At 45.9% G+C, this 288,358-nt stretch overlaps 2 protein-coding genes across 7 annotated transcripts; one reads left to right on the top strand and one right to left on the bottom strand.

The window, feature by feature from the left end:
- Positions 1-96,021: 96,021 nt before the first annotated feature.
- On the bottom strand, positions 96,022-241,626 carry LOC140718379 (paired box protein Pax-7). 5 transcript variants are annotated; one of them, XM_073032020.1, is made up of 10 exons: positions 241,541-241,626; positions 239,439-239,729; positions 237,675-237,910; positions 236,537-236,666; positions 235,469-235,597; positions 166,103-166,305; positions 142,493-142,658; positions 141,447-141,646; positions 108,323-108,569; positions 96,022-99,005 (listed from the first exon to the last, which is right to left on the bottom strand). In XM_073032020.1, exons 2-10 carry the CDS (start codon positions 239,521-239,523, stop codon positions 98,890-98,892), a joined length of 1,512 nt encoding a protein of 503 aa, XP_072888121.1. In that variant the 5' UTR covers positions 239,524-239,729; positions 241,541-241,626; the 3' UTR covers positions 96,022-98,889. The 5 variants fall into 5 exon arrangements, with proteins under 5 accessions (XP_072888121.1, XP_072888120.1, XP_072888123.1 ...); XM_073032019.1 differs by lacking the exon at positions 241,541-241,626 and having other exon boundaries at positions 239,439-239,974; XM_073032022.1 differs by lacking the exon at positions 241,541-241,626 and having other exon boundaries at positions 141,471-141,646; positions 239,439-239,974.
- A 21,809-nt stretch (positions 241,627-263,435) lies between these two features.
- Positions 263,436-282,831, top strand: LOC140718378 (sphingosine-1-phosphate phosphatase 2-like). Of its 2 annotated transcripts, XM_073032017.1 has the most exons (5): positions 263,436-263,727; positions 271,541-271,699; positions 274,679-274,858; positions 277,733-277,828; positions 279,601-282,831. In XM_073032017.1, exons 1-5 carry the CDS (start codon positions 263,524-263,526, stop codon positions 280,141-280,143), a joined length of 1,182 nt encoding a protein of 393 aa, XP_072888118.1. In that variant the 5' UTR covers positions 263,436-263,523; the 3' UTR covers positions 280,144-282,831. The 2 variants fall into 2 exon arrangements, with proteins under 2 accessions (XP_072888118.1, XP_072888119.1); XM_073032018.1 differs by lacking the exon at positions 271,541-271,699.
- Positions 282,832-288,358: the final 5,527 nt, after the last annotated feature.

Raw genomic sequence — 288,358 nt, 5'->3', positions numbered from 1 at the left:
TCGAGCCTGCAGCTCAGCGACAGGGAAGCTGGGAATAACCTCCGCAGGGTGATGTCTGGGAAGGTGAGGCTGAGGGTGAAGTTAGAGATGCGGGACTCTGTGCCTGCGCTGTCGGGGCTTTTGAGTCACAGATTGCACTCTTGTCTCTGGTGGAAGTGATCTGTATCGATATTGGTTTATTTCTGTCATACAGAACGTATCAGGATAAGGTAAAAATAGCTTGCCTTAAATGCTCTTAACACGAGATATTCTGCAGGTGCTGGAAATGCACAAAATGCTGGAGGACCCAGCAGGTCAGGCAGCATCTGGGGAGGGGAATAAACGGTTGATGCTTCAGGCCGAAGAAGGGTCCTGAAACGTCAACTAGTTATTCCTCTCCATAGATGCTGCCTGACCTGCTGAGATCCTCCAGCATTTTGTGTTCCTGTTTGTACAGATACAATCATCGCCAGGTGCATTGTGCTAGAAATAGGTAAATTGGGGCAGAATAAAGCTTAGAAGCTTCCGGAAGAGTACAGTGTAGGTGGATAAAGTGTAAGATCATAGCGAGGGAAATCATTAGGCCAAGAGTCCATTCTATCATCCACGAGGTCGATTCAAGTCTGATAACAGCGGGTAGAGAGAGACCCGGGCCGATGGAAGGACAGGGCTGAGGTGTTGGAGTTTTGGGGGATGGGTCCGTACCTCTGCTCCGGGGGGGGTGGGGGTAGAGAGAGACCTGGGTCGATGGAAGGACAGGGCTCAGGTGTTGGAGTTTTGGGGGACGGGTCCGTACCTCTGCTCCGGGGGGGTGGGGGTAGAGAGAGACCCGGGCCGATGGAAGGACAGGGCTCAGGTGTTGGAGTTTTGGGGGACGGGTCCGTACCTCTGCTCCGGGGGGTGGGGGTAGAGAGAGACCCGGGCCGATGGAAGGACAGGGCTCAGGTGTTGGAGTTTTGGGGGACGGGTCTGTACCTCTGATCCGGGGGGGTGGGGGTAGAGAGAGACCCAGGCCGATGGAAGGACAGGGCTCAGGTGTTGGTGTTTTGGGGGGGATGGGTCAGTACCTCTGCTCCGGGGGGGTGGGGGTAGAGAGAGACCCGGGCTGATGGAAGGACAGGACTCAGGTGTTGGAGTTTTGGGGGACGGGTCCGTACCTCTGCTCCGGGGGGTGGGGGTAGAGAGAGACCCGGGCCGATGGAAGGACAGGGCTCAGGTGTTGGAGTTTTGGGGGATGGGTCTGTACCTCTGCTCCGGGTGGGGTGGGGGTAGAGAGAGACCCGGGCCGATGGAAGGACAGGGCTCAGGTGTTGGAGTTTAGGGGGATGGGTCCGTACCTCTGCTCCGGGGGGTGGGGGGTAGAGAGAGACCCAGGCCGATGGAAGGACAGGGCTCAGGTGTTGGTGTTTTGGGGGGGATGGGTCCGTACCTCTGCTCCGGGGGGGTGGGGGGTAGAGAGAGACCCGGGCCGATGGAAGGACAGGACTCAGGTGTTGGAGTTTTGGGGGACGGGTCCGTACCTCTGCTCCGGGGGGTGGGGGGTAGAGAGAGACCCGGGCCGATGGAAGGACAGGGCTCAGGTGTTGGGAGTTTTGGGGGACGGGTCTGTACCTCTGCTCCGGGGGGGTGGGGGGTAGAGAGAGACCCGGGCCGATGGAAGGACAGGGCTCAGGTGTTGGTGTTTTGGGGGATGGGTCTGTACCTCTGCTCCGGGTGGGTGGGGGTAGAGAGAGACCCGGGCCGATGGAAGGACAGGGCTCAGGTGTTGGTGTTTTGGGGGGGATGGGTCCGTACCTCTGCTCCGGGGGGGTGGGGGTAGAGAGAGACCCGGGCCGATGGAAGGACAGGGCTCAGGTGTTGGTGTTTTGGGGGGGATGGGTCCGTACCTCTGCTCCGGGGGGGTGGGGGGTAGAGAGAGACCCGGGCCGATGGAAGGACAGGGCTCAGGTGTTGGTGTTTTGGGGGGGATGGGTCCGTACCTCTGCTCCGGGGGGGTGGGGGTAGAGAGAGACCCGGGCCGATGGAAGGACAGGGCTCAGGTGTTGGAGTTTAGGGGGATGGGTCCGTACCTCTGCTCCGGGGGGGTGGGGGGTAGAGAGAGACCCGGGCCGATGGAAGGACAGGGCTCAGGTGTTGGTGTTTTGGGGGATGGGTCCGTACCTCTGCTCCGGGGGGGTGTGGGGGTAGAGAGAGACCCGGGCCGATGGAAGGACAGGGCTCAGGTGTTGGAGTTTTGGGGGATGGGTCCGTACCTCTGCTCCGGGGGGTGGGGGTGGGGGTAGAGAGAGACCCGGGCCGATGGAAGGACAGGGCTGAGGGGAGTTTTGGAGGGGATGGGTCCGTACCTCTGCTCCGGGGGGGTGGGGGTAGAGAGAGACCTGGGCCGATGAAAGGACAGGGCTCAGGTGTTGGAGTTTTGGGGGATGGGTCCGTACCTCTGCTCCGGGGGGTGGGGGTGGGGGTAGAGAGAGACCCGGGCCGATGGAAGGACAGGGCTGAGGGGAGTTTTGGAGGGGATGGGTCCGTACCTCTGCTCCGGGGGGGTGGGGGTAGAGAGAGACCCGGGCCGATGGAAGGACAGGGCTGAGGTGTTGGTGTTTTGGGGGGGATGGGTCCGTACCTCTGCTCCGGGGGGGTGTGGGGGTAGAGAGAGACCCGGGCTGATGGAAGGACAGGGCTCAGGTGTTGGAGTTTTGGGGGATGGGTCCGTACCTCTGCTCCGGGGGGGTGGGGGTAGAGAGAGACCCGGGCCAATGGAAGGACAGGACTCAGGTGTTGGAGTTTTGGGGGGGATGGGTCTGTACCTCTGCTCCGGGGGGGTGGGGGTAGAGAGAGACCCGGGCCGATGGAAGGACAGGGCTCAGGTGTTGGAGTTTTGGGGGATGGGTCCGTACCTCTGCTCCGGGGGGGTGGGGGTAGAGAGAGACCCGGGCCGATGGAAGGACAGGGCTCAGGGAGCGACGAACACATTGTGTCTGGGACTCAGCGGGTCAGCCAGCATCTGTGGAGGGAAACGGACGGTTGATGTCTAAGGTCAAGACATTGCACCTGGATGGAAAGGTAGAGGGAAGGTAGCCGGTATAGAGAGGCGAGGGGAAGAGTTGGAGTGGAAACTGGCAGGTGATAGTTGGATCCAGGTGAGGCGGGGAGCCATAGGCAGATGGAGGAGGGAAGAGTGGAAACAGATGACAGAGACTCGGAGGTGATGGACAGAGGCAACATAGGGCTGTAGGTGATGGAGTCGGAGAGGTTAGGAACTCCGTGAGGGAGTTGAGGGGAGCAGATGGGACCAATAGGGGGCGATGTCCTAATGGAAGGATCGTGCTCAGGTGGAGTTGGTAGAGGAGCGGAAAGAGGCGGGGTGACGGGTTCTGGAGTGAGCGTAGGAAGAACTGGGTGGCTCAGGAGGAGAGAGAAAAGGGACGTAGAAAGAACAGTTTACCAGTATCCATGGCAGAGACACCAAGGAACAGATCGGAAGGCAGATTTTTAAAAGATGCGAAAAGTAATAGGGTTGTTGTCATGCATGATTTCAGCTTCCCTCATGTTACTTGGCACCTCCTTAGTGCAAAAGGTTTAGATGGGACAGATTCTGTTAGGAAAGACTCCTGACAAAATATGTGGACAGCCTGAGTAGAAGAGAGGCCATAATGGATGCAGTACTAGGTGATGGGCCTGTTGCTCAGTGAGGCAAACATTTTGGCGATAGTGATGTTGGTGTGGCACAGTAGCTTGCAGTTAGCGCCGTGTGTTACGGCTTGGTGCACTGGAATTCGGAGTTCGATTTGGGATCCTCTGTCGGAAAGTTAGTATGTTCTTCCTGTGTGTACAGGTGAGTTTCCTCCGGGTGCTCCAAAGACGTACTGGTTAGTAGGTTAATTGGTCATTGTAAATTGTTCTGTGATTAGGCTAGGGCAGGGGTGGCCAACCTTTTACATTCCATACATCAATTTCTTCACGTACAAGTTCAGATGCGCCATATAACTCTCGTACCCCCATTCAATTCTTGTAAAAATATCTTAATACAGACATATTTAGCATTTTTACATGATATATTGATTAAATATAAAAACAAGATAAACATTACTTACCTTAATGAGACTTTTAACAGATTTATTTTGCCTTCTTTTGATTGCTTCCTTTTTCTTAATCACATATTCTTTCCGTAACTCAGACCCAAGTACTAGCTTCAGTTTTCTTTCTATTTCAGTATGATGTTGTGTTTTATAGTGCCTATTAAGATCATGTCTTCTATTATGTGAGAAAGTATTTTCACAAACAATACTGGTGGCTGTTCATGCGCCACTTCTAATGATCAATGCGCCACTTTTGGCACACGTGCCATAGGTTGGCCATTCCTGGGCTAGGGTTAAATTGCTGGAGTGCTGGGCAGCTCAGCTCGTTGGGCTGATGGGGCTGTTCTGTGCCGTATCTCCCAATAAAATATAAAATGACCTTTGCCTTAACTTTGGATAGGGGTAGGAACAGAAGGTACGGAAAAGCTATTTAATTATGGGGTGGGGAATTATGATGCTCTTACGCAGGAACTTGGGAGGAGGATTTGGGATGTACTCGGGGAAATGCACAATAGAAATGAGGAGCATGGTGCTCTGGGTAGGTTTGTCCCACGGAGGTTGGTAGGGTGAAGGATTGACAAGAGAGGTGGAACATCTAGTTGAGAAGAAGACTTAAGAGAAGTAAACTTAAGGTTCAGGAAGCAAGGATCAGATGGGGCTCCTGAGAGTTATAAGGTAGCCAGGGAAGAGCTTAAGAAGGAAAATTAGAAGGGAACATGAGAATAGAAGGATGACGAGGGTAAGAGGAGGAGCAGTCAGGGATAAAAGAGAAAGTAGAGGCAGGGGATGTTTGCTGAATTCTTTGCTTGAGTGTTCACCAGGGAGAGAGAGCTTGATGAATGTGAGGCCAGTGTAGAACAGGCTACTATGCTGCAACGTGTCGACGTTAAGGAAGTGGATGTGCTGGAACTTTTGAAAAGCATTAGGACAGATAATCCCCCAGCGCCGGAAGGGATAGATCCCAGATTTCAATGGGAAGCAAGCAAAGGGATTGCTATGCCTTTGACAAAGACCTTTGCATCCTCACTGGCCACGAGAGTAGTACCTGATAGTAAATGTTATTCCTTTGTTCATGCAAGGCAATTCCTGGGAACTACAGTCCAGTGAGTTTTACATCAGTGCTGGGCAAACTACTGGGGAGGATTCGTAGAGACAGGATTTACCAATATTTGGAGATTAGAGATAGTCAGCATGACTTTGTGAAGGACGCGTCGTGCCTCAGTGAATACTTTGAGGAAGTGACAAAAGAAACCGATGAAGGTAGAGCAGTGGATGTGGTGCATATGGACTTTAGTAAGGAGATAGATAAAGTTCACCATGGTAGGTTTATACAGGAAGTCAGGGGGCATGGGATCCACAGCAACCTGGCTACGTAGATTCTGAATTGCCCACAGAAGGCAGAGGGTGGCAGTAGATGGAACGTATTCTGCCTGGATATTGATGATTAGTGATGCACCACAGGGATCTGATCCAGCACCCTCTGCTTGTTGTGATTGTTTTACACATGACTTGGATGAGGAAGTGCAAGGCTGGGTTAGTAAATTTGCGGATGATATGAAGACCGGTGTGTTGTTGTGGATGCGTAGAAGGTTGTCATGGGTTACAGTGGGACGTTGGGCTGCCCTGAGAAGTGGCAGATGGAGTTCCGTCCGGAAGGTGCGAAGTGACACCCTTTGGGAAGCAGAGTACAGGGTTAATGACAGGGTTGCTGGCAATGTGGTGGAGCAGAGGGAACTTGGGATCCACGTCCTCAAAGTTGCTGTGCGAGTTGATAGTGTGTGGTGTGTGAGTTGGGGGAGAAACACCCCGAGGTAATGTTGCAGATCTATAAAACTCTGGTTAGACCACACTTGGAGTACTGTGTTCAGTTCCAGTCATCGCATTATAGGAAGGATGTGGAAGCTTCAGACAGGGTGCAGAGGAGATTTAACAAAATGCTGCCCGTATTACAGGTCATGCCTTATGGGACAAGGTTAAATGGACTGGAGCTTTTCCCTTTGGAGCGAAGGAGGCTGAATTGGGAAGGCATAGACTTTTTTACCAGTGCAGCTTTAGCTAATATGAGAGGGCATAACTTTCAGGTGTTAGGAGGAAAGTATAGTGGCTGGGGGTAGGTTTGTTACACAGACAGCGGTAAGTTTGTGGAATGACTGCTGGGGTGATGGTCGAGGCATCACGTTAGGAACATTTATGAGATAAGGGTTAGATTGATCTTGGATTAGGTTAGAAGGCCAACACCACATGGTGGGACACAGGACCTGCACTGTGCTGGGATGTTCTATGACTTGTAGATCCAGCTGGAATATCAGGTGCTTTTAATTGTTTGAGATTAGTCTTCCCCCCCCCCCCCCCCGGCGGTGGAGGAGGTCGAGGGCGGGCATGTCAATGTGGGAATGGGGGGGGGGTGGGGAATTAAAACGGCGAGTGAACCAGGAGCTCCGGACGGCCATGGTGGATGGAGGGCAGGTGCCTGGTTTTGTGCCCGGTCTCACCGGTGCAGAGGAGGTCACGTCAGGAGCACCGGATTTACTAAGTGAACTGGAGGAGGCGCAGGTGAGTGGCTACCTCGCCCGGAAGGGCTGGTTAGGGTCGTGGGTGGAGATGAGGGATGAGGTATAGGGATAGGGCTTACACAGGGGAGGGGACGGGCATGGGTGGGAGGGGCAAGCAGACCAGGGAGTCACGGAGAGATCGGTCCCTGTGGAAAGAAGAAAGGGGCAGGGAGGGAAGTTGTGGCTGGAAAGTGTTGAGACAGCTGACGTACTGATAGAGTAATGGACTGCACTGGGAGAAGGGCTGTGCTGCAGAGGTTCTACTCCGGGAGAGGGGTTGCTCTGGAAGAGGTTCTACACTGGGTGAGGGTCTGCCCTGGGAAATGTTCTACACCGGGAGAGGGGTTGCTCTGGAAGAGGTTCTACACTGGGTGAGGGTCTGCCCTGGGAAATGTTCTACACTGGGAGAGGGGTTGCTCTGGAAGAGGTTCTACACTGGGTGAGGGTCTGCCCTGGGAAATGTTCTACACCGGGAGAGGGGTTGCTCTGGAAGAGGTTCTACACTGGGTGAGGGTCTGCCCTGGGAAATGTTCTACACTGGGAGAGGGGTTGCTCTGGAAGAGGTTCTACACTGGGTGAGGGTCTGCCCTGGGAAATGTTCTACACCGGGAGAGGGGTTGCTCTGGAAGAGGTTCTACACTGGGAGAAAGACTGCCCTGGGAAATGTTCTACACCGGGAGAGGGGTTGCTCTGGAAGAGGTTCTACACTGGGTGAGGATCTACTCTGGGAGAGGGGCTGAACTGGGTGAGGGTCTGCCCTGGGTAAGGTTCTATTCTGGGAGAGGGGCTGAACTGGGTGAGGGTCTGCTCTGGGAGGGGGGCTGAACTGGGTGAGGGTCTGCCCTGGGTGAGGTTCTACTCTGGGAGGGGGGCTGAACTGGGTGAGGGTCTGCCCTGGGTGAGGTTCTACTCTGGGAGGGGGGCTGAACTGGGTGAGGGTCTGCCCTGGGTGAGGTTCTACTCTGGGTGAGGGTCTGCCCTGGGTGAGGTTCTACTCTGGGAGAGGGACTGAACTGGGTGAGGGTCTGCCCTGGGAGAGGGACTGAACTGGGTGAGGGTCTGCCCTGGGTGAGGTTCTACTCTGGGTGAGGGTCTGCCCTGGGTGAGGGTCTACTCTGGGAGAGGGACTTCACTGGGAGATTGACACACTTTTGGAGGTCTCATCATTTGGTTGGATCATTGTGGACTGCCTGTAAAACACCCACTCACCTGCAGTGTGCACAAGCCTTTATGTGTTTACGCCTGGGGGTCTGATATCGAAGTGATGCCCCCTACTCTGTGAAGGGGTGAAGGTATGGCAGCAGACAGTGGGGGGCTTCAGGGTTTGACAAACAGTGCAGCTTCCATCTGCCCCTTTGACATGAAGAGCTTCTCACTTGGACCACGGCTTGAATGGCACTTTGCCCCAGGAACTGGGAAAGGGAAGGCTTGATAGACGAGGGAGTCATTCTTGGACCAGTCCTGAAAGGCAGGTATCAAATGAGTCAGTAGAAGCAATCATCACCTCTGGACCAGTCCCTAAAGGCAGGATTCACCCCTGGGTGAGTCTGTAGATTCAGGAGCCGCTCCTGAATGAATCTACACAAGTGGACGTCACCCCTGGACCAGTCCCTAAAGGCAGGATTCACCCCTGGGTGAGTCTGTGGATGCAGGAGCCACTCCTGAATGGATCTATACAAGTGGACGTCACCCCTGGACCAGTCCCTAAAGGCAGGATTCACCCCTGGGTAAGTCTGTAGATTCAGGAGCCGCTCCTGAATGGATCTATACAAGTGGACGTCACCCCTGGACCAGTCCCTAAAGGCAGGATTCACCCCTGGGTGAGTCTGTGGATGCAGGAGCCACTCCTGAATGAATCTATACAAGTGGACATCACCCCTGGACCAGTCCCTAAAGGCAGGTATCACCCCTAGGTCAGTCTGTGGATGGGGAGGAGCCACCCCTGGGTGAGCCTGTGGATGCAGGATTCACCCCTGGGTGAGTCTGTGGATGGGGAGGAATGATATTGAGACTGCACAGGACAGCCCCAGCGTGTGGTCGGCCCTCTGGGAGGAGAGTCCCTGGGTGGGTTCAACTGGAGCGGGTTTGGTTAGGGAGGCGTCAGATAATTCCCGGAGGCCCGAGCTCCATGTGCCGACCCCTCTGAGAATGTGGATGCCTTTGGTCCTCACTGACCCGGAGATGGACCAGCAGGGACAGGGTAGGACCGAGGAGGGGAGGGGTGACATAAGCTATGAGTGTGCAAATGTGCAAGTTTGTGAGTGTGCAAGTGCACAAGAGTGTGAGTGTGTCAGATGATGACCTTAAAGTTTGTCTGAGAGTCCCTGGGCTTTGGCTGGGCACCTTGACGACAAAAGGTTTCTGATGATGCACAGGCCTTGAGAGGTGAGGGGTTGAAGGTGGCAAGGTCAGGGGGCGGGGCAAGTGGAGAGGGAAGGAGGAGGGGTAGGAGGGAGGGCATTGGGCGGAGCTGGGGAAAGGCAAAGGCCAGGGGACAGTTGGAGTGGCAGTGGAGGGAGCAGGCAGAAGGGGAGGGGGGCAGGCAGGGTGAGGGTTAGGGGGCAGGGGTGAAGGATGGTCAGAGGGTGGGTTCAGGGGAGAGGACAGGGTGGACCAGGGCAGGGGGGATTTGTAGGGGCTGTTTGGTGGGAGACAGGAGGCAAAGGGCAGGCAGGAGGAGGAAAGGTGGGGGCAGGAGGAAGGTTACAACACCTCTGGGAGGAACTGAAGAGGTTTAGTAAATGGACTGCGGGTTAAGAGCAGGAGACGGGCCTGAATGGGCCCCACAGAGCTGACAGGCATTCAGTAACGACTTTCCAGACAGCCTGGCCGATAGCTCAGCAGAATCTCTCAAATTTACCCCCCGTGTAACAACCTCCTCGTGGGGAAGAATGAGTGGTTACACTAACGCTGTTGAAGTCAGTTGCGGGGGGAGGGGCTGGGGGGGCACCAAATTCTTTACGTTTCTTCAGTGTCTAAGACCCAGCACCACGCACAGAATATCTGGAGCAGTTGGCAGAAGGTGAGACAGGGGTCAGCAGGTATTCCCTCAAAGTTATTACTGAGGCGTCTGCTCCAGTTCCCCAACATGTAGTTAGTGGCATCACTGTCCGAGATCAGTGCTGCTCGGGGTTAAAATGGGGGGGGGGGTTGGATACAGGTTCTGGTGTGTCAGTACATGGGGGACTTTAATAATTGATGTCAATATTCCTGAAGGTGCTGACTCTCACTGGGTTCAGTCCCCTCCCCTGAAGGTGCTGACTCTCACTGCGTTCAGACCCCTCCCCTGAAGGTGCTGACTCTCCCTGCGTTCAGACCCCTCCCCTGAAGGTGCTGACTCTCACTGGGTTCAGTCCCCTCCCCTGAAGGTGCTGACTCTCACTGCGTTCAGACCCCTCCCCTGAAGGTGCTGACTCTCCCTGCGTTCAGACCCCTCCCCTGAAGGTGCTGACTCTCACTGCGTTCAGACCCCTCCCCTGAAGGTGCTGACTCTCCCTGCGTTCAGACCCCTCCCCTGAAGGTGCTGACTCTCACTGCGTTCAGACCCCTCCCCTGAAGGTGCTGACTCTCACTGGGTTCAGTCCCCTCCCCTGAAGGTGCTGACTCTCACTGCGTTCAGACCCCTCCCCTGAAGGTGCTGACCCTCCCTGGGTTCAGACCCCTCCCCTGAAGGTGCTGACTCTCACTGCGTTCAGACCCCTCCCCTGAAGGTGCTGACTCTCACTGCGTTCAGACCCCTCCCCTGAAGGTGCTGACTCTCACTGGGTTCAGACCACTCCCCTGAAGGTGCTGACCGTCACTGGGTTCAGTCCCCTCCCCTGAAGGTGCTGACCCTCACTGGGGTTCAGACCCTTCCCCTGAAGGTGCTGACTCTCCCTGGGGTTCAGACCCCTCCCCTGAAGGTGCTGACCCTCACTGGGTTCAGTCCCCTCCCCTGAAGGTGCTGACTCTCACTGGGTTCAGACCCCTCCCCTGAAGGTGCTGACTCTCACTGCGTTCAGACCCCTCCCCTGAAGGTGCTGACTCTCACTGGGTTCAGTCCCCTCCCCTGAAGGTGCTGACCCTCACTGGGGTTCAGACCACTCCCCTGATGGTGCTGACCCTCACTGGGTTCAGACCCCTCCCCTGAAGGTGCTGACTCTCACTGGGTTCAGACCCCTCCCCTGAAGGAGCTGACTCTCACTGCGTTCAGACCCCTCCCCTGAAGGTGCTGACTCTCACTGGGTTCAGTCCCCTCCCCTGAAGGTGCTGACCCTCACTGGGGTTCAGACCCCTCCCCTGAAGGTGCTGACTCTCACTGGGTTCAGACCCCTCCCCTGAAGGTGCTGACTCTCACTGGGTTCAGTCCCCTCCCCTGAAGGTGCTGACTCTCACTGGGTTCAGTCCCCTCCCCTGAAGGTGCTGACTCTCCCTGGGGTTTAGACCCCTCCCCTGAAGGTGCTGACCCTCACTGGGTTCAGACCCCTCCCCTGAAGGTGCTTACTCTCACTGGGTTCAGTCCCCTCCCCTGAAGGTGCTGATTCTCACTGGGTTCAGACCCCTCCCCTGAAGGTGCTGATTCTCACTGGGTTCAGTCCCCTCCCCTGAAGGTGCTGACTCTCACTGGGTTCAGTCCCCTCCCCTGAAGGTGCTGACTCTCACTGGGTTCAGACCCCTCCCCTGAAGGTGCTGACCCTCACTGGGTTCAGACCCCTCCCCTGAAGGTGCTGACTCTCACTGGGTTCAGTCCCCTCCCCTGAAGGTGCTGACTCTCACTGCGTTCAGACCCCTCCCCTGAAGGTGCTGACTCTCCCTGCGTTCAGACCCCTCCCCTGAAGGTGCTGACTCTCACTGGGTTCAGTCCCCTCCCCTGAAGGTGCTGACTCTCACTGCGTTCAGACCCCTCCCCTGAAGGTGCTGACTCTCCCTGCGTTCAGACCCCTCCCCTGAAGGTGCTGACTCTCACTGCGTTCAGACCCCTCCCCTGAAGGTGCTGACTCTCCCTGCGTTCAGACCCCTCCCCTGAAGGTGCTGACTCTCACTGCGTTCAGACCCCTCCCCTGAAGGTGCTGACTCTCACTGGGTTCAGTCCCCTCCCCTGAAGGTGCTGACTCTCACTGCGTTCAGACCCCTCCCCTGAAGGTGCTGACCCTCCCTGGGTTCAGACCCCTCCCCTGAAGGTGCTGACTCTCACTGCGTTCAGACCCCTCCCCTGAAGGTGCTGACTCTCACTGCGTTCAGACCCCTCCCCTGAAGGTGCTGACTCTCACTGGGTTCAGACCACTCCCCTGAAGGTGCTGACCGTCACTGGGTTCAGTCCCCTCCCCTGAAGGTGCTGACCCTCACTGGGGTTCAGACCCTTCCCCTGAAGGTGCTGACTCTCCCTGGGGTTCAGACCCCTCCCCTGAAGGTGCTGACCCTCACTGGGTTCAGTCCCCTCCCCTGAAGGTGCTGACTCTCACTGGGTTCAGACCCCTCCCCTGAAGGTGCTGACTCTCACTGCGTTCAGACCCCTCCCCTGAAGGTGCTGACTCTCACTGGGTTCAGTCCCCTCCCCTGAAGGTGCTGACCCTCACTGGGGTTCAGACCACTCCCCTGATGGTGCTGACCCTCACTGGGTTCAGACCCCTCCCCTGAAGGTGCTGACTCTCACTGGGTTCAGACCCCTCCCCTGAAGGAGCTGACTCTCACTGCGTTCAGACCCCTCCCCTGAAGGTGCTGACTCTCACTGGGTTCAGTCCCCTCCCCTGAAGGTGCTGACCCTCACTGGGGTTCAGACCCCTCCCCTGAAGGTGCTGACTCTCACTGGGTTCAGACCCCTCCCCTGAAGGTGCTGACTCTCACTGGGTTCAGTCCCCTCCCCTGAAGGTGCTGACTCTCACTGGGTTCAGTCCCCTCCCCTGAAGGTGCTGACTCTCCCTGGGGTTTAGACCCCTCCCCTGAAGGTGCTGACCCTCACTGGGTTCAGACCCCTCCCCTGAAGGTGCTTACTCTCACTGGGTTCAGTCCCCTCCCCTGAAGGTGCTGATTCTCACTGGGTTCAGACCCCTCCCCTGAAGGTGCTGATTCTCACTGGGTTCAGTCCCCTCCCCTGAAGGTGCTGACTCTCACTGGGTTCAGTCCCCTCCCCTGAAGGTGCTGACTCTCACTGGGTTCAGACCCCTCCCCTGAAGGTGCTGACCCTCACTGGGTTCAGACCCCTCCCCTGAAGGTGCTGACTCTCACTGGGTTCAGTCCCCTCCCCTGAAGGTGCTGACTCTCACTGGGTTCAGACCCCTCCCCTGAAGGTGCTGACTCTCCCTGGGGTTTAGACCCCTCCCCTGAAGGTGCTGACCCTCACTGGGTTCAGACCCCTCCCCTGAAGGTGCTGACTCTCACTGGGTTCAGACCCCTCCCCTGAAGGTGCTGACCCTCACTGGGTTCAGTCCCCTCCCCTGAAGGTGCTGACTCTCACTGGGTTCAGTCCCCTCCCCTGAAGGTGCTGACTCTCCCTGGGGTTCAGACCCCTCCCCTGAAGGTGCTGACCCTCACTGGGTTCAGTCCCCTCCCCTGAAGGTGCTGACTCTCACTGGGTTCAGACCCCTCCCCTGAAGGTGCTGACTCTCACTGCGTTCAGACCCCTCCCCTGAAGGTGCTGACTCTCACTGGGTTCAGTCCCCTCCCCTGAAGGTGCTGACCCTCACTGGGGTTCAGACCCCTACCCTGAAGGTGCTGACCCTCTCTGGGTTCAGACCCCTCCCCTGAAGGTGCTGACTCTCACTGGGTTCAGACCCCTCCCCTGAAGGTGCTGACTCTCACTGCGTTCAGACCCCTCCCCTGAAGGTGCTGACTCTCACTGGGTTCAGTCCCCTCCCCTGAAGGTGCTGACCCTCACTGGGGTTCAGACCCCTCCCCTGAAGGTGCTGACTCTCACTGGGTTCAGACCCCTCCCCTGAAGGTGCTGACTCTCACTGGGTTCAGTCCCCTCCCCTGAAGGTGCTGACTCTCACTGGGTTCAGTCCCCTCCCCTGAAGGTGCTGACTCTCCCTGGGGTTTAGACCCCTCCCCTGAAGGTGCTGACCCTCACTGGGTTCAGACCCCTCCCCTGAAGGTGCTTACTCTCACTGGGTTCAGTCCCCTCCCCTGAAGGTGCTGATTCTCACTGGGTTCAGACCCCTCCCCTGAAGGTGCTGATTCTCACTAAGTTCAGTCCCCTCCCCTGAAGGTGCTGACTCTCACTGGGTTCAGTCCCCTCCCCTGAAGGTGCTGACTCTCACTGGGTTCAGACCCCTCCCCTGAAGGTGCTGATTCTCACTGGGTTCAGTCCCCTCCCCTGAAGGTGCTGATTCTCACTGGGTTCAGACCCCTCCCCTGAAGGTGCTGACTCTCACTGGGGTTCAGTCCCCTCCCCTGAAGGTGCTGACTCTCACTGGGTTCAGTCCCCTCCCCTGAAGGTGCTGACTCTCCCTGGGGTTTAGACCCCTCCCCTGAAGGTGCTGACCCTCACTGGGTTCAGACCCCTCCCCTGAAGGTGCTGACTCTCACTGGGTTCAGACCCCTCCCCTGAAGGTGCTGACCCTCACTGGGTTCAGACCCCTCCCCTGAAGGTGCTGACCCTCACTGGGTTCAGTCCCCTCCCCTGAAGGTGCTGACTCTCACTGGGTTCAGTCCCCTCCCCTGAAGGTGCTGACTCTCCCTGGGGTTTAGACCCCTCCCCTGAAGGTGCTGACCCTCACTGGGTTCAGACCCCTCCCCTGAAGGTGCTGACCCTCACTGGGTTCAGACCCCTCCCCTGAAGGTGCTGACCCTCACTGGGTTCAGACCCCTCCCCTGAAGGTGCTGACTCTCACTGGGTTGTCCCCTCCCCTGAAGGTGCTGATTCTCACTGGGTTCAGACCCCTCCCCTGAAGGTGCTGACTCTCACTGGGTTCAGTCCCCTCCCCTGAAGGTGCTGACTCTCACTGGGTTCAGACCCCTCCCCTGAAGGTGCTGACTCTCACTGGGGTTCAGACCCCTCCCCTGAAGGTGCTGACCCTCACTGGGTTCAGACCCCTCCCCTGAAGGTGCTGATTCTCACTGGGTTCAGTCCCCTCCCCTGAAGGTGCTGATTCTCACTGGGTTCAGACCCCTCCCCTGAAGGTGCTGACTCTCACTGGGTTCAGACCCCTCCCCTGAAGGTGCTGACTTTCACTGGGGTTCAGGCTGACTCTCACTGGGTTCAGTCCCCTCCCCTGAAGGTGCTGACTCTCACTGGGTTCAGACCCCTCCCCTGAAGGTGCTGACTCTCCCTGGGGTTCAGACCCCTCCCCTGAAGGTGCTGATTCTCCCTGGGTTCAGACCCCTCCCCTGAAGGTGCTGACCCTCACTGGGTTCAGACCCCTCCCCTGAAGGTGCTGATTCTCACTGGGGTTCAGTCCCCTCCCCCGAAGGTGCTGACTCTTCCTGGGTTCAGACCCCTCCCCCGAAGGTGCTGATTCTCACTGGGGTTCAGTCCCCTCCCCCGAAGGTGCTGACTCTCCCTAGGTTCAGACCCCTCCCCCGAAGGTGCTGACTCTCCCTGGGTTCAGACCCCTCCCCCGAAGGTGCTGACCCTCTCTGGGGTTCAGACCCCTCCCCCGAAGGTGCTGATTCTCACTGGGGTTCAGACCCCTCCCCCGAAGGTGCTGATTCTCACTGGGGTTCAGACCCCTCCCCCGAAGGTGCTGATTCTCACTGGGGTTCAGACCCCTCCCCTGAAGGTGCTGATTCTCACTGGGTTCAGTCCCCTCCCCTGAAGGTGCTGACTCTCACTGGGTTCAGTCCCCTCCCCTGAAGGTGCTGACTCTCACTGGGTTCAGACCCCTCCCCTGAAGGTGCTGATTCTCACTGGGTTCAGACCCCTCCCCTGAAGGTGCTGACTCTCACTGGGTTCAGACCCCTCCCCTGAAGGTGCTGACTCTCACTGGGGTTCAGTCCCCTCCCCTGAAGGTGCTGACTCTCACTGGGTTCAGTCCCCTCCCCTGAAGGTGCTGACTCTCACTGGGTTCAGACCCCTCCCCTGAAGGTGCTGACTCTCCCTGGGGTTCAGACCCCTCCCCTGAAGGTGCTGACACTCACTGGGGTTCAGTCCCCTCCCCTGAAGGTGCTGACTCTCACTGGGGTTCAGTCCCCTCCCCTAAAGGTGCTGACTCTCACTGGGTTCAGACCCCGCCCCTGAAGGTGCTGACTCTCCCTGGGGTTCAGTCCCCTCCCCTGAAGGTGCTGACTCTCACTGGGTTCAGACCCCTCCCCTGAAGGTGCTGACTCTCCCTGGGGTTTAGACCCCTCCCCTGAAGGTGCTGACCCTCACTGGGTTCAGACCCCTCCCCTGAAGGTGCTGACCCTCACTGGGTTCAGTCCCCTCCCCCGAAAGTGCTGATTCTCACTGGGGTTCAGTCCCCTCCCCCGAAGGTGCTGACTCTTCCTGGGTTCAGACCCCTCCCCCGAAGGTGCTGATTCTCACTGGGGTTGAGACCCCTCCCCCGAAGGTGCTGATTCTCACTGGGGTTCAGACCCCTCCCCTGAAGGTGCTGATTCTCACTGGGGTTCAGACCCCTCCCCTGAAGGTGCTGACCCTCACTGGGTTCAGACCCCTCCCCTGAAGGTGCTGACTCTCACTGGGGTTCAGACCCCTCCCCTGAAGGTGCTGATTCTCACTGGGGTTCAGACCCCTCCCCTGAAGGTGCTGACCCTCACTGGGGTTCAGACCCCTCCCCTGAAGTTGCTGACCCTCACTGGGTTCAGACCCCTCCCCTGAAGGTGCTGACTCTCACTGGGGTTCAGACCCCTCCCCTGAAGGTGCTGATTCTCACTGGGGTTCAGACCCCTCCCCTGAAGGTGCTGACCCTCACTGGGGTTCAGACCCCTCCCCTGAAGGTGCTGACTCTCACTGGGGTTCAGACCCCTCCCCTGAAGGTGCTGATTCTCACTGGGGTTCAGACCCCTCCCCTGAAGGTGCTGACCCTCACTGGGTTCAGACCCCTCCCCTGAACGTGCTGATTCTCACTGGGGTTCAGACCCCTCCCCTGAAGGTGCTGATTCTCACTGGGTTCAGACCCTTCCCCTGAAGGTGCTGACTCTCCCTGGGTTCAGATCCCTCCCCTGAAGGTGCTGATTCTCACTGGGGTTCAGACCCCTCCCCTGAAGGTGCTGACTCTCCCTGGGGTTCAGACCCCTCCCCTGAAGGTGCTGATTCTCCCTGGGTTCAGACCCCTCCCCTGAAGGTGCTGACCCTCACTGGGTTCAGACCCCTCTCCTGAAGGTGCTGATTCTCACTGGGGTTCAGACCCCTCCCCTGAAGGTGCCGACTCTCCCTGGGTTCAGATCCCTCCCCTGAAGGTGCTGACTCTCACTGGGGTTCAGACCCCTCCCCTGAAGGTGCTGATTCTCACTGGGGTTCAGACCCCTCCCCTGAAGGTGCTGACTCACTGGGTTCAGCTCTTTGGGCTTGAGACCTCTCTTGCAAATTGATCCAAATTTCAATTGCCAGCTTCTTCACTGCGGAATTCTAATATTGTGTGAATTGAAGGGACATTTCCTGTTATGACTGTTCCCTCTCTTGGTCTGAGTTTTTACCCATTAAATGATCTCTCAGTGATCTTTACTAATTCCTGTCCTAGCAGTATCTCCATTTTAAATTCTTACTTTTAAATGATTGCAGTCCTGGCGAACGAACGCTTTCAGTCTGAAATGCTGATTGTTCGTTTCTCTTCATGGACGCTGCCTGACCTGCTGAGTCCCTCCCGTATTTCGTGATGTTGCTCCAGATTTCCATCATCTGCAGAATCTTTTGTGTTTCAGGCTCTTTCTGAACTCTGCTCCAGCAACATCCCCAGATTCAGTCATGGCACTGTTGGTATATTGTTCCAATCCAACCTCCGCAATTTCCCCTCTGACTTTCTGTCCTCCTTCCAAACTCCTTAAAACCTACCCGAAATCTTTGCTCACCTTGTTTTCTGTTGTTTGGTGTGAAATTCTATTTGATCATATTGAGAATACTTTACCGAGTTAGAAATAATATATTAGTATATAATTATTACAAATACATTTTAAATATCAATGATAATTTTATATATATTATAATGTACTACATTGTGCAGGTGTTTTGAGTTGGACTGGACGGATTCTGTTGACGTTCCCGATACTGCCACACGATGGCGGTATTGACCACCGTTTCACATTGTGACTCGGGCAGATCGGGACAATACTCGGCAGCTCCAGATTTCCCAGCGGCGTCCCTTCGGCATTCGCCACAGATCCCACTCCACCGTGATTTCGAAACGCCGAATAGCCTAACAATGAAAACACTCCTCCGGCAAGCCCCTTGCAAAAGCTTCTGGAACCACCGAGGCAGTATCGACACGCCGAGCCAATCCGATAGTTACCCCCCACCCCCCCCATCCCACAATGCTGGCACTGAACTCCCCCAACCACCTCGATACCCCACCACTGCCGACTCTCTCCAAATCTGGCTGTTTAAACATAACCCTTTACAACACCGAAATCCACATGACGCCCGTTGATCCCCTAACACTGAACCTTGCTTTCCACCACGACATCCGGCTCCCGACACTGGCACCCCATCAAGCTCCTCTCAATATTCAACAACAAACCTCCTTTCCCACCTCATGGACACTTAAAGTCCGGACCAAACTACAGACAGTGACCCCATTCCTCGACACCCATCTGATAGCGCCTCCTCCCACCCTTCCAGTGACAGGTTCACAGGTGCCGTGACGGGAAGTAACCCTCAGTGTTACTGATTCCTGTTCCAGCACGATCACGACCACGGGCACACGAGATGCCGGAAATCTTGAACACGAACACACACGCACACACACACTCACACTCACACTCACTCCCTCCCTCCCTCCTGGGGAAACTCAGCAAGTCAGGCAGCGTCTGTGGAGGGAATAAACAGTCGACGTTCCGTGCCGACACCCTTCATCAGGAACTGGTGAGGCTCCTTCCCAGTGGAGAGAATCAGCGCAGATTGTGTATTCTTCTCCACAGACGCTGCCCGATCCGCTGAGTGTCTCTCCCCCCCCCCCCCCCAGTATTTTGCGTGTGAAATTTCACAACCACAGCCTACTTGTGGACTGGCTGTGGGTCCTATGAGGGCTGTACGGGACAGGAGAATAGGAGGGTGTTCACTGTAGCTGGTGAGGGTGAGGGGAAGGGAAGGAAATGGGAAGAACGGGATGCGAATCATCGCCTGTGGTACGGAGCTCTGTGTGCGCAGGTCCTGCAAGTTCAGCGAGGGACGTGACTGTGAGATGGCTACTAAAGTGAGACTGCCTGATTAAAGTGGAACATCTGCATTTTAAATGCTCTGTTGACTTCTTGCCATGAAGGCTGATTTGCATGCAGCCACTTAGACAGGGTACAAGTCAAACACTTGCTCGCGGATTATGAACAACATTTTGTACTTTCTCAAAAGATGTTGTTCGCCTTTAATTACCGTACTTAACAATGTATCGGTTGCTATACAAGCACACCTCACTTTTCCTCTGGCACCACACCCCGTTTCCATGGTTATTTCCGCTCCTCTCCGCCTTCCGCGCGTTTCTGCTCCCCCCTGGATGCTGTCGGGGTCCGGCGGTTCGAACACAGCGATCCCCACATCTCAAACGCGAGAGAACCTGTTGATACTCAAAATCTCGAGCAACTCGCGCAGAATACTGGCGGGACTCAGCAGGTCGGGCAGCATCCGTGGAAGGGGATTCCGGACCTCCTCCCACTCTGCCTCTTGTAACCGCTGTCCCTCTCTCTCAGTATCACCGTCTCTGCTCTCACGCGAGTCGTTCTGCTCCAGGACACGGGAACGACTTCCCGACTTCGGGAAAGGTGGCTCCCCCCTTTCCTGCCTTCGATGGAGCCTCGCTCGCATTTCCAAAGTTCCCCGCATTTCTGCACACACGAGAAAGTCTGCAGTCACTGGAAGTCCGAAGCATCGCACACAAAATTGTGGAGGATCTCGGCAGGCCAGGCAGCATCGATGGGAAAGAGTACAGTCGACGGTTCGGGCCGTGTGTGTTCCCGCATGCCTGCTCTGTTCCTGCCTCCATGCAGACAAAACAGAGGTAATGGTCCCTTGGTTCTGGCCCCTCACCCTACCAACCTCCACATCCGGCTCAACGCCCTTCGGTATCATAGTTTATAGAACAGTACAGGCCCTTCGGCCCACAATCTTGTGCCAACCCTTTAACCTATTCCAAGATCAATCTAACTCATCACTCCCTCATACCCTCCACTTTTCTTTTATCCACGTGACTAAGAGTCTGTTAAATTTCCCTGGTATATCTGCCTGTACCACCACCCCTGGCAGCACGTTCCACACACTTACCACTCTGTGTTTAAAAAAAACCCACTATCTCTGACATTCCCATTTTCCACCAATCATCTTAACATTATGCCCTCGAATTAGCCATTTCTGCCCCGGGGAAATGTCTCCAAGATGCCTCTTATCATCATGTACGCCCCTATCATGTCACCTCTCATCCTCCTCTCCGCAGGGAAACGCCCAAGGCCACTCAACCTATCCTGACAAGATGTGCTTTCTAATCCTGGTAAATCTCCCCTGCACACAGTCTCTGAAACTTCCACATCTTCCCAATAAGGAGTTCCCAGAACTGAGCACAGTGTATTCCAGCCAGGTTTTGTGGATCTGCACCAGTGCTGGTTCTTGAATTCAGTCCCCGACTATCAGACCCCGCATTGCACCCTCTAACTTGTGCTGCCATTTGCAATGGAAACCCAACACCAACCGCACTGTCTTCTTTCAACCCCTTTCTTATCCCTCATCCCTCCTTGCCCAACCCTCCCCCTCTCCTTCCCCTGTAACTGCACAAGGTGCAAAACCTCCCCCTACGCCTCCTCCCTCAACTCCACCGGGGTTCTAAACAACCCTCCAAGGTGATGCAGGCTTCACCTGCACCTTTCCCAACCTTGCCTACTGCGCTGAACACAAGGGTTGCAGGCAGCCGTGGGAGTATGAAATGTAAATCTTTCGCAGGCCTGTCGTTTCTGGTGTGGGTGGGAGGTAGGAAGTGAAGAGAAGGAGAGGCACCTCCAGGAGATATCAAGGTGCAACTGTCTGTGAAGGCTGGGATCGTTCTTCCAGACCTGGCCAGCCTCAATGTGCCTGTCGGAATTGGTTTATTCTCGTGACATTGTGCCAAGATGCAGAGGAAGGTTTGTCTTGCATATACAGTTTGTACAGATCAAACCATTACTCGGTGCTTTGATCTGGAGTAAGCGAAAACCAAAACAATGCAGAACAGCAGAAAAGTCACTGAAAGAGAGCAGAGCACGGCAGGTAAACGAAGTGTGAGATCATAATGAGGTAGACTGCGAGGTCAGGGAGTCCATCATATCGTACCAGAGTTGACAGCAGTGGGGTAGAGCTGCCCTTGGGCCTGGTGAGAAGCTGGTACCATGTCCAGGAGGCAGGGAAACAGACCATCTGATGATGAAGGGGGAAACCTTGTTCTGTGGTTTAACGTTTTACACCCAGAACCCACAAAGGGCTTCAGACCTGAAACAGCTCCATTTCTCTGTCCAGCTGCTCCGGTGATCCGGTCCTCATTTACCCCGGTGAGCCGGTCCTCATTTACCCCGGTGCTGCCCTGTGCTGTAGCAGCTCGGCAGGAGCTCACCTTGCACCAGTTCAGGGTGTGAGTGGAATCACTTTGCCCCATCCACTCTTAAGGAGGCAAAGCTACTGATCTCTCCCCGACCGTGCGGTGACTTTGGTGAAGGGGTGGATGAGGTTATGTGAGGGGACGTGCGGGCTTCTCACTTGAAGGATGTTGAAAGCAACACACACAAAATGCTGGAGGAACGCGGCAGGCCGGGCAGCATCGATGGAAAAGAGTGAACAGTTGGCCTTTGGGGCCGAGACCCGTCATCAGGACTGAAAAGGAAGAGAAGTCAGAGTGGGGGTAGGGGAGGGGAGGGGAGGAAGAAGTACAAGGTGGTAAGTGATGGGTGAAACTGGGAGAGGAGGAGGGGGTGAAGGAAAGAGCTGGGAAGTCGATAGGTGAAAGAGATAAAGGGCTGGAGAAGGGGGATTCTGATAGCAGGGGACAGAAGATCATGGAAGAGAGGGAAGAGCATCAGGGGGAGGTGATAGGCAGGTAAGGAGAGAGGGAAACGGGAAGGTGAAGGGGGTAGGGGCAATTACTGGAAGTTTGAGGAATCGATGGTCATGCCATCAGGTTGGAGGCTACCCTTATGGAATATAAGGCGTTGCTCCTCCAACCTGAGTATGGCCTCATCACAGCAGTAGAGGAGGCCATGGATAGACATGTTGGGACGTGAACGGGAAATAGAATTGAAATAGGATGAGATCCCGCTTTTTCTGGCGGATGGAGCATAGGTGCTCGGTGAAGCGATCTCCCAGTCTAGGTCACATCTCACCGATACACAGGAGGCCACACTAGGAGCACCAGACACAGTAGGTGACCCCAACCGACTTACAGGTGAAGTGTCGCCTCACCTGGAAGGAACTGTTTGAGGCCCTGAATGGTAGTGAGGGAGGACAGGTGTGGCTGTATCTGCATGTTGAAAGCTGAGAACTTTATTGTGCAAGTTGCCCTGCTGATACCTTTTGCACTTTGAAACAACTCCTTTATGCTTTTTTAAAAAAAACATTTCTAGCTTGTTCTCCAAAGAGTTAATATTTGTGCAATGAACAACGTGAGACATTTCCTTGCTTTGACAGGACAGTGTCCCTCCTGCGCATTGAGCAGGGGCTGATTCAGATTTATCGATACATCCAACCAACACAGCCTAAGGATGTGCTGGGGGCAGCCCACAAGTGTCACCGCACATTCCAGTGCCACTCTTTGGAAGAGAGTGTGTTTGAGAGAGAAGAGTTGAAAGTGAGAGGAGAGATAGAACATGTTAGAAAGTAAGAAAGAGGAAGGATTGAGGAGAATGGGCTGGAGGAGAAGAGATCCATGACAGAGAGACGGGGAGCCAAAGAAAGAGAGGCAAAGGGTGATGGAGAGTATTAAATTGAAGGAGAGAGAGAGAAAAGAAAGTGCAAAGAAAAGCAGAGAATGAACAAGGAAGGTAGATGAGAGGGAGAGAGGGAGGGGGAGAGCGAGAGTGTTGGAGGGAGAGGGGAGAGAGTGGATTTAAGATGGAAATAATGGATTTAAGATGTGTGTGAGCAGTGGGGTCTTAACCTCCAATACAGTGCAGACCAATACACACAAGGTGTGAGGAGTTAAATCATGGTGTGCCCTTTATTCTACGGCTCCTCACAGACTGCCTCCGAAACGGAACACGAAGTTGTGGCTCAGAGAGCAGTTAGTTACCTGAGACAAACTCTAACAGGGTGACTTTCTCAAAGCCACAATTATGATTCACAGCCATTGTTACCTATACTGTACTGCGTCCCCTCCTCTTTCTTCAAAGAAAGGGCATAAATAAAGTTTCCATACATCCGGTGACCTTCCTTTACTGAGCAGACTGACCTTTCCTCTGGAAGCTGGGCGTAAATGAGAAGTTCACTTCAAAAACTTCCCCAGCTGCAGCTCGTGTTTCCGATCTCCGAGGTGCTGTAGTTATGGGTCTGAACAAACGCTGCTGGGCCAGGCGTCCACCGTCACCTGAAGTATTCTGGTGATAGTTTATTCCTTGTGCTGACTTGGTCTGTGAGCGCAGCCCCTTGTCGTGGTGAATTATCAAGTTGTGTTGTACCTCTCTGTTTGGCTGGGTGCTGGTGTGAGACAGAGATAATTTAATTATTTTTCTCCTTTTTCCCAATCCCCCCAAAAACATAGGTGAATCCTTTCAATGTGAGGGATCAGGTCAGAGTGAACTCTCGGCAGCAGTAAAATTGTGATCGAATTCCAGCCTTGCTTCATTTAGGCACACGCAAACACACTCACACACAAAAACACTCACTCTCACACACATATACACTCACACCCACACACACTCACTCTCATGCACAAACACACATACACACTCACACACAAATACACTCACACTCGCATACATACACACACCTATACATGTGCACACACACATGCATACAGATATATTTATATACACTATATTCATACACATGCAAACACATACACACGTGTATACATTTACATATGTATATATACACGAGCATATAAACATTTGCACATGTACAAGAGCAAAAGAAGCACGGTTTGTCACACCAGACAAGGCCCAAGATGCAGATTGTGCAATGAGTCAGCTGTAGCAGGGTGCAAGATGCAGACAGGGACAGCACATACTGAACGGCACAACCAGGTTGCAGGAATTGTGTACAGGAACATCTGCACAGAGTATGGATCGGACACTCCCAATCCCAAATGGGAAACACCCGAGAAGGTAGTGGAGAATGACAGAGCTCAGATCCTGTGGCGCTGCCAAGTAGAGTCTGATAAGCAGGTACTGGCCAAGCAACCAGACATAGTAATACTGGGAATGGAACTGCAGAAAGCGATAGTCACAGATGAGGCAATTCTGAATGACAGGAAGAAAGAATATGAGAAGCTGGAGAAATACCAGGGCTCAAAAGAGCAGATAGAAAGGATGTGGAAGGTTAAAGTCAGAGTAATCCCGGTGGTGATAGGAGCATTTGAGACGGTGACACCCGGACTGGGAGAGTGGCTCCGGCAGATCCTGGGAACAGCATCAGAGATCTCGGTCCAGAAGAACATACTACCAGGAACAGTGGCCTCTGGTAGAGGACCCAAGATTGAGAGGAAAATACAGGTATGTACATACCACCCATGTAAGGTGTGAGAGAAAACACACAAAAACAAACGCACACACACACAAACATAGGTTTACACACATGCACATGCATGTGTACGTGCACTTATACACACTGTGATCACTTTATTACGTACACCTGTACACCTGCTTATTAATGCAAATATCTAATCAGCCAATCGTGTGGTAGCAACTCAAAGCATAAAAGCATGCAGACATGGTCAAGAGGTTCAGTTGTTGTTCAGACCGAACATCAGACTGGGGAAGAAATGTGATCTAAGTGACTTTGACTGTGGAATGGTTGTTGGTGCCAGACAGGGTCATTTGAGCATCTCAGAAACTGCTGATCTCCTGGGATTTTCATGCACAACAGTTTACAGAGAATGGTGAGAAAAATATCTAGTGAGGGGCAGTTCTGTGGGGAAAATGCCTTATAAAAGAGAGAGGTCAGAGGAGAATGGTCAGGCCGGTTCAAAATGACAGGAACTCAAATAACCACACGTTACCACAATGGTGTGCAGAAAAGCATCTCTAAATGCACAACTTGTCAAACCTTGTCGAACATTTAAGTGAACGGGCTACAGCAGTAGAAGACCACACCAGGCTCTTCTCTGACATTTACTGGCCACTGCGTATAAACATACATACACATATACAAACACACCTACATACATAAAGGTTGGAGATGTTGTGGATAGTGTGGAGGGCTGTCAGAGGTTACAGCAGGACATTGATAGGATGCAAAACTGGGCTGAGAAGTGGCAGATGGAGTTCAGCCCAGGTAAATGTGAAGTGGTTCATTTTGATAGGTCAAATATGATGGCAGAATATAGTATTACTCTTGGAAGTGTGGAGGATCAGAGGGATCTTGGGGTCTAAGGACACTCAAAGCTGCTGTGCAGGTTGACTCTGTGGTTAAGAAGGCATACGGTGCATTGGCCTTCATCAATTGTGGGATTGAGTTTAAGAGCCAAGAGGTAATGTTACAGCTATATAGGACCCTGGTCAGACACCACTTGGTGTACTGTGCTCAGTTCTGGTTGCCACACTACAGGAAGGATGTGGAAACCATAGAAAGGGTGCAGAGGAGATTTACAAGGATGTTGCCTGGATTGGGGAGCATGCCTTATTAGAATAGGTTGAGTGAACCCTGCCTTTTCTCCTTGGAGCGACGGAGGATGAGAGGTGACCTGATAGAGGTGCATAAGATGATGAGAGGCATTGATCATCTGGATAGTCAGAGGCTTTTTCCCAGGGCTGAAATGGCTAGCACAAGAGAGCATAGTTTTAAGATGCTTGGAAGCATGTACAGAGGAGATGACGGGGTAAGTTTTTTACACAGAGAGCGGTGAGTGCGTGGAATGGGCTGCCAGCAACGGTGGTGGAGGCGGCTACGATAGGGCATTTTAAGAGACTCCTGGACAGGTACATGGAGCTCAGAGAAATAGAGGGCTATGGGTATCCCTAGGTAATTTCTCAGGCAAGATCATGTTCGGCACGGCTTTGTGGGCCGAAGGGCCTGTATTGTGCTGTATGTTTTCTGTGTTTCTATACACACGCACGCGCGCGCCTTCACCACCTACCTGATGGTAGTAATGAGAAGAGGGCATGACATGGATGGCGAGGGCCCTTCATGATGGATGATGCCCCCTGATGGTGGTGGGGGGGGGGGGGGGTTGTAATGGCGTCCGCACCGGACTTCGAGGCGAGTGGTCCCGGGTTCGAAACTGGCGGGCTCCTTGCCTGCTTTCCATCCGTGCTGGGTTGAGCCTCGAACTAACGACTCAGCCTCGTACAAAAACAGACATTTGCTAAAGAAGCGGTAAGGTTGCCGTCCGATATGCCACAAGCAGTGGAGAGGAAACAATTTGTGCCCAAGATACCTAATGAATGCTGAGTCCATGTTGTATACAGGTTTCCCCCGCGTTTTGAAGTAGAGCGTTCCTATGAAACCGGTGCAAGCTGACATGGCGTGAAGCGAAGAAGCAATTACCATCAATTTCCCAGACCCAAAAAGCAACTTACCAAATCATACCAATTAACACATAAAAACTAAAATAACACTAACATATAGTAAAAGCAGGAATGATATGATAAATAGCCTATGTAAAGTAGAAATAATGTACCTACAGTGTAGTTTCACTTATCAGAGTTGGGAAGATTTAGCCAAAACCGATTTGTATCGGCATTTGCACGCGTGCGCACACACCTGCCCGCGCAAGGCTTCACGGTCATGGTAGTCTTTCTCGGGGTAAACCAGTTTAAAGTGGGCGCCTTTTTTCGTAAAAGCGAACACCCTCTTCGGATTTCTTTCGGTTAGCGAAAACACGTGCTATGTAGGTCTTTGGTAAAAGCGAACTTCCGTAAAGCAGGGGACATTTGTATTTCCATCTCCCTTTAAGCACATGGGGTTCACCGGAATATCTTAATACATCTTATGAATCCTAATTATATCTTGGCCCAGATCCCGGAGCTTCATCAAACATTGTTCTAACTCATTCGGCCATGTATATTTCTCCAATCTAACCTCAGCCGGTGGAGCTGGTTCGTTCACAGATCAGTGACTGATCTTCGGCCCACTATTGGCGACACACATTGTACTCTCGGTATTAATGCACTTGTGGCAAGCGTCATCTCCCTAAACCGCTGGTAACCCTCTCCCTTCACGAGGTGATTGTGTGAATAATTATTCTGATTGCTAATCTACAACTTTGAAATGTTTGCCACTGCCAGTGTTCTGGGTAATATTCTCCCGCACTGCTCAAACTCATGAAAGCTCTGTAAATCTTCCTGTTGCGGTTTCCCAATTTAATTGCTTCCCATCCTTCGTCTGCCGTTTGTTTGCTGTACTCTGTTTAGCCCCACACATCGAGGATCTCTGTCCTGACTTTCTACCAGCAAACTGCCTCCCAGCTCTGGGCGTCGCGGATGTACTTTACTAACTCGGGCTGGATGCGTGCATCAGTTTGGTCCCGTGTTAACTCGCTTGGCAGCGTGCGATCCAGAATGTGTCAAATACAACGCTCTGACACATACTTCAAAACGACAATGTTATAGACGTCGATCATCTCCCCTGTCTTTGTTTGCAGGTGCTGATAACTCTGCGCTGGCTCCAGGTGGTGGTGTGTTCGGATGCAGCAGCCTCTCTGTGGCCAACCAAAGGTGTTTAAAACATCTTCTTTACCATGTCAGGACATTAAGAACTTCAGGTACTGAAGGCCTAACCCATCAGTATGCTGCTCATTGGTGGAGGAGCTGGACTTGGCATGGGCTGTGTTACTGCCTGCAACAGAAAGGTATCGGAAGTCACTACACGGAGGTGGTGTGCTGTCTTAACAGCTAGTGTTTGTCTTGGATGCTTCTCCTGTGATCATAGGACCCTATAGGACATTGGTAGTGTAAAATGCTGCACATTTGTTTCCCTTGTTTATCAGTGAGAAGGATGGTGGGGAAGCTGAGAGGACTCGGCCTCAAGCTGCGGGCTTGCCTGTTGGAACAGTCCAGCCGGGGAGACAGCATGCTGCGGTAGGGGCTGGCCCCTCCTGTTGGTCCTGGATTGCATGTGTACGTCTGTACATTTGTCTGCGAACTGCTGAGACCCGCTTGACACCAAGACACCATCGATCTACAGGACATGGGCTATGTATACCCCTTTTGTGACTACGTGTTCACTGCTATCCTATACGTACTTTGTGCTGTGTATGACTGATGGTAATGTGTTTTGTACCTTGGCCCTGGAGGAACACTGTTTCATTCAACTGTATTTATGTATGGTTGAATGATGATTAAACTTGAACTTGAATGATGCTGAGTTGAAATGATTTTGGAGATGTTTTTCTCCCTGCATTAAACGGGACATAGATCATCCACACACCTATGCCTATTCCTGCCCAATGACTGCCTTTTTGATTCCTTCATGGCCTTGTCTCATACACTTAAACCCTTGCCTTGTAGTCTGGCCTTTAAAAAATCCCAAAATTTCGATGCAGGGATAGGGCTGCTCCGTCACTTTGTTCTATGGTAAAATTCCGATAACCCAGCTTCCACTTGCTGGGAAATCCTGATGAGAACGTTTCCAGTGTCAGTTTTAATTTCCAAAAATTGTCTTCTTTTGCACATTGGTAGGTCATCAGTCTTTGTTAATGCCTAGTTTTTCATAAGTTTTATTGTGTTTCTTTATTTTTCTGTAAATGCCCATAATAAAGTAAATCTCCATGTAGTATGTGTTTACATACACATACTTCAATAATAAATTTTACTTTGATTTTGATTCACCACCTGACTAACTCATTAGTCTTGATTGTGAGTCGGGGTCGACAAAGAGCAGGCGGGATGTGTGGTCCAGAGTACAGGTGGGGCAGGGGTCTGGAGGATAGGCCAGGTGTGTGGTTGGAGCCTGAGACAGTGTCTGTGACACTAGGGGTTAGAAACGTCTGTAGGTTGTAACCAAGGACAGAGTCTATGTTGTATATTTCCAACTCCCTTTAAAGGCATGGCATTCACTGGAAAAGTTATCATGCAAAACACACCAGTACACCCACTTCTTAATGCAACCATCTAATTGGCCAATCATGTGGCAGCAACTCAATGCATAAAAGCATGCAGCCATGGTCAAGAGGTTCAGTTGTTGTTCAGACCAAACATCAGAATGAGGAAAGAAATGTGATCTCAGTGACTTTGACTGTGGAATGATTGTTGGTGCCAGATGGAGTGGTTTGAGTATTTCAGAACTGCTGATTTTCTGAGATTTTTCAGACACAACAGTCTCTAGAGGTTACATTGAATGGTTCAAAAACAAAGAAAGACATCCAGTTCTGTGAGTGAAAATGCCTTGTTAATGAGAGAGGTCAGAGGAGAATGGCCAGACTGGTTCAAGTTGACAGTAACTCAAGTAACCACTCTTAAAACTGTGGTGTGCTGAAGAGCATCTCTGAATGCACAATATGTCGAAACTCGAAGGGGGTGGACTACAGAGTGGAAGACCATGAATATACACTCAGGGACCCCTTTTCAGTAAAGGAACCCTGAGTAAAAGAAAGCAAAATAAATTATGCAATATGAGTAATTTGCAAAAGCTCAGAGAAACTGCTAGTCTGTCATCACCAAAATCGCAAGGATGCTGGATTATTGAAATGTTACTGCATCCGTGGACGTTTCCAACCTAGCTGCCCTGCCAGTTTGTGCTTTCGTCCTCTTCGACGGGCTCTAGGCTTGAGTTTCATTCACATTGACCTGGGCAGCCTCCACCCTTTTTTTCCCACGTAGCTGCAACGTATGATCAGGACACGCTCAGCGTTACAGCAGCAATGCAGCCCTGCAGTTACTGGCTGAAATCGATGACTTTGGCACTGCTGCCGCAGTTTGCTGCTGTAAAGTGTGTGTGTGTGTGTGTGTGTGTGTGTGTGTGTGTGTGTGTGTGTGTGTGTGTGTGTGTGTGTGTGTGTGTGTGTGTGTGTGTGTGTGTGTGTGTGTGTGTGTGTGTGTGTGTGTGTGTGTGTGTGTGTGTGAGAGAGATCTCTCTGGGGTTTCCACCTCTAACAAAGCCTGTTGCAGAGGGTGCAGACTCCTGCAATGGGAGCTCAAGCAGGGTGGGTCGAGTTTATTCAAGGTTTCTTTTCACAGACTGGAACTTACTACATGCAGTGTTGCAGCCATGTTACTTACATGCTCGTCTTAAAACAGTTAAAGTGCACGATATAACATTCACTCTGACGGGAGAGACACCTAGACAGAGAGGGGGAGAGAAAGAAAGAAATCATTGCCATTGACAGAGTGAGAGGGAGAGAGATGACACACAGCTATAAACAGTGCAAGTGACTGAGGTGTGAGATTGTGCAAAAATTGTTTGGATTTGTTTTGAAATTGGCCTCGTTTTCTGTGACAAGAGCTGGTTGCGGAATGTGGAGGCAGCAAAATGGTTTACCCCAAACGTCCTGAATCAGCAGCTTCATAAAGGTCATGTAAGGAGGAATGGCAGTGGCTGGGACCCTGAGTCCCACATTCTCTCACACTGGGCCGCAGAAACCCCAGAGTCCCGCATTTCCTGTCAAGGATCCAGGTGTAAATATTATAAACAACTTGACCTTGAAGAGAGTACCCCGTCCAAATGCAACACAGATTGGAGTGGCAACTGCTCGATGCAAGACTGCAAGATATTGCAGAGAGTTGTGAGTGCTGAACAATCCATCATGAAAACCAGCCTCCTTCGTTGACCCAGTCTACCCTTCCCGCGGCCTCTGGAAAGCACTCAATGTAACCAATGACCACACCCCAGTCATTCTTTCTTCTCACTTCCATTGGGCAGGAGATAACAAAGGCTTGAGTATATATACTACCAGGATCAAGGATAACTTCTGTCTTACCTTTGTAAGGTTGTTGAATGAACCACCTTTACATGTAAAGGTCTGTTGATTTCCCAGTCTCTATTCGTGGCCTTTTGCACGGTATTCATCCGCCTGCTCTACATTTTCTCTGTATATGTTCTGCATTACATATTGTCCTCCTTTCCCATCACTTCAATGTACGTACGCTCAGTGGTCACTTTGTTAGGTACACCTGCCCTTTTATACAAATATCCAATCAGCCAATCATGTGGCAGCAACTCAATGCATAAATGCATGCAGACACGGTCAAGAAGTTCAGTTGTTGCTCAGGCCAAACACCAGAAAGGTCAAAGAAAGATGAATTAATTGACTTTGGCTGTGGAATGGCGCCAGATGGGGTGGTTTGAGTATTTCAGAAACTGCTGTTCTCCTGGGATTCTCATGCCCAACAGTGTCTAGAGTCTGCAAAGAAAGGTGTGGAAAAAAAAACTCTGAGTGGCCGTTCTGCGGGTGGAAACGCATTGTTATTGAGAGAGGCCAGAGGAGAATGGCCAGACTGGTTCCCACCGACAGGAACTCAAGTAACCAGGCATTACAATGGCATGCAAAAGATCACCTCTGAACACACAGCACATCAAAGTGGGTAGGTTACAGCAGCAGAAGACCATGAACGTACACTCAGTGGCTACTTTCTTAGGTACAGGAGATACCTGATAAAGAGTTTCACTGTATCTCAGTATGAAAAACATTAATAAATCAATTACTAATTACTAGCGTCCTTGGGTGCTGAATCCACATCCCCTATCCCACAGCCCTTAATCCCACATTCCCAATCCTGAATCCCATTCTGCATTCTACATCCCAGGTCCCTGTGTCCCACATTTCTCATCCCAACCTCCTGAGCCTCGCATTCCCCGATCGAAGGTCTTGAGTCCTATAATATCCATCTCTGTGCCCTGAATCCCACAACCCCTACAGATCCCCCCCCCTCACTATTTTGTGGAGAAATCATTTACAAAACGTTCCTTATCTGGGCCCTTGTTGACAGTGCAATCTCTGTATCAGTCGGGCCTCCGGGGTAACATTCAAATTACTGGTAGCCCAAAGATGTGTGGAGAATCTCGGGCCAGTCCCTGTGTTTTTTTAGACCAATTTCCAGCCCTGTCTTTATGTTTCTGTCCCTTTGTTTGTGCATCTCAGTCTGTCTATATTTTGCTTTTTATGTGCATCTATTTCATTCACTCCCTTTCCTTCTGGCTGCATCCGTATCTCTCTGACTGCTCCTTAAAAACTCGTTATTTATTTTTAATTTTCTGACAGATTTGGTCCATAGATTAGGACCAGGAGCACGTATTAGCCTCCAATCTCAAATCTGTTCCCGTAACATGAGTTTGCAGGCGCAGAGTCAGTCTCAGCGAATCGCTGCCATTTACACTCACAGCGGGAAGCCTGCCACAGCAGAAGCTGCTCATTTATTTTCTGTTGTGCATTTGCAAATGTGAGCAGCCGTCGGCAGCTTAACAGTCACTCACTAACTCTGATGCAGCCAGTCAATTGAAACAGGGTGATGGATGAATTGAAACAACTTTTATTTTTAATCACACCTTAAACACTGTAAATTGTCCCAGCGGGCTTTACACGAGTGCTAATCAGGCAAGCTCTTGATTCCCAAGAAATTAAGAATGGACGAGTGAAGTCTTTAATCAAAGGTGCGGGTTTTAGGGATGGTTTTAACGGGAGGAGAATTCCCGAGCTTTGGAAATGGACACTCGAATCAGAGGAGACCTGAGATTAGGGGTGACGAGAGGGGCAAGGCCAGTGAATGAAAGGGAGCCGATGTAGCACAGTGTGTGAATGAAAGATTACAGACGAACGATTAGCTTTATTCGCCACATGTGCATTGAAACACTGAAACATACAGTGCAATGCGTTCGCGCCAAAGACCAACACAGCCCGAGGACGCGCTGGCGGCGGCCCGCAAGGGTCGGCTTGTTTCCGGTGCCAGCTTAGCATGCCCGTAACTTACCAACCCGTACGCCTTTGCACCCGGAGGAAACCACATGGGGGCATGTACAAATTTGCTCAAGGCAGCATTAGGAATTGAAGCTGGAGTGTTGGTACTGCAAAGCTACTCCCGTACTGCCCGTTACACCGCTGGCGTTCAGGGCAGCAGTGAAGGTCCCCGAACTCTGGGCTTCCTTCATCGTGCCAGTAGCTTCCTCTCGGTTTTCACCGCTGTCAGCCATCAAGTCCCGGGTAGACGCTCAGGAACGCCGTCACTCTCAGATGTAGAAGGATTCTTCCTTGTTGTTTCCATGGCAGTTTTGTTTTACCGGTCAGGGTTGTTAGCCCTGAGCTGAACCCCCAAACCCGGAGGACCAGTGGACCACTCTTAGTCTGACCTCTACCCTTTGACCTGTTTGACATGGGTGACCCTACCAAGAGGCAAAGTACAAAGCCCTGACTCCGGCCAACGTTGAGGCACACAAGCCCTATGACAAGGTCGTGGTCCTCTCGGAGGAGGGGCTGTAAAACGTTACGCTAACCGCTGCGGTACCGCGTCGCCCGTCTCTCCAGCCGCACCCAGATTCTGTTCCTCACTGACACGGGGATAAGTTGCTGTGGCCAATGGCAAGTCTTTGGGACGTGGGAGGAAACCAGGGAAGCAAGGGGAAACCCTTGTGTTCAAAGGGAGAAAGTGCAACTTCCCCTCACAGGGCCCGACCTTGGGCTTGAACCTGGGTCTCTGCCACTAAAGCCGGCACCTTACTCCCTTAACCGCTGTGCAGGTAGTACGTCAGCTAACTCAGAACAAGACTAGAGCAAGTAGTTTCATTCAGAAGATGTGGGCAGAAGCCGTCCTGGGAATTCCATTTACCATTAGACTAGAAAATTCAAGGTTCAAGATACAAATGTATTGGCCACATGTACATCGAAGCTTACAGTAAAACTATGTGTCATTTGTGTTAACAGCCAACACGGCCGAGAGTGTGCTAAAGGCGTTGCCACGCGTTCCAGCGCCAACAGATGGTTGTGCAAAGTTACACTAAGTAGAATTCAATTCAATCAATCGGTCTCGTCCCCAGCTGCCCTGGGAGTGTGCCCGGTGTACGATGCGTGTGAGGAGGGAGTTCTCACTGTGCTGTCTTGAATATCCCACTTCTGACGCTGTTCTGGAGGGAGAGGCATTGACGGAGCAGCTAAAAATGGTTTGGTCTGGGACCCTCCGCTGACGAACCTCCATGCTTCAGACCTGGAGCTGAGATTATTGACTTCCATCTTCTGTGGAAGGAGCAGTTCCAGTCAGTCGTGAGCTTTCCCCTCAGCTCACGTCGGCTGTCCTGTCCTGGAGTTGGAGGACTGTCCATGCGTGTGGGTTGGGAAGGAGGAAAGGGGCTTGCTTTGGCTTTTGACTTGTTCTGTGTTGAGCATTGTGGACGTGCCACGTTGGTGCTGGAATGTGTGGGGACAGTATCGGTCTGCCCCCGGCACATCTTTAGGATGTGTTGGTCGTTAGTGCATTTCACAGTATACTTCCATGTACGTGTGATAAATTTATCTGAATCCGATCACAAGCTTTTGTGGTCACCTGAAAACCACGTACAGTCAGACCCAGCCTTGATAAGCAGGGTGGGCCTTCTCACTCATCCATGGAGTTAGTTGGGAAGACATATCTGCAGTTCCTCCGAGGTGTCAGTGATGCCTGAGATGTGAGCTCAAAGCTCTGGAACCCAAGACATCCAGACCGAAGAGAAGTGATTACCAGTGAGGAACAAGCAACACACACAAAATGCTGGTGGAACGCAGCAGGCCAGGCAGCGTCTATAGGGAGAAGCACAGTCGACGTCTCGGGCCGAGACCCTTTGTCAGGACTAACTGAAAGGAAAGGTAGTAAGAGATTTGGGAGTGGGAGGGGGAGGGGGGAAAATCCAAAATGATAGAAGACCGGAGGGGGAGGGTTGAAGCTAAGAGCTGGAAAGGTGATTGGCAAAAAGGGATACAGAGCTGGAGAAGGGAAAGGATCATGGGACGGGAGGCCTAGGGAGAAAGAAAGGGGGAGGGGAGAACCAGAGGGAGATGGAGAACAGGCAAAGAGTGATTGTGAAAGCGGCAGAGAGAGAAAAAAAAGGAAGAGAGAAAAAAAGGGGGGAATAAATATAAATAAGGGATGGAGTAAGAAGGGGAGGGGGGCATTAACGGAAGTTAGAAAAATCAATGTTCATGTCATCAGGTTGGAGGCTACCCAGCCGGTATATAAGGTGTTGTTCCTCCAACCTGAGTGTGGCTTCACCTTGACAGTAGAGGAGGCCATGGATAGACATATCAGAATGGGAATGGGATGTGGAATTAAAATGTGTGGTCACTGGGAGATCCTGCTTTCTCTGGCGGACGGAGCATAGGTGTTCGGCGAAACAGTCCCCCAGTCTGTGTCAGGTAGGATTAGTGAGGAACAGGTGGCTCTATACCTTGAGAGGACCTCACCATCCCAGCTCTGTTATCAGCCAGTAAAGAGAGACAAGGGATCTATGATCTTCCCACAGATCTCCCTGCTGCTTCAGTGTTTATGTAGTACAGGCAACATCTGAACAGAATTGCACTAATCCCATTGAATGAAGCCTTTAATTTGTTGTGGGACAGAGTGGCGGTGTGACAGTGTTTGCTCTGCAGAGCTCAGTGTCTATGGGTTTGGTGATCAGAATCTGACATCGTTAATCAGTCCTGATTAGTTGAAAGGCACCAATTAATTTACACTAATCATAACATGCACAGGAAACACTTTCACCAGCTGTGAAATGGCAGTGTTCGGAAATTAGACCCAAAATGAGCTTGGCCCCATCAGGGGCTTTATTAGAAACTTCCAGTCTTTGCTTTCCTTTTGTTCACCTGATCATGTGTAACATTTCATGTGTAATCATTTCCTAGGAGCTCTCCCTCGCTCTCTTTCTCTTCCCTTTTCTCTCTCTCTTTCTCCCTCACACTTTCTTCTTTTCTCTTTCTATCTCTCCTCTCTCCCCCTCTCTCTTTCTTTCTTTCTTTCTCTCCCCTCTCTCTTTCTTTCTTTCTCTCCCCTCTCTTTCTGTCCCTCGTTTTCTCTCTCTCATCCCCTCTCTCACTCTCTCTTTTGTTCTCTCTCTCCCTCTCTCTTTCCCTTTCTCTCTCTCTCTCCCTCTCTCTTTCCCTTTCTCTCTCTCTCTTCCTCTCTCACCCCCTTGCTTTCTGTCCTTCTCTCAGACTCTTCTGCAATTTCCCTTTCTCTCTCTTTCTCTTCCTCTCTCTCTTCCATCTTTCTTCCCCCCTCTCTCCTCTCAGACTCTATTCTGCCATCTCCATTTCTTTTATTTTTTATTTTATTGAGAGACAGCATGGAATGTGTCTTTCTGGCCCCACCCAGCAACCCCTGCATTAACCCTAGCCTAATCACGGGACAATTTACCAACTGGTTATCTTTGGACAGTGGGAAGTGACCGGAGCTCCCGGAGGAACTCCACATGGTCACGGGGAGAACGTACAAGCTCATTACACACAGCGACGGGAAGTCTGTGGTCTTTCACACACAATCTTGTGTTTTTCTTTTTGGATCTCTCACTCTCTCTCTTTCTTCCTAGCTAACAAATTAAGTCATCGTCACTTTCCCCTGCCATGACTCGTTCTTTTTCTCTCTTTCTACCTCCCTTTCATTCTCACTTCATCATCATAAAATCGTCTCTCTCACAGACACACTCTCTCCTTGTCACTCATTCTCCGACTGCCTGTGATTTTCTCTGCCTCGGTCACTCTTCATAGCTCAGGAATAGGCCATTCGGCCCACAATGTTGTGCCAACCCAACTAGAAAGCAAATCAGAAACTTACAACCATTATTCCCTCCTATCTACACAATGTCCATATCCCTCCATCTTCCTCACACTCATGTGCTTATCTAAACATCTCTCAAAAGTCTCCAGTGTATTTGCCTCTACCACCATACCAGGCAGGGCATTCCAGGCATCCACCACTCCGAGTAAAAAACTTACCCCTCACATCCCTGTCTCGCCTTCACTGCATGCCCTCTGGTGTTAGACATTTCCATCCTGGGAAACAGAGACTCTCTGTCCACTCTATCTACGCCTCTCATAGTCTTGTAAACCTCTGTCAGATCTTCCCTCAGCCTCCACCGCTCCAGAGAAAACAGCCCAATCTTATCCAGCCTCTCATGATAGCACGTTCCCTCTAAACTCTCCCTCATCTTCTGTGCCTGTCATGTCCTCTTGCTCTCTCCCTCTGCCATCACTCACTCCGCCCTCTGCTCCCTGCCATCTCACCCTCTCTGGGTCACTACCTCTCTCACTGTCATTCCTCCTGCACTTGGAGCTGATGGGTTAGAATGAGTCGGTTCCCACCCCCAGTGTGGTGCGAGGTTGGCAGAGAGGCCTGAGGCTTTAGTAAAGATCGAGGGAGTGTGCTTGCTACCCTTACTCATTGTCGTTAAAAGGGGAACAAAAGTTCCACTCACACCTGGAAGGAGGGAGCTGGGGAGACTGTTGGATGTAGAAAGGTGGTATAAACAGGGGTGAAACTTTTTTTTCGTAAGGAGATTAGGGTGAAGCTGTCTTGATGATTGGTCAGTGCTCTGACACTCCCTGAACTTCAAAGGTTTCAAGTTTTCTTGCAATTCACCCATTGAGTGTCCTTTGGTCTCAGGATCCCATGATGACGTGAATGTGTGGGCGATGCGACGCATGGGCCTGCACTCAGTGGAAACTAACCTGCGACACTTGAAGGGGAAGATGGGAGGGGAGTGGAGGGGGGGGAAGGAGGAGTAAAGTAAGAGAGGAGGGGAAGGCAAGAGGGGAGGGTGTGGGGAGGGATGAGGAAAGTAACAGTGAAGAAGGGATGGATGAAGGGGAAAGAGGAACGTAATAGGGTCAGAGTTATAGAGCGATACAGCACAGAAACCGGCCCTTTGGCCCATCTAGTCTGTGGCAAGCTGCTAGTCCCATCAATCTGAAACTGGACCACAGCCCTCCATACTCTAAGGTGAAGGGGCTGGGGAAGGCGCGGGGTAAGGAAGAAAGAGGCAAATAGGAGAGTGGCAGATGAGCGGTGAGCAATGTATAAAGGATTAAAGGTTCGCTTCCTTTGTCACAAGTAGCTTGAAACCCCAAAACACACCGTAAAGTGGAATGCGCCGTATGCGTCAATGACCAATACAGTCTGCGAGTGGCTGGGGGCAGCCCGCAAGTGTGCTCAGGCTTCTGCCGCTGACGTAGCATCCCACGGGAAGGGAAGAAATGCGGAGAGAAGCAGGATAGGGAAGGAAGGGGGAAGCGACAGAGAGGAATGGAGAGAGGTAACAGAATGGGGCAATAGGAGGGGAATGTGAGGGGAAAGGAGGGGGAGAGGGATGGGAAATGGAAACAAGTAAGGAGGGGGAGGAAGGGAGTGGGAGAGATACTGAGGTGAGCGTTAGAAAACTGAGGAGAGAGCCGGGGTGGAGGATTAAGTGTATGGAGGAGCTGTAGTGTCTGATGTGTGGGGAAAGTCAGTGGCCCTGACTAAGGGAGGCTCGAGGAGCAGCTTGATGAACAGGGTAGAACATCGTGACTGTCATTGTATGAATTAATCAGTCAGAGCTGAAAAGCTTGTCCTTAAACAGGCGTCAGATTCATTTGTACAGTTTGATTGGGGCCTTGATTAAATTAGAAGTCGACACAAATAAAATAAGCAGATGGAGGTTATAGTGAGGGGGATTAAAGAACCTGACAGCCAGCCCGGTGAAGCATCAAGTGTACAGAATCACTCACGTTGTAGCACCAATTCATTCTCTCCAGTACAGCTGCCTCCTACTCTCAAAGCACTGCCTCTTAACAGGGTGAATCCTGGGCTTCTCCATACCTCAGTGCAACTGTCACTGCCCACGTGCCATCGAGTCGCTCTGACAACAGGCCCACAGACCTGCTCAAAGTATTTCCGGGACCCGGGGTTGGGGGCCGACTGGGGAGGCAGACGGCGTCACTTGTGAAGGGGTAGGGTGGCGGGAGCGAGCAATTGAGAAACCATTTAAAAGAGGATTTACAGGAAGACGATATGTGTATCCTGTTCCCAGGTGAAGACCGATGTCAGATTGGGACCTTGAACAAGGTGGGCAGCCTGGCTCATGGTGCGTGGGCCATGCTATTCACGGCCCTGTGCAAATTGCTTGTATTTTGAAACTTAACCTTTACAAGATACCTTACTGAACACCTCGTGGAAGACCAAATATATCCAACGATCCTCCTCTATGAGCTCTGGTTGAGCTTTGAAAACCTGTTTAAACTTTTCAGACACAACTTCCTCCTTGTGAAGCCACACTGACTCCACCTGTTTTTCCAAATGTGTTGCTACAGTTTGTGTAACCCTAATCTGAAATGCTTGGGGCTGGAAGTGTTGCAGCTTTCAGATACTTTTGGATTTTGGAATATGTAATGATATGTAGCTTGGGATCCCCATCATTTCCAACTGAATTAATGTGCCTTCTTTGTCTTACACTTGTTCTTATACGTACTAATCAGTAAAAATCATTACATACAATTAATATAATGAACTTAGAAGGTGCGCTGCGTAACAAAAGTAATATGGTAGCATCAGCAGAATACTTGACTTGGCTGTTGAGCAACAACAAACAACGGCAGGCTTTCAATCTCACCGATGATGCCATTTTTTAAAAATTAAAACGGTTACACTCCACTGTATTCCTATTTTACTTCTTTAAGGTTTTATGTAAGGTATAAAAACAATCAGCTTTGTCGACTTGTTCTCGTTTTAAGTTTTCATTGGCGTCAATCTTTGCAAACTCGTCAACGAACTTTCCTGCTACTTTGTGATTAGCAGACGCTTTACCTTTAAAAATTTTTAAATCTTTAAAAATTTAATGCAGTGCCCTTTCTTAAATTTCTGCAACCAGCCTGCTGATTATTGACAATTACCTTCAATTTTCAGTTCAGCCTGATAGATCTTTGCTTGTTTTGCGATTAAACGGCATATGTTCATTTCTTCATTTTTTCCTTAATGCAATATTTTTCTATTTTTCATCAACTTCTGTTCATTACATATGTGAGGTCACTTCTCCGAACTGTCTGTGATGCGCGGAGACCTGAGCATCGCCTGGGAACCTTCCCAGCACCTTGTGGAATTCCCCATTTGTGACGTCATGTCAGCGCTCAAAAAAATTTCGGATTTCGGATGGTTTGGGATTTTGGAATTTCCGATTAGGGTACTCAACCTGTATTACTTCCTAAATCATTGGTTCCAGCACTTTACCAATGATAGATGTTAATCAGCCTGTAGTTAACCGTTTTTACTTCCCTTTTTAAAAAAAGTGTGTCTCTTTGACCCTTTTCCAATTCTCTGGACCTTCGGATTCAGATCTATTTATCACATGTACTCTACACCAATAACATGCAGTCAATTGCATCATTTGCATTAACAACCAACACAGCCTAAGGATGTTCTGGGGGCAGCTCGCAAAAGGTCACCACACATTCTGGGTGCCAATATAGCGTGCCCAGCATGTTCATCAGAATAACAGAAGCACCCACAACAACAAAATATGCCTCTTCCCCACCCTAGCACCTTCCCACCTACACCCCCCCCCCTCCCCACTCACCCAGACAGACCTCCTACTCCAGGGCAGGTTGCCTCTAGACCTGAGGATCTGTGGAAGGTTCTAGTCAGTGCATTCACTACCTCAACTATGTATGCCAACCACCACAGTGTTGATCTACACTAATCCCACTTTACTGAGATTCCCTTGTGCCCTGTTCATTTGTGAATCTGTCCAGAGATGCCCCTTGGCCAGTCTACATTGCCCCTTGTGTGCAGGTGAGGGGTAAAATCCAGGGTAAAATGACGGGAACGTAGGCAGAATAAATGGGATCGGCGTAGCATTAGTGTATGAGGGACTAGATGGGCTGAAAGACCTCCACCTGGCCTGCATGACTCTATGATTCTGCTCACACTCTCCAATTGCTGTTAGACTGCTGAAGCCCAATTTTCAGCTAATATCAAGGTCGTGACAGCAGGCTATGAGGGCCTGGTAGGACATAATAGCAAAAGAATTGTAAATATTGGGTTTACTGAATGCGGAATGAGGAGTTGATGTGTAGGTTCCATTGCCTGCTCTCAGCCCTGACTAGGCTGTGCTGAGCAATTGGATTTTATATTCCACTGTGTCACATTAGATTTTCGGAGGTGCAGTGTGTCAGGTACACACCATTAGTAACACTTTAAGCTGTAATGAACCCATTCATTTATCATCCACACTTCTTATGAATACATAAACAGCTCTTCGACTGTGACAGACGAGCTGTGAGAGGGAGCAAAGTGTCCACAGGCTTTCCAATGCAAGATTATTTTTCTCGTGAACTGTAGAGGGACCAGCTGTGAAGGAGCAATCATAATTAACTGAAGCTGGTTAACTCTTTCTCCGGACACTTTTTTATTCTCTGACTGTGGCTTTGGTATCTGAAAATTAGTGATAGCGTGGGACTGGAGGAGGATCTTAAGGGAAGGGAAAGACGGAGAGGTTTTGGACGTGGATTCTGGAGCCAAGGGCGTGGTCACAGTGGGATCAGGGAGACTTAGGGGAGCATAGAGATCTTTGAGGTGTAAGTATGGGGAGGTTCCAAGACCAAGGAAAGATTGAAACGTAAGGATGAGAGATCAAAATTTAAGATGCTACTAGGTTACTAGGTAAGAGGGCAGTTTAGTTTAACAAGAAAGCAGGAACTTATGTACGTGGGGAACTTGGTCAATAGAGCTGAAGCTAATGGAGAGTGGAAGATGGTAGGTCAGTCAGGAGAATAGCAAAGGGCATGGATGAAGACATGGGCTTGGTCCATGTAATGGAGGTGGAAATGGAGGGGAGGGTGTGAAGGATGGGTCTACAGTGATGGGATGGACCACCCTTCCCCAGAGGAATCATGGGAGTTGGCATTATTGGCCTTAAAAGTGTGGTGGATCCTTGTCCACATTTCCGTCCAGTGCACAAATCTCTCAATTCTCCTGAATCCTGAGACCCAAAGATCTTACCTTACAGTGTAATCAACATCGAACTTCAATAGCCCCTAGCCAAAGATTCTCCCATGTTCTATGTTCCCACCCCTTTGCCGTGAGAGATTAGGACCTCTGTAAGAGACTGAGTTACTTTTATTGGATTGAGGCATTTAGAGATAATATGAGAGTGGATGGAATGATGAGAAAGTGAATGTGTACAAGGCTTAATGAGAACTCATGATTGTTATTGGTTTATGAACATGAATTGTGCATTAACTGTCAGCATCATCAGACCAACAAGCAGAATTAAGCTTTTGGCCCATTGAGACCGCTCCCCCATTCGATCAAGGCTGATTTATTTTCCCTCTCAACTCCATTCTCCTCCCTTCTCTACAGGGATTTGACACTTTGTCTAATCAGGAACCTGCCAACCTCTGCTTTAAACATACCCAATGACTTATTCTCCACACTCGCCTGTGGCAATGAATTCCAGATTCCCCGCCAAATTCCTCATCATCTTTGTTCTAAATGGACGTCCTTCCATTCTGAGGTTGTACACTTTGGAAACAGTCACACAATTGGAAATATCCTCTTCACACCTATGCTATCTAGGCCTTTCAATATTCAGTAGATTTCAATGAGATATGGGCAGAGAAATGGCATATGGAGTTTAACCCAGATAAATGTGAGGTGTTGCACCCTGGTAGGATGAATGCAAGGAGATGGTACACTACTAGAGGCAAGACCCTTAACAGTGCTGCTGAGCAGAGACTTCTTGGGGTCCAAGTTCATAGCTCCATGGCAGTGGCTACACGGGTCAATATGGTGCTTAAGAAGGCTTATGGACGTTTGCTTTTATTAGGCAAGGCATTGAGAACAAAAGTCAAGAGGTTATGTTGCAACTTGCTAAAACTCTGGTTGGGCCACATTTGGAGTATTGCATTCAGATCTGGCCGCCTCACTACAGGAAGGGTGTTGAGGCCATGGAGAGGGTGCAGAAGAGGTTTACCAGGGTCCTGACTGGATTAGAGGACAAGTGCTATCATGAGAGGCTGGATAAACTTGGGTTGTTTTCTCTGAAGCAGCGGAGGCTGAGGGAAGATCTGATAGAGGTTTATAAGATTATGAGAGGCATAGATAGAGTAGACAGGGAGTATCTTTTTCTGAGGGTAGAAATATCTATTATACCAGAGGGCATACATTGAAGGTGAGAGGGGGGTAGGTTCAAAGGGGATGTGAGTGAAAAGTGTTTTACTCAGAGAGTGGTGGATGCCTGGAATTTGCTGCCTGGTGGCAAATACATTAGAGGCTTTTAAGAGACATTTGGATAGGTAAATGAATATGAAGGAGATGGAGGGATATGGACATTGTATAGGTAGGAGGGAATAGCTTTAGAGTTTTTAAAACATTTACTTTTTAGCTGTTTCAGCACAACATTGTGGGCCGAATGGCCTGTCCCTGTGCTGTACACAGGATCCTCCCCTCATTTTTCTCAGCTCTAGTGAGCAGAGGCTCAGGGCCATCAAATGCTCCTCTTACATTAACCCTTACGTTCCTGGGATCATTATGAGGATGTGAGTGCGTATGGGTTTTAAGGAGAGTGTATAGGTCTGAATGAGGGTGCATGTAGATATGAGGCTTAATGAGTGTAGCGTTGGTTTCTATGAGGGAGTGAGGATATATAGGAGGGTGATGCTTCAGTGAGGAAAGGGAAAGGAGAATGTAGGAGTCGGTTAGCGACAAATGAAAAGCAAATAACGAGCTTCAACAGAAAGGAAAATCAGAATCAGGTTTATTATCAATGTATGTTGGGGAGTGTGCTGCAGTACAGTGCAGGATCATAAAATTCCTTTAAGTTACAAAATAAATAGTGCAAATAAAAAGGAATAATGTTCATGGACCATCCAGAAATCTCATGAAGAGATTGTTCTGAATCATTGAGTGTGGGTCTTCACCTCCTCCCAGCTTCCTGACGGTAGTGACAAAAAGGGAGCCTTTCCCAGATGGTGATGGTCCGTAGTGGTAGATGCCTCCTTCCAGAGGCACCGCCACTTGAAGATGGTGGGGCGGGTTGTGCCTGTCATGGAGCTGGCTGAGCCTATAATACTCTGCAGCCTCCTGCCATGCTGTGCATTGGAGCCTCCATATCAGTCTGTGATGCTGCCAGTCAGAATGTTCTCAACCATAGACAATAGACAATAGGTGCAGAAGTAGACCATTCGGCCCTTCGAGCCTGCACCGCCATTCTGAGATCATGGCTGATCATCTACTATCAATACCCGGTTCCTGCCTTGTCCCCATATCCCTTGATTCCCCTATCCATAAGATACCTATCTAGCTCCTTCTTGAAAGCATCCAGAGAATTGGCCTCCACTACCTTCCGAGGCAATGCATTCCAGACCCCCACAACTCTCTGGGAGAAGAAGTTTTTCCTTAACTCTGTCCTAAATGACCTACCCCTTATTCTCAAACCATGTCCTCTGGTACTGGACTCTCCCAGCATCTGGAACATATTTCCTGCCTCTATCTTGTCCAATCCCTTAATAATCTTATATGTTTCAATCAGATCACCTCTCAATCTCCTTAATTCCAGCGTGTACAAGCCCAGTCTCTCTAACCTCTCTGCGTAAGACAGTCCGGACATCCCAGGAATTAACCTTGTGAATCTACACTGCACTTCCTCTACAGCCAGGATGTCCTTCCTTAACCCTGGAGACCAAAACTGTACACAATACTCCAGGTGTGGTCTCACCAGGGCTCTGTACAAATGCAAGAGGATTTCCTTGCTCTTGTACTCAATTCCCTTTGTAATAAAGGCCAACATTCCATTAGCCTTCTTCACTGCCTGCTGCACTTGCTCATTCACCTTCAGTGACTGATGAACAAGGACTCCGAGATCTCTTTGTATTACTGCCTTACCCAACTCTACACCGTTCAGATAATAATCTGCCTTCCTGTTCTTACTCCCAAAGTGGATAACCTCACACTTATTCACATTAAACGCCATCTGCCAAGTATCTGCCCACTCACCCAGCCTATCCAAGTCACCCTGAATTCTCCTAACATCCTCATCACATGTCACACTGCCACCCAGCTTAGTATCATCAGCAAATTTGCTGATGTTATTTTCTATGCCTTCATCCAAATCATTAACGTAAATGGTAAACAGCTGTAGTCCCAATACCGAGCCCTGTGGCACCCCACTAGTCACCACCTGCCATTCCGAGAAACACCCATTCACCGCTACCCTTTGCTTTCTATCTGCCAACCAGTTTTCTATCCATGTCAATGCCTTCCCCCCGATGCCCTGAGCTTTGATTTTACCCACCAATCTTCTATGTGGGACCTTATCAAATGCCTTCTGAAAATCGAGGTACACTACATCCACTGGATCTCCCCCATCTAACTTCCTGGTTACATCCTCGAAAAACTCCAACAGATTAGTCAAGCATGATTTACCCTTGGTAAATCCATGCTGGCTCGGCCCAATCCTATCACTGCTATCTAGATATGCCACTATTTCATCCTTAATAATGGACTCTAGCATCTTTCCCACCACCGATGTCAGGCTGACAGGTCGATAGTTCTCTGTTTTCTCCCTCCCTCCTTTCTTAAAAAGTGGGATAACATTAGCCATTCTCCAATCCTCAGGAACTGATCCTGAATCTAAGGAACATTAGAAAATGATTACCAATGCATCCGCAATTTCCAGGGCCACCTCCTTTAGTACCCTAGGGTGCAGACCATCTGGACCTGGGGATTTGTCAGCCTTCAGTCCCATCAGTCTTCTCATCACCGTTTCCTTCCGAATGTCAATCTGTTTCATTTCCTCTGTCACCTTATGTCCTTGGCCCATCCATACATCTGGGAGATTGCTTGTGTCTTCCTTAGTGAAAACAGATCTAAAGTACTCATTAAATTCTTCTGCCATTTCTCTGTTTCCCATAACAATTTCACCCAATTCATTCTTCAAGGGCCCAACATTGTTCTTAACTATCTTCTTTCTCTTCACATACCTAAAAAAGCTTTTGCTATTTTCCTTTATATTCCTGGCTAGCTTGTGTTCATACCTCATTTTTTCTCCCCGTATTGTCTTTTTAGTTAAGTTCTGTTGTTCCTTAAAAACTTCCCAATCATCTGTCCTCCCACTCACCTTAGCTCTGTCATATTTCCTTTTTTTTAATGCTATGCAGTCTCTGACTTCCTTTGTCAACCACTGAGGCCCCTTTCCCCCCTTTGAATCCTTCCTTCTCTGGGGGATGAACTGATTTTGCACCTTGTGCATTATTCCCAAGAATACCTGCCATTGCTGTTCCACTGTCTTTTCTGCTAGGCTATCCGTCCAGTCAACTTTGGCCAGCTCCTCCCTCATGGCTCCATAGTTTCCCCTGTTCGTCTGCAACACTGACACCTCCGAGCTGCCCTTATCCTTCTCAAATTGCAGATAAAAGCTTATCATATTGTGATTACTACCTCCTAATGGCTCCTTTACTGCGAGATCGCTTATCAAATCCTGTTCATTACATAACACTAAATCCAGAATAGTCTTGTCCCTGGTCGGCTCTCGTACAAGTTGTTCCAAGAATGCATCCCGTAGGCACTCTACAAACTCCCTATCCTGTGGTCCAGCACCAACCTGATTCTCCCAGTTCACCTGCATGTTGAAATCCCCCACAACTACTGCAACATTACCTTTGCCACATGCCAATGTTAACTCCCTATTCAACTTGCACCCAATATCCATGCTACTGTTTGGTGGCCTGTAGACAACACCCATTTGGGTCCTTTTGCCCTTACTGTTCCTCAGTTCTATCCACACAGACTCTACTTCTCCTGACCCTATGTCCCCCCTTGCAAAGGACTGAATCTCATTCCTCACCAACAGGGCCACCCCACCCCCTCTGTCCACATTTCTGTCCCTACGATAGCACGTATACCCTTGTACATTCATTTCCCAGGTCTGATCTCCCTGCAGCCATGTCTCCGTTATCCCAACAACATCATAGTTACCCATTCGCACCTGGGCTTCAAGCTCATCCGCCTTATTCCTGACACTTCGTGCATTCAGATATAGAATTTTTAACCCATTTCTCCTCTCTCTGTTTGAATCGCTGCCTATTGTGCTTAACCCAGCTCCCCGAACTCCCATCGGGCTATACGCCCCTAGAATTTTGTTGTCCTTCCTACATTTACTTATTCTTTCAACACATCTAACTCCATGTTCCGTCAGACCATCCCTCTGTACACGAGTCCTCCTTATCACTTGTTCCGCCCCACCTTCCTCTACTACACACTTAATATTCCGGAACCGTGTAGTCTCCACCTGTCCTTTATTCTTCCTCTCGCTATCCTTTCTCACATTCTGGATCCCTGCCTCCTGCAAATTTAGTTTAAACCCCCCCAAGAAGCTCTAGCAAACTTCCCTGCAAGAATGTTAGTACCGCTCCAGTTCAGGTGTAAACCATCCCTTTGGAACAGATCCCACCTTCCCTGGAACAAGGCCCAGTTATCTACAAACCTGAAACCCTCCCTCCTGCACCATCCCCTCAGCCACGTATTAATCTTTATAATCCTTCTGTTCCTTGCCTCACTCGCACGTGGCACAGGTAGCAATCCTGGGATTGATACCCTGGAGGTCCTGCTCTTCAGCTTCGCACCTAACTCCCTGAACTCCCTACGCAGGACCCCCTCACTCATCCTACCCACGTCATTGGTCCCTACATGGACCACAACATCTGGATTCTTGCCCTCCCTCTCGAGAATAACCTGCACCTGATCTGAGATGTCTCAGACCCCAGCACCAGGGAAGCAACATACCATCCGAGACTCCCGATCTTCCCCACAAAATCTCCTATTCACCCCCTTGACTATAGAATCCCCTATCAATACCGCTCTCTTCTCTTCCCTCCTTCCCTTCCTAGTCAAGGGTCCAACCTCAGTGCCAGAGATAGGACCACTGCAGCTTGTTCCTGGTAGGTCATCCCCACCAACAATCCAAAATCGTATACTTATTTTTGATGGGAACGGCCACAGGGGTGCTCTTCTCTCCCTGTCTGTTCCCCCTGTCTCTCTTGACTGTCACCCATTTGCCTACCTCCTGTCTTTTTGGTGTGACTGCCTCCCGATAACTCTTATCTATCTCTGCCTCTGCCTCCCGAATGATCCGGAGTTCATCCAGCTCCTGCTCCAATTCCCTAACTCCGTCTGATAGGAGCTGCAGCTGGATGCACCTATTGCAGGTGTGGTCATCAGGGACAACTGTGTTGACCCTGACCTCCCACATACTGCATACGGAGCACACCACTGCTCTAACCGTCTCCCCCATTACCTGATCTTAGATTAGTCAGAATAAATGAAAAACCGGCTTCTTGTCGAAGTCCTCTTGCGCCGAAGCCCGCTGAGCCAAAGCCCAGCACTCTGCTCCTGCGCACTCCGCTGCCCACTCCTGAAATTGGGTCTGTAGAAATTTGTGCTGTACCAAATCCATATCCTATAAGACCATAAGGGATAGGAGCAGAATTAGGCCTTTCAGCCCATTGAGTCTGCTCCTCCGTTTCATCAGGGCTGATCCATTTTCCTTCTCAACCCTATTTTTCTGCCTTCTCCCCATAACCTTTCATGCCCTGAATAATCAAGAACCTATCAACCTCTGCCTTAAATACACTCAATGGCTTGGCCTCCACAGCCAAAGGTGGCATTGAATTTCCACAGATTCACCACCCTCTGGCTAAAGAAAGTTCTTCTCATTTCTATTCTAAATGGATGTCCCGCTTTTCTGAGGCTATGTCCCCTCGTCCTAGACTCCCTTGGCACCCCATTTAGAAAACGGTCTACGCTTTTGTTCCCTTCTATCAAAATGAGTGACCATATACTCTCCATCTGCCATTTCTTTGCCCATTCTCCTAATCTGTTTAAGTCACAAGACTAAGGAGCAGAAGTAGGCCATTCGGCCCATCGAGTCTGTTCCGCCACTCCACCATGAGCTAAAATATTCTCCCATCTAGTTTGAATTTCCGGCTTTTTCCCCATATCCCTTGATACCCTGACTAATTAGATACCTATCAATCTCCTCCTTAAACTCCTCCTTAAACTCACTGATTGGGCCTCCACAGCTGTATGGGGCAACGGATTCCATAAATCCACGACCCTCTGGCTAAAAAAATTTCTCCTCATCTGTTTTAAGTGGGTACCCTCTAATTCTAAGACTGTGACCTCTTATCCTGGACTCACCCACCAAGGGAAACAGCCTTTCCACATCTACTCTGTCCAACCTGTTCAACATTCAAAATGTTTCAATGAGATCCCCTCTCATTCTTCTATACTCTAATGAATACAATCCAAGAGCCGACAATCGCTCCTCATATGTTAGTCCCTGCATTCCAGTCCTTCCACAGACTCCCTGCTTCCTCAACACTACATGCCCCTCCACCTATCTTCGTATCGTCCACAAACCCGGCCATAAAGCCATCAATTCCTCATCCAAATCATTGACATATAACGTAAAAAGAGGAGGTCCTGACACCCATCCCTGCAGAACACCACAGTCTCCTGCCAATCAGCAAATCCTCTATCCACGCTAGTATCTTTCCTGTAATAGCATGGGCTCTTACTGTTAATGATGAGGTTCTGGGGTACTTGGAGACCAATGATACAACAAGTCAAAGTCAACGTGTAAAGGGAAATCTTACCTGACAAATCTGTAAGATGCCCCGCATGAGACTGCTTAACAAAATAAAATCCTGTGGCATTACAGGAAAGATACTGGCATGGATAGAGGAATGGCTGACAGGCCGGGGGCAGCAAGTGGGAATAAAAGGAGCCTTTTCTGCTTGGCTGCCAGTCACTAATGGTGTTCATCTGGGGTCAGTATTGGGACTGCTATTTTTCATATTGTCAGTGATTCTGGTAATGGAATTGATGGCTTTGTGGCAAAGTTTGTGGATGATACGAAGATAGGTGGAGGGGTAGGTAGTGCTGAGGAAGTGATGCGATTGCAGCAGGACTTAGACACATTGGAAGAATGGACAAAAAATGACAGATGGAATACAGTGTTGGGAAATGTATGATAATGCATTTTGGTAAAAAGACCAATAGTGCAGACTATTATCTAAATGGAGAGAAAATTCAAATATCAGAGGTGCAGAGGGGCTTTGGAGTCCTTGTGCAAGACTTGCAGAAGGTTAATTTATGGGTTAAGTCTGTGGTAAAGAAAGCAAATGCAATGTTGGCATTTATTTCAAGTGGAATTCAATATAAAAGCAAGGAGATAATGCTGGGGCTTTATGAGAAACTAGTCAAGCTACACTTGGAGTGTTGTCAACAGCTTTGGGCCTCAAATCTCAGAAAGGATGTGTTGTTATTGGAGAGAGTCCAGAGGAGGTTCACAAGGATGATTCTGGGAATGAAGTGGTTCACATATGAAGAGTGTTTGACAGCTTTGGGCCTGTACTCACTGGAATTTAGAAGAATATGGGGGGGGGGGGGGAAATCTCATTGAAACCTACCAAATGTTGAAAGGACTAGATAAGGTGGATGTGGAGAGGATGTTTCCTATGGTGGGGGTATCCAGAACCAGAGGGCACAGACTCAAAATTGAGGGGCAACCTTTTAGAACAGAGGTAAGGAGGTATTTTTTTGGCCAGAGTGTGGTGTGCCCTGTCACAGACTGTGGAGGAGGCCGAGTCCGTGAGTATATTTAAAGCAGAAGTTGACATTTTCCTGATCAGTCAGGGCATCAAAAGATATGGCGAGAAGGCAGGTGTATGGGGTTGAGAGGGATCTGGGATTAGCCATGATGGAATGGTGGAGCAGACTCGATGGGCTGAATGGCCTAATTCTGCTCCTGTGTCTTATGGTCACTGGCAGCCAACCATTAAAGGCTTCCTTTATTCCTACTCTTTGTCTCCTGCCAATTAGCCAATCCTCTATCCATGCTAGTATCTTCCCTGTAATACCATGAGCTCTTATCTTGCTAAGCAGCCTCATGTGCGGCACCTTGTCAAAGCCCTTCTGAAAGTCCAAGTACCCGACATCCACCAATTCTCTTTTGCCTGTCCTGCTTGTTATTTCCTCAAAGAATTCCAACAGACTTGTCAGGCAAGGTTTTCCCTTAAGGAAACCATGCTGACTTTGGTCTATTTTATCAATCTCCTCAATCCTAACAAACTTGAGCCACTGACTTGACTTTGTTGATTATTTAATCAATGTGTTGGGCCCAGGACAGATCCTCGGAGGTGTTGACATCTAGGAATTTAAAGCTGCTCACTCTTTCTATCACTAACCCCTCAATGAGGACCGGTGTGTGTGCACCCTACTTCCTCTTCCTGAAGTCCACAATCATTTCTTGGACTTCACAATCCACAATCATTGGTCTTGCTGACACTGAGTGTCAGCCTATCTCATTTCTGTATGTGTTCTCATTGACACCTGAGACTCTGCCAACAGTAGTGATGTTGTTGGAGAATTTATAAATGGGGCTTGAGCTGTGCTTAGCTGCTCAATCGGGAGCATGGGGAGAATAGAAAAGTGGGCTAAGCACACATCCCTGAGGTGTGTCTGTGTTCATCGTCAGTAAGGAGGAGATGTTCTTTCCAATCCATACTGACTGTGGTCTCCCGATGAGGAAATCGAGGCTTAGAAGCTTGATGAATAATATTGAATAATGATACTGAAACCTGAGCTATAAAAAACAGAAGCTAGAAAACTTATACTGGAGAACAATAGAAAGGAAAAAAATATTTTAAAGCTGTAATCAAGGAAGAAGGGACAGAAAATACTGAAGAAATGATGGTGGATTACAGGACCAGAGTAGGCAAGTAATTATTGACTTACTGAAGAAATTAATGGAACTGAAAGGTGCTCCATCTCTGATCCTGACCTGGATCCAGTGGCTTAAAGTGATGAATATGGACTCATGGATTCACTGGTTGTCACTGTCCAAAAATCTGTAGACTGATGTTGGTGGGTTGGAAAGTAGCAAATGTTTGACAATAGCAGGAAGGAAAATCACTGGAATTTACAATCAAGGAAGTGGCAACAGGCAAAATAATAAAAGAATTGGCAGAGTGAATGTAGATTTATGAAAAGTCAGTTTTACAAATCTGTTTCAATGTGTTGAGGTCGTAACTTGTGAAATGGATAAAAGTAAAAGGAGTCCTGAAAGAGATTATTAAACAGAAATAGAGCACGTAGTCTTGGGGATCATAAAATAGTGTGGTTTGTAAACTGGTTAACAGAGAATTGAAATAAACAGGTCGTTTTTGGACTAGGAGACCAAAACCAGTGGAATGCTGCAGGAATGGTTCAGGGGATACAGTTGTTCACAATCTAAATCAGTCATTTGGATTAGGGGTATCAAGTATTATATCTCCAAGTTTGCTGGTTATATGAGGTTTGGTGATATTGTTGCTGTGAGAGGCATACAGAGAAACTTCAGGGAGATATAGATGGGCTAAGTGAAAGGGCAAAGACATGGTAAAGGGAATATAAAGTGGAAATACAACACGCAAATAAAAAAAATGAGGTAATCACTTAGGTAGGGAAAATAGAAAGGCCCTACATTTTTTAAAAGGTGATAAATTGAATGTTGTTTGTATTCAACACAACCTGGGTGACTTAGTACAAGGAATACTGAAAACTACTCTGTGGATTCAGCAGCAATTTGGAGAGTAAAGAATGTGGCAGGTTTAGAGTACAAGAGTATAGGTATCTTATTCCGATCATAAAGAGCTCATGTGAAACTGCATCTGGTTTATTGCTAACTGACCTGGATGAATTTTGGAATAGGGGTTCACCAGATGCCTTCTCTCCCCCAGACAAGCATTAACCCTCCTCCTCCCCACTTCAGTAAAAAAAGCATTAGCACCTCCACCTCCCATGCAAAGCCCCCAAGAGAGCCCATAATCAGCAGCACAACAAAAATTAACCATCCACCCGAGAATTCGACATAACCACAAGGCTTGCTCTCTCTCTACAGAGAGGTGTCCCCCTTTCACAGCGAGAGGGGAGACCAACAAGGACAAGCAACTTGCTGATCGCAGTGTTAAAGTCTGCCGTGTTGCTTGGTTTTCTGAGTTCTCCAACTCGAGTATCGGCAACAAACTCTCCCCCACCAACGACGGACAGAGTGAGAGCACGCGTGCGTGAGTCGCCCAGTACAGAGCCCCTGTACAGCTGATCCATTGTTCCTGATGTTCCATTTTCTCCCATGATGACTCAGTCGGTGGCACAGGCATAAAATCGGCTTGTCCACGGGGCCGCGAAGCCTCAGAGTCCCAAATGCACGCTTGTATTCTAGGCCAAGTCCATGGGATATTGAAAAATGGCCGGTCATGAGCACCTGGGAGCGGATCCCCCACCGCAGAGATCTGAGGTTTGAATGTAGCTCCAGGTCAGGCTCTTCGATAGGACCCCATCCACCTTGAAAAGGAAAGGGAGAGGCATCAGAGGCAGAGATTACGACGTTTCCGCAGATGAGCTTGAAGGAGTGGCTGCCGAGCGCCGTCAAAGCTGGTTAATATGAGGACACGTTAAGCAGATAGGCCTGTCGAGTTTAGAAGAAGCGATTTCACTGAAACGGAAAGAATTCTTTAGGGACCCGACAGGGTAGATTCAGACTTAATTTTTCACTTGGTTGGGGTGCCCAGAATCAGGGATTGCAGTTTCAAGATAAAGTATCGACTAGTTGGGGCAGAAATTTCTTCGCCCAATGATTAGTGAGTCTGTGATATTCACCCTGCAAGAGGGCCAGGGGGATTCAGTATATCCAAGGAAAGACTGATGGATTCTTACGTATCAAGGGATATGGAGTTAGGACAAGAAAGTGACATTGAAGTAAATGGTCAGCCACAATTTACTGAACAGGGAAGCAGGAATGAGGGGCCGAATGGCCTGCTTATGCACTGTGTCTTAAATTGTTATACATTCATGTAAGGCTCTGGAGGGTTTAATGAGGGTGTGAGGGCGGGTGGAGTTTATTGAGGAGTGGGGGTGCATGGGGTAAAGTAGGCTTCAGATATGGATGAATGAAGGAAATTATGGAATTTAATGAGATTTAGATTGTTTAGGGTTTAGAAGAAATTTAGATGTATACATGATTTAATATGGATTTGTATGGTTTAATGAAAGTGCAGGGGCTTATGGGTTTAAATCAGCATATAGAGACTTACTGGGGCTAATGCAAGTATAGATCGTGAGAGGGTATGTGCTTTAATGAGGGGTTTAGGGTGTTATGGGTTTTTATTGACGGTGAGAAACCATGTGGACCTTAATGAGGTATTGAGATTCAAGTGACAATGTACAGAGAATGCAGGAGAAGGTAATAGTTGAATGTAGGTGCATCAATGTGCAGAAGTTAATGAAGGTGTGAAAGATTGAGGATTAATCATGTGCTTAGAAGTACAGGAATTTATGAGCAATCTTGTGGGTGGGTTTCTGACCTTACAGTGTGTGGAATTCAAAAAAGGTCAAGGGATGTTTTGGATCAATGAGAGCATGAGGTGTCTGGGATTTAATGTGGTGTGATGTGTTTGGTATTTAATGCGAGTGTGAGGTGTTTGGGATTTAATGTGAGAGTGAGGTGTCTGGGATTTAATGTGGGTCTGAGGTGTCTGGGATTTAATGTGAGTGTGAGGTGTTTGGGATTTAATGTGAGTGTGAGGTGTCTGGGATTTAATGTGAGTGTGAGGTGTTTGGGATTTAATGTGAGTGTGAGGTGTTTGGGATTTAATGTGTGTGTGAGGTGTCTGGGATTTAATGCGGGTGTGAGGTGTCTGGGATTTAATGTGGGTCTGAGGTGTCTGGGATTTAATGTGAGTGTGAGGTGTCTGGGATTTAATGTGGGTCTGAGGTGTCTGGGATTTAATGTGGGTCTGAGGTGTCTGGGATTTAATGTGGGTCTGAGGTGTCTGGGATTTAATGTGGGTCTGAGGTGTCTGGGATTTAATGCGGGTATGAGGTGTCTGGGATTTAATGTGTGTGAGGTGTTTGGGATTTAATGCGGGTGTGAGGTGTTTGGGATTTAATGTGGGTCTGAGGTGTTTGGGATTTAATGTGGGTCTGAGGTGTCTGGGATTTAATGTGAGTGTGAGGTGTCTGGGATTTAATGTGGGTCTGAGGTGTCTGGGATTTAATGTGAGTGTGAGGTGTCTGGGATTTAATGTGGGTCTGAGGTGTCTGGGATTTAATGTGAGAGTGAGGTGTCTGGGATTTAATGTGAGTGTGAGGTGTTTGGGATTTAATGTATGTGTGAGGTGTCTGGGATTTAGTGTGAGGTGTCTGGGATTTAATGTGAGTGTGAGGTGTCTGGGATTTAATGTGAGTGTGAGGTGTCTGGGATTTAGTGTGAGTGTGAGGTGTCTGGGATTTAATGTGAGTGTGAGGTGTCTGGGATTTAATGTGAGTGTGAGGTGTCTGGGATTTAGTGTGAGTGTGAGGTGTCTGGGATTTAATGTGAGTGTGAGGTGTCTGGGATTTAATGTGAGTGTGAGGTGTTTGGGATTTAATGTGAGTGTGAGGTGTCTGGGATTTAGTGTGAGTGTGAGGTGTCTGGGATTTAATGTGAGTGTGAGGTGTCTGGGATTTAATGTGAGTGTGAGGTGTCTGGGATTTAATGTGAGTGTGAGGTGTCTGGGATTTAGTGTGAGTGTGAGGTGTCTGGGATTTAATGTGAGTGTGAGGTGTCTGGGATTTAGTGTGAGTGTGAGGTGTCTGGGATTTAATGTGAGTGTGAGGTGTTTGGGATTTAATGTGAGTGTGAGGTGTTTGGGATTTAATGAGAGTGTGAGGTGTTTGGGATTTAATGTGGGTCTGAGGTGTTTGGGATTTAATGTGAGTGTGAGGTGTTTGGGATTTAATGTGGGTCTGAGGTGTCTGGGATTTAATGTGAGTGTGAGGTGTCTGGGATTTAATGTGAGTGTGAGGTGTTTGGGATTTAATGAGAGTGTGAGGTGTTTGGGATTTAATGTGAGTGTGAGGTGTTTGGGATTTAATGTGGGTCTGAGGTGTTTGGGATTTAATGTGGGTCTGAGGTGTTTGGGATTTAATGTGAGTGTGAGGTGTTTGGGATTTAATGTGAGTGTGAGTCGTTTGGGATTTAAATTGAGTGTGAGGTGTCTGGGATTTAATGAGAGTGTGAGGTGTCTGGGATTTAATGTGAGTTTGAGGTGTTTGGGATTTAATGTGAGTGTGAGGTGTCTGGGATTTAATGTGGTGTGATGTGTTTGGGATTTAATGAGAGGGAGAGATTAAAGGAGGTGGGGTGGCATTATTAGTCAGGGAAATGTGACGGCAGTGCTCTGTCAGGACAGACTGGAGAGGTTGTCTAGCAAGGCATTCTGGCTGGAACTGAGTAATGAGAAGGGTATGGCCACGTTACAGGGAATGTATTACAGACCAGCCAGCAGTCCATGGGATTTAGAGGAGCAAATTTGTAGGAAGTTCGCAGACTCTTCCAAGAGTCTAAGTAGTATAAGGTTGTTACACTAGGTGATTCTAAATTGTCACATATTGACTGGGAATCCCATTCTGTGAAAGGACTATAATGGATAAAGTTTGTCAAATGTGTTCAGGAAAATTTCCTTCGTCAGTACTGTATATAGAAGTCTCAACGAGAGAGTGTGCGATACTTGAATGAGATAGGGCAGGTGACCAGAGTTTGTGTCGGAGAACACTTGGCATCCAGTGATCACGATGCCATTAGCAAATTCAAAGTAATATGCAAATAGATAGGTCTGGTCTGTGGGTTGAAATTGTAAACTGGAGAAAGGCCAACTTTGATGGTATCAAAAACGATCTCGAAAGTGTGTATTGGGAACAGGTGCTTTCTGGCTAAATTGAACTTGGTAGGTGGGAGGCTTTCAAAAGTGAAATTTTGCGAGTACAAAGTTTGTGTGTGCCTGTCAGAATAAAAGATAAAGATAACAGATGTAAGGAACCTTGGTTTTCATGAGATGTTGAGGCTCTGGTTGAGGAAAAAAGGAAGTGCATAGCAATTATAGTATAGGTAGGTACAAATGAGGTGTTTATGGAGTATAAGAAATGCAAGAGAACACTTACGAAAAATCAAGAGGGCTAGAAGAAGGCATGAGGTTGCCCTAGCAAACAAGGTGAAGGAGAATCCTAAGGGATTTTACAGATATGTTAAGAACATGAGGATTGCAGGGGTCAAATTGGTCCTCTGGTAGATCAAAATGGTAATCCATGCATGGAGATAAAAGAGATGAGGGAGATCTTAAATGGATTCTTTGTATTTTCTGTATTTATCCTGGAGATGGACACAGAGTCTATAGAAGTGAGGCAAAACAACATCAACTTCCTGGATCTTCCAGAGAGGAGGTGCTTGCAGTCTTTAGGCAAATTAAGGTGGATAAATCCCCAGGGCTGACAAGGTGTTTCCTCAGACCCTGTGGGAGACTGGTGCAGAAATTGCTGAGGCCCTAGCAGAGATATTTAAATCATCCTTCATGACAGCTGAGGTACCAGAGGATTGGAGGATAACCAATGTTGTTCTGCTGTTTAAGAAAAGCTCTAAAAATAAACCAGAAAATTACAAGCCGATGAGCCTGAAATCAATAGTGGGAAAGTTATTGGAAGGTACCTAAGGGACTGGATATTTGAGTATTTGGATAGAAATGGACTGATTAATGTCAGTAGGTCATGTCTAACCAATCTTGTAGAGGTTTTTGAGGAAGTTAACGGGAAAGTTGATGAAGGCAAGGAGATGGATGTTGCCTACATGGACTTCCGCAAAGCCTTTGACAAGGTTCCGCATGGGAGTTTGGTAAAAAATGTTTAGTCGCAAGATGAGGTAGTAAATTGGAGTAGGCATTGGCTTTGCAAGAGGAGTCACAGAGCGGTAGTTGAAGATGGCCTCTCTGACTAGTGGTGTACCACAGGGATCGGTGCTGGGTCTTTTGTTTGTCATCTATATCAGTGATCTAGATGATAATGTGGTAAACTAAATCAGCAACTTTGCGGATGTGGAGATGCAAGATTGGAGGTGCAGTGTTCCATGAGAAAGACTATCATGGCTTGTGGCAGGATCTGGACCCGCTGGAAAAATGGGCTGAAAAATGGCAGATGGAACTTCATGCAGACAAGTGTGAGGTGCTGTGCTTCAATAGGACCAACCAGGGTAGGTTTTCCACAGTGAACATTAGGACACTGAGGAGTGCGGAAGAACAAATGGATCTGAGAGTACAGGTCCATAATTCATTGAAAGTGGTGTCACAGGTAGATGTGGATGTAAAGAAAGCTTTTGGCACATTGGCTTTCATAAAACAAAGTATTTAGTACAGGAGATGGGATTTTATGTTGAAATTGTTTAAGACAATAGTGAAACCTAATTTGGAGTATTGTGTGCAATTTTAATTACCTAAAGACAGGAAAGATGTAAATAAGATTGAAAGAGTGTAGAGAAAATTTACAAGGATGTTGCCAGGTCTGGAGGATCTGAATTATAAGGAAAGATTGAATATGTTAGGACTTTATTCCTTGGAATGTAGAAGATTGAGAGGAGATTTGATAGAGGTATACAAAGTTATGAGGGGTATAGACAGGGCAAATGCAAACTGCATATTTCCTCTGAGGTTGGGTGGGACAACTGAAAGTCATGGGTTAAGGGTGAAAGGTGAAAAGTTTAAGGGAAACATGACGGGAAACTTCTTCACCTGGAGGGTCATGAGAGAGTGGAATGAGCTGCCAGCTCAAGTAGTGCATGAGTACTCAATTTAATGCGGGTGTGAGGTGTTTGGGATTTAATGCGGGTGTGAGGTGTTTGGGATTTAATGTGGTGTAAAGTGTTTGGGATTTAATGTGGGTGTGAGGTGTTTGGGATTTAATGTGGGTGTGAGGTGTTTGGGATTTAATGTGGTGTAAAGTGTTTGGGATTTAATGTGGGTGTGAGGTGTTTGGGATTTAATGTGGTGTAAAGTGTTTGGGATTTAATGCGGGTGTGAGGTGTTTGGGATTTAATGTGGTGTAAAGTGTTTGGGATTTAATGTGGGTGTGAGGTGTCTGGGATTTAATGCGGGTATGAGGTGTCTGGGATTTAATGTGTGTGAGGTGTTTGGGATTTAATGCGGGTGTGAGGTGTTTGGGATTTAATGTGGGTCTGAGGTGTTTGGGATTTAATGTGGGTCTGAGGTGTCTGGGATTTAATGTGAGTGTGAGGTGTCTGGGATTTAATGTGGGTCTGAGGTGTCTGGGATTTAATGTGAGTGTGAGGTGTCTGGGATTTAATGTGGGTCTGAGGTGTCTGGGATTTAATGTGAGAGTGAGGTGTCTGGGATTTAATGTGAGTGTGAGGTGTTTGGGATTTAATGTATGTGTGAGGTGTCTGGGATTTAGTGTGAGGTGTCTGGGATTTAATGTGAGTGTGAGGTGTCTGGGATTTAATGTGAGTGTGAGGTGTCTGGGATTTAGTGTGAGTGTGAGGTGTCTGGGATTTAATGTGAGTGTGAGGTGTCTGGGATTTAATGTGAGTGTGAGGTGTCTGGGATTTAGTGTGAGTGTGAGGTGTCTGGGATTTAATGTGAGTGTGAGGTGTCTGGGATTTAATGTGAGTGTGAGGTGTTTGGGATTTAATGTGAGTGTGAGGTGTCTGGGATTTAGTGTGAGTGTGAGGTGTCTGGGATTTAATGTGAGTGTGAGGTGTCTGGGATTTAATGTGAGTGTGAGGTGTCTGGGATTTAATGTGAGTGTGAGGTGTCTGGGATTTAGTGTGAGTGTGAGGTGTCTGGGATTTAATGTGAGTGTGAGGTGTCTGGGATTTAGTGTGAGTGTGAGGTGTCTGGGATTTAATGTGAGTGTGAGGTGTTTGGGATTTAATGTGAGTGTGAGGTGTTTGGGATTTAATGAGAGTGTGAGGTGTTTGGGATTTAATGTGGGTCTGAGGTGTTTGGGATTTAATGTGAGTGTGAGGTGTTTGGGATTTAATGTGGGTCTGAGGTGTCTGGGATTTAATGTGAGTGTGAGGTGTCTGGGATTTAATGTGAGTGTGAGGTGTTTGGGATTTAATGAGAGTGTGAGGTGTTTGGGATTTAATGTGAGTGTGAGGTGTTTGGGATTTAATGTGAGTGTGAGTCGTTTGGGATTTAAATTGAGTGTGAGGTGTCTGGGATTTAATGAGAGTGTGAGGTGTCTGGGATTTAATGTGAGTTTGAGGTGTTTGGGATTTAATGTGAGTGTGAGGTGTTTGGGATTTAATGAGAGGGAGAGATTAAAGGAGGTGGGGTGGCATTATTAGTCAGGGAAATGTGACGGCAGTGCTCTGTCAGGACAGACTGGAGAGGTTGTCTAGCAAGGCATTCTGGCTGGAACTGAGTAATGAGAAGGGTATGGCCACGTTACAGGGAATGTATTACAGACCAGCCAGCAGTCCATGGGATTTAGAGGAGCAAATTTGTAGGAAGTTCGCAGACTCTTCCAAGAGTCTAAGTAGTATAAGGTTGTTACACTAGGTGATTCTAAATTGTCACATATTGACTGGGAATCCCATTCTGTGAAAGGACTATAATGGATAAAGTTTGTCAAATGTGTTCAGGAAAATTTCCTTCGTCAGTACTGTATATAGAAGTCTCAACGAGAGAGTGTGCGATACTTGAATGAGATAGGGCAGGTGACCAGAGTTTGTGTCGGAGAACACTTGGCATCCAGTGATCACGATGCCATTAGCAAATTCAAAGTAATATGCAAATAGATAGGTCTGGTCTGTGGGTTGAAATTGTAAACTGGAGAAAGGCCAACTTTGATGGTATCAAAAACGATCTCGAAAGTGTGTATTGGGAACAGGTGCTTTCTGGCTAAATTGAACTTGGTAGGTGGGAGGCTTTCAAAAGTGAAATTTTGCGAGTACAAAGTTTGTGTGTGCCTGTCAGAATAAAAGATAAAGATAACAGATGTAAGGAACCTTGGTTTTCATGAGATGTTGAGGCTCTGGTTGAGGAAAAAAGGAAGTGCATAGCAATTATAGTATAGGTAGGTACAAATGAGGTGTTTATGGAGTATAAGAAATGCAAGAGAACACTTACGAAAAATCAAGAGGGCTAGAAGAAGGCATGAGGTTGCCCTAGCAAACAAGGTGAAGGAGAATCCTAAGGGATTTTACAGATATGTTAAGAACATGAGGATTGCAGGGGTCAAATTGGTCCTCTGGTAGATCAAAATGGTAATCCATGCATGGAGATAAAAGAGATGAGGGAGATCTTAAATGGATTCTTTGTATTTTCTGTATTTATCCTGGAGATGGACACAGAGTCTATAGAAGTGAGGCAAAACAACATCAACTTCCTGGATCTTCCAGAGAGGAGGTGCTTGCAGTCTTTAGGCAAATTAAGGTGGATAAATCCCCAGGGCTGACAAGGTGTTTCCTCAGACCCTGTGGGAGACTGGTGCAGAAATTGCTGAGGCCCTAGCAGAGATATTTAAATCATCCTTCATGACAGCTGAGGTACCAGAGGATTGGAGGATAACCAATGTTGTTCTGCTGTTTAAGAAAAGCTCTAAAAATAAACCAGAAAATTACAAGCCGATGAGCCTGAAATCAATAGTGGGAAAGTTATTGGAAGGTACCTAAGGGACTGGATATTTGAGTATTTGGATAGAAATGGACTGATTAATGTCAGTAGGTCATGTCTAACCAATCTTGTAGAGGTTTTTGAGGAAGTTAACGGGAAAGTTGATGAAGGCAAGGAGATGGATGTTGCCTACATGGACTTCCGCAAAGCCTTTGACAAGGTTCCGCATGGGAGTTTGGTAAAAAATGTTTAGTCGCAAGATGAGGTAGTAAATTGGAGTAGGCATTGGCTTTGCAAGAGGAGTCACAGAGCGGTAGTTGAAGATGGCCTCTCTGACTAGTGGTGTACCACAGGGATCGGTGCTGGGTCTTTTGTTTGTCATCTATATCAGTGATCTAGATGATAATGTGGTAAACTAAATCAGCAACTTTGCGGATGTGGAGATGCAAGATTGGAGGTGCAGTGTTCCATGAGAAAGACTATCATGGCTTGTGGCAGGATCTGGACCCGCTGGAAAAATGGGCTGAAAAATGGCAGATGGAACTTCATGCAGACAAGTGTGAGGTGCTGTGCTTCAATAGGACCAACCAGGGTAGGTTTTCCACAGTGAACATTAGGACACTGAGGAGTGCGGAAGAACAAATGGATCTGAGAGTACAGGTCCATAATTCATTGAAAGTGGTGTCACAGGTAGATGTGGATGTAAAGAAAGCTTTTGGCACATTGGCTTTCATAAAACAAAGTATTTAGTACAGGAGATGGGATTTTATGTTGAAATTGTTTAAGACAATAGTGAAACCTAATTTGGAGTATTGTGTGCAATTTTAATTACCTAAAGACAGGAAAGATGTAAATAAGATTGAAAGAGTGTAGAGAAAATTTACAAGGATGTTGCCAGGTCTGGAGGATCTGAATTATAAGGAAAGATTGAATATGTTAGGACTTTATTCCTTGGAATGTAGAAGATTGAGAGGAGATTTGATAGAGGTATACAAAGTTATGAGGGGTATAGACAGGGCAAATGCAAACTGCATATTTCCTCTGAGGTTGGGTGGGACAACTGAAAGTCATGGGTTAAGGGTGAAAGGTGAAAAGTTTAAGGGAAACATGACGGGAAACTTCTTCACCTGGAGGGTCATGAGAGAGTGGAATGAGCTGCCAGCTCAAGTAGTGCATGAGTACTCAATTTAATGCGGGTGTGAGGTGTTTGGGATTTAATGCGGGTGTGAGGTGTTTGGGATTTAATGTGGTGTAAAGTGTTTGGGATTTAATGTGGGTGTGAGGTGTTTGGGATTTAATGTGGGTGTGAGGTGTTTGGGATTTAATGTGGTGTAAAGTGTTTGGGATTTAATGTGGGTGTGAGGTGTTTGGGATTTAATGTGGTGTAAAGTGTTTGGGATTTAATGCGGGTGTGAGGTGTCTGGGATTTAATGTGGTGTAAAGTGTTTGGGATTTAATGTGGGTGTGAGGTGTTTGGGATTTAATGCGGGTGTGAGGTGTTTGGGATTTAATGTGAGTGTGAGGTGTTTGGGATTTAATGTGAGTGTGAGGTGTTTGGGATTTAATGTGAGTGTGAGGTGTTTGGGATTTAATGTGGGTGTGAGGTGTTTGGGATTTAATGTGGTGTAAAGTGTTTGGGATTTAATGTGGGTCTGAGGTGTTTGGGATTTAATGTGAGTGTGAGGTGTTTGGGATTTAATGTGAGTGTGAGGTGTTTGGGATTTAATGTGGGTGTGAGGTGTTTGGGATTTAATGTGGTGTAAAGTGTTTGGGATTTAATGTGGGTCTGAGGTGTTTGGGATTTAATGTGAGTGTGAGGTGTTTGGGATTTAATGTGAGTGTGAGGTGTTTGGGATTTAATGCGGGTGTGAGGTGTTTGGGATTTAATGCGGGTGTGAGGTGTTTGGGATTTAATGTGGTGTAAAGTGTTTGGGATTTAATGTGGGTGTGAGGTGTTTGGGATTTAATGTGGTGTAAAGTGTTTGGGATTTAATGCAGGTGAGTGTGAGGTGTTTGGGATTTAATGCGAGTGAGTGTGAGGTGTTTGGGATTTAATGCGGGTGTGAGGTGTTTGGGATTTAATGTGAGTGTGGGTGTCTGGGATTTACTTTGGTGTGGGGTCTTTGGGATTTAATTTGGGTTTGAGTACATGGGAAACATTTCAACAGTGATCCTGTCATATTGCCTGAAGACCTTGGTTTCAATAATATTGCTGCTCATTGTACAAAGACCAAAAAATACAGAACTGATTTCTTGAGCCATTCGTCCCAAACCTCCCATCCTTCGTTCCCTGGAATCTGTTCTGGACTGCTTCCAATGTTGGCAAATCCTTTGCTAAATGTGAGCGTGAAAATTGTGCACAGTGTTTCTTGTGCAGCTTCACTAACACCCTCAAAGAGAAGGGAAGAGAGGTTCTCTTCTCCTCACTTGCCCATCACCTGCCCCTGGTGCCCCTCCTCCTTCCCTTTCTTCCATGTCCACTGTCCTCTCCTAGGTTTCCTGTAAGACCATAAGACACGGGAACAGAATTCAGCCATTAGGCTCATCGAGGCCTGCTCCACCATTCAATCATGGCTGATCCTTTTATTCCTCTGCTCAGCCCCACACTCCAGCCTTCCCCCTGTAACTTTTGATGCCATATCCAATCTTCTTCCGTGCTTGACCTCAATGGAAACTCTGGGTCAGATGGATTGAACAGGCAGGGTGTCGGGTCCAGAGGCAAGGGTTTGGGCCGCTTCTGCTCGTTGCTCGGTGATGTTTGTTCCACACTTCGCTGTACTGAGGCCGAGGCTCTGGGCTTCACGGCTTTGCACTCACTTTCATCCTGAATGCTGTTTGCTTGACGTTTAGTGTTTACACGATTTGTTTGTTTTCTCTCTCTCTCTGCACATTGGGTTTATTTTAATCGATTCTTTCCCGTTTCTTTGTTTTGAGGCTGCTGGTAAGGAGACAAATCTCAAGGTTGTATAATGTTTACAGTAGATACTTTTATAACAAACATACTTTGAACTTTCAACTTTGATCTCTTTCACCTATCCCGTCCCAGCTTCTTACCTCATTCTCCCTCCCCACCCTCCCCCTTCCTCCTCACCTGGGTTCACCTATCACCTGTCGACTTGTATTGCTTCCCCTCCCCCACCTGCTTATTTTGGATTCCTCACCCTTTCTTTCCAGTCACGATGAAGGGTCTCAGCCCAAAGTGATAACTAGGTTTTCCTCTCCATAGATGCTGCCTGACTTGCTGAGTTTGCCCCTCAGTGTCTGACCCTCAATATCAAGAGTGTTTCTAAACTCCAAGCCTCTTTCAGTCTAGGTTAATTTTCCATTTGCCTTCCTCTCCACTTGCACCTGTTGTCCTTTTGTGATTCATGCACTTGGATCATTCTGAGCTCCGTCCATTTGCGGTCCTGATCTGCCATCTGATTTCTTCTACAAAAATGTATGACCTCACACTGTCCCACAGTAAACTCCATTTGCCAAGTTTTCACCCACTCACTCTCTTCATTTTTGAGAGGCCAGCGGCCGTCACCACACTCCTGCCCACTTCAGCGCCATCAGCAAACTCGGCTCCTTTCGGCTCTGACCCTCCTCCAAGTCATTAGAATAGATGAAACGTAACTGAAGCCAAGAACTAACTCTTGAACCACTCAGTTAGTTTACAGCTTTCCAGCCTGGGAAAACATCATTGATTCCGACTCTCTGCCTTTATGTGATAATCTGTCTTCAGTCGATGTTAACGCACTTGCCCACAAGAACCTACAGAGGATAGTAAAAATTACCGAGAGGATCACTGGTGTCTCCCTTCCACCTGCTTGTGACTTTTACTGGGAGCGTTGTGTATGAAGCATTGCTGAGGGGCCCCCGTCACCCATCTCACAATCTCTTTGACCCACTACTGTCAGGAAGGAGGTACAGGAGCATCAGGACGAGGACGGCCAGACTGGGTAACAGCTTCTTCCCTCAGTCTGTGAGACTATTGAAGACTCTGCAAGCACTGAGGTCTCATCACTAGGATAGTGAGTTGTTTACTGTTTAACTGTGCTGCAGACTTCAGGCACATTTTGAATATTTTGCTAACATATGTGGCAATACTTCCTTTTATGTGCTGTATGTGACGTGTGAATTGTGGGTGCAATGAACTTCTTACTTACTCACTACCCGTTACGCCGCCGATGAAGGTCCTCCATCTCTGCTGGTGCTCAGAACTTGCTTCATCACATCAGTAGCTTCCTCTCAGTTTTCACTACCGTTGTCATGCAAGTCCTGGATGGAGACTCAGGAATACCACCACACTCAGACTTAGAAGGATTCTTCATTGCTGTTTCCATCACAATTTGTTTTACCAGTCAGAGTTGTAACCCTGAAACTGGAGGACTGGCACTGAGGCTAGAGGTTAGGGTTGTACGTACATACAGTCAGATGACAAACATGAACTTGAACTTGAGTAATGCAGTCAATCGTATCTTGATCAACAGCCATTTGTGTGGCACCTTGTAAAGATCTCTTGTGGGGATCCAAATACACTACACCTATAGGATCCAAATACACTACACCTATAGGATCCAAATACATTACACCTATAGGATCCAAACACACTACACCTATAGGATCCAAATACATTACACCTATAGGATCCAAATACACTACACCTATAGGATCCAAACACACTACACCAATAGGATCCAAATACACTACACCTATAGGATCCGAATACATTACACCTATAGGATCCAAATACACTACACCTATAGGATCCAAACACACTACACCTATAGGATCCAAATACACTACACCTATAGGATCCAAACACACTACACCAATAGGATCCAAATACATTACACCTATAGGATCCAAATACATTACACCTATAAGATCCAAATACACTACACCTATAGGATCCAAATACACTATACCTATAGGATCCAAATACACTACACCTATAGGATCCAAATACACTATACCTATAGGATCCAAATACACTACACCTATAGGATCCAAATACACTACACCTATAGGATCCAAACACACTACACCAATAGGATCCAAATACACTACACCTATAGGATCCAAATACATTACACCTATAGGATTCAAATACATTACACCTATAGGATCCAAATACACTACACCAATAGGATCCAAACACACTACACCTATAGGATCCAAATACACTACACCTATAGGATCCAAGCACACTACACCAATAGGATCCAAATACACTACACCTATAGGATCCAAACACACTACACCTATAGGATCCAAATACACTACACCTATAAGATCCAAGCACACTACACCAATAGGATCCAAATACATTACACCTATAAGATCCAAATACACTACACCAATAGGATCCAAATACACTACACCTATAGGATCCAAACACACTACACCAATAGGATCCAAATACACTACACCTATAGGATCCAAATACATTACACCTATAGGATCCAAATACACTACACCAATAGGATCCAAATACACTACACCTATAGGATCCAAATACATTACACCTATAGGATTCAAATACACTACACCTATAGGATCCAAATACATTACACCTATAGGATCCAAACACACTACACCTATAGGATCCAAATACACTACACCTATAGGATCCAAATACATTACACCTATAGGATCCAAATACACTACACCTATAGGATCCAAATACATTACACCTATAGGATCCAAATACATTACACCTATAGGATCCAAATACACTACACCTATAGGATCCAAATACACTATACCTATAGGATCCAAATACACTACACCCAAAGGATCCAAATACACTACACCTATAGGATCCAAACACACTACACCAATAGGATCCAAATACACTACACCTATAGGATCCAAATACATTACACCTATAGGATTCAAATACATTACACCTATAGGATCCAAATACACTACACCAATAGGATCCAAACACACTACACCTATAGGATCCAAATACACTACACCTATAGGATCCAAGCACACTACACCAATAGGATCCAAATACACTACACCTATAGGATCCAAATACATTACACCAATAGGATCCAAATACATTACACCTATAAGATCCAAATACACTACACCAATAGGATCCAAATACATTACACCTATAGGATCCAAACACACTACACCTATAGGATCCAAATACACTACACCTATAGGATCCAAACACACTACACCTATAAGATCCAAATACACTACACCTATAGGATCCAAACACACTACACCAATAGGATCCAAATACATTACACCTATAGGATCCAAACACACTACACCTATAGGATCCAAATACACTACACCAATAGGATCCAAATACACTACACCTATAGGATCCAAATACATTACACCCATAGGATCCAAATACACTACACCAATAGGATCCAAATACACTACACCTATAGGATCCAAATACATTACACCTATAGGATTCAAATACACTACACCTATAGGATCCAAATACACTACACCTATAGGATCCAAACACACTACACCAATAGGATCCAAATACATTACACCTATAGGATCCAAACACACTACACCAATAGGATCCAAATACATTACACCAATAGGATCCAAATACACTACACCTATAGGATCCAAATACATTACACCTATAGGATTCAAATACACTACACCTATAGGATCCAAATACACTACACCTATAGGATCCAAACACACTACACCAATAGGATCCAAATACACTACACCTATAGGATCCAAACACACTACACCAATAGGATCCAAATACACTACACCTATAGGATCCAAATACATTACACCTATAGGATCCAAACACACTACACCAATAGGATCCAAATACATTACACCTATAGGATCCAAATACACTACACCTATAGGATCCAAACACACTACACCAATAGGATCCAAATACACTACACCAATAGGATCCAAATACATTACACCTATAGGATCCAAATACACTACACCAATAGGATCCAAATACATTACACCTATAGGATCCAAATACACTACACCTATAGGATTCAAATACACTACACCTATAGGATCCAAATACACTACACCAATAGGATCCAAATACACTACACCTATAGGATCCAAATACACTACACCTATAGGATCCAAATACACTACACCTATAGGATCCAAATACATTACACCAATAGGATCCAAATACATTACACCTATAGGATCCAAATACACTACACCAATAGGATCCAAATACACTACACCAATAGGATCCAAATACACTACACCTATAGGATCCAAATACACTACACCTATAGGATCCAAATACATTACACCAATAGGATCCAAATACATTACACCAATAGGATCCAAATACATTACACCTATAGGATCCAAATACACTACACCTATAGGATCCAAATACACTACACCTATAGGATCCAAATACATTACACCAATAGGATCCAAATACATTACACCTATAGGATCCAAATACATTACACCAATAGGATCCAAATACACTACACCTATAGGATCCAAATACATTACACCAATAGGATCCAAATACATTACACCAATAGGATCCAAATACATTACACCAATAGGATCCAAATACACTACACCTATAGGATCCAAATACATTACACCAATAGGATCCAAATACACTACACCTATAGGATCCAAATACACTACACCAATAGGATCCAAATACATTACACCAATAGGATCCAAATACATTACACCTATAGGATCCAAACACACTACACCTATAGGATCCAAATACACTACACCTATAGGATCCAAATACACTACACCAATAGGATCCAAATACACTACACCTATAGGATCCAAATACATTACACCAATAGGATCCAAATACACTACACCTATAGGATCCAAACACACTACACCTATAGGATCCAAACACACTACACCTATAGGATCCAAATACATTACACCAATAGGATCCAAATACACTACACCTATAGGATCCAAACACACTACACCTATAGGATCCAAATACACTACACCTATAGGATCCAAATACATTACACCAATAGGATCCAAATACACTACACCTATAGGATCCAAATACACTACACCAATAGGATCCAAATACATTACACCAATAGGATCCAAATACACTACACCTATAGGATCCAAACACACTACACCTATAGGATCCAAATACACTACACCTATAGGATCCAAACACACTACACCTATAGGATCCAAATACACTACACCTATAGGATCCAAATACACTACACCTATAGGATCCAAATACATTACACCAATAGGATCCAAATACACTACACCTATAGGATCCAAATACACTACACCTATAGGATCCAAATACATTACACCTATAGGATCCAAACACACTACACCTATAGGATCCAAATACACTACACCTATAGGATCCAAATACACTACACCTATAGGATCCAAGCACACTACACCTATAGGATCCAAGCACACTACACCTATAGGATCCAAATACACTACACCAATAGGATCCAAATACACTACACCAATAGGATCCAAATACATTACACCAATAGGATCCAAATACACTACACCTATAGGATCCAAACACACTACACCTATAGGATCCAAATACACTACACCTATAGGATCCAAACACACTACACCAATAGGATTCAAATACACTACACCTATAGGATCCAAACACACTACACCAATAGGATCCAAATACACTACACCTATAGGATCCAAATACATTACACCTATAGGATTCAAATACACTACACCTATAGGATCCAAATACACTACACCTATAGGATCCAAACACACTACACCAATAGGATCCAAATACACTACACCTATAGGATCCAAATACATTACACCTATAGGATCCAAACACACTACACCAATAGGATCCAAACACACTACACCTATAGGATCCAAATACACTACACCTATAGGATCCAAGCACACTACACCAATAGGATCCAAACACACTACACCTATAGGATCCAAATACATTACACCTATAGGATCCAAACACACTACACCAATAGGATCCAAATACACTACACCTATAGGATCCAAATACATTACACCTATAAGATCCAAATACACTACACCTATAGGATCCAAACACACTACACCAATAGGATCCAAATACATTACACCTATAGGATCCAAATACATTACACCTATAGGATCCAAATACACTACACCTATAGGATCCAAATACATTACACCTATAGGATCCAAATACACTACACCTATAGGATCCAAATACATTACACCTATAGGATCCAAACACACTACACCTATAGGATCCAAATACATTACACCTATAGGATCAAAATACACTATACCTATAGGATCCAAATATGCTACCCCTTTAGGATCCAAATACACTACACCTATAGGATCCAAATATGCTACACCTATAGGATCCAAATACATTACACCTATAGGATCAAAATACACTACTCCTATAGGATCCAAATACATTACATCTATAGGATCCAAATATGCTACACCTATAGGATGCACTCTACCAATCCACTCCATCAACTCTAGAAAACCTGTCAAACCTGGTTTCCTTTCAAAAATCCATGAAATTGCCATGACCGGAGTTTAATGAAGGTGCTGGAGTTAGTGCTTAATGAGGATGCCGAAGGCCAGGTCCAATGAGCGTGCAGAAAACTGGTGTCCAACAAGAATGCAGAAGACCAGTGTCCAATGACAGTGCTGGAGTCCAGTGTCCAATGAGAGTGCTGGAGTCCAGTGTCCAATGAGAGCACTGGAGCCCAGTGTCCAATGAGGTTGCTGTAGTCCAGTGTCCAATGAGAGTGCTGGAGTCCAGTGTCCAATGAGAGCACTGGAGCCCAGTGTCCAATGAGGTTGCTGTAGTCTAGTGTCCAATGAGAGTGCTGGAGTCCAGTGTCCAATGAGAGTGTTGGAGTCCAGTGTCCAATGAGAGTGCTGGAGTCCAGTGTCCAATGAGGTTGCTGAAGTCCGGTGTCCAATGAGGTTGCTGTAGTCCAGTGTTTAATGGGAGTGTTTCTGCCCAGGCTCTCTAAGAGAAATCTGGATGCTTGCTCTGAGTAATTAGATTGCCATCATTCGACACAGGTTCAGTGTTGAATACTACAGTCTGCGTTCTCATCATTCTAAGTACATTGTTGACCGATGTTTCCAAATAATGAAAGTTACAGGTCAAATGATATCGGGGACATTGTAATGGGCCCACCCCCACTAACAGAAGTGAATAGCTGTTGACTTGGAACATGATTTGGAGAAATTGATAGTCGAAGATGAAATCCTCGTCATTTCCAGCTACACTTACCTCAGTTACCTTTGACACCTGACCTAACCAATATCAACCAATTGTAGTCTTAAATGTTTCCATTTAAACATTACTGCTTACAGAAATGCCTAGCACTCTTCTCCCGAAGAGTGCCATTTATTCACATTTTGTATCTGGGTTCACTGACCCGGTCTGTAATTATTCTCCATCCTTAATCACCAGTGATAATGTGGTGGTGACCTTTTGGAACTGCAGCATTCGCTGCGGCACTTGGAGTTCCAGAATTTAGACCCAGTGATGAAACCAAAGGACTGATCTTTCCAGATCAGGATGGTGTGTGATTTGGAGGGGAATGTGCTGCTCTTGTAGTTTCCAACAATATGGGAAGTGATGTTGGAATATCCCTGCAGGATATTTTACTTCAAAGCAAGCGGACAGTCAAGTTTAATTTTTCTGGGAGTTCTAAATACCAGGATCTGTTAGCCTGAGTTTTCTGTGCCCAAGTCGAGGTTCAAAGTAAAGTTATTGTCAAAGTCCGTATATAGCACTATATATTACCCTGAGAATCTTTTTCACAACAGATACAGAGAAACACAATAGAATCAGCCAGATTCAGTAGAATTGAAAAGACAGACAAACAACCAAAGTACAAAAGAAGACCAATTGTGCAAATACAAAAAGTAGATAGATAGATAGATAAATAGATAGATACGTCATTGATCCCAAAGGAAATTACAGTGTCACAGTAGCATCACGTGCACAGATATACAAATATCAGAAGAGATGTAAGAAAGAATAAAAAGTTAGCTACCTCAAGCATCCTAACAGGAGGGGGTCATCACTTCCTATAGGTTGACTCATTATAATGGCCGAGGGTAAGAATGACCTCATAGAGCGGTCTTTGGAGCAACGCACTCAGCATCAGAATCAGGTTCATCCTCACCGGCATGTGACGTGAAATTTGTTAACTTAGCAGCAGCAGTTCAATGCAACATATAATATCGAAAAAAAATAAATTGGGTAAATCAATCACACTATATGTTTATTGAATAGATTAAAAATCATGCAAAAAACAGAAATAATACATATTTAAAAAGTGAGGTAGTGTCCAAGGGTCCAATGTCCATTTAGGAATCGAGTGGCAGAGGGGAAGAAGCTGTTCCTGAATCGCTGAGTGTGGGCCTTCAGGCTCCTGTACCTCCTTCCTGATGGTAACAGTGAGAAAAGGGCATGCCCTGGGTGCAGGGGGTCCTTAATAATGGGTGCCGCCTTTCTGAGACACCGCTCCTTGAAGATGTCCTGGGTACTTCTAGTACCCAAGATGGAGCCAACTAAATTTACAACCCTTTCCAGCTTCTTTTGGTCCTGGGCAGCAGCCCCCATCCCCACCCTCCATACCAGACAGTGATGCAGCCTGTCAGAATGCTCTCCACGGTACATCTATAGAAGTTTTAGTCTTAGTCTATTACGAAAGGTGTTCCTCCATTCAGCCAAGGTGGCATGCGGAGGGTAATAAATAATGTTGAGACGTGAGTTGTAGATTACTTGAAATTGAGCCCATGTGTTGTGGAATCAGTTCAGTGTTGAGGTGGGTGAAGTGACACTCTGAGCCTGATGGTTGAAGGGTGCTAACTGCTCCTGGTAGTGTGGTTCCTGTACCTCCTTCCCAATGGCAGCAGCGAGAAGAGAGCACGGCCTGGACGGTGGGTTCCTTGAGGACGGATACTGCTTTCTGCGGCAGCACTCCTCGTGGACGTGCTTAATGGTGGAGCGAACCCGGGAGAAGCAACTTTCTGACTCCCAGTGAACCACAACAATGCAGCCCTCCAACACTCAGCTCTAAAAATGAATGAAAAGAAGATACAGCGGCGTATGGGAGGAAAAACCTTCTCACGCACAGCAGACACAGACTCACTGCCTTCATCTGTGATGGGCACAGAATCAAAGGATACTTTTGAAAGAGAATTGCATAGCACTTAGGAAAGATAAAGGGAAAAATGGAGGAATGAGACTTATTCTAGTAGGATAATGGGCTGAATAACTCCTTATGTTCCATAACAGAACTCTGATTGTACGATTTTCTAGACTATCCTACTCTTTCTCTTTGTTTAACCTGCACATCCCTTTAATCATTTTCAGCACTGTAGCAACTAGAGAAAAAGAGAACTTTAGATACCAACTTAAGAGGGTGTCACTGATAGGGTGGAGATTGCAGATAATGGAAGGTGTTTTTTCTCTCCCTGTGAGATACAACCAGCAGTTTTTTTTAATGGAAGATCGCTAATTTATTTTTAATTTTTTTCCCTTCTTATTCACTTTAATCTCCAGACTTCCATTGCTCTCCCTCCCCCTCTCCCATCACAACTCTGAATCTACCCCTCAGAAGGTGGGATAGCATAAGTGATACCAGGCTGATTGTATTTAAAAGCAATAGACAAAATAAAAAATATTTGAAAATGTATTTCATGGTAATAATGTCATATTTTATGGTGTGATAAAGGTACTGAGGCACGAGCTGGATGCCTTAATTTGTATAGAAATTGTAATCATTTGTTCAACCCAAGGTGAAAATTGCATTTTTTAATTTAAATTGTATCTTCCATGATAGGCTATTATCTAGTAAAATTGTCTCCTTGTTCTGGGCCCATACAGTGAATTCACGGCTGTTAAGGTGTCGCTTATATTCATAAAAGGTTGCATTGCATGTGTGTGTCTTTTAAAAGCTGTCCTTTTTTCATAGAAAACTGTACAAAGAAGAGAAGAAGTCATTTAAATGTTTTCTTCTTGTTAATTAGTCAGGGTTAGGGAAACCGAACACACAATATTTCAGACAGTAGCAGAATTTGTTTTATCTTTCCTTGCTCTGAGTTTTTCTCTCAGCTTGTGGACAGCAAGCTAGATTTTAACCCTTGAACACCCAACGCATTGTGCTTTGTTTACTGCTTGGTTTTTGAAGGGTGCTGTGGGGATGGATGGGTTGGGGAGGCATCTTCCACAAGTCACTCTAACCCCTCCTCACAGCTTGTTCCTACTACCAGGTAAAGCGATGTTTAATGTGGTAATTATAATGGAAGGGGTGACTATTCTCATTTGATTAGAGTGTTGCTGTGGCAACACATGGTAAAACGAGATGTTACAATGGGAAACTGTTATTGATAACGCATCAAGGATATACATAAAGAAAGGTGCTGGAAAAAGGCCAGCAATACCATGAAGGATCCACCCACCCTGCTCATGGACTGTTTGTCCCTCTGCCATCAGAGAGGAGGCTACGTTGCTTCCACTCCAGGACCATTACACTCAGAAACAGTTACTTCCTATAAGCAGTAAGGCTGATCAACACCACCATCCTCCCCTCACCCACCACAACTTTACCATTTCATGTCAGGGTCACCAAGCATCACTTTACGTATGAAACACTCTGGTTTCTTCAGCTGCGTAAGTCCAGGAAGACAATCTTCCGCCCCGCCAAGTATGTGAGATTGAAGCGTGAGGCCGCCACAAAACCCTCTGTTTGTGCGGATGCTGGGTAATTCGTTACCAGTTACAAATGAGTGCCACAAATGAACAGACAGTACGCCGCATACAATTTAAAGATTTAGCTTTATAATTCTTAATTTGACTGAAGGGTTAGTAAAGAAAGAACAGAAAAGGGCCCATTTTAATGAAAGAGTCTAATGTGCACAAGTTGGAGCTCACGGTTCCCCCGCCACCGATCCTCCATCGATCACCCCAGGCTTCGTCGAATCACGGCCCCACTCCGGGTCAAATCTTCTCTGGTGCCTTCTCTCTTCACCTCTCTCTGACCAAGACCCCAAGCCCAACCTCAGCGTTTCTCACTAGAGAAACCTCCACTTAATCCGACCATCCTAACTGGGTGGCACACAATCCTCCTATCTCCTATCTTCAACAGTAACCCAAAACAGCAGCTTGCGCAGAACAGCACAAAATGAAATACGGAACAGCACAACAGTAACAAATATGAACTAAGGCATCGCTTTATGTTCATATGATCAATTTATGTATATAAGTTATCTTATGTATTTATATTTATTCTGTGCTGCATTGGAGTACTGGAAATGATATTAAACAATTTTGATTCTTAAATCTTGAAAGGACCATTGCCACAGAAAGGAAGTGAGGTTAGGATTAGATAAAGGTCATGACGAGGCTTCGTTGTGTTAAGAGACTATCCCACCAAAGGTCTGGACACAATGAGGTATCTCAGCACCTACTCAGCATAGAAAAAAGACAAGAAAATCAGGTCCCTGGATTTATATAGTGCCTTTCACAACTTGAGAACTTCCCAAAGGGTTCATGGACGGGGAAACATTTTGAAGTGTACTTACTGTTTCAGTGCAGGAAATATAGCAGCCTGTGCATGGGAGGTTTCCACAGGCAGCAGGAAATTAAGTGAGCAGATTACCTGTTTTACCGACGTTGGCTACACATTCGCTAAAGGCTTTGGAGAGAACTCCTCCCTTCTCTAAATAGCACTGTGCCATTTCTTAATGGACAATTTTGAGGCCAGTGGGACTTGGTTTAGTGACGCACCTGCAGCAGTGGGAGGCTTCAGAGCAGTAAGGCAGTCTGGAGCTGAAAGTCACCGCCCCCGCACTGTTACCCCAGAATCTCCGCAAACTAAAGGGTGGTCTTCAGTACAGAGCTACAAGTGGCACAGTAGCAAAGTGGCTAGCATAATGCTCTTACAGCATTAACCAGTGATCCCGGTTCAATTCACGCCGCTGTCTGTAAGAAGTTTATACGCTCTCCCCGTGACCATGTGAGTTTCCTCCGGGTGCTCCGGTTTCCTCCCACAGTCCAGTGACGTACGGTTTAGTAGGTTAATTGGCCACATGGGTGCAAATGGGCGGTGTGAGCTGGTTGGGCCTTCCCTTCATGGGTGCTATGGTAACGTAGCAGTCAGTGAGACGCTATTACAGCATGGGGAATTCCGGAATTCAGAGATCAATTCCATTGCCATTCTGTAAGGGGGCTCAGTACGAACTTCCCATGGAATGCATGGGTTTTCCCCAGGTATTCCGGGTTCCTCCCATAATCCAAAGACCGACTGGATACATTGACTGGTCATTATAAATTATCCTGAGATTAGGTTAGGGTTAATCAGGGTTGTGGGGCTACTGGGACGGGTGGTCATAACTCAAAGGGCCAGAAGGACCTATTCTGCAGTGTATCACCAAATAAATAAAAGAAACAAGCAAGACTTGGGAGGAAAAAAAATCACAATATTCAAAGCTTTGCTCTGAGAAGCTATTCCCTTATTAGTTCTTCTGGGTTGGAGGTGTGAGGTCATGTGATGCAGGGCGTCCAATCAGAGTTTGAGATGTCTTTAAGGTGGGAGTTGAGGTTTGGCAGGCATCCCACTTTTAGTGTACGACGAATAATGAGAGAAGGAGGAGGAGAGAAATGTAAAAAGGAGGGGATTGGCCTTGCCTACCATTGCTGATCAGTGCATCAACCTGCAGTTAGTGGCCTCTGCCCCTCATCCCCTGAATCAGAATCAGGAGTAATATAACCATATAACAATCACAGCACGGAAACAGGCCATTCCGGCCCTCCTAGTCCATGCCGAACTCTTAATCTCACCTAGTCCCACCTACCCGCACTCAGCCCATAACCCTCCACTCCTTTCCTGTCCATATACCTATCCAATTTTACCTTAAATGACACAACTGAACTGGCCTCTACTACTTCTACAGGAAGCTCATTCCACACAGCTATCACTCTCTGAGTAAAGAAATACCCCCTCGTGTTTCCCTTAAACTTTTGCCCCCTAACTCTCAAATCATGTCCTCTCGTTTGAATCTCCCCTACTCTCAATGGAAACAGCCTATTCACGTCAACTCTATCTATCCCTCTCAACATTTTAAATACCTCGATCAAATCCCCCCTCAACCTTCTACGCTCCAATGAATAGAGACCTAACTTGTTCAACCTTTCTCTGTAACTTAAGTGCTGAAACCCAGGTAACATCCTAGTAAATCGTCTCTGCACTCTCTCTAATTTATTGATATCTTTCCTATAATTCGGTGACCAGAACTGTACACAATATTCCAAGTTTGGCCTTACCAATGCCTTGTACAATTTTAACATTACATCCCAACTTCTGTACTCAATGCTCTGATTTATAAAGGCCAGCGTTCCAAAAGCCTTCTTCACCACCCTATCTACATGAGACTCCACCTTCAGGGAACTATGCACTGTTATTCCTAGATCTCTCTGTTCCACTGCATTCCTCAATGCCCTACCATTTACCCTATAAGTTCTATTTGGATTATTCCTGCCAAAATGTAGAACCTCACACTTCTCAGCATTAAACTCCATCTGTCAACGTTCAGCCCATTCTTCTAACCGGCATAAATCTCCCTGCAAGCTTTGAAAACCCACCTCATTATCCACAACACCTCCTACCTTAGTATCATCAGCATACTTACTAATCCAATTTACCACCCCATCATCCAGATCATTTATGTATATTACAAACAACATTGGGCCCAAAACAGATCCCTGAGGCACCCCGCTAGTCACCGGCCTCCATCCCGATAAACAATTATCCACCACTACTCTCTGGCATCTCCCATCTAGCCACTGTTGAATCCATTTTATTACTCCAGCATTAATACCTAACGACTGAACCTTCTTAACTAACCTTCCATGTGGAACTTTGTCAAAGGCCTTGCTGAAGTCCATATAGACTACATCCACTGCCTTACCCTCGTCAACATTCCTCGTAACTACTTCAAAAAATTCAATAAGGTTTGTCAAACATGACCTTCCACGCACAAATCCATGCTGGCTACTCCTAATCAGATCCTGTCTATCCAGATAATTATAAATACTATCTCTAAGAATACTTTCCATTAATTTACCCACCACTGATGTCAAACTGACAGGTCTATAATTGCCAGGCTTACTTCGAGAACCCTTTTTAAACAATGGAACCACATGAGCAATACGCCAATCCTCCGGCACAATCCCCGTTTCTAATGACATCTGAAAGATCTCCGTCAGAGCTCCTGCTATCTCTACACAAACTTCCCTCAAGGTCCTGGGGAATATCCGGTCAGGACCCGGAGATTTATCCACTTTTAAATTTCTTAAAAGCGCCAGTACTTCCACCTCTTTAATTGTCATAGGTTCCATAACTTCCTTACTTGTTTCCCACACCTTACACCATTCAATATCCTTCTCCTTAGTGAATACCGAAGAGAAGAAATCGTTCAAAATCTCTCCCATCTCCCTCGGCTCCACACATAGCTGACCACCCTGATTCTCTAAGGGACCAATTTTATCCCTCACTATCCTCTTGCTTTTAATATAACTGTAGAAGCCTTTCGGATTTACTTCCACCTTATTTGCCAAACCAAACTTGTAACTTCTTTTAGCTTTTCTAATCTCTTTCTTAAGTTTCCTTTTACATTCTTTATATTCCTCGAGCAATTCCTTTACTCCATGCTGCCTATATCTATTGTAGACATCCCTCTTTTTTCGAGATGGATGACAATATCACCGGCATAGGGCATGAAATTTGTAGTCTTTGCAGCAGTAGTACAAAGCAATACATAATAATGGGGGAAAACATGAATTACAGAATACAGAAATAAGTAGTGCAAACATAAGATAGCAGGTAGTGAGGTAGTGTTCATGGGTTCAATGTCCACTCAGAAATCGGATGGCAGAGGGGAAGAAGTTGTTCCTGAATCACTGAATGTGTGCCTTCGGCTTCTGTCCCTCCTCCCTGATGGTAGCAATGAGAAGAGAGCATGACCTGGGTGATGGGGGGTCCTTAAAGGTGGATGCCGCCTTTTTGAGGCGTCGCTCCTCGAAGATGACCTGGATTCTACAGAGGCTAGGACCCATGATGGAGCTGACTGAGTTTACAACTCTCTGCTGCTCACTTCGATCCTGTGCGCACCACCCCCACCCCCCGCAATGCCATACCGGACGGTGATGTAGCTAGTTGGAATGCTCTCCATACTGCACCCATAGAAATTTACAGATAACCAGCAAAAAGATGCACAACTTTCACAAAGAGTGACCTGGATTACCAGTGCTCACGGAGTCAAGAAGTCATTAAAGTCCGGGAGGAAAATGGATCAGAGAGGCAAAGGTGTAACTGCGCCTCAGACTAGGACCCCTCTTTTGCCAGTGATGTGGTGCTGGAGCCTATTATCTTACGCCAGACCTGCCGGGTCCGCTGTTAACACGAGGGAGCCTGCGATTATTGCTGAGGCTGCAGAACCTGGAGACTTGCTAAGGGTAGAAAAAACGCCCCAAAAGACCTTCAGATTGTTGGCAGGAAAACACTGTGGTAGTGATGTCATTTACAGTTAGTTTTCTGAGAAGTCCATAGCCCCAGGTAAATAGAGCTGCTCATTAAAACCCCCGTTTACTTACCAATTGCACGGGATTAGATGTGTCTATTTCTGCTTGTAATCCAATGCTCTACAGCTGTATCCTAGGATTTGATTAAATCCTGATTAATACGAGCATGACATGGCGGGGATAGTTTTGGTGAATGGCTGATAATCTTCTTCCTTTGCTGAAGGATGTGTGTCCAGCAGGCCCACGCGTTTCACTTTTCCTTTGCCCTCACTTTAAGGTCCAGCCCACCCCCACCCCCACAAACAATCATTGTGAAATCTGCTAGGTTAACAATCATCAGCTACCCTCACCATCAGATAGTGTTGCAAAACTTTATATGAGCCCTAAGGTAGAGCAGAACAGTTACAGTACCAGTGACCTGGATTCAATCCCCTCCCCCAGCTGTTTGTAAGGAGTTTGTACCTTCCCCCCTCCCACCCCCATGTCCGCGTGGGTTTCCTCTGGGGGCAGCAGTTTCGTCCCACATTCTAAAGACTACCAGAGACACGGGGGTCACACGGGGGTTTTAGGGTACTGTAGGCTCGTTGGGACAGGAAGACCTGTTACTGTGCTGTATCTCTAAATAAAATTTAAATATGTGTCATTACTGATTTAATTCAAGTCAGGTTATCTGGTCATTTATTGCATTGCTTTCTGAGGGACCCTACAGTGGGAAAATTGGCTGTTGTACTACAGTATAACAGAGACTATAATTCCAAACTGTGCTATGGACTATGAGAGATGCTTTGTAAATATCCACTGCCTTCTTTGGTCCGTGTTATCGTGTCTTACGGGAAGATCAGGAGACTTGGGACTGGGACCACCACTCACTGGCACGACATATAAACCTGCTCCTCAGCACCTCAGCCTTTACTTTCCTCGTTTCTCCTCACTGTTCTCTCGTCCGTTATTTGCGCTTTACCTGGCTTTAACACTGCAATGCAGAACCAGCTGGTGGCTATCTGGAGAACTACAGCTAAGTATTTATCAGATCAAAGGTTTTAAAGGTTTCAAAGGTACATTTAATGTCAGAGAAATGTACTGGGTACCAGTACATCCTCGAAATGCTTTTTCTTCACAACATCCATGAAAGCAGAGAAGTGCCCCCCCCCCAAAGAATGAATGACAGTTAAATGTTAGAACCCCTAAGTCCCCCCAGCTCCCCTCCCTCCCATGCATAAGCGGCAGTAAGCAACAATCCCCTTCCCCCCCACCAGCAAAATTAAAAGCATCGGCACCCACCGCCGAGCACTCAAGCGTGCAGCAAAGACACAGACTAGCTGACTACTCATTCACCCGGTATTCAACATACCACAGGCTCTCTCTCTCTCCCTAATAAGAGAGAAAGAGGTGTCCCCGTTTCACAGCGAGAGGGGAGACATAACAAACAACTGGCCGGTTTACAATGTTAAAAGTCCGCTGTGTTGCTTTTTCTGAATTCTGTGCCCAAAGATCTCCGGTCTCTGGGCACACAGCCATAGATATTCCAACTCCCACAACACACTGAGCTCCTGTCGTGACACCGACCCTCCGTCTGTCCGTCTCCAGAGCCCCGAGATCTCAGACCTCTGAAGGCGAAAGCTGAGCTCTCAGGCCCAGTCCTTGGTATGTTGAATAACGGCCAGTCGTGAAACCCCGAGAGCGGGTCCCATTCCCACAAAGAACTGAAGTCAGTGTGTAACTCCAGGTCAGGGTCTTCAGAAGAACCCTGAAAAGGGAAAAATAGAGATGTTAAAGATAGAAATAGAGTTGTTTCTGAAGAAGCAAGCGACGGAGTTGCCGTTAGGTGTCATTGACTCTCCTGAGCTCCTTGTGAATTTAAACAACTGATGGTGTTATAATACCTCAAGATACCAACACCTCTTGGCCCTGTAACACACTCAGAATGCTGGAGGAACTCAGCGGGCCAGGCAGCGTCCACAGAGAAGAGTAAACAGTCGATGTTTTGGGCCGAGACCCTTCAGCAGGACTCCAGCACTTCCAGCATCTGCAGGTTTCCTCACGTTTGCGCTCCTTGGCCCTGTACCCGACAGAGGTTCTGGGGCCACACTGCTCATGTTTAGAAATCACGCACAGTCTAAGCGACCTAACACTGAAGCAAAAGTAACGCGCTTGACAGGAGACTCTGCAGCTGCTGGAAGTGTTGAGCAGCGCACACACACAGGGTGCCGGAGGGACTCAGCAGGTCAGGCAGAGTCGATGCGGGGACATAAACAGTCAAGGTGTTGGGCCAAGATTTTCATCGCCAGTCATTTGGTAGACTCTGGTGATATTCTCACATGTGATGTTACCTCAGATGATGCGTCAACAGCAAGAAGTCCAGTTATCTCACAGACTCAACATCTACAATGACCAATTGATACAATCAGTCCTCTGCACTTCCTCATTTTCATATCCTTCTCTGGGGTACAATTTTCCTCGGACTCTTGAATCCTACTGGGGTACAATTACTCAGCCACAGGATACCACTAGGCAACAGATCCACAGTCACTGAAATTCAGTGGGGTAGAGTTCTACAGTCACAATCCCACAAGGCAACAGGTCCAAAGTCATTGAAAGCCACTGGGGTACAGTTCCACAATCACTGAATCCCACTGGGGAACATTTCCACAGTGACTGAATCCCACCGGGGAACAGTGCCTCAGTCTTGGAATCCCATCCCACTGGGATACAGGTACACCATCACTGAATCACCCTGGGGAACAGTTCTACAGTCACTGAACCCCACTGGGGTACAGTTCCACAGTAAGTAAATCCCAGTGTGTTACAGTTGCACAGTCACTGAATCCGACTGGGGAACAGTTCCCAAGTGACTGATTCACAGTGGGGGACAATTCCACAGTCACTGAATGCCACTGGGGCACAGTTCCACAATCACTAGATTCCACAGGGGAACAGTTCCACAGTCACTGAATCCCAGTGGCGAACAGTTCCACAGTCACTGAATGCCACTGGGGAACAGTTCCACAATCACTAGATTCCACAGGGGAACAGTTCCACAGTCACTTAATCCATCCAGCCAGGGAAAAGTTCCACAGTCACTGAATCCCAGTGGGGAAAAGTTCCACAGTCACTGAATCCCAGTGGGGAACAGTTCCACAGTCACTGAATGCCACTGGGGAACAGTTCCACAATCACTTAATCCATCCAGCCAGGGAAAAGTTCCACAGTCACTGAATCCCAGTGGGGTACAATTCCACAGTCACTAAATGCCACTGGGGCACAGTTCCACAATCACTAGATTCCACAGGGGAACAGCTCCACAGTCACTGAATCCCAGTGGAGAACAGTTTCAAAGTCACTGAATGCCACTGGGGTAAATTTCCACAGTTACTGAATCCCAGTGGGGAACCGTTCCTCAGTCATTGATTTCCAATATGGTACAGTTCCACAGACAGTGAATCCTATACTGGAACAGCACCTGACTCATGGAATACCATACCACTGGTGTGCAGTTCTGATATCACTGAATCCCAGTGGGGTACAGTTAAGTTGTCACTGGATTCCACTGGGAAACAGTTCCACCATCACTGAATCCCACTGGGGAACATTTCCACAGTGACTGAATCCCACCGGGGAACAGTTCCTCAGTCTTGGAATCCCATCCCACTGGGATACAGGTACACCATCACTGAATCACCCTGGGGAACAGTTCTACAGTCACTGAACCCCACTGGGGTACAGTTCCACAGTAAGTAAATCCCAGTGTGTTACAGTTGCACAGTCACTGAATCCGACTGGGGAACAGTTCCCAAGTGACTGATTCACAGTGGGGGACAATTCCACAGTCACTGAATGCCACTGGGGCACAGTTCCACAATCACTAGATTCCACAGGGGAACAGTTCCACTGTCACTGAATCCCAGTGGAGAACAGTTTCAAAGTCACTGAATGCCACTGGGGTAAATTTCCACAGTTACTGAATCCCAGTGGGGAACCGTTCCTCAGTCATTGATTTCCAATATGGTACAGTTCCACAGACAGTGAATCCTATACTGGAACAGCACCTGACTCATGGAATACCATACCACTGGTGTGCAGTTCTGATATCACTGAATCCCAGTGGGGTACAGTTAAGTTGTCACTGGATTCCACTGGGAAACAGTTCCACCATCACGAAATCCCACTGGGGTGCAGTTCCACAGTCACATTTCCCACTGGGATACAGTTCACTGTCACTGAATTCCACTGGCGTACAGTTCCACAGTTACCAAATCCCACTGGGGTACGGGTCCACAGCCACTGAATCCCAATGTTGGTACAGTTCCACAGTCACTGGATCCCTCTGGGGTACAGTTAAGTGGCCACTGAATTCCACTGGCATACAGTTCCACAGTAACCAAATTCCACTGGGGTACAGTTCCATAGCCACTGAATCCCTCTGGGGAACATTATACAGTCACTGAATCCCATCACGCTGGGGTACAGTTGCACAGTTACTGAATCCCACAGGGGTAGAGCTCCACAATCACTTAATTCCACTGGGGAACAGTTCCACTCATAAAACCCAGTGGGTAACAGTTACTTAGTCATGGAATCACACTGGGGAACAATTTAACCGTCACTCCATCCCAGTGGTGAACAGTTCCACAGTCACGGAATCCCACTGGGGTAAATTTCCACAGTCACGGAAATGCATCCTGGGAACACAAGGAGCCACAGACCTGTGTCCGCTGGAAATCCCGGATCAGCGACTTGTCCAAGATGTCCTTCGCCGGGATCAAGTACGTTCTTCGGGGCCATACCCTTCCCAGTCCACAAGGTACTGGACCTTACCACGTACCCGACGAGAGGAGGCGCCGCACAGTGTAGACAAGGGAACTATCTACCAGGCGGGGTAGGAGGGGGAGGGAGGTGAGGTGACTGGGGCCAGGGGAGAGGTAGTAACTGACTTGAGCTGGGAAGCATGGAATACTGGGGTGGATCTTCAGTGATGCTGGTAGTCGCAATCTATAGGACACTTTGTTGACTGCCTTTCCCACTACAAACGGTCCCACGTAGTGCGGTGCCGATTTCCGGTTCCCGACTTTCAGGGGAAGATCCCTTGATGCCAGCCAGACCTTCTCTCCTGGTTTGAATGGCCTTACCTGTCGACGGAGCCGATCAGCCGGCCGGGAACGCTGTTTCTGGGCAAAGCCCTGGCTCGTCTCTGGGTGCGCTTGTAGCGCTGGATCGGCTGTTCAGCAGCAGGAACTCCTACGTCGATCTCCTGATCAGCGAAGAGCGGGGTCTGGAATCCCTTCTGGTATTCAAAGGGAGACATAGCGGTGGAGGACGACTGGAGGTTATTGTGGGCGATCTCTGCCCAAACCAATTAGGAGCTCCGGGACGTGGGTTGGAAGAGGCAAGACAGCGCAGGGTTGTCTCCAACTCCTGGTTCACTCTCTCAGTCTGGCCATTAGATTGGGGGGGGGGGGGGACCAGACGAGAGATTGGCCGTGGCTCCTACAAGGGAGCAGAAAGCCTTCCAAAGGCGGGAAGTGAACTGTGGTCCATGATCAGACACTGTGTCTTGAGGAAAGCCAATGAGCCTGAACACATGTTGAACCATGAGTGTGGCAGTCTCACGAGCCGATGAGAGCTTGGGGAGGGCAATGAAGTGGGCAGCCTTGGAAATGGTGGTGTTTCCAGAGACGGTGGCAGACCAGTGATGAGATCTACACAGGCAGTGGACATAACAGACCCGCAGTACGCCTGCGTGATATCTTGTTCCGAACGCAGGTGGGACAGGCAGATACAAAGTCGTGGACATTCTGGAACATAGATGACCACCAAAATTATTTCTTTATAAACTCCCGAGTCCGTTGAAATAGTGTCTGATCGTGGACCACAGTTCACTTCCCGCTCTTGGAAGGCTGAACAGCCGATCAAGCGCTACAAGCGCACCCGGAGACGAGCCAGGGCTTTGCCCAGAAACAGCGTTCCCGGCTGGCTGACCGGCTCCGTCGACAGGTAAGGCCATTCAAACCAGGAGAGGAGGTCTGGTTGGCATCAAGGGATCTTCCCCTGCAAGTCGAGAACCGGAAATCGGCACCGCACTACGTGGGACCGTTAGTAGTGGGAAAGGCAGTCAACAAGGTGTCCTATAGATTGTGTCTGCCAACATCACTGAAGATCCACCCAGATTTCCATGTTTCCCAGCTCAAGTCGGTTACTACCTCTCCCCGGCCTCAATCACCTCACCTCCCCCTCCTACCCCGCCTGGTAGATGGTTCCCTTGTCTACACTGTGCGGCGCCTCCTGGCATCTCTCCAGGTACGTGGTAAGGTCCAGTACCTTGTGGACCGGGAAGGTTATAGCCCCGAAGAGCGTACTTGGATCCTGGCGAAGGACATCTTGGCCAAGTCGCTGATCCGGGACTTCCAGCGGACATGGGTCTGTGGCATCACAGGGGCTGCGCCTAGAGAGAGGGGCCCTGTCACAACCACTGATTCGTCAGCGCCTTAGATACAGCAATTGCGCTTGAGAATTTGCACATGTCTGCTAATTATTATTTAGTCGTGATAGTATTTAACTCCATACTTGTCATCATAGTGCTTGTCGAAACTTAGACAGAGCACAGCAACGCTTCGCTGCCTGTTTGCCTTCGGCCTTTCCTGAGAAATTGGACTGTCGAGTCCACTGACTCTGAGGACTTGTCGTATTCACTTAAAGTTCAGATTTCCTTCATCCTTTCCCATTTGAGTGCTTCAGTTAACGGCCCCATTTGGCCGAGAGTTTATTTTCCCTTTAACACTTGTTCGGATTGAAGTTTGTGAACTATGGACCCGCTTCAGTGCCTTTCACTCTGCAGTTGGGCAAAGTCCGAACCTGGTAACAGAGGGATATTTCCGCTTTCACTTAAATCCATCCCACAGGGGAGCAGTTCCAATGTCACTGAATCCCTCAGGGGTACATTTCCATAGTCACTGAATCCCACGGGGAAACAGTTCCTCCGTCACTGAATCAAACTTGGGCACAGTTCCACAGTCACTGAATCCCGCGGGCCAGCAGCAACACAGTCACTAAATCCCACTGGGGAACAGTTCCACTGTCACTGAATCCCGCGGGCCAGCAGCAACACAGTCACTAAATCCCACTGGGGAACAGTTCCACAGTCACTGAATCCCGCGGGCCAGCAGCAACACAGTCACTAAATCCCACTGGGGAACAGTTCCACAGTCACTGAATCCCGCGGGCCAGCAGCAACACAGTCACTAAATCCCACTGGGGAACAGTTCCACAGTCACTGAATCCCGCGGGCCAGCAGCAACACAGTCACTAAATCCCACTGGGGAACAGTTCCACAGTCACTGAATCCCATCCCAGCGGGATACAGTTCCACAGTCACTGAATCCCGCGGGCCAGCAGCAACACAGTCACTAAATCCCACTGGGGAACAGTTCCACAGTCAGCGAATCGCAATGGGTCTGGTTCCTCTGTCATGGAATCCCAATGGAGTACAGTTCCACAGTCACTGAATCCCATCCCAGCGGGATACAGTTCCACAGTCAGTGAATCCCGCTCTCTGGGGAACAGTTCCACAGTCAGTGAATCTCAGTGGGGTACAGTTCCACAGTCACTGAATCCCATCCCAGCGGGATACAGTTCCACAGTCACTGAATCCCAGTGGGGTACGTTTCCGCAGTCAGTGAATCCCGCTCTCTGGGGAACAGTTCCACAGTCAGTGAATCTCAGTGGGGTACAGTTCCACAGTCAGCGAATCGCAATGGGTCTGGTTCCTCTGTCATGGAATCCCAATGGAGTACAGTTCCACAGTCACTGAGTCCCAGTGGGGTACGTTTCTGCAGTCAGTGAATCCCGCTCTCTGGGGAACAGTTCGTCAGTCACTGAATCCCATCCCAGCGGGATACAGTTCCACAGTCACTGAGTCCCATCCCAGCGGGATACAGTTCCACAGTCACTGAATCCCAGTGGGGTACGTTTCCGCAGTCAGTGAATCCCGCTCTCTGGGGAACAGTTCCACAGTCAGTGAATCTCATTGGGGTACAGTTCCACAGTCAGTGAATCCCAGTGGGGTACGTTTCTGCAGTCAGTGAATCCCATCCCACTGGGGAACAGTTCGTCAGTCAGTGAATCCCATCCCAGACAGTCACTGAATCCCAGTGGGGTACGTTTCCGCAGTCAGTGAATCCCGCTCTCTGGGGAACAGTTCGTCAGTCACTGAATCCTGTCACCACGGTTCGGATACGGCCCAAGAGCGGAGTGAGAGACACTGAAACAGGTCGATAGCTCACAGACTTTAATACGAACAGTGTTAAAGGAAAAACAGAACAATAAACGCTAGGACAAACAGGGCCGTAAGGAACTGAAGCCTACACTGCGGCTGAAAAGAAGGTCTAAAATATTAAACGAAAACCGCTAGTCTTCGGAGTCAGTTGATTTGAAAGTCCAATACCTCAGAGAGGGCCGAATACAAAACAGCGAAGCGTTGCTATGCTCTGTCCAAATCTTGACAAGCACTACGACTACAAGAATGGAGTTAAATACTATCGCGATTAATTACCTGACGCGTGCAAAGTCAATAGCGCGATTGCCGTATCTACTGCGCTGCCGAATAGGTGGTTGTGACAGAATCCCATCCCAGTGGGATACAGTTCCTCAGTCACTGAATCCCATCCCAGTGGAATACAGTTCCTCAGTCACTGAATCCCATCCCAGTGGGATACAGTTCCACAGTCACTGAATCCCATCCCAGTGGGATACAGTTCCACAGTCACTGAATCCCTATGGGTTACAGTCACAGTATCCCACTGGGGAACAGTTCCACAGTCACTGAATCCCTATGGGTTACAGTCACAGTATCCCACTGGGATACAGTTCCTCAGTCACTGAATCAGATGGGGGAACAGTTCCACAGTCACTGAATCCCTATGGGTTACAGTCACAGTATCCCACTGGGGTACAGTTCCTCAGTCACTGAATCCCATCCCAGTGGGATACAGTTCCACAGTCACTGAATCCCTATGGGTTACAGTCACAGTATCCTACTGGGACACTGTTCCACAGTCACTGAATCAGATGGGGGAACAGTTCCACAGTCACTGAATTCCAGTGGGACACTATTCCACAGTCACTGAATCTCTTCCCACTGGGATACAGTTCCTCAGTCACTGAATCAGTTGGGGGAACATTTCCATAGTCACCAAATGCCACAGGGGAACAGTTCCACAGTCACTGAATTCCAGAGAGATACATTTCATCAGTCACTGAATCCCACAAGGAAACAGTTCCACAGTCACAGAATCCCACAAGGAAACAGTTCCACAGTCACTGAATTCCAGAGAGATACATTTCATCAGTCACTGAATCCCACAAGGAAACAGTTCCACAGTCACAGAATCCCACAAGGAAACAGTTCCACAGTCACTATATCCTTCTGTGGTACAATTCCACAGTCACTGAATCCCACAGGGAAACAGTTCCACAGTCACAGAATCCCACAAGAAAACAGTTCCACAGTCACTATATCCTTCTGTGGTACAATTCCACAGTCACTGAATCCCACAAGGAAACAGTTCCACAGTCACAGAATCCCACAAGGAAACAGTTCCACAGTCACTATATCCTTCTGTGGTACAATTCCACAGTCACTGAATCCCACTGGAGAACGGTTCCACTGTCACTGTATCACATTGGGGTACAGTTCATAAATCACTGAATCATAGAACATAGAAAACCTACAGTACAATAGAGGACCTTCAGCCCACAATGCTGTGCTGAACATGTATTTACTTTATTACCTAGGTTATCCATTGTCCTTTATTTTTTAAGCTTCATGTACCTATCCAGGAGTCTCTTAAAAGACCCTATTGTATCCACCTCCACCACTGTCGCCAGCAGCCTATTCCACGCACTCATCACTCTCTGCATAAAAATCTTACCCCTGACATCTCCTCTGTAGAAACTTCCAAACACCTTAAAACTGTGTCCACTCGTGTTTTCCATTTCAGCCCTAGGAAAAAGCCTCTGATTATCCACACGGTCAATGCCTCTCATCATCTTATACACCTTTTATCAGATCATCTCTCATCCTCCACCACTTCAAGGCGACAAGGCTGAGTTCACTCAACCTATTCTGATAAGTCATGCTCCCCAATCCAGGCAACATCCTTGTAAATTTCCTCTGCACCCTTTCTTTTTTTTTTATTAGTTTTTCAAAACATTTTACAAAATTAAAAACCCCAAATCCCAATGAGGAGCATTAATACAGAGCAAGGTTAAGCATACAATAACAATATGCTACAAAGGAAGAGAGTTTAACAAAAAAGCACCTAAATTAAAGACAAGTGAGCTGAGTGTCCTCCCCAAACCCCACAACACAAGAAAAAAAACAACAATTCCAGACCAACCACCACACAATATAGAGAGTATAAGTCTGACAGTCAAACTCCCAGACTGTGAATACACTTAGCAACAGAGGATAATAATGCCTACTACCAGAAAAAAAAGGGAGCTGAAAGCAAGGGACCAAAAAGGAAAAAAAAACCCTAGTCAAGAGGAAGGTTATGAAAGTACTCGATAAAAGGCCCCCAGATCTTATGGAACTTTAAGTCCGAATTGAGAACTGAATAATGAATTTTTTCGAGGTCCAAGCAGACCATAATGTCGTTAAGCCATTGCGCATGAGTGGGCGGGGCAACATCTCTCCATCTAAGGAGGATCAAGCGTCTCGCCAGGAGAGAGGCAAAGGATAGTATTCGGCATTTGGTCGGACCCAGACATAAATCTGTCTCGCCCCAAAAACCGAACAGAGCAATTAAGGGGTTAGGTTCTAGGTGCTGATTCAGAATACCCGATAGTGTAGTGAAGACATCTTTCCAGAATTTCTCCAAGCTAGGACAGAACCAGTACATATGGATGAGAGAGGCCATGCCCCTCTTGCATTTATCACAGAGCGGACTAATGCCAGGGTAGAATCGAGATAGTTTAGATTTAGACATATGGGCTCTATGAACAATCTTAAACTGTAAGAGACAATGGCGAGCACAAAGAGGGGTTGAGTTAACCGATTTGAGAACTGAGTCCCAGCTCTCCTCGGATAAGGAGATATTTAAATCCTGCTCCCAGGCCATTTTAATTTTATCTACAGGGGCCCATCGTAAGGCTGCTAGTTTATCTTGGATAATTGAAATTAAACCTTTACCTAGTGGATTAATGGAGAGAAATAGGTCCATAGCATTTTTCGCAGGCATTTCAGGAAAGTTAGGAATTAAAGGAGCAGTAAAGTGTCGGATTTGGAGATATCTGAAAAAGTGAGCGTTAGGCAGGTTGAACTTAACAGAGAGCTGTTGAAAAGAAGTGAAGCGGTTATCAATGAAGAGATCTTCAAAATGTCTAATGCCCTTCCTGTACCAAACGTGGAATGCTGAATCGAACGTGGTAGGTAAAAAAAGGTGATTATGTGCGACAGGGCTAGAAATGGAAAACCCCTGGAAACCATAGCATTTCCTGAACTGAGCCCATATACGCAAAGTGTGTCTAACCAGAGGATTAGCTATTGATCTGGGCAGACTGCTAGGGAGTGCAGAGCCAAGAAGTGCAGATATAGATAATTCTTTAGTGGAGCTCAACTCCATTGCCACCCAGTTAGGGCACTCAGGTTGACCGTGGAAGAAAGACCAGAAGGCAGCACAACGTATATTAGCTGCCCAGTAATATAAGTGAAAGTTAGGTAAAGCCATGCCACCCTCTTTTTTAGATTTTTGGAGGTGGATTTTATTAATTCTAGAGCGCTTATTCTGCACCCTTTCTATAGTTTCCACATCCTTCCTCTAGAGAGGTGACCAGAACGGAACACAGTACTCCAAGTGGGGTCTCACCAGGGTCCTATATAAATGTAACATTACCTCTCGGCTCTTGAACTCAATCCCATGGTTGATGAAGGCCAATGCACCATATGCCTTCTTAACCACACAGTCAACGTGCGTAGCAGCTTTGAGTGTCCTATGGACTCGAACCCCAAGCTCCCTCTAGTCCTCCACACTGTCAAGAATCTTACCATTAATACTGTATTCTGCCATCATATTTGACCTACCAAAATGAACTACCTCACACTTACTTGGGTTGAACTCCATCTGCTACTTCTCAGCCCAGTTTTGCATTCTATCGATGTCCTGCTGTAACCTCTGACAGCCCTCCACACTATCCACAACCTTTGTGTCATCTGCATATTTATTAACCCATCCCTCCACTTTCTCATCCAGGTCATTTATAAAAATCATGAAGAGAAGGGGTCCCAGAAGAGATCCCTGAGGCACACCGACCTCCATGCAGATTATGACCTGTCTTCAAACACTCTTTGCCTTCTGTGGGCAAGCCAATTCTGGATCCACAAAGCAAGGTCCCCTTGGATCCCATGCCTCCTTACTTTCTCAATAAGCCTTGCATGGGGTACCTTATCAAATGCCTTGCTGAAATCCATACACACTACATCAACTGCTCTACCTTCATCAACGTGTTTAGTCACAAACTCAAAAATTTCAATCAGGCTTGTAAGGCACGACCTGCCTTTCGCAAAGCCATGCTGACTACACCTAATCATATTATGCCTATCAAATGTTCATAAATCCTGCCTCTCAGGATCTTTTCCATCCACTTACCATAGATGAAGTAAGACTCACTGGTCTATAATTTCCTGGGATATCTCTACTCCCTGTCTTGAGCAAGGGAACAACATCTGCAACCCTCCAATCCTCTGGAACCTCTCCCATCCCATTTGTTGATGCAAAGATCATCGCCAGAGGCACAACAATCTCCTCCCTCACTTCCCACAGTAGCCTGCGGTACATCTCATCCAGTCCCAGGGACTTATCCAACTTGATGTTTTCCAATAGCTCCAGCACATCCTCTTTCTTATTGTCTTTATGCTCAAGCTTTGCAATCCTGTGTAAGTAATCCTACTGGGGAACAGTTCAACAGTCATTGAATCTCATTTGGAACAGTTCCACAGTCACTGAATCCCAGTGGGGAACAGTTCCACAGTTACTGATCCCACTGGGGAACAGTTCCACAGTCACTAAATCCCAGTGGGATACAATCCTCAGATATTGACTCTCACAAAGATACACTTCCCCAAACACTGTGATTTGTATTCCTGTGGAGCTGGCTGACCTCTGGTGCTGATGACCACAGCAGGATGGTCTGTTCTGCCTACATGTGTAAATGTTGATGGATACATGGGCAGGTCCAGGCTTTGGGATCTTGACTGATTTCAGTGCTGCCCCCACTTCCTGGATCTGCCAGAATAACTTTCATTCCTGCTCAAATATTCTGAGCAGAATATCACTCTGACATTGACGGTGATGATCTTAAAGCCAGTTCTATCACTTTATGGGGAATTTTGTGAGGACCTCTTATCCCTGAAAGAAACTGTTGTTTGCTGTTCATAGGATCAAAAATTTTAACCTTTTGGCTTTCAGATGTGTGCCCAAACTGACCTGTGGATCTGGTAAATTGAGATACTCTGTACCACTCCTTTTATTTACTAAACCCTTCCTCAATTGCATTAATAAAATTAACGTGATCACTGCACCCATCCCGATCTAGTTCTTGATTAGTAAGGGAGTCAAAGGTTCTGGGGAAAGGCAGAATAATTGGTTGAGAGGGATAATAAATCAGCCATGATCAAATGGCAGAGCAGACTCAATGGGCTGAATGACTTAATTCTGTTCCTATGCCTTATAGTTTTATGGTCTTATAGTCTTCTATGACTTTGGCTGGTCTGGAGTCTAAGAGGCCAAATGGGCTCCTTCCATTGTATTTCATGCCAGTGTTTGTTCAGCTGGACAGTATCCAACTTCAGGCACTTGAGCACAAACCCACAGGCTGGCACTTCAGGGTGGGGCTGAGAAAGGGCTGCACTATTGAGAGTGCTGTCACACCCAGCCAGAGGCATCTGTCCCCTGCGGAGCTCAGTCCCCTACAACAGCCAACCACTTTCCAACCAAAGCTTAACTCATTCTAACGACAGAGCAGACAATGGGTTGACCCAGCCCACCCAGGTCAACGTCTCTCTATGCAGACACATAACCCATGTACCCACCAGGCCTACTCTCATTCCAGCCCACCCTGAAGATACCCCACCTGAGAGGTAGGCCTTCTTCAAGGACCATGTACCAGATTATTGATCTTGGGTATCTCTGAAATCTATTGTTTCCATTATTCTTCATGTACCATCATCTCTAGCACCCATCAGTTTCCACAGGCACTGGTGATGTCTAGCTTTACCCCACACACAATTGCCCCCCCGAACCCTCCTGTACTCTATGAATCACCACCATCATGTAGTCCCCGTGGCCGGGAGGTTTTTCAACATTTGGATGCTAGGGTCCAAACTTGCAACAGGTCCTAACTGGCCATCAGCCCTGTGGTCACTGTGGTTTTAAACCCCTGCTGAGGCTTCCTGCCTCTGCAGCTTCTGTTCTCTCCCCAGTGCTCTGCAACCTTGGTGCTTGTCCAGTTGTGCCCTCCGGACCATCACTCACTTATTTGCCCGACTACTGGAACAGCACAGCACAGCCCTTTGGCCCATGATGGCGTGCCAACCTCTTTAACCTCCTCCAAGGCCCATCTAACCCTTCCCTCCCACATAGTTCTCCATTTTTCTTTCAGTCATGTACCTATCTAAGAAACTCTGAAACGTCCTAAAGGATCCTGACCCTACCACCAACCCTGACAGGGCATTCCACACTACCATCAATCTCTATGTGAAATATCCACCTCTGAATCCTGTCCCAATGCCTTAGAGTTATGCCCCATGTGTTATCCATTTTTGTCCTGAGAACATCTCTATCCACTTGATCTATGCCACTTATCATCATTGACACCATGTCTTCTGCTGCCTGGACCTAAGATTTCACACTACTTCTGAAATTCCATCTTTCATTTTTTAAGACATTCCATAAAACATCAGGCTAACTATCAATCATTGGCCAATATCTCCCTATATGGGTTAATTGCAAACATTCCTAGGCAGTGCCTTTGGATGCTTTACTAGATTATGAAAGCCACGTAAAGCCTGGTTATTGTGCCAGCACTCAAAGATGTCGTGTTCAGTAGACCACTGGTTCCTGGCCTTTGTGGAGGGTGTTTCTGGAAGTGTAGGGAGATACAAACTTTGTTCATGATCTTTCATATTATCAATTACTTTTTGTCTGGTGTCGTATTTCCCCAATGTCTAGGCTGCAGACCCCCCACCCCCACTGACACACACGTGTTGTGATACCTTGAAGATCTTGGTTTCCTATTCCCTTCCACCCAGCGGATCTCTCCAATCATCTGTACCTCACCTTTCCTCTCACTGCCTGGCAGCAGTGTTTGTTGTAGGTCCTGGGTTACACCAGCCTCCAGGGAAGCAGGCTGGCCGAATGTCTGGATTTCTAATGAAGTTAAGCGCACGTCTCATGGAGCACACAGAATGAAACCCACCTCTTCCCTGTGTGCTTTGGTCCTGATTTCCCAGGGACTGGCTTTGGAGTCTTCATCGATGAGTGTCTCACACACGAACAAGCATTCAAGCATATACACACGTTTACACATACGTACTTCCATATACTCATGCACACGTGTATACACATAAATGTACACTCAGTGGCCACTTTATTAGGCACACCTTCTCGTCAATGCAGATTTCTAATCAGCCAATCATACGGCCACAACTCAATGCACAAAAGCATGCAGACGTGGTCGAGAGGTTCAGATGTGGTTCCGAGCAAACATCAGAATGGAAAAGAAATGTGATCTAAGTGACTTTGACCGTGAAATGACGGTTGGTGCCAGACAGGGTGGTTTGAGTATCTCAGAAACATTTTGGGATTCACATACACGGCAGTCTCTAGAATTTACAGAGAATGGTGCGAAAAACAACAACAACAAAAAAAAACAAAAATCCACTGTGCGGCAGTTCTGTAAGCGAAAACGCCTTGTTAGCGAGCGAGGTTGGGGAATGGTCAGACTGGTTCCAGCTGACCGGGAGGCCAAGGCGGCTCAGATAGCACCACGTGGTGTGCAGAAGAGCATCTCCGAATGCACAACACGCCGAATCCCGAAGAGACCGCGCTACAGCAAATCAAGAGGAATTTAAATTCAGTGGGCACTTTATGTACAAGCGGTATCTGATAAAGTGGCCTCTGAGTGTATACAAAAGCACCCCATACATACGCACACAAATATACACACAGACATACATAAATATGTATATATAATATGGCGCCAGCTAGTTTCAGTTAACTTTTAATAAGATAACAATTATAACAGGTTACAGAGCCAGACATCTACTGACCGTATGTAAATGCGAGTACAGGTTCCCATCTACTCTATAATTAACAACGTAGCAGAATAAATTATGCAGTGGATTTATATACACACATGCTCAATCAAATTATAACAAGCACAGAAGCTAGGCGACTCATTGGGACGGGGTCTAGGGAAGGAAGGTGGGAAGAAGTGAGTTGAAGAATCTGTTAATGGTTCAAGGATCAGCCAGACTGAGAATTTAATGGAAATCGAAGGTGCACTTGAGTGAAAATGAATGGGGCAAATGCCCTATAATGAGGTTGGACGTGCCCACAAATTGAGTCCAAATCTCGGGCCTTTGGATAACTAATATTTGCATTGCAATCAGATGTCCCTCTCTCCCGAATCCTTCGCCCAACCCAGCGTTAACCCATGAAGTTGAGTTCCCATTGACCGGAGGCCATTGGAGTGAATGTTTCTAGCACCAGGGTGAGGGGAGAAACTCAGAGTGGTTTTAAAACAAACCACAAAGTGAGTCGATGATTTTCCAGTTAGACGTATCGCAGACAGGGGAAACGATCGTCTGGTGGGAAATCACGCGACGGTTTGATAGGTCTGTGCCTCGGCCACTTCGGTCGCGACTCAGCCCTGTCTTTAAAATGGAGGACAGAGCCGCGAATCGCATTGGACAGGTCACTGCGGCAAGAAACTCCCACCTGGGGAGGTACAAAGGGGGGGGGGCATTTATACCCCTCTCTTCTCTCTGTCTATGAGGGTGGGCAGTGTCTCTCCTTTCCATGAAAACGCGTCTCGAAACGAAGACTTGATCTTAACTTCAAACAGACGAATTTGCATGGGGTGGGGGCGAGCTGGAGAAGACTGGATTTTAGGTATCAATTAACTTCTTGGGTCATCGTAATCAAATTGATTTATGAATTCGTCATGGGAAAGTACCTGTAACCATGTTACCACGGTGCCGCAGGTAAATATATTGCAGACCGGAACCTAATGATTACCATCTTCTGCAACAGCGCAGTGGCCTCTGAAACCCTGAGCTGGGTGCAAAGAGAGCGAAAGAACCTGATTTTCCTGCTCCTGTCGTCTTGCTAGGGAGAACCCGTCTGAGGGTTGTGTGAGGTCAAGGTCACGGGTGGGAATTGGCACAGGTAGAGCTCTCGCGGGTAAACCTCCGGGTTTCGATACAAATGTTCCACCCCATCACGGTCAACCACAGCCCAACTTCATGGGAATTAACCTCCCTCTGGACGAGGCCGCGAACAGTACCTGGAATTTCCATTAAATACATTCAGGCCGGACGAGTCTACAATATAGGGTACAGCATAGGTGGGAGGGAGCGGGAGGAAAGAGTTCGGGAGAGAGGAAGAGTTATTCAGTACCTAACATGCCAAAAATGTCTATAGAATATTGGTAAAGTTCTGTCGAATGTATTTTTAATTACAGTAAAATGCACGGAATCCACATTCTGCGACAGAAGATTACAAATCCGTCCTCAGTTCGGCGTCCGAAGTGGGAAAAGGATCAGAGTTTTGCCAAGTAACAATACGTCAGAAAGCGTCATCCCTGGCATCGGGGATGTGTCCATCAGTCACTGAGCGGGAACTGGAGGAGGATGGTAATTGGACGAGAGGAGAGAGGGGAGGGTTCTGAGTGAACGCAGCAGGGCTGTGAGGTGATAGTGAAAATAAAGCTCGACTTCATTCAGTTGGTCCGTAATCTTAATAAAGAGCCCACAGCCCCTATACAGTCTAGTTCGTGTCGAAATTCTTGTATCGGAGTCAATTTATTGGACAAGAAACCACGATCTCTCTCGTGCCAGCAGAGCGGAGACGAGACACTCCGTGAAAGCTTCTTCCTGTAATGAAGGCTGTGGTCATGCCCGAGGTCTGGGACCCAGCTTCACACCGCACGGCGGACACGGGACACTCTCTCAGAGTCTCAGACACAAAGTACATGGATATTTCAGCGCCATTCACTTGTATAAACAGTATAGCACTTGCTGTGGAATTACCGCTGGAATGTTTATATATACTTTGAATCCCCATTGACACTTCGCACTAATTAGAATTAAAAATAGTTAAAATCACAGACGTTATTTGCCTTCGCCAAACCCCTCGCTTCACTTCCCCTTCCCCCAACAAACATTCTGGGTGTCTCCACTTCGCCTTCTTCCAGTCAGTTGAAGATTCTCTCGGGCTCTCTCACACACACACAATAAAGCTGCCGCTTGTCAGCGCAGTCTCCTTCACCCCCCGCCCCACTCTGCCTTCCTTTGAGGGCCGGTGCAAATTTCCGTCGCTGCCGGAGAGGGCGAAGCCCTCTGCAGGGACAGAGACCTCGCCCTTCCACACGGAATCACGGCTCGGGGTCGAGAGTTTCTGTCGGCGAGAAGCGGCTTGACTGGAGTAATCAAAATGTGCATCTCGGTCTCCCCCGCCCTGCGGTCCGCGAACAGCCCGTGTTCACGGCGTCGCCGATGGGGACGAACGGGCCACGGCACCCGCCGGCTCCACGGAATCAGTCTGTGGCGGCGGAGCATGGGAGGCGCGGATGTAACTTGAACGGCAATAAAAATATACACCTTTACAAACCACCGAAGGTGTTGTACAATTTGGGATGGGGGCAATTCTAGGTGGGCGTCGGGCTTCAGCACGGCGGCCGGACGTGTTCGGAGCGTCGGAGGTCGCTGAGGATCGAGCGCGGAGGTCGAGGTCTCTAGAATCGTCCCACAGTGTCTCAGAGATCGTCACCCGCACGCCCGGCGACAATTTCTCTCTCGGTTTTGCTCTGTTTATTACTGCTCGGCGAGGGTGCGCGGACCCGGGCCATCCTCAGTAAGCTTGTCCCGTCTCGACCTGCAGTAACCCCAAGACAGCAGAGTGCTCGCTCAGCTTCATCCTCCTCTGTGTGGACAGGCTCACGTTCTTGGTCAAGTAGTCCACCGCACCTGGAATATCCAACGGAATAAATAAACACAAACTAGGAATCCCGCTCTCCGTTGTTCCCCTTTCGCCCTCCCGTGTTAGTGAAAACTACCTCCAGTGCTTGTGTGATGTGTTCTTTTTTTTTTAAGAGATGTCCCAATGTAAACATTTGCCACCCAGCCGCTTAAATGTCCGCGATTTGCCGGGAAATGCCGACATCTACTGGGGAACAGCCGGCCTGTGTCGGACTGGGGCCTCTGCGTGCACATGCAGACCCTAAATTTCCCGTCCCGACTGGGCCCCTCGGCTGCACCCCACGCCTCAGCGTTTTGAATGTCAGAGACATGCAGAAGCAGCGTTGAAACTTGACAACTTCGGCAAAACAAAATTACTGCGAGGCCCTGCTGTCACACAGTTCTTTGATGGGCAGGGCTTGTTTAGACCCGCCCCATCTCTGGCGTCTTGTGAATACAGATAAGGCGGGACAACCAGGTTCTTTCATGTGTTTCAGGCACGGAAGGCAGGAGCTAAGGGCTCGGTGAAAGGCGCAGGTTTAGAGGACGGTCCCGAGGCGAGGAGAGGAGTAGTAAGGTCTGTAAAAGGGAACTCTGGAGCACTGCAGTGAACAGTGGCGGGGCACAGGGAGGGTGAGATTAAGAAGAGGAATACAGAAGGTTGTATGGGCGGATCAGGGTGAAATCTCGGAGCAGGACAGCTGTGTGTTGGACTGTTGTAACACCCTGCCCACACCGAGTACAGTCAGTAGATGGTGGTCCGGTATCACAGTGCTCGCCTGAGACACTGCGAGCAGTCCAATAGAAACCAGCGGCGGCTCTGGAGATACAGCCGATGGTTTTCTTTTCTGCTGCTGGCTCGCATTAAACCTGGAACATCTTATATAAACAAATCGGCAAAGTTTTCTCCTGGCCCGCCCCTCCCTTTCTGCCTCTAGCCTCTGACTCATTTAACATTGAAAAGGCACTGGAACTTAAGGTTCATGAGCGACTGAGGAGTTCACATATCTGGACTTCAGGCTTCCCGTTCAGTGATGTAACCCCCGTATGTAAACGCACTCACTTGATTCGGGTTGGATAATCTTTCATTACCTCTCCACTTACTCTTCCAATAACTGCTCTGTGCACACTGGCACACCACACCAGACAATCATGCCTGATAAAGAAACAACATCTTCAGTATGAAGCGCTCGTCATCTCTCTGCCCCAAAGGGGGGGAGCGGAGTTCGAATGGAAGGCCTTATTACCGAGCTGTCATTTCCATTTAAATTCACTTCATGGTCTCGCACAAAGTATTTGATATTCCTTGGCACCAGCCTGGAGATGGGGGGGATTGGCTAATTAATACGTTGAGCATGCTCGGTGGGTCAGGGAGCGCGCCATGGCGGTGTGACTTATGGCTCCCAGCGGGCCTTTCTACCCAATAGACATTACCCATCACCTTCGATCTGTGACTTGGGGAGATCGGTTGGCCGACTAAATCGTTCAGGGTCCAGCCCAGAATTTGTCCTGCAATCTTCTTCATATCACTCACGGTCAGGGTAGCTATCAGATGTCAGAGTCGGGACTCCAGTAATGGGGAAGTCGACACGCAGACTGTGTACAGAGTGCCCGCCTGTTCAGGTTTTGGTCACAGGGAAGTGGTAAGGTGCCCGGTTTCAGAACGTGGTTATGCAGAAGAGATCTTTAAAATTTAATCATAAGTTGTGGCTATCGGCATCAAGGCCATTCTCTCATCATACTCTGTAAATGGGTGGCTATTTAAGACTAGAACGAGGAGAAATTTTTCACTAAGATAGGGGAAAGTCTTTGTAATCCTTTACCCAAACGACCGTGGCAGCTCAGATATAGATTGCACTCCTGAACATAAAAGAAATTGTGGGACATGGGGACAAGGCGGCTGGAGGATAGGTCTTGTGGATAGGCTCGAGCGGTGAAATCAAGCTTCTAGTTCTCATGTTCCTGCTCATCCCTATGACACCATGCTGATAAGCTGCCTTCTTGAATCCATATATTCTGGCTGGTGAAGGCACTCCCCCAGAAAAGCTGGGTATGGAATCTGAAGATTGAAAACTAGTGATATTGAAAGGAGGAGGATTTGATTTGAAGACAGAATCGCTTCTGACTTGGTGGCAATTTCAGTGAACAAAGTAGGAATGAATAATGCCACTCGATGGCACTGTTGAGAACACTTTCTTCAACTCTGCTGACGACTGAGTGGGCTGTAATTAGTCAGCACTGATTTTTTTTTCTCCATTCGGTTATGGGATGTGGAAAGCCCATTATTTCTCATCTACTCCTCCATCCTACATCTTGTGATTAGGACATCAAAATCAAAGTAACTTGTGACCACCGCGGCACAAATGCATATCCGTGTGCATCAGAGCTGCAGATGCATATTTTGCATCTTAGGTCATTCCCAGACAGAGTAAGCTGGTCCTGCTCATCTCCTCACTGGTGCTGCCATTCAAATACTAACCAGACTCTGTCTTCTCAGCCTTGCACATCAGGCAGGATCAAGTGTCTCCAGACTAGTATGCATGGGTAGAAAAAGCACGTCTGGTTTTCACCCAGGACCCAGGACCGTGCATGTCAGCCTTGTTGGCTCATTCGGGCTTCAGACCATGATCAAAGTTGACTGAAGGCAGATTGTAGTTATGGAACGGTTGTTGTTAAGAGAGTCCATTGCTCTGGAGTGTCTACATGCCAACTGCGGTTATGGGTTATCTGTGATTTAACGTGGCTGTGAGGTGTACGGGATTTAATTTGGGTTTAATGAGGTTTCAGGAGTGCACATGTTCAATGAAAGATCCATAATTTAATGGAGTGTTAGGATGTAATGAGTTTGTTCATGATATGAGCATTTATAATGTGTGTCATGGCTATGAGTTGCACAGGTTATTTATACATGTACCATTTTGGGGAGCAGGCATCACTGGGCAGTGCTAACTATTCTTGAGAAGTTGATAGTGAGGTAGTTTCTGTGTAGATACACTCCCTCAGTAAAGATCTCCCAATAGGCTTGTTTTGTAGGTACAGTGGATTGTGCCAAGAGTTAATCAGGGCAGTCACTTACTTGGGACAACTCTTAAAGGACAAAAACTAATCGAGAAAATGGCTGGGATTCACTTTGTTTATTTGGGAATGCTGCTTATTTGGGGCAGGAGACTGTTGCTGAACAGTTTCCGACTTGATTCAGACACGTGCATGTCATGTGGCAACTAGACACTACACCATACTTGGAGTGAACAGTTTTTAAATAGCGTTGGTTGCATGTGCTTGTGTTCAAAAATCACTGATAGTTGGCGAGAAATAAGCAGTTAAGACAATTCAGAACTATTCGGCTCCCAGTGGTTTCAAACATTCAGAAAGCCAAACAATCTCACTGCTTCAACGAGTTAGGACCTACGAAGAATTTGAAGGTATTGACAATCATCTTGAATGTTACAATGAAAATGTAGACTTGGAGGATGCAATTGTCGAAAATTGTATGAAGACAGTATTATCTACATGAGGTATCTGTGCTGAATTTGTTCATTTATGGTCAATCAAAAGAACATAGCATTATATACTGTACTAATTCCTCCATTAATACAATTTTATACTACTGTTGTACTATTGGTAGTGTTTTAATTTGTTCTGTATTTCATGGTAGTTTTTTTTTTATACCTTCTAGCTATTTCTGCAAAACTTAGTTCATGGGGACAGCCCTTTAATTGGGTCAAAATATACAGGTCCTGGTGTGTCCCAATTAACCCGAAATCCACTGTATTGGGCAGTTGTACTGAACAATAGTTGAAGGTTCTGGAGTGAGTCTCAGCTGTTTGGGCTTCAGTATGTATCATGGTGAAACACACCCTGGAAACTCTGATCCTTTCTGGATATTCCCTGGAGCCCAGCTGTGGAGCAGTGACGTGCTAAGAAAGGGTTTAGGTGCACACTACATCTGTCGTCAGCATTGAACCTGGGAAAGTAGCAACCCCACACTATCACCCTGTGGAAGGACAGCAATGTGCACAAGTGGATGACTCACTTCTTGTTAATATACCGCAAAGCATCTTAATATGTTTTAATTGAATTAATCTTTAAAAATGCTCTCAATCTACCTAACGAATTTTTAAGTATGTTCATCACAGACAGTTAAGAACTGCTCCAAAGACTTTGTCAACCAGTGAGTGGTCAAGTGCTGTCTGTGGGATTATGGTCTCAAGAGACGGTATGTAAAACAGAGACTGCTCCACCTCACCAGACCTCCGCTAGGTGCGAAAGGTCAGCCTGGAAGGGTAAATGTGGATGGGTGGGAACACTAGACTGTCAGTTTGGATGCAGGATAATCCAACCCATTAACTGGGAAGCTGTACAGGACAATCCCATCAGAATGGTCCTAGGGTTTAAAGGGTTAAAATTTGAGCAGCAGGTGCATTGATGAGGGGAAGATGTAATCCAGAGGTTTAAAATGATAACAAGCAATCAGAAGAGTGGATTGGAGAAACATTTTCCTTGGGTGGGAAAATCCAGAACAAGGGTGCTGAGGATTGGTGCCAGGGATCTGGCAGGTAAAGTATGAAATACATTTTCACACGATAGGTAATAGAATTCAGAATTCTTGAATACTGAGCGGGGATATTCTGGTGATCAGTAGAGTTTTACAAAGCAGAGGTTCACAGATCGTTATTGACTGAGTTCATTAAGGGAGATGGAACACAACTGGGAAAACTGTCCCTCTATGATCTCACAATATTCCTTTTGTTCAGCTACCAAACAGCCATGATGGTACAGCAGATTTGAGGGGCTGAATGGCCTAATGCCATTCCTGTAAGTTTACTTTTCTGAGGAAATTGAATAAGGACAGAAATTGGACTGTATTCTGATGTTCCCACAGTTACATGGCCCCACTGACAGTTAGGTTAGAGAAGCAGGAGAGAATGCAGATGCTGAAGAGCTGGAAAGACACAAACAAGATGCTGGAGGAACTCAGTATCTGTGGAGGGAAATGCACAATGTTTCGGGCTGAGATCCTTCATCTCAGCCCAAAACGTCAACTGTTCATTTCCCTCTGTAGTCACCGCCTGACCTGCTGAGATCGTCCTGTGTTTTGGATTTGTGTTGCCACTGACCATCATGTGTACGGTTTCTGATTAGGGGCATTTGATACAGCTTCTAAAGCTCTGAATAAAACCAATGACAAAATCCATCCAGGCACTTGAAGCGAGGACTCTGGGATGTGTCTAGGTGTCTGGGGGGGGGGGGGGGGGTCAGGACAGTGACTGCGAGGGCAGAGGGGAAGCTTCAAGTTCAGGAGATGTGCCAAGGCTCTGCTCCTTGTGAGAAATGTCACAGCTTGTGGTATGTCTAGGCTGTGGATTTGATGGAAGTTAGATGTGGGGGGGTGTGTGTACATAAATATCACCAATATCAAGATATGCTGGTGAGATTCTTAGAATGGCATGTGGAATCCTGACTCTATATGCATAAGAACAAAAGGAAATAGAAGCAAAAGTAGGCTATTTGGCCCCTCTAGCCTATTCTATTATCCAATTTGATCATGGCCGACTAATTGGATGCCTAATTTTTTCCTGTGTGTCAATTCCTCTAGGCCTCAATTCTCCAGTCTTTCAAAAATGTATCAATTTCCTCTCAAAGCACCTCCAACAATCGAGTCCCCACAATGTTCCAGGGTGGAAAGTTCTCCAGATTCACTACCTTTCTCCATTAGTTCGTATGCACCAGAGTTTTATATGTCAGACCATCAACCTTGTAACTATGCTCCCTCATTCAAGATTTTCTCACTAGTAGAAGCATCATAACCTCTTCTCTCTCCTTCTGCCTCTGGGGCAAAAATATATTTCAAAAGTATCAACCTCCATTCTTCTAATCTCAACGACTGTAGATCTAACTTCTTCAGCCACTTGTGGTAGGACAACCCTATCATTACTGGGAATTATCCTTGTGAAGTCTTTTTTGACAGCCTCCAATGCGAGCACATTCTTAAATAAGTGGACCAGAGACAGCAAATAGGCCAAACACAGGGCAGTTATGCGAATCACAGGTTGGGCCCCTCCCTGGAGAGCTGTGGCCAACCCGGTCACCACACCTCAGGAAGGACAGCAAGGTCCTGGAGAAGATGTAGGAGAGAATAGCCAAGGAAGGAAGGACCAGTTCATGTGGAGAAAAAAAGAAATTTGGGTTTTTTTTTTAGCAGAGAATGTTAAGGAGAGATTTAGTACTGTCACAGAGCCCTACAGCACAGAAACAGGCCCTTTGGTCCGTGTCATCTATGCTAAAGTGTTATTCTGCCTAGTCTCATCTTCCTGCACCTGGACCACAGGCCTCCATACCCTTCTCATCCATGTACCTATCCAATAGAGTTTATCAATGGGTTTTGCAGTGTAAATAAGGAGGAATTGTTTCTGGCTAGTCACTGGGTTGATAAATAGAAAATACTCATTAAATTGTTAAGGGAAAAAGTTTACAGGAGTTGAGTAGAATTCCATTCCGCAGCCAGAATACATTGCCTGGGAAGGTGCTGGAAACAAGACTCAACAGTGACTCTCAAAACAGATTTGAAAAAACAACATTTTTTCAGGGCTATGTGGAAGAAACATTGAAGTAGTTCTGGGAGGTGATGGAGAAGTTGGCTGAATTTTGAAAGAGCCAGCACAGACATGATGTTCCCCGTGTTGCAATATGTGCTGACGATTCTGAACTGCGCAGGTATATCAGCCGAGTGGTGTTCAGCCCCTGCCAGGGCCAGAAATGAAGGGTGTGACCGACTGATTGCCCCTGGGCACATGGTATTGGCAATAAACGATAGCAGTATTTATTCGAGATTTCTATCAACTACACATGTCCGTTCACATCCAGAGGCAAGTGTGGGGAGGTCAGAGGGCACTGCATGCACTCAGTGAAAGGGAAAGCTGCTATTGATCCAGCCAGCTCCTGCAGAAGGTTTCAATTTAACGGCAGGAGCTAAAGACATTAGGAGCGGCTGCAGAGGGAGCGTGGAGAATCCAGGCTGGGGTCGGAAAGGACAGTACAAGGGCAGGACAACGAGGATGATGGGGGTGGAGGTGGTGAGTGGGGGATGGAAGGAAGGACCTCTGAACCCATCAAGGACAAGAGCTGTGTCGCCAGGAAGCTGCGATTAGTTTAACATCCAGGCTGCAAACAGAATCGGCCAGTGAGACTTTCAGTTTCCACTCCTGCTGGTGATATGGTTCCTTCTATATTTTTAACATCAATATCTTTATCAGATTCTAAAGCTAACGTCGACCTCATCAAACACTTCATCACATGTCAAAACCCTTGAAACAAATGCAAAGACTCTGTGGTTTCAACCTTGAGTGATAGCTTCACTTTAGCTTTACACTTGGAAATCATATTCTCTTCCTTGCACGCATGCATGTGCGTGCGTAGGCGCGCGCACACGCGCACAGACATGCACACTCCCTTAGAACTCAAAGCAAGTGGAAGGCTAACTATTATCCTTCATGGCTGCATTGTCAAACATACTACAACATCATCAATACATATACTCTCTCTCCAGCACAATCCTCTGATTTAACTGACCACCCTGAATACTTTTGAGTCTCATATGAACTCCACACATATACTCAGTGGCCACTGTATTAGATGGCTCTCGTGCGTAATAAAATGGCCACTGGGTGTATGTTTGTGGTCTTCTGTTGCTGTAGCCCATCCACTTCAAGGTTCAAGGTATTGTGTGTTCTGCACATCACTGATGCAACGTTTGGTTGTTTGAGTTGCTGTCGCCTTCCTGCCAGCTTGAACCAGGTATCCATTCTCCTCTGACTTCTCTCATTAACAAGGCATTTTTGCCCACTGATCTGCATTAATTTTGTTTCTCACACCATCCTCTGTAAACTCTAGAGACTGTTGTGCGTGAAAATCTCAGAAGATCAGCAGTTTCTGAGATAGTCGAACCACCCCATCTGGCACCAACATCATTCCACAGCCAAAGTCACATTTCTTTCCCAGTTTTGATGTTTTGTCTGAACAACAACTGAACCTCTTAACCATGTTTGCATGCTTTTATGCATTGAGTTGCTGCCACACGATTGGCTGATTAGATGCATGCATTAATGAGGTGTACAGATGTTCCTAATAAAGTGATGACTGGGTGTAGTTGTAGGAAAGTCCCTCAGGGTTGAGGGTGATGTTTCCACTTGAGTCTTGTGGGTTTAGAAGAGGCTGATATGACTGACGTTAGAATCAAACTCTCCCACACATGGTGCTGGGTGTGCCTGTCTGGTGGGCAGGAGGGTGCTTTACTAGGTGATGTGTTCCCCTCCCTGGATCTGCATTGCCCCCTAATACCACCCTGGTTGCTCCTTCTCCATCCAGTGCACTCAGGGGACAGAGATCCCCAGGCGTCAGTCGTTCATTTCTTCAAGGAAACCGTGAGCGACTCCTTAAAGCTTCCAGCTGACCACCTGCTGATATCGCCCCGTGACAGAGCTTGGAGCAGTGTCTGTTTCAAGGGGCTGCTATAAATGACTGTAATGTCTGATGTGACATACCTCTCACTAAAACATTATCACACACACCTCACAGTAACACTTAAATATTCCTCACAGCAACTATGACATCACACACCGCTAACGGTAGCAATGATGAAACCAACTCCTTCGTGTAATGCCTGACCTAAAACACATCTCTTGTTTTAACATACTGGTTTAGCACATCACTAAATGTAACCCTCTCTGATGGAATACGTCCTCCAGTGTAACACAGAACACCACTCACAATAACTCTGCCAGAAGACAACCCCTAGTGTACAGGGGTTAGTCTATTTCAATCTGGGTGCTCCGTCCGCTTGAGACAAATTTAAGTCCATGATCCGCAGCCCACACCTGGATTCGGAGAAAATTCTGATGTCCTAATTAATTTTGTCAGCAGATGTTGGTGGCATAGAGTGGGAAGACAGGAAGGGAATTGAGTCTTTGGGCCCTATTTCATATTAATTTTCTAACTTGTTCCCTACTGTTATAAACCCAACAGAACAAACCCCTCCGTTGGCATCAGTGTTAACAGAGTAGCTCGGTATACTCTCACATAACACACACAGAGTCCAGGAGGGCAATGACCACAGACAGAGATCTTGCAATATTCCACCTCCATTGAGGCCAGTATTCCTACTGCTCACTGGTAGCTGAGAAAGACTATCCCTGCTTAGACCGGAGGTCTGTGAGTCTTCCTGCCGTGTGTGATACAAAGATGGACTATCATTTCCACCCACCCATGCTGGTGTCCTTCCACCCACCCCCTCCCCTCCCCAGAAGGTGGTTTCAACAGGCAGCGCTTACTCTGTCCGTACTGGGCGTACTGGTAGCCGGGCACGGGGTCCATGCTGTATCCAGACGTGCTGTAGGCGGGCGTGCAGTAGGACTGAGATGTGGGCAGGCTCTCCACAGCCTTGATGGAGTCAGAGCGCTGGCTGCAGCTGGCGGACAGCGGGTTCGAGGTGTCCAGGCTCCCGTGCAGGGGGGAGATGGAGAAATCATGCTGTGGCTGAGTGGAGACCGCTCCGGGGTTACTCAGGATGCTCATCACCTGCGGAAATGGGACCGAGAGGGGCAAGGAGAGACAGAGAGAGGAATGGTTAGAGGAAAGGAAGAGAATTAGGCTTCCAGTCCGGGCTGGGAGGTGGTAGTGGGAAAGAGGAAAGGAAACCATAAGGAGAGAGGAGGGGTGGTGAATGAGAAGGGTTGGGGAAGGGATTACGGCTGGTCGGGTAGGAAGGAATTAGAATTAATGAGGAATTAGAAGGAGATGAGAAAGAGAGGAAGGAAGTTGGAGGATAGGTGCTGGAGATGCTGCCGAGTATTGAGGAGGAGGGGAGGGGGAAGAGTGAAGGTTACAGCCCAGGGTTTCACATTATTACTGGCCTCAGCCCCAGCAGTGAGTTGGTGGTCAACATTGGCTCTTGAGATCCAGGCTCAGGCTCCCAATCACCTCCCAGTGACTTGGGCACAGAATGGGTGAGAAGAAGATCGGGTTTGATGGAAAACACACAGGGAATGGCAGTTTGAGTGTGCAAGGAAAGGGATGGGGGTAAGTGGGATACTGGGAAAGGTGAATGTGAGATTGTGGAAAAAGGGATAACATGGCAATATGGGATTGGGTAGGAAAGGTGGATTGGGAAATGGATAGATGGGATGGTGTGATAGGGATTGCAGATGAGGATTGGGAGGCTTGGGATGGCAGAATGAGGATAAGAAATATGAAAATATGGGAATGGGATATGTGGAAATGGTGATGGGGAATAAGGATGAAGGAGTCGGGCTGGTGATTGGATAACTAACAACAGCGAACATGCTGGTCATACACAAGGAGCAAAACGCAAACCTAAAGAGTATCATTAGAACATTAGAACAAGCTCGCCGACAGCTTCACACCAAAATTAGTAATCCCATTAAACACGGGAAAACCTGGACAGGGAATTTTATAAAATTCTTCTCCCCACAGTTTGTTCCCCTCCCTTTCCAGATGGTGAACGTGCAAAACAAGGACGAAATCAAATAGCGTGCGACATCTGCAAAGTTTTATCCGATCAGTGCTGAGTGGGTGGGGGGGAGCAGAGGGCAGGGGGGGGGGATATCCGAGTTGGTTAGCTGTCAATCACCCAGACTGACAGGACTGCTCTGAAATCACAAACAGACTGCAGTGATTACTGTTGGTGGATGGAGACGGTCTGTTCCCAGATCAAGGCTCTGCCCTGAGAAGTTTTTCCAGGCTGGATCACTGGGCTGTTCCCTCTGTTTGGAGAGGATGGTTTATGAGATAAATCCAAGAGGTAGGCATAAACATAGCAGTCTTGCTGAAAGATACACAAAATACCTTCAGGGCATCTCACACTTTCCCTGCAAGATAGTCATTCTTTGAGGGGGAGAAAAATAATTAATTTTGGCAACTTCAGAGCCAACAGCCTCAGGGAGTGCTAATCCCACAGGGACCATTACTTAACCCACACAAACAGCCTTGGCTGTTAAACAACAAGCTATCTGTTCCACTTACATGAGCTCCTGTTAAAGAGGGAACTGTTCTACTGGGCACCCTTATTAAAAAAAAGGGGCCTCGCTGTTAGGACCCCTTATAAGAAAGTTGGACAGTGAGGACCCTATAAAGACGGAGTTGCAGAGTTAGTGACCCTCATTAAGAGAGACTTGCACTGTCAGGAGTGCATGTAAAAAACTGTCATGCTGTGAGGACCCGTTATAAAATCAGAGTCTCCTTGTCAGGACCCCTCATAAAAGAGGGCTATGCTCTGAAGAATCCTCATAAATAACCAGCCATACTGTTAACACCCCTTATCGGAAGGAGCGTTAGCGTCAGAGTCCCTTATAAAGGGGGAAATCGGTAACAGTGCATTGGGGGAGGGTTACTGAGGGGCAGTGTGAGGGAGCTGCCTTAACAATAGAGGTACTGTCAGAAGTAGGGAGTGCTCCACGAGCAGTTAATCCATCTCTCTCTGTCACTCAGTCGCTCCTTCCCCAATGAGCTGGGAGTTCTGAACCTTCTGAAGAGGAGGGCTGGGGTATCGCTTTCACGTTTTAAAAAAGAAATTTGTGGAAGTGCCTGAAATGTTCCCTCGGTTTGAAAACTGATAGCTGCAAATTTGCCAAATGAAAGTGTTCCTCCAACTCACCAATAATCCAGTTTTTATTCACTTGCTCCTTGCACAGAATTCTCATGGGACGGCAGCCTGCTGTTCTATGGATAAGTTTCCAAAGTTTCACTTTGGATTTGTAATGTTATTAAAACATTGTCTAAAACGCAAGCTGTGAATGGATGGTGGTTGGGATCACTTCACCACTCAGCAATGCGACGAGAAGCTGTAGACCAACTCCTCTCATTCCCACCCAGATACACTTTCACTCTTGGCAGGGCTGGGGGATTTCTAAAACTAGCCTGCCAGAATCAGGCTCTCCGACTCATCACCGCATGGGGGGACTGTAGAATATCTTGGGTTGATAACCTTCTAGTGTTTGAACCCAAACGGGGGAGAGGAATCTCAGTTTATTTACTCTCACAATGAGCCGTGGCTCCGTCTCATCTTACTGACAGCTTGGCTCTACTAATGGTTGCAATCTGCAGCAGCGGGGAGCTGTAGTGTTGTAACATCTACCAACTGCATTATTACAGATTGGAACCTGCTGCTTGTGAGCGAATTCTTCAATGAAGAGTTCACCACAGTATGCTTTGACAAGGGCCACGTTAGTGTATAGGGCGCCATGGCGGCTTAGTGGTCACACGACGCAATTACAGCACCCGAGACCGGGGCTCAGTTCTGCCACTGTCTGTGAGGAGTTCGTGCGTTCTCCCGTGACGTGTGGGCTCCCCCCGGGTGCTCTGCTTTCATCCCACATCCCAAAGACCTGCTAAGACAGGCTAATTGGTCACATGGGCATAATTAGCTGGAAGGACCGGTAACCACGCTGTATCTCGTAAATCAAAAGTAAAAACAATGAACTCTATGCTACAGTAAGTCATAGCGGTCAGGACACTGTTTGACGCACAGTGCAGTGGTGGGAGCATTGAAGGACTTCAAGCAGAAAGTCGGGAAATGCTGACAGTCAGTGCGGAAGGAAGTCTGTACGGTCAGAAGGCAGTGGAAGGGAGATCCGGAGTTCTAGAAGGGTGGCTTTGAGAGCTCCATGCATGGCTGGGGAGGGGATTGAGTCAGGTTGATGGGGGATCTCTGCCCTGTAACACTGAAGGAGTGCTCCACAGTCAAAGGGAGGGCAGCGCAGTTGGAGGGTCAGAGCCCAGTGATGGTACACAATCAGTAGATCAGCAATGCGAAAATCTGCACAGCCAAAGGCCTCTTTATCACGATGGAACACGAAGCAACTGCTCTCCATCTCCATCTGGGTGCTAACATTTGCCAAGCCAAAGCTACTTTCCCTACTGACGTTTTGGAATCAGTGGCTGCTTCAACTAATGACAAAACAGTGTCCTTCTCTCTGCTGAGAATTACTGAACTCAAATTTATTTTAATTAAAGCCTACCTGTCTATTCTAGTCCCATTGGCAAACACTTGGGCCATAGCTTCTTATCTCAAGACAGAAAGAGGCCATTCAGCCCATTTCCCACAGCATTCCCAACTATCCATGGCCACACTTATGTGAGAGAAGACCAGAGCATTCAGGGGGAATCTCACACAGTAACAAAAGCTACGGGGAGCCAGCACAGAACAAAACCGCACAATGAAGGCCTTTTGGCCCTCTATGTTGTGCTGACCTTTTAACCTACTTCAAGATCAATCCTACGCTTCCCTCCCAAATAGCCCTCCATTTCTCCCTCATTCATGCGCCCACCTCAGGGTCTCTTATGTCCCTGATGTGTCCACCTCTACCACCGCCCCTGGTAATGTGATCCACGCACTTACTACTGTCTGATATCCCCCCTATACCTTCCTCCTCCAATCCCCTTAAAACATGCCCTCTTGTATTAATGACATTTTTTTCTTACAAATTTTAAAGACAAAAAAAGAACAGGCAAACTCCACCCGAGGTTGGAAAGGAACTCGGGTGGCTGGAACTGCGAGGCTGTGTCACTTCAAGGTGCGTTTATAGAACAAGTTATAGTAATTCTGTCAAGCCTGAGCATAATCAGTTCTCCACAAGCTTTCACAGCTTTAAACTATGATCATCAGAACATACCGCAGCAGGGCGATCACTATTCAGACAATCTGCTTAACAGCTGCAGTGGGAAGTGCGGTAGAATATAACAAAAAGAGATGTTGAGAAACTGAAATTGCAAATAACAATCAACTTAGTTCAGTAACCTTATTGCACGTTGTGATGGAGAAATAGAAAGAACAGATAATGGAAATGCTGTGGGTGTACTGTGTCTGGAGTTTCAAAAATACTTCAATAAGGTATGTAGTGTACCGTATTGCAGGATCGTGACCAAAGCTAGAAAATAGAACATAAAAGTATAAGGAAATATTAAAAGATATTTAGACAAGTACATGGTCAGGGAAGTTTAAAGAAGGATATAGGGCAGGTGCAGGGAATGGTAGACAACTTGGTTGGGTTAGACCAAAGAGCTGTATGATTCTGCCACTAAACAGCAGCAGGAATAAACCACTCGACCCCACAAGCCTGCCTGCCATTCAATATCTTAAAAAGCTGATCTTCCTCTCAGGCCTCGCTTCCTCTGCACCCTCACTAAAGCTTTCACATCTTTCCTAGAATGAGGTGACCAGAACTCAACGCAATACTCCAAGTGCCTGGGAGGAAACCCTGGACTGGAGATCGTGTCTTATGGAGAAAGGCTGAACAAGCTGGGGCTTCTTCTCTTTGGAGCACAGAAGAGCAAGAGGTGATAGAGGTGTATAAAATGATGACAGGCACCGACAGAGCAGACAGGCAGCAACTTTTTCCCATTGCAGAAATGGTTAATACAAGAGGGTTTGATTTTAAGGTGACTGGAGGTAAGTATAAGGAGTAATGTCAGAAGTAGTTTCTTTTTTACCCAGAGAGCTGTTGGTGTGGAATGCACTGCCAGGGGTGGTGGTGGAGGCAAATAAATTATGGAAATTTAAGAGACTCTTAAGAAGGCACATGGATGAAAGAAAAGTAGAGGGCTATGTGGGAGGGAAGGGTTAGATTGATCGTGAAATACGTTAAAAGATTGGTACAGCATCGTGTGCTGAAGGGCCTGTACTGTTCTATGTTCCTGTTCTGTGCCAGCTTCATACCCCTCAGTTCTCTGATCTTTTCAATAGGAACCTACTTCCTCCAGGAACACCCCAATGATCTAGCCTCCACCACCCTCCAGAAGAAAGGAAGGATGGGAAATAGACTAAGGATTGAAATCTTAAGCAAACCGATGCTAAATAGAAAACAGAGTCTGTTGTTTAAGTGGGTACCAGGCTGGCATACCATAATGATCGTTGCTGGGATCATTGTCCACAACTTCCATCAGTGATCTGCAGATGGTATCTCATTGGGAGGTGCAGTTAATGAGAGCAGGACAGTGATAAAATACAAGAAACACCACAACTTGCCAAATGGGCATGTAATTGAGTAGTTAAAAGATTAAGTTAATTATAATTAAGTATGAGGTAATAGATTCTGATTGGAAGAATAATTAGATGTAAGGCTCATTCAAATATAGGAAGGAAAGGTTTGATTGACCCTGGAGTAGGTTAAAAGATTGGCACAACATCCTGAGCCAAAGGGCCTGTATTGTGCTGGTCTATTCTGTGGTCCATTAAAGAAATTTGGTTGACGATAACACAGAAACACATTCATTAACAGTGCCAAAACAAATTCATAAGTCTTTAAAAAGTAAACAAGGAACAAGGTGCATCGCTGTTGGGACAGAATAGATAGACGTGTAAGAGCCTGGTCAGACCACCTGGAATACTCCAGATCTGCTCCCAGTATTTCATCGAGGAATTATTAGAAGCATTATAGATGTAAATTATAAAATGAGACCACAGCGAAGGCATGAGAAATCACAGATAAATACTGAATTTAATTCACCCAGTTCAAATTTGATCAAGTACTTAAAGACCAAAACTAGTAATCTAAATTGATTAAATCTATTAACTTCAATTAACAAAATAAGTAAAACACTGTAAGAATGGGAGAGGATGGAGATAAGGCAGGGAAAATGGATGAAATGTATTTGAAATGCTACCAACACAAAAGATGGAACGCATTAATAAGTTACAGCTGACGGTTCTCTTTTTTTTGTCAAGACTAGGACTCTGTCTTTATTTTTAAAGATTAGCATTTTTTTTGCCAAAATGTTATCGAAACTTACAGTGAAATCTGTCGTTTGCATCCAGGACCAACACAGTTGGAATATGCACTGGGGCAGCCCACAAGCGTTGCCATGCTTCCGGTGCCAACATAGTATGCCCACAACTTACCAAAGCTAACCCTTTTGAATGCAGGAGGAAACTGGAGCACCAGGAGGAAACCCATGCACTCACAGTGAGAGCGCAGAAACTCTTTACAGACAGTGGCAGGAATTGAACCCTGATCATGGATCACTGCCGTTGCACTAACCACTACATTACCATGCCAACCCACTAAGCAGAATTAGTGGTTTAATAAGCGGAGGTTTTGAAGAACCACTCTATCCTATCAAGCGCATATCCTGTGCCATGTGGGAAGACAGGTGTACAGGAAGTGATGTCAGCGGGAGGAGCTGGATCTCCAAGTTATGGAGTTCGAGCTGCAGCGGGCATACCTTTAATAATCCTCAAGGCTGGCATTGTTTGATTTCCTTAAAGGAAGCACTGCTTTAGTGTTCAGAAGCACCAAGAGGCTGGGAGCTGAGTGCCAGCGTTCTTCAGGAAGTGGTCACTCCACAGCTTAAGGTACACAGGCAGAGGGAAGACAGACAAGGGGAACTTAATTAGATCTCCGTAGGTGCATCTTGGTACTTCAGATCACTGAGGAGATGATTGTTCCTCCAGTCAGCAGAGTCAGTCCATGACAGAGTTGGTAGCTCAGTTCAGTATAGTAACGGGGCATTCAATAGTGCGGGAGATTGCCAGATATTTCTGCAGTCACTGATGTGATTCCAGGAATGGATATTGCTGCTTAGCACCAGCATCAAGGACATCAGTGAGTAAACGCAGAAAATTATGACAGACTTAGACAGTTGAAAATGTGTCCACAAAGCAGAGGTCTCTGAAATGAAAGGGCAAAATTTTACGGTAAGATGTGAGAATTTATAAGGGATTGCAGGAAACCTCTTGGACCCAGAGGAGAGTCGGTGTTTGCAATGCACGGCATGGGGGAGTGGTGAGGATATTTCACAACAGTTTTTTAAAAGTACTTGTATAAGCACTGAATACAGAACATGTGGACCAAGTGCTGGTAAATGGGATTAGCATAAATGGATGATTGGCTTGGGTAAGATGGATCAAAAACCTTATTCCTTATCATCTCTAACAGGGAGTGTGGACATCATTGTCTATATAAGATTTTCTAGGCATAGGCATAAAATGCAATGAAGTCCCTTGAGAAAATTATAGAGATATAGAAAAGAGACAAAAAGCAGAACATCAAAGGATTACTGCTGGTGCCCTGCACCAGTGAGACCAAAAATAGGAAGGTGGTTCAGAGGAATGCAGTCTGGAGAGATGGTCCAGGACAGAAAGCTGCAGATTCCTTCTGCACCAAGACCTGAGCTAGCAAGCTGGGACCTGAACCAGCTGGAACAGTTGCACGTCGATATGGATCGGAACCAATTCAACAGCAAGTTCATGCTTGTGCATTTTAGGAAGATTTAAATGAATTTGGCAGGGAACTGAGAATAGGAGTGCAGGTTATTCAGAAAGAAGTAAAATTAGAAATGGGTAGATGTCTTGAGAGGAAAGTCTGATAGTGATCTTTATCACAGATAGCAACAGCGATTTGAAAAAAACAGGTGGTTGTAATATTGCTTAAAAGATCAATTATGGTTGTGGGAATAGGCAATATGCTAGAAGGATCATTAAGTGGGGGTATAGCCAGGTAGAAATGGAGTACAAAAGCAAAAGAGTGCATATGCTGAAAAACCAAAGTAAACGGACAATACTAGGAATATTCAGCAGAGTATTTCCATACATCTGGGAGAATACTGTGGGTCCCCAGTCAGAGGACCATGGAAGAACAAATAGATAAAGAAACTGCTGAGACATGCAATTACATTATGGCAACTATTCTGAGAATTTGACTAACCGAACTTTAACTGTGATGGATCATGTAAGAGATGTAAAGGGTTCAAACTTCTTAAAGCGCAGCCAGATTTAGCCTATACTGACCAAATACATGGAGAGGGCAATTTAGTCTCAGTTTTAGGGAAAGAAACTAGGCAGCCGTAGTTAGTATAGGCAAATCAATGTTTTGAGACTAATGACTATGATTCAGGTAGAAATGTATTCTGTTATATTCATTTATGGAAGGTACAAAGATTGACCAGGTACAAATGTTCTTTCTTAGAGAGAAAGAGATCAAGTTTGCTTAGCTGAGATGTAAAGGTTCTAAAGATTAGCTTTAGTTGTCACGTGAACACCGGAACTGCATCGTTTGTGCCAACGAACAACACAGGCTGAGGAGAGTGCCACCGGGCTTTCGGCACCAACTCACGAACCCTAACCCGTACAACTTTTGGAATGTGGGTGGAAACCAGAGCACCTAGAGGAAACACACACCGTCAAGGGAAAAATGTACAAACTCCTTACAGACAGGGGTGGGAATTGAACCCTGGCCTTTCAATCACTGCCTTGGTAAAGTGTTACACTCTCTATGCCACCGTGCCACCCCTTTGGCAGAAAGTTATTCCAGCCAAAGGGCAGTGTGAGGTTTTGAGTCAGGTACTGAGACTATAAGACATATTTAGGCTATTCAGCCCATCGAGTCTACTTCACCACTAGACCATAGATCCCCATCTTCCTTCTCAACGCCATTCTCCAGCCCGCTCCCCATAAACTACTGAGTGCCTTTATCTATGTGGAATGCCCAGAGGTGCATTGAAAGTGTAAAGTAAATGGAAACTATTCACTATAAAGATAGAAAGGGACTAAAAATGTTGGCAAATTAAATTAAGTGTAACTCTAACATGCTTGAAAATTACTTTTGGAAAAAGAAACTGAAGGAGAAAGTAGAACCAAAAAGGCAACTTATCTACGGTGAGGCAAGATCTGGGGACAGTGCGGCACATACTCAGCATGTGTTATTACAAAACAACAGGAAGATGTAGACATTGTATACTACGGTGTGTTGGCTGGGTTAAACAAACGGAGACTGAAAATATGAATTAACTTAGTACCTTTACTAGAATAAAACTTCGTACTGAAGAACAGAACACTACTACAACACAAATTTTGTGTTAGGGCGCCACAGTAGTGTTGCAGTTATCCTTACTTACACATTTACAAATCCTTACACATTTACAGCTCCTGACATTCTGGAGTTCAGAGTTCAACTCTGGCGCACCTGTAAGGAGTTTGTACGTTCTCCCCGTGACTGCATGGGTTTCCTCCGGGTGCTCCAGTTCCCTCCCACAGTCCAAAGGCATACTGATTAGTAGGTTAATTTATCATGGTAAACTGTCCTGTGATTAGGCTAGCGTTAAGGAGGTAGGTTGCAGAGTAGAGTGGCTCATTGGTGCAGGAGGGCCTGTTCCACAGTGTATCTCTAAAGAAAACAAACTAAATAAATAAATACTTGTTATTCTGTGCAGCAGTGTTGTGGTGTTCTATTCTTTGTAAGCAGATAAAATCAGAGGCACAGATAAAATCTTTTACACCTGTTAAAAGAAGTAAGGTAGAAAATAATGGAAGTTCTGACTATCGTTTTCCAATCCTCTCTGGTTAGTGCCATGGTGCCAGAAAAGCCTGTTCAAATGATGTAATTGTTCAAAAAAAATGGCAAGAAATTAGAGGCCAGTCAAAAGTTCTCAGGAGACTTCTCTAGGCCAGCAGTAATAATTATTTAGAAAAACATTCCTTTCCTGATATTTTGTAATATTACATGGGAAATGTGGGCATAGAATTAAAACCATCGGGAAGGGGAGATAAAGAGAAATATTTTCACCCATTTGTGGTTGGAGTCTGGAACTCAGTAACCTGAAATGACAGTTCAGGCAGGAAGAATTATCCCATTTTAAAAATTGTTGAGTGGAGCTGGAAGGGTCACCTTTGGTCCCACTCAGACACAGACACAGACACACACACACACACACACACACACACACACACACACACACACACACACACACACACACACACACACACACACACACACACACACACACACACACACACACACACACACACACACACACACACACACACACACACACACACACAACAATCCGTGCTGTAAATTTCAATGGTTCAATGACTCAAAGGTGAAAAGGACATTTACTACAATGATAACAGAAGTAAGAGGAAAAATTGAACAAGGTGAGGCACTTCGTTCTGTAACAGTGTGACCTGATATGAGGTCACTGCGATAGTGGAAAAAAAACTGATAGGTAGACACAGGGAAAATGTTTCCTACAAGGAAGTTGATCAATAATTTATATCAGAAGGAAATTGGATAGGTACACAGGGGAAATAAACCTACAGGGCTACAATGATAAAGTGGGAAATTGGAAATGACTGGGTTCCGCAGAAAACCAGCTTAGTCTCAATGGCCTAAACAGTTCCTTCTGGGCCACCATGGCTCTATAACTCTATTACCAACTATTTATGGTACAGAAACAGGCCATCCAGTCCAGCAGAGGTATGGCCCACAACCACTGCAGACAAGACCAGAATCAAAGGCCATATATAAATACTTCAGCTAGGAATTCCAAAGTTCAGAATAAATTTATTATCAAAGTACATGTAATATACCAGAGATTTATTCAGCTGCAGGCATTTACAGGATAAAGGAAATACAATAGAATTCCACACACAAAAAAAACTCCATAAACAAACAAAGAATGACAAGCAATGTTAAAAAAAAGACAAACTGTGCAAATTTAAAAAAAAACTTTGGGAGCAACTCCTACACTTAAAGTGTGAAATTCACCACTATAAGAAATGGTTGAGTTAAGTGGTATGTTAGAGGTTGATTGATAAACAGATAGGGAGAAAGATATAGAAGGATGTATTGATGAGATTAGGTGCAGAAGTGGGGGAGGCTACTCAGGCTGAATAGGTTGTTTCAGTACTGTAAATAGGTTGCAATGGTCATAGAACCAGTACTCTCCAATACCACCTATACAGTAAGTTTACATTTACCATTTCTGCCTCCATTAGTAAACCTTGAGACAAGATACTTAGAAATTAGCCACCTTGACCGTCACTCCAGTTGGCTTCTTGGGCTACTGAATGCTTTGGATGAAAGATATCCCTTTAATTGTTATCGAGTTGGGAACCAAATCCACTGTGTAAATTGGCTCCCGGCAAATTGAATTTGTTGCTATTCAGACCCACTTTCCAATCTTCCACATCTGATATGAAGACCCCACCCCACATCTCATTTCACTCTCTTTCAGATACTTGGCCAATGTATGTACAATTTTCTTTGTCTCTGAGAGTCCCATCCTGCTTCTTACTATCCACCAACATACACAAAATGCCGGATGAATGCAACAGGTCAGACAGCAGATATAGAAGAAAATAAACAACCAATGTTTTGGGCCTGGATACTTCAACACAATTTTATTATCTACCCATTGGTTACATACTGACAGTAAATTCATTGCTTCATTTTATTAAACTTCCACTCAACATATTCTCTCTTTGCCAGTCTTATTTCCCTCTTTGTTCCCTTACACATCTCCAAGAATTTAGCTTGGCTTTCACTTGATGAATTCACATTTTATGCTTTGTACAATGTCTTTTCGTGTTTCGTCAGAACTACCATCTCTCACATAATTCCTGGCTTTGAATACTCTGCCTTTAAACTTCTGGGAATGTACCCAGCCAATAATATCCCCACACAGGTTGTTCCATTGAAGATACTCCTGTTAATCTTCGATTGCATTATACCCTACTTACATAACCTGTCCCATTAAAGTCCGCCCCCTCCCAAGTTAGAAGTTCTACTGGAGATTGTCCTTGCCCTTATTAATCTTAATGCTTGCTCAAAAATTTTAGCTGTCTTTGACCACCAACCCCACCACCCAGTCCCAGATCTAACAGTGACCCCTTCCAATTTGGACCAATAACATACTGGTCAGGGAAGTTCTCCTGATCACATTTTGGAAATTCCTCCTTTCTTTAACATTGTCCTGATTGTATTCAAGTAATTAAAATCCCCAACATCTCTGTGCTATAGCTTTTAATTACCTCTATAATTTCTCTGTAGGTTTGTTCCTCTAACTTCCTCTCACTGTGAGATGGGGTATAGAATATTCACAGTGACATGGTCAACTCCCTTCTGCTTCTCAAACAGATGTTGTCCTTGTTCGCTCAATTATACCCTCTGTTTCCAATGGGTTAATGAATTCGCCAATCAGTACCTCCTTAATCATCAGGACCATAAATTCTGCAGATGCTGGAAATCCAAAGCAACACACACAAAATGCTGGAGGAACTCAGCAGATCAGGCAGCATCCATAGAAATGAATAAACAGTCAACATTTTGGGCTGAGATCCTTCTTCAGGACGGGGTGGGGGGGGTCAAAGACAGTTAAAATAGCAGGGTCTCAGCCTGAAACGTCAACTGTTCATTCATTTCCATTGGTGCTTCCTGACCGGCTGAGTTTCTCCAGCATTTTGCGTGTGTATCCTCCTTAATCATGCTATCTTCTTTTCTTCACTAAATCTTCTTTGCACCTGTGAATATTAAGCACCGGGTCTTCGCAGTTTTAAGTTGAACTTTTGTTGCTGACACTACACCCACCTGATTTCCCACACTTGCACGTGGTCTAAGCCTGTTCTAGTGTTCCTTCTCGTTCTTAGTCTGTCCTATTGAACAAGATACTATTTGCTTCTGTGGAACTATCCAAAACTCTCAACTGCATGCTTCTTATTCCTATTCACTGCTTCTAAATGCTACTGCCATCAAATCTCCAGACATGGAAACTTGGATTGGGTAGGTCTCCCAACGGCCACACACTAATCCTCCTCACCTTCCTGATTCTACTCTAGTGTGTAGCACAGGTGACAACCCAGCCATCACCTCCCTGGCTTTCCGCAACTCTCTCCCTAGCGCCTGAACTCTGTCCTCTCTATGCCCTTGCTGTCCGTTAATAATCTGGTGAGAATTCGTACAATCTTATTGAAAGATATCCATAAAATGACATCATTGAGAAGCTAAAAAAAAAATCGTTGGTTCATTCGGTCTCGGCTTAACTTGGATAGAAATAGAAAGGGTAAGCCCTTCTGGTCCACGTCATTATCCAGTGATACCTTCCAGGCTGAATATATTGAGGAGAGGCCGGATGGGTTTTTTGAGCCGGACTGAGCATTCGTTACCTAAATGTATCCCTCCAAAGCGCCAATTTGGTTAAACCATCGGATAATGGGCTGCCGAGGAGGGGGGGGGGGGGGAATGCCTCTCCATAAGAGTCGGGTGTAGGGGTAAAAGACCAAGAGTGGTTCCCGAAATACTGAACTTGCACTCTTTATTGTTGGTCTGCAATACACCGATAATATTTACCTTGAGTGTGAATAACATCCACCTTCTCTCAGCCGCGGTAACAATTGTTTTAGTATTCGGAGGATTCTGGGACAATTCCGGAGTGCTGCATGGGATCTGTTAGCAAATGATTTTGATTAAAGTTTAAAGTTCACTCTGTGTCTCTTTCGCTCCACGCTCTGTATCAGGAGTACGCGGTAACCCCCTGCGGGCGCAAGTAATAGACTACGCCGAGTGACTTATTGGATCCAAACGAGGTTTCTCGAGATCTTTCGGGTCTCCTCTGTGGTTTCAATGAAACGTGAAAGTAAGTCAAAGTACAAAGAGCGACGAGGGGGCTGCCCGGGGCGACGCTGTTTGCGGTACTGATAGTCCAAGGCTTCAGATGCCTGCCCTCCACGCCATCAATCAGTCCCTGTAATCTGTATCGAGTGCGGAAAGAGGGTGTGAGGGAAACAGACAGGGAGGAGGGAAAAGGACGCTGGTCACAAAACCAGATCCAGTCGTGTTTTTTTTAAAAAAGTCTTTTTTTCCCCTTTAAGTACTGATTGCTTTGGGCAAATATCTGAACGAGAGAGGTGGGGGTTGGGGCTGTATTTAAAGGGGAAGAAACAATTGGAAACTGGGTCTAAATGTGACAACAAATGAATTCAATTCGCAGGGAGCTAATTTGCACATCAGATTACAATGGAATCTGTGACCAGGCCTGATGGCAATTAATGGAGAAGCCGTATAGCAGCTTTAGAGAACGGTCTGAGTGACTGACAAATGGAGCTAATTTCACGTAATTTAATCCCTTCACTTTCATATTTCAGTTTGCTGATGGAAGCCGATTTCTAAAAAGGCAGTTTAACCCTTTGGCATATCACACGTTGTTAGAGTACAGCGTAACACTCCATTCCCCACTGCCTGACTGAACACCCGCTCACGAACTTTTCTCCCATTGAGTGACTGAGCACCCATTCCTATCCCTCTTTCCCACTGGGTGACTGAGCACCCCTCCCGAACTCTTCTCCTATTAGGTGATTGAGCACCTACCCCTTTACCCCTCTCCCACTGGGTGACCGAACACCCACTCCTATCTCCTTCTCCCAATGAGTGACTGAACACTCACTCACATGCCCCTCTCCCTCTGGACGACTGAGCACCCACTCTCACTCATATCTCCCACTGGGTGTCTGAGCACCAACTTCCACACTGCTCTCCCGTTTGGTGATTGCGTTAGCATCCCTTGTCACACTCCACACCCACGGCCAGCCAACTCCCCCAATGAGTCAGGTTATTACGCCCATCATCGAATCATAGGATGACACAGCATGGAAAAAGGCCACGTGGTCCAACTCATCCATGCCAACCCTGTTAATCCTATCACACACCTCTCTGTCCACAGCCTAAATTATCCAAATGCTCACTTAGACTTTAAAAACATTGCCAGTAATCCAGCTTCAGCCACAGTCCCAGGAGGCGAATTCCAGGTATTCCCCACTGTGGGAGGAGAAGGACCTCTCCTATCCCCTCTGATTTCCTTCCCTTCCCCTCCCCTTTTACTTTTATTCATCTCTGATATTGGGGGAAGCTTCTTGCCGAAGGTACCCGATGAGGACCTGCCACAATCCTTCATTTCTCAATCATGTTCCCCCTTAACTCCTCCACGCACAAGGGTGAACAAGTAGCTACTCCAGTCTCTCCTCTTTCAATGGTGACTGAGTTAAAGTTTAAAAATTCAAAGTTAATTTATGATCAAAGTATGTGTAATATCACCAAGTACTACCCGGGATTCATTAGCTCGCGGGCATTCACAGTGGAACAAAGAAACACAATAGAATCAATGGAAGATGACACATAGAGACTGACGAGCAACCCATGTGCAAAAGGAGCTGTGCAAATACAAAATAATAATTATGATAACTAATAAGTAAATAAATACTGAGAATGGGTTGTATAATTCTTGAAAGTGAGTTAGTACTTTCCTACCCCCCCCCCCCCGGGGTAACAGAATCTCTGTCTCGGGGGGGGGGGTGAAGACTCACCCAATCCCACTGAATGATGCTGCATTGCTGCCCACTGTACCACCCTCCATACAGCACTCCTGCCGCTGGTAGGGAACTGGCTTCCAATACCTTTGCAGAGCCCAGTGGGATCATCCCGTGCTGGCTCGACCAGCTTGTCGGACCTGTACCTGAGGTGCCCCAGTGAGATAACCACGCAGCTCGGCGTCGTTGCGAAACCAGCCCCAGGGAAGCCCTGAGACACTATTCTGCAGAATAGCCCGACAAGCGGCAACATGATCAGTAATCACATCGGAGCCTTACAGACCTCTGCATGGAACAATCACACACGTCCCTGTGTTTCACTCTTACGGGAGGCACGATAAAGCACCTGCCATCCTTCAAGGTTTGTACTTAATAATCGTGTGTACGTCAAAGTATAGTGAAATGTGTCATTAACACCCAAGTGCGCGCTGGGGACATCCAGCAAGTGTTGCTATACACCCTGGTACCGACACAACATGCTTGGCAGAACCATAACAAAACAGGGCACCGCAAGGAATGGAATAACAACAGCAAACCCAGCCCCATTCCTCCCTCCCCACACACACTTACACAGTCCTCCAGCACGAGGACACACCGCCTCTGGCCTCCAGTCTCCAGTAGACTCAAAATACTGGAGAATTTCACTCTCCTCCAGCCCTTCCTTCCTGTCCAAAATAATATTCCTGCCAAGACGTAGTAAGAGGAGATCCCAAGCACACGTTGGAAGCAGCCCCAGAGCAACAGACACACTTGACAATAGTGCAGGAGGAGGCCATTCGGCCCCTCAAACCAGCACTGCCATTCACTGTGATCATGGCTGATCATCCGCAATCAGTACCCCGTTCCTGCCTTCTCCTCATATCCCTTGACTCCGCTATCTTTAAGACCTCTATCTAACTCTTTCTTGAAAGCATCCAGAGAATTGGCCTCCACTGCCTTCTGAGGCAGAGCATTCCGCAGATCCACAACTCTCTGGATGAAAAAGTTTTTCCTCAACTCTGTTCTAAATGGCCTACCCCTTATTCTTAAACTGTGTCCTCTGGTTCTGGACTCCCCCCACATCGGGAACATGTTTCCTGCCTCTAGCGTGTCCAATCCCTTAATAACCTTATATGTCTCGATCAGATCCCCTCTCATCCTTCAATGAGGAATCACGCTTCACAAGTAGAAGAAGGGAGGCAGTTGGGTGAGCAGGACGTTTTACCTGATCCAGGTTTGATGGGACAACAGAGAGGGAGCTTTGCCACGTTTGCAGCCCAAGTTGTACCTGACTCAACGGAAGGACCATGTGGGGTTAATCTCCTCTGAATTACTGCCAATTACTACACTGAAACGATGGGAAATAGTCTCCGTAAATACATTAAAAGTTCTGTGATTCTCAGATGGCCAATCCTGGGAATTGAACTGGGGGGAGGTGTGGGGGAGAAGTGTCAGGATATCTTTCAGCCAAAATAAAGCAAATTCACCAGCTTCAAAATAAATTGTGATGACCGCAATTATGGGGATTTTCACGCCTCATTCAATCTGTTCTAATTAATAGACCTGGACTGGACAGTGTTTGTGACTGAGCCTTGCTGCCTCCTGTCTGGCAGAGAACAGATGACAGAGATGATTTCTATCTGGTCTTCATGTCACTTGGCTAATTGGCTGCAGCGATTTAATGAAAACTGAAAAGCTCCAGAAGGAAAGCATGGTGCGGGAGTTGGGAGGAAGCGTTTGGAGTGGGCAGTGGGAAGGGAGAGGGAGGGGAAGGGGGTTTAGGGCACGAGGAGCAGCTGAAGGTGTGAGGGGGACATAGGGGAAGAATGAAGAGATGGGGGGAGGCATGGAGTGTGAGGGGAAACAGGAAGTGGATCAGCAGGGAGGAAGGGAGGGAGAATGGGACAGAGGGGTGGGAGGGGGGGAAAGATGATAGGAGGAGAGAGGAATGCATGCAATCTTGTTTCCAGGGAAAGGGAGTCAAAAACCAGAGCTCATAGGTTTAAGATGAGAGGGGGGAGATTTAAAAGGGGCCTGAGGGGCAACTTCACACAGAGGGTGGCTGGTATGTGGAACTACAGTGCTGTGCAAAAGTCTTAGTCAACAAACCAATTGTCTGGAATCAAATTACCTTGTCTGCTATGTCAGGGCTGGGTGTGTCTGCAAGTGCCACCCACCCCCCCATTACCTTGGCATCCTTCTCTATCACCTGTCCAACACCCCTCCCACGGCACTCTATCCCCACCATTCCCAACATCCTTTGCTCGCGCCAGATTTACAGACTCACTCTCCGCTCCACACTGACAAATACAGTACTGTGCAGAAGCCTGAGGCTCTCTAAGACTTTTGTTCAATACTGTAGCTGCCAGATGAAGCACTAGAGGCAGGTGCAACTACAACAAACTTGGACAGGTTCCACACACAAGATGCCGAAGGAACTCAGCATCATACAGAACCTACGGAGGGAAATAAACACCTCAGCTGTTTCCCTTTATAGATGCTGCCCAATTTGCTGAGCATTGAGTGTGTGTTGCTCAAGATCTCCAACATCTGCAGAATCTCTTGTCTTCAAGACTCGGACAGGTACATGGATAGGAGAGCCTTAGAGGAATGTGGGCTAAACACAGGCAAATGGGACTAGCATAGATGGGCATCTTGGCTGGCATGGCTGAGTCGGGCCGAAGGGCCAGGTTCTGTGCTGTGCTGCCCTGAGAGAGGGAGAGATGGTGGTGAGGGGTTGGAATAGAAGGTTGGGAGATGGGTGAAGGGGCAAGGGCAGAGATGGGTGGGAGGTGAGGGGGTGGTAGAGAAGTTGAGAGGGAATGATGGTCACCGCTATGGGTAGGAACTGTTTGAGGGAGAGGTGAGAATGTGGACCTCAAAGGAGGAGAAAGAGGGACATTCCCTGGAGAAATCTGACAGAGCACTGGGGTGTGGTGTAAATTTAGTTTTGCTGTCATAAAAAAGGGTATTGTCTCAATAGCAGGAAGGGATTGGTTTATGACTACAGGATATGGTCAAAGGAAGCAAAGAAAGCATGTTTCGTATTTGATGGAGATCAGAACTGAACATATCGCTTACAGTACTGTACAAATGTCTTCGACATCCTAGTATTCATAAGTGCCTAAGACTTTTGCATAGTACTGTAGTTTGCCAGAAGCCTACTGCCTAAGGAACACGATCGCCTGTTTGCACAGATATCATTGATGCCACAGTGGGAGGGATGTGTTCCTTGCATTGGGGGATTCTGCTCTTCACTCTACTGTGGTGAAGACTAATTTTCCTTTAATCTACGCATTAAAAATCTTGGCACCACAGGTCACTGGAGACGAGAAAATCTGCAGTTCACTGGAATTCAGTTTCTCTCTACGATTTACAGTCTATCACAATACACATTTAATGGTTCCACTCTTAGGAACTAACTCGGAAAGTGTATAGAGCTCGGGTGGTTAATGATTGGGTTGAGTTGTTCTCTGATCTTGGGGAACAACTCAACCCAACCATTCCACTCTTTACTCCCTCTCCAGTTTTTCTCGACTATTGTGTCAACTAACCAGTGAAATGCTGCCCCTGTTAGTAAAACATTTCATCCATGAGCAAGAAAGCAACAAACTCACTCTGCAATGTTATGAGGGCAAACACCTTTGGAATAGTCCCACCCCCCCAGTCCTCTAAAGAGACAATGAGAGATTACTCTGAACAAGTTGGAACATAACCCAACTGATCAGCATGGGAACTCTTCCGCAGAAGAAAACGATGTAAAATTGAGTTTGTAAATACAAAGTATTGAATTACATCCTTCTCATAATATCTCAATTTGAATTTACGTGGCGCTTTAAACATGTAAAAAAAAGGCTCAATAAAAGCACGTCATACAAAATAAAACACCCAGATCTTCAGATTAGGATGGTTGACCAAAGATGTAGTTATTAAGGAGGTAGAAAGCTCGAGGAAGTCCAAAACCTAGGAAGTTTGGATTTGACTGCCGGCTCACCTATACTGAAACAATACAAACAGGGGAAATGCAAAAACTCAGATTTGAAGGTGTATGGAGTTGAAGACAGGAGGGTAAGAGGAAGTCGAAGAGAGGAGGGAATGTGAAGGCTGGTGAAGGTTACAGAGTTGTGGAGGGGTTGAAGATTACACACGCCGAGTGAGTTGTGAAGGTTACATAGGACCAGGGTAGAGCTGAAGCATACTGATGTGGGGAAAGGGGGGAAGGTTGCATGGATAGGGAGAGGGGTGAAAGTACAGAGGTCAGGAGGGGGATAAAGGTTAAAGGGGCGCTGCAATACAATGGTTCTGCTAACCATGGGATCCCACCTCCAACAGTCACCACTCAAGGTTCAAGATTACTTATTGTCATTCTTCAATACACGAGTGTAAAGGAGAACAAAATTATTTAGTTTATAAAGAAACAATAAGCATGAAGAGCACAATAAAAAACAAAAAGATATAAAAGCCATCGGATAACACACAAGTAACACACGAGTTATATACATTGATTGGATTCCAGGTGATGTGTATATATAATGGTGGTGGAGGGGTTGGTGGGGTGGGTTGATGGGTGGAGGTGTTGATCAGCCTGTCGGCCTGGGGGAAGTAGCTGGTTTTGAGTCTAGTGGTCCTGACATAGACGCTGCGTAGCCTCGTCCCTGATGGGAGTAGGTCAAACGGTCCTAAAGCAGGGTGGGTGGGACACTTCCTGATCCTGCTGGCCCTTTTCCAGCACCTTTCCCTGTATATGTCTCCATGAATATCTGGTGTTAAGGAGGATCATTTGAATTGGGCCATTAAACGTGGAGTTCACCTTGCTCCACCATGTTGGTGAAAAGTCAAGATGCATTCTCCTAAAGTGTGGCTTCAATGCGTCCCTGGTCCTCTCACCTGCGTTACTGCAGGTCATGCCTTTCACAGTCAAGGCCCTGAGGTGCTGTCTAAACCTCCTTGCCTCTACACACGCACTTCCTCTTTAACCAAGCTGTGGATCTGCTCCGTGTCAGTTTAATGTGCCTCCGTGTCAATCTCCGTCTTATAAACGCTACTGCTGTTCCTGTCTCTTTGGTCTAATGCTGCTGACGAGAATGGGCACCGGATCAAACAGTCCAGTTTTACTTGCAATTTCCCTGGTAAAATCGTCCCTGAATTGTGGAGGATTAATCTCCCTGGTCTTGGGTCCTGTGATCAATACCCTGGAGTGAAGTATGATCAGGGATCATTACAAAGCTGGATGTCGTCCACAGTAACTTGGACTAGACACCTGGGAGAGACAGAGGTCCGCTCACCAATCCCTCTCTCTCTCCATCTATCACTTGATATGGTAAAGAACACATACAACAGAGCCCCTGGGTGCAAATACAGTGTCTGAGAAAATAATAGCTGGTTGTAGAAATGAATGTAGTTTCTCTCATTGGGTTTGTGTCGAGATAATAAATGAGAGAAGAGGAGAGAGACAGAATGAGAGAGAGAGGACTGTGATAAACATTATCTTCGACCCAAGGGTGAGATTTTGTACCCCAGAGAATGGAGCATATAGCAGCTGTTTCTCAAACATTTTCTATTCGTGTTTGTGATCCAGTAAGGACAAAAGGAATCTGGTGTATTAATTAAGATACTGTGCGTGTTACTGTACTGATAGTGCCGACACCAGCCACCCTCAGGGCTCGAGAGAGGAATGTTTCACTCATTGGGATACTCAGATGAACTACAAGCAAGATCCCAGATTCAAGCTGTGGTACCGAGCCGGTTTGTGCATTTCTGCTTGGATGGGTATTGGGTTGAGCAGTTTGTCTGAATAACATACAAATCAAGGAGAAAATCAATTGGGATTTTAGCTGCTGTACACTGCACTACAACTCTTGAAAGATCATATAGGACTCTGCGTGTTGGACAAAATAGTTTTGGTACTGGCTTTAAGGCCCACTGCCCTTCTGTGCTGTAGAAGTTCATGCATGACCAATGGATTTTTAGTATGGAGACTGAGCCCCAGTGAGAATAAAGCTTCAGGGGAGGGGACTTATCCCCAGTGAAGGTCAGCACCTTCAGGGGAGGGGTCTGAACCCAGTGAGAGTCAGCACCTTCAGGGGAGGGGTCTGAACCCCAGTGAAGGTCAGCACCTTCAGGGGAGGGGTCTGAACCCAGTGAGGGTCAGCACCTTCAGGGGAGGGGTCTGAACCCCAGTGAAGGTCAGCACCTTCAGGGGAGGGGTCTGAACCCAGTGAGGGTCAGCACCTTCAGGGGAGGGGTCTGAACCCCAGTGAAGGTCAGCACCTTCAGGGGAGGGGTCTGAACCCAGTGAGGGTCAGCACCTTCAGGGGAGGGGTCTGAACCCCAGGGAGAGTCAGCTCCTTCAGGGGAGGGGTCTGAACCCCAGTGAGGGTCAGCACCTTCAGGGGAGGGGTCTGAACCCAGTGAGAGTCAGCACCTTCAGGGGAGGGGTCTGAACCCAGTGAGGGTCAGCACCTTCAGGGGAGGGGTCTGAACCCCAGTGAGGGTCAGCACCTTCAGGGGAGGGGACTGAACCCCAGGGAGAGTCAGCACCTTCAGGGGAGGGGTCTGAACCCCAGTGAAGGTCAGCACCTTCAGGGGAGGGGTCTGAACCCCAGTGAGGGTCAGCTCCTTCAGGGGAGGGGTCTGAACCCCAGTGAGGGTCAGCACCTTCAGGGGAGGAGACTGAACCCCAGTGAGGGTCAGCACCTTCAGGGGAGGGGTCTGAACCCAGTGAGAGTCAGCACTTTCAGGGGAGGGGTCTGAACCCCAGTGAGAGTCAGCACCTTCAGGGGAGGGGTCTGAACCCCAGTGAAGGTCAGCACCTTCAGGGGAGGGGTCTGAACCCAGTGAGAGTCAGCACCTTCAGGGGAGGAGACTGAACCCCAGTGAGGGTCAGCACCTTCAGGGGAGGGGTCTGAACCCAGTGAGAGTCAGCACTTTCAGGGGAGGGGTCTGAACCCCAGTGAGAGTCAGCACCTTCAGGGGAGGGGTCTGAACCCAGTGAGAATCAGCACCTTCAGGGGAGGGGTCTGAACCCCAGTGAGAATCAGCACCTTCAGGGGAGGGGTCTGAACCCCAGTGAGAGTCAGCACCTTCAGGGGAGGGGACTGAACCCAGTGAGGGTCAGCACCTTCAGGGGAGGGGTCTGAACCCAGTGAGGGTCAGCACCTTCAGGGGAGGGGACTGAACCCCAGTGAGGGTCAGCACCTTCAGGGGAGGGGTCTGAACCCCAGGGAGAGTCAGCACCTTCAGGGGAGGGGACTGAACCCAGTGAGTCAGCACCTTCAGGGGAGGGGACTGAACCCAGTGAGGGTCAGCACCTTCAGGGGAGAGGTCTGAACCCCAGGGAGAGTCAGCACCTTCAGGGGAGGGGACTGAACCCAGTGAGTCAGCACCTTCAGGGGAGGGGACTGAACCCCAGGGAGAGTCAGCACCTTCAGGGGAGGGGACTGAACCCCAGTGAGGGTCAGCACCTTCAGGGGAGGGGACTGAACCCCAGTGAGAGTCAGCACCTTCGGGGGAGGGGTCTGAACCCCAGGGAGAGTCAGCACCTTCAGGGGAGGGGTCTGAACCCAGTGAGGGTCAGCACCTTCAGGGGAGGGGTCTGAACCCCAGGGAGAGTCAGCACCTTCAGGGGAGGGGACTGAACCCAGTGAGAGTCAGCACCTTCAGGGGAGGGGACTGTACCCCAGGGAGAGTCAGCACCTTCAGGGGAGGGGTCTGAACCCAGTGAGGGTCAGCACCTTCAGGGGAGGGGTCTGAACCGCAGTGAGAGTCAGCACCTTCAGGGGAGGGGACTGAACCCCAGTGAGAGTCAGCACCTTCAGGGGAGGGGTCTGAACCCAATGAGAGTCAGCACCTTCAGGGGAGGGGTCTGAACCCAGTGAGAGTCAGCACCTTCAGGGGAGGGGACTGAACCCCAGGGAGAGTCAGCACCTTCAGGGGAGGGGACTGAACCCAGTGAGAGTCAGCACCTTCAGGGGAGGGGACTGAACCCAGTGAGGGTCAGCACCTTCAGGGGAGGGGACTGAACCCAGTGAGGGTCAGCACCTTCAGGGGAGGGGTCTGAACCCCAGTGAGGGTCAGCACCTTCAGGGGAGGGGACTGAACGCAGTGAGGGTCAGCACCTTCAGGGGAGGGGTTTGAACCCAGTGAGGGTCAGCACCTTCAGGGGAGGGGTCTGAACCCAGGGAGAGTCAGCACCTTCAGGGGAGGGGTCTGAACCCAGTGAGGGTCAGCACCTTCAGGGGAGGGGTCTGAACCCAGTGAGGGTCAGCACCTTCAGGGCAGAGGTCTGAACCCCAGGGAGAGTCAGCACCTTCAGGGGAGGGGACTGAACCCAGTGAGAGTCAGCACCTTCAGGGGAGGGGACTGAACCCAGTGAGGGTCAGCACCTTCAGGGGAGGGGACTGAACCCAGTGAGAGTCAGCACCTTCAGGGGAGGGGACTGAACCCAGTGAGAGTCAGCACCTTCAGGGGAGGGGTCTGAACCCAGGGAGAGTCAGCACCTTCAGGGAGGGGTCTGAACCCCAGTGAGGGTCAGCACCTTCAGGGGAGGGGTCTGAACCCCAGGGAGAGTCAGCCCCTTCAGGGGAGGGGTCTGAACCCCAGGGAGAGTCAGCAGTTTTGGGATAGAAGCAAATATATAACCAATTTTACTCTCCATTTCGGAAAATAGAGCCGAATAAGTCGCAAAATTGGCTCCCATTTTGCTCTCACCCTTTTTGTACTGACATCTGTGGTGATTTTTTTTCTCTCCCCAAGTACACTGTCTGAATCTGAAATTGTCAGCATATTTTGAGGTTTACTGAGATAACAACTACGGTAACAGCTGCTCTCTGTTATAAACTATGACCGATTAATGGGAGGTTAATATTTCACATTAAGATTTCATTTCAAAAAATCTTTGACACAAATTTATTTTGAAAACTGTCAGACCCTGAATTCAGACTCACTAACAAGTATATAAAAAACACTTTCAATACACAGCTTGCTAGACATTTGATCAGGGAATGAAACCGCTGAGTTTAACAGTGAGGCACAGGTTTGTTATGAATCTATGACACAGTTTGAAGAGAGAAAAAAACAGTGCAGGTTCTGAGTGGCAAGCGGTTTTCGGAGAGAATGGTGGGTACGAGACAAAGTGAGAAATGTCAAAGCAAATTGCTGTTGACAGAGTTAATAACCGCACCTTACAGACATAATTACATGTAAATAAATAGTGAAATGGGCTCAGCTGGAGTCTGAGTGAAGACGAGCAGCCACTTGGAGCAGTCACCAGCTGAGAATTCTGAGTGGGCACAGGTTTAACTCAGTGAATGCCATCGCTGAGTGGGGATGGGTTTAACTCTGCGACTGCCAACTCCGTGTGTGTATGCTGGTTTCACCTCACGAATATCTGCTCTGTGCGGGCAAGAATTTAACTCGGTGGCTGCTGTATCTCTGACTGGGCACCATTTTAACCTGGAGAAGGCTGCCAAGATGAGGCACCAATTTAACCCTTAAAGTGCTGACTCCGGTGGTATAAACCGAACACACTGAGCACCAACTTTCTGAATGCTGGCTCTTGTAGGCGTAAGTTTGACACAGTGGATTCAACCCCTCTAAAGATGGTCAGTATTGACTGTGACGGGCCACAGTTTTATCCCAGGCAATGCTGATTCAGAGTGGACAGAGGTTTAACCCTAAGAGCCCTAACTTTGAGAAGGTAAGTTTTACAGAGTGCAAAAGAGAATCTGTTCACTCAAAAAGTGTCAGTTCTGAGAGACCAAACTGAGTGCCTATTCAAGGGGGGCATTTGTTTAAGGACACTGAATCTTGATGGGCAGCTTTCTAACCCTGAGCCAATGATGTGTGTGCACGCACAGATATTTAGACATACGCAGATTCAAACGCTCCTGGCCAGTCAAATTCACATCATCAAAATATAAACCCACTTACATAGGAAAATATGCATACTCATTCAGAGTATTTAAACATATTAATTACACAAGTACATAAAAATAACCTCGTACTGAACGTATGCAGACTTACTCTGCTAACTTATGAGCCAGGATTTCACACCTTCCCATTCACAAGTTTGTCTACACATTCAGTCACAATCCCGCATTTACACCGAGTGTGCCTACAATTCTGTATAATGAGCTACTTTCACAATGTGTGACGGGAACTACAAGTCTTATACACAATTTGGTTTATTCATTCTGCGGATCCCTCACTAGACAAAGCCTGAAAGAGACTCGATATGTTCTTTTATCTAAAGGGGCTTCATAGGCACTTAAAGTGAAAAGATGCACTTGACTACATGGGGAGAGCGCAGGAGTGAAAGGCACCCAGTTCGGGAGGGGGCGGGTGGCGAGGAGGATCTCCTGGTAGACCTGCTCCTGGGCCTGGCCAAGCTGGCCATTCAGAGGTCTAGCTGGCAGAAAGTGAAGGGCCAAATGCCTGCCCCTTTTCCAAAGATACGTTCGTGCCCGACAGTCCTTGGAGAGGGAGCATGCGGATGCAATAAGCGCACTGGGGGAGTTCCGGGAGCGGTGGGCCCCCAGGGTAGATTGTCTCATGGACGATAGAAACCATATTTTAATCTAAGTGTACTCACTGTCTTGTAAATACTGAATGTCTGTACCTTGTGTATTTGTGATGTAAATAAACTTTCATAGTTTTGTAAGAAAGAGTGGACGAACAGGTTTACAGAGAGCTAGCACAGGCTTGATGGGCCAAAGAACAGCCATCTGCTGAGCATTTTACCATAATCCATGCTTTTGGAATCAGGAGATCTGGCAGACACAGCGACATCCATCTGTGCTCCTCGTGATCTTATATGAGAAAGAGGAAATAATCTTACAGCCCCTCCGAACAGAATGGACAAGAATGGTGAGTTTTACTCTCAGGCTCACGGAATCATCTGCAGACGCAGGGTGAGAAAAGGAAGGAGCCAGGGAGAGCAGGGATTAATTACAGGGCCCGGCCCTGTCAGTCTGGTATTTGTAACTAACGCAAAGCACATGCGGCCAATTGACCTTTCCGTCTTGAGTAGGCTCTTGATATCTGTCTGTTTGTCACCACATCTAATGCTTCTTGTTCAACAGGCGGTGGATCAGGGGTGAGGGTGGTGTCAGAGGGCTTGGCGTTTGAAGAGATACACAGTGGCCCTGAGAGTGCCTGGTAGCACGAGCTCGTCAGAGAACAGAAGTGAGGAGAGGGGTGAGGAGAGGGAGATCAGATCGGAGGGAAGGAGGATTAAGAAGAATGAAGCAAGGGGAGGGAGTGAGGGAGATGATAGGGGGCAGGAATGAATGAATAAGGAAGAGAAAGGGGAGGGAGAGATGGAGAACTCCACCTTGGATGGCCCCAAGCCTGGCTATAAAAGGAGAAGGGTTGGGCAAGGGGCTAATAACCCCTTCCTGTAAAAGCCAGAGCTGCAGAAACGCCGACATAAGTTCCAAAGACCTTATTACTGGGAGAGGAAGGCCTTCGTCCAGACAACTGGAAAGATTGGCCCAGGACAGGGCTGCTGTTGGTGGGTGATGGGCTGAGAGAGAGAGAAGAGAAGATAAAGGGGAAGGGAGGCTGAAGTAGAGGGAAAGAGAGGGGTGGGGAGGAATGGAGGGGGAGCGGGAAGGAAAGAGGGTGAGAGAGGGAATCAAGCAGACTTCGAGAGAGATGAACAGGGGAATCTCCGCAGACAGCTGTTTTCCTATTGTGACATGTACTTTGACAAAACCTTTCAGTGTGTTAATTAAATGTTCAATGCAGGGAATGCTTGTACCAATGCAGCAGAGCTTGAAGGGGACAACTGTAATCAGAATTTGAACCTCCTAAGAAGAAGGAGAGGCAAAGATTTACAAAGGAAAAGCAAGAGCAAGGGGCGAGAATTTATGAACGATTGTATTCCATCTGACAATGACCCTTCATTACAGGTGCTTCAGAACATTTTAAAATACTTGACTTGAAGTACTTAGCGTATTCTGAAGCACCTATTCCGGGCTCTCTGTTCCAGACGTGGATTTCACTGTAATTCCACAGATTGGCCAGCTGCTGGTGTGATGGGTTGTGTACAATGCTGGGGTTCTGTTCTTATCTCCAACAGACACTTGCCAGGAATAACTGAAAACCTCTCACTCAGACTGGAAGTGGTTGTGAAGTGTGCCTGGGGCGGTGGATCAAAGGAGAGCGAACGTCTCTCTCATTCCCTCGCTCCAAACTCACCGGGTTGATAGCGGCTCAAGCAACATCAAATGCAGCCTGTCTCCCTCCAACTAAATCATCCAACAATTCTAATTATAAAGATTCACAAATTTCTCTCTTCCTACTTATCTAATGAAATAAATGAAAACGTGGCCACTTTACTCCCGATAGTGAATCGCTCGCACATTCAGGTACATTAAAGTCACTTACTGTTAATTGCTGGCGTTGGTAACTGATCGGTAGAAAACAAAGCAAAACACACAGACCCTTGGAATCATGGTTTCTGCAGACCTTGGTCTACAGGATCCAGGGCGTGTAGACCTCCTGGTAACTTTCACAGAGCCACCCAACCTCCCAAAGGCCTTGATTGCCTCCAAGCCCCAATTCTAGTTTTGGTTGAATTCCACACCCATTGCCATTCAGCATTGAAGGGGCTCAGCTCCTATCCCAGTCCTCAGGATTAAGTCAAGTGGCGTTTCATGTCACGTGCACAAGTCCCAGTGAGTTACAGGTGCAATCAAAAACTTCATCCCACCGCAAAGTTTCAAACAGCACACGGAACGTGAATTATACAAGAAATGAAGGAAGAAGAAGCCTGTGCAAAAGTAAGACTTTAGTGCAAAATGAAAGACTATCAGAGACAAGTCCATGGTATTGCAAGAGTTGGTCTGTAGTGTTCTGTTTCTGAGGTAGCGCCTGGGTTGTGCACACAAGCTCGAGAACCTGTTCCTGAAGGCCTCTGTACTCAAATCTCACTGTTCTTGCTGGATGTGACTGGGAAGAGTTTCAGAAAGAACTGCCAAAGTATCCTCCAGCCCTTTTAATATGGTAACTGGTGCCTCAGAGTGAGAGTGTGCCCTTACTGGGGTGGATAAATCAGTGACGGCCTTTGTCACTAAATGCAAAGCTGACCGCACACCATTATCGCCCCAGCGGTGCAGAGAAAAGGGAGAGGTGAGTTATTTCTGTTGGTCCCAAAGAGGTAGACCTGACCTACAGAAACAATTGTGCTTTTTCCCGGCCTGAACTCCAGAAGCCCTGTGATAAATATCTCACCCAACCTCGAACTCTGGGCTCTTCTCTTCCGGCCCTCAAGCATGACTCACCATCCATAAACCACGAGATCTTCCATGCAAACCAATCGCACCCACTCCAAGAGCCCCCCGAGACTGTCACATCATCAGACCCCACGCCACCCTGAAATGAAACTGTTTACAGGACACAGAGAATGGAAGTAGGGGGCACCGGTCTTGGTCTGGCCCCACAGTCAGACAACAGGATCTTGAATGAACTTTCCACTATTGGTGTCCCACTGTGTAATTGCATGTGGTCCTGTGTACTGAGTCCGTTCATTAACATGGTATGACTCCGACAGAGGTGGGTAGGTTCAAGTGTCCAAACCCCAGCAGATGTTCCAACAGATTAACATCACCAATTAATATAAAACTCTGAATTCTTTAAAGGACAAATATTACCAAATTTGGTAGAGACAATTTCACGCACACTTTCATTTCAGTGGGGGGGGCGTTGTGATGCGGTGCGGTGTGTGTGCGTGTGCGTGTGCGTGTGTGAGTGTGAGTGTGAGTGTGTGTGTGTGTGTGTGTGTGTGTGAGTGCGTGTGCGTGTGTGTGCGTGTGCGTGTGTGTGCGTGAGCGTGTGGTAATCTACACACTGTGGCCACTTTACTAGGTACACTGGTACACCTGCTTATTAGTGCAAACATCTGATCAGCCAATCACGCGGCAGCAACTCAATGCATAATAGCATGCAAACATCGTCACCAGGTTTAGACCAGACACAGAGTGGGGAAGAAGTGTGATCTCAGTGACTTTGACCGTGGGACGATTGTTGGGGCCAGACAGCGGGGTCCGATTATCTCAGAAGCTGCTGATCTCTGGGATTTTCAGCCTTTAGAGTTTACGGAGAATTGTATAAAAAGCCCGAAAACGTCTGGAGAGTGGCAGTTCTAAGGGTGAAAACACCTTTTTTAATGAGAAAGCTTAGAATTAGAATGGCAGACTGGTTCAAGCCAACAGTAACTCAAATAACCACGTGTTACAGCAGTGGTGTGCAGAAGAGCATCTCTGAATGCACAACACCTCGAACCTTGGCGTGAATAAGATACAGATCACACTGGGTTCCACTCCTGTACCTAATAAAGTGGCCACTGGGTGTATTTCCATCTGCTTCTCCCTCTCTCTCTGTTGCAAAACCTTCTTCTCTTCAATCCCCTGTTTTGGACCTCATTCAAATAAGTCATGCAAAAGCATTGATTTAACATTGCACAGTTTAAGAAAAATTTTGCGCTTATCAAGTTTACAAGATGACTGTGTGGCAGCCCACTCAAGGATCTCAGAGAAACAGTAGCGTAGATGGAGTGAGAAAATATTACTGGGATTACTGATTTCCCAAAAAAAAATGGGATTCATTCCAAAAGACGGTGGAAGCTGAAGAAAGGAACTTTCAACCAGTGCAAGAGTGAGAAATCTGTGAAAAGTATTTAAGTATTTAACAGCCCCCGGAGGATGGAGAGAAGCTTAGCTTTCCATAGTCCTGCCATAAGATCATGATGATATCTCATGCCATGTGGTAGCAGTGTGGCCCTGCCAAGTTAGAGTGCAGACATTGTTCGGACCGTACCAGGTGCTACTAACATCCGCTTCTCAGACAAGCTTTCGGCTCCACAGGGAATGTGAAAATGAAGAACTTTCTGGTAAATATGTCATACCCGCAGCCCCGCCTACCAGCAGAGAGTCAGGTCATGAGAAATTGGAAGCCTTCCAGAACCAGGCTTAATGCTTCCACTTTGGCTCTCACCAGCTCGAAATGGAGACTGACTCACTCTGTCCCTGGCTCATTTTCATAAGCCTTTTGAAGGTGCTGACCCTCACTGGGTTCAGTCCCCTCCCCCGAAGGTGCTGACCCTCACTGGGGTTCAGACCCCTCTCCTGAAGGTGCTAACCCTCACTGGGGTTCAGACCCCTCCCCTGAAGGTGCTGACCCTCACTGGGTTCAGTCCCCTCCCCTGAAGGTGCTGACTCTCACTGGGTTCAGACCCCTCTCCTGAAGGTGCTAACCCTCACTGGGGTTCAGACCCCTCCCCTGAAGGTGCTGACCCTCACTGGGTTCAGTCCCCTCCCCTGAAGGTGCTGACCCTCACTGGGGTTCAGACCCCTCCCCTGAAGGTGCTGACCCTCACTGGGTTCAGTCCCCTCCCCTGAAGGTGCTGACCCTCACTGGGGTTCAGACCCCTCCCCTGAAGGTGCTGACCCTCACTGGGGTTCAGACCCCTCCCCTGAAGGTGCTGACTCTCACTGGGGTTCAGACCCCACCCCTGAAGGTGCTGACCCTCACTGGGTTCAGTCCCCTCCCCTGAAGGTGCTGACTCTCACTGGGTTCAGACCCCTCTCCTGAAGGTGCTGACCCTCACTGGGGTTCAGACCCCTCCCCTGAAGGTGCTGACCCTCACTGGGTTCAGTCCCCTCCCCTGAAGGTGCTGACTCTCCCTGGGGTTCAGTCCCCTCCCCTGAAGGTGCTGACCCTCACTGGGTTCAGTCCCCTCCCCTGAAGGTGCTGACCCTCACTGGGGTTCAGACCCCTCCCCTGAAGGTGCTGACCCTCACTGGGGTTCAGACCCCTCCCCTGAAGGTGCTGACCCTCACTGGGTTCAGTCCCCTCCCCTGAAGGTGCTGACCCTCACTGGGGTTCAGACCCCTCCCCTGAAGGTGCTGACCCTCACTGGGTTCAGTCCCCTCCCCTGAAGGTGCTGACCCTCACTGGGGTTCAGACCCCTCCCCTGAAGGTGCTGACCCTCACTGGGGTTCAGTCCCCTCCCCTGAAGGTGCTGACCCTCACTGGGGTTCAGTCCCCTCCCCTGAAGGTGCTGACTCTCACTGGGTTCAGTCCCCTCCCCTGAAGGTGCTGACTCTCACTGGGTTCAGACCCCTCCCCTGAAGGTGCTGACTCTCCCTGGGGTTCAGTCCCCTCCCCTGAAGGTGCTGACCCTCACTGGGGTTCAGACCCCTCCCCTGAAGGTGCTGACCCTCACTGGGGTTCAGTCCCCTCCCCTGAAGGTGCTGACCCTCACTGGGGTTCAGTCCCCTCCCCTGAAGGTGCTGACTCTCACTGGGTTCAGACCCCTCCCCTGAAGGTGCTGACTCTCCCTGGGGTTCAGTCCCCTCCCCTGAAGGTGCTGACCCTCACTGGGGTTCAGACCCCTCCCCTGAAGGTGCTGACCCTCACTGGGGTTCAGTCCCCTCCCCTGAAGGTGCTGACCCTCACTGGGGTTCAGTCCCCTCCCCTGAAGGTGCTGACTCTCACTGGGTTCAGTCCCCTCCCCTGAAGGTGCTGACCCTCACTGCGTTCAGTCCCCTCCCCTGAAGGTGCTGACCCTCACTGGGGTTCAGACCCCTCCCCTGAAGGTGCTAACTCTCACTGGGGTTCAGACCCCTCCCCTGAAGGTGCTGACCCTCACTGGGGTTCAGACCCCTCCCCTGAAGGTGCTGACTCTCACTGGGTTCAGGTGTGTTCCTTCTCTATATATGGGGTTCCCTTCTAACTTCTGTCTTCTTTTATATCAATATGCTTCTTTAACCCCTATCTGACCCCACATCCAGGCAACCCCCCAGTTCAACATTTAATCCCATCTTCAACTTCCCCTTCTCCTCCGTGAGTTATGTTCCCCGTCAAGTTTCCTTTCCTGACCTTCAGAAGCACCAACCAGGTCTGAAACATCTGTTCCACAAACTCTTCATGATTACACACACCACCCTACTGCTCTTTCTATCCTCCCCTCCATTCACCTCTCCTTTCTCTAATAATCCAATGGCAGCATGACCAAGGGGACCATCATCTCCGGATTTGCCCTGCTAATCATTCCCCAGTCCAGACCCCAGGATTAAATCTGATGGATTCCTGTCACCCTGTTGGGTTTCTGAAGTGGGTTTATTTGAACATCTGAACGGCTGTACCATTCAGATGGCCTGTTTGTGAGAAAGAATTGAAATATGGAACTAATGCCAGTGCCAGTGAGATGGAAGCTCCTGTTTCAGAGACTTGAGCCTTGTCCCAGGTGGGGAGGTGGGGAAGGGGAGACAGAGTGGTACCGAGTGGTGTTTTGAGCATGCGATTGTGTGAAGGCTGACCTGTGGAGAGAGTCCATTGCTGACCTGGCTCATGGAGTTGTTGGGTCCTGTCGGGTTCATGAAGCTGTCGGGGTAGCTGGAGAAGCCGTGCCGGTTGGACGCCAGGCCGTAGGAGGCGCTCTCTGCTGCCGCTGCCAGGCCGCTCTGGTGCATGGAAGAGGGCGGCAGGGGCTGAGGCCTGTGGACGGTGCTCCCTCCATCTGAGTCCAACCACATACCACAGCCAGTTAGTCACACAAACATCACGTCCACAATGCATCTCTCTTCTCTTTCTCCAATCCTCTCTACTTTCCCTAATTTCTCTCTTCCCTCATCCTATCCTCCTCACGTCTCTCTTTCCTTCCTTCATTCTCCATTCCCAAGCCCCCACCCCTCCACTGTGCTCCTCTCCTCCTTTCCCCTCTTCCCCTTCCCTGCCTTGCCCACCTCCACCCCCTCTCTGTCCTCCCTCAAGGCCTCCCCACCACTCAATTTCATTCCACAGGCAGGAGCAGCTCTTCAGCTGATGTCAGGTGGGTCTTTGCGGTCACAGAGGTGCTGCATCTGAACCCAAGACCAAGCTCACTGCGGCAGAGTGTCCGGGGACTGTGATCAGTGGGAGGACCCCTGGTTAGTTCCTGTCCTCCCTCACCCAGCAGCTTGAAGACTCATCGTGCGCCCCTAGAGCAGAGGACGGAGCCTCGATCCCCCCGACAGGCTGCCAAGAAGAAGATCTCCTCAACGTTAGACTTTAAGAGTTTGGCTGGATCCACCATTAAATAGGAGCAAAATTTTCCATCATTTTACTTTTCAATTGAACACAAGTCAGAGCACTTGTGTACCGGCCAGTGATTCCACTCCAACCATCAGCCTCAGATAATCCCATCACCCATTCAATGCCTGTTCTACCCCGTAGAGAGCTTTGCCAGGAGCTGAAAAGGCTCAAAGCCAATATCAACTGTCCCAAGACCATACACTTGCCTGTTCAAGTGATCTTGTACGGGTTTGTCAATGAACTACAAGCTCGTCCCTTGCATGCTGTTCTGCAGATATGAGAGTGCCCTTACCTTGGGAGAGGGTAGTTGATGGGTACGATGACTCAGGCAACTGGTATGGGGGCAGGGTTGGCATTCCAGTGGGCGCAAAGCCTCCTGGTAACAGGTGGTTGAAAGCTGCCAGCTGATTGGCTCCAGCCTGCTTACGCCACCGAGCACGGCGATTACTGAACCACACCTGAAAAATAGAAAGGAAGACTATTATTTCAATACAGTATGAGGGTTAGATGGGGAATAGAGAGGGATCAGATAAGGTGTAGTCACTCTTAAATGCTCTCAGGGGAAGAACCTTTGCACCATTCACACCAAGACCACCAGACTCAAAATGAGTTAGGCTGATCATCGGCTCCTCGATTAACCCACCCCACCATACCCGTCCCCCCACTATCACTACTTTCTCATTTCCTGACAGAGTCATCTGATGTTCAAATACTCCTGTACCTAGTGTCACTCATGTACATACAACCAGTCCTTGTATATAAGCTAATCCTACGTACTTATGTTAATTGTGTTTTCCATTGTGTTCTTTATGTTTGTATTTTTTTTATGCTGAATCGGATCTAGTGTAACAATCATTTTGTTCTCCTTTACCCTTGTGTACTAAACAATGACAATGAACAGTCTTGAACCTTTAAACTACATGAAGGAACTATCCAGTGTGTGGGTCCTTTCTTTGAATCTGCCTTCAATCCACTGCTTTGAACACACACTAGACAGCAGCAGTTATCTCCTCCTTCCTTTCAACGCTTCCATTTCGCCCAGGTGGAGCTTCCCACTCTGAATTTCCCTCTTAACTTCTCCACCTTTCACCCGTACACAAAATTCATCTCTGTGGCCAAAACATATGCTCCGTCCTTCAACTTGCTGTCCAGTTTAATCTTATCTGTACTTCTATAGTGCTGCATCAGTAAAACACCTCTCCAGCCATACCTGTAGAGCGCGAGAGAGAGAGAGAGAGAGAGAGAGAGATCACACACACACCCTCCCCCCCCCCCCCCCCGCTACTTCCCTTCACTTTGATCTGCTGTGAAGGTGCAGATCCTTGTTGGGGTTTAGTTCTGAGAGCACTGCTCAACCTACTGCCCATTCCCTCTCCACTTGCCAGCCCGTGCATTCAGTAACGGTGGGCCATACACTGAAGGAAAAAATAATGATCAAGGCAATGGCAGCGGGTGCGACGTACCTACCTGGACTTAAGCCCAGCCAGGTATCGGAAAAAGGCCAGCAATATCATGAATGATCCTGCCCACCCGGCTAATGGACTGCTTGTCCCACTCCCATCAGGGTAGAGACTACTTAGCATCCATGCCAGGACCACCAGTCTCAAAAACAGTTACTTCCCTCAGGCTGATCAACACCTCCACCCATTAACCCACCACCACTTCTTTACCATTTTCTGTCACAGTCACCTTATGTACAGGTACTCTTGTACTTAGTGTCACTTTAATGTACACGCAGTCTACGTATATTAGCTAATCGATGTATTTATATTTATTATGTTTTGCTGTATTCATCATGCTTATTCTGCTTTTTTTATGCTGCATCGGGCCCAAAGTAACAATCATTTCATTCTCCTTTACACTTTTGTACTGATGAATGACAATAACAATCTTGAAAGTTTCCTGATTTGCAAACAATGCTAAACTGAGTTGGTGCATTGAGTGTGCTGGGGGTTTGAAATATTTCCTCAGGTGTAAACACTAAAAGCCATGTATGGTTACTCAGCTTTTCTTCCTTTGTCTTTGGGGCACGTGTCCAGTGTGTAGATACCTCTCACTCTCTTTGTGTGTCTGCAAAGAGCCTTGGGAATGTAAGGCAGGAAGCTGAGAGGGGTGAGGTTCTGCATTTTTGAAAACGGTGCCTTATTATTAAATATTCAAATGGATTCATGTGTCCTAATTTGCTTCCTAATTGCTTGCAATGCCTGCATGCAAGTCCTCTGTGTGTCTTTTGCAGGTACTGCAAGCAGTTAGGAAGCAAAGGGAAATATTGGACTCTACTGCACAAATCCATGGGTCCGCTGGAGGCTGAAGATGATGACCTCTCCTGGGGTTAGAGGACCGTGCATGCTCGTAGGGTGGGAGGGACAGGGCTTGTGTTCAGTTTTATTGTGTCCTGTGTCGTTTTTCCGAGCTTCGTGGGCACGTTCTGTAGGCAGCAGAGTACGTGCCAAAACTTGCGGGCTGCCCCCAGCACATCCTTAAGTGTGTTGGTTGTTAATGCAAATGCCACACTGCACCATATGTTTCAATGTACATTTGATAAATAATTCTAAATCTAAACGTCCTGGGCATCACTGTGACCTCACCCGGAGAGCCAAATGCACTAAAGGAAGGTCACGTTTGCCTCTCGAGGCAGAACCTTAAAGGCTCATTATTGGGGCAGTGGTTGTTCCTCTGAGTAAAGATTGGGACTCTGCTGTCTGCCGTTTAACTGAGTGAGATGCGAGATCCTGAGCGGCTTTGACAAATGTAACAGCTGAGAGGCTGTTTCCCACAGCTGGAGTCAACATTAGGTGATGGGAAATGCACTGGCCGCTTGGAACTGAGATAAATAGAGAATTCTTTACATGAGAACACAAACCTCAGAAATGGTGCCACAATTCCCATATCTGCCGTCTCTTGTGTCTCCACTGTGTAACAAGAAGTACAGTCAGCTCTTTCAATGAGACCACAGCTGATAAGTGCCACCTCCCTGCACTAACACCATATCAGTTCATTTGCAAAAATCTGGCTTTGTCTTTAATATAGCCGCAATCCAGCCTCCGCAGCTCCCCTGGGTAGAGAACTCCAAGGACTCGCCATCCTCCGGGTGGGAAGTTCCTCTTCATCTCTGCCCTGAATGGTTAACTCCTCATTTTGAGACTGTAACCCCTTGTTCGAGGCACCCAACAGTGGAAAAACCATCCTCCCAGCCAACCCCTTACATTATTTATACATTTTTACTGAGAATGCCTCCCATTCTTATAAACTGAGGGGAGAAAAGGTGTCGTTTGCATAATTCTCCCCCCCCCCCCAATTCACCTTCCCCTTTATCTAGCTTCACCGATCACCTGCCAGCTTGTACTCACTCCCCTCCCTCCACTTTCTTATTCTGGCTTCTCGCTCTCTTCCTCTCCAGTCCTGTTGAAGGGTCTTGGCCCGAAATGTCCACTGCTTATTCCCATTCGCAGCTGCTGCCTGACCTGCTGAGTTCCTCCAGCATTCTGTGTCTGTTGCGCAGGTGGTTTCTGCTTTACCTCAACCACAAGAGATTCTGCAGATGCTGGAAGACACGCAAAGTGCCGCAGGAACTCAGCGGGTCAGGCCGCATCTGTGGAGATGAATAAACAGTCGACGTTCGGGGAAGACCCTTCTTCAAGGCTGGAAAGGGAGGGGGAAGATGCCAGAATAAAAAAGGTAGAAAGACCAGCAAGAAGGTGATAGGTGAAGCCAGGTGGGTGGGAAAGCTGAAGGGCTGGAGAGGAAGGAATCTGACAGGAGAGGAGAGTGGACCACAGGAGAAAGGGAAGGAGGAGGGGGACCAGGGGGAGGTGATAGGCAGGTGAAGAGAAGAGGTATGAGGCCAGAGTGGGAAATATAAGAACAAAGAAGGGGGAGGGGAGGGAAAAAAAGATTTACCAGAAGGAGAAAGCAACGTTCATGCCATCAGGTTGGAGGCGAGCAAGACGGAATATGAGATGTTGCTCCTCCAACCTGAGGGTGTCCTCTTTGTGGCAAAGGAGGAGGCGTTAGACCAGCATGTTGGAACAGAAAAGGAGACAGGAATTAAAATGGTTGGCTTCTGGTGGAATGGACAGAGGTGACTGTTTTCCTCAATGCCCACTTAACTCATCAGCAAACTTAGACCTTTTACATTTGAGCTGCTCACCCAAGTCATTGACATAGATTGTGGACAGCTGAGGTCCCCGGCATCTCACCAGCCACAGCCTCAAAACGTGAACATGGCATATTTATTCCTCCACTCTCTTTTTTGGTCATTACTAATCTTAGAAATTAGAAATTAGAAAATTACAAGGACTTGAGGACCCGAGTTTTGGGGAAAGGTTGAACAAGTCAGGACTTTATTCCCCGGAGTGTAGGAGATTGAGGGAGATTTACAGAGGTATATGAAATTATGAGGGGTATAGATAGGGTAAATGCAAGCAAGCTTTTTCCACCGAGGTTGGGAGAGACTAGAGGTAGAGGTCATAGGTTAAGGGTGAAAGATGAAATATCTAAGGGGAACCTGAGGGTCAACTTCTTCGCTCAGAGAGTGGTTAGAGTGTGGAATGAGCTGCCAGCAGAAGTAATGGTTCTGGGTTCCAGTTCAACATTCAAGAGAAGTTTATATAAGTGCATTGATGAGAGGGATATGGAGGGCCACGGGCAGGGGGCGGGTCAATGGAACTAGGCAGAATAACAGCTCAGCATGAACTGGATGGGTCGAATGGCCCGATTCTGAGCTGCAGTGCCCTATGACTCTGTAACTCCATAACTTCTAACGACGACAGTCCCTAATAACAGGCACGGTAATTTTATCCAATAATCTCTTGCATGACACATCATCCAAATTTTTCTGAAAGTCCATTCTTTCACTGATCAGCCCTATCTGTTTTCATTGTTACACCTCAAAAACTGCAAACAGATTTGCTAAATGTGATTTCTCTTTCAATGATAGGGCTGACTCTGACCTATTGTTAATTCCCTGCATTGCCCCTGCTTCCTTTCTTAAATATTAAGTTTGTACGTATTACTTTCTGATCTGTGGAAGCCATTCTGGAATCCATCAACCTTTGGAAAATGACAACAGTAGCCTCCTCTTTCAAAGTTGTCGAGTGCACACCATGCCCTTGGGACCTATTGTCCTTTAGGCTCATTACCCTCTCAGATATTAATTTTTTTCTGATGTTAATTTTCTTGAGTTGTTCACCTCCTCAGACAGGCTCACTTTTCCCTGGAATTTCTGAATCCGTTTTCAGAAAGCAATACACAAAATATGTGACTGATTTCTCTGCCCATTACTTTATTTTCTCCAGTATAGTGTCTCTTGCCTTGCCCCGAAGGGGGGCCCACAGTCACTTAAGTTAATCTTGCCCTTTTTAAATATCTGTCGAAGCTTTGACAGTCTGTTTTTACGTTTCTGGCTGGCCTCTTCTTGAATTCTACTTTCCCTTTCCTTATCAATGCCTCAGTCCTCCCTTGCTGAATTCTGAAATTCTCTGAATCCTCAGGCTTACTGCTCTTTTTTTTTGGCAACGTTATAAGCCTTTTCCTTTGATCTAACACTATCTTTAACTTCTCTTGATAGCCATGGCTGGACCACTTTTCCTGCTTTTTTTTTGCTTTAAAAGGAAAATATATCACTTGCAATCTATGTATTAATTCTTTAAATGTTAGATATTCTTTGTTCACTCAGGGGCTTGTGGAATTTTGTGACTTTATGGTGGATGCTTGGGTGTTATAGGATGTTTAAGGCTGAGGAATTTTAAGGAATTGGTGATTTCCAAGGGTGGGAAGTGGTGGTAGAGGATCAGCCATAACATTACTGAGCGGTGGAATGGGAATCAGGAACCACAAGCTTTCTATTTCTCCATAAAATAATTAAAGATTAGCTTTAGTTGTCACATGTGCATAGAAACATCCAAACATAGTTTGCATCAAGGACAGATAGTCCGAGTATACGCTGGACCAGCCTGGAAGTGCTACCCTGCTTCACACTGCATAGTAGCATGCCCACAATGCACTAAATCTAACCCATATATCTTTGGAAAGTGGGAGGAAACTGGAGCACCTGGAGGAAACCTACACGGTCATGGAGAACGTACAAATTTCTTACAGTCAGCAACGGGATTTGAACCCTGATTGGTGGTCGCTGGTGCTGTAAAGTGTTAATGTTAACCGCTATGCCACTGTGTCACCTTACTCTTACTTTATACATCACAGCCAAATGGATCCCGGTCATTTCTGATTTAAAGATTTAAGTTAGGAATTGTGATCAGGAGAAGTAATCCTGGATGATCCTCCCCCTCCCGTTGAATGGATACACTGGATCCTCATTCCTGTAGTTCCCAGTGCTACCCCAGAACATTAAAAGAACAGGTTACAGGGAGGAGGCTTCAGACCGACCGGTAAGTACACAGCCAAATACATACAGGGAACTGAGACCCAAGCACAACGCCAGTGAGTGATTCCACTCACACACATCTGCACACATACCTGCACACTTGAGTCATTCCCCTCCTTCACACCATCGTGAGAAGTGAAGGAACCCACAGGTTGCAGGTTCAAGTTCAATCAGGTTACACTGAGAAGCTGAATTCAGTAGTTTGTGCTCTGGTGCCTAATTCAATAACCCTTGAAAGTTGCTGGATTGTCGTTTAGGGTACAGCAGCCTAGTGGCTAAGTTACTGGACCAGTACCTAGGATTTGAGGCCACTGAACCATCGGGGGCATGAATGTGAATCTCTTCATAGCTGTTGGGAATTTAAGTGTGCAACATTAGATAAATATGGAATTAAATTTCTTAATTACAGAAATTAGAAGAGCACTAGATTTCCACAGAAACCCCTTTGACTCACCAATGGGCTTCAGGAAAGGAAATCTGTCATTCTTAACCACTCTGGAGTGTATGACACTCCAAATCAACCAATGTGATTGACCCTCACACTGGCCCTGTATCCCACTGGTGAAATATCTGGCTGGTTCACCAGCCTCCTTTGGGAAGGGGGATTTGCTGCCCCTAAATGGTTTGGCTGCACACATGAACCCCATTCCACACACCAACCTTTCAATGTCCCTGGCGTAAGTGGAGATGGACAATGGTGCTGTCCGCAGGACACCAATATAGAGAGTAAAGCAGAGACCTTTGAGGTCAATGTCAAGTGCAGCACAGACTGATCTATGTGCAGTCTAGCTGAGCCTGTGAAAACATTGGCAAGTCAGGCCTCGGGATGGAATTGCCCTGTGTGGGTTAGCTACTTACCGAAGTATGAATCACAACATTCGGCTGCTATGGGAACTGAGTGGGAATTGGGCAAGACTGCCTCCAAATGAAAATTGACAGGAACAGTTGTGAGTGGGAGTGGGAGTTGTTTGCCTTCAGCCCCCAGCTACACAGAGATCTTTTGTTTTACAAAAACAAGCCGAATCACAACTCATTGGAAGCCCGGTTGGGATTACAGTCGGAATCGTCGCCTGGCTTCACAGCAAGGGCTGACGCCTTTTCAAATTAATTTATGACATCCTTAGAAAGTTCAGAGCACAGGCCTCATTTTTAACAAGATTGATTTCCAAAATATCAAGTGTGAAGTCAGCACAGCTCGTCCGAACTGGTAACCAGGACACCTGGCCGGTTTGTGTCCAGTACCGGGTCAGCTAAAATCACCACTCATTCCAGAATACAGAGACAACAGGCCACAGTAAAGGGGTTTCACTGGTTCAGATGGCCAATGTCCATTCACCCATTGTGGCTTAGTACGGTCACTGTATAATGTCCCCCAACAAATAGGGCAACTAGGGATGGACAATAGATGCTGGCTTAGCTGGTGACACCCACATCCTGTAAATGAATTTAAAAAACATAGGAACTTCCCAGTTCCATTCTCCTTCATACCCACTAAATCATGGAATTAACCTATGCTCAGTCCTGGAGAGTGACCCCTGCCATGAAGTCTCCCCTTCACAATCTCTTCTGCAGATCCTGTGTACTTCCCACCACCATTCACTTACCCACATCTACTCCACACCCCTGTACGCCCTGTCCCTGTACACTCCATCCTACCATGGATTCTGCCTCTCTCCTCTTGCCTCCCCAAGGAGCATCTGTGTAATCATCTGCTGAAGAACCTCAAGGACACTCTCTTCCATCTGCCAAAGGTAACCAAGGTGAACTTCCGGAACCGTTACTGCCCACCTCTTTAACCTGTTGCTTCAGGCAAGGATGAATGAAGTTTTCTGTATAACCAGGCACTGGCACTGGAAATAATTCACCATGAGTTAGAGACACACTTCTGCCGATGGGAAAACTCATGACTGGACCTTCCAAACACTGACTTTGACACACTGCGTCACCACCACATGCATCAAAAGGCTTATCTCAGCTCCACTGATTACCTGGACAACAACATTGCACTTCAAGCAGATTTTGAGGCTAAGCCTGGCACTACAGCTTGACATTTGTGCCCTTAGAAACTTAGTTAAGTTCAAAGCAAATTTATTATCAAAGTACATATATGTCACCATATACAACCCTGAAATTCATTTTCTTGCGGGCATACTCAATAAATTCAGTAGCCATAATAGAATCAACGAAAGACCAGACCAACAGGGCAGACAACAAATGTGCAAAAGACAACAAACTGTGCAAATACAAAATGAAATTAGTAATAATAATATTAATACATAAATAAGCAATAGATATTGAGAACATGAGATGAAGAGTTCCTTAAAAGTGAGTCCATAGGTTGTGGGAACAGTTCACTGATGGGGCAAGTGAGTGGAGTGAAGTTATTCCCTCTGGTTCAAGAGCCTGATGGTTGAGGGGTAATAACTATTCCTGAACCTGGTGGTGTGAGTCCTGAGGCTCCTGCACCCTCTTTCTGATGGCAGCAGTGAGAAGAGAGCATGATCTGGGTGGTAGGGGTCCTGATGATGGATGCTGCTTTCCTGCAGCAACGCTCCGTGTAGATGTGCTCAAAGGTGGGGTGGGTTTTACCTGTGATGGACTGGGTTGTATCCACTACTTTTTGGAGGATTTTCAGATCAAGGGCATTGGTGCTTCCATGCCAAGTTGTGATGCAGGCAATCAAAATACTTTCTACCACACACCTATAGAAGTTTGTCGGAATTTTAGATGTCATGACAAATCTTCGTAAATTTCTAAGGAAGCAGAGGTGCTACCGTGCTTTCCTCATAATTGCACTCATGTGCTGGGCCCAAGCCAAGTCCTCTGAAATGATAACATCGAGGAATTTAAAGTTGCCGACCCTCTCCACCTTTGATCCCCCAACGAGGATTGGCTCATGGACCTCTGGTTTCTTTCTCCTGAAGTCAATAATCAGCTCCTTGGTCTCGCTGACACTGAGCAAGAGAAACTTGTTACAAATGTGATGCACCTCTCCAGTTCACGTCTCAGGTTAGTTCTGCGCACATTTTTATGGCATATTGCTGAGTCACAACTAGGACAGACACTGTTGCTAGGATACAACTTAGTCCTCTTGCAGCAACTCCTCAGGCGCTACTGCACTGGTTTCTCAGTTGCTGCTGAATCACTGACGTTGTTCAGCGGTTTAGTCTTTCATTTTTGTAACTAGGAGTTCAGATGTCTGTGGGGGTTGGGTGGGACCAGTCCTACATCAAGGTTTACCAGAACTCCTTCTTCATTCCGCCTTGTGATGGAGGCCAGAGTGGGGGTGTAACTTAGGGTGGGGGGAGTACATTGGGGTGAAGGGGAACAACGCAGAGGGAAGAGCAGAGTCGGGGTATGGAATCGGACTGTGAGAAAACAAACAGGAGCCTGAAGTGGGTTATTTACTGCAGGTCAACATCAGACACTCCCATCTGCCCCCATGAGATAGATTTCACTGAAACTCACAGCTAGGCATCTGAACCCTGACCCTTCCTGTCCACAAAATCCATCCTCCCTTTTATGTTCTCTTTAACTCCATCCCTCAGAAGGGAATGTGCTTAGCGGGGAACTCAGAGAGAAGTCCTGGGTGAAAGCAGACAGTGCGTCACCCCGAGGTAACGCCGGGCCTACGCTACCAGGCTTATCACTATAACCACATTTTAGGTCAGATTATTCACTGTCAGCAGAGGAATGGATCAAAAGGGGAGGGAGAGGGAGAGGGAGAGGGAGAGGGAGAGGGAGAGGGAGAGGGAGAGGGAGAGGGAGAGGGAGAGGGAGAGGGAGAGGGAGAGGGAGAGGGTGTGTGTGTGTTGTTGGTCAGAGTCTTGAGGTCGCAGTTGGGTAATGGTTGAACATGGACTGAAATCAGGAAATGTGGATTGGCGGCCAGTTGTCTCCGAGCCTGACTGGAGATTCATACTGCTGTTCCTCCCCCTCCTTTTTCCCAGTTGAGCTTCCCCTCTCCCTAACCTTTCCCAAACACCTACCTCATTGTGGGGCCTGTGTTTCAACATAATAACATCTCTCACAGCAGCCTGACTAATAGTTAGTGTAGACATGGGAGATATTCAGTGTTGGAACCCTCCTCAGAATTTCAGGAGAAAACAGTGTTGAATGGTTGGCGGATGTACTACCCCACTAGCCCCATGCTATGAAGAAATCATAAATCTACAGTTGGGGGTTCTTTTTGGCTTTTCATTATCCAATGGACAATCAACATTCAAGACTGTTTAATGTAGTTTCCAGTACACAGGTGTAAAGGAGAATGAATCAATTGTTACTCCAGATCTGATGCAGTACAAAACAAAAATACAATAAGATAAAGAACACAATAGTAAAAAAAAATTAATAAGATAGCTTATATACATACATTGATTATGTGCAGCAGGCACAGGAATGTCTGTACTGACAGGAAATGACCTAGTAGTGGGAGGTGTGGAGGGATGGAGGTGTTGATCAACCTTACTGCTTGGGGTAGGTAAAGGTTTATGAGTTTGGTAGTCCTAAGTGGCCTCCTCTTATGGGAGAGGGACAAAGTGTCCATTAACAGGGTGGGTGGGATCTTTCATGATGATACTGGCCCTTTTAGAATAGATGTTCTTGATGGTGGGTAGGCTGGTGTTGGTGACGCATTGGGCAGTTCTGTAGACCCTTCCTGTCCGCCACAGTGCAGTTTTTTGTACCATGCAGTACGTTAGGATGCTCTGTACTGCACATCTGTAGAATGATGTGAGTTTAGATGAGTGAATGTCGCTGATTGAGTATAAATGAGTATTGTAGACAGAGCGACAATTGAAGACTCCTCCATTTTCAGGTTCTACTGCACCAGCCTTGGGTTGGTTGGGAGCACTCTGATCTGATCAGGAGCCTGTCTCTGTAGTCACTGTGGACTAGGATGCGGGGGTAATCTGCAATGCAGATGAATCAAGACTTGGTCTGCAATCGTAGATGTATAACAGCACCTGTAACTACTCAGAATAAAATCAAGACAGTTACCGCTGTATTTTTTAAATCTATTATTTCTGTTTGCGAACCCACTGGGGAAGTCGGAGGCCCAGTGCCTGAGAGTCCACGTGACTGATGGAGACTGTCTGTCCTGGGGCGGAGGACTGTCCCTGTGTGAGAGTGGTGGATGGGAAGGATGGAGGAGCCTTGTCTGTATTGGCGCTATTGTTCTGCTGCGTACTGTGGGCTCGCTATGTTGTGTGGCGACCTTTGCGGGCTGCCACCAGTACACCCTTATGTTGTGCTGGTTGTTAACGCAAATCACACATTTCGCTGTAGGTTTCTACAAACATTTGTTAAATAAATGAATCTGAATTATGGCCAATGTTCAATCTACAATAAACATCAAAAAATAGATTATCAAATCGATGTCTCAATCCAGCTTATGGAAGCTTGCTGTGTACAATTTGACTATAATATTTCATCCAAGTGTGATTATACACAAGACCAGGGAAGGTACTATTGAAATGTAAGTATTTGATTTCTTTGGGTTCTTCCAACTTCCCAGAGTTTCCGTTCTTCAAACCCTTCTCCAGTGATGTCTTTCTGCATCCATTGCCCCAGGGTCACTGAGAACCAAAATGAACTTTGTTCTTTTTTTTTGCTCTAATTTTGCTCTTTCTCATAAAAACTGTGGACAGTTTAAGTTTCCCTTCTCAATGCTGCTTATGTCACGCTGCATGCCTGTGATGCAGCTGCAAGATATTCACTGCACTTGTGCACACATGCACTTTTGCGAGTGACATTAACCTCAACGTGACTTGGGTCTCCCAGCGAGGATTGTGTAGGGGTTTCTGGGGACTCCGTAAAGAGCCACAACGTCATATCTCACAGAACAGAAGCATTTGTTGATAGCAAAGTGGAATCCTTGAGACAGACTGCAGGAGAAAGCTGGGCTCTTGAATCAGCCCCAAAGTCTGATTGAAGTCAATGGTTCAGATTGGCTCTGGCGTTGAGTAAGAAAGCTCAGATGTCCAGTGGAAGAGTGTGCTTCCGGCGGGGAAATGAGTCCCACTGACAAACTGGGAGCGTGCCCTAACCCCTCCAGGATGGGACTGCGCTCAGCGAAGGGTAGCATTGCTCAAATGCCAAGGGGGTCCAGTGCCCAAAAGTAGGAACAGCCCGCACGTTTGCTGCTCTGCACTCTTCAAACTGTGCAGAAGTAAGTGAAAGCTTCCAGTGATGTGGAACGCTTCATCATGGGACGGTTGTAGGATTGAGGACGGGGCTTTGTGAATGTCAGAGTGGGATCGGGGAAAGGCCGGGAGGGGATGGTTTGGGTGCAGGGTCTGCCTGACCGGACGGTTGTATTGCAGGACCAATGATGGCTGGGGGGTGGGGGGGGGGGTCCGTATCTAACCAAAACAGGCAAACTGAGGTCGAGGGAGGGACAGAAGATGGCAGAAGGAAAATTAGAAGAGGAAAATGAATGGGGGTGAGAACAAGTGGGAGCTGAAGGCAGGAGAGTGTCTGGATGAGTGTTGGACTGTGTCAGTCTGCAGGGTCTGGGATTGATTACACCGGGAGCTGATGATAAGGATCAGCGCCTACAATTTGTCAGACAAGCGGGTAAAGTGATCGCACAGGGGAGAGGCTCCTTCCATTGCAGCCTGGTCATTTTATGAAGATGGATTACCCTCCAGGTGCCGTGGGTAACAGAGCACAGCAAAGCACACAGGAGCTGACGCAGGCAGGGATCGGGCGAAGTGCCCGTCTCAGGAACCTCACCCGTCGCTGCCTCCCCCCCAGCACCGCTTCTCACAGAATATTCCAGAAGACAGCATCACCAAGGTGCTCTCTAGAAGGAAGTCACTTCCTCGGCACCTTGCACCACTGTGCAGAAGATATTTACCCCGGGAAAATGAGGCATTTGCTTAATTAACTGGACATATAGGCAGCCTGAATGATTAATACGCACCCCCCATTACCCTCTTAGAAAGGCACCGAGATCTAGGAACAGTGTGAGGGGGGAGGGGGGGGAAGACCGGGGTGCCAGGAAGAGTTGAGTCGACAGTCAGGAAGGCAGATGCAATTAACGCTCATTTCAAGAGGATTAGGATAGAAAGGCAGGGATGTAAAGCTGAGTAACACAAACAAAACGCTGGAGGAACTCAGCGAGTCAAGCACATCTAAGGAAAGGAATAAACAGTTTATTCTCGTCCTTTGATGCTGCCTAACCTGCTGTGTTCCTCCAGCACTTTGTGTGTGCTACGCTGGCACTTCCAGCATCTGCAGAATCTCCTGTGCTGATGTAATGTCAAGGCTTTTTAAGGCAGGGGGCAGATCACATTGCGAGCCATTTCGGACCCTGTATCTAAGAAAGAATGTGCTGGTGTGGAGAGGATCCTGAAAAGATTCCAGAGAAAGATCCCAGGAATGACAGGGTTAATGTATGAGGAGCTTTTGATGGCTCTGGGCCTGTACTCACTGGAGCTTAGAAGAATGAGGAAAGGATCTCAATGAAACCTATCAAATATTAAAAGGCCTAGATAGAGTGGGCCTGAGGAGGGTGATTCATATAGTGGGCGAGCCGATGACCAGAGGGCACAGCCTCAGAATACAAGGACATCACTTTATAACAGAGGTGAGAAGGAATTTCTTTAGCTAGAGGGTGAGGAATCTGTGGAATTCATTGCCACAGACAGCTGTGGACTCCAAGTCATTGGGTATATTTGAAGTGGAGGTTGATGAGTTCTTGATTAGTAAGAGCATGAAAGGCTACAAGGGGGAAAGTAGGAGGATGGGGTTGAGAGGGAAACTAAATTAGCCATGATGGAATGGCATACTGAATAGGCCAAATGGCCTAATTCTGCTCCTTTGACTTATGGGTGGGAGAGCTGGGAAGAGTGTGGGAGGGGAGGGAGGAGGAAGAGTGGGGTTCCAGGAAAGCAGCTTCAGGTTGATCGGAGGGGGAAGAACAAAGGGGAGAAAGAGGAAGATGATTGGTGAGGATTTGGGACAGAAAGGGGAATAGGCGAGGAGATGAGGAAGGAGAAAGAAGAGGGTGTAAATGAGGAGGCTGTGATGGCATGACAGGTCGGACAGAGAGGGGAGAGGGTGGGAAACAGAGGAGAGGAGGTGGTCACAGGACACAAACGAGAAGAGGAAGAAAAGGTAGAGGGGGAGGAGGGTAGAAGAGGGAAGAAGGGAGAAAGTCGCCAGTGGGGAGGACATGACAACGTGATAACGCGCACTGGCTTTATAAAGGGGTCAGTAAAATGAGCCCAAAACCTTTGGGTGGTTTCTTGCAGTGGGATCTTAAATAAAGTATGATGGGCAGCATTTCCAGTGTATAATGGGTAGCTCACCATTTAATTATTTATTGAGGTACACCGTGGAATGGTGTATAACAAAGTGTATCCAGGGAAGTTTGGCCAGGTGGATTCAGAATTGGCTTGCCTGCAGAAAGCAGAGGGTCTTGGTGCAGGGAGTACATTCGGATTGGAGGGTTGTGACTAATGGTGTCCCACAAGGATTGGTTCTGGGACCTCTACTTTTCATAATTTTTATTAACGACCTGGATGTGGGGGTAGAAGGGTGGGTTGGCAAGTTTGCAGACGACACAAAGGTTGGTGGTGTTGTAGATAGTGTTGAGGGTTGTCGAAGATTGCAGAGAGACATTGATAGGATGCAGAAGTGGGCTGAGAAGTGGCAGATGGAGTTCAACCCGGAGAAGTGTGAGGTGGTACACTTTGGAAGGACAAACTCCAAGGCAGAGTACAAAGTAAATGGCAGGATACTTGGAAGTGTGGAGGAGCAGATGGATCTGGGGGTATATGACCACAGATTCCTGAAAGTTGCCTCACAGGTAGATTGGGTAGTTAAGAAAGCTTATGGAGTGTTAGCTTTCATAAGTCGAGGGATAGAGTTTAAGTGTCACGGGGTAATGATGCAGCTCTATAAAACTTTGGTTAGGCCGCACTTGGAGTACTGTGTCCAGTTCTGGTCGCCTCACTATAGGAAGGATGTGGAAGCATTGGAAAGGGTACAGAGGAGATTTACCAGGATGCTGCCTGGTTTAGAGATTATGCATTATGATCAGAGATTAAGGGAGCTAGTGCTTTACTCTCTGCAGAGAATGAGGATGAGAGGAGACATGATAGAGGTATACAAGATATTAAGAGGAATAGATAGAGTGGACAGCCAGCGCCTCTTCCCCAGGGCACCACTGCTCAGTACAAGAGGACATGGCTTTAAGGTAAGGGGTGGAAAGTTCAAGGGGGATATTACAGGAAGGTTTTTCACTCAGAGAGTTGGTCTTGTTCTGGTTTCTCTCACATTGCCGGGGGCCAGTGTTAATGATAGCAGTGCTCCTCACACACAGGGAGGGGGGAGAGATGGGGAGCAGGGTTGCTGTCACAGATTCTCGACTGTGCGCCTGTCTTGTGACTTAGAGAAATGTTCCTGTCAATGGACTCTGCTGTTTAAATAAATCCATTTACTCATAAATGAAATTAGTGAGTATCATGACCGTTCATCTGAACAAAGATTCAATGATGACAATTCCAGTTTCTCTGAAACTTTTGCAGTGAGTCAAAGGCCAAAAAACCTCATCCAACCTGATACAGCCTGGAAGGTTGGACCAGACTTTGAGCTCAGAGAAAGGGGGGGGGGGGGGAAGCATTAATTTTTAAAAGGAGACAAATCGAACAAAAGTCTTACTATTTCTTCAGCACCTTCTATGACTGTATTATCTCCAAGTGTTTTCTGACCAGTGAAGTGCTTTGAGGATGTAGGCAGTCTGGGATCTGCCGTTGGTGTCAGCAGCTTGTCAATGAGGAGGAGAATTTGTTTGTCCCTGAGATGATGAAATGGTCAACCTGGAGTACAACAGTTCTTGCCCCTTTCCTCATTTGAATGCTGCTGAGTTTGGGAATGGATACGGCTACCAGTGCTCCAATAATAAATTCTGACCAAGGGTCTATGAAGCAAAAGGGATCGAGAGCAGTCAGCCTGTTTCACGTGGCAGAGCTTCCTGACAGCTGTTTGGAGGAAAACGCAACTTGGTGAATCCAGTAAGAAGTGAAACGAGCAATCTATAAATAAGGGTGATCAAAGACGTGACGTCAATTACGTTTGCTTGGGCGTGGGCACCTTGAAAAGGAGGCGACGTAACACCTCCATTCTCAATGCTGCGGGACCCAGGCAATGTACAAGTGGTAAGTGTGAAGAGGTTGCAGCCATTAGCACTGGTGGATGATACATCCCGGTCACCTCCTGGTTCCCATCATTGCAGCCAATCCATTGCAATCCATGCACTACCATGGAGTCATTGAGGATCTTGCATTGTGTGTGTGTGTGTGTGTGTGTGTGTGTGTGTGTGTGTTTACTTTAAGAAAATCCAACCGCGTTGTTGAAGCTCTATGCTCCAGACAAACGCACGTCCTGCCAGACTGCTGCAGTATTGGCATTTACCCAGTACATCCTACCCAGTAAAAGCAAGACAAATCCAATCCAATCCAAACCTACGCCACCCATTGGCAGCGTAGAAGGAGTCATCAACAGAGCTGTCGGGGGCAGTGAAGCAGATTGCATAACCCCAACAATCCCTGTCGAGAGAGGAGGACCAATTGGACAAGTGCTTCACTGAGCTAGCATGGGGACGGTGGCCAGAATGGACTCCTTCTAAGTGTTAAGATTCTATTAACCTAATTGGCTTCAAAGTAGCTGAAAGGCAGTTTACATTTATTTTCTTTCCAAATGAGTGAGGGATGGAAAAAAAACACTAAAGCTCGTTTGTAGAGAAAAGAAATAAAGGTACAGCTGTTGTCAGCGCGCATTCCAAAAGGATTTCTCACTGCCAGAGTCTGCCTCTTCCCACCACTTTCAAGCCCACCGATCCCTCAAACATTTTCTACATTTCATTGTCGATCTCTCAGCCTCTCTGGGGCTTTCTGAAAAACTGCAAACATTAATCACTGAAATGCCTGCGCTGTGCCAAGCCCAACTCGCTCCCTGCCCCCACAACCTAGGAGGTATGAGCCGAGAGGGTTGAACAGGAAATTGAGGATTTAAGATGTGGTAGGAGCCTCTCCTTGCTCGTGGAAACTCATTCAGTCATACCTGTGACTGATACCTTTCTTCAGAGGCGTGAAGACCCCAGAGGCTGTGATTAATCCATGATGGGCCAACCCTGAGGGTTAGTATAGGGAATGGTGCTGGGCTAAAGGGTGTGCAGAAGAAGAGGTTTAGTGTGATTTACTCTGCGCCGTTTAGCAATCAGCTTGGATCCTTCGGGCATAAAGGTTTCAGAACGTGTGTGTCAGCCATGGCTCAGTACATAACTCTTCATCCTCTGAGTCAGGTTTTGTTTTCAAGTTCCACCCAAGGACCTGAGCCCAACATGTGGTCTGACCCAGTACCCAGGGAGCACTGCACAGTGGGAGGCGCTATCTTTCAGAGGAGATGACAAATTGAGGCCCTGGCAGCCCTCCCAGCTGGACGTAAAGCATTCTGCAATACTAATTTGAAGAGAGCATGTGTTTTTTTCTTCCCCCCAGCGTTCTGACCACATCCAAGCTTAGCACCATTTATCACATTGCGGTCTGTGGGATTTTACACAGCTTCAGATCTGCTGCTCAAACCTTTCCAATCTTCAGCAGCAGTCACAGACATATCCTCAGAACTTGCAGTTTGCATTGAACCCTGGACCTTTGATATCTGGTCATTTCATTAAGCTTCATTGTGAACCTTCACAATAAGACCAAAATACATAGGAGCAGAATTAGGCCTTTCGGCCCATTGAGTCTGCTCCTGCATTCCATCATGGCTGATTTATTATCCCCTCGACCCTATCGCCCCATAACCTTTTACACCTTATTAATTAAGAACCTATCAACCTCCTCTTTAAATACACCCAATGACTTGACCTCCACAGCCATCTGTGGCAATGAATTCCATAAATTCACCACCCCCTTGTATTTTGAGGCTCTGCCCACTGGTCCTAAACTCCCCCACCATAGGAAACATCCTTTCCATGTCCACTCTATCTGGGCCTTTCAATATTCAATAGTTTTCAATGAGAACTTATTAAGTCAACAGTGGTGGCTCATTAATTCAGCCTGGGCCAGGCACTGTCACCAACTGGTAAACACTTTCATTTTCCTGTTCCAGTTTGTGCTTAACACATCTGATCCTTGCAATTAAATAGCAAGGGTTCCAACATGCTCAAAGTGCTAGTGAGATTCCCTTTGCTTCATCTATCCAATTCAGTCAGAACAGCCCAGTATTAAAGCAGAGAGTGCAGTGGCACACCAAACTCACAGGACAAAAACTAATTTTCTGTTTTTACATATTAAAAAAAAAACAAGATGTTACCCCAATAAATTAATAACAAGTATGACAGGATTGGGAAGAGGCTCCAACGATAAAAGGCATATTTCTATATCCTGCCCAGAAGCATAGAATGAAGGAGAATAGTAGGAAACCATTCAGCCCAATGTGCAACTGGCCTGCGGCAGGGATATCCAATTAGTCTCAACCTCTACACTTTCTCTGAAATGCCGTGTTTTTGTTTTTAATTCAAATATTTATCCAAGAGATTTATGAAAGTATCTATTGAATCCGCTGCCCACACTCTCTGACCCTCTTTCTCACAACTTTACAGACTACAACAACTTGTTGTGTGGCTGATTCACTCTCCTTTCATCTACATTCTCTGATTAGCAACTCTTCCGTCACTGAAAAAAATTGCAACCTTATTCTGGCAAACAGATCCAGGGTTTTGAACACCACCATCATCAAACCTCCCTTTGAGTCTCTGCTCAGAAGAGAACAATCTTACATTTTCCGGTTTTCCTGCGGAGAACCGAAGTCCTATAATGCCTCCATTGCCAACATGTCCCAGTCAGATACTGGGATGAGTTGGCTGACCCCAATCTGACTGGGAGATCCCACCCCAGGAAATGAGGACTTAATGCAATGAGGTCTACTTCATGCTTCCCAGTGAGATCCTTAAACAGCATTGGAGCTTCATCTCGTAGTTGTTGTTTACATAACTCTGAATATCGTTAATGTTGAACTGAGGATCTATGCACGTGTAGATGTGGAAGGACATACCAATGAGACACAGCAAGACGTCATCAAGAGGGACACCCACTGTTTTGTACAGATTTGTCCACCAAGGAACTGAGTCCCATAGTCCAGAACAGACCATGGTTTGTTCCAGGAAGACCTGGGTCTACAGTGGTATGGCGACAAATGGGGAAGGGAGGCAGAGAAATCAGCTAGGCTTCTTTCTTGTGATTTCTACCAGTGATCCACCTGTCTATGAGCACAGGATAGGCCAGGCTGTGGCCTTCTCCACTACCGATATTCTCTGGTTCTCCCTAGAAGGCAGTATGTTTGACGTTTAGACAAGCCAAAATACTTTTGAGCAGTGGCATTGTATGGTCACGTTCTTCAAAATCTGTAACCCTTATAACAGACACACAGTTTGTTTTAAGCCACTCCCAATGTTCCTTTCAAATTTTATTTTATTTTTTATTTTTATTGGGATACACTGTGGAATATGCCCTTCTGGCCCTTTGAGCTGAGCCACCAAACAATCCCTGGTTTAACCCTAGCCTAATCACGGGACAATTTACAATGACCAATTAACCTACCAACTGGTATATCTTTGGACTGTGGGAGGAAACTGGAGCACCTGGAGGCAGGGAGAACATACAGACACCTTACAGGTGGCGGGCGGGAATTAAATCGGTGCACTATTACTGTAAAGAGTTGTGCTAACCACTGCACTACCGTTCACTATGACCCATTCACTATGAATCCAATGCCAACTCAAGGTGAAGATTCTGCAGTGCCTTCGGGACAAATATGGGGGAAGGGGGAGCTTTGGCAAATGCTTATCAGTGCAAAGGTCCAGTGAAATGAGGAGTGCGATACTAACTGCAACCTGGGTAAAAAAAGGGGTTGTGGCCTCGCTATCAATCTGGCCGAGATTTGTCAGAGCAAACCATTCCCTGGAGCCTCATTGTAATAATGAAACTAAACAAACATCTTGTCCAACCTCTGCTCTCACACTTTGATGGTGCTGATTCACTGGATGCAGGCAACAACATTATTGCAGCTGCCCAGATATTAGATTTCCAATGGACCAAGTCCCTTTTCACGTCTTCCCCTTGTACAGAATTAGAATAAGCTTAAACCCTTCCCATTCACTCCTATTGTGCAATTCCCAATGATGCAACATACTTTTCAATTCATTCTCCTTATACAGAATTCCAATTAGTTTTAAAATCAATTGTGTTCATTCCATTACACAGAATTCAAAAATCATCATCGACATGGAATCCCAGTGGATTTATGCCCATACCCATTTGCTTCCATTATGCAGAATCCGAAAGGATTGAAATATATTTGCTCCCTTCACAATTTCATAATGTTTTCATCCTGCCTCACATTTCCATAGCAAGGAATCCGAGGTCCTCTACCAAATAAAAATATTTCATCCCTTGCATGCACTCCTACTGTGAAGAAATGCAGCAACTTTCGTTCATATGGTCTGTTTAACAGAGCAAAGATAATCTAATCTGCAGGTGTGTTGACAAAGTTAACATCAATTGAAAACACGGCAGATGACCAAAAATTCAAGCAAAGAGTCAGGTTTTAAGAAGCATCTTATATATAGCAGAATTGGAATGACAAAGATTTTTGAGGTGGAAACACCAATGTTTTGGGCTTTGATAGGTATGCTCAAGGTTAGTTCATAGAGCATTACAGCTCTTCAGTCTACACTGTTGCTCCTACTCCAATCTAACCTTTCCCTCTTACATAACCCTCTATTTTTTGATCATTCATGTGCCTATCTAACAGTTTCTAAAATGTCACTAATGTACCTGCCTCTACCATAACACCTGGCAGGGCGTTCCAAGCACCCATCACACTCTGTGTAAATAACTTTCCCCTGACATTCCTCCCATATAACATATAACCATATAACAATTACAGCACGGAAACAGGCCATCTCGGCCCTTCTAGTCCATGCTGAACGCTTACTCTCACCTAGTCCCACCTACCTGCACTCAGCCCATAACCCTCCATTCCTTTCCTGTCCATATACCTATCCAATTTTTTTTAAATGACAAAATCGAACCTGCCTCTACCACTTCTATTGGAAGCTCGTTCCACACAGCTACCACTCTCTGAGTAAAGAAGTTCCCCTTCGTGTTACCCCTAAACTTTTTCCCCTTAACTCTCAACTCATGTCCACTTGTTTGAATCTCCCCTGCTCTCAATGGAAAAAAGCCTATCCATGTCAACTCTATCTATCCCCCTCATAATTTTAAATACCTCTATCAAGTCCCCCCTCAATCTTCTATGCTCCAAAGAATAAAGACCTAACTTGTTCAACCTTCATACTTTCCTCCAATCGCCATAAAATTATGCACCTTGGTATTAGCCATTCCTTCCTTGGGAAAATATCTCTGGATAATCACTTGATGTATGCCTTTTATCATTCTGTACACCTCTATTAAGTCACTTTTCACTCTCCTTCACTCCAAAGAGAAAAGCCTTAGCTCTCTCAACCTCTATTCATTTGAAGATGATGGAAAGATTAAAAATGGAGAAGTGAAAATTGATGGAGTTGAGGAATTTGTAATGGGGACCAAGTAGCAGCAAAATCTTGAGGGATTGGAAGGTAAGAATGAATAAAACCTCAGTAAACCAAGAGGAGATGGATACCAAATGAGAAGAACACTGGCAACAGAATTTCAAGGACTTCAAAGCTCACAGGGGGTAGAACAGATTGAAATTTATTATAATGGACAGTCTAGAGTTAGTAGAGACAAGTTTCAGCCAGTGAGCTGAAGCAGGGGCAGAGCTGATTTGTAAAGCTGGAGTTGTAAAGAGACAACCTTAATTAAGGCTAATCCTAATGGAACAAACACCTCATTAGTCCCACTCTACAGGAAATCAAATGAATCAAAACCTTTCTCATTCAGTCCAACCACACAAGTTTCCAATGCAGCCAACTCCTTCTCATTTATTTCCAATTCATATACAAGAATACTGGTCTAAATGTTTTCCTTACAATGTCATTTCATCTGGGATTTCAAAGACACCAACCCTTTGACACTTATTCTCATTATGTTTCCTTGGTCCATAGAAGAAGAAAGGGGTTTGAAGAAGGGGAAGACTTTTAAATGTTCAAGTGCTTTTTCAGAAAGTCATGGTTGAACAAATGAGGTTCACTATAAAGGAATATGAGCAGTTCATGTGACTGTAGGAATATTTCTTATATGTTGCATATTGGGTGGCACAGTACTTGCAAACAAACTGAAACACATGCAATGTACTAAAAGTAAACCAACATAGACTACACGATGAGAAAGGCTGGTTGGTGAAATATGTGGATAAGCAAAAAAAAGGAAATCTAACACAGAAAATTAGGAAGTGTTTAATTTTGGTAGCAAAAATAAGAGGCAAAGTAAACTGGGGGGGAGCACATTTCTAAAAGGGAACAGGAATCAACTGATCAGAAAAGTTGTTGACAGTGGTAGGGCTGATTGAGAAAATGAGTAAAAAGCTAAATCAAGCATTGATGTTAGCACAGAAGGATGAAGCAAGGAATTGCTCCACCCATACAACATTTGTTTGCCCTTGATTAGGGCATTGCCTAATTCTAAACAGACCAGGAAAGACTTGAGACCTCAGAGAAAGATTTACCGAAATGGTTTCAAAGTTGAAGAACTTTAGTTATGTAAATAGCCTTGTAAATTGTTTTTCCCCCTTGAAATAAAGACTGAAAGGAAACTTGATAGAGATGTCCAGACTATGATGGGTCTAGGCAGAATGGAGAGAAATTGGTCAAAAGCCAGGGGCAGGTGGGATGAAAGTGACGAATACGGTAAGGATTTGCTCCAGAGTGAGCAGTTGGTATCTGGAATTCACTGTGGCAGATTGATTGCTGATTTATGTTTTCTTAGGAAATGAATGACAGAATGGAAGAGGGTAGGACAGTGAGATTGCCTGGGCTGGACTGGATGGACCAAACTATTTCAGTTCTGTCGTGGCCAGTGCAGATGTTTCCATCTGTATTGTCAAAATGGGCTTGCTGGTGGGACTGATAATGACTTAATGACTTCGGGGTCAGGGGAGGATCAAGTCCGCAAAGTGCAGCTAGAGGAAAACACGTGGCGAGGGGGTGGTTGGGTTCTCCAAACCTGTGGGCAGTAGAGATCAAAGAAAGATGGCAGTGAAGGCAATTATGGATACTACTGACATAATAAGAGCTGAACATGCTAACACTGAGAGTGTCCAGTTCAGTCATACTATCTACCTTGTGTATGGTGCAGAATAGTGAACATCAAGTCCTGGCTCTCCTGTTGCCTGCTATGCCACCCTTGTATTGGAGGCTTTGAGGTAGCACAGGTCCTCCAACTGAGATGAGACTAGAAGGATGACGTGATGAAAGGGCGCGGTGGTGAGAGGCACTCACCCGATGGGCCAAATGGTCTCTTTCGGCGCCAAAGTTTCTGTAACCAGAGGAAAGCCAGTGTAACTCACCTGGACCCGTGCCTCCGTGAGCTTAGTCCTCTGGGCCAGCTCCTCTCGAGTGTAGATGTCTGGGTAGTGGGTCCTTTCGAAAGCTTTTTCCAACTCCTCCAGCTGCTCAGCGGTGAACGTGGTGCGACTACGGCGCTGCTTCCGCTTCAGAGGCAGGTCCGGCTCGGATTCCACGTCCGAGGTCCCATCATCCAAACGATTACCTGTAGAGGAGCAACATTCAATAAATCACTAATCTGCGGGAAGAGAAGAATAGCACGAGCTCCCCCCACCCCACCGGTCAAAGGCACCGCAATGTTCAAAAGTAAAATCAATCTGGGAGGGGCGCATCCCGACCTCGATGGACCTCCAGCCGGAGACCGGACAGAACCTGCTCACCAAGTTCAATCGTGGCTGCTTCGGGACGCCGTCTCCCTGAGCAGCCTTTGAGAGTGAGTTAGGAGCTCACTGCCACGAACCTGTGTTGGTTTGCCCGGTCTTGTTTGTGCCTCTTCCCCAGATTAATTTAATTCCTCACCCATCCCACTCCCACAGTGTCAGTCTCTGTCATGTAGACTATTATCATCACAGCAACATTTCTGATTTAAAAAAAAACCTCTGATTGACGTCTCAGTTTCTTTCCTCATGGACGAAGCAACGACAAACCCAAAATCCTGAATTCGGGCTCCTAGCCACTTCCAATGATCCAGGCAAAATGGCCCATGAGCAATGCACGAGTGCGCATGCGCCCTCATAGTCGGTTGTGAGAAGGATCCAGTGTGAATGGTTTACCGCAAAGGGATTGGCGTGGGATAGAAAGGCTCGACTGCAGAAGGCGCCAGAATTGACCCTGATTCTGCCCTTTCCTCGTATGCACACAGACCCTATCCCAGCAGCAATCCTAGGCCGGTGAGCCATCTTTCCCCTGCGAAACCCAAACCTTTTTCAGTTGCGACTGACTCCATGGTGACCACGGTTTCTCATCATGAAGGATACGTCCCCTGTAGGGATTGAGACGTATTTACCTGTTAGAATTCTACAAGTTTGATCATTCGGCAAGCCCCTGGAGTGTTAATGTCAGATCCGTGCTTTCTCGAAGGGTGAAGGATATTTAATCCAGGCACGGACTGGTTACAGGGAGGCAGCTGTCGAGCTCTTCAGATTAGTCCTAACATGCCAATATTGCTGAGCCTCGCCATCAGGTCTAGGTGAGTCGCTGGAGGGCAGCTATGGGAGTCCGATCTCCGTGAGGTGTAGTTTCGTATGAATTGCAACTACAACTACTGTGCCTGTTAATGGATAGCCAACGAGTGTATACTTCCCAAAGTGGCTCGACGAAAAGCCTCGCCACCAGCCTCCCACGGCGGTTGCCATGGGCAATAAATGGGCTGAGGTCATCACATACCAGGATGAGAAAAGACCTGTCACCGCGGAGATCTCCGATGACACCGGGTGCGTGGAGTAGCAAACGCACCAAACGGTTCTTTCTCGCTGGCCACCGGATACCTCCCCAACCCGGGCGAGACCTTCGCTTGGTTACTGCGCGCCTCCTAGTTGGTCGACCATCTGCCGGCTCTCAGTGTCGGTGCTATGTTGGAGAATACAGCTGCGCCCGATCCTGTCCACATCCAACACACACAAGGATACCCCCAGGTTAATGAGCAACAGCAGTATCACCGCCTGATTTCCTCCTCCCTATCTCGGGGGCTCCTCAACTGACAGAGATAATCTAATTAACAACTGACTGCACGTCAAACTTTCCCGTCTTTGTAACTCTCTGATTCAATACACCCTTCTCTGCAACATCCTGATATAACACACCCGGCACCTATGCAACCTGATATAACCACGCAACGCGTAATTGATTTAAAAAAACTACAGGTGCTAGAGATCGGAAACAAAAACTGAAAATGTTAGAAGGAAAGGCCAGCAGGCCAGGCAGCATCTGTGGAAAGAGAAATGATCAACGTTTCCGATCCGCGGACCTTTTTCAGAACATTATGTTCTTATTATTGCAGATACAACACGGTAACAGGCCCCTCCAGCCCAATGAGCGCGCACCGCCCAATGCACCCATGTGGCCAATTCACCTCCTAACCCGTACATCTTAGTCAAATCGCCTCGCCCACAGTGTGAAAACATTGAGTTAATGCACCCCTAACTACTACGCGTTAATACCGGGGTGATTGATAAGTTCGTGGCCTAAGGTTAGACGGAGCCAATTTTAGAAAACCTAGCGAATTTATTTTTCAACGTAGTCCCCTCCTGCATTTGCACACTTAGCCCAGTGGTCGTGGAGCATACAGATCTTGGATCTCCAGAAAGTGTCCACAGCAGGGGTGATTGATAAGTTTGTGGCCTAAGGTAGAAGGAGATGAGTTATACAGCTCTCGTTACATGCACACGCAGGTCAACTTTGAGTGATGATGCAGAAAGTTTGGTTAATAACGATCTCCTTCTACCTTAGGCCACGAACTTATCAATCACCCCGATGAGTTATTCACTGATGAGTTATTAACTTCAAACTTTCTGCATCATCACTCAAAGAGTTGAACTGCACGTGCATGTAACGAGAGCTGTATAACTCATCTTCTTCAACCTTAGGCCACGAACTTATCAATCACCCTCGTATTTCGTATGGGAGGAAACCCACGCGGTCGAGGGAAGAACCTTTAAACTCCTTACAGCTGAGGTGAGGGTCTCCGTCAGTCGGGATGTGCGTCCTGTCTGTCTAGATACACGAGCCAGGGCAGTACGATACGGAGAGCAAGCTGGTGCCCATGTAGCAAGCGCCCCCCCCCCCCTCCCCACGCATCTGATGAACCCAAAGGGAAGGACGGCAGAGACCGATACAGTTTGGTACCAGTCAGCGTTGAAATCAACGGAGGAATGCCTTAGGTCCGGATGTTTTCCCAATGGGGTTTACTCCCGAAACCTTTCCCATGAGTGCAAGGCAGGAGAGGTTTGAGATCAGAGGTTTCCTTCTCCTAGATGAGCTGCCACCTACGGCTGACGAGCCCCATCTACCCGAAAACTCCTTACAGACAGCGGCGGGAATTGAACCCGAATCACTGGCGCTGTAATAGCGTTACGCTGAACGTTACGCTTTGCTGTAGTTCAACTCTCAGTATAATGAATACCCCGATACAGCTTACTAACGTTCTGCTTCAACGCGCCCTTGGCTTGCACACCTCTCAACTTAACCACAATGTAAGAACCCCGATTTTATGCACCTTTAACTTTGCTGCTCATTAATATTTCGTCTCCTCGCCTATTTACTCCGCTATATTCCAACACTGAAAAATGCGAAACCTTTTTGGATGAATCAGGAAGTGGTGCTCTGGACTTATGGCAGTTTGTTGCAATTCACCTTTAGGATGTTGGGACTGCCAGCGTTCCTTGTTCCTACCAGAAACATATCTAAGCCACGCCAGGTAAGAATATTCGCTTAGTGAGTCTTACGCTAGATTTTGAATTCAGTGTAAAAGGACTGGAAGTAGGAAGTTCGAGGATATTATTCCAAACCAGGCGATTAACCCGTTGGGTAATGCGTCCCCACCGGCTTTCTGGCCGGTTTAGCGCAGCCGGCTGGGAATGTTTCAGTAGAAGTGACCAAAACATGTCATGGATTGTTGTAAAGCAAAAGTGTCCAATAACGTCTTATAGGAAGGTAACTTGCTCCCCTGGTTAAAGTCCATCCGTGACTCCTGTCCCGAACCAAAATGGTTGACTTAACTCCTATTGAGTTGACCCAATGAAACACGCAAGTAACAGACACAAAATGCTGGATGAACTCAGCAGGTCAGGCAGCATCTATGGAGAGGAATAAAGAATAAAGATTCAACGTTTCCGACCAAGATCCTTCAGTGGATTTCCAGCATCTGTAAAACCTCGTGTTTATGAAACACGCAAATTAAGAGACAGGGGCCGGTCTCGCCTCGAGAAAAGGAAAATTGTGCATTCCTGGTGTGCAGTGTGCCGGCCGGGTCGGCGTACAAGTGTGGGCGCGGTTCCTCCGCCGTTTGAACAGCCGGCAGCGGAGCACAGATCCCGGCGGCCGAAGGGCTGCAGAGGGAGCTCGCAGGCACAACAACCCCCTCATATCCCAGCCTTCAAAATGTCTTCAGCACCCCAATCCCACACATACGCACCCACCGAAAAGGCACAGACATACACAGAGCCCCACAAGTACATACCAGCGTTCACACACATATTCAATATACATACACGCTAACACAGAGAAACATTACTCCACGTCCACCCTATACATACACCGGTTCGCTCACTCACTCACTCACTCACACACACACACACACACACACACACACACACACACACACACACACACACACACACACACACACACACACACACACACACACACACACACACACACACACACAGAGTCAGAACCAGCACCTTCTCACGTAACACCCTCCATCAGGAGTTTCAAACAGTCTCCCGACCCCAAATTGTGTGTTGACGGCCGCCACCGGATGTAATTTCAGGGGCTCTGGCCCAGTGTAACCTGGCGCTGCGACCAGACTAAATTGTCCGGCGTTTCCTACAGTGGCTGAACCCAACCCCCTGCCTGTTTGACAGTCCTCCGCAAACATCTGGGGCAATTGATAGCCAGATCTCCCCGCTCCTCGCCAGAGAAAGCTATGTGGGGGGAAAAAAATAGAGGAGGCGGAATCCGAAGGATTACTTCGAAATATATAAGTAAAGGCCTTTCAGGGGTTTAAAATGTAACCGTCCTTCAAATTCAATTTGATAGTGGCGGGATACGGTAAACAATGTTTGCAGGTGTGATGTGGCCATTTGTGCGGACTGCGAGGGTGGAAAAATTGCAGCTTTGTGATGCTGTCTACCGTGAACTAATGTGTAAATTAGAGAGTAGAAGTCAAACAGCCAGGGCACATTCTCCAATAATAAATCCAAACAAGCCCTAGAGTCATTCGAGGAGCGTCTTCGCGCTAGGAGTTTTGTGCAGTTAGGATTACGGAGAAACACATCTCTCGGTAGATTGAGGTGGGAGGGGGAGGGAGGTGTGGGGGCGGCGGTGCTTGGGAAATGGGACCAAGGTACGGAGCGAATCAGCAGTCTGCCGTGGTTTAATTAAACAAGGTGTTAAGGGATTAGGTGGAACTTGTCATTAAAATCCACTCAGGGCCTCCTCGGGACTAGGAGATGGTGTTTTACTTTGGAGAGGGAGACGCGGCTGGTTGAAGGCATGAGGATGCATTAATGAAATCAAATTGCGCGTCAGCCCCTTATAGCAGCATCGCTGTGCTGGGGCTTGTTTTCTCGGGATGACTGAGATCAGCTCTGCCCTTCATCTGGCCTGGCGCATCTCGAGGACCCAAGCTCCCGAGAGAGTGGCTCACATTTCCCCGGCCGAGGGCTCAGTCTGGGAGAGCGCACCGGGGGACCAAATTCAGAGCCACCACCCCCCCACCCCCAACTTCTCCGAAAGTCGAGTCGCCATTGTTCTTTGGAATATTGGGAGCAGAGGGAAGTGAGTATTCCAGCGTCAGGTGTGGAAATAGACCAAAACAGGAGGCAAGGAGTCTCCCTGACCGTCAGCCTAATAGATCTGAACCCCATGATCGTGTTATATAAAAGGGAGGCAAAGAATGGGCGGTTGTACTTCGCGGTATGGACAAAGGTGATAGGGCCTTGAGATTACGGGAGGGAGGGATGAGGTGGGGAGTGACAGTAAGAAACTTAATATTCAGGAGAAATGGTTTGCACCACAGTAGTAGGAAAGAGCCTCAAGAGGAGGCTGGGAGAGCAGCCCCCACCAAAGGCAAGAGGATCCGAGGGCTAAGCTTCCCGCAAAGGGGAGGGGGGGGTGGTGAAGGTCTGGACTCAGTGACTAGAGGAAATGGCGGGGTCAGAAATACTCACTATGTTCTAAAGGTGCTTGGGGATGTATTTGGATATGAACGGTGTTGAGGGATACTGGCCAAATGCGGACAATTGGGGTCAATATAGATGGGCATCAGCGTCCCCAGGCACAAGGTGCGCTGGGAGGGTCCATATCTACTATTATTGTAAATTGTTACACCACTGACCTCCACGGTTCCTCATACCCCCCCCCCCCCACTTTAAGTAAAAGTTCACCTGATAGGTAGTTGAGAGTGGAAAGCCAGCCCCAGAAGGAGGGTTCACTGATAAAGGATTTCAGCCGGGGAGCATTGGCTCTCCAAAGATGCTGCCTGACCTGGTGAGCTCCCCCAGCATTATGAGTGAGTTACCCCAAACAGGGAATCCCACACAGACTGTGAGTCCTGTTCATTGGTTGGGGTGCTTCGGGCTGGTGAGTTGAGTTCAGAGAAACATCAGTCAGGTTCCCGCTCAATGTCACTCTGTCCACTCTCAATGTACGGAGATGAGACTGACGTGGATGAGGCCCAGTTATATTGACCGTCTGCACTGGAGAGCAGAGTTCCCTCACGAAGAATTTCCCTTTACCCTGGTGATGCAGTGGACAAATCTTGAGAATAAAAAAAAATCAAACACGCAAATGAAAAAGAGCTAAGTCAGGGCAGAGTAAATTTGATCCTGTTACCCACACCACGGTCTGTGCAGCAACAGATGCCAGTGGCTACAGCGCCTTCCTTTCACATGTTCAAATGCTTTCTCTTTGCTACATCTGACCTTGCGGCAGGCCCAGCTCTGATGGGGTCTCAGCTAGACTCTTTCCACATCTGTGAAGTCTATTATAGGCTTTTATTCTGCATTCACTGGGGTGGGGCATGGCTGCCACCAGGCTCAGGAGCCCGCGTGAGTGGGCTGGAGGAGAGGGGTGCTAACAGACGGAGGAAGATAGAGAGGTCAACAGGAGTGGAAAGGAAGAGGGTGATGGTGACAGAAGGGATAGCAGGTACAGAGTCTGAGAGACAAGGAATAAGAGACAGAAAGAGAAACGGATTATTATTACCAGAGAGAGGCATAGACAGTGCAAGGCAGATAAGAGTGGGACAAGCCAGACAACAGTAGCACAGAAAGTCAGAGAAGGATTGAATAAGTGATAAACAGTGCGGGAAAGACAAAAATATAGAGAATGAGATAGTGTCAAAAGGAGATGCGTGGACTGACACAGAACGTTCAGTTCACTGTTTTATTGTTTCCCTGACCAAGCAAAACAAGGAGAGATAAAAGTGTCTTATTTTATGAATTTTTGTGTTTTAGCCCATACACACTTTCAGAAATAAGTAGAGTTCAAGGGCCTCACTTTGGGCAGTAAAATTGCTTCACAAGCTGACATACATTTTAAGTTTCTGAAACAGTATAAATTATTTATTTTTTGAGCCCAAGTGAATGAAAACGCTCCCGTCTTTTATTTTTTCGTTGATAATGGTTCCTTTTGAAGGATGGGGAATCACGGCCTTCAACTGAGCAGTTGGGCCTCCTCCCTTTTAGCACACAAAAACCTGGCACTATTTGGCTTTTAATAGCTCTTGTCATGTGTGCTGTGTGCACTCTGATTTTTTTGTCTCACCTAGGACAAAACAGAGGCCCAGGGACCCTTTCAGCGCTCTGCGGCCTGCACCTTAGGGGTCCATTAGTGAGTGAATACAGCACTGACAAACCCGTGCAGTCCAATGTGATATCTATAAACGCTGACATATTTACTCGATGTGCAGTGCTGTGAAGGAAGGTGCTCCCTGAATATTAAAACATTAAGCAGCAGGGGGTGGGATCACAGGGTCTCGAGCTGTTTTAGGCATAACAAAGATACCTGCTCTTCAGGCCTAGTGGCTAAGACGGGCTGTCATTATGACTGGCTACAAGGCCCTTTTCACACTTCTAGCCTCACCATTGATTCTCTTTATGGATGGGAGGGAGGTGGTGGTGAGAGAGAAGGAGAAAGTTTAAATTGACACTGTGAATGTATTTTTCTGCACTGATAGTCAGGCTGGGGCTTTCTTTTAACCATTTCTTGCCCAGGGCAGGTTCTGGAACCAGAACTAAACAGCTGCAGGCATCCAGAGCTGGAGGTGGAATCGGCTTGGATGTGACGTTGGTGCAAACAGGTTGGGATTAATTTCTCCGAAACTTCCCCTTCCCCACTCAGCACCTGGCTCTCCTCACTATCATGGACAGGTTGCCCCAAATGCCAAGAATCTAAGGGTTAATGGTTTAATAGTTTGCAGCCTACTCCAGAAAGTGCTTTACATGAATATTTCAATCCCACCTCCCCACCCTACGGACAAAGCACCTGAAGATTTTGTCTTGTTTCAAAACCTTCCCTTTCCCTCAGCACCATTCCCGCCAAGATTTGTTACAGAATTCGCTCAAATTATTTACACTGAGCAGGTCACGGGATTAAAGTTTCAATTCCATCCTCTCATCTCCCGACTTGGGGAAGAGGAGCTGGGAATCTGAACTGGAGTTTACAGTACAGCATCAGGCAACTCAGCCCATCGTAAGGTGAGTGAACCAGCCGGGAAACTGACCCAACTGTGCCGACTGCGATGCCTATCTGCATTAAACCCCATTTCCCTGCATCCAGCCCATATCTCCGTGCGTCTTGCCCATCCACCTACCCTCAGTCTGTGGTTGGGTTTGTGTTCCATGTGATCTCTCCTCTGGCCAACTCAAGAGTCCTTGAAAGTGAATCTGCAGGTTGTAGAATTAGTGGTAAGTGAATTTATCCACACCGGTTCAGGAGCCTGATGGTTGCAGGGTAGTAAGTGTTCCTGAACCTAGTGATGTGGGACCCAAGGGCTTCTGTACTTCCTGCCCAATGGTAGTAGTGAGAAGAGGGCATGGGGTTGGGAGGGGGGTGTCTTTGATGATGGATTCTGCTTTCTTGTGGCAGTGAGTGATCCTTGTAAACGTCAGTCTTTAATATTTAACAGAAGTAGTTCATCCCTAGGTGTAAAATCCTTCAATCCAAAAAAAAACACACACATGACTTTCCTTTATCTTAAACATGCTTGGAAAGAATTATGTTTCAGCTGTGCTGGAACTTTTATTTTTCAGACATTTGACTGTCTGCACCCACAGCCCCCGTGGTGATTTACGGATAGATTGAGTTACTCTACCCTCTGGTGCCAGCACTGGGGCGATGGCATTCCCATTCATCTGCAGGTCAGCCAGTGTTTTCCTTCCAAGTATCACTATCTCCTGAGTAGACATTAAGCTGCGCTCCTGCCATCCACACTAAATTCCTCTCACAGTCCAGACATAGCTAACGCATTGAGAATGTTGTCAGTGATCCTTGAAGATTTAGCATGGAGATCAAAACTACAAGCACGCTGATCTCATCTGGGGCAGCGAAATCTGTGTGTGTAAATCTTCGACAGGGAAAGGGAAAATGAGCTGCAGGACAGTCGAGTGCAGCCACAATTTCACAAAAACCCTTTCTAAGCTTTAACTCTAGATGGAGATGAGCCACTCGGAGGCCAGATTCAGACGTTTGTCAGGACAGGCATGTCAGACGTTGACACAACGGCTTAGTCAAGCACGGATTTGGTTCGGTGCCTGAACAACCAGCAATGGCCAACACACCGAGTCTGAAGCAGGGCCTGCAACAGGTGCTCTCCGATGTTTAAGAATTCAATCAGCTTGGAAATCCGGCTCCGGGTCAAACTGCAGGGACCCGGACAGCACGATCTGCCGTATCTGGCCAGGGAAGGGGGGTGCCATGCCTAGCACTGGGCTGGGATGTGAGATCTGCCAGAAGACTGGGGCACTGGTTAATCAGCTTTCAGGAGAAAGTTGTGACAGGCAACTTAAAGTGTAAATTTAACCTGCTGGAGGCAAATAGAGTGTTTGTAATGATGATCTGAGGTACAAGGGTGTTCACAAGGAGCCCCGTGAGACAAGGGTATGGACCACATGCTTTCTGCAGTTACTACTCAGACCCCTTAACCTAATTCTGTAGAAGCTGGGGACAGGTTGATTTCTTTGGGAATATATTAACTCGCTCTTGCCCAGGTCTCTTATTCTGTTTTCCCTGTGTTGAAATACATTCGCATAACTTGGCAGCTGCTGGCTGGACTGTGTTGGTTGTGCAAGAATGTTGGGCCAGGAAAGGAGCTGGTGTGAGCCATGCCTGGCCCACGAGCAGTTTCAATGCTGCCACGTACCTCGGGATTAGTTCAGAAGACAGTTAACTCTCAGACACATGGATCCGGCATTGGAATCACACACTGGCCCAGACTGGGCCAGGACAGCAGATATACCCTGACTGGCCACTTTATTAGCCACACCTGCTCATTAATGCAAAAATCTAATCAGCCAATCGTGTGGCAGCAACTCAATGCATAAGGGCATGCAGGCATGGTCAAGAGGTTCAGTTGTTGCTCAGGTTAAACATCAGAATGGGGGAAGAAATGCGATCGAATTGACTTTGGCAGATGAATGATCGTTGTTGCCAGATGGAGTGGTTCGAGTATCTCCTGGGATTTTAATACATAACAGTCTTCAGAGTTTACAGAGAGTGGTGCGAAAAGCAAAAATAAAAAACTTCCAGTGAGTGGCATTCCTGTGGGTGAAAATGCCTTGTTAGTGAGAGAGGTCAGAGGAGAATGGCCAGACTGGTTCGAGCTGACAGGAAGGTGACAGTAACCCAAACAACCTTACAACAGTGGTATGCAGAAGAGCATCTCTGAGCACACATCACATCAAACCTTGAAGTGAATAGGCCACAGCAACAGAGCACTATACCAGGGTCCTCTCCTGTACCTTATAATGTGGCACTTAGTGTATTCCCCTAACAGAGATCAGCTGCAGTTTCAGGAAGAGCTAATATGTTCCTGGTCACTTCTGCTGTTTCCACATTTGCTGAATACAATTCAAGCTCTGGAAATGCCTTTCTCAGTGAGATACCACTGCGCAGGAGACAGCCACTGGACCTCCAGTGTTAATGTCAGTGCCTGGTCTCCTGCTTGGAAAATTCCCTCCCAAATATCTACCCAATTTTCTTCTGAGATCATTGATTTTATTTTCAGAAGTAATGCAGTTCACAATTGCCCTCTAAATAGAGAAAAAAAATTCCTCACACGACCCTGATATCATTTACCAAAATCTCAAAGCTGGTCCTTGAACTGTACGACAATGGGAACAACCCCCCTTTATCTTCCTGAACTAAACCAATTCTGATCTTGTACACCTCTATCAAATCTCCCGTCAGCTTTAAACTCTTACCTGCTGAGTTAATAACCTGGAGCTCAGGTTCACTGATTCAGACACGTAATCACAATGTTATCCTATCCAATGTACCATGAATGTGTTTCACATCAGTGGAGTTCAAGAGCTCCTGTTTCTAACCTCCAACCAGGTATATCAAACAGAAAGTGACATATGTAAGATGATAGAAAAATGTCGATGGCTGTCTAGGAGGGAAGGGTTAGGTTGCTCTTAGAGCAGGTTCAAAGGTCAGCACAATATCATGCGCCAAAGGGCCTGTACTGTGTTGTAATATTCTATCTTCTACGTAGATGCAAAATCTTGAGGCGTTAGGACCTCCAAGAAGTAAAATGAACCAGAAATAATAACTATAGTAGCCAATAATAGCAATTGGCGATAGTACCCACAACAGATCTGCACATTATCAACTATAGCAGCAGACCAGAGACACCAATTTGAGTTCCCAGGTAATTACTTTCAGTAGAGCAGCTGTGAGCATTGTTGAGTTTGTCCTCATTCAAGGCATAAATATGGCCAAATGTGACCTTACCTGTTTTGTTTGTTCAGAGACAATAAGTGAGGACTGGATCAGACTTGACTATAATGCCCCTATTGGCTGAATCACTTCCTGGTGCTGTCTAGCTTCTCATAAGACCAGGTATCCATCAAGCTGCTTTAAATGTCCAATGTGGCTCACAGCTCAATCATTATGAGCCAAAATAAGTAGGTTTTAAGGAGGGCCTTAAATGGTGGAGAGAGATAAAGAGATGGAGAGGTTCGGGGAGGTAATTTCAAAATTTAAGGCCTAAGAAACAGAAGGCCTGGCTTCCAATAATAGAGATGAAAGTCAGGGATGAGCAAGAAGATGGAATTAGCCTTAGAGTGCTATGGGCTGGAGGACATTGTAGAGAACGGTAGGGGCAGGGGAGAGAAGAATGAAGACTGGGCAATGCCAATCCCTATCAGACTTGTATTCCATTGAGACGGACAGAGGGAACTAAATCTGCCTTTTGTTTTTAAGTGCTGCTGATCTGTCCCCTCTTAAACAAATAGGCTTCTTTAAAAATTACATACACAGTTTGAAAAGCACGATTTACAAAGAAAGCCTCCTAAAGTTTTGCTGCGAGCAAGAAGAATTGTTCAAGTTCTGCCTCAGTTAACCTCGGAATAAATAAAAGCAGGAGATCAAGCAAGCGGAGCCAGGCATCAGTGAAGCTCCCCCCTCCCCCCACCACCGCCTCCTGTCTCCTCTCCCCAACAGAAGAGGAATGGGAACAGTGAGCAGGCCCACAGCTGGTCAGTCCCTACTGCTGAGCCCACAGTTCACCTCATTGATACATTAAGTTGGTGTAAAAGTCTGAACAAATTACTGATTTGCAACACTCAGGGTAGGACCGTTTACCGCCTTTGTTTGTGTGAAAATCTCACGTGGAAATGAATCTGCTGACAGACTCTGGCAAACTCACTGAAAAGCATAAAATGGGAAATTTTCTGCCCGTAAGTGGCATGAGCTAATGTCCATGTTTGAGCCACTGGACCATGCTGCTGGTTAGTGCAACGGGCTCTGTGATCTCACCGGGTATCTGACTTCTTAATTAGTGCAGAATTGTGGCACAAAGGAGTTGTGATTTACTCTCCCTCTGAGGCTCGGTGGGCGCACGGACGGTCCTCTACACAGTTGAGAGACTGAAGGTCCCACAACAAGCACGCTCCACACCGACTGAGCGTATCACAACAAAGTGGGGGGGGGGGCTGCGGCGAATCATTTTCATCGTTTTCAAAATTAATTGTAAGTAACATCAGACTTGGTTCCGACTCTAAATTATTACTCATCAAATGCTTCCTACCGCATCATCCCATGGACAATGAGCAGTGGTGGCTGTGATTCCATCTGCTCCTGAATTACCTATTGCCAGTTGCCAATGAGGACAGGGCAACCCAGTGAGGGTCAGCACCTTCAGGGGAGGGGACTGAACCCAGTGAGGGTCAGCATCTTCAGGGGAGGGGTCTGAACCCCAGGGAGAGTCAGCAACTTCAGGGGTGGGGTCTGAACCCCAGTGAGGGTCAGCACCTTCAGGGGAGGGGACTGAACCCAGTGAGAGTCAGCACCTTCAGGGGAGGGGTCTGAACCCAGTGAGAGTCAGCACCTTCAGGGGAGGGGTCTGAACCCCAGGGAGAGTCAGCACCTTCAGGGGAGGGGTCTGAACCCAGTGAGAGTCAGCACCTTCAGGGGAGGGGTCTGAACCCCAGTGAGGGTCAGCACCTTCAGGGGAGGGGTCTGAACCCAGTGAGAGTCAGCACCTTCAGGGGAGGGGTCTGAACCCCAGGGAGAGTCAGCACCTTCAGGGGAGGGGACTGAACCCCAGTGAGGGTCAGCACCTTCAGGGGAGGGGTCTGAACCCCAGGGAGAGTCAGCACCTTCAGGGGAGGGGTCTGAACCCCAGTGAGGGTCAGCACCTTCGGGGGAGGGGTCTGAACCCAGTGAGAGTCAGCACCTTCAGCTGAGGGGTCTGAACCCCAGGGAGAGTCAGCACCTTCAGGGGAGGGGTCTGAACCCAGGGAGAGTCAGCACCTTCAGGGGAGGGGTCTGAACCCCAGTGAGGGTCAGCACCTTCAGGGGAGGGGTCTGAACCCCAGTGAGGGTCAGCACCTTCGGGGGAGGGGTCTGAACCCAGTGAGAGTCAGCACCTTCAGGGGAGGGGTCTGAACCCAGTGAGAGTCAGCACCTTCAGGGGAGGGGTCTGAACCCAGTGAGAGTCAGCACCTTCAGGGGAGGGGTCTGAACCCCAGGGAGAGTCAGCACCTTCAGGGGAGGGGTCTGAACCCAGTGAGGCTCAGCACCTTCAGGGGTGGGGTCTGAACCCAGTGAGGGTCAGCACATTCAGGGGAGGGGACTGAACCCCAGGGAGAGTCAGCACCTTCAGGGGAGGGGACTGAACCCCAGTGAGGGTCAGCACCTTTGGGGGAGGGGTCTGAACCCAGTGAGGGTCAGCACCTTCAGGGGAGGGGTCTAAACCCCAGGGAGAGTCAGCACCTTCAGGGGAGGGGTCTGAACCCCAGTGAGGGTCAGCACCTTCAGGGGAGGAGACTGAACCCCAGTGAGGGTCAGCACCTTCAGGGGAGGGGTCAGCACCTTCAGGGGAGGGGTCTGAACCCAGTGAGAGTCAGCACCTTCAGGGGTGGGGTCTGAACCCAGTGAGAGTCAGCACCTTCAGGGGAGGAGACTGAACCCCAGTGAGAGTCAGCACCTTCAGGGGAGGAGACTGAACCCCAGTGAGGGTCAGCACCTTCAGGGGAGGGGTCTGAACCCCAGGGAGAGTCAGCACCTTCAGGGGAGGGGACTGAACCCAGTGAGGGTCAGCACCTTCAGGGGTGGGGTCTGAACCCAGTGAGAGTCAGCACCTTCAGGGGAGGGGTCTGAACCCCAGTGAGGGTCAGCACCTTCAGGGGAGGGGACTGAACCCCAGTGAGAGTCAGCACCTTCAGGGGAGGAGACTGAACCCCAGTGAGGGTCAGCACCTTCAGGGGAGGGGTCTGAACCCAGTGAGGGTCAGCACCTTCAGGGGAGGGGACTGAACCCCAGTGAGAGTCAGCACCTTCAGGGGTGGGGTCTGAACCCAGTGAGAGTCAGCACCTTCAGGGGAGGGGACTGAACCCCAGTGAGAGTCAGCACCTTCAGGGGAGGGGACTGAACCCAGTGAGGGTCAGCACCTTCAGGGGAGGGGTCTGAACCCAATGAGGGTCAGCACCTTCAGGGGAGGGGACTGAACCCCAGGGAGAGTCAGCACCTTCGGGGGAGGGGTCTGAACCCAGTGAGAGTCAGCACCTTCAGGGGAGGGGTCTGAACCCCAGGGAGAGTCAGCACCTTCGGGGGAGGGGTCTGAACCCCAGGGAGAGTCAGCACCTTCAGGGGAGGGGTCTGAACCCCAGGGAGAGTCAGCACCTTCAGGGGAGGGGTCTGAACCCCAGTGAGGGTGAGCACCTTCAGGGGAGGGGACTGAACCCAGTGAGGGTCAGCACCTTCAGGGGAGGGGTCTGAACCCCAGTGAGAGTCAGCACCTTCAGGGGAGGGGTCTGAACCCCAGGGAGAGTCAGCACCTTCAGGGGAGGGGTCTGAACCCAGTGAGAGTCAGCACCTTCAGGGGAGGGGTCTGAACCCCAGGGAGAGTCAGCACCTTCGGGGGAGGGGTCTGAACCCCAGGGAGAGTCAGCACCTTCAGGGGAGGGGTCTGAACCCCAGGGAGAGTCAACACCTTCAGGGGAGGGGTCTGAACCCCAGGGAGAGTCAGCACCTTCAGGGGAGGGGTCTGAACCCAGTGAGGGTCAGCACCTTCAGGGGGGGGTCTGAACCCAGTGAGAGTCAGCACCTTCAGGGGAGGGGTCTGAACCCCAGTGAGAGTCAGCACCTTCAGAAGCCCAGCCACTCCGCTGAACACAGCAGCCGCTGGGACACAGTGATCCACAGGGCGCGCGACCTTGGCGACAGTTAATCTCACCCATCAGTAAGATGATACCTCCGGGGAGGTTCTGTTCGTCTGTGGTTTGTTGACATAAACTCTTCATTTGTAAAGTAATCTGCCCACGGTTTGACAATTATGCCGGCTGAATCATACTTTGCAAATTCTCAGCAGAAAGTCTCGATGCTCCTCGAGTGCAGCAACCCGGGAACTGTGCCAGAATGTGCCGTGAAAGAGTCAAGCGACCGCGATAGGCACAGTTCAATTACACCTCCAGTATCCCATGCCAGGGAGAGGCAGGATGAGCAAGAGGCCGCAAGTGGCTACGTTGCAAAGAGAAAGGCGGGTGGAGAACATTCAAAAACAAACGAGACGGAAAATCGAACAGTGACTTGTGCACACTGGCCCCAGAGCACATAACAGTCATCAAGTGCATGTCTTAATGTTTGAAATAATGTGGAAGAACCATGGCACCTGGAATCTTTAAACTCCAGCCATGGAATTTTATTGCATCTGTCTGAGAAGGCGATGGGGCTTTGGTCCTCTGACCTAACCACACTGTGTTAGAGGGTCACCCCAAATGCCAAGTTCTCCAGAATCCGAACAACCTTCTGACACAGGCTCTCTATAATATTAACGCCTGACTTCCAGCTCTGTGGCTTGCATTCAGTGTGATACAACCCAGTGAACAGAGAGTGGCATGCTGCAGCACTAGACGGCTAGTTTTAGTGCCTGTTGAGTCATAATTATAATTAGCGTTGGACTGGTGTAAGTGTATACCGGATGTTTGGCACTGCTTAGATGGGCTGAAGGGCCTGATTCCACCGTGTACGTCTGTGCCTCCTGAAGGAATGTCACTGAATTGTGTTGCCCCACAAAGGCATCTCATTACCCCGGTGCATTTCTGAGCAGAGTCTGCAGAGTTTGGAATTTTCCTGTTGAGGAACAGAAATGGAGAGAGACCTGGAAGTCAAGAGAGTGTAAATTTTAATCGGCAGAAAGGGGCTTGGTCATGAAAGGTCTCCAATTGTCTCTCCCTAGGTGGTGAAGATGCCATCTGATTCACTCTGTGTCATTTCGATTCTCTACTTAGTCACCCGAGCACCTTCCCTTTGCTGACTGTACGGCCAGAAGCTCTTCACTTCCTCTTTAAGTCACCTACTATTGAAGAAATTCCCCCTTCCTCTCCTATTGTGTACAATTCTGGTCACCGAATTATAGGAAAGATGTCAACTAAATAGAGAGAGTACAGAGAAGATTTACGAGAATGTTACCTGGGTTTCAGCACCTAAGTTACTGAGAAAGGTTGAACAAGTTAGGTCTTTATTCTTTGGAGCGTAGAAGGTTGAGGGGGGACTTGATAGAGGTATTTCAAATAATGAGGGGGATAGATAGAGTTGATGTGGATAGGCTTTTTCCATTGAGTGTAGGGGAGATTCAAACAAGAGGACATGAGTTGAGAGTTAAGGGGAAAAAGTTTAGGGGTAACACGAGGGGGAACTTCTTTACTCAGAGAGTGGTAGCTGTGTGGAACGAGCTTCCAATAGAAGTGGTAGAGGCAGGTTCGATGTTGTCATTTTAAAAAAATTGGATAGGTATATGGACAGGAAAGGAATGGAGGGTATGGGCTGAGTGCAGGTAGGTGGGACTAGGTGTGAGTAAGCGTTCAGCACGGACCAGAAGGGCCGAGATGGCCTGTTTCCGTGCCATAATTGTTATATGGTTACATGAACAGGCATGGACTGCCTCTATTAACCAACCTGACTGCTATCCCTCAAGGCAGGCTTTCTGACCAAGGAGAGCACTGCGTCTCAGTTTTTGTTACACGTCCACTACAGAATGAACTCTGTACATTAGTGAAAGGTGATACTGATCTGTGTGATCAAGATGTAGAATCATTTTGGGCACAAAAAAAAGGAAAGTAAATCACTGGTGAGAGGCAACTAAAGCCCTTCACTGTAGCCACCCCAGTGGAGAAGCAGTGGGGTTTTGTAAGAAAGGTGCTGCAATAATCGTGGGTTACTTCAATCACGTAGTTTGGACAAATCATATTGGTGAGGATGCCTCCATCGCAAGTACTCAGTTCCCTCGACCAATACATTGTGGAGCCGACCAGTGATCATACGCAACAGAACTTCACATTCAGTTCCAGAGTGAGAAACCTCATCTGAAACTCATACCTCACACTTAACAAAAGGCTGCTAAACGTTAAGAAGACAAAATTGGTTAAAGTGAAAATAGATTAAATGGTAAGGCAGTAGATAAGGAACGGTAAACATTTAAGGAGCTATGGTATACCATAACCCTCAAGATATATTCCATTGACTAAGTATGGCAGCAAACTGAACCAAATAGCCAAACGGCACACAATGTTGCAAAGACTGGTGAGAGGCCAGAGACTGGGAAGTTGGAGGAAGCCAGAAGTGGATGACCAAAGAAATAGTAAAAAGGAAAGGAAGGCATTTTAAACAGTAAACCACTAATAATTTTTAAAAAGACAGTACAAATGTCCACACATTTATAAGAAGGAAGAGTAATAAAATTAGAAATTGGTTTCTGAGTCATTGACAAAGCATAGAAACAGATCCCTCGACCTACTAAGCCCATGCCAACCACCAACTATCCACTTGCATTAATCTAACACTGATCTCCTTCTTTATCCTCCATCATAACTCATTATCTCCCCCCAAATTATACAAAACGGGAAGATTAAGAAGGTTCAGTCGCTCGGCATTCAGGACGAAATAGTACACTGGATTAGACATTGGCTTTGTGGGAGAAGCCAGAGAGTGGTAGTAGATGGTTGCCTCTCTGATTGGCTGCCAGTGACTAGTGGTGTGCCGCAGGGGTCGGTGTTGTGGTCGTTCGTTTCATGGTTTATTTCAATGATTTGGATGATGAAATTCATGGCATTGTGGCCAAATTTGTAGATGATACAAAGATAGGTAGAGGGTCAGGTAGTGTTGAGGAAGCGGGGAGTCTGCAGGAGGACAGATTAGGAGAATGGGCAAAGAAGTTTTAGATAGAATATAGTGTATGGTCATGCACTTTGGTAAAAAGAATAAAGGTGTAGACTTAACTTTTTAAAAGGAAGAAAATTCAAAAATCAGAGGTGCAGTAGTGGAGGGCAGGGGGAAGATTGTCCCAGTGCAGGATTCCCTAAAGGTTAACTTGCAGATTGAGTCGGTGGTAAGGGAGACAAATACAATGTTAGTATTCATTATTCATTTTGAAAGGACTAGAATATAAATGCAAACATATGATGCTGAGGCTTTATAAGGCATTGATCAGACCACACTTGGAGTATTGGGAGCAGTCTTGTGCCTCTTATCCAGGAGAGGATGTGCTGGCATTGGAGAGGGTCCAGAGGAGGTTCATGAGAATGATCTTGGGAATGAAAGGGTTAACATGTGAGAAGCATTTGATCGCTCTGGGCCTGTACGCGCTGGGGTTTTGAAGAACGAGGGGGGATCTCATTGAAACCCATCGAACATTGAAAGGCCCAAATAGAGTGGATGTTGGGGGAATCTAGGAGCAGAGGGCACAGCCTCAGAATAGAAGGTTGTTGCTCAAGAACAGAGAGGAGGAGGAATTTCTTTAGCCAGTGGGTGGTGAATCTGTGGACAGACGGCTGTGGAGGCCCAGTCACTGGGTATATTTAAAGTGGAGGTTGATATGGTCTTTATTAGTCAGAGTGTCAAAGGTTATGGAGAGAAGACAGGAAAATGGGGTTGAAAGGGATAATAAATCAGCCAGGATTGAATGCAAAGCAGACTAGATGGGCCCAATGACCTATTTCCACTCCTATGTGTTATCGTCTAAGACATCAAATAGTCCAATTTAATCTGGGGCTAAACATAAGTAACAATACGTTTCACAAGGCCAAGTGCAAAAGAAACCAAAGGGATTAAAGGCTGACAGTTTCCTTTGACAGATAGCTAATATTCCAAGGTTTTAAAACAAGTGCAGACACAAGAGACTGCAGGATGCAGGAATCTGGATCTGCAGTCCTGGTGTTGGGTCCTGGTGCAAGATCTTGACCCAAAAGATCGACAATTCACTTCCTCCCACAGATGCTGCTTGACCTGCTGGATTCCAACAGCCGAGTGTTTGTTGCTCCAATTGCAGAAACTGTGGAAGCATTAGTTGTGATCTTCCACAATTCTCTCGACTCTAAACAGGTCCCAGTGGATTAGAAAATTGTAATTGTATTACCTCTATTGATGAAAGTGAAACCAAGAATCTATGGGCCAATTGGCTGAATATCAATCCATCCTCAAAGAAATAGTAGAAGGATATTTGGAAAAATATTGACCTTGTCAAGTAAAGTCAACAGGGTTTCATAATGGGAAGACTTATCATAGATCTTTGGGAGTGGAATGAATGGGGTGGATAAAGAGAAAGATCAATATAGTATAATTGAATTTCTAAAAGATATCTGGTAAGGTGGCATGTGTAAGATAAGAACTTAATACACTGGGTTTTAATGTATTATTGTGGACAGAGTTGGACTACCTAAGATGGATGAAAAAGTTATTTTTATGTTGGCAGCTATCACTTGTGGGAGTGCCACAGGAAGTTTGCAGTGGGGCTTGAAATATTTACTCCAATTTATAGTTATGGTAGGTGAAGAAACAGAGATTATTGTGGGTAAATTTGTTGACAGAACTGTGGTAAATGGGAAAGCAGGTTGTAAGGAGGGCACAAAGAACCAGCGGAGGTTTAAATCTGAGATAGACGTAGTGTTGGAAACTAGAAGGTAGGAGGAGCAGGCCATTCAGCCCATCATGCCTGCTCTAGTATTTGACTCAGCTCTCAAATCCTGGAGCGACTCAGCAGGCCAGACAGCATCTATGCAGGGAAGTGGATTGTCATAGATGCTGCCTGAGTCGTTGAGTTTTTCCTGGGCTTTGTACATTGTTTCAAGTAGCTACCTGCATCCATCGTTTGGCTCAATCACGCCTATTCATCCATTTCAGAATTCTTTTCCTCCTTTGTCCCTGTATCTTTTGATTCCTTTGAAATGAAGACATATCTCTACTGCTTTTCTGAATATATTTCATGTCTCAGGGAACAGGCTGGGAAGTAGAGCCAAGTCCAAAATCAGATTGGTCGTGATGTGTTTGAATGGCAGTACGGGACTGAGAGGCCAATTGGCCTGACCCTACACCATTCCTGATGTTCTAACTTCACCCACTGTGCACACAGGGTTTGAAACCTGGGATTTCATTCAGACTGATGGATCAGATTGGGGAATGGCTTCCCAGTGGGGCAGAAGGAGCTGGGGCTTGCTGGAATATCAATAACCGCTTCTCATGGAGCTGATAGCCCTTCAAACATTGTGTTAAAATCACATGCACGCAGGATCCCCCAAGGTTTCAGTTAACTACTGCGAATCCGATACTCACCATAGACTAGACCCAAACATAATGCAAAGAGAAAAACTCCCTCATCAATCATAGGGACTTCTGAATTTTACACTAACAGACAGGGAGAAGAAATCAAGTTCTCCATGAAACAACACCCCTTTCTAAAGATGTTCATCAATCGTGACAGGAAGATAGACAGATTCATTCCAGATGATGTATCCCAAACAACCAGCCGCGACTTCTGAAACTACCTTAAGGTCACACCTCACTATGGAGCCTCTCTTACTCCTGTCTTGGGCTTTCACTCAGATTGCAAGGGAAGGTCCTCAGGGTCCCAAAGCTTGTTTGTTTGTGTGTGTGTGTGGGGGGGGGGGGGAGTGAGGGGAGAGGGATCAATTACTATCCCTCCTTTCTGAACTCAGGTGAGGAGAAATGGCTTTAGAGGCCAAGTCATTGGGTGTATTTAAAGCGGAGATTGAAAGGTTGTTGATCAAAGGTTATAGGGAGAATGGAGTTGAGAGAATAATCTATCAGCCATTATGGGATGGGGGGCCAGGCACGACGGGCCGAATAGCCTAATTCTGCTCCAATGTTTTATGGTCTTCTATGTGCGTTGTCGTACTGCCACCACCCTCTCACCAATTACCCCACCCCCACCACACAATCAGGTGTCAGTGCGTCATAAACAAGGCTTTGAAGTGCTGCCCGTCTCCACCCCAAGGCACTGGCTCATTGCCGGCAAACCGCAAGGTCCAGATCCGGCAGAGCCTTTCAAAGCAGCTGAGGTAAAATGGGGGCCTTCCGATCGTTTGCAACATGGGGCAACCTGTTACTAACCCTGCATATCAACCGGTTGCAAAAGGCATTCAAAAAAGTCACCCGAGCTGCATGTCGGAGATTGAAGAATTAATACTCCGGGAGTGTGTCTACATTACTTCTGTCCGTGGATGGCTGGGGTGTGTTTCTTTCTGTCGCCTCTCACTGCCTGCTCTTCCTTCCTTTTGATCTTTTTTTTCCCCCCTTCTGCTGCCTGATGCAGCTCGTCTTCAGATTTGATGTATCCAATCTCAAGGAAGAAAAACGGAATTAAATGATTGTAAATGAGCCCAAGACACGACAGATGACTGATTAAAGCTAAGGCAGGGTGGGGGTGGATTGAACTGTGACACTGATCAATGCAGCAAACAGCCCTGTTTATTGCAGGGCTGGTCTCCAGGGGAAGTTAATGCCTAAATGCATTGTCTTGCTAGTTAATTAATTGAGTTAATATGTACTTAACTATTGTGCGCTGTCCAAGTGACCCAGTTGGAGTCCGGGCTGTTGTTTAAAATATCTGAACAGTGGCCGCCTCTCCAGGAGTGAGGGGCCAGAAAACATTGTAACAATCTCTCAGTGGAGGAGGGGGAGCCGCACATTTTACAACGAGAAACTCGAGGAGGGGGTCTGGGAAATGCAGGAGTAAATCAAAGGCGTTCTAGCCGGTTGCTGGTTTACAATCATGGCTGGACTGCTTATGATGAAACCAGATGCTGCACCTGATCGCGGCACCGAACCAACCATCCGGGGAAGCGAGCAGAAACAAGAGGGGCTGCGCGACATTTAAATGAACTGAACATGTTATTGAGGCTCGCTGAACTCTGTCCGGTGGCTTCTGCTCAAAGCTGTTCCTGATACTTCATGGATGTGTCCGTCTTTCCCGAGTGCTGACTCTCCCTGGAGTTCAGACCCCTCCCCTGAAGGTGCTGACCCTCACTGGGTTCGGACCCCTCCCCTGAAGGTGCTGACTCTCACTGGGTTCGGACCCCTCCCCTGAAGGTGCTGACTCTCCCTGGGGTTCAGACCCCTCCCCTGAAGGTGCTGACCCTCACTGGGTTCAGACCCCTCCCCTGAAGGTGCTGACCCTCACTGGGGTTCAGTCCCCTCCCCTGAAGGTGCTGATTCTCACTGGGGTTCAGTCCCCTCCCCTGAAGGTGCTGATTCTCACTGGGTTCAGACCCCTCCCCTGAAGGTGCTGACTCTCACTGGGTTCAGACCCCTCCCCTGAAGGTGCTGACCCTCACTGGGTTCAGACCCCTCCCCTGAAGGTGCTGACCCTCACTGGGGTTCGGACCCCTCCCCTGAAGGTGCTGACCCTCACTGGGTTCAGACCCCTCCCCTGGTGCTGACCCTCACTGGGGTTCGGACCCCTCCCCTGAAGGTGCTGATCCTCACTGGGTTCGGACCCCTCCCCTGAAGGTGCTGACCCTCACTGGATTCAGACCCCTCCCCTGAAGGTGCTGACCCTCACTGGGGTTCAGACCCCTCCCCTGAAGGTGCTGACTCTCCCTGGTTCAGACCCCTCCCCTGAAGGTGCTGACCCTCACTGGATTCAGACCCCTCCACTGAAGGTGCTGACCCTCACTGGGGTTCAGACCCCTCCCCTGAAGGTGCTGACTCTCACTGGGTTCAGACCCCTCCCCTGAAGGTGCTGACCCTCACTGGGTTCAGACCCCTCCCCTGAAGGTGCTGATCCTCACTGGGTTCAGACCCCTCCCCTGAAGGTGCTGACTCTCTCTGGGTTCAGACCCCTCCCCTGAAGGTGCTGATCCTCAGACCCTTCCAGCGAGGCTGCTGACTCACTGGGGATCAGAAATCTCTCACCGTGTCAATTTTTAATTCAGAAATGTGGAGCATATACTTAGCTAACTTTTCTACTCCAGTGGTTATCACAGTGAAAAGTTTAACCATTTTGCAAAAAAAACACTCAAGACAATGATCAGAATCAGAAACTTTGATAGATAGTACTCCATCCCTGTGGGACTAAAATTGAGACGGAAGCCAACTGCTGTTCCCACCCCGGTAGGGTGCAGTCCTGGCAGGGACGTTGATGCCAGTTGGACTGTCCACTCAAGGCGCTGCATCTACAAATCGAAGCCGGCAGGAGACCACGGTTCAGTGACTATGGCCTGGCTTTGTCCTGAGAAAGGAGGTGAAGGGTTAATTCAGTTGTGGCCTCTGTCCTTTTGCCACTTGGCCCCGTGCTTGGCCTGAGAGGAGCGTTATGTCTGTGCCTCCCGCTGGCCCTCTGATCCCGTCCTAGTCCAGGTCAAATCCCACTGACACTTGTTCCCCTTTCAATGTGCTAAGTATAGGTTAGTGAGGTCATAAGTCAGGGGGCAGTCTGTGCTCAGTCAGCTACGAACAGGCATCCAGTTCTTTAAGAGCAAACAAGGGAGAGGCACACACTCATAAACTGACAAAGGAACTCTCCTCAAAGGTTTAATCTACCTTCTGATTCCAGCGGTATCACAAAATCAGTTCTAGTTAGACTTTTCGGTGCGGTTTCCAGTTGTATTTCTCCGTTATGTTGTTTGCTGCTCCGGAGAGTAACTTGCAAAGGGTGTTAGAAATCACGAACTCTCTCCCAGGCAGCTGTGAGTGATGTGGGTGACGATATTTTCAGTTCTTACTCTTCCAGGCATATGGACCACACTGCACAGGGGTCCTTAGCGTATGGACCATGTTGCATGGGTGGGGGTAAGTATGGAGGATGTGGACCGCACTGCAGAGGGGTACAGAGAACATGGACCTCGTTGCACAGAGGTGGGGGGCCACGTTCCACAGGAGTAGAGACCATATGGAACACATTGCACAGAGGTAGAATGTATAGACCACGTTACACAGGGGTACTGATGAATGGACCACATTGCACAGGAGTGGGGGGTGGGCAGGGTCATGAAATGTTAGGACCAAGTTGTGCACAGTATCTATGAAGAAACAGCGGGTTCTTTGACTATTAGTAGATTGGCTAGCAATGACCTAATGGAATGGCAGATGGAGCAGTAGTTCATTTTATTAATTTTTTGGGACATGGGTGTTGCCGGCAAGGGCAATGTTTATTGTCCATTGCCGTGAATAATACGTCTAAATTCGTCATGAAATCACAAAATAATACATCACAAAGGGGGCCTATTTGGATCAAGTTCTTACTCTATGGAATTAAAAGAAATCCCACACCATTGCCACTTCTCTAGAAATTAACAGATGTTTCCCCTTCATGTATGTTTCCTACACAAAATGCTGGAGGAACATGTTCTGTCTGAGTTGTATCTGTAGAATCTCTTGTTTCCTATCCCCCTTTTAATGTTACTATACAATTTACATCTAGCCATCCTTTCAGGCAGTTTTCTCTGAGTAGTTTTAAGAAGCTCCACAATCTTTTTCACTGATATTGTCTTCTCATGAAATGCAAGTCCTCTGTTAGCTGGTACTTCTAGCAACAGAAGCTGTGTCTACTTGAGTACTGTAATTTTGAACCCTTTGATCAAATCTCCCCCTTACTCTAAGTTGAGTTTCCCTGGTAAGGTAACTTGACTGACAACTTTCCTCCCTGTATCACTGCAGTAAACTGGACTTGCACCTTGTTTGAAGCCTGGATATTCACCATCTGTGTGCCAAGAACAGACAGCATACCCCAGCTGATACAGAACCAGGGTTTTAACAAGGCTCCCTCGCTTTGGTACCCTTTACCTGAGAAAAGGGATGACAAGATTGTCACTCAGGGCACCACAACAACTCTCCTCTGTCGCTGAAGCAAACAACCAGCATCCTCTTGTTTCAGGCACCATTTGCTAATTAGATAACCATGCACTCACCACCCTTCCCATCCCATGTGCCCTTCTTCATTTGTTGGGGCTCTTGCCTCCAAGTCTTTACCTTTCCCACTCCAAGGATTTGAACACAAGATATTAGGCATAAATCTCAGGGAAGTACTAAAGGAATACCGCAACATTGGATGTCTGTCCTTCGAATAAAACTTCAAGCTCTGCTCCTGTTTGCCTCCTCCAGTGATTGTAAAGGACCCTAGAGAGCTGTTCCCGGTGCATTGTCCAATGTTTAACCCTCGGTCCTTTTTGCTAAAGTGTTTCTTATCAGGAGTACCTCACTGCTCTAACTGGAGCTTGTGTACAAACTATCAGCTGCATTTCATACTTTGCATCAGTTACTACACACTTCAAAAGCACTTTGTGTGGAGAGGACCATGGGATAGATTTAAAATCCATATAAATGCAAATTATATTTTTCAATTTTGCTGAAAATTCTCAACACTTGGTGCTTTATCAAATTCCTGTTAAAATTCCATAGACCCAACTGCACAACACTACCTCCTCAACCTGCTCCTTACTTCAATAAAAGCTAAGAAAATCATGAGGGTCTTCCTCAAGTAGAATGTCCAAGACACTTGCAGTGACAGCCAAAGTGGAACCCTTGATCTTTTCGCTAGCTTTACCATTTCCTGCTTCCATCTTAATTCCTCCTGCCACTATTCCAGAGCTTCTCACTATCCTCCCCATCCCACCACAAGGAGCACTGACTCAAGAAAGCAGCATCCATCTTCAAGGACCCCAACCATCCAGGACATGCTGTCTTCTCACTGCTGCCACCAGGAAAGAGGTCCAAGAACCCTACATCCCACATCACCAGATTCAGGAGCAGTTATTACCTTTCAACCATCAGGCTCCTGAACCAGTGTGGATAACCTCGCTCAGCTCAACACTGAACATCCCACACCCTATGGACTCATGATGACACCTATGTACTTTGATCATAAATTTACTGTGAATTTTGAACTATGCAGTCTCCTCATCATTGGTCATCCCCCGCTCCAAACTGAACACCATTTCCTTCCTGTCCTTCCTCAACATATTATCCCTATGTCCATCCTCTACGTCCTTCTCTCTCACTCCTATCCCCGCCATTCACATTGCCCTTATTTCTAGCCGTACACACCCTCCCCAAGCCCCCCCCCCCACTCACAGGACCCCTCATGCTCCCCCCCTCCATTTATCCACCAGATTTAGCTCATCCATTCTCTACTCTGCCTGCTCCTGCGTTTTATATGAACCTCAATCTCCTTAGGGTGTAACAGTTTATTGGTAGAATTTCTGTGGAGGATATTATAGATTAAATCAGTCCAAACATTGCAGAAATGAGGGGTTAGTCCGACATCGAATGAAAGAGGCAAAAACATCTGTGCTGATGAACTCTCAAAGGAAATATTAGCATTTTCTCTCTCTCTCTCTTTCCTGTCTGTGTCTTTCTCTCTGTACTTCTCTCAAAGTAATATGCTGTCTCATTTATCTCTTCTCTCTCTTGATGTTGCTAGGGCTTGAGGACCTGAGCTACAGGGAAAGGTTGAATAAGTTAGGACCTTTTTTCCTGGAGTGTAGGTGAATGAGGGGAGATTTGATGGAGGTACACAAAATTATGAGGGGTGTAGGTAGGGCTAATGCAAGCAGGCTTTTTCCACTGAGGTTGGGTGACACTAGAACTAGAGGTCATAGGTTAAGTGTGAAAGGTTGAATATTTAAGAACATGAGGGAGAACTTCTACACTCAAGAGGTTTGTGCAAGTGTGGAACAAGCTGCTGGGTTCAACTGCAACATTTAAGAGAAGTTTAGTTAAGTACTGTGCATGCATCGGAAGCACGTGGCTGGTATTGTCCAGGAGTGGGTCGATAGGTCTAGGTAGAATAACAGTTTGACATGAACTAGATGGGCTGAAGGGCCTTTCTGTGCTGTAGTGCTCTATGACCGTGAATATCTCTCTCTTTCTGTCCACCTATTGGGTTAGACTGTCTCTCTGGTTTCATGTTCCAGGTTGGCAGGATTCACAGATTTTTCATTACATCCGTCAGGTAAATGAGAACCACTCGCTGCTGAAGTGCGGTAATCCCACTCCAGCCGCTCTGCACCTCCTTGCTAGCAGTTCACAGAGTCTGTATGCCTGACGATTATCTCAGCGGGTCAAAGAAAGACAAGGCTGCTGATCAGTGAAAAGGGTTCACATTCCTCAGAGACGTGGCTTCCTCAAGGGGAAACTCATGGTCGAGAGTATTGGAAAATTTCCTCAATCAACTAATAACACAGGCACCGAAACAATAACGTTCCCTGTGGCTTGCCTCACTCTTCTCTCTGCCAGTTTGCCCTGACGGAGTGCCACTGCACGACTTGTGTTGCTTTCGTTGCTTGTGTTGTTCTGCTGAACACTGTGGGCTTACTATGTGTGGTGACGCTTTCGAGCTGTCCCAGCCACCTCCTTAGGTGTGTTGTCCGTTAACACGAACAATGCAATTCACCGCATGTTTCAATGTACATGTGACAAGTAAACCTGAATCTGTCATGAATGAACTCTTTCAGGAGGTGCAGATTTGCAAAGTCTGCTTTCACGCCAGCGCCTGGGGTAAAACCCGGTTTCTCGCTCCTGAAGGCAACCAGGACAGATCACACTCCGCCACCGTGCACCTCACAGATGGACGCCCAGCCGGTCCTCATGTCACGGAGGGTGACGAGTGGGTGATGTCTGCGGCTGAGGAACTGGTCCTGTCTTCAGCTTGCGCTTGATCTGCAGCTCCGGGACGGCGGGTGGAGGAAACTCAGCGGAGAACTTTATCCTGCTCTCGGCAGTCTCCACATGTGGGAGAACTTCCCGGCTCTGGTGTCTGGTGTTTGCACAGGCTCTCTGGGTACCAGGTCACCACTGTCAGGTTGCACCACAGGCCAAATTCACCAATAGCCATTGGTGAACATATGTTGGTGAATAGCCATTCTGAACCATTTATGCACCTGACAAGTCCATCCTAGCGTTGGCCTTGGATCGGGGTTGAGCTCTTTAAAAGTGCATCTCAAAGTATTGATGGGACCAAAAGGCTCAGCTATGCCTTCCTCTCTGAACTATGGGCACAGGATAGTGTTCCCAATACCAAGGCAGCTTTAAAAACATCCACGTGACCCTGGGAATGAGCACTGGCAAGGATCACTATGGTGTAAAGATATAAAGACTTTGATCCTCCTTGACTAGCCAGGAAGCACCATTGTTGTAGGCAGTCAGGTAGTTCTGACCATAGTGTGAGACTACATTTACACGCGCACACACACAGTTTCAGGAGCAGCAACCTCAGGACAGAGTTTGGGACATTGAACGAAGAGGAGTAGAGCTCAGTGCAGGCTCTTCAGCCCACAATGCTGACATTTTAACCATTTCTAAGATCAACCTAGCCCTTCCCTACCACATAGCTCTTCGCTTTTCTTTCACTCATGTGCCTAAAAGTCAGTTAAATGACCCTAATGTATCTGCTTTTATCACCATCCCTGCTAGCGTGTTCCACACACCCACCACTTCCTGTGTGAAAACCTTACCTCTGACATCTTCCCCATACTTTCCTCCCAACACCATCAAATTATGCCCCCTTGTACTAGCCATTTCCAGCCTGGGAAAAATGTCCTTGGCTGCCATACTATCTATGCCTCTTATCACCTTGTACATCTCCATCAAGTCTCCTCTCATCCTCCTCTACTGCGAAGAGAAAACCCCTCGCTTTCTCAACCTATCCTCCCGCGACAAGCTCTCTAATCCAGGTTACTGAATAGAGAAACATTCTCAAGAACGCCTCAGAAAGGCGGCATCTATCATGAAGCACTCCAACCACCCAGGACATGGCCCTTTCTCATTACAACCTTCAGAGAGGAGGTACAAGAGCCTGAAGCCAGACACTCGACATTTCAGGAACAACTTCTTCCCTTCTGCCATCAGATTTCTGAACGGACAATGATCCCTCACCATTCTTGCACTACACATTTATTTATTTTTTGTTTTTTTAAAATATATATTTCTATGTTTCTCATTATAGTATATTATATGTAATGCACTATACTGCTGTCACAAAGCAATACATTTCATGACATCCAGTATGTCAGTGATATTAAAACTCAGTTTAATTCTGGTTCTGATTCAGAATTGTAGCTCAGATCCCACTACATGAGAATTCGAATTCAGACTTGTGGACAAAAAGCTCGTGTCAATATAATTTGCAATAAAACTGAAGAGTTCTTTAAAGCACCAACAGATAAATAAGGAGGAAAATCTACCATCCCCAAACAAATGGTCTAGGTATGACACCACAATGGGTGACATGTAACTGAGTTGGCCAGACAATTAGATCAGTTGAAGAAGGCTCAGCATCAGCATCTCAGGGCACGTAGGAATGGGCAGCAATGCTGGGGCAAGATCTCAAGAGCAGACAACTGAAGCAAGAACTGTTCTGCTCCTTCCCTCCTCAAACTGGGAGCTGACGTCAAGAGTTCGCTCCTTGGCACACGTCAGCAGGAACTCCCGGGTCAGATGCCTCTGCTGCTTTAGGAGTGCCTTTCTTTCCCCTTGAAAAATGGCTCCCGGTATGCCCCTCAGTCTGAAAAGCCTTCCCCTTAGTTTGTGGCCCCCACCGTGTACCGTCTCCCCTTCATCCTAGGAACTTCCTCCAGCATTTCTCCATTCTGGTCTCTGAAGCATCTTTGGGCTCTGCACTCTGGAATTCCCTCACTACTCTATCTTCTTTAAGGTGCTTCTTAAAACCTGATTCCATGTTCAAATGTTTAGTCACCTACAATTACTGTATATCTAATGAAATTACTTAGAAACATTCCTGTGATCAATAATTTAAAAGTGCTGTTTAAGTACTTGTAAGAATCTAAATCTTGCTGCAATGTGCAATATCGCAATGATTGGTATATTGTGGGCTGATTGGTGTGTCCATCCTTTGTGCCCACCCTAATGTGACCACCCCCGCCTCCCCAAGCACAGAGTTAGATTAAGCCTCTGAACCGGAGCTGTCCATGTCCTAGAAGGGAGGGTATCCATGGAGACAAAGATGGAATGAGCTGTATGCAGACAATGGGCCTAGAGAAAAAGGTATAATTCTCTCCACTCTAAGGTCATCAGATAGTGAGAGATCTCGGCCTCCGACTGTGTTGTGAAGACAGAGTGTATTGGCAGTAACACTTCTCTCTCAAACAACAGTGCGGCATTTTGGAATTGCAATCTTGTGGCATCCGGGAACTGAGCATGTTCCTGATCCTTGAACGTCTGATGATGTATCATCAGTCCTGAAGAAGGGTCTCGGCCTGAAACATCGACTGTCTATTCATTTCCATAGACCTGCAGAGTTCCTCCAGCATCTTGTGTGTGTTATCAGCAGTTACTGCTTTAGGGCTGGGTGCAGTGTCCAGTCTTCTCTTCACTGGAGGTATATCACTCCAGTGAGGAGGGAAACTGATGCTGGAATGAAGGCTGAACAAAGGTAACAAGAGGCTACTCAAAGAAGAAGATCAGGTTGTTCGCAAAATGAGCTCTGGATTTGCTTTGCATGCCCATCAAAACTCACTTTCCCCTCCAGTAGCTGCAGCACAAGAACAGACCATTTATCTCATACCTCTCTGCTTTCAGTCCACAAAGGCACTTCCCCTCACGTCCCTGTATCTGTCCAATCCCTCTGCTACAAACCTTCCCCTAAATGCCTCACCATGCACTCCATGTGGCAGTGGGACTCGCAATCTCACCACCTGTTGAGCTCTCAGATACCATCCACATTTTCTTTGACCTCCTCATGGCCATCTTGTACGGGACTCAACAACCTGCCAAATCAGTTTCTCCGTATCTAATCCAGAACACGCTCACTGATTTAAAGTCCTTCACCTTGATCCCTTTGCCGAAGAAATCATCTCAGCCTGTTCGATGTCACCCCCACTCAGTTCGGACCACTCGGCTTCTGCTTTCTCCAAAACCTCAGCGTCATTTTCCTCACAACTAACGCTGTTTACTTTGGCACAGAGTGGCAGGTGGTGAAGTGGGATTTGAAATGTCCTCTGCCAATCATTCTAACAGATTTCTCACTCTCCCGCATCATGCATTCTCACTGCCCTTTACTGTGTGTTCAGATTATCCCATACCGTGTTCCGATTCTCTGATCGTGTACTTTCGCTGCCCTTTCACCGTCCCTTACTATATCCCCACTCTGCTGTTCCTCCTGTACTGTGTGTTCACACTCCCTTTACCACTTGACAGTAAGCACATACAATACAGGATATCTACCCACTATAATATCAACTTCTCTATTTTACCACCTTGTTTTCAGTAACATGCACTGAAACTTAGTGCCTCTACCTAGCTTCTGTCCACGTTTTTCAGCCCTTTGAAAACATGCTCCTTTTCCTGTAAACTTCATTAAAAAAACACCCTTTCCCGACTAAAGATGGTGTCATAGGTTGATTCTTGTCATTTGTTAAATTACATTTGTTAGTTGCACCTCCCCATTTACTGGTGGTAAATAACCAAAAGCTATTGAGTCGGAGTCACTCTTTTCTCTTTTCTTGAGAGCATTTACAGGAAAAAAAAGTACAATAGAATTTGTGGAAAAAAAACTATACATAAAGATTGACAAACAAAAGATAGTGCAAATAGAAAAGAAAATAAATAACACTGAGAACGTGAGTCATGGAGTCCTTGAAAGTGAGTGTTTAGGTTGCGGAGATGAGTTTAGGTGAGAAGAGGGGAAGGAAGAGAATATGTAGGGAGTGAAGGTTAAAACAGTGACTCAACTAAAAGGCTTAAGAAATGTGAGCTTTTTGGATCCAGGATGTAACTTTTTGAGTCAGTAGCAACAGAAGCTGTAGGGACCACCTGTCAGACCAGGGTCTGTGCGGAGAGAAGCAGGTACGCTGGGCAGCAAAGACCCAGCACCGTCCAGCAGTAGCCACACTTTCTGTTGCCTCCTTTGTCTCGGCAGTGCAGACAATCGGCAGTGAAGTGGCCAGGCTGACACTGGGGGGGCGGGGGGGGGGGGAGCCTTCGCACTCTGCCGAGTGCAGATGTACATTAATGCAGAAAGCAGCCCAGAACCATAGATTTTAAAAAAAGGAGACTGAAATAAGCACCCTTCCCTTTTAACATACTGTTGTCTGGTTTGATGGTGTCACTTTAGTGAGTAGTCCTATTGGGAAGTATTCAGGCAGCAGCTATTGTGAGGGAGGCCTGATTGGGAGTTGATGAACTCACTTGCCTACTTGCTTCCACCCTTTAGTCCCCATTGTTTTCTGGCCTCTTAATAAACTTTTTGGAAGAGTTAATTAATCCGCTTGAATTGGTTGATGGAGTGATTCTCAGAAGTTGAAATAACAGAAGGTTCCCTTTCTGAAGAGGGTGAGAAGGAGAGTGTGCAGCAGACATCAGCTTGTCACATAATCAAAGCCAGGAAAGAAACAAAAAAAAAACAGCCTCCAACTTGGAGAAAAGGGAGTTAGAGTTGGAAGTGAGTTCTCTTTTCACTGTCCAAATGCCCTGTGTTAACAAGCCATCAGTTCAATCTGCCAAAACTGACGAATATATCAAGATCTGCTGCTTTAAAATGTGATTTATTTTGAGGAGGTCATGTCAAGGAGAATTAATTTAAGCTGTTTACTTGGCCCATTTCTTTTTAAACTGCATGGATTTCATTCCTGTTTTATTCAATTAAACTGTGTTCCATTTACTGAAGGCCTGCGATGAGGTATCTCCCCACTCTGTGGATTATTAGAGTGAAAAGCAGTTTAAAATATGTGTCTGCCTGAAGGAGCTGGTTCGATGTGACGGTGTTGCCTGTTATCAGGCAGACACATTTGTACTCTGACTGTTGGATTTCTGTAGTGTTTCACTAGGGAATCTGTCAGGATCCCAGTCCAGACAGCTGGCAGAGTGGAGCAGGATCTAGACATTGGGGACCTGGGGAGCAGGTCCACAGGGTGGGTCAGGACCATAGGGAGATGGGTGTGCTACAGTGCACTAGGATTCCAGGTAAGTGGATCAACTCCAGACTGCCCAGTCTGGTATCCCAGTCCACTCTTGCAAACTGACCAGTCCAGGATCATGTTCTGCTCCTGCAGACTGAATGGCGTAGTATCCTGTCTACCCCATGTAGACTGACTGGCCTAGTATCCTGTCCAACCCTGCAGTCTGACCAGACTGGTATCCTGTCTACCCCATGTAGACTGACCAGCCTGTGGAGCCTGGTCCACTCATGTAGACTGACTGGTCCAGAAGCCCTGGTCCACTCCAACCGACTGACTTATCTAGGGGTCCTGATCCAGTCCTGCAGACTGATAAGCTAGGGGTCCTCATCCACTTCTGCCACTTGACTAGTCTAGGGGTCCTGATCCAGTCCTGCTGAGTGAATAGTTTGGTATCCTGGTCCAATCCTGCAGACTGACTAGTCTAGAGGTCCTGGTCTGCAGTCTGATCATTCTGGGAGTCCTGGTCTGCTCCTCTCCAGGTCGTTCGGTCAGGAGCAGGCTCACAGGCTGGTTCCTGGATATTTTTCAGGTAGTGAGACTCAGTGTGGACATTTACAAGGCACCTAATGCACACACAGAGTAATGCAAGTGAAGCTCACTGCTGTACGACCTGAATGGCTTTCATCTCCTTTACTTGTGTATGGTCTCCCTTAGTTTTGATTGAACATGAATTCCTGACCCCTACCTGTATAAATATTTAGAAAGTCAACTCAATCATAGCACCCTCCTCTTTAATAAAAGACATTGGGGCAAACCAAAAGGACAGTAGCAAGCGACATTGAAGGTGACTTCACATCGTATGTCACAAAAACATTGAAATAAATTGTCAGTGACTTCAGATGGGAAGGGAGGTTAAGTAGAGAGTTTAATTTGTGGGACTTGACCTGGCAAGTGAGGAGTGGAGGCTAAGGACAGAAGGAGAAAACAAGGAAGAAAGGGAAATGCACTGATGAGTTTTAAAGATGCTTTTAAAGCTTAAACATTTCTATCACTTCCACCTACAGTGGATATCCATGCAGGTTCAATTCTAATGATACCAACATACCAATGTTGTCTCATTTACTTAAACGATTTAGGTATTCTTGACATTATTGAAGGATAAGCCCGTGTGCCTGTGACAATTTACACTCCCCAAACATCTCTTGCTTCTTTCTTTCATTATAAACTTCAAGTATTTTCTATTCCTACACCCTGGGAGAACTGGTGATCATCTAGAGAAATGTCACCTCCGTTCCACATTCAGCCTTTGCGCTGGGGCTGTGGTTGTGCGATTCCCAAGACAGACAACCCACAGGTAAACCTGTCAGCTAACTCACACCTGCTGAAATGCCCAGCCGTCTTTCTCCTGGAGGGAGAGAAATCTGGTCTGTTTCAAATGGTAGTTTGCTCCTCTCTCTGTGGACTGTAAAACGAATGAGCCATCTACATGCCCAGATTGTACAGCCGTTGGTATTCTATTGACTCCACGTTGTGGTATTTTGACTGCATATGCAATTGCATTCTGTAGCTAGTATGCCGAGTCCCTGTTCCTGGGTACTATGTGTTTATGCTTTTAACAGCCATGTTAATCTGTCTATAATCGCATTTTTGTCTGAATCAGTTTTGACCACATGTTATGTTCACTGCTCAGGCCGAGTCTTTCTTACAGGCTTACTTTAACTCAGATTCACCTGTAACCCTACACCTGGCCACTGCTCTTTCGAAACAGAACCTTTTTTTAAAAAAAAACCTGTTTATTCGCACAAAAATACACGAAAGACAAACAAGACAGTCAACAAATTCAAATTAACATATGATTATTACTGTCCACAAACAGTCAATTCGGGGGGGGAGGGGGGGACGTTCCCGGAAATCCCCCATGCTCCCTCTCCAAGGACTCTCGGGCACCAGCGTATCCCTGGAAGACGCGCGGGCACCTGGACCCATGAATGGCCAGCTTGGCCAGGCCCAGCAGCATCCTCCGAGCGACCCGCCCCCTTCCGTACTGGGTGCCCATGCGCACCAGGAGCGCGGATGCAAACAGAACCCTCTTACGCAATGTCCAATATCTAGCCTTTACCCGTCACATTCATTCTTTGCATTTGGTCTAGGCAGCTATGCCGAGTCTTTGATTTATGCTGGCTGCTTTACTGACGTATAAACAAAGTCCAAAGAGTGGAGGCCGTGGTGCGCTGAGCTGGGTTCTCAGCTCTCCGCAGTTCCATTGCCGTCAGTTGCCATACCAAGCCGAGGTGCACCTGGATGGAGTGTTTCCCTCAGTGCATCGATAAAAGTCGGTACGGGTCGACGGGGGCAAGTCCAAAAGGCACCGAATCACCAACCTCCCTGGGTGGGTTCCAACCACCAACTTTTCGGTTAATGGCAAATGCGCTGACCCATTACACCATAGAAGTAACTCTGTCCACGTCTCCACACAAGATGAATAATGGAACAAAAAAATAAATGTTGATTGCTATTTAGGACAATATTTATTTCCCCGAACGTATAGCAGGAGGATCCCTTATATTCAAACCTCGGTTTATTCATCCGTCCACTTGCATCGTACCTGAGACTGATTTAGAACGAAGTGTCAAAGCTGCCCATCCCTAAACAGCTCTTCTGTGAAAATAGATAATGGAGATAGCAAAGGATAAGCGCCTTTCTGAAACTAATGTAGCCTTTGAACTGACGCTGCCCCAGGGACTAATTATTAGCCCACCTTAAGTTGATGATCCCTCTTAATGATGCCGTTAGAGTCCCTTCAGAGAGTCACCCGTGCACAGGAATGGCCTGTTCTCTGGGTCTCCGCTTACCTGAGCCTCACTTTCCATGGTCACTAGAAACTCGTGGTCATCCTGGGCCCAGGCCCATCGGCACTTGCGCCTCATTGTAAGCGTGGTGCTTTTGGAAAGGCTGTTTCTTTTCATAAAGTTCTTCTTATCTTTCAAAGGAGAAAACCGGCCTCGTCAAGGAGGCAGTCAAATTCCCTTTAAATTCAATCATGATCGGCTAAACAAAAGACTCTCAATTGTCCTTTTATAGGTCCATTATGCAAAACAAGGCTGTGGATAAGACCAATAGCCACACCATGCCACGCTTCCCTCAGCGACCCTGCCTCAGTGTCGCTCGCCCTCCCCCACAGCCACTGTTTAATTAAAGGCGATTATAGACTGGGGCGCTGCCGGGACCCGGAGCTCCTTCTATCCAGGTGCAAGCCCCCAAAGGCAGAGAAATTACAGAGCTAGTGCGAATAAGTGGAGTTTACATCCAACAGGGTTCAAAACCCTTGGAGCCGCCGCCAAGTCTCCGCACAGCCGGTCAGTAATGAAGCGGCGATGCCAAACGGAGCACAAGAAGGCCAAGTGAACGAGGAAATAACAGAACACTTCACAAATGATTAACATTCCTCTCTCTCTTCCCCGCAGTGAGAAAGGGAGTTTGCGAATCTGACATTCCCCAAAACAGGGCAGCCCCGGGTGTTAACATGGGGCCCAAAATGAAGGACTGCTGTTAAACACGCGGGCAACAGCCGGCACCTCTTCATTCTCACCATCTCCTTGGACTGTAATAGCAACTAAAGAACTAAAGAAAAAACCATAAGTTTTCGCCATCTCCTGTAAATGGCATCCAAAATGCAGTGCGTGACAGAGTCAAGCAGGCTGCAGACTGGCGAAGAACGGAGGTGGGGGTAGCTAAAGAGAGATGGTAGCTGGGGAAAATAATGGAGCACAGGAAAGACGGGGGGGGGGGGGGGGGGAGGGTGTTTTATGTTGGTTGAACAGGAATGGAATTGACCGAAGAACTAAATGTACTTTCTACAATAACCAGTCCTCGACAATTCCAGAGAGGAATCCCACATTAAAGTGTAGCCTCCTTCCTGTATAAGGAGGACTGGTAGATCTTCTGGTGTTCGCCCATGTACTGCGCATATTAATCCTCTTCAGATCATTTTCAGGTAAATACGGTGAGCCAGGGAGGGAGACTTAATCAGCTCAAAGTGGACCAGGGGTGAACTGGTTGACTGAAACCCAAAGGCTAAAACCACTTGGAATTTGCCTTGGCTCAACAGGTCTAAGTTAGTTTTATACTCCACACGAGTCCGCCGACTCTCCCCTCGCCTGTCAACGTGCCCTTTCTCCCTTAATATCTAGCCTCCCTTTAAACGTATGCGGGCCATTCTTGGACCAACTCGTTCATTTTTATCCCCTCTCGCTCTCCGGGTGTTAGTAACATCACTTAATGTTCGGTCTAGCCCACCGAATCACTTCACAATGATGGAATCCACCTCTCCTTTCCTCAAGAACAGCAAGCAGTCTGTTGGTCAATCAATAAATACATTGAATTGGTTAAAGGGGAGCCCTAATTCGGGTTCAAGGTTGGAAATGTTCCATTGTTATGAAACCGAAAACCTCAGCGGGAGTCATTACGAATCCATTTCGCCGGTGGAAAAAAAAGCTAACCTGGAAGTCATTTCTGGGTCTTGTATCTATTAATCAAATATATTTTTAACAAAGGCTCCGACTCTCGGGTAACACTTAATAATGGAATCAAGAGAGTTCAAATTTTGTGTTGCATACACAGGTTCTCTCTTTCTCTCTCTGTCTCCTCTCTTTCTCTCGAGAACTATACAGCGAGTTAAGCATTGGCAATAATCTGTTAAATGATCTGTTTGACTAAATTCTTTGGTATTTTCTGCTTTTTCTCCCCCCGCAGATTCTGAGAACAACTTTCACATGATTTGATTTGGAATAAATCCGCGAGAGCCCTGATCCGCTAATCCGCGAGCAACGTTCAAACTTATTTCGGATTTTGACCAGTTATAACTAACGATGTAAGGGAGGGGAGAGGAGTTGGCGGTGGCTTCTCTAGACTATCGATACTGGTAACCAGTTATATATATAAGCATTAGACCTAGTCTGCGGGATTTGCGATTGGGTTTGGCAGAGTGAATGATGCATGTGTCCCAGGCCAGCCCTCGCCGCTTTCTCCTTTGTACAATCACCATCTTTTGTTAGATAATCAGTCGCTTGATGGGATGAGGAATAGATAAAGATTCTTGGCATCTGGCGGCTAAAATGAAAGGGGGATTAGGTACCGGCCGTTGCACACACCATGACACATGTGGCTGCTATTCCCGTCATTCAGGATACCATTGATTATACCCAACCCTCCGTGTTTCGTTACATCTCCCCGAGATGTTTGTATTTCTAAACTCGCTGGACAAAAAAAGCCAGTAGCTCCACGCTGCATGTGAAAGAAAACATCTTAGACTACTGGGAACCTTAAAGAGACAGTCCCAGCGTTTCACCGCCCTATCATTCACCGGCGCAATGAAAGAGGGAGAGAGCTTGCCTCGGCAGTTTAATGTACGTACACGTTACGTGGTTAAGTAAACACAGCATTTCCCAGAACAAGTTGTTACATTCGACAGTAGAGGTAGGAATGCTATAATCCCAGTCATATTTTGAAAATTGAGGTTGGCCACCGCAAAGGTTCGCTATCCTGCTGAGTGCTTTTTTGTGTACGTCACTGCCCCGACTTTGAGTCACAGCTACCGGAGTAACGTCCTACCAGAGGGACCCCAGCACACACCAGAAAAATCTGGTGCTGCCCACTCGGTACCATCAGGCTTTCTCAATGCCCTCCGTGGAGAAGTTAAAACATCCCAGGACACTATTTTGGAGAAGGGTGAGGCAGTTAACCCCACGTGTTGGAGAATATTTAGATCAAGTCACCAAAATCCAGGTTATTATCGAACTGTTGCTGTTTGTGGGAGCTTGCTGTGCGCAAATTGGCGACTGGTTTTCCTATATAACAGGTGTAATTACAGTTAACAGCACATGTGTTGGGAGTCTCCATAAGGAATGCAGGACTATATTTATTTTTGGACTGGAAAAGTCCTGACAGTGTGTACAAGAGAACTGCTAGGCTCTCCAGAGTCTATTGAAGTGGTGAGGTTCACGTTGTGCAACAAGTTAGCACAGTAAACTTTGTATTTAGAACTGAGGCATTAGTGCAATTAACAGGAACACTTCCTATGTAAAACAGAACTATAACAGCCTCTAAAATCTATATATCTCTTAGAGGCCATTTGCTAAGCACAATGTGAATAATCTCATGGAATGTGGTATGGGGCTAATTTGGAGGCTTGTGCTGTGCCCAGAGGAGACAACTGGCAACGACAGGCTGGTCCATTTAACCTCAGAGTTGCAGAAGCTGTTAAAATTAATAATCATGGGAAAATAATAGGCAGTTGGAGACATATGAGTTAATAAAGGAGATCAAGCAGCGACTGGATCAAGGAAAACAATGTTTGACTAACCTGACAGAGGTTTTTGATGAGGTAACAGAAAAGGGTGATTAGGGAGACATGGGAGATTTTCAAGAACTGTGAAAGTCCCATGATAAGGCTGGTTTTAGAAAAGGATGCCTATGGAATCAAATGGTAAGTGGCGCTTGGATAGGAAACTGGTATTGGGGAAAAAGTTGGGGATTATGGCTCATGGTTGATTTTTGGATTGAAGGGTGCTGCATAGTGATATTTGCCAGTATGTTAAAACTTTCACCTTTGTTTTCATATAAAGACTTGGATGTGGTAACAAATGACAAGAAGGATAGAAATAGACATGTGAACAGTCATGGATACACGTGCGGAGATACTTTTCAGCAGAGTAGTAGAATTGCATCTTGGCAGAGCGGATAATGCTCCTGTCTCACTGCTCCTGCACCCAGGCTCAGTGTACACCTCCAAGCTGAGTGGAGTTGTCTCTGTGACTGCATTGAGTTGCTCTGGTTTTGTTCCACAACCCAAATACATGCTGGCAGGTTCATCGCCACAGTAACTACCCGCCCCCAAACCCAACCCCCACACACCCAGTAGGTAGGCAAAGGAAATAAAAAGGGCAGGTTTATGGATATGCCAGAGAGAACACACCTCAGAGGAAATATAACAAGGGGAATTGGACAAGAGATTTCCCTTTGGGGGTAACATAATTCAGTGGGCCAACAGGCCTCCTTGGTTGTACTGGGTTAAGTGGCACTACTTGTAAAGTACATTAAATTGGTGTATATGAGCACCAATATGGTGCTTCCTATATGGTGTGTAGGAAGACATGCTGAGTCAGATAAAATTTGCAGGAAGTTAGGTTTAACTAAAGCAGAAATAACTGAAGTGTTACATTCAATTTGGGTTGTCGTATTTTAGGAAAAATCCGGAAATAGAAACATAGAAACGTTAAAAGCGATTTGATAGAATATTTCCAAGGAAAGAAATCTGGAGAGTCTGGAGTTGCTTAAGCAAAGAAACTTCAGAGGAAAACTGGTAAATTACAACTGATTTAAAAAGGGTCACTAAGATGGTGGGGTGGAGAGACGTCTGTACCAAAGGAGGTGTCAGGTGCTGCTTCTCTCTGCCAGCCAGCAAGTCACCTTTGGCGAAGGTGTAGAACCTGCTTAGCTCCCCTGATCAGGGTTATGTGAAGCCATGGGAGCAGGTGGTGGATAGTCGTATGAGCAGTTGGTGCATATCATAAGTCCTGGTTGTGTGACTACTGATGCCAGGCAGACAGTCTCTGAAGGATGTTGATAATGGCTGGGGTCACTCATCTTGTAAAGACACTGGCCAGAAGAAGGCAATGACAAACCACTTCTGTAGGAAAATCTGGCATTTTGTAAGGAAATAGCTGTAAGTGATAGAACTGATGGTTGAAACTGATTGGATTTCTCCATAAAAAGCCAGCATTGGCATGGTTGGCTGTAATGATTCTGAAGTCTGCAGAATTTATATTTTGTAGAACATTTAATTTATAGTGCTGGGATGGTTCCTTTGATCTACAGATCTCTGGTATTCCCTAATTTCTACAACTGTGAGATTCCCCTAATTATGTGGAACTGGGATAACTGTTGCATGGTTCCCACTTAATATATAAAAGGAATAGTCTTTATATTGTAAAGAACTGGGCTATTTCAAACACATATGCACAAATAAAATCGCTGTATTGAACTTGGAACAAATACAGTGAATCAGGCTAATGCCGAAACTGATAGACTCTGATAGGTCCACTGGCGTCATTCTTACCATGTATAAAACTAGGCTGTGGTTTGGAACTGTGAAGTCATTACAAAAAGATGAATCATTACTATATCAAGATGGGTAAAAAGAGCAGTAAAGGTGATGAATTATATCATTCATAACTGAAGATCTAGGAAACAGTTTTTGCCAGTCAGAGAATATGTTATGGTGAAATCACATCTGGTGAACATTGAACAATTCTCAACAGCAAAACTTCAACTTATTTCAGAATTTTAGCATTTATTGATCAAAGGATTGCTTGAGGTGCATATATGGTTGTGGATTTTTCAAATGATGCCTGGACTCCAGGGTTAAGTTAACGTGAGAAACGATCAGACTATCAATACATTGCCTTGAATTTGGTCCATTCAATAGTGATTAGAGTGAAATTTTAAAGGTAGTATCTGTGACTGCTAAGAGAAACTAATTCTGATGGTTGTGGAGCCTGACCTTTGAGGATTGAAACTAGGAAATACTTCTAAATGCAGATGGTGGTAGAAGATTAGAAATCTCTCCTACAAATGGCAGTCAAAACTGGGTCAATTGCCAGTTTTAAATCTGGGATTGAAATGTTTTTGTTAATAGAAGGCATTAAGGAATAAGGTGGATATATGAAGTTAAGTCACAGATCAGCTATGATCTGACTAGAGGAACAAGCCTGAGGGATAAACGGCCACCTTCTGTTCCTATGTTCTTTTGTTTGAGTGCTTTGATTGTCCCCTGGTGTGAACTGAGCTTTGTGGAGCCATTACGGTATGCAGAAGAGAAATAATTTCCACAGTGTTTAAAGCTCTAACAGTTACTGGCCCATAGAGCTCAGAAAAGGGAAGTTTCCAACATACGGGATACAATGCAGACATCTGCACTAACTGCTACAGAATATGGAACTGTGATGCTCCTGCAGAATGTTGAACAGGTACTCAGTGGCTGCTTTATTAGCTACACCTGTGCAACTGCTCATTAATGCAAATCTCTAATCAGCCAATCATATGGCAGCAACTCAATGCATAAAAGTTTGCAGACATGGTCAACAGGTTTGGATAAAATGACAGCATAGAGGAAGAAATGTGATCTTAATTACTTTGACTGTGGAATGACTGCTGATGCCAGACAGGGTGGTTTGAGTATCTCAGAAACTGCTGATATCCTGGGATTTTCATGCACAACAGTCATTAGAGTTTACAGAGAATAGTACAAATATATTTTTTTTAAAACATACAGTGAGACACAGTTCTGTGAGCAAAGGTTATAAGACATAGGAGCAGAATTAGGCCATCTGGCCCATCAAGTCCGCTCCGCCTTTCAATCATGGCTGATCCTTTTTTTTCTCCTCCAAAACCCCAGTTCCTGGCTAATGAGAGAGGTCAGAGGAGAATGGCCAGATTGGTTCAAGCTGACAGGAAGGCAACAGCAATATAATAGTGGTGTTCAGAAGTGCATCTCGCAATGCACAACACATCAAACCCTGAATTGCATGCTCTTGCCGCAAAAGACAACAAACATACACCTGGAGGCCACTCTATTAAGTACAGGAAGTGGCCACTGAGTGTATGTATCTGGGATAGTCCAAAATTGATCTGATCTGCACATTTGGAAGTTTTGTAGAGCCTGCATTGCATGGAACTAAATAGTTCCTAAAGTGTGCAAGACTAGAATAGAACTGTGTAAACTGAACATGTACTATGGTTTAGGAAGTTGCAATAAATCCCTCTTTATATAGACCAGGAATTGTCCCTATGTAATTGAGAATGTTCCAACAGCCCATAGAACTGCAATAATTGCTACTTTTTCTATATCTAAAGTTTATTTCTGTACATACAACTCTGATGTTCCTGGAGTATATTGAACTTGGACATTTCATAGAGTGCATGGAAGTTGGTCCCTGAGTGGTACGAGCGAATGGAGCCCCAGATAGGTCTAGAACTGGGCTTGTCGATGTATTATGTTGAATTGGCATTATTGCTGCTACATCTTGATCTGAATAGATCAGGATATTAAGAATAAATAATTTTGAATCCCACAGTATGTACAGCTGCGATGAATGATTTCACTGTGTGTGGAAATGTAAGAGTTCTCACTATAATAAAGAGACAGTACAGATTTTTACTCCTCATGTATATGAAGGATGTAAGAAATAAAGTCAATTCAATTCTTCCACCAGGCCATCAGACTGATGAACTCACACTGATTTGAGCATCCTCTATATTTCATTGACTGTTCTATTTATTGTAAATTACTATAATTGCACATTGCACATTTAGATGGAGACGTAATATAAAGATTTTTACTCCTCATGTATGTGAAGGATGTAAGAAATCAATTCAATTCAATCCAATTCAGATTATAAAACTGAATTGCAATAATCCTTATAGCATATTGCACCAGTTTGCTTGCTACATTTCACAAAATAGAGTATTTCCCTCATTGCCCTCATGGTGTCCAAACCAGGAGATAATTTCATTGCACCCCCTCCACCAAAGGAAGCCAGGTTGACAGTGTCCTGCTGGTATATGGATCGTACCTATTTCAGAAATGAAAAAAACTCCATGCTGTAAAGAATTAAGTCAATACAGTGCGTAGAACTAGATAGGTTCCAGCTAGTATGAAAGAAAGACAATTCAAACAGTCTGTAAAACTGAGATCAAACCTGCTGTTCATATACTCATCAATCTGGTACCATCCCTGCAAAGTCCAGAACTAACTGCAGAACTCGATTAGAGCAAAAATATTCAGAAATAAGTATACGGAGTGAGTGTAGTTCCTCTAGTACATGGAATAGGTGTCGTCCTTTATTATAGAGAACAAGTATGCTCTCTTTGCTTACGATACAGCAGTGGCCCAGCGACTCTGTGGAACGAACAAGCGCTGTTCATACACTCTGCTGCATCAAGCGTGGAATATCCGTGCAATTCTTACACTACAGTATGCGAAGCATATAGAAACATAGAAAATAGGTGCAGGAGTAGGCCATTCGGCCCTTCGAGCCTGCGCCGCCATTCAGTATGATCATGGCTGATCAGCAGGGACATATTGTCTGCTATAGAGAACACGCATCGCATTTCACTTCTGTGAAGCAAGTACATTTTCTCCATTATATGGAACAGTTATTGGCTCTCCGTACATGGAATGGATGTCATCCCTCCCCTATATAGATCAAGCAGAGTCCTTTCACAATACAGAACAAGTATGCTCCCGTCACCATATAGAGGAGGAAAACTCCCTCAGCTATCTGGAAATGTATGACCCCCCCCCCCATCCTTTATAGAAGTGTGATCCTATTCTTCATTTTATGGAATTAGCTTGCTCCTCACTCTGTGTAGAACTGAACGTGTCTTTGCAGTGCAAAATGCTGAGATAGCCACACGCTATTCAAAACTGGTATTGTCCCTAAAGTTAAGGATCAATAGAACTGAGGTTGTCCCCGCGGCACAGTACCTGGAACCAGGCTTTTCCTGTTATACATAATCTTAAAAAATAAATCAGTGATTTGATGTATTATTAGGGCGAGATGGTAGTGGCTAGCTTAACACTGTACAGAGCCAACGACCTGGGTTCAAATCGTGCGTTGTCTGGTGAGTCTGTACGTTCTCCCCGTGGCCGTGTAGTTTTCCTCCGGGCGCTTCGGTTTTCTCCCACGTTCCAAAGATGTACGGGTTAGTGGCCGAACGGATGGGATGAAAGGCCCTATTATCGTGCTGTATCTCTAAATGACATTAAAAACACAATATTGTCACATGTACCTAGGTACAGTGAAACATTTGCCTCGCATATTGTTCATACAGCACTGAACTGAGGTAGTACAAGGGAATGCAGAATAAAGTGTTCGAGTAGTTGTTTAGAAATGGCGCGGCTCCTGCAGTGTGTAAACGGCCGGGTTGGAGGCTACGGTGTGTAGTTGTAATATCAATTAGACCAACAGTCAGGGCATAGAAACACTTTAAAATGCTTTAATCCTGGCTCTGGCCGAACAGCTCGCTTTCTAAATCAGAGGCAACTTGCGGCGTACCTGGTTGTACACCGTGGCGGGGAATGGCTAGCTGAGACCGAGCACGCAGCCCGCCTCTTCATCGGGCGGCCGGTGTTTAGAGATCGCGCCTGGTAGGACAGGGACTAAGACTCAGAAGAATTGCAAGATTCACTCAGTGCTGGCACATTGACGCTACTCAGATACCCAGCCGCACCGGCAGCCGATGCGAGTCTCTCTGGATTCCGAGTTACATGTTAAAATATTGGGTCCACTCGTGAGCCCGGGGTCCTGGCCCTGACACGAGCTCTACCAGCGGTAGAGGCTCTTTCCCTGCAAGTGTTTTTGCCACCGCTGCGAACAGATTTGGTGGGGAATGCTTTTAGAGGGCAGATAATTCAGATCTCAGGGCGTATCGCCACGAATTGAAGCTGAGACTGTGGCGAGCAGCATTCTGTCACCGGAGTCCCCGTCCCGTGAAGTTTCACACTGCACACTTCCCTGCAGACTGTGATAGTTTAAAACGGACACCCTTTTGCGGCACGCTGCGACAGAACCCACCCGTTTTGCACTTGGGGCGTTTAGGAGGAGAGCAAACCCGAGCGATCAGTTGGTGATCACGTCCTGCCAACTGATTTAAACGAGCTTCATACTTCCTGCCGGCGGCCGACAGGGAAACACCGCAGCGGGTCACATGCTGATTATTAATTAACGAGTCTGATGTATGAGACGTGTGATAAACAAACCCCACTTCCGACCCAGGACGTTCACGGTTGTTACCCACAGATGAATATACCATGATAATTTGTTTCTAAAGACTTCTATTTATTTTCCTTAATGAAATCTCTCCTATTATAGATTTGAGGTTTTCCCCCTGTTCGGGACCCTTCTCAATGCGTACTCTCCCTACCAGTTAATATGGTCTGGATATTTAGTTCGCAGAGTTAATGCCTGATTGCTGTAGACTGCGGAGCTAATTTCGGAAGGGAACCTCGTCCCCCAGAAAGCAAGGAATGGTCCTGTGTCCGCACGGTTTTCCACCAGGGATCATCCCCCAGCGACCATTCCCCGTTCGCTTCCCGGAGCTGCAGTGGAGTGTCTCACTCCCATCACGGTGGCTGGGACGCATCTGTGACACCGGCCTCGCCAACAAGGAGCCCGGAGCCACCGAGCAGCTGCAGGAGCCGGCGGCTCCCGGGCAGAGATTCGGCAGGGCCCCGGCCGGGTCAGGGGAAAGTTGCCGCCCGCTTTCTAATTGCAGGTGGAGAATGCGTCAGCGGTGAGATTTCTCGCCGTCCTGAGAGAGCCCTCACAGGACCGCGAGGTTTGTAGGTGTAGCGGTGTTGAGGGAGTCAATAGAGTAGTATGGGTGCTGGGGGTTGTGGGGACGGGGGTCTCTGTAGAGGCAGGCCTGGCCGGAATGGCACAGAGAGAGAGCAGGAGAACGGAGGTGGAAGTGAATACAAAAAAACAGTGAGTTTAGCAGTATTGAGGAAGTCTGGGTGCAGTACTGTTGGAGTATTAATTATTTAAACCCCGGGCACTATTGGCACAGCCAGTGTTTATTGCCCATCCTTAATGGAGTTCTGGTGACAATTCAAAGCGTTAAGACGATTAAGCCAAGTTCTAAGGCATTTTCAGATAAAAAGAGCAGTGTTGTTGGCAGTTTGGAAGAAAGAAGGGAGATCTTATTGAAACATCACAGGAAAGGCCCTCCCCATCATTAAGCACATCTACTGGGAGTGCTGCAACAAACAGGCAGCATCCACCATCAAGGACCCCCACCAATCAGGCCATGTTCTCTTTTCGCTGCTGCCATCGGGAAGGAGGTACAGGAGCCTCAGGTCCCACACCACCAGCTTCAGGAACAATTATACCCTTCAACCATCAGACTTCTGAACCAGCGTACTCACCTTAACGCTGAACACAACTTACGGACTCACTTTCAAAGACTTTGCAACTCATGTTCTCAGTATTATGTTTGCTTGTTTATTTATTTATGTTTCTCTTTCTCTCAGGCCAAGCTGATAAAACCTGAGGTACCAGCGCAGCCAAGCACATTATTTCTCACTTGCCAGGAACTTTTGAACTGTGCTAGTGGTGCCTAGTATTGTGGTTTGCTGGAGATTTACTGCGGTGTAGGCCTTAACAGTTTGATGCTATTGTGTAGTGACGTTGGGATGATACCAGTTGTAGATATCACCAGCAGGACAATGTATATACCCTGTTCATGTTCCATTGACTTTCAATTTCCTCTTTTAATTCAGCATGTTTCTGGTGTTCTGGATTTCTGGATGCATTCAAGAGAGAATTAGATAGAGCTCTTATAGATAGCGGGGTCAAGGGATATGAGGAGGGGGCAGGAACAGGGTACTGATTGTGTATCACAGTGAATGGCAGTGCTGGCTTGAAGGGCCGAATGGCCTACTCCTGCACCTATTGTCTATTGTTTTTCACTTACTGATTTCTGAGTGTTACGTGTGTTTGGAATGGATAGATCTATCAAGTAAGTTGTTCTTGCCTGTCTAGCCTGTAATATTATAACTGGATGGTTATTATGGATTGTCCTATCCATAATAATGGATCTGTCATAATATAATTTGTAGGACTCTGACTCTAAAACTGGATTGAGCTTGTACTTATAGTGAGGTAAGGTGTTTTTTTATCAGTTTGTATTTTAAAGCAAGAATTTGGTGAATGAAGTTTGCCACTTGGTTGTGCTAGAGTAAATAATTAGAGTGAGTTAAACTGCTGCAGGATCCTGTAGTATGTTGCATTGACATTTTATGCATTTATCGTATTGAATTTGTTGGTCTTTTATTATGTATTTTTGTGTTAACCAGCTGCCGCTGCATTGTCACAAGGAACCCCTCTGTTTTTGGGAAGAGTTTTCCAACTCTGAGCCAGGCATTTGAGGCTTCCTTGTCAACATCCAGACTGCTCAGATCTTGGGGATATCTTCCATGGAGGATCTCGCTCTTCTATTGGCTAACCTTTTCTTCTATAGTAATAATTTCTTCCTTTTTCTGGGTTGTGCTTTCATTTAAGTTTAGTGGCATGTACCTCTTATCAGTTGCTTGTTAGTCTTTGTTTTGTATGTAATTTTTCATTGGGAGTGAGGTATTCTATTGTGTTTCTTTGTTCCACTGCCTGCAAGAAAATGAATCCCAGGGTGACATATATGTACTTTGATAATACATTTACTTTGACTTTGAGCATCCTATAACAACAAGGAGAGAGGGAGAGAGAACTTGATAGAAGTTTTCTGCCAGTGGGTGAATATTGAATGAGGAGATGTGGTACATTAGGGGCACTGAAAACTGTGGTGTGATAGGAAGCTGTTCTCACTGAGGGTGGTGACCCTCTGGAATTCTCTGTTCTGGGGGATGGATCACTGGAGATATTTGAGGAGGAGGTAGATGCATCTTTTAGGGATCAAAGTATCGAGTGGAAATGGCACAGAAACATAGATGAGGCCTAGGGAAGATCAGCCATGATCACATCGAACGGAGGTGCAGGTGGTCTATTCCTGCTCCTGGCTTCTTGTGCGAGTCCTGCCTGAAGGGGAGATATTATGGTGGTTACAGCACACAGTACTGAGTTAAGGAGTGCAGCCCCAAAGACTATTTGCCATAACTGTGGCATTAAGAAACAAACACTGCTCTGCTTCCAGCTTCCAAGATCTGGACTACCTGCAGCAGACACCCTAAGGCACTCAAAAGATGCTGGAAAATCCTCTAAATTCACTGTAAGGAAAAGTTACCCTCTCCCAGGACTAAGGCCTCAGTTATAGATTGGGTCGGCCCATCGTGTAACTGGTGGTTTGTTCTGAGCCTTGTCACAGGAAGGGATGACCCCGTGGACAGTAGAAAAGATTCATGGAACATACTCGAAGTCTCCATGAAAAAAAAAATCCCTACCTAGGAATCTCTGGCTCCAGACCACTCAAGGAGTTATTGAGAACCTAGAATCTATGCATCAGAGTAGCAGTGGCAAGAGAGCACGGCAGAGTTGAGGGATGAGTGAGTGGAGCAGTATTGAATGAGCTGTGAATGCAGCTTACAACTCCTGCAGTGCTGTAATACTTGTTGCGTCCATAATATTCCTTCCTTCAGTACCATTACACTTCATTCCCCTTACCACTGCAAGCACTAATTCTTCTAAAATGCTCTACTCCCTTCTCACTACTGCTGCAATGCTGAGGGAGCTGTGTGTACTGCAGTATTGGAGGATGTCAATCGTACGCGGTCTGGGAATGAGACAGCAACGGAAAAATATGCACTGTCACATTGGTGCCCTGCAAGTTGCTTCTCCCTGCATTGCATCAGATAATTCCACTGGAGCTCCCTTCATTGACTGCGGCTTTTTAAAATACTTAGATCTGATGCCATGATTATGCCTTGGCCATAACGTTTCAAATGCCTCTAGATTCAGGCTGAGTCATAGAACATTCCCAAAATTACAACCTTGCTGAAGGGAAACAGCAACTATTGACCAGCCAGTTTAACCTTGGTGTAGGTAAAGTTCTGGAAACAATTATCATCGACAATCACTTAATCAACTGTGGATTGATAGAGAAAGCCAGCACGCATGAATTCAAGGCATATCGTGTTTAATTAACTTAATAGCATTCTTTGATGAAGCAAAAGAGAGGGTTGCTGAGAGAAATGTTGTTGGTGTGTTGTATGAGGGCTTCTAAATGGATGTAAATTGGATGCCATATAATAGGCTTGTCATCAAGATTGAAGCTTATGGGACAAAAAGGACTGCAGCAGCATGCATCAAAAATTGGCTCAATAACAGGAAGAGTAATATTGAAAGGTTGTTTCTTAGACAGGAGGGAAAGTTACAGTGGAGATGTCTAGTGGTCAGTAAAAGGACATGGCTTTTCTAAATGTATCTTAAAGATTTGAACTTTCTACAAAGCCCTTCATTTTCCTATCATCCAGGTGCCTGTCTAATAGTTTATTAAATGCCCTGCCCACATCTGGCAGGATATTCCATGCATCCACTACACGCAGTGTAAAAAAAAATCTCTGACATCACACCTACACTTTCCCCCAATCATCTTAAAGTTATGTCCCCACATATTGACCACTTTGGCCCTGGGAAAGATTCTTTGGTTACCTCTAGATCTATGCCTCTTTTCATTTTATACAACCCTTATCAAGTCATCTCTCATCCTCTTTTGCTCCAAAGAAAAAAAACTCCTAGCTTGCTGATCCTATCCTCATAAGACATGATCTTTAGTCCAGGCAGCATCCTGAAAAAATCTCCTCTGCATCCTCTCTAAAGCTTCCACATCCTTCTGATAATGAGTTGGACTTGGGTACACAGGTTACAGTTTACAAATATCCAAATGACACAAAACCTGTGGATAAAAGGTACTGTGAGGAGGACAGCAATAAACTTCAAGGCCATGTATACAAGCAGGTCTGGTAATGGATAAGTGGTAAATACATTTTAATGTTAAGAACGGTGAATTGCTAAATTTTGAGAAGTGAAATGAGAAGATACAATATAAAATAGAGGCCACAATTCCTAATAGGATACAAGAACCCAGGGATCTGGGGCTACATGTGAATAGTTTGTTTGAAGTGGCACAGAAGATTGAAAAGGCTTGAAGAAATTTTATGAAACTGGTTCAAACACAACAAGAGAACTATGTCCAGCTTTAGAAATGTGACGAGGCTTTAGCAACATAGAGACATACAGCACAGAAATGGTCCTTTAGCCCATTAAATCCATGTAGGTAATTTCATGCCCATCTGGGCTAATGCAAGTTAAATCCCGTTCTATTTTCCCCACATCCTCATTATCTTCCCCCATATTCTACAAGGACAATTTGCAGTGGTAAATTAAACTTATCTGGGGAGGGGGTTGAGTGGGGGAATCAGAAACTGAATGGGTACATTCCAGGCACACAGTACCGGAGATCAATTTGAACCCACTGGATCTACAAGAAGGAGCTTTACGAGTTGGGTCACTGCAGCGCCCACAAGGCAAGAATGTCCTCAAGGACTTAACTGATTCCAACGAGGGATTTTGATTACCTGGATAGAGAGGGTTGTTCTCATTAGAACAGAGGAATTGTGAGGAGGATGGATAGTGAATAAAATGATGTAGGGAATGGACACAGAAGATAAAAAAAGAAATTGCCTGTATGGGTAAAGAAGTAAAAAGCTAAGGGTCATAAAATAAAGGTAATTAGAAACAGAACCAAAGAAGACTTGTGGAAAAATTAGTTTCACGCAACAAATGGCCAGGTGCTGAATTGTGCTTCCAAAGGTTGTACTGGAATCCAGTTCACTTGCAGTGTTCACGAGTGAAGTGGATAAAAACTTTTAAGAAATAATTTGCAGAACTATGGTGTCAGAGAATGGGGCTCTTGGTTGGTTCTTATACAAACTGATGGGGTGAAAGGACCTCCATCATTATGTGATTATCATCAGGAAGTGGTGTTGAGTATAGAATTGAGAGAATAGTTAATGTAACTATAGAGACTATAGATTATATAGCTTTTTATTAATTCCATTGTATATATTTGTTCTACTGTGAATGCCCACAGGAAAATGAATATTAGGATATGTACTGAATATATTTTGTGTAAAGATATAGAAATATAGATATATTTTATATAGTATTTACATACTTTCTTAATACATTTACTTTGAACTTTGTTAACTAGTATTGTATTAGGATAGTTGCAGGCACATCAATATGAGGTTTTACTTCATAGGATGTTTATTAGCCCTTATCAATTGCTCTGAACTTAAGAGCCAATCACATTGGTGATCTAGAGTCACTTTCAGGTAAAAGAGGACAACCGATACTTTGCCTGAAGGGGATCAGTGATCTGCAAAGGGTTATTCGACAGGCCAGTACTGAAACTACCTGTTGTTTTAAACATCACTTTTATTTAATGTTGGACTTTGAAATCCCAGCTGCCAGGATGGGATGTGAACTCTGATTCTTGGTGCAGTAACATAACTATGTCACCATATAATTCTGTACAGTGACAGTAGAGTACAGCAATACAGTGGGAGGACAGCATGTAGTGTTATAATCACAGAAAATAACTAGACATGTTGAAAAACCATTGAACTTCATGGCTGAAGGCCTGGTGTGAGAATTATCATGAGCCTTCTGGGCCTCTGCAGCCAAGTGTAGAGTTTGGGCTCTGAGGTTTCTAGTGCACCTGTATTTGTTAACTTTTGTCTTAACTAGAGTCATTAAGCTTTCTGTTTAATCTTGTCAAATTTATTTTAACTGGCATGGGTTTTCTACATCCTGTGATTATTTGAAGTGGACTCCTGACTAGTGCTTATTGAGGGGTCCTTGTTCTGAGATAGATTTGTCTTGCAGTGTTGGCTTGGTCAAGTCACCAATGTTCAGTTGGAATTCCTATGTACAGACTCTTGTTTCTGTCTCTACCTGGGAGTGTGACATTCCTCCACACCTGGGTTCAGCTGTTGCCAGTGCACTTTGTGACAAAATTGGAGATTAGTCTAAATAGTTCTTTTTGACTGGTCCAGAGACAATGGGCTGAATTATGCCCTTCTATAATTGGAAAGTGTCTGTGGTTATATGGAGAAACATCGAGGGAGCAGTTTACAATGTAGGAAGAACAGTGAGTGAAGGAGCAGTGTGTACAGCAACCTCAGGGAGTAGTGTGAGCATCCACACCACAGGAGTAGTGAAACTTCAGACATTGAGGGAATACAGATTACAATAGTAATCCGCATTCCCTATTTTGAAAGGTTGAGTAAAAGGCTTTTTTCTTTGGCGTGAAGGAGGAAAAGGTAGAGAATTATATAAGAGGCATAGACACAGTGGGCAGCCAGTGTCTTTTTTCAAGGGCACCAATGGCTAATACCAGAGGACATACTTTTAAGGTGTGTGGGAGAAAGTTTAGGAAAGATGTCAGAGGGAGTGTGTGTGTGTGTGTGTGTGTGTGTGTGTGTGTGTGTGTGTGTGTGTGTGTGTGTGTGTGTGTGTGTGTGTGTGTGTGTGTGTGTGTGTGTGTGTGTGTGTGTGTGTGTGTGTGTTTTTACACAGAGAGTGGTAAGTGCTTGAATTGCACTCCTAGGGGTGATGGTAAAAGCTGATACATTAGGCACTCAGATAGGCATACAGATGAAAGAAAGCTGGATGCTTATAGTCTTTGTAGGAAGGGTGAGACTGATCATGGAGTAGATTAAAATGATCAGCACAACATTGTGCGCTAAAGGACCTATACTGTTCTGATTTCGATGTTGACAGCACCAACGGAGCAGTTTTGGAGGTGGAATGGGTCCCATTCAGAGTATATTTATGTCCATTTCTAATTGCCTTGAACTGGGTAGCAAGTAAGAGTCAACCTGGTTGGTGGGTCTGGAGTCAAACACTGGCCAAATTGGGTAAGAACAGCTGATTTCCTTCCCTGAACAGAAACAGTGAACCAGATGTTTCTTCTTGACATCTCAGTAGTGAGATAAGCTTCTTTTTAAAACTTTTTTTAAAAAAAACCCTCCAGATTGATTTTACATTTTGATTTACAGTCCCCAGCTGTTGGGGTGGATTTTGGCTACTACTCTAGTAAATTAAATATTATGCCATTTTGAGTATTGTGAGAAATATATGTGCAGCAGTATCGTGAGAGTAGTTCTGAGTGCAGCAAAGAGATCATATAGTAAATACAGCAGAGTTTAGTGGACAGAGATCACAGTAGTGTTGATGGTTTTGGAATGAACTAGTATTGGTAGACTATTTTAAGAGAAGCTGACGTGTGGTAGAAGAAATAAAGGCATCGACTATTTCCAAAAAAATTGGAAGGGCAAAGGGGCTTGGTCTTATGCAGGATTCCCTAAAGGTCAACGTGCATGAGTCGCTGGTAAGGAAGGCAAATGCAATGTTAGCAGTCGTTTCGAGAGGACGGGAATTTAAGAGTAAGGATGTAATGCTGGGGTTTTATAAAGCATTGTGCAGACCACATTTGGAACATTGTGAGCAGCTTTGGGCCTCTTATCTAAAAGATGTGCAGGTGTTGGAGAGAATCCAGAGGTTTACTAGAATGATTCTGGGAATGAAAGGGTTAATGTATAATGGCTCTGGGCCTGTACTTGCCAGAGTTTAGAAGAATGAGGTGGGGGGAGGGGGGAAAATCCGCACTGAAGCCTGTTTTAAATTGAAAGGCCTAGATAGAGTGGATGTGGAATGTGGAGAGGATGTTTCCTATAGTGGGTGAGTCTAGGACCAGAGGGCAGAGCCTCAGAATAGAGGGACGGCAATTTAGAACAGAGGTGAGGAGGAATTTCTTTAGCCAGAGGGTGGTAAATCTGTGGAATTCATTGCGACAGATGGTTGTGGAGGCTAAGTCATTTGTTACATTTAAAGTGGAGGTTGGTAGTTTCTTGATTAATCAGGAGGTCAAAGGTTACAAGGAGAAGGCAGAAAAATGGAGCTGAGAGGGAAGATCAATCAACCATGATGAAATGGCAGAGTAGACCCAATGGGCCGAGTGGCCCGATTCTGCTCCTGTGTCTTATAAGGGAGAGAAAGAGAAGCAGCGAGAACAGTTTAGTTTGTTCTGTTACTACACGATTACATCAGAAACAACTGTTCTCTGGACTTCAATACCAGTCACTTCATTAAACTTACCAGTGGGGATTCTGCTATTTTATTGTCATGCATAAATTTTAAGGACCTTCCATCTTAGTCCAACACCCACCCTCTCCCACACCATTTTGAAATCAAAGTGAATGTAGGGCAGCGGTGCAGAAGAGTTTTGCTGATAGCACAGATCCTTCACTTCACACAGCTGTGGCCACTAATGCTCCACTGTCTCACATCCATTTTAAAACTTGCATCACTCTTCGGTGTACCAGCAGGGGTTGTGTCCAGGGAATCATGCAATGGAAGATCTTGAACAGAAACCCTTACCATATTGGACTATGCTATCAATAATAGACATTACTGAAACCTTATTTAAATTTCACAGACAAAAATTCGTACATACTCCAATGACAGACCAGTCATTTTGCATTGCCTTTTGAGTTTTCAGTATTTGAAGATTGGACAATCCTACAATGATAAATTATGGGGGAAGAGCATGTTCTGGGTTGTGAAAACACTGTCCAATTACCACCACACATTCCTATTCCATCCCACAACTCTGCAATGTTTTCCTCACTGTAAAGTTTTCCAATTCTTTTTTCTAAAGTTGAAAATGTTTTCTGAGAGTTTTTAGGAGTCTGAAGTGTAATCCAGAAGATGTGTCCCACATGTATTCACTTCCAGTAATCAGTGCAGAGTGGTTGAAACTGGCTGGTGGACAGAGTTATTTAATTCTATCTATGCACTTGAATCGGCATCAAGCACGAGATGGCAGAGACACCAGCGGACAATTCCATGAAATTGTCCCATACCTGGTGGGTTTCACAGTGTCTAGTTTATAGATCTGAGGATCCAGAGCTGCATTTCTTGACATTTATTTTATATATATCTAATTTAGGAGGGAGGGCTCGGTTAGACAATATGAAATAAATTCTCAGCAGTCACTCTGATAGACCCTTGCATGCCTGAGGTACTGGGTACACTGAATGCCACAGGAATATTGAGTGTCGTTAAGGAGGAACTCGGTGCCACACACACACAATCTCCAAAATTACACACTTACGCACAGATAAACACACGTTCCCCTACCGACATATACAGACACCAGCATACACATATCCTCTAAATCATACACGTTTTCCTTCTCCTGAGGCAGTCCCACAGGGTTGAGGATGACTTGGATTCCACACCACTGCTGTGTGTTCTTCCCACGGTGGGACCTGTAGACTCTGCCAGAGATGAGGCAGGAGATACTCATTCCAGTTGGTGGGGCAGATGATGGGTTGTTTGGGAGAGGACTCAATCCTTCCACCATTTACTCTGAGCTTTTGTGGACTCGAGGTTTTTAATGCCATCTACGATTATCCATCTCATTTTTGCTTAGTCAGTGTTTCCACAAGTTAGTGAGGATGTCATGAAACTTCAAGGAGAATACTTATGAATCATTTCCTCTGTCCACTTGGTAGCCCCTCGCTTGACAGAATTTACAATAGAACAGCCTGAGCTGGGAGTCCAGTGTTAGTCATAATAACAATATGGATTGATATAATTAGTCCTCCATACTGGGGATAATGTCCTGGGAGAGGATGTGGGCACCAGTTCAATTATACTGGTAATGGCTTTGGAGAATTTTGAAGAGACAATATGCATGGTATTTCTCTGGTGATTTGAGGTGCCTGTTGTTAATAGTCCATGTCTCGGACGCAGGGATCACTGCTGAACTCTCTATGAATTTTGTGCTGAGTTTAGAGCATTGAATCTTTAATCCCTTGGCCAACAGTTGTGCTGATGTAAAGATGACCTTCACCATCAAGGTCTGGTCTGTCTTCCTTGAGGAATGGCTCAATTCCATCAACTGAGGTCCTTGGGCACATCCTTGTCTTCCCAGAACTGATCTAAGGTGCACAAATCCCACACCTTGACAAGACCTGACGAAATATTCCCTCAGACCTTGTGAGAGGCAAGTGCAGAAATCGCAAGGGCCCTAGCAGAGATGTTTAAAAAATCCTTGGGCATGGATGAAGTGCTGAAATATTGGAGGATAGCTAATATTCTTCCATTGTTTAAGAAAGGGACTAAGAATAACCCAGGAAATTATAGACTGGTGAGCCTGACATTAGTAGTGGAAACGTTATTGGAAGATATTCTGAGGGACTGGATATGCAAGTATTTGGATAGACGGGGGCTGATTCAGAATAGTCAACATGGCTTTTATGCAGGGCAGGTCATGTCTAACCAATCATGAGTTTTTTGAGGAAGTTACCAAGAAGGTTGATGAAAGCAAGGCAGTGGATGTTCTCTACATGGACTTTAGCAAAGCTCTGCAAGGAAGGTTGGTCAAGAAGGTTCAGTTTTCGAGGTAGAAAAACTGGATTAGACATTGGCTTGCATGAGGTCAAAAAGCGGTAGGTAAACAGTGGCCTCTCTGACCGGTGGCCTGTAAGTAATGGTGTGCTGCAGGGATTGGTGTTGGGTCTATTGCTGTTTGTCCTCTATATCAACGAGCTGGATGCAAATTTGAGGATGACACCATGACTGGGGGGCTAGTGTACAGTAAGGAAAACCATTAAAGCTTGCAGCGGGATCTGGATCAACTGGAAAAGTGCGTGGAAAATGGCATATGGAATTTAATGCAGACAAAGATGAGGTGTTATAATTTTCTGTGTGGAATGAGCTTCCTGTAGAAGTAGGAGAGGCCAGTTCAGTTGTGTAATTTAAGGTAAAATTGGATAGGTATATGGACAGGAAAGGAGTGGAGGGTTATGGGCTGAGTGCGGGTAGGTGGGACTAGGTGAGATTAAGAGTTCGGCATGGACTAGGAGGGCCGGAATGGCCTGTTTCCGTGCTGTGATTGTTATATGGTTATATGGTTAATTTGGGACGACAAACCAGAGTAGGTATTACACAGTGAGTGGTGAGCAGTAGGGCACTGAGGTGTGTGGTAGATCAGAGGGTTCTGGGAATACAGATCTATAATTCCTTGAAAGTGGTGTCACAGGTGGATAGGGTTGTAAAGAAAGCTTTTGTTACTTCATAAGTCAATGTATTGAGTAAAAGAGTTGCAATGCTATGTTGAAGTTGTACAAAATGTTGGTGAGGCTTAATTTGGATTATTGCGTGTGCAGTTTTGATCACCTACCTACAGGAAAGATATAAAGATCGAAAGAGTGCAGGGAAATTTTTCAAGGATGTTGCTGGGACTTGAGTTGTGGGAAAAGGTTGAATAGGTTAGGACTTTATTCCCTAGAACGTAGAAAATTGAGAGGAGATTTGAAAGAGTTTAAAAGGTTTAGGTAGGGTAAATGCAAGGTAAAATGTTTAAGAGGAGCAAGAGGGGGAACTTTTTCACTCAAAAGTTGATGAGTGTGTTGTACGAGCTGCCAGTGCAAGTGGTGAATTTAGATAGGTCCATGGATGGTGTGGCGGCTGCAGTTACCAGCCGCACCATCAACCGGGCATATTAAAGTGTCCTGTAGCCGACCGTCCTCCTGATAATCTGGCAAACGACTGAGCTGTTTCATTACACCAGCCTAAGTAGATGCGGCTGGATAGTTTAATTGTGCCTTCCTGCTACAGCCAGGGTGGTGTTCTCTGGAGCTGCTTCATTTATGCCGTATCTTTTTAAGGAGAGGAATGCTTTTCCTCCCTTGCAGTTTACTATGGACTGGCCAGCATCGAATATAAACCCGCGGTGAGGAGATGAGTGGTGTCTCTTGGTTTGAGGAGTATTTACTATGTTGTTGTAACCAAGTTCTGTTTTGTTTAGCTGATTCAAGTTTGGACTCTGTTGAGTTTGTAAACATTTTGGGTAAATGAAACCCCTATTTTTCACCTTTACCTGCTCTCCTAGTTTTATGCTTACCCTGGTCCTTCACAGATGGGAAGGATATGGAGTGCTATGATCTGGGTCCAGATCGGTGGGACTAGGCAGGTTAATGGCTCGGCAGAGACTAGATGGGCCGAAGGGCCCGTTTCTGTGCTGTAGTGTTCCATGACTCTCAAGATGAGGGCACTAAAACAACTGCCGCAAAGAAATATTGCGACAAGCAAATCAATGTCGAAAGTTCTGTGAACCTCTCGAAGATGGCTCATCTCAGACAGCATATAAAAGATAACGTGATGATTTTCAGCCAATTGGAGCTGCAGAGTATTCATATAATCTGAAATGCATTGATCTATCATGGTTAGCATCTGGGAGAGACTCCAGGTCTCACTAACAGAAACCAACGGTGCTCTGCACCAACCAATCAGGAAATCTAGGAACGCAAACACGAGGAAATCTGCAGATGCTGGAAATTCAAGCAACACACACAAAATGCTGGTGGAACACAGCAGGCCAGGCAGCATCTACAGGGAGAAGCACTGTCGACGTTTCGGGCCGAGACCCTTCGACAGTACTTCTTCCTACAGGAAATCTAGGAGCTAATTTAACATTCATTCCCAGATTGCAATCTCCACTTGACCACAAGGGATAAGACACAGCACTAGAGACAACAGAATGTCAAGGCCGTAAACTCATAACCTAACGAACAGACTGTAAATGTAAAGATTATGAGATATCCAGCAATTCATTGGTAACTATGACGTGTATGAATTCTTCAGTATTGTCAAAGTTTCCTATGTCCCACATATCTACAGCCACTCTTTTCAGAGCCGATTCTCTGAGCGGTGAATGGAAGGAAGACTTCGGACAACTCCTCACTGAGACTCTGTCGTGAATATCCGTGACGCCTTGCCACAGGAATCAGCTCGTCTCACCGCTGGGTCAACTGACAAGAAATCAAGTGGGCCACACACCAGTTGATTAAAAAAACTGTCTGCGGGAGCAGATGGTAACTTCTTATGTTTTAACTTTGGCTGAGAGGAACTTCAGTCAGTGATATATACACACACAGTCACTGACATATATTTCAACCTATCACTGACGCATCTCTCCTATCTTGAAACGTTGGCTACAGACAGTCCTTGTAATTGATACGAGTGCATTGAGTTGACCTTTTTCCTAAACTAATCCTTTGGACTTGACACAGAATTTACCAAGAGATTAAACTAATGTAACCTCCGTTTGCTATCAATTTACTGAACCTTCGTCAGATTTAGTATCGGGTAGTATCTGCCCCTTTCTCTATTCTGTTGTCTGAAACTGACCAAGGCCGCCCTTTGTTCGAACCGATTGATATGAATAGATATCCAGAACCGAGGTTACGAGTTATACTTGTCTCATGTTAAACAAAATGAATAGACTACGTGTTGGCAAACCACAGCACAAATTTTGCTGCTAAAATGGTACCAATTTAGTTCAGAGAAATTGCACTTTAACTTCTTCCAGAACATCATACTGGTCACTCTGATTTGAGAAGTACTTCGATGGGAGAGGGTGAAGGGAGCTTTGCTCTGTCCGTCACCCTTCCCCCCCCCCCCCCCCCCCCATCTTCCCTGTCCCTGTTTGGCGGGATTGTCCAGAAAAAGCTTTATTCCGCAGGACAGTGTAAAGACCTGGAAGTGTTTGATGGGACCAGGGTAGAGGGAGCTCAGCTCCATATCCAACCCATCGTAATATAAGTGACCTGTGGACGTTGATAGTTCAGACCAGTGATTAAAAAAAAGACTTACATAATTCCTTAGACACATAGTTAAACCGGGAGATTTATTCTACAATTATCCAACAATGCTCTTCCTTTGCTGATAGCATCGAATGGGTTCCAGTCTTCTCATCTCATCATATTAACCGTGGGTTAAGATGACGAGACTCGGTCGCCCCAGCAGGTCGACACAACTCTGATGTTCAAGGAATAAATCCGGGACTGTGGGTTGAATGAATGACGGGTTTGTGGTGGAAGGCGGGAGATGGGCTAAAGGAAAGAGGTAAGGTGGAGTTCGAGGGGGAGTCAGATGAGGTTGGTCGAGGGAGGTGAGTAGAGTTGGAGAGACTGAGGTGAGTAGGGAAGTGGACAGGGGGATGGAGGGAGAGGGGTCGGGTGGAAAGAATGATGGAAAAAAGGTTTCTACATTTTGGCAACACTTGTTGTGTTGTTCTCAGTGGCAATCTATCTCTGGGCTTTAAGCCCGGACGTGTATTGGACTGTGCGGTGCCAAGCCTTTGCAACTTTTTATTCTGATTAGACCGAACGCCCCAACTTCAATGGGTAAGGAGAGTGGGCAGTGCAGGCAGGGCTAAAATCCTCAGGGGTATCCTGACTAACGGATGAATTCTCCGCCTGGCCAGAGTTCCCCAAACTAAGGCCAACCAACGCCTACCCCTAGTTCACTTTAGATCGAGTTGAACTCACTCACACCTGGTGCTAAAGGAGCTTAGACCATCCACGTGTTCTTGTGTCTTCACTGTAAGACCTGCCAACTGGGCGACCCTTACGGATACCGCTCGGAACCACCAAGCATCTTGCAAATAAAATCCAAGGTTAACTTTACACTTGTGTGGGCAAATCCCGATAAGGAATTACTTTATCAACAACAAAAAGACTATAGTGAGGGACAAGATTTATTCCGTACATTTTGGAATATTAGCATGGACTTTTTCCATATCCTCACCGTGATCTCCCTTTCTGCGAAATAGCTCGCAATCTCTATTCATTCCAGGGAGTAATGTGTGCGCTGAGATCTAGCCTGTCCCCAATGCAGACTCTCTTTAATTAGTTGAAACCGGGAGCCCTGCACCAAAGCATAGTGAGACTGTAATATGATGAACTCCCTTTGTTGAAGTGTCACCATAAATGTTCCCGATAAGCAAAGGCGAAAGGGATCAAAGGAAATAAGCTTCTCAATTTCCTGACTCGGTCTCGTACTTTTCCTTACCTAGCCTTCCTCCCTTAAACAACACACCCGACAATCCGTCCCGTTTCTTGCCGACAGAAGTTCAGAGGTCAACCGAGCACTTGGAAATAATTGTGTATTAATAACCCTTTCAAAAGGCTTATTCTATGCTTTTCCCTCAGATGACAAACGACTTTATAAATTCGCACTGAGATGACATCCAATTTTATTTTTTTCTGTCACGATTCTGTAAGCGGAGTTTGAAACCTAATCTGCTCTGGGGTTATGACCCAAAGTGTTCCTTTACAAAGCGCTCACAATCGGAGCTGGCATATCTACTCTTATTAAATATTTCTCCAAACACAACATAATCAGCCTTCCCTGATTCTCAACAATAGTGGCTGGCAGGCGGCTTTCTAAGGTACGTTTAGATGTTTTCTCTCTTTCCTTGTTTGTTATGACTAGAGTGGGCCTGTGTTTTGGGTTGGGCGCACGCCAGTCCCGAGTGTATGGACTATATTTTCTTGGCTACCTATAAGACCAGAAGGCTGCGTAATTACAGCGGCGAGGCTCCGTCCTTGGAATATGGTTTTCAATTCCAAGTTTAAGTATGAACGACAGTCTCCTAATGTATTCAGCGGTGCATTTCAATAAAGCAACCTGTTGATATACGTGGAATTAAAGTTACTCTATCTGTCAATCTTATTAAACCACGTGAATGCGACGCCCGATATCCGCAGTCTTCAATCTCAGGTTTCCAGCTAACATCCAATTGGAGGAACCCAGCAGGCCAGGCAGCATTTATGAAGGGACGTTTCGGAATTCCAGACTCCCGATGAAGGGTCTCAGCCCGAAACGTCTTCTCTTTATTCCCCACCATAGATGCTGTCTGACCTGCTGGGTTTCTCCTGCACTTTGCGTGCGTTGCTCAAGATGAGCATCATCTGCAGAATCTCCTGTGTTTATGACATCCAGGTGGACCCAGTCCCGTGGACGTGGAATGATTTATTGATATGTTCACTACGAAGCTCCCACAGTGTAGGTGAATCTCAGGGTTGAGTCCTCTCGTTGGGGGATTCCCAGCTTGAGGTTTGTCTTCTATCTGGAATATCATATCATTCTCGCCAGCTAATATCAAGACTCTCACCCTAAATTTCACTAATTCTAACATCGATTCAAATCGATTTATCAGTAACGCTCTACTTTCGGATAAAGTTTGGGATGAAGTCAATACAGTGATTGGATATTATACCCCCTGCACGATTGCCAACTTTGTTTCCCCAATCCTTCAACACTAAAGGATTATGGGTAAGGGGTATGAAAAAAAAAATTATTCAACGTAAATTCCGAACAGTGACTCTTACAATCAGCATTGGATGGAATTTCACCAACGGATTGAATTGCTGGGTCACTTTTTGTTATTATTTCATACATTTGAGAGGGGATTTAGAGTTTTGCTCCGTCCCAAAGACCTTTCAGCTTTAGGTGCTGGTTCCTATATGCTCTTTAAAATCCTTTCCATGTAAATTGCAATGAAATGTAGAAGGGGTAAGAGGGAAAGCATTGATGGGAAAGGGGAGGTTAATCCTGGTTTAATGCAGTGATGCTGCTATAGGACCGAGCTGTGCTGATTGTGTTATCTCTGCCTAACATTTGTATCTCGCTCAATTCCTGCAGCCAAATAGCTGGGAGAAAGTGGAGATGTATGGACTGCTGATGCCTCGGGAAAATGTGTTATTAATATCTAAATAACGTTGCCATATTTGAGCTAAATCTCTCTCTCTCACTCTTTCCTGGTGTGGGATGAATTCGTTTGAAGTGCAGCCCTATCGCATTCTCTCATCCTCTTTCTTCGTTATGCTTTCTCACTTCTGACACATGAATCGAAGATAGTTAAACTCATGCAAAATATTAAAACATACTCAATTTCCTAACTCAGTCTGGCAAATTATTCTCTCTCCCTTTCTTTCTGTATTCCTTTCTCTACACTTTTCTACCCCTTTTACATCCTTACTTTCAATTACTCTGATTTAAATCGTATTAATGGTTTCGAGTTCCTTTGCTCTGATGTCTCTCGCTGTCGGCCCTCAACATCCAAAAAGAGCATCATTCTCTCTTTCCCTAGGTCCTGGTTCCCCACCTCTCACGTTTTCCGTCACTTCATCCTCTTCAAATCCGATCTCTTTCCCTAAATCGTTTCCCCATTCTCTTTTTCCAGTTCGTTGAACTTGGACCACTCCGGTTTACTGTCATCAACTTGCGTTCTCGCTCGCCTACTCGCGTGTTTATTTATGTAAACCCCGACTAGTAAAGCACTCCGCGCTAGTATTTGCTTTAGTAATTACGATCTCAGTGCTGCGCCTTATTTGTCTCCGCTCTCTCTGGCAAGTGTTATTCGTGTGCTCGGTATATCCTTTCCTTTAATTGAATATGCACATTACAATGAGTTGCATCCTCAGATAATTTGACATTCTTCTATCTCTTCCTGGCCTCTATTATTTCAGCTGATTTCCCCTTGCAATCACAGAAATCCTCCCTGCTTTCTGTTTGATTAGATTCGCAACTTCCAGGTGACCCTCCGGTCTTCAAGTACCGACTGTAGCCTCTTTCCCCGATACAGAGTGCTGGTTAGGTAAATGGATAGGCGCTCCTCGCAAGCCACACACACACACACACACACACACACGAAGAAAACACCTCCACGAGCTAAACACCCCCCCCCCCGCCCCAAAATCACTTCAGTGGGTGTCACCTGTATTTTAATCACATCTCTTTTGGTCCAAATTAGATGACACGTTGCCGTGAGCAGGGCAATTGCGCCTCGGTTATGCGGTCTCACCCTGCGCAGCCAGATGCAACTGGCTTGTCTAAATGTTTACACGATCCCTAAAAAAAAAAATCACCACCTCCCCACTCCAGGACATACGGCTATGCAGCGAACACATGAACAAACCTCACCAAAAGCAATCATCCAGTCAATGATTCGAAACTTCTCAGCTGGAATCCCCAAACGCCCATCTCTGCGGTCCCCACGCATTAATTATACTATCAGACTGACCCATCGTCCATTTGTGTTTTCCAAATCTTTTTTTTAAAGCTACGTTTGGTCAGTTTACGTTAAAACTCTACTTGCTCGCCATTTTTGTTCAGCTTTGACATGCCACCCAATGTAGTTCTCCCGAATCTATCAATCTCCCATTTATAATTATATTCATGCATTCATTGTGTTGCATTTTCGTAATCGTCATCAGCATTTCTACCTGCCCCGTGTCACACAGATTACAAACATATTAAGAGATATTTCACTGTATTGAAATCACCCCGCGTGTTTTCGTTATATTGTCTCCCCTGTTTGCCGTTTTCCCGATTATGTAAAAATCTATCTCTATTTAAGACCTTTTTTTTGGGAGTCGATAATTGCAGAAATTGGACTTTTGGGAGGGACGTTGAAGCAAAAAAAATGCTACCCCTACCCCAACGCAAAAAAAGCACATACAAACAACTTTCGGCACACACCACTCTGTGAAACCGGTTAGAAGTCAGCAGATGAACCTTATCTCCCATTGCCATTCATTGTCTCTCAATTATTTCGATTGTTAACTATTTCCTTTTCAGATATATAGTTTAATTTCAACATGTCACATAGTTAAACGTTCCAACATTGATTTCCTGCACTGGACGATTGTTGTCAGCACGAGGTTGAAGGGGCATGTGACAAAATGCTAAATATGTTCTAAAATAATATATACATTTATAAAATTTCTCGGACTATAAAAATGAACTGAAATCTGGCGAATTGGTGCCTGGAGCTACAGAGAGCGAAGCGTTTAAAGATGAAAGTGCAAGAAATAAAAGGGCTCAATTTAATCTGCCTTAAAACCCTTCAACATAACGTTGCGCTTAAAAGTCCCCACAGTGGCTGATTGGGGCTAAATACACTTCTAACCATGGCTAGGAGCTATTACACTCATCGGAAACACAGCCCCTCATTCACACAGCGCCGTTTTCATTACTTTCTTTAATAAGCCTTAACATTATTAAATGTCAGAGAGATGAGAGAGAAAGAACAATCCAGCGAAATCTATGCTTAAAAAAGGAGTGAGGGCATTAGAGCCTCGGCCCCGAGTTACCGCAGTAAAGACACAAATTAACTTGAGATATGTTTGGGTTTCCTGTCGTTCTGGAAAATATAAATAATTATACAAAACAAATCGCTTAAAGAGACAAAGCTGTCCATTGACATTTTCTAACCAACTTGTACTATGGCAAGTATCGAAGACTGAGCAGTACACAAAATGTGTTATTAAATTCCTCTTTTAAAAAAGTTGTGTGTAGTAATACTCTCAGATTGGAACCGATGATTATCGATGATTGGGGGAGGGTGGGGTGGGGGTGGGGTGGTGGTCGGCATATTCTGAGGGTATTAATGTCTACGGCCGTTGACCAACGGAGGTCACCGGACGCCCGCGTTTTGATATCTTAAGCATTTCAAAAACAAAAATCTATTTTAAAGCGGTAAATACGAGTAAAAAATGCTGTATCCCACGAGACAAATTGTTCGAACAAAGCAAATATGCTCTTTAAAAGATCATATCAGTGCTCCCACTAGACAGTTTAGGTTAAAAAGTTTTACAGATGTCTTTTTAACACTTCCACTTAAAACTTATTTACAAATATAAACACGATCACGTCACCTAGGCCTCTTAGAGAAACAATCAGTCTTTTCGCTGTTACCCAGCGGGAACTCGGGCTTCTATTTAAAGGCTGATTGTAAAACGGCAGCACGCGGCGCTCGCTTTTTCAAATGTTTCAACATTTTTAAACATATTATAATATTAAGAGTCAGGAGTTTAGTCGAGTTCGGTTGATAGTTATATATAAATTGAATAAAATTAAACAGAAATGTATCCTTCTCTTAAAAACCTAACTGAAACTTAGGAAACACGTAAAAGAATTAAAAGTTTTTTTAAAGTTGGATTTGCCAAATCGACGACTAATTATTTTTTAACGATGAAAAATTTGCAAGTTGAGCTAAATTGATCTAGATCTACAAGTAAAACGTAAATGCATGAATATTTCACAGTGCATCTTGGTTGGAACTAGATTTATAAAACATTATCTTTTTCGTGATGTTTATAATGGTTTAAACACTTAGTAAAATCTTAAAATTGCAAAATTTTAACATTCCGAATGTCTTCCAGACTTTGTTCAGCTGAGATTTGATTTATATTTATACATTGTTAAGGGGTGGAAGGCTGGCAATGAGGGTTGCAGAGCAGAATACATACAATAGAAACCTCAGATTTTAAAAACGAGACGAAGTTGATAGTTTTTTTTTAAGAAATATCAAAGACCGGGTTTAATGAAACTTGGTGAAACAATGAAATACCTGACTAACTCAGAACAGATTTAAAAGTAAACGAAAAAACACTTCTTCGTTTCCTTTTTATCTGACTGCGATATAGTAAAGGTTTTTATTTTATAATTGATTTAAATATTTAAACATTTCATTGAATGGTTGGATTCAGAAGCAGACGGGGGGCAAACTGCATATGGAATCTGCTTCCCAAATGAATATTGACTGTTTCTAAATGTTTTTTTTTAAATCGTTTTGTACCTTCAGCCAGTTATTCTTTCCCAATATTATTACCAAACTCTTAACAGCGGGGAGGGTTTGCATTATTCATGTGAATCCCTTTCTCCATTATTTCCTCCCTCGCTCTTTTGTCCTGATATTTTTTTCCCCTCTCGCAGATTTTTTGAATGAGAATGTCGGACTCTGTCCGCCTTAGAACAGGCTGCTGTCTTTCTCTTTCTCTCTCCCTCTCTCTTTTCGGCTCTGTTCGCTTTTGTATTTCAGCTTTTAAAACATTTTCAATGGACTCACTGGTCTTTGTGCTCAAGTTCATCTCCAAGTCTGGAAATGAGTCCGTCTTCGAGAAACCCCTTTGTCAAATCCAGTAGAAATGTTTGAACATCTCGTTTGACAGTTTTTTGTCCTTTTTTTTAAAAAAAAGGGCAAATGTTGATTTAAATATTCCCGAGCGCCCCGAAGAATTAAAAATAACAAGCAATCTTTTTTTTTTCCAAAGTTTCGCCACGAATAGTTTCGAATTGGTACACAAGTCAGCGTACCGGTTTCACCCCGTCAACACTTAAAGAATAAAGCAGTTGATTTAACTTATAGGAACTTTGCATGTAATACGTCAAATAATATAGAGCGAGAAGCGGCGTCAGACCCTTGTGTGAGGGGCGCCATTTACTCAGAGACCACATTTCACTAACAAAAACAACCGCATGCATGAAACCAAAGGCAAATATTCGATTATTTACATAAAAATCGTGACAATCCATTTATTTCTGATTTCACCAAGAAGCAATGCTAAATAAGTGCAGGTTCGTAACTTTTGTGGTTCTCCCCCCCCCCCCCCCCCCACATTGATTCCTGGAACGTTGCAGTTTATTTCCTAACAAACTGATGGAGTCTGTTTTACCACCCCCCCCCCACCCCTCCTCTTTCTGTCCCCTTGCTCATCAGAGCAGAGTAAATGTTCCATCTCCTCGCCTTTCATCAGCCGGTCGCCCCGATCTCCCTTCCTAATTGTTACTGATTGGCAAAGCGGGCAACTGTCAGCCGCGGTTTCAAGGGACCGTTTAAGAAACCTGGAGAACGATCTGTCCACAACACAAATTAATTTAAGCACCAACAATACTTTCCATCACAGTCTGGAATGAATAATTGATGGTTCGTCCTGCCAAAGAGGACTGCAGCATATTCTGACTTTCTCCACCCAATGCGTTCTGCACTCGGGGCCGTCTGATGGGTTGAGAGTTTCCCCATTTTGGACAAATTATTCAGCCACGTCTACAGAAAGATTTTCAAAACCCGGTAACAGACAAAAATAACAAAACAATTCCCAATTTCACCGAGAGAAGGCAAGGGGCAGAGCTGCATGCGATCTTTTGCTTTACTACACATTCTATGTAAACATATTCTATGGAATAGAAGCTAAAACGTGGGGGTCGTACAAGCATTTCTTCCCAGATCGATCATGTATGTTTGAGTGAATCAGCAATAGGCAGGGAAACGATTTCGTATGAAGCCAACCCCGAGCTAAATCCCCATCGCTGAGGATCGAGCGCAGGGATGCTAACGGGGGCAGGTACAGGCCACTGATCTGCCGTGTAAAGCCAGACAGCAGTTCCCTATTTTTAAATCCAAACGTACACACACACACACACACACACACACACACACACACACAATGTAATCATTTTATCTTTTTACCAAGAAGCCCAAATTCAGTGAAATGCAAAGAAAACCTCAGCAACACCCCCACCCCAGCATCTTTCCAGCTTACACAAGACGAACCCAACTGCAAGCAAGTGCTAGTGTTACCTTTCTCCCCGAGGATGCCATCAATACTATGTTTAGTCTTTCTGCCCCCTTCTTCCTCTTTCTTCTCCATTTCTTCGTCATCATCTCTCTTTCCAAACTTGGCTCTTAACACCCGACTGATGGAACTCACTTTCAAAAATAAAAGGGAAAAATAAGGAGAAGGAAACTTGGAAAATCGGCAGTATGTTTCAGGAGTGTGGAATCCCTGACCCGTAAACCTTAAATAACTCATTTAATCTAAGCCGATTCTTTACATGTCTCCTGGCCATTAAAGGCAACAATTTAATAATTTAGGATTTAAAACTTCTGATGTAATTTGATAGCATTTACAATGTTTTATTAAAATTAATTGTTGGTACATTCGATCTCTCCTACCAATAATGGTTTTTCCAGATAGTTGTTATAAATTTCTTTTTTTTAAAAAAAAAACAACAAAAAATCTGAGAAGTTTGTGCTGAGAGGTAAATCTCGGGAATTGTCCATAACTGTAATAATCCCTCTCTATTCCCAGACTCTCTGAACATGTAAATTTCGAGTCATGCCATTGATAGGAATACCAATCGGGATGGACCCCCGACTGACGGGATGATCGGCGAAACCAACAGCTCTAGCCCAGCCACAGGGAAGAAAAATGATCACGAAGAAATGCTGCAAAAATGAAGTTTGGCAACAGACAAGGCAGTACAAACAAAACCATTCCAGTCCCATCCATTACACAAAACTCTAACGCAGGGCAGTTGGACTCCTCATTAAACCGACCTGCAACTTCAGTTAATCTGAAATAGAACGTTCAGTTCACCATGACGGAGGTGCAGTTGTATACTTTTTAAAAAGAACATTCGAATTGTGCATGTGAATTTTCGGGGATGTAGACTTTGTGAAGACCAAGTGAGAATTACTTCAACCCCCAATGAAACCCGGGCTTCAGTAACTGCAACTTATGCCATGGGTGGGTTCGGCCATCTCCTTCTGCAAGTCCACCTCTTTAACGTGGAGTGCCGAGCTCAGCCATGGGAGTTTGAGTCTGTCTACAGCGCCCAGGTAGCGGCAGCTACAAGTTGTCCTCACCTGAAGGCACAGTGCTTCTGTCGCAAATCCCATCTTTGAGCAGCTTATCCCTGATCTCCCAACTAAACATCCCCGGGTTTTCTCTCTTGTATTCCTCGATCTTTTTTTCCACATCAGGCGTTGCTACCTGCTTTAAGGGGGGAAAGGACACATAGACACAGACACAGGGAAATAGAGACACAGAAACAAAAAAAAAACTTTTAATTTATTTGACGTGAATCACAAAGTAACTAAATCATTACATTTCCATTCTTGGTTAACAAGTTGTCAAAATAAGTTTAAATATCATGTTTGTTTCCATTCCAATAATTACATCTCTCTATTGAGAATCACTACATGTCTTATCTAACTGCGTGAGAAAGCATGGGGAGGAAGTTATTCACGGTCGTGTATTTAACTTGCGCAGAACTGTGAATTTCTTCAAATTAAATATAATTTTATTGACCACAATGGCTTCGGTCCTACAGATTTGTGGACTATTGTGATTTCAGGTTTGAACTGAAACCCAGTGTCGAATTCCAGTTCAGTTCACTCTGATCTCACCGCCGCTCCTGCCCAGTTTTATTCTGAATGACCCCGTCTGTCCTCGTGAAGAATGAGAAAGCTATCCCTGCCGGTGTGTCAAACGCCACCAGCCGAGACTCTCACTCTTTTAAGTTAATTACCAACTTGATAGAATATCCGCTGGTTAGGGGGGGAGAAGAAAACTGCAACAATAACTTTAAGGAAAGTTTATTTCTTGCGAATTTTGGGAGCATGGTTGCTGTGGTTTAGAGACAAATGATTACGGTTTACCAGCGAGCGTGGAATCCACACTGGGCGTGCACGGGTTTCTGCAGTGGGTTATTTGTTTCGCGATTTTTAAGAAATTAACTTCTTATTTTTCTTCTACTTATACCATTCACAGTAGCGACAACCACCACCACACCTCCGGCACTGGGCCTGGATGAATGGGCAAGCATGAGGAAAAATGCAGGAGATTGGAAAGTGAAACTTCGGAGGGAAGTTGTATTTGCGCGGGTTGGGAATGGCGTGAGGATTTATTACCGCCTGTCTCGGATATGCATTGCTTGCTGCTCTGGCCCATCAACTGGAATGGCCGGAGAGCCTCCTCGCCCCCGCTATTTCCTCCACTCACCCTGGGCTTGCTGCCTCCAATAGCCCCAGGCCGGATTGAGCCAGTCTCTTGATAGCGGCACAAGATTTTGGAAACGCAGCCGTGAGAGACTCGCAACTGCCTGGAAATAACACAAGGCCGGATACCGTGATGGGCCATTTCCACAATTTTGTGTCGAATATGGTTCGGTAGGGGTCTGCCGTTTATAAACACTCCGCCCAGCTGATTAACTCTCCCTTGACCCAGAGGCGTCGACACTATTTATAAACAGAAAGAGAGAGAGAAAAAAGGAGAAAATCAGGAGTTAAACATGAACCGGCCTATACAACAGTCTGTGAGTAAAAGATATCTGGAACTGGGCTAATATAAGAAGCTGAGATTTAAAACTTCCCAATAGTGATCTGCGTCTGTTATGCCTTTATTTCACACGAGCAGTTTAATTAGGAGATCTTATTTCCCCTGAAGTCTCCTGGAATCTCCATCTGCCCCCAAGATTGTGATAATTGTAGAACGGATGAATGCAGCTTTTCAAACAGGTGTGTGTTACTGGCTCGGCTCCAGACTCGGCTGTACGAAGTTAAAGAAATACCCATATCTTACTTTTGCTTTAAGAAATAAATTTGAAAATAAATCGTAATATAGCCTTTCTCCTATTAGGGGAAAAGTACAGAGCTAAGCTTTAGCTGAAATTGTCACTAACTCCAGAGGAGATTAACGTTGTTGTAGATACGCAGGCTGGAAATGTAATCAGAATAATGCAATTAAACTTCCAACTTTTTAAACAGAACTAAGGATATCCGGTCTTGAAGAATTAAAAAACCTTGCTATAGAACTGAGAATAATTCTAATTTAACACATTCCCTCATTACAAATCAGGGCGACCTCTCTTCATTGAAATGTGTTATTTTCCAGTTAAAGGTTGAACTGGGCTAACGAAATCGGCTTAATAAATTCGTTTTCTATGAAAGGTTTGCTTATTAAATGAAGTGTGTTAGTTGTATTTAATGGATAAAAGGCGAGACCGAGTAAAAATACACAGAAGCTGATCGGGAGCTAGCGTTGCCGCACCAGCCTACAGATTGGAGCTCTTTATTTCTTAATCTGAATCAGGCATTGCTAATTTAAAGTAATGATGACCAACACATGCGGTTAGCTAGGGCACAACTCATTCCTCCCAAACATCTCCAAGTGGCTGATTTCTGCACTCGACAGACACTAGAAATTGAAACACTTTCTCCACTCATTATTCCCAGTCATGTTGTTCAAATATTGGTGTAATCCCCCTTATCCCTCTCCTGACTATTCTTCACTCCAGTGTGCTGAATGATGCACTTCATTAAATCCACCAAGCTTGTGTGTTTTGCGGCATGCGTGGCTTGTGGGGTTTCACGAATTTCTCCTTAATCACGAAATGTACGAGGCAAAAGAAGTAACTAAATAAATTCCACCCCAAACCCTACACCGACTCTGTGCAAGGCTGCACGTGCTCGGAAACATTATAACAAAACCAGAATTAGCAATAAATGCCCAGTGCCAATTAATTCAAGGCCTTATGTTAACACAGGTGCATCACAAAGGAGTATTTCGCCAGGGGAAAATAAACCAACTTTTTCTGAACACAGTTAAGCAAATGTTACATTTATCCCAAGTTATTTATTCCGAACAGACATTTAACAAAAAAAAAACAGGAACCCACGTTTATATCCTTACTGTTTGTACAGCCCCCTGATATATTCTAATTTATTTCATTACATTCAGATACACGGTTGATCAGGCGAGACATACCTTCTAAAGGAAATCCGGCCCTGCTGTAGTTTTGACTTGGGCTCGGGCGCATCATCCGCGGTACTGTCCCGGTTAAAGATGTCATTCTAGAATCGGTACCGAAATTAACAGTATCGTGGCGAGGGGAGGGCGGGAGTGGGCAAAAGGAGAAATTTGCAAAAATAATAATGAGCGAGTCACAAAGTCCAACAGACGGGGTGAATGGAGCGGCTCCCTCCCAGTGCACCGCAGCTTACGGCCACTCTGCGTCCGCCGCAAGTGCCTCCGCCGATAGCCTCGCCTCGCTCTGATCTTCCGGAGAGAGAGGAAAAAAAAGTTTCTTAGGAAAGTGAGATGAGGGGTAGAAAACTGATGGAGGAGTTGAGGAGAGCAGTACTTCTAATGTTGAAATCCCCTTCCCAACAGGGCTTTCTTGAGGGGTGCTAATTCTAAACCCACACCCCCCCTTTTTAATGCCCTTTGGTAGAGAGTTTTGAAACTGTTAAAAGTCTCCAGGAAGCTGTGAGATGTTCAGGCGCCCCAAGTTCGGCGCAGTGTGGAGGAGGAGAAGAGTTTAGACTCTGATAGGCTCGGGCGGATTCTTTTATTCACGAGGAGGGAATGAACACACTGACAAGTGAACGCGCCAATGACGGGGGGGTGGGGGGGAGTCTCCGGGCCGACCACACTCTTTCGCTGCCTCGTTATCAATCAAACAGATGTTTTATTAAAGCAAATTTATATCAAAATAACACATCAACCAACAGACAGAAATCGGCGCTAAAAGATGTTTTACCAAATAGAAATATCTCGCCCTGCCTTCTTACCAGCGAGAACCACAGACAGAAACAGCATCATTGACCGAACTTTAGGTGGTGAAATGTTTGGGACTCTCGGTAACAGACAACGCTTGATTTGACTCCCCAGTACTCAGATGGACAAATGTCGATTCAAAAGTAAAATGTCCAGACTCCACAGCCGTGGTGTGGCTGGCTGTCTCTGAACAAATCGTGTATACGAACACCATTAATGACAGATTCGGATACCCCCCCCCCCCCCACACACACACACACACACACACTGAATCTACAGTGCAGTGGGTGCAACGGCAGAAACTGAACGAATGTCAATATGCTCCTCAGATTTCGGGAAGGTTACACAGAACAAACATATCTTGGAAGTATTGTACACTTGAAGGTGTAAAGCAAAGGTGGACGAGTAACGATAAGCGGACGTGCTTTCAGGCCTGAATCTGTTACATTCACCCTGTCTTCCATTTCCCCAATAGTAGAACTGTCCTCCCCCGGGTTAGGTCATTTTGCCTTAACAGTAGCCAGTTTACCCCCACCCCGCCGACGCGTTTTAAAATTGATCTGACCACATTACCGGAGTCTTTCCCCCCAACGGTTTTAATTATTGTTGGTAAAATTTGTTAATCCACACCGGGGAAACGGTGAGAGGAAAAAGTAAATTCATTCTGTTTAAATCAGCTGTTTATGCTGATATCCTGACAGCGAAGGGGCGAGCATTTGCCCTGCCTTCTGCACAGTTTATAGAGCGCGGGTCTAGCTGCAGAAGGTGTGTGTTTTCAAGTCTTGAACCTTTCTGATGGATTTGTAAAAGAACCCCCTTATTCTGAAAAATCCGTGACGTTATCTCCTTTCCAAAGACACATGACTGAAAATACAGTGTTTTCTCCGAGGTACACATAACACCCACACCTACGCACACACTCAAACATTCAATCAACGCTCTTAATCATCTCCCCACGCACCCGCAGAGACACAGAGTCCCACAAACACAAACTCCCATACACGTCCACACGCACATTCTCTTCAACATACACACTAACTTATATCTTCCGTGCATTTAGACAAGCAATCACAGCACCCCCCCCCCCCCCACACACACATCACTAATGCAGACACAGCCCAGTATACAATTTTTACGCATGCATACATCCGCACGTTTTGAAATAGGGACACATAGATTTATCCACACGCACACACACGTGTACACACATCCACGCACTTGCCTAAAATACACCTTCTCTGAATATATACACACACATTGAACGCACAAGTGTGCTAGGACACACACACATCATGCCCATCCATACTCACCCTTCACAATTGTGACCCTGAGCGTAGACCGCGCACACACATGTATTCAAATTTACGCAACTTGTACAGAGACCAATCTTTTCCACACAAGCACCCCGCACACAAATAGAACCTTGTTGTGAGAATCACCAAAATGAGTCACAAAAGTTTCTGATTTAATTTCCCCTCGATGGCGGATCTCCCAAGCATGCTAATTGTTCTAATGTAATACAATACTGATCACTGGTGCCAGGAACCAATCGATGATCCCTTATGAAATGTGTTCTGTTATGGCTACTTTACCAAATGTCACTGATGTTAATTATAATAATAAGATTTTTTTTTAAGTTGCGCTTTGCTTCACAAACCCTCCCCTTAATCTTCGTATAATTCGTATTCACCTCGGCTAATAATTCGCCTGCCAAGTAATAACAACGCGTGTGTTCCATAAATGACTTCCTAAATGAAAATTGGTAACAAAGCGGTGACTCGCTGTGTGCCAGGTACCCAGTCTGGAGGTGAATTCCCTTCAGTCCACTCAAAAATTCATTCCAAGCCGCCTTTGCTTTTATTTAAAATGCTGCAACATTTTGCCCCTGTGCAGTCGACTTCGAAGCGCACTTTTGAAAATATGATCTCTGCAGGTTCAGAGTCACAAATTGATTCTTCTCCGTTAAGTCGTTGAAATATTTACTCCGAAACTATAACCATTTGACTGACGGTTTACTATTCACTGCAGAGTGTTAAATGCTGTACAAGGACTGACATGTCAATTATTCCTAACCCAAAGATTTACCACTCGGACTTCTCTTGCTAACTTTATTCCCGACCCCACCTCTGGATTTATTTTACCCCAAATCTAAAACCAACTCAATTTCATCCTAAATTATTCCGAATCCTACTTGGTGTGGTTTTGAAACCCTGCTCTGAACTCAACCCCAAGAGTGTCTGCGAACCGAACTCACATTTTGCAACCCAGCCTTCAACCTGAAAACCATACTTGCTTGGAGTCCCCGCACGCCATATGTGAACGAATTGATAAATCGCGCAAAATTTTGGAACCTGGAAAAGCGGAGGGTGAAACGGGCACCGTTTGCTTCGAATAGGGCGAATTTCTTCCTTCATTTATCCCTTGAGTTGCAAATCCTTACGCTTCAGAGTCGTGGTCCGATGTCCCTTTCATCCTCATCTCAATATTCAGACACAGAAAGAAGCAGCGAATTGGAAAAGACGGATGAACAGGGAAATGAAAAAGGAATATCAATCCCGTTATCAATAGGACGACTCTCTCTCTCTCTCTCTCTCTCTCTCTCTCTCTCTCTCTCTCTCTCTCTCTCTCTCTCTCTCTCTCTCTCTCTCTCACTCTCTCTCTGATGTTTAGTTCTCATTTAAAAAAAATCACCCAATACTGTTATCACAGTACAAAGTTATATTAGTCCCTAATGAGCTGATATTACGGTGTCACCATCGCTTTCCAATTTTATATGAGTCTACAATATGCAATACTATTCGTTTTAAGTATTCAGTTATTTGAAGCAATATCTCAGTATATATCCCTAAAATTTATTTATATAATCTATTAATTTAAAGGAAAAAATGAGTTATCACAGTTACTAATATCGAGTTATCAATCAAAAATTTCGAACTACTTCTGGTCCTGAACATTGTTATATTGGTTCCAACCATCTCGCTAAAATTATATCTCCAATGCCAAGTCACAGCAATTCTCAGAAATTGTTAGATCGCTCCAGATATCTGGTTATTTTAATCAGTTAATTTCAGATAAATCAGATCCTAGTGTCTAATTACTGTTCCCATTTTGAATTTTATGGGTTTCTTATGTCTCATATGAGTTAATATTCAGCCATTTAAGCCCTTTTTAAACAATCAACCTCCAATAGTCCAATGCTAGCTGTGAACATCCAAACAGCACTGATCTTGTCAGAAATGTCCATATTTTGTAAATGAAGGAAAACAAAATCCGGTTAAGTCTGTCGCTTGTAACCGGAGTAAAAAATCACAAACAACAGCAGTACATAATGATTAATATATTAGCCAAAAACTAAATGAAAATATTGGGTTGAATTTATTCAAAAGATGCATTTATTATCTACAAATGTTAGTTACCTATTTCTAGCATTGAGCTAAATTGTGTCTAATACATTGTCTTATCAGTCTCAATATCAGTTACAGTATAGCACATATTTGTTTGTAAAATCTATTTCAATGATTACTAATATCAGTGACAAAATCATATACATATGATTACGTATATTTATTTTCAATAACTTTATTTATCTTCTGGTCCAGTTGCCAGTATTCAATCTATCAGATCCAATATTTATTGATATCCATATCCCTCATTCTGTGTTTTTATATTCTATTATGTTGTTTATATTCTGTATTTTATGTTGCCCTGAAAGACACAATTAAATGCTTATTAATTCAATTATTATATTAATACCAAATATTCATCATGTTGTTAGTACACAACAGTTTTTAGTATTCAGGCATATTCTGATGAAAGGACTCTAACCCAAAATGCTAAACCTGTTTCTCTTTCCACAGATGCTGTTGGACTTGTTGAGTTTTCCCAGCATTTTCTTCTTTTGTTTCAGATCTTTGGCTTCTGCACTTTTTTTTAGAATTTGCATATTACCCCGATAACCAATTTATAATGTATCTGATATTGTGTGTGCTTGAATCAGTGGTCCAAAATGCATATATACAGTACCTGGTTTATCAAACTTGTAAAATTTGTTAATCCTCATTATCCAGTTTTATTATGTCCAATTACAACAGTCTCGATGCTCAGCAATATAACAGCTCAATATTCTGTCAGTTTCAATGTTATTATATATTTTATCAACTTAATACAACTGTCTTCAATCTGACAATAGGGAAGTGTCTCGGAATCCCCTGAACTCCAACTGTTATATCAACCCTGTCAGGAATGACATTCCTTACTGTTTTTTTCTGGCAGCACCCATATGTGGTTGCAGGGAGTTTGAGAGAAAATCCCTAGTTGTTTCCTTAGGTAGTTATGTGGGCCCCACACAGTCTTGTGTTGTCTGTAATCTTAGCAACAGGTGAAAGACGGAGTGTGAGCTGACCGCAAATCTAAAGCTGCCTCTGTTTCACAAAACAGCAAAACCCAGACTCTGGTTTCAACACAGTTAATAAACCCAAGATCAAAGCGGAAGTTTCACTGTGACCTAAAATACGTACACGTACTTAAACTCATTAAAACTTCAATCGGCACGCACAGGTGCATTTGGGAGGAGAGATGCATCTCGACAGTGTGAGTGGTTTGTTAAGTATCAATGGGAGGGTATCAAGGGATGGGGGCGGGGTTGCATGTGAACACGAGAGCATAAGTGAACAGAAGCAGGAGTAGGCCACTCGGCCTCTCAAACTTGCCCCACCATTTAAAATGATCATGACTTATCTATCCCAGGCTTCATCTTTTCTTCTGCACTAGTTACAGATAGCTCTCAATTCTCTGCTCTTTCAAACATTTATCTACTTTCTCATTAAATACATCCAATGATCTGGTCTCCATGACCTTCTGTGGTGGATAATTCCACAGGTTCATCACCCTTTGTGGAAGGAGGCTCCTACGCACCTTACTCTTAAATGACTGCTGGCTAACCTCGTGCACATTCAAGAGTCTTCCACTAGTGGAAACATTTCAACATCCACCTGTCCTGCACCCTCAGGACATTACATGTTTCAATAAGCTCTTCTGAACTGGAGAGAATATAGATCTCATTTCATTAGCCACTGTTGATAGGACAACACTTTCATCCCAGGAAAATCTAGTAGTGAACACAGGGTGTGGAAAGGAGGCTGCCAAAGGAGAACCTCCCAAATTATTTCTCTTCCAGCCAGGGTGTAGCATAACATCACAGGAGAAAGGAGAAGGGAAAAAGTGGAAAAGGGGAAGAAAATCAAAAAAAAGGAGACACAAAAAGTGAGTAAAGTGTAACGAGAAAGTGATTGGAGAAAGTCAGAAGATAGGATAGACAGAATGTGTGAATGGGAGAAATTATATAGGAAAGGGGTTGCTTGCTGACACTGTAACCAAGTGATATTGTACCTTCCTTGTTTGATGGCAAAACAAAGATTTTAATTCTACAACTCATAAAGGAAGCAAATAAACTTTGGTGAATTTCATGGCAAAACTTTGTGATGAACAACAAGTTATCGGGAAAGTCTTTAACCAACATTCCCGATGAAGTGAATTGTATTTGATATGATGGAGAGTCCGTCCAGCAGTCTAGGTGTGGGGCTGAACCTCACAAAGAAAGTCAGCTTCTCCTAGAGTTAGGTTTTGTAGTGCAGTAGTTAAGTTACTCGACTAACTGCTAGAATTCTGGACTATTAATCCAGGGACACAAATCCTAATACCATTATTGCAGCTAGGGAATTTAAATTTAAGCAATTAATTAATCTAGGATTTAATTAAAAAAAACCCAGTTTCAGTTTCTGTAACCTTGAAACAACTGGATTGCTGAAGAAAAGTTCATCTCTTTCTTTAATTATACTTTATGAAGAAAATCTGCTATCCTTATGCAGTCTGTCCTAAACTCTTAACTGTCTCCTCCAATCTGACTTGGGGTGTTTGCGTAGACCATAAATACCATCATTGTGGACAATACTACATCCCGTGAATGTATGTAAAAACAGCTTCCCTTGAGGGAAAGAGTTTTTTCCCCTGAAACTTTTATAAAGCAGTCTATTTGATGATCAATGAGGCATGACAATTAAAGAGACACGTGAAAAATTCACTTGGGCAAATCTTTTTACCAATATCCATCCCAATGTATTATTCCATGAATTCTGAGAGATGGAGGTATTCCAAGGCTCTTCCCATACAATTTAGGCAATGAGAAGGTTTCCCGAGCGCTATAGTGATTATTATAGCAGCTCTGCATTGATTCACAATCCTAATTGTAAGACTTAGCAAGTTGGTATTTTCTTGTTTAAGTGTCAGTGAGCCGAGAAATTTCATGCATTTGTGGACAAATAGATGTTCAGAATTGTTTTGGCCGTAGTGGGTGCTAGTTCCGTCCAGGACCTTTAATGCTGGATTCTCCAATAAGTATCATGGCAGATCTCAACACAGCTGAGATTCACCAGTATTAACATTGGCAATGGGGATTGAAGAGTTGTAATGAAGAAAGTCAAGGTGTAGATATTCCATTTATTGCAATTGTTTGAGCTTTTATTGATGTTTTTAATTTTTTGTGTATTTAGATAATTTTATTTTTTATAATTTCAGAAAAATCTAATTAAGTATTTAATTTCAAGAGTTTATAAATGGCCCCGAATAGCTGTCATTTAGAAATATCTGTAATTCTCATAGTTTTGACAGCCAGGAAAGCTGAAATATGGCTTTGCCAGCAGACAGTGGAGTTTTGGAGGCAATTCTCCTTCAATGCAGTGTTTGGCAGCTCTGTCATCACGTAGGAGATTCTTCTGGAGTCTGGGACATTTCAGGTCATCAGGAAGAGTCCCTTCATATCTGGACCTGAGAAGTTTGGGAATTGGTGACATACAGGAAATAGTTGCAGCAGCTGCCTACATCAGCATCATTGAGCCCATGATAAACTATATTTTTGTTTAAAAGATAAGAATTTTATCCTGGCCCCTCCTGCAGTGCACACGGTAATTCACCACTCATTGTGGGTTAGGAGCTGAGAGCAGTGTGAGGGTGTAATTATTATTCATATACTAATTGATAAGAAACATTCCTTCAGTTTGCCTAAACCTTGAGGTAGAGCCAGTCCTTACTGAAATATTGTAGGAATGTTGTATAATTAGCCAGCATCTAGATAATGCCAAGTTATGGGCCTATCTACACATGAGTTTGAGAAACAACTCAGAATGGCATTGAACTATTGGTTACTTTGTATCTTTTTTATTATTCAGAATGTATGAAAAAGGGTTTTTGGATTGGACGGGGCAGTGGGAATCGGGAGCCATGTGATGCTGCTCTAAGAAAAAGTTCAAAGTGCAAAGTAAATTTTATTATCAGAATAAATACACATCACCACATATTCTTTTTCCTGCGGTTATACTCAGCAAATCTATAGATTGGTAACTATAAACAGGATCAATGAAAGAGTGAGTAGAACATAGTAGACTACAAAATGTGCAACTGCAAATATAAATAAATAACAATAAATAATGAGAGCATGAGATAACAAGATAAAGAGTCCTTAGTGTGAGATCATTGGTTGTGGGAACATCAATAGATGAATGTAGTTATCCTCTTCTGTTCAAGAGCCTGATGGTTGAGGGTAGTATGTGTTCTTGAACCTGGTGGTGCAATTCCTGAGGCTCCTGTACCTTCCACCTGATGGCAGCAGTGAGAAAAGATCTTTGATGATGGATGCAGCTTTCTTACAACAGTGATTCATGTAGATAGGAATGCATCCAACCAGAGTTAGTCAGCCCAATGAAGTCTGGAAATTTACCTACCTGTGTCAGCATGGAGCAGCCCAGTAATAAGCATTCACTCAACTTCATCTCAACATAAGGAAGGTAAATTGGGGCAGGATATTCCCAATTTACCCAATACTGATTCCTACCCCACCTAGTGGCCAGCTGAAGTATTCCGGTATTGTGTACAATCCCTTACAGAGCTTGAAGGGAAAATTTCCTCAGTTCAGCTTTGCAAAAGCTTTTTCACCCAGAGAGTTGTGGGTCTGTGGAATGCTCTGACTCAGAAGGCTGTGGAGGCCAATTCTCTGGATGCTTTCAAGAAAGAGTTAGGTAGAGGTCTTAAAGATAGCGGAGTCAAAGGATATGGGGAGAAGGAAGGAACGGGGTAATGATTGTGGATGATCAGACATGATCACATTGAATGGTGGTGCTAGCTCAAAGGGCTGAATGGCCTACTCCTGCACCTATTGTCTATGTATTAAGTTCTGTCTTTGCCTCTGTGGCTGCAATGGTGGAGGGCTGGGGGGGGGGGGGAAGTTCAGTTAATCTTGTTTTGTACTTGTGATCTGGAACCAGCTCAATGGACAAATTCTCCCTTCCTTTTCCGTCTGATCCATACAGTCCCTTTTCCTTTATTGATCTCAGGAAGATTAGAGCGCCTATCTCATCTGCTGGCTTGGAGATGGTTATCCAGGAATGAGTGGCCATCGGCTTAATTGTGATGCCCCAAAGAACTGAAGGTTATCAGCCCCACATGAAGAATGGCCGTGGGACAAAGTGATTTATTATAACAGCATGTGACCATGGGTCAGCACGGACATTGCTGGCCTCAGGGCATGCAATTCTAGAGGGCATGCCTGGCTAATTTGCTACTGAACTTATGCTACATCTTCACGTGAACCTTCCAGTGGGCCGTCCAGACCGATGTATCTCTAGCTGAGGAACACTGAGAAGAATTGTATCCATTCTATTTCTTCAGCTGGGATCAGATGATTGATTCAGTGGAGGATAATTATATACGTGACACCATTCTTGGTCTCCAAACCCTTTTTATTCACACAGATACAAATCATTCTTCTGTCAGTGACTTCAGAGTCTTGTGTGTTTAGTGGTGATGGCAGTGGAGGGGGGGGGGGGCATGTGGAAGGGGAGATCATGACATATTGCCACTGAGGAACAGTGCAAAGCTGAACTTGAAGAACATGTTTGGACAATGAGGTAATTAAACAGGAATTAATCTTTCATTCTTCTTTTCATTGAACTTCAGTCTGATGTATAATTTATGTAGATTTTTAATAATTGGCTAGGATTACATTAGCTCAATCGTTTATAAAGCTGTGTGAGAATACCAGAATTGAGTTACATATCAGGAAAGAATAAATACGCTGGAATTCTTTTCTCTGCAGAAGGATGAGGACTGACCTGATTATGGTTGGGTTTCAATAGGTTAGACGTATGGAGGATGTTTCCTTCAGTATGAAATTCCAGAATAACAAGAATGACAGTCCCTGCTAAATCTAATAAAGAAATCTGTAAGAACTCCTTTCCTTATTATCCCCAAAAGTGATGAGAATGTGAAACTCACTGAAGCAAAGTGAATTTCACAGCTGTGTTTTAGGAAGAGGGAAAAAGGACTCGAGACGATATAAGTAGGGTTTGAGAAAATAGAGTGAAAGGAGGCCACAGTAAAACCTAAGCACTTATAAAATTGTAGGGACATCTGCCTATTTCTATGCCATAAAATATACGTAATTCTATCTAAGTTCAAACAGCCTAAGAAACGTTTGTATTGCCTCCTATTACACACAACCCAGAAACAATTAGGAAGTAAGTTGACACATACTATTCGACTTCAAGAATTTCACTCTATGTGTTAGCCAAGACAGTTCCAAATCTTGCTCAATAATTGTCCTATTGAGATCTTTCATCATTTAATTGAAATTTCCATCAACATAAATTGATATTTTAGTTTTGGTAATTTCTGTCAAAGCTAAGCATCATCAACATTTCTCAGTCATCTTTAAATATCGAACTGTTAATACAGGGACTCCTTTCTCCAACCGCTTCAATTTGTTACATTTATTTCCTCATTTGCAAAGGGCTTTTACAGTCAAACTATTATCTTTTCATTCTTTCCTGGAAAGAATGTTGCTTTTCTGGAAATGTAAACATTCATTCCCCATTCTTGTTTGTCCTGGGCCAGATGGTGATGAATTGCCTCAGTAATTCTACATTGCTGGTGAGCACAGTTTTCCAGCACTTCACCTGCTACTAATCATGATATTTCCAAGTCAGAATGAATTGTAGAGATGATTTTGAAGGAGTGGCTTCCTCAAGCACCTCTTGTCTTTATTTTTTGGAGAAAATGGTAAACTAAGGGTAGCATACCCTAAGAACATTGCTGAGCACCTCCAGTACATTTTTTTGTATAAAATTACGCTGTGGCCATGGTGTGCCTGTGGAATGAATTGGTATTTAAAGAGGTAGATGGACCACCAGTCAAGTAGACTTTGTTTTCCATGATTGTGTTGTGCCTCTTGAATGTTTTTATTGGGGTTGCCCTCTTAAAGAGATTGGCTTTGTCACACGTACATTGAAGTGAAATGCGTCGTTTGTGTCAAATCAGATCAGTGCGGATTATGCTGGGTGACCCACAAGTGTTATCACAATCATCACACTTCCAGCGCCAACGTAGCGTGCAAACAACTTACTAGCCCTAGCTGTACACTTACGGGAACTGGAGTGCCCAGGGAAAACTCACAGTTACAGGGAGAGCATGCAAACTCCTCACAGACAGCAGTGGGAATTGAACCTCGATCTTACAGCTGGCTCTGTGAAGCCTTGCACTAATCGGGACCGCTCTCCTGCGGTCCAACCCTGCTTCCAGGCTCTTGCCTTTTGAGATGAAGCATACCGTAGAGCTGAGAGCAACAGTGCGGGAGAAATGTTAAGTTACGGTGTGCCAAAGCTGAGCTTTGTTTCTTGCAACTGGAAGTGGGGACTACAAATATGGCTGCCATCCAAGGCATTGAAATCTATTACCTATTCCTAAACTATACCTCGCAAGTGATGGAAATGCTTTGAGGGGGATAGGAGATCCCACTCTTAGCAAGTCCCTTAGGCTTTGACCTGCTCCCATGGCCACTTATACTTACAATGTGTACATATAATGCCTAGTGCAGCAGAATGTTTAGTTAATAGTAATTCCAAGTAGTTGGTAGTAAGGGACTCAGCAATGTCACTGCCACTGAAGGGAACGGGTCAAGAATATCATCAGTTTTCAGGAAAGGAGAGAACATAAACTACAATAAGTACTCCTGTTTGATTACTATTGGGGTGGGGGGGGGGGGGGGGGAGAAACGGCCTACCTAGGGGAAGCAATACTGGATGAACCTCTGGCACTGAGTCTGATGCTGAGGCTCAGAAGGGTAGGGGAAGGAAGAAGGCGGCAGGGATAGGGGACTCTGTGGACCCCCTCTGTTAGTGGGTCAGACAGGCGATTCTGCGGATGCAACGTGGATGGTAGTTTGCCTCACAGGTGCCAGGGTCCAGGATGTTTCTGATCGTGTCCACGGCACCCTGAAGGTGAACAGCCAGAGGTCGTGGTACATATTGGTACCAATAACATAGGTAGGAAAAAGGAGGAGGTCCTGAAAACAGATTACAGGGAGTTAGGAAGGAAGTTGAGAAGCAGGACCTCAGAGGTAGTAATCTCAGGATTACTGCCTGTGCCACGCGACAGTGAGTATAGGAATAGAGTGGGGTGGAGGATAAATGCGTGGCTGAGGGATTGGAGCAGGGGGAAGGGATTCAGATTTTTGGATCATTGGGACCTCTTTTGGGGCAGGCATGACCTGTACAAAAAGGACGGGTTGCACTTGAATCCGAGGGGGACCAATATCCTGGAGGGGAGGTTTGCTAAAGCTACTGGGGCGAGTTTAAACTAGAAATGCTGCAGGGTGGAAACCGAACTGAAGAAACGGAGGAAGGGGCAGTTGGCTCACAGATAGAGAAAGCTTGGAGACAGTGTGAGAGGGAGGATGGGCAGGTGATAGAGAAGTGATATACTCAGACCAATAGTTTGAGATGTGTCTATTTTAATGCAAGAAGCATCATGAACAAAGCAGATGAGCTTAGAGCGTAGATCAGTACTTGGAGCTATAATGTTGTGGCCATTACAGAGACTTGGATGGCTCAGGGACGGGAATGGTTACTTCAAGTGCTAGGCTTTAGATGTTTCAGAAAGGACAGGGAAGGGGGCAAAAGAGGTGGGGGTGTGGCACTGCTGATCAGAGATAGTGTCACGGCTGCAGAAAAGGAGGAAGTCATGGAGGGATTGTCTACGGAGTCTCTGTGGGTGGAAGTTAGAAACAGGAAGGGGTCAATAACTCTACTGGGTGTTTTTTATATAGACCACCCAATAGTAACAGGGACATTGAAGAGTAGATAGGGAGACAGGTTCTGGAAAGGTGTAATAATAACAAGGTTGCTGTGGTGGGAGATTTTAATTTCCCAAATATTGATTGGATCTCCCTAGAGTGAGGGATTTAGTTGGGGTGGTGTTTGTTAGGTGTGTTCAGGAAGATTTCTTGACACAATATGTAGATAAGCCTACAAGAGGAGAGGCTGTACTTGATCTGGTATTGGGAAATGAACCCGGTCAGGTGTCAGGTCTCTCAGTGGGAGAGCATTTTGGAGATAGTGACCACAATTCTATCTCCTTTACCATAGCATTGGAGAGGGATAGGAACAGACAAGTTAGGAAAGTGTTTAATTGGAGTAAGGGCAAATAATGAAGATATTAGGCAGGAACTTGGAAGCATAAATTGTGAACAGATGTTCTCAGGGAAATGTATGGCAGCAACGTGGGGATATTTGCGTGGCGTTCTGCATAGGTACAGGGAAAGGATGGTAGGGTACAGGAACTGTGGTGTACAAAAGCTGTTGAAAATCTAGACAAGAAGAAAAGAAAAGCTTACAAAAAGTTCAAAAAACTACAAACGTTTGTAGGTAATGATAGAGATCTAGAAGATTATAAGGCAAGCAGGAAGGAGTTTAAGAAGGAAATTAGGAGAGCCAGAAGGGGGCATGAGAAGGCCTTGGTGAGCAGGATTAAAGAAAACCCCAAGGCATTATACAAATATGTGAAGAGCAAGAGGGTAAGACATGAGAGAATAGGGCCTATCAAGTGTGACAGTGGAAAAGTGTGTATGGAACTGGAGGAGATAGCAGAGGTACTTAATGAATCCTTTGCTTCAGTACATTACAGAAAAGGATCTTGGCGATTGTAGGGATGACTTAGTGGACTGAAAAGCTGGAGCATGTAGACATTAAGAAAGAGGATGTGCTGGAGCTTTTGGAAAGCATCAAGTTGAATAAGTCTCTGGGGGCGGACGAGATGTACCCGAGGCTACTGTGGGAGGCGAGGGAGGAGATTGCTGAGCCTCTGGCAATGATCTTTGCATCAATGGGGACAGAAAAGATTCCGGAGGATTGGAGGGTTGCAGATGTTGTTCCATTATTCAAGAAAGTGAGTAGTGATAGCCAAGGAAATTATAGACCAGTGAGTCTTACTTCAGTGGTTGGTAAGTTGATGGAAACGATCCTGAGAGACAGGATTTATGAACATTTGGAGAGGCATAATATGATTAGGAATAGTCAGCATTGCTTTGTCAAAGGCAGGTCATGCCTTATGAGCCTGACTGAATTTTTGAGGATCTGACTAAACATGTTGATGAAGGAAGAGCAGTAGATGTAGTGTATATGGATTTCAGCAAGGCATTTGATAAGGTATCCCATGCAAGACTTTTTGAGAAAGTAAGGAAGCATGGGATCCAAGGGGACCTTGCTTTGTGGATCTAGAACTGGCTTGCCCACAGAAGGCAAAGAGTGTTTGTAGACAGGTCATATTCTGCATGGAGGTCGGTGATCAGTGGTGTGCCTCAGGGATCTCTTCTGGGACCCCTTCTCTTCATGATTTTTATAAATGACCTGGATGAGGAAGTGGAGGGATGGGTTAGTAAATTTGTTGATTACACAATGATTGGGGGTGTTGTGGATAGTGTGGAGGGTTGTCAGAGGTTACAGTGGGATATTGATGGGATGGAAAACTGGGCTGAGAAGTGGCAGATGGAGCTCAACCCAGATAAGTGTGAGGTGGTTCATTTTGGTCGGTCAAATATGATGGCAGAATATAGTATTAATGGTAAGACTCTTAACAGTGTGGAGGATCAGAGAGATCCCAAGATCCATAGGAGACTCAAAACTGCTGCGCAGGTTGACTCAGTGGTTAAGGCGGCATTGACCTTCATCAACTGTGGGACTGAGTTTAAGAGCCAAGAGGTAATACTATGGCTATATAGGACCCCGGTCAGACCCCACTTGGAGTACTGTGCTCAGTTCTGGTCACCTCACTACAGGAAGGATGTGGAAACCATAGAAAGGGTGCAGAGGAGATTTACAAGGATGTTGCCTGGATTGGGGAGTATGCCTTATGAGGATAGATTGAGTGAACTTGGACTTTTCTCCTTGGAGCGACGGAGGATGAAAGGTGACCTGATAGAGGTGTACAAGATGATGAGAGGCATTGATCATGTGGATAGTCAGAGGCTTTTTCCCCAGGGCTGAAATGACTGTCATGAGGGCATAGTTTTAAGGTGTTTGGAAGTAGGTACAGGGGAGATGTCATGGGCAAGTTTTTTTTGTTGTTTTTTTAAATATAATCGCAGAGGGGTGAGTGCGTGGAATGGGCTGCCGGCGATGGTGGTGGAGGCGGATACAATAGGGTCTTTTAAGAGACTCCTGGACAGGTACATGGAACTTAGAAAAAGAGGGCTATGGGTAACCCTAGGTAATTTCTAAAGTACGCGTTCAACAGAACATTATGGGCTGAGGGTCTGTATTGTGCTGTAGGTTTCCTGTGTTTCTATAAAATTATAACAGGATGAGGGAAACCCCAAGCAACATGCTTGGGTTTGCGAATGCATGCAGCATGGTGTAAATCCAAGTTAACGGGTGACTATAACTCGGGAGACTGAGTATATTGTGCTGGTTGCAGTCGTTAATGAAGGAACCAAACTGAGCTAAGGCAAAGGGCAAAGCTATAAGAGTGGGAGTCAATGCCAGGCTTTGAGAGTGATAAATTTTCTCAATGGGATTGGGGAGTTGAGGCACTTAAAAAACACTAAGTTAAGGCAGAAGAATTGGACATGGGACTTTATGTCAAAGCTACTTTTATCACCACACTGGATAAATCTTAAATGCGAGAAACCTGCAGATGCTGGAAGTCTCAAAGCAACACACACAAAATGCTGGAGGAACTCAGCAGGTCAGGCAGCATCCTAGGAGATGAACAAACAGTTGACATTTTGGGCCAAGACCCTTCTTCAGGGATTGAACCCAGGTCACTGGTACTGTTAGTGTCAAGCTAACCTCCACACAATTTGCAAAAGAATTGCTCGTTTCCCAAACGGCAACTGTTTATTAAGTTCCAAGGATACCGACTAGCCTGCTGTGTTCCTCCAGAATTTCTAAGTGTTGCACAGGATAAATCTATAGGCTTTGGAGGAACACAGATTTAGATACTGACATAACATTTGATGGGTCAAATTAGGTCAATTTGCATAACCATGGTCCCTTTGAGTGTAGGGTTGCGGTGTTTGACATGAAAGTATATGTGAGCATCGGAACTAAGTTAATCGGGAGTGAAATCAGAAAGATGTGCTTACACAAATCATGATGGAAGGCCAGAGCCTTCTCATAGAACTCCCACAGATGTTTGGAAACAAACAGTACTTTGCAAATTGTGTGGAGGTTAGCGTAACACTATTACAGTGCCAGTGCCCTGAGTTTAATTCTGCTGCTGTCTGTAAGGAGTTTGTAGGTTCTCCCTGTGACCGCATGGGTTTCCTCTGGGTGCTCAGGTTTCCTCCAACATTCCAAAGATGTACAGGTCACTAGGTTAGTTGGTCACAGGGGGTGTAATTAGGTGGTTTGGGCCTGTTAATCTTTAAATTAATTAAATAAAATAACAACTGTAAATAAAAGAACTGCAGATCCTGCAAATCTGAAATAAAATGCAGGAGCAGTAAGAAACCAAGTCAGTGGTCAAAAATGAAACAGGACCTGTTTCTCATTCAACAGATATTTCTCTGCACTGAGTGAATTTTGTTGGCCGTGTGTTGTGGGAAAGGTACCAGGGTCAGGTAATTCAATCCAAGGTAAGTTTTGGTCATGATCTAATAGAATGGCAGAGGCTGAAAGGCCTACCCAATTTAATCTATTTACAATTACGGAGCGTCTACAATGGAGAAGTGTTTGGTGGACTGTAAACACACTTGGGAAGATGTTTGATAGATGTTTTGTACTTGCCTGAACCTTAGAGGAATTTGACAAATTTTCAGTTAAAAAAATCATGAAAATGATTTAAGTGCTGGCCCTGAATGTGAAGAACAAATCTTGAAAATAGCTTTAACTGTTAGGCGTGTTCAGAGGCCTCTGAAGGTGTACCAAGTGCACATGGGTTGAGGGTAGAATTGGTTGGGATGGAACAGTAATAGCTGCAGGTTGCAGGTGTGACCGACCGATGGCGCTGTGGTCCCAGTGAGATCCTATACAGAAAACTTATAGGGGACAGGGTCCTGGTACAGGAAACCCGAGACCCATAAACCAATTCTATTTTCAGTCACATTTCCTCTGTATTCTTACAAAAACACGTTTCATTGTTTTTCTGATTGTTTTTGCAAACTCCCCACCACCACAAAATGCACCAACCAACCTTCTCCTACCTCTGCCCCAGCTATCATTCCCCACCCTTAGCCACAGCCCATACCGCCACCTTTCTCTGCCCCCGCCATTCCTGCCTCTTCTGAAAAGTGAATTCTGAGGTAAGGGGTCATCTGGTGATGAGATAAACTGTAAGGATGGAAAAATGTATAAAACACTGCAACTTAAACGTGCAAGACCATCTCAAAGCCCATAGCCTGTAAATAACATCACTTTACCAATTTATGAACGTGCTTCCAAGAGGGAGAAAATTGCACAGAATTGTGAGAGAGCTTTTTTGTGCATGTTTACTTTGATATGTAATTATTGAAGTTGCAGAATGTGGGAATGCTAGTTTATTGTGCTTGAGAGTCTGTCACCAAATCTTCATCCAGAAATAACCCTTTCCTATCCACCCCCACTAAACTTTCCATAATATTACACATGGCAGCTAAATCTTTCAGATTTCCTAGCTTCACTGCACTTTCCCATCCCGGGCACCGTCTGTGGCTTTAATTTTCTTTCTAGTATTAAGATCTCCAACCTCCAGCGTCTTTACTGAGGCTCAAGCAGCGTTGCAGTATCATTTCAAAGTTCAAAGTATATTTATTATCAAAGTAAGTATATGTCACCATATACTACTCAGATTCATTTTCTTGCAGGCATTCACAGTAGAATGTAAAAGTATAAGATAATCAGTGAAAAATCACATGCAAAGACTGACAAACAACCAATGTGCAAAAGGCAAAATGTGCAAAAAATAAGTAAGGAAATAAACAAACAAACAAATAAATAGTACTGAGAGCATGAGTTGCAGAGTCCACAGGCTGTGTTCAGTGATCAGATCAGTGATGAGTTGAATGAAGTGATCCACGCTGATTCAGGAGCCTTACCTCTGACGGTGGTGTCTGAAAAGAGGATGCTGTCCAAGTTGCATGCCATCTTGGACAATGTCTCCCATCCACTCCATAATGTACTGGTTAGGCACAGGAGTACATTCAGCCAGAGACTCATTCCACCGAGATGTAACACTGAGCGTCATAGGAAATCATTCCTACTTGTGGCCATCAAACTTTACAACTCCTCCCTCGGAGTGTCAGACACCCTGAGCCAATAGGCTGGTCCTGGACTTATTTCCACTTGGCATGATTAACTTATTATTATTTAATTATTTATGGTTTTATATTGCTATATTTCTTCACTATTCTTGTTTGGTGCGGCTGTAATGAAACCCAATTTCCCTCGGGATCAATAAAGTCTGTGTCTGTATTATCACTAATGTACAACAGTTGCTATGTTTTGGACCCTCCTTTTGCTTTATTACAAACACTGAGACAAAGTAATCATTTTCATTAGCAGTATTGGTTATTGATAAAGTATGCCTGTCTGTCTTATGATTAAAGGGTAATAACTGTTCCTGAACCTGGTGATGTGGGACCTAAGGATCCTGTACCTCCTTTCTGGTGGCGGCAGTGTGAAGAGAACATGGCCTGGATGGTGGGTGATGGAGGCTGCTTTCTTGTGGCAGTGCTCCTTGTAGATGTTCTCAATGGTGGGGAGGGCTTTTCCTGGGATGAACTGGGCTGTATCCTCTACTTTTTGAAGGCTTTTCTGTTAAATTTATTCTAGTAACCTATAGTCCTATTTTCTAAGCTCTACATTTCATGATAGTAATAGGTTCAGTTGTTTTGCCACTGATAAAACTCTGCACAGGGAAATTGAGAGCATCCTGACTGGCTGCATCACTCCTGGTATGGGAACTGTACCTCCCTCAATCGCAGGACTCTGCAGAGAGTAGTGCGGATAGCCCAGTGCACCTGTAGATGTGAACATCCCACTATCCAGGACATTTACAGGACAGGTGTGTAAAAAGGGCCTGAAGGATCGTTGGGGTCCTGAGTCATCCCAGTCACAATCTCTTCCAGCTGCTTCCATGGTACCGTAGCATAAAAGCCAGGACCAACAGGTTCTGGGACAGCTTCTTCCACCAGGCCATCAGACTCACTGATTCACGATGATACAATTGCGTTTCTATGTTATGTTGACCATCCTGTTGTACATACCATTTATTACAAATTACTATAAACTGTAAATTGCACATTTAGATGGACATATAATGTGAATATTTTTACTCCTCATGTATATAAAGGATGCAAGTAATAAAGTCAATTCAATTTGTAATGCCAAACAAAAAGAGGCAAACAACAGCTTCTATCACACCCAGCAGTTGGTGACAAGAAGCTGTTAGATCCGGCCAGTTTGCTAACATATGGTGTCACCGCTTCCAGAACCCAGTAAACAACTAACTCAGCATATCAGCCAGTGTGTAGACCAGAAATCAACTTCTCCTGACTGAGCAATGAACCCCCTCATTCTAGCCAGCTGAACACCAGTCTCATGGGCAGTATCTCCACAGCAAGGTGCAAGGGCAACAGCTGCTGGATTTGCTTCCCGGAGCAGTGGGAAGGACAGGACTCCGAGCTGGCTGACAGAGCAGCACCGTGCACCTCACTATTTCAAATGCCTTAAGAACCCACGTCAGTGCAGTCCATTAGCATTCCCATTCTGAGGAGCTGAGTGTGTATAGCACGCAACAAACGAGACCGCACCTTCTGGGATCCAGGTCAAAAATCAGAATAGTTATAGAATTCAGCAGCTCAAGCAACATCTATTTATTTAATGAGATACAGTGAAGAATAGGTCCTCCCAGCCCTTCGATCCTCGCCGTCCAGCAATCCTCGGCCCAATCATGAGACAATTTCCAATTAACCTACCAACCAGTACATCTTTGGACTGTGGGAGGAAACCAGAGCACCAGGAGGAAACCTACGCAGTCATGGGCAGAACGTGCAAACTCCTTACAGGCAGCGGTGGGACATGAACCTGGGTCATATGGTACTATCGTGCCATGGAGGCAAAAGTCAACATTTTGGGTCAAGAGCCTATCAGGGCTCAGGGCAACAAACATATGAGAAGTTGTTGGGGCAAGGACAAGTTCTGCCAAACAGATGAGAATATTAGTGGAGTGGAACTGGTTGGCTCTCTGTTCACGGAAGAAACTGAAGACCCCCTTGATGGGAGATGGAAGTGTGTTGAGACTGGTTGCCCGGGGTGACAATGACCGTCTTGGCACATGGGAATTGGAATTGATGAAAATGCGTGAGAGGGGTGTGAGAGGTAGGTGGGAAGGGACTGGACAAGGGGAGATATAATTAAGTCCAGATATTAAGAAATGAGTTTAGTGGGGCAAGAGCAGGCAGAAACAATGGGCCTCCAGGCTAGACCTGCTTTTGGAGTTCAGGCAAGAGAGAGAAATTAGCAGTATGGGGTTGGGGGGCTGTGAAAAGATCCCCTGATGCGATGAGATCTGGAATGGGCCAGTGGATGGTGAGCTGGTGTTCGCTTGTGCGGTTATGGTTCAGAGGGAGGTACGGGGAGTTGTGTCTCACAGTCTCTGCAAAGTAGCAGACTGTGTATCAGACTAGTATGGCAAACCTCTAGTCTGCCGGATTAGGAATGGAATGAGTGATGGAGTGCTGTGTATTTGAAGGGGTTGAGGGTGAAGTTGTGATGGAACTAGAGAAATCAAGTTGGATCAATGCAATATGGAAATCAAAAGAGCCAGAGAGGGTATAAGATCGGTGGGGGTGGGGGGGGGGTAGTTTCAATTTGAAGTGCTGGGGATAGGAGAAGGGGTGGTCAGTGGGGAGGAGGTAATGAGGATTCATTGCTGAAGTAAGGGCAGAGCTCAGATGGTGGAAGAAGAGCTCAATATCACGTTGGGCCCATTGTCATAAGGTGGGCGTGGAGGGCAGACCCAAACGCAAGACACAGACACTGAGGTACCGTACGAAGGAAAGTGGGACCTGGTGTGTCAGAAAGCAAGAGAAGTGGGGGAGAAACAACGCTGGACAAGACACAGGCCCTAGATGAGACTAGGATACAGGGCCTAGGCCAAGACTACACTAGGAAAGTGGGACCTGGACGAGGAACTAGGAACTGGGAACTAGAAACCTGGACAAGGACTCCAAGCCAGAGACTGGACAGGGACCCGGAAACCTGGGTCTTGACTCGGGCTCGGACTCCAGAGCCAGGCTCGGACTAGGCATGGGAAGGCAACAGGACGCGGGACTCCAGGGCTGGACAAGGACATGAAGCTCAGACTTGGTCAAGGGAGAGCAGTAATGCAGAGCCTAGGTCAAGGGAGAGCAAAGCAGAAGCAGGAAAAGGCATAGCTAGACACAGACACTAGCCCTGGATGAGACCAGGACTTAGGGCCTAGGCTACAACTTGGACACAGAATGGAACCTCCTCAAAGCCTTGGACTGGAGCACAGGAACACAGAGCACAGAGCCAGGACCCCTCATTGGGAACAGGACATAGGGCCAGGACTCATACACAGGGGCACAAAGAGACAGTTCCAAGCTCAACAATAGATAGTTCCTTCTGTTGGTGTGTCAAGGCTCCGGTCTCACTCCTGCAGCTGAACTTGATGGCGATACAGGCAAGGCTTCTGGTGTGGGTCACAGAAAGAAGGGAAAGGGAAGGGAACAATCCAACCACAGGGTAACAGCAAAGACAGGCTGACTTACCCCACAGAGACACAAACAGACTACTGACAAAACAAACCAGCCACCACACTCAACCCCAGGGCTGCTTATATTCCAGCCCCAATATGAGAATCAGGTGCCTGTGATTAAGCCCAACTGAAACAACGGACAGCCAGAAGACCCGGAGTCCAGAGTTCACGGACCGGACCATGAACCGGAACGCAGACTTCACGGACCGGACTGCGACCCCCAGAGCTCGCTGTGATGTCAGCACAGGAATACAAAGCTAAGGCCTCTGTTGAGGACTGACTGCTGTGTTTTTTCTGGAGGGGGGTTGGTGTGAAGGTTAGGAGGGATTGCAAAGACATGGCAGGAATTGGAGCTGTGGTCAGACAGAGAGAGGTTCAGAGGATGGGGAATGATGTAACATGGGATTATTGGGTGTTTTGGGTCTTTCAACAACAGACTCTCTCACCCAGGTGACCCAGCCAGGCTGATCTGGCCCCTGCTGTGTCCATGGGTCACCCCTCTTGATTCATAGCCACCTGGGGTCTCGCTCATTAGCCTCTGTGATGGTGCTGATGGCTTTTTTTTTTCTTTGCAGCCCCCGTAGTGCCAAAGAGAGAGTAGGTTCTGTACAGCGATCAGCCAGCAAAACCTCTAAATCCCACCTCTGTAGGCTCGCTTTGTGCCGCCTACCCCTGTCTCTGGCACTGTTCTGGCTTTCTTATGCTCAAATGCCTCCTCAATCTGGTCTTTCCAAGGAACGGTCAGCTCTACCATGACCACCTGCTTCAATGTTTCTGACAGAATGACCATGTCAGGGCTCAAATTCCAGCTTATAACCCCTCTTTGTATCAAACTATTTCTTCTTAATTCTCTATAGCTTTTGTCCATCTGTCTCCCCCGTTCTTGAATAGGAAGTTAGCTTATCCTATCCTACCCGAACCCTTGAATCCAATCTCCTCTCAAGTTTCTCGTTGCAAAGAGAACAACCATTTTTTCTCCCTCCTTTAACCATGTCACTGAAATTTTTCATCTCTGCAATCAATCAAGTGAATCTTTATCCGTCTTTTCTAAAGTGTGTTGATCAGAAAGGAAGCAAAGTTCAAAGCAATTTTTATTATCAAAGTATGTACTTTGATATGTCACCAGAATCATTTCCTTGTGTGCATACTCAACAAATCTATAGAGTAGTGACTATAACAGGATCAAGGCCAGACCACCCAACTAGGGCATTCAACCAGAGTGCAGAAGACAACAAACTGTGCAAATGCAAATATAAATAAATAGCAACAAATATCGAGAACATGAGATGAAGAGTCCTTGAAAGTGAGTCCACTGGTTGTGGAAACATTTCAATGATGGGGCAAGTGAAGTTGAGTGAAGCTATCCCCTTGTAGTCTAAACAGTGTTCAACAGAATTAAAATCCAACATTATCGACGCACGAACCCTTTACTACCTATTCTCTGGATGTGACCTGCCACTTTCAAAGATTAGTACACATATTATATATACACTTCCTCCTGTTCCATAGTCCCTTTGAAACTCTGCCGTTTACATCTCTTCCGGAAAGTATCACTTCATCGACTCCGCATATCTCACAGGAACAACCCAGTTAGTCGCACCGCTTTACCCCGATCCATGCAAATTTCCTCGCTCAATTATTTATCTAACTTCCTTCAGAAGCCCACTGTTAAATCTGTATCAAGCAAATTTATTAAATGGTGCACTCCGAATCCTGAAGAACGCTGTGAGGTATAATTACACATAATAACATAGCTTATAAAGCATTAAGCCAGGGAGAATCATTATGAGGGTTGGGTGTCAGTGTCACTGTAGGGACTAATGCCATAATGTCGAAGCTGTATCAACGGCTGTTAACTATTAACCAAGCATTATGATGAGTTCCCATCTAAACCCTCTTTATCATAGAGGAACCTCACAATAATCTGAAACATGCCTTTTGTTGATTGATTTATTTGTTTTTTGCCCGGACCTTGTTTCTCAAAGTGACCCTAATGCCGTTGACCCCGAGTGCCGACTTCTCACTCCGCGGGAGTTGCGGCGCCCTCGCTGTCAATCACGAGTTGCCGTCACCGCCCACACCCCCCGGAGCACCAATCGCAGGCGCCAGAGGGCTGCCCACGTGACGCGCAGGTGAGCGGAAGATTTTGCAGGTGAACAGTGGGCGGCCGCGGCTCCTGGTTCCCCTCACTCTGTCCCCGGCGGCCGCCTACATGGACCGTCTGCTGAGCCGGCTGCGAGGGCCGGAGCTGGTGGCTCAATTTCAGTGGCGCTGCGGGCTCCGTCCGCTCCCGGGAGCCGAGCTGGCGGGGCGACGCTCCCCTGAAACTGGCAAACGGACAACACGGGTCTCCGCAGCCGGCTCCTGGAGGGAACCGGGCAGAACCGAAAGCAACGGCGCGCTGAGCGGCACTGTGGTGAGTGCAATGCTAATGCATTCGCCCTGTCCCTTGCAGCTCCGGGAATGGACCCAGCTTGGACTTCAGAATCTATAAAAGTCTGTTAAATAATAACGTTGTCAGGGAGGAGGCTGTGGGCGGATCTCACCGCCGCCCTTTAACACATTTGACAACTGATCTGGCGTCAGGTGGCCCAGTACCCGCGGTTTTGGGAAGGGAGGAATGGGCGGGCTTCTGTGGACGGAAGCTGCAATGCCTACTATGCTCGAAGAGCAGAATTGGGCACATGTCACAGCTCCGTGAACGCTGATGTGACCCGGGAATTATTTCTGTCTGAACTTTCTAAATGGTGTGTTGCCGCCTTGTGGTGGGAACCCCACCCCCTACCCCTACAGAGTTCAGATCGTTTGACTCCACAGCGACTCTGGGACCTGGTTTATGTCACTCCAAACTGTGCCTGTACTTGTAGTACTGGCGTAGCTCAGCTGTGTTTAGTCCCTGCGTGTCTGATCTTGGGCGCGAGGCTTTCCATTCTTTTAAACCTGATCAAATTTCGTGATGAGGAAATTGCAAGATGCTCACTGCACTGAAATTTGAGGATCTTTCACATTTCCTCTTTCTACATTGCTCAGTAAATTACAAGTTATGCCATTTGCCTAGGCGTATATTCACTAGAGTGTAGAGCAATGAGAGGAGCCTATAAAACTCCAACAACATTAAACAACTAGATCTAGGGATGGCTGAAGTCCCTGCCACAGACTGCTTCAGGATAAGGGATATGTCATTGGATCTGAAAGAATTGTCATCACGCAGAATGGTGAAATTGTGGATTATTCAAAAGTAGTGGAGTCCAAATCTTTAAGTTTATTCAAGGAGGAGGGAGATAATATTCAAGATCGGGTTTATTATCACCGGCTTGTGTCATGAAATTTGTTAGCCTAGCAGCAGCCATTCAATGCAATACATAGTATAAAAGAAGAAAAATAAAATAATAATAATCAAATCAGTAAATCAATTACAGTATACGTATATTGAATAGATTAAAATTTGTGCAAAAACAGATGTGGAAGCCTGAATGACCTAACCTGCTCCCTTTTAATGTTTCTACAATCAGATCTTTAAATATTGTCCATCCACTTAGAAAGACGATCACTCAGCTCCTTGGGCTTATACTGTCTGATTCCTGTTGTCCTGTGTCAGTCCTTGCTGATTATTCTCTCCTTTTTGGATGTAAAGGTATAAAACCTCTTGGTCTGTAATGACAGTCAGTGTATCTGAGTGACAGCTCTTCACCGTAAGTGTAAACCACAGGCTATTCGATTTCTAAAGCCAACAAAATCCACACTTTACAGCAAGAATGCTGAGTTCCATTTAGCAGACTGCATGTTGAACTTCAGGGTGCTGGTAACAGGTTTGTTTGTGTAACTGCAGACGCCTTCTGCAGAGATCTAAAGTGAGCTGTGAGAGACATTCAGTACAGATACTTCACTCTTCCCATTTATCCTGCTACAGAGTAATGACCTATTCGCAACTGAATTTGAGCCTAACTCTGCCCCAGAAATGAGATATCACTTTAATTGACACCAACTCCAGGTGGAACTAAAGTCAAGTCAGGTCACTTTTTATTGTCATTTCGACCGTTACTGCTGGTACAGTACACAGTAAAAACGAGACAATGTTTTTCAGGACCATGGTGTTACATGAAACAACAAAAACTAGACTGAACTACGTAAAAAAACAACACAGAAAAAAAACTACACTAGACTACAGACCTACCCAGGACTGCATAAAGTGCACAAAACAGTGCAGGCATTACAATAAATGATAAACAAGACAATAGGCACAGTAGAGGGCAGTAAGTTGGTGTCAGTCCAGGCTTTGGGTATTGAGGAGTCTGATAGCTTGGGGGAAGAAACTGTTACATAGTCTGGTTGTGAGAGCCCGAATGCTATGGTGCCTTTTCCCAGATGGCAGGAGGGAGAAGAGTTTGTATGAGGGGTGCGTCGGGTCCTTAATAATGCTGTTTGCTTTGCGGATGCAGCGTGTAGTGTAAATGTAGCTTGTATTTATGCATTAGGTTAGCATCAGCTCAGGTAGAAACCTGTTTTATTAATACATTTCAGATTCATTTACTTATCAAACGTCAGTACGTTGAAACGTACAGTGGAATGCATTGTTTGTGCTAAGAATGAACACAACCTACGGATGTGCTAGGGACAGACCGCAAGTTGAAGTGTGGTCACTGTTGTAATATAGTAAATTTGGCAGATAATTTGCACACAGCAAGATGTCACAAAATATCCTGTGATAATAATTTTTTTCTAGCGATGTTGGCTGCTGAATAAATGTTGTCTAGGACTCAGCACAAACTCTGCGCAATGGAATCTTTTGCATTCAGCTGAGAGGCTAGAAACAACTTCAGCTTAACATCTGACAGGGCGGCAGTACCTCGGTACAGTGCTAAAGGATTGTTGTGAATTATGGACGAGGAACTCTAGAGTGGGACTTGAATCTACAATTTTCTGAGACTGAGGTGAGAGGACAACCCAGTGAGACGCAGAGCCACAGTCGCGTTGTTCTCGGATTTCTGCTCACACTGCAGATTTAATCCTTGAAACTTAATTTAGTTTGCTGCGTTGGCAGAGGAACCCCAGACACTCCACGTTATGTTAAACTCAACAACAAATGAGCAAGTACTTTCAGTGCTGATTCCTTCCCTGTTGGTAGGTTGGGTGATGCACTAGGGTAAGAATGGCAAAAGATTCCTCCTCTCAAACTCAAACACGTGCATGTTGTGCTAACTCTTGTATAGACCTTTAACTGGTATAAAGGCATAGCACTGAGGAATTGTAATCAGGGCAGTGGCAGGTGAGTTCAGAATTAGGTTTAATATCACTGGCCTGTGGTGTGAAATTTGTTGTCTTTGCAGCAGCAGTACAATGCAATGCATAATAGAAAAAAATCTGTGAATGACAGTAAAGGCATATATAAAATAGTGCAAAAATAGAAATAAAAAAAGTAGTGTTCATGGTTTCAAGGTCCATTCAGAAATTGGATGGCAGAGGGGGAAAAGCTGTCCCTAAATCATTGTGTGTGCCTTCAGTTGACTAATCTTGAGCTGAGCTGACACTTCAATAGGTACATTTAATGTCAGAGAAATGTATACAATATACATCCTGAAATTCTTTTTCTTCACAAACATCCACGGAAACAGAGGAGTGCCCCAAAGAATGAACTACAGTTAAATGTTAGCACCCCAAAGCTCCCCCCAGCTCCCCCTCCTAAGCATAAGCAGCAGCAAAGCAACATTTGGTTGAGATCTTTAAATTATCCAATATTTTGCAACAGTTTCTAAGGTGACACTTGGCACCAAGATCCATTTATGTCGTTTCTCCTTCTCGGATTGATGTCCACTCAGAGTTTGATGACTGATTAAAGTATTTTAAAGATGTTACATTAATTATTGGCCGTGGCAGCTATGGCTCAGAAAGTTGAACTATTGTGTTGATTTAGAAGGTCATGGGCATTTCAATGACTTTGTCATATAGTTAAGACACTACTAGATGAAGGCTGCACTGCCTGGGGTGGCATACTGTGCATGCAACAGAACAGTTGAAGCCCTATCTTTCCTTGTACGTAAACAGAAATTATCCCATTGGAAGGATGGTGTACAAGAAATAGAACCAGGAGTTTGCCATGTGACTCCTCAAGGATACCGTGCCTTTGTATAAGACTATGGCTGGTTTGATCTTTGGACTTGAATCTAATTTCCTCCCTGATTCTCCTAACACTTGCTTCTCCTGTATTCCAAAATCTATCTAAACCTGTTTTGAGTATACTGAATATCTCAACCTTGATTGATGAACTCCCCCTCCACAAAGTTTAAATTCCTCTTACTTCACGTAATATACCCTATTAAGTTCCTTTCAGAATTTTGTTTCAATGAGATCACCTCTCATTCTTCTAAACTTCAGAGAATACAGGTCCATTCTGCTTAACCTTTCACCATTAAGATGGCAGCCACAGTGTTTTGGAGTCTGATTCTGTTTGTGATTTTTTTTGTTCAATAATAGTGTCTGGTGATCCTCACCAGATGACATATTACTCTTTATAATTGTTGAATGTTGTTGCGTTATTTTTTGGTTACACGGTCATGCCAGAACAAACACACCACAGAGAATTCCTAATACATATAAATGTATATGGTGAATAACACTAATCAGACAACTGTTCTTATTCCAGGAGTCAACTTAGTTAACCTTCACTGCAGCACCTAGAAGGCAATATGTCCTTCATGAATTAATGTACATTGTGCACCAGCTGTGATCTGACGAAAGACTTGTATATTTGCAGAAAGATTTCTTTATTTTTGTATTCTGTCCCCAACATCCTGCTTCTCTATTACTCACTGCATGTCCATGCAATTCTAAATTTCACTGAACATTAACATTTAGTGATATTACATAATTAAAATAATTTCTGTGGGCCACCTTGTACTTCTGTGTTTATGATTCACTTAATTCTCTAAATCTCTTTATAGACACTAGTACTGCCACACCTTACTTTGCTAACCGTCTTTGTATCATTAGCAAGCCTGGATACATTACACTACACTGCTTCATCTACTATTAATACATAATGAAAATAGCTGAGGCCCAAGCAATTTACATTGAGGCACTCCACTGGTTAAAACTTAACAACAGAAAAGAAATCACCTGTTTGCCCTTGCCCTTTGTTTTCTGTTGGTTAGCCAGCCCTCTATAATAGTATAACGTGCAGGACTTAATCCCATGAATTTTTCTGTTGCACAGTAACCTTTATTGCAGCAATTGAATCCTTTTTCTAAATCCAAATGTTCTATATCCAGGGACTTCCAGAAAGCTTTTGATAAAGTCCCACATAGGAGATTAGTGGGCAAAATTAGGGCACATGGTATTGGGGGCAGAGTACTGACATGGATTGAAAATTGGCTGGCTGACAGGAAACAAAGAGTAGCAATTAACAGGTCCCTTTCGGAATGGCAGGCTGTGACCAGTGGGGTCCCGCAAGGTTTGGTGCTGGGACCGCAGCTGTTTACAATATACATTAATGATTTAGATGAAGGGATTAAAAGTAACATTAGCAAATTTACTGATGACACAAAGCTGGGTGGCAGTATGAAATGTCAGGAAGATGTTATGAGAATGCAGGGTGACTTGGACAGGTTGGGTGAGTGGGCAAATGTATGGCAGATGCAGTTTAATGTGGATAAATGTGAGGTTGTCCACTTTGGTGGCAAGAACAGGAAGGCAGATTACTATCTAAATGGAGTCAAGTTAGGAAAAGGGGAAGTACAACGAGATCTAGGTGTTCTTGTACATCAGTCAATGAAAGCAAGCATGCAGGTACAGCAGGCAGTGAAGAAAGCAAATGGCATGCTGGCTTTTATAACAAGAGGAATTGAGTATAGGAGTAAAGAGGTCCTTCTGCAGCTGTACAGGGCCCTAGTGAGACCCCACCTGGAGTATTGTGTGCAGTTTTGGTCTCCAAGTTTGAGGAAGGACATTCTTGCTATTGAGGGAGTGCAGCGTAGGTTCACAAGGTTAATTCCCGGAATGGCGGGACTGATATATGTTGAAAGATTGGAGCGATTGGGCTTGTATACACTGGAATTTAGAAAGATGAGAGGGGATCTGATTGAAACATATAAGATTATTAAGGGATTGGATACACTGGAGGCAGGAAGCATGTTCCCGCTGATGGGTGAGTCCAGAACTAGAGGCCACAGTTTAAGAATAAGGGGTAGGCCATTTAGAACAGAGATGCGGAAAAACTTTTTCACCCAGAGAGTGGAATGCTCTGCCCCAGAAAGCAGTGGAGGTCAAGTCTCTGGATGCTTTCAAGAGAGAGTTAGATAGAGCTCTTACAGATAGCGGGGTCAAGGGATATGGGGAGAGGGCAGGAACGGGGAATTGATTGTGTATGATCAGCCATGATCACAGTGAATGGTGGTGCTGGCTAGAAGGGCCAAATGGCCTACTCCTGCACCTACTGTCTATTGACTATATATCCTGCAAGTTACTTCCTCAAGGAACTCAGATGCTTTTGTTAAATGTGATCTTCCTCTTTCTCTTCCACCTGTTACTTACGGATTCCAGTATTTACCCAACAGTTAATGTTAGGCTAACAAGCCTGTAGTTCTCATTACACTCTGTTCTTCCTTTTTTTTTGAATTGAAGTGTTATATTTGCTGTTCTTCAAACTACTGGAAACAAGAGTTCTTCACGGTATTGTTCCCATGCCTATTGGAAAGTGAACAGGCCATTTAGTTGTCCAAACCAGTCCCACTATTCATTGTGATATTAGCCAATCAGCAACCAAGTTTTATAGACATTTTCTCCATTTTCCTTACTAATAAGGGTCAATCTCAATCCATATGACAATAACATTTCCCAAATACTGTTGTGCCCACTCATTTATGCATTTATATGTTAATACTTACAAACCTGGGTGTTTAGAGCAGGTGAGCTGGACAAGCTCCACTGGAAGCCAGTGCATCAACTTCTTCTACACACTTTCCTTACATGGGTTACCTCACTGCAGCAAACACTTTGCCTACTGAATAGACCGAACCTGGACAGGAGGTTTTCATCAGTGGAAGAGTCTAGGATTTGAGAGCACAGCCTCAGAGTAAAAAGATGTCCCTTTAAAACTGTGACAACTAGGAACCTCTTCAGCCAGAGGATAGTGAATCTGTGGAATTTGTTGCCTTAGAGGGCCATGGAGGCCAAATTATTGGGTACATTTAAGTCAGAGATTATTAAGTTCTTGATTGATAAGGCTTTAAGGGTTATGAGGAGAAGGCAGAAGAATGGGTTTGGAAACAAAAAAAAACACAACCTTGACTGAATATGGAGTAGATTCAATGGGCCAAATGGCCTAATTCTGCTCCTTTGTCCTGTAGTCTTTATATGACAGAAGTGATATACTTTATCATTTAGGGAACTTATTTCAATGTAGACTTCCTAGATAGTTTTATTTTGTTCCAAGTCCTGAATGTCTTGCAGTTTGTTATAGTTTTGGTGGTGTTGCCATACCCTTCAAGCTGAATGTTGTGCCTTTAATTCATTTCGCTGTTTCTCCATGCATGTGGTTTTATATATGAGCATTTATTCAGATTTGTTTTTCTGATCAATTGTTTTATTCATACATTTCTTGTTCCTTTATCCTGGTTAATTACTTTATGCATTTGTAACTTTTCCTTTCCAGCTGTCAGCCCATAAGCACTTCCAGACTATTGCTCTACACTTTTCCCTTTCACTTGCCTTTGAGCTGCTTTCTGGGTCAACATGACTGGCCAAAGCTGGACCCTACACTTTGATTAATTTATGAAGCTGTGATTGCTTTAGCATCCAATATATAAAGTACATTAAAAACATTTGTATAGTGGGAAGTCAAATTAAAATTTTGGGGCAGTATTTTACTATACAGTATAATTTTATTGTTGTGCCATATTACTACATTATATTGGTAACCTTATTCTGCTCATGGTAATTCCTTCAAGGGCATTATCCATTAACTCTGGGTGAGATTCTTGGAGGTCAGTTAAGAGGCTACAGGCATCCTGGCTGCAATTCTTAGTGTACTGGAGAGTATTTTTTTCCTTTTGTAACACAGAATGTTGACTTAATAGCTTAGGCCATTCTTATAGTATTATTGATGGATTGACATATTGTACATTGTGTTTTACATAGTTCAACAGTCTATCACCATCTCAGCTCTTGACTGCTGCAGAATCTATTGGCTTGCTCCTCAAAGCCCAATGACTATGTTGTGTGTATGATTCCTCTAGATTCCTCTGAAGAAATACAAGATTGAGAATTATTTCCTCTACTACCTCTTCCTGTTTGCTGCTACATTGGGCCAGGAGGTTTTTTACATCACCTTCCTTCCCTTCTGCTACTGGAATATTGACCCACATGTTGCTCGGAGAGTGATCAATGTCTGGGCAGTGAGTTCCTTCTTTTGTTAATGTTACATGGGAGGGCAAACTCTTAAATGACAAAGCACTGGAATGAAAACAATCCCTTACAGTGGTTAATACAGCAATGGCAATATACAAACTTGATTTATTTTCCTTCTCCCAGCCTCTGTCATATTCAGTGTGATCCTGTTTAATATGTTATAATACAGTGAAACTCCTTGGGATATTTTATTATGTCAGCGTTGCAATTAAATGTTGACATCATTATATCCTGCTGGTACCTCATTGAAGCAGCTACTGCTCGTGTGTGTGTGTGATCGGACTGATCTGCTTATGCCTACATTTGCCAATAAAGAGCTTGACCCAAAATGCTCATATACCCTAGCTTCACTAATGGCTCGTTCCACCTCTTCAGCCTGGAGAACAAATGTGGGGACTTCCCTAATTTGAATAACAAGTGTAACATTTAACAATTCAGGTCCAAAGTCACCTTTCTTTAGGATTATTCCTCAAATGCTAGTTGATTGTGTCTGAAACTTGGGCATGAACATCTGATGTCAGACCCAGCACGTGTTTCTGGATTGAAGAGTTTATAGTGTTTAAACTGGTGTCCAAATACCTGAACCCAACACTTACCAGTGGATGTCCTGTCAATTATAGAATAACTTGAAGAGAATAATCTCATCTGTCAGTAATTCATTGCTAAACATCCCAACTGACAATTGATATCAGGGGTGGGACATTAGGGGAAGGATGAGATGGTGTTACAAAAGACTAAGACTGATGATTTTTAGTTAAGGCCTCCACCCACTATTCCTTCCTGATCAAAAGCTGCTTTCTGGATGATTGTGTTGGTGCTTGCCTTACATAGTTACGTCATCACATGGTAATTTATCTCGTGCAGAACTAGTTTACCAAGATGTTTTGTGAGTGGCTCATCATCACCAGCAGCTAAAACGGAAACAAAAGTCCCAGCTCAAAGCACAAAGAAGCAGTTAATCATTCAGGTTATATCCAGGTTAAAATACAAAACAAAATACTGCTGTTCGTTTTCTCATTCAATTAATTCCTTATACCGTGATTTTTGTTTGACATAATGAGCACTTTTGAAAGGCCACTGACTCAAATCACCAAATGCTTCTATTTTCACTGATGTTGCCAAACCTACTGAGTATTTCCAGCAGTTTTTATTGTAAAAGTTGTTATGTGTGACGCAGGTCAATGAGTGGAATATAATGCTGAGCTTTCAGAAAGTTGAATAGTCAGAAGGAAGAAGTGATCTAATATTTCAAATATCCAAATCACAAACCCTAAGAACAGTGGAAGACTAATCATGGCTCTTCTGCTGTTCACTCAATGTTTCACCAGTATCTTGTTTTTGTCCATTTATATTGATTCAATATCCCTTAAGATCTTACAATTTGCTACTGCAGATGCTGGAAATGTGAAATATAGAAATACTCTGGTAAGTCACCATTTACTATTCATAGCTTGAAAATTTTTGTCATTCATGTTCTCAATAGTCATTTTAGAGCAGATAATATCAAAATCTGGTGACAGGTAAACGGGAGAGAGCTGGAGACATTGCAGAGGGAGGAACCATGAGGCTGATCATTAGATAACAGACTTGGGAAAAGATTAGGGCTTGGTTATAAGGTAACTTTTAAAAAGGCGCATGTAGTGTTTAGGAAAAGCAAAAGATAATTCCAGAACATTACAACAAGTTGCACATGAGAGTGGGATTATGATAGTAAACGGAAATTTACAGCCTGAGCACAGCAATTTTTTTTTTCACATGCTGGGATTAATAAACTCATGGCCGAAACTTTAAGGTAGGGTGGTGAAGCCCCATCAAAATGACAGATCAATCATAACATTCGGTCTCAATGCTGGAATGAGTGCAGAATTGGCTGCACTGGTTGCAGAGCACCTAACCCCCAGAGTGCTAGGTGGCCATCTTACTGGTTCGCAAGAAAAAAATAAGTTGTGACTCTGAAGGTGATTAAAGCATCATCGCTGATGAGGATGGCAGAGTTTGTCATTAAAACGTTGGTTAAAATTGATACCTGTAGCCAGCTGGAAGCTCAAGAAGCGTTTATTCATTTGATCAAAGATGTTCAATAAACAATAGAAAGTCATAAGATAGTTAGGAAAGGGAACCACATTCTCAACACCTATCTCTTACCCCCAACTCTGTCAGCTTCACTATAGTATTCAGTTGGTTTTTTTCGGTCCCTCTCTTTGGGTTGCAAACTTGCGTCGAATGAGTTCCTGAAGGTTTCACCCACTACTCCCGACTCCAAGTGAACAGTTTGCATAGCAACCCACCTTCTCACAGTCATCCGAAAAATAAGAGGTCTTCTCATTGCCCGATTGGATGATTCTTAGCTGTCCATTAAAATTTTAATCTCTAGTGCCTTAATTACTAATACTTTGGGAAAAAAAGATCTAAAAAATGTACTATAATTTCTTTGCAGTTTTACTCGAAGTAGTGGCTGGGAGGTTAATCTTCAGTTCCTGGAGGTTTGGCTGACCCCACTTGTATCCCAGCCAGGGAACTGTTTAGTGATGAATCCACATAAGCAGGGTTCTTTTCCAAGGTCACATTAGAGAGTAAATAGCAGGAAGAAACAGGTTGGTGTGTTGCTTTGTGCAGAAGGGAAAGGAGAAGAAGGGCTCATTTGAGGATTGCCGTCATTATTTATTTAAATTGGACTCTAAAGGCTAAAGTGAGAAATTTAAATTTATCAAAGCCTCCATTGAGACCAAGGGTTTGACAGTAATTTTCATCATGAGATTAAGGTTGGGTCAAGCCATTACTCTAAAGGACAGGGTAAATATCCGGTTTGGAGCAAAAGCTATGGTTGTAAGTTAGAAGAGTTAATTAAAAAGTTTCCAGACACACAGATTGTGATGGGTTCTGACATCTTGGGAATGCAGAAGGTCAAGGATAGGAAATGTTTATAGTGGATTAATGTTTCTCTCCTTGCCTTCACAATATTCCAGGTTGTGATGTACATTGGGCAGGCTTCAAAAGATGTCTTAAGATGGCCGAGACCCCCATCACCTCCAGTAATCAAGCTTGAGGTGCGGGTGGACGCAGAGTATGGCATGCCTTCCACTCATGCCATGGCGGCCACTGCCATTCCCTTCACCTTCCTCTTGGCCACAATGAACAGGTACAAGGTGAGGCATAATTGTTTTCTTCCTTAATCTTTCAGAGTTAAGAATTCAGTGGGAACTTCAAAATGTTTGCATCTGTTCTATTTAATTACTAGTTCTCAGAATGATAAATCAATTTTTCTACAAAAAAAATTAGTCCTGTTTGATTTTTCTTCCCCATTTCTGACTTGCTATCATCCCTTGCCGTGCAAGGATGGCATGCAAATCCTTGTCTGATTTGGATTTCATTATTTTGCTTGTTGGTAAATCCCAACCAGGGTGAATGGAAGTTTTGGTAGATCCCACATATCCATACAGATAGACATTCGCAGATGTGTGCAACACACACACGTCATTTACCCCCGTCTCAAGTTTTCATTGTTCACAAACTCTCACAAAGTACCGTGGAAATGGGCGGTTTGAGGGAGAGATTGCTATGTTCCAACCTCTCACTGTCTGTTGACCAGAGTAGAGGAAGCTAAATGAGGAAGAACATGTTTTAAAAGCAAGATAACTGGAACCAGGTGTTCCCTATTCAGAGCTGCCAAGAAGCCTTTAAAATAACTGGCAAGGTCATCTCCAAGCTCAATAAAACCTAATTACTGTGAAAATGACTCTCTATCTGGTTAATCAGTTACTACTGAGTGTCAGAAAAGGAATTTCTGCATTTCTGCATCCACATACGATCAGATCACAAGCTGATGTGCTCTGCTATGCGAGTTTGTTTCAAATGAGACTGAGGCTATGTCCACACTAGACCGGATAATTTTGAAAACGCTGGTTTCGCATAAAAACGATAGGTATCCACACTGTGTTTTTAAAAATATCTCTGTCCACATGAAAACGGATATTTCAGCGAATCTCCTCCTGCGCATGCGTAGGACACATCTACCAAAAACAAGCGACATGTTTGGTGTCGAATCTTGCTGTGAAAGACTTGCTGTGCGTTTGTTCAGTTACAGACTAGAAAAACTTAAACGACGGACAGCTGTTGGCTCTTGCGCAGGAGGACTTAAAAGTTAAAAAAAAAAACAAATACTGGAGCGTATGGAGGCAACCGACAGGGAGTTCACGGGCAATATGACCCGGCTGACAACAAACATTGAAAAACTGACGAACTCTGTTGCATTAATAAAGCCCCTTGTTAAATGTATAAAACATGTCTGCATCAGTATTATCTTGTACTTCCATACAATGTTACATTATGCTGTTACACATCTATTGTCAGAGAAGTGCTTGCATAAATAGGTAAACCACCATCATATGAGCAAGGACAGAAAACAGGGCAAAGTGAGTATACTTATTTATTCAGTAAGTTATGGGTCAAAGTATTTGGTGAGTACATTTCTAACTCTTCTGGCTTCAGTCTCGTTGCTGTCTGTTCTGAAATTGTTAGGTTTCGTTCAAGAAAACAATGAAATAGCACACTGTCGTCACCATCTGTTCTGGCACATCATGACCGCGTTTTCAGATTTCTCCGGTTACCCCGTCCACACTGCTCCGGCCAATCCAGCGTTTTCAAAATTAGAGAGCATTTCTAAAAAGCTCTGTTTTCGGGGGACGAAAATACCGTTTTAGTGTGGAGGGAGGGTAAAAACGAAGAGAAAAAGCTTCGGTTATGGATTTATCCGGTGTAGTGTGGATGTAGCCTAAGTGAGGCAAAAAAAGGATTAACAAAACAATTAACCTGTAACCCACAGTACATGTTGGTTTCTGGTCACAGAATCTCTTCCTGTGGTATTGGTTTTATCAGACACTCCCTTTCTGCTCAGAGATGTGTGCATTGTCACAAAGGTGGGAGCCAATTTGCACGGAAACAATAATGTGATAAATGACCAGGTAATCTATCTTAATAATGTTCAGGGATAAACAATGACATAAAAAGTAGAAACAGCTTCCTGCTTTTCCCTCGATGAAGACCTTTTTCATCAGTGTCATTTTCTTCATACCGCTCTAGCAAGGGCAAGTCTGATTTTACTTTGAAAGTATGATATTCTGATTCATGACTTGAAGTGCTATCCGTGACCTGAAGCTAACAGGCAAAACAAGTTTACAGCAAGTCAAGGATGCATCTGTGGAATGATCCTTCATTGAATTTTGATTCTCTCAAGACCTGTAGTCCTGTACACTCAGGGCTTGCAAAGTGATGTGGTTTCATTTCTTGGAGAAGTGGACAGTCCGAGTGTTAAAAGAGTAGCTTGCACCACAAATTATCAGATAGTTTGGGTTTTATTCCAAACTTCATTTGGGCTACATTTTTCTGGGATTAAAGTTCATTGAACCCTAGTTCCAGTCTTGCCTTTTGGTTGAGATTGCCTGGGGATTTTATTTGAGTTATTCTCGATGCAATACATTCTCTTGTTCAAAGGTCACAAGCGCAGTTCGTGGCAAAGAACTGTGTGCATGGCTTATGAAATGGATTTGATAGCCTTGGGGCATTGCAAAGCAGAAAGCTGTGTCTGTATTGAGATCTTTATTTTACGCAAGAAGATGCAAGGAGTAGGATTAAGCTGTGACATTGACTGGGGACTATGGGAGACACACTGCACAGCTAGAATTAGAACATGTACAGCTGAACATTTGAAGTTCAGTCCCAAAGTGTATAATGAAATGTGGGTTCATGGTTTTGGATGTCAAGGATTATATTTATACTTATCTCAAGCAACCCCATCTCATCACATTTACTTAGATTCAGAGAGTATACTGAAAATGCTCCCACCTGTGTTAGCATTGACTTCAGAGAAAAATAGAATTCGATAGGTATTAAATATGTGCTGAGTCTAATCAGTGTGGTTCCTGCTCTTGGATTGTTTGATGGGGCAGTGCAGACAGAACCTTGCACTGTATCTAACCCATTAAGTGCATCTGTGTTTGTGTGTCTCTCTCTCTATTTTCCAGTACCCGTTCCCGTTTGAGCTGGGTTTGCTGATTGCGGTAGCCATTTGTACCTTGGTCTCCCTCAGCCGTATTTACACAGGAATGCATACAGTTTTGGTAAGACAAACACAGCAATTTATGCACAAAGGATTCTGTTGCAGAAGGTTTGCTTTATGACCTTCTTTGTTCAAAATGTTTTAAAACAAAAATTAATTGCCAAAATGTAACAAAAAGTGAATAAATTAGCATAAAAAGTGACTGAAGTATTTGTAAGTTTGCATCTTTGAGAAGCAATGGAAGGTTATGTTCTGAAGCACAGAATTTTAACACTAGTTCAAAGAATAATTACATCAGACTGTTGATAAAAGATGAGCTTAACAAATCCCATGCTTTGACTTTGTTATTAAGCCACTTTTGCATTAATCCTCATCTCCCTACTGTACCCCATTCACTTTCCCACTGTTTTCCATTAATCCTCATCCTTATTTTACCCAATTCACCTTCCCACTATTTCTCATTAATCCTTATCCCCCTACTGTACCCCATTCACTTTCCCACTGTCTCCCATTAATCCTCATCTCCTTACTCTTCCCCATTCACTTTCCCACTGTCTCCCATTAATTCTCATCTCCCCATTCTACCTCATTCACCTTCCCACTATATCCCGCAGACGTAAGTACATACATTCCCCACCTTGCCACTCTACCTCTCTTATCTGCCTTCCATCCCAATCTCACCTACCTACCAAGCCACTGTATTGTCGAACCCCCATCCCACCCAGAGCACCCACTTAATTCAATCGATCTAATGTTTCACCATGTTAACCTAATGGTTGTGGAATTAGACTAGGATCTCATTGGACACGAGTTCAAATCACATGGTGATAATATGATTTTAATTAATTGGTCAATTTGTGATGCCAGGTTCTTATAAAACTGTCAGGAATGGGACCTGTCATTGCACAGATTTGTGGCTCATGGCGACAATACAAAGTTAATCCTGATTGCCCCTGGGCCATTAGGGAATGGGAAATAAGTGCTGCCTTGCCAGCGTTTCATACATTCTCAAAGGGTTTTAAAAATGGTAACCAAAGTGTCACAGAGCAGGTGGCATACTTCTAAAGTCAATCTTCATTCTGAAAAAAATGACTGTGGTTTTTTTGGTTTCTAACAGTGAGCCTGCTCACTACCCTGGGGGTTGCAGGAGCAACTGCATACTTCAGACGATTCACCCTCTCCATTATTGCAGTCACCCTCGGGTTTGTTGACTTACTGCAGTCAAAACTGCCAAACAGTGCCTAGCCCTAAGTATTAACAGCTGAAAGCAGTGTTCCTTTCAAAGTTCCCTATTCACTAAAAGCTTCTGCTGTTATCTCAGTCCAAGAACCACACTTCTTTGGCTGGAAGACAAACAACAAAAAAAGAAGACTATCTCTCTACAGAGTGTGGATTGTTAATGAATAGTTAGGTATTGTAGAGCTTTCCACTGGAACATCTTCCATCCTGGAGAGCGTGTGCTCGTAATATGGTATGAGAGCTAACGTTAGGATTTCTTTTACAGTCAGATAAACTGCCAATTATCTTATATAACTCTGTGGGGTGTCATTGTAATTCATTCTCCAACTAGGGCCAAATACTTTTGGGAGGTAAAGGTTAAGCATGAAGTAAGATAATGTTTTGAATTCAGGACTGATTGCCATGCTCCCAAATAATGTTCGTGCTAAATCTTAATACTTCAGTATTCTTTTTGTTCAGTCCTTATCAGGTGATGTTTTAGTTCCTCACACTGTAAGTGGTCAGGCCTGAAAAGCCAGCTTGGAGAGAAATTGAAGTTGATTTGAATTTTATTCCCATGGCTCGCTCCAACTAATGGTCCTTTCTTTCCCTCAGGATGTGCTCTGTGGAATTGCAATCACTGCTGTGCTGGTAACTGTTTCCTACCCGTTCTGGGATGCCATTGAGACTTTCCAAATGAAGAATCACTTTGCTCCTGTATTAGCGTTGACACTGTCCTTCCTGCTATCTATAAACTATCCTGAGCTGGACCACTGGAGCACAGCAAGGGGTGACACCACTAATATAGCTAGTGCAGGTGGAGGAGCTGCCTTGGCCACTTGGATTAATTATCAGTGGGGGCTTATCCCAGAGCCCTTGTCAACTCCGCCCTATGAGATGCCTTCGGTGACACCTGAACTCCTCGGCAGGATGGTTGCCCGATTTACCATTGGCATTGTGATTGTGTTTTTTGCACGGCAGGCTATAAAATCACTGGCCTTGGCCTTCGTTTGCAGATTGGTCGGAGTCTCCCCCAGTGACCAGGAAGCTCGGAAGCTGCTGTGGGTGGAAGTCCCCTACAAGTACATTACGTATAGTTGCCTTGGAGTTGTTGGACTTGCTTTGTGCCCAGCAGTGCATAGATATTTATCACTTTGATCAGGTTACTGATATACTTTGCTGCATGCTGGGAAGCTGTAAGAGCTGCTGGTGCATGTAGTACTGAAGGCTGCACCAATTTGTCTTTTGGACTTTGGATTCAGCCTGAGTTTAGTCATAGAGATCTGAGGGATAGCAGTCCAAAGCTCAATAGTCCCTCAATCGACTGAGATACAAATTCTGTGGCAGAGGATTGACATTCCTGTCTTGTTATGACCCTGTTTGTTGCTTTGCAGATGTTTGTATTTGGGATTTTTGTTTTACACTGCCTTTCAGCGGGTAGGAAGACAGGTTGGAGTATAGGAACAATTGAATCATCTCCATGCCTTACGGCTCTTTCAAAGATGACAACCCTTTCCCACCCAAATCAGGCTTGGAATCAGTTTGTTTGCTTGCAGTATTATCAGTGGAGGTTCCATCACAGGCCAGCTGATGAGCTGAATAGTATTGCTGATATTGTTCTGGCTGCTGCGTTCGCTGGGGGTCATTATGCAAGGGCTTGTCTCCAGTGTACTCCTGGCCAAAGGCTAGTCACTGGGAAGGTTTGGGAGGTTGCCCTGGCCTTGCTCTCCACAGTTGCGCATGGCCCATTCAAGTTGAGGTCAGACAGTAAAATGAAATAAAAAGCTTTGTTTTTCAGAGTTCCAACCACTTTTCTGATCTAAGCTCAACCAATGAGGACTAAATTAATTCACCAAGCCCATACTACTCAATTGACTGAGCATATAGAGCTACAAAGATAGATGTGTGAGCAGCTCTCCACGTGTAAACAGGGCCCAGTCTGTGATCATGCAAGATGTTGAGTATATTCACGTGTTTCTGTAGATTGGATCTTGACTGAGCCAGCAATGTTGGAACTTCAGGCAGAGAAAGTTGCTGCACACACTGACACATACAGACACACCTCCTTGGTATTAATTAGGTTGTGGGCAGGTTCTAGATCTATCAAGGGCAGTAAGAAACACCTTGGATTTGTGCAGGCCCTGTTGCTGTTGAGCCTGCCTTGCACTCTGGGGGCACTCAGTAGGAGTCTTCGAGTCCACAGTGAATTTCCGCAAAAGTCTCCAACATGGTTAAATACAAAAATGAAATGCTGGAACTACTCATCTGGTCAGGATATTTTAACTCTTAGAAAACCGGGGTAAAGGGCTTGAGTGATAATGTGCTTAGTGACAAAACCTCGCAACTAAATCGTAAGAAAACTGAGTCGTTCAGTTCTGTCTCAGTTACTTTGCACTACAGAGTTCATAAGGGTGAAGATTTTACAGAGCAGGAATATTCACACATTCCATACATGAGCCATTATGTTAAGATGATCTCTTGTAATCTCATTTTATTTGTGCCCTGGTATGAATGTAAATGCAGAACACACCTAGACTGTTATAATCCGAGTTAGGCCGTTAAAGGATTCAAACTCTGCTTTAAAGGTAGAGTAACCAAAATGCCTCAGTTCAGTGTACAGCCAGCTGTACCTTTTACTGTACCTCAAAATGTGAGGGTGTTCCCTCATGCAGTATATTTTAAATATAATTACAATATGGAATTCAAACCAGTTCCAGTTAATGCCTATTGCACAAGCCCAATTTCCTTCAAACTTGCTCCCTTCAGTCTCATTGTAGGGAAACCTGATGGACTAACCTCCGCCCCTTCAGACAGATTGCATGGGTTTGGAAATGAATTAACCCTTTCCTATCTGTGTCACTTGTTTGAAACTGTACTGAACTAAATCTATTCCCCTGTATACCTGTTATATGGAATCCCACTGAATTAATTGCTTCCCATTCTCTCTAACTCTAACCCATTTTAGACTCGCATTCTCAAATATCTTTGCCTAATCCTTCCAAATTGTAGAAATGCTGTGTTTCAGATTGAGCCTAGTTATTATAAAGACTGGATTTACTGATTGTTTCCTGGCTTGGTTAAATTAATGAAGAAAAGGCTTTGTGATTTTTTTTTACTGTTATTTTGTTGCAGAATCAGCAATGTATAAAATTTGTAAAGAATTTTGTAGTTTCTTTGTGTACTTTCAACTTTTAGAACTTGTCTAAATGATGTATGTTGTTAACTTTTTGTACCTTCAGTTTGGCTGCACTTGGTCCATTATGGGTATTTTCACTGGCTATGATTATACCCGTTTGTAGGGCAAAATAAGAGGGAGGAGGAAGAATTGTTTTCTCCCCAAATGTCTGATATTTTAGTCTAAGGCTCTCCCTCAAGCCCGCCCAGTATAAATTATGTGGATTCTATCATTGCCCATGGTGCAGTATCACATCTAGTTGAACCGAATGCCATTTGACCTGTTCCCTGCCCTTGCTGTAATGCATTGATCTCAGGCCATGTGTGTCAGTGGTTTTGCTGAGCTAGGGTTCCTTGTTGAAAGCTGGCATTGTCAGTCAGATGGTTCCTCTACTCCATTTTAGTACATTATTGAAAAACAAACTTCTTTGCATTCTTGAATCATATATTTCCAGGTCAGGTACTGTACAGATTAGGAACGGACTAAAGCAACCTCTTCACTTCCTGTTGAGCACACTTGGGAAGGAGCACCATATGATAATATTAACAACCCCCTATCCCCACCAGATGGACAGGTATAAATCACTTGCAATAGTATAAGATTGATTGCAAAATTTCCCAAAAGTGGCAAAGTTGCTGGAGTGAGAGACGATTAAACATTTTGACACACCACATTCAATATGTTTTGTATATTTTTTTAAAAAGTCCTGCTCCACAGGGATGATCCCTGCAATATGTTGTCTAAAATCAGGAGTCACAGTTGCAAAGTAACAAGCCAGCCATTCAGGACTGAGAATGCAGAGAAATCTCTTCAGCAAACAGGCAGAAAGTCTTTTAAATTCTCTCTATCATAGCTATTGAGCCTCAGTTACTCAGTAGATTCAACTCAGCTAACCTCAGATTTGTTGATATTAAGGATATCAAGGTGTACGGTACTAGTACAGGAAAGTACTGGGGTAAAAATTACCCATGACTTTTGAATGGAGGAGGAGCTATGCTGGGTTGAATGGTTCACTCCTCATTCTATTTCGGTCCATCAACAGAAGGTGCTTGAAATCTTCACAGGCATAAAGATGGATAAATTCCCCAGGGCCGTACGAGCTTTAACTGAGGCTGCAAGGCGTGCCAAAGAAAGAGATCACTGGGGCTCCGGCTGAGATTTGCTTATCTTTGCTGGCCGCAAGTGAGCTACCAAAAGATGACATAAACATGGTCCTTCTTTTCAAGAAGAGCAGAAGGGAAAAGCCTGGCAAATATACCCCCGTGAGCCTAACGTCAGTGGTTATGATACAAAGCCTGGCAAATATACCCCCGTGAGCCTAACGTCAGTGGTTATGAGACAAAGCCTGGCAAATATACCCCCGTGAGCCTAACGTCAGTGGTTATGAGACAAAGCCTGGCAAATATACCCCCGTGAGCCTAACGTCAGTGGTTATGAGACAGGATTAATAATTACTTGGAAAGGCAGGGGCTAATAGAAGATATCTAGCTTGGTTTTGTTAAGGCCAGCATTTCCCTTACCAATCTTTTGAGGAAGCAATAGAAAGTGTATTGATGAGAGTAGTGCAGTAGATGTGGTTTACGTAGATTTCAGTAAGACTAATTAATCCAAAAGATTAGGGCCAGTGGGATCTAGGGCAAGTTGGCTTGGCACTAGGAGACAGAAGTGACAGTAGAAGGGTGATTTAGTTTCCTATAACCAGTGGTTTTCCACAGGGTTCAGTACTAGAACCCTTGCTGTTGAAATGCCCAAGCCACAGTCATTGTCCCAAGACAAGGGGAATAGTGGCAAGTTGCAATATTGGTGTCCTGTACATTGGGATTATGTCAGCATAGTGTGCGAGGCAAGGAATGTGTTAGAGCAACGTTCCCTCTGAGCAGGTCCTGTTTCTTCAGAGACTGAAACCCAGGTAACCAGTCACCAGAGGATACCGAGATTGCAGGCAGTTGTACTTGTCCACACAAATAAAAATCCATTATGAGAGGAGTTTTAGTTACGCAGTCATTTACAATTGTGGATGCAGGGTAATGGCCTGAATGTAAGGCCAGGCTGCTCAGTGCCGGCATGGCAGTGAGTTTCCAAGTCATGTTTTGAAGGCTGTGCTGGAAATTATTTAGCCTTTAACTGCAATTCTTGGTTCCACAGGGAGTCAAACACTGATGCACACAGCGGAGAGCTTAATACTGGCAGGCTCAGACAGGAGATAAAGACGTTTTCAGTTTAGAAAAATGCTTGTGTAACATCGTTACTGCTTTCTTATGCTCTGTCTACCAGACAGGGTGAGGGATATAGATGTTGCAATTGGAATTTACCCCAGTTTTGGCACTGACTCAAACACTCCTGCACCAATATTCAAGAAGCACACAGATAAGATGCAGCATACAATTCCCCCTCTGTTCAACAGTGGTTCAATGTTTTAATGCATTTCACAAGCTCAAAATATCCTAAAGCTTGACAGACAAATATAGTAAACCTGGAAAACAGTCTCTGCTTTTACTAAGCCCTGGTGTACACCGGGTATTTAGCCACAGGTAAGTGACAGCAATCTGCACAATGCTTATGGGTTGCTTCTGAAATTGTGTCACATTTGGCCGATTACAAAACATTCTGGGTCAATTCACAGAGGGGCAGTTTTCACAACACTGATTCATAGTAGAGGCAATGATGTTACATATGGGAGCCATGATCTGCAGAGTTTGGGAGGGAATCCAAGCTGCAAAAGAGACTTTGGATGAATTGAATCAAAATTAGGTTTATTATCACTGACCTGCAGTATATTGTGAATTCTGTTTTGTGGCAGCAGTACAGTGTTACCATAAATTACAATAAGAAAAGTATTTTAAAAATAGTGTGAAAAGAGAGCAAAAATACTGAGGTAGTGTTGATGGACCATTCAGAAAATTGACTGCAGAGGGGTAGAAGGTGGTCCTGGAACTTTGCATGGCTATTTCTTCAGCTACTACCATCCTGATATGGGTGCTGCATTTGTGACCCACAGGGCATATTGTACAAAGGAAGGCAGACAAGAGAGGTTAATGGCAAAGCAGAAATGCCCCAGGGCATACCAAAGAAGGGTTCACACCTGCATACACTATCCATCAGTATAAAATGAACTGCACTCCCACCCCCAACTGCTGAGGGGCAAAATAACCAATGACTAGAAAGTTAACGTTGAGAGAGATCTGCACCTAGAGCTGATTGCGGATTAAGCCACTGAGGTAGGCAAGGGTTAAAATTTATCCACAGTTAATGTTATGTGCCCTCTTCTAATCTCTGCACTGCTTATATCTGAGGGCTTTCACTAAAGCTACTGATAGTTATCATGTGCAATAAAGATGAGATGACACACTTTCCTTCAGTGACCTTGTGAGAGCATAGCCAAATAAGGATTGCTGACTGTGAAATGGGATATTGCCTGCTACTCACTGAACTGCAGGAGTTACCTAGACTGACAGCAGAGGATGATGCTGAGGGAGGATGCACATTCAGAGATATCAACTTTTTTTAAGCCCCAGTTTCTTTGGCTGATGTGAGATCCCATATTATATTTGAAGAAAATCCGGGCCATTCTTCCCAGTATTCTGGCCAATATTTATCCCACAAGCAACATCACAGAAGAATTTACTGAACATTCTTTGAGCGGTGTGCTCATCTTACTGGGTGCAGATTAGATTTGGATTTCCAACGTTTCAAATATGTACTGAAAAGTACTTCATGTGCTCTGAAGAGCTTTGGAATATCCTGAGATTATAAAATCTCAAATGAAAGATTTTGTCTACATAAACAGATCAAAATCTTTACACGATAAGTAACTATCAAAGGAATTTATTGTACTTCAGCAAGTCTGGGTACCTCAGGCTCTCTCATTGAGTTAATTACAACAAAGCCACAGTCTGTCAGAGAGTTTAAGTAGGATCCAGAAAGTATACATTTATCATCAGCCAGTTTGATGCTTTGTTTCAATAAGGGCTGGCTTTCAACTTGGCAGATGGTAATTTCAAATGACCTGCCTCCCAAATGGAAAACAGGCTATTGAGATGAAGACAGGATACAACAGTCCAAAAGCAGGAATGGCTGTAGTCAAAGCAGGGAACTCTCTGTACCAGGCCTGATAATGAGTCTCAGCCCAAAACGTCAACTGCTTATTCCTCTCCGTAGATGCTGCCTGGCCTGCTGAGTTCCTCCAGCGTTTTGTGTGTGTTGCTTTGGATTTCCAGCATCTGCAGAATCTCTTGCATTTAGAGCTTCCTGCTCCTCCTCATCATCAGAAGCTGGAATTGATCAACATCCTGTCAGATCATCAGTACTGCACAGGAGTGAGAACTGATTTGGTGGTTGTGTCCTGGAATAAAGGAGTAAAATTAATCATACCTTCTTCAACCTTTGTATCTCACAAACCACTTATAACCAAGTCACTGCCATAAGGAAACATGGCAGCTCTTTGTACAAGAAATGGTCCCACAAGTGGTGATATTTACCAGATAATCTAAATTGTTAGACTGAGGGACAAATATTGACTGGGATGCTACAAAGAATTCATTGGCTCTTTTTCAAATGTGATCTTTTCCATTCTTCTAAAGGGGAAGGTGGAAGCTAATATAACTTGTCATCAGAAATTCTGCACCTCTGGTAGGGTAGCTCTTTTCATTGGTGTCAGCTTGAGTCCTGGCAGTAGAGGCTGAAACCTTTGCCTTCTGATTCCAAAGAATGCCTGTATATTTGAACTACTGCTTAAAGAAATGAATTGACTTTAAAAGAACATGAGAAATCAAAGTCAGAAATAACTTGGTTTATAAAGGCTCTAAATCAAGCATGGTAAAAGCTGCCAAAGCTCTTTCCAGGAATGTAAGGAACAAAATTTGACATAAAGTGTCATTAGAACAATTGACTAAAAGTTCAGATTCTTATCTGTACAAAGATTTGGGAAGTGAATTTTTGTCCCATACAGGAGCCCGTCAGGGCTGCATACTGAGTCCCTTCCTTTACTCCCTGTTTACCCACGACTGTATTGCCATCCACAACTCCAATCTGCTAATTAAATTTGCCGACGACACTACACTGATTGGCCTTATCTCAAACAATAACGAGGTGGCCTATAGGGAAGAAGTCATCTCTCTGACACAGTGGTGTCAAGAAAACAACCTCTCCCTCAATGTCGCAAAAACAAAGGAGCTGGTTGTGGATGACGGGAGGAATGGAGATGGGCTAACCCCTATTGGCATCAATGGATCTGGGGTTGAGAGGGTAAACAGCTTCAAGTTCCTCAGCATCCACATCACCGAGGACCTCGTGGTTTGTACACACCAGCTGTGTGGTGAAAAAGGCACAACAGCGCTTCTTTCACATCAGACGGTTGAGGAAGTTTGGTATGGGCCCCCAAATCTTAAGACCTTTCTACAAGGGCACAATTGAGAGCGTCCTGACTGACTGCATCACGGCCTGGTATGGGAACTATACTTCCCTCAGTCTCAGGACCCTGAAGAGAGTGGTGCGGACAGCCCAGCACATCTGTAGTTGTGAACTTCCCATGATTCAGGACATTTACAAGGACAGTTGTGTAAAGGGCCTGTAGGATCAAATCACCCCAACCACAATCTATTCCAGCTGCTACCATCCAGGAAGTGGTACTGCAGCATAAAAGCCAGGACAGTTTCTTCCACCAGTCCATAAAACTGATGAACTCGTGCTGATTTGAGTGTACTCTGTATTACACTGACTGTTCTATTTATTATAAATTATTATAAATTGCTATGATTGCCCATTGCAAATTTAGATGGAGACATAATGTAAAGATTTTTACTCGTGTGGGAAGGATGTAAGAAATAAAGCCAATTCAATTCAATGTACTGTAAATCTAGCACTAAAACAGGCCTAATGGCTCAATAGGTTCTTGTAAGTGCTTGAAACCAGCACAAGCTTCCCCTCACTGTTCCCCTCCTGATGAAGGGTTTCGGCCCGAAACGTCATCACTACCTCCTCCTATAGATGCTGTCTGGCCTGCTGAGTTCTGCCAGCATTTTGTGTTTTTATTTATTTCCAGCATCTGCAGATTCACTCGTGTCCCCTCACTGTTCTTCATTTCACTTGATCAACATGTACTTTGAATTTTCTTTCTTGTGTTTTGTGCTAAATCCATCCAGGCTAAGTGCCTTAGTTGTTCTGTGTGATAGTAATTTCCCCATCCATACCATTCCCTGC

This window comes from Hemitrygon akajei, chromosome 29, assembly GCF_048418815.1.
Source record: "Hemitrygon akajei chromosome 29, sHemAka1.3, whole genome shotgun sequence".
NCBI classification, from domain to species: Eukaryota; Metazoa; Chordata; class Chondrichthyes; order Myliobatiformes; family Dasyatidae; genus Hemitrygon; species Hemitrygon akajei.
Note: the sequence above shows the minus strand (reverse complement) of the source record. Positions and strands in the feature narration are given on the sequence as shown.

Bases quoted from the DNA above. Each gene is read 5' to 3' on its own strand.
- LOC140718379 (XM_073032020.1), bottom strand. From the start codon at position 239,523: ATGACATCTTTAACCGGGACAGTACCGCGGATGATGCGCCCGAGCCCA. The intron at 235,598-236,536 runs GTGAGGACAACT...TATTTTTGAAAG, and splicing joins CAGAAGCACTGTGCCTTCAG to TGAGTTCCATCAGTCGGGTG. The intron at 141,647-142,492 runs GTAAGGGCACTC...GGTTGGACTCAG, and splicing joins ATCAACTACCCTCTCCCAAG to ATGGAGGGAGCACCGTCCAC.
- LOC140718378 (XM_073032017.1), top strand. From the start codon at position 263,524: ATGGACCGTCTGCTGAGCCGGCTGCGAGGGCCGGAGCTGGTGGCTCAA. The intron at 263,728-271,540 runs GTGAGTGCAATG...TGATTCCTCTAG, and splicing joins GCGCGCTGAGCGGCACTGTG to ATTCCTCTGAAGAAATACAA. The intron at 274,859-277,732 runs GTGAGGCATAAT...TCTATTTTCCAG, and splicing joins CCACAATGAACAGGTACAAG to TACCCGTTCCCGTTTGAGCT.